The sequence below is a fragment of the Stegostoma tigrinum genome, chromosome 14 (genome assembly GCF_030684315.1).
Source record: "Stegostoma tigrinum isolate sSteTig4 chromosome 14, sSteTig4.hap1, whole genome shotgun sequence".
In the NCBI taxonomy this organism is placed as follows: domain Eukaryota; kingdom Metazoa; phylum Chordata; class Chondrichthyes; order Orectolobiformes; family Stegostomatidae; genus Stegostoma; species Stegostoma tigrinum.
In genome coordinates, this window is record NC_081367.1 from 49,725,099 (window position 1) to 49,968,891 (window position 243,793).

Here is a 243,793-nt window from a genome sequence, read left to right on the forward strand (position 1 = left end):
TGCAGAAGAAACCATCCCATTTCTTCAGATGCATAAAATGTTTGGGCGTTTCAACTGACTTATTGAAATATGGTCATCAAATACTAAAATGTGGTGAAATGCAGCCTGCCTCCAGCTGAAAGTAGATTGATCACTAGTTGTGAGAGAAAACTGGTTACAAACTGACTTTGAGAGCCAACATGCATCTATTGGTGGTGAAGCCCCCTTGGTGGGTCCATAATGGGAACCGCAGCTCAGACATGCAGCCAACATGATAGACAGAAACAGTGACAAGTGTTTCGATATCACCTCACACACAGCATTCCACTTTCTTTCACTGTCTTGGCTTTTATCATTAACAGCTACATCATCACCACCTTCAACATCAGAAGAAAGTACATCAACAGAACCATCTACAACTGTAACTACATATGAAACCACGTCATCCTCAACAGGTAAAACTTGAGATGTTTCCCTTTTTACCCAGCTGTGAACGTTCAAACTGCTGTCTCATAAATCATTTTTTGAAAAGCCGCAGACGATTCTTACTTGATATAATATTTGATAACTATCGAAATTCAAATCGTCCATTTGTGTTTTTAGCATTTTCTGTCTCTTCAGAGAATTTGCAAGTTGTTTTCACGTCATATCTGTGCCGACTTCACAATCAAGGATATCTACCAAACGTTTTCCATTTGAAACCTCGTGTAAATTTTCAATTACCATTATGTTAATGCAATAGATTAGTGAAACTCAGAAACCAGAATTGTGATTACATTTCAAATAAACCCAACAATGACTTCTATCAACACATGGCCCTAAAAAGGCCTGACTGACACATATACTTTCTCCTCTTTCTTAAGCATGGAGGAAACATGTTTCAAAACAAGTCACTTTTACAAAATGCTTGAAGCTTATTCTAAGTACCCAGGTATGGCATGCCTTTCGATCATTGATTCTACTTTTTAACATCTACAGCAACATCATCGTCACCTTCAACATCAGCTGAAAGTATATCTACTGAACCATCGACAACTGTAACAACATCTGAAACCACGTCATCCTCGACAGGTAAAATGTCAGACCCAAACTGGAAATACCAGAAATTAATTCAGAAATTGCATAAAAACTCAAGTCATGAAGAAGGGTCCGGGGACCCGAAACCTGAACACAGGTTTCTCTCCACAGGAACAACCACTCCTGCTAAATTTTACCAGCCATTTCTGTTTACTTTTCTAAATGGGAAAAGTTCATTTGTTTTCTGAGTATCGTGGCTAATTATTGCTTTTCAATTTAATTTCTCAGTCCATCTGTTTTGGAATTAAAATTCATGATATCTGCTAATATTTTCAAACATTTGAAATGTTTTTAAATTTTTGCGTTTCATTTGCTTATTTGATGGCACAAATTGAAACTCATAAAAGAGCCGTCTGATACTGTTTCTTGCACAGAACCACCTATTGTTTGTTCAGTTAACAGTTGCTGTTTGGTTCTGCTGAGACACACACATTCTTACTCTCCTTAACAGTGGACAAAACGACTCTCATAAAATGCCACTTTCACACAAGCGTGAAGTTCGTGGAAATAAAAATGGTGCAATAGTTGCCATGGCGAACACATTTATAAGAATCCATCCCATGCATTGAGATGCATAAAATGTTTGTGTGTTTCAACTGACTTCTTGAAATATGGTCATCAAATACTAAAATGTAGTGAAATGCAACCTGCTTGCAGTTGAAAGTGGGCTGTCCCCATTCGTGTGAGAAAACTGGTTCCAACCCGACTTAGAGAACCACCATGCCTCACAGAGAGCATTCCACTTTCTTTCAATGACTTCGCTTTTATCATTGACAGCTACATCGTCACCACCTTCAACATCAGAAGAAACTGCATCAACAGAACCATCTACAACTGTAACCACATATGAAACCATGTCATCCTCAACAGGTAAAACTTGAGATGTTTCCAATTCTACCCAAATGTGAACGTTCAAACTGCTGTCTCGTAAATCATTTTTTGAAAAGCTGCAGACAATTCTTACTTGATATAGTATTTGATAACGATCTAAATTCGAAACGTCCATTTGTGTTCTCAGTATTTTATGTCTCTTCATAGAATTTGCAAGTTGTTTTCACATCATATCTGTGCCGACTTCAAATTCAAGGATATCAGCCAAAAGTTTTCCATTTGAAATCTCTTGTAAATTTTGAATTACTGTTATGTTAATGCTCATGGAAACGTGAAACTCAGAAACCAGAATTGTGATTACATTTCTATTAACCCCGACAATGACTTCTATCAACACTTGGCCCTAAAAAAGCCTTACTGACACATATACATTCTCCTCTTCCTTAAGAATGCAGAAAATCTGTTTCAAAAAAAGACACTTTTACAAAATGCTTGAAGCTTATTCTAAATAACCAGGTATAGCATGCCTTTCGTTCATTGATTCCACTCTTTAACATCAACAGCGATATCATCATCACCGTCGACATCAGCTGAAAGTATATCTACTGAGCCATCAACAACTGTAACAACATCTGAAACCACGTCATCCTCGACAGGTAAAACGTCTGACCAAAATTTGCAATACCAGAAATTAAATCAGAAATTGCTGGAAAACCGCAAGTTGTGAAGAAGGGTCCGTGGACCCAAAACCTGAACTCAGGTTTCTCTCCACAGAAGCTCCCACTCCTGCTGAATTTTACGAGCAATTTTTGTTTAACTTTCTAAATGGGAAAAGTTCATTTGTTTTCTGAATTTCGTGGCTGATTATTGCCTTTCAAATAAATTTTTCAGTCCCTCTTTTTTGCAATTGAAATTTATGATAGTGGCTCATATATGCACCTGTTTGAAATGTTTTTCAATTTTTGAGTTTCATTTGATATTTTGATGGCATAAATTTAAACTCATAAAGCAGCCCTCTGATAAAGGTTCTAGCAGGGAACTACCATTTATTTGTTCAGTTAACAGTTGCTGTTTTGAAAAACGTCCTGCTGATACAAACACATTCTTCCTCTCCTCAATAGTGGACAAAACGACTCTCATAAAATGTCACTTTCACAAAAGCATGAAGTTGATGGAAATTCCTACGATCCAATATTGCCATGGTGAACAGATGGATAAGATACCATCCCATTCATTCAGAAGCCTAAAATGTTTGGGGATTCAACTGACTTATTGAAATATGGTCATCAAATACTAAAATGTAGTGAAATGCAGCCTACCTCCAGTTGAAAGTGGGCTGCTCTCCATTCGTGTGAGAAAATTGGTTACAAACTGACTTTGAGAGCCACCGGGCCTCTCGTGTTGGTGAAACTCCCTTGGTGGGTCCATAATGGTAAAGGTAGTTTGTGCAGTAATTGAACCCATGCACTTCGAATCATTCTACATCACAGCTCAGACATGCAGCCAACATTACAGACTGAACCAGTTACAAGTGTTTCAATATCTCCTCACATTCAGCATTCCACTTTCTTTCACTGACTTCGCTTTTATCATTAACAGCTACATCACCATCACCCACAACATCAGAAGAAACGACATCAACGGAACCATCTACAGCTGTAACCACATATGAAACCATGTCATCCTCAACAGGTAAAACTTGAGATGTTTCCAATTCTACTTAAATGTGAACGTTCAAACTGCTGTCTTGTAAATCATTTTTTGAACTGCCACAGTCAATTCTTTCTTGATATAATATTTGATAACTATCTAAATTCAAAACGTCCTGATGTGGTTTTAGCATTTTATGTCTCTTCATAGAATTTGAAAGTTGTTTTCACATCATATCTGTACCGACTTCAAATTCAAGGATATCTACCAGAGGTTTTCCATTTGAAATCTCCTGTAAATTTTCAATTGCCATTATGTTAACGCTCATGGAATAGTGAAACTCGGAAACCAGAATTGTGATTACATTTCTATTAACTCCGACAATTACTTTTATCAACACTTGGTCTTAAAAAAGTCTGACTGACACAAATACGTTCTGCTCTTGCTTAAGCATGGAGGAAACATCTTTCAAAACAAGTCACTTTTACAAAATGCTTGAAGCTTATTTGAAATAACCAGGTACAGCATGCCTTTGATTCATTGACTCCACTTTTGAACATCAACAGCAACGTCATCATCACCTTCAACATCAGCTGAAAGTATATCTACTGAACCATCAACAACTTTAACAACATCTGAAACCACGTCATCCTCGACAGGTAAAACGTCAGACCAAAATTTGCAATACCAGAAATTAAATCAGAAATTGCTGGAAAACCTCGTGTGGTGAAGAATGTTCCGGGGACCCGAAACACAAACTCAGGTTTCTCTCCACGGAAGCTCCCACTCCTGCTGAATTTTACCAGCAATTTCTGTTTGATTTTCTAAATGGGAAAAATTCATTTGTTTTCTGAATTTTTTGGCTAATTATTGCCTTTTAATTAAATTTCTTAGTCTGTCTGTCTTTTTTGGAATTAAAATTCATGATGTCTGCTGATATTTGTACATGTTTGAAATCTTTTTCAATTTTTGAGGCTCATTTGATTTTTTTGATGGCATTAATTGTATCTCATGAACCAGCCCTCTGATAACGTTTCTAGCAAAGAACCATCAATTGTTTGATCTGTCAACATTTTCTGGTTTAAAATATGTCCTGCTGATACACACATGTTCCTAGTCTCCATAACAATGGACAAAACTGCTCTCATAAAATGTCACTTTCACAAAATGCATCAAGATCGTGGAAATTCATACGATACAACATTGTTGTGATGAATATATCTACAGGAAACCATCCCATTCATGCCAGATGCTAAAAAATGTTTGGGTCTTTCAACTGACATATTGAAATATAATCATCAACTACAAAACTGGAGTCAAATGCAGTCTGCTCCCAGCTGATAGTTGGCTGCTCTTCATTAGTCACACTGACTTTGAGAGCCAGCAGGCCCCTGGTGGTGGTGAAATCCCCTTGGTGGGTCCATAATGGTAACCACAGTTAGTGCAGTATTTGAACCCATGCACTTCGAAACATTTTGTATCACAGCTCAGACATGCAATCAACATTATAGACCAAAGCAGTTACAAGTGTTTCGATACCACGTCACGTACAGCATTCCACTTTCGTTCACTGACTTCGCTTTTATCATTAACAGCTACACCAGTCGAAAGTACATCAACAGAACCATCTACACCTGTAACCACATATGAAACCACGTCATCCTCAACAGGTAAAACTTGAGATGTTTCCATTTTGACCCAACTGTGAATGTTCAAACTGCTGTCTCGTAAATCATTTTTGAAAACCGCAGACGATTCTTACTTGATGTAATATTTGATAACTATCTAAATTTGTAAAGTCCATTTGTGATTTCAGCATTTTATGTCTCTTCATAGAATTTACAAGTTGTTTTCACATCATATCTGTGCCGACTTCAAATTCAAGGATATCGACCAAACGTTTTCCATTTGAAATCTCTTGTAAATTTTCAATTACCATTATGTTAATGCAATAGATTAGTGAAACTCAGAAACCAGAATTGTGATTACATTTCAAATAAACCCAACAATGACTTCGATCAACACATGGCCCTAAAGAGGCCTTACTGACACATATACGTTCTTCTCTTTCGTAAGAATGGAGGAAACATCTTTCAAAACAAGTCACTTTTGTAAAATGCTTGAAGCTTATTATAATTAACCAGGTACAGCATGCCTTTCGTCCATTTATTCCACTTTTTAGCATCAACAGCGACATCATTATCACCAGCAACATCAGCTGAAAGTATATCTACTGAACCATCGACAACTGTAACCACATCTGAAACCACGTCATCCTCGACAGGTAAAACGTCAGACCAAAATTTGCAATATCAGAAATTAAATCAGAAATTGCTGGAAAACCGCAAGTTGTGAAGAAGGGTCGGGGAACCTGAAACCTGAACTCAGGTTTCTCTCCACAGAAGCTCCCACTCCTGCTGAATTTTACCAGCAATTTCTGTTTAACTTTCGAAATGGGAAAAGTTTATTTGTTTTCTGAATTTCATGGCTGATTATTGCCTTTCAAATAAATTTTTCAGTCCATCTTTTTTGCAATTAAAATTCATGATATCTGCTAATATATTCACCTGTTTGAAATGTTTTTCAATTTTTGAGTTTCATTTGATTTTGATGGCATAAGTTGAAACTCATAAAACAGCCCTCTGATAACGGTTCTAGCAGGGAACTACCAATTGTTTGTTCAGTTAACAGTTGCTGTTTCAAAAAATGTCCTGCTGCTACACACACATTCTTACTCACCTTAATAGTGGACAAAACGACTCTCATAAAATGTCACTTTCACCAAAGCATGAAGTTGGTGGAAATTCATACGATCCAATATTTGCCATGGTGAACACATGCATAAGAAACCATCCCTTTCATTCAGATTCATAAAATGTTTAGGCGCTTCAACTGACTTATTGAAATATGGTCATCAAATACTAAAATGTGGTGAAATGCAGCCTGCCTCCAGCTGAAAGTAGATTGATCACTAGTTGTGAGAGAAAACTGGTTACAAACTGACTTTGAGAGCCAACATGCATCTATTGGTGGTGAAGCCCCCTTGGTGGGTCCATAATGGTAACCGCAGTTAGTGCAGGAATTGAACCCATGCACTTTGCATCATTCTACATCACAGCTCAGACATGTAGCCAACATGACAGACAGAAACAGTGACAAGTGTTTTGATATCACCTCACACACAGCATTCCACTTTCTTTCACTGTCTTCGCTTCTATCATTAACAGCTACATCATCACCACCTTCAACATCAGTCGAAAGTACATCAACAGAACCATCTACAACTGTAACCACATATGAAACCATGTCATCCTCAACAGGTAAAACTTGAGATGTTTCCAATTCTACCCAAATGTGAACGTTCAAACTGCTGTCTCGTAAATCATTTTTTGAAAAGCCGCAGACGATTCTTACTTGATATAATATTTGATAACTATCTAAATTCGAAACGACCATTTGTGTTTTTAGCATTTTATGTCTCTTCAGAGAATTTGCAAGTTGTTTTCACATCATATCTGTGCCGACTTCAAAATCAAGGATATCTACCAAAGGTTTTCCATTTGAAACCTCGTGTAAATTTTCAATTACCATTATGTTAACGCTCATGGAATAGTGAAACTCAGAAACCAGAATTGTGATTACAATTCAAATAAACCCGACAATGACTTCTATCAACACTTGGCCCTAAAAAGGTCTTACTGACACATATACTTACTCCTCTTTCTTAAGCATGGAGTAAACATGTTTCAAAACAAGTCACTTTTACAAAATGCTTGAAGCTTATTCTAAATAACCAGGTATGGCATGCCTTTCGATCAATGATTCCACTTTTTAACATCAACAGCGACATCATCATCACCTTCAACATCAGCTGAAAGTATATCTACTGAACCATCGACAACTGTATCCACATCTGAAACCACGTCATCCGCGACAGGTAAAACGTCAGACCCAAACTGGCAATACCAGAAATTAAATCAGAAATTGCGGACAAACTCGAGTTGTGAAGAAGGGTCCGGGGACCCGAAACCTGAACACAGGTTTCTCTCCACAGGAACAACCACTCCTGCTAAATTTTACCAGCCATTTCTGTTTACCTTTCTAAATGGGAAACGTTCATTTGTTTTCTGAGTATCGTGGCTAATTATTGCTTTTCAATTTAATTTCTCAGTCCATCTGTTTTGGAATTAATATTCATGATATCTGCTAATATTTTCAAACGTTTGAAATGTTTTTAAATTTTTGCGTTTCATTTGCTTATTTGATGGCACAAATTGAAACTCATAAAAGAGCCGTCTGATACTGTTTCTTGCACAGAACCATCTATTGTTTGTTCAGGTAACAGCTGCTGTTTGGTCCTGCTGAGACACACACATTCTTACTCTCCTTAACAGTGGACAAAACGACTCTCATAAAATGTCACTTTCACAAAAGCATGAAGTTAGTGGAAATACAAATGATGCAATATTTGCCAGGGTGAACACATTCATCAGAAACCATCCCTTGCATTCAGATGCATAAAATGTTTGTGTGTTTCAACTGACTTCTTGAAATATGGTCATCAAATACTAAAATGTAGTGAAATGCAGCCTGCCCCCAGTTAAACGTGAGCTGCTCCCCATTCGTGTGAGAAGACTGGTTCCAAACCGACTTAGAGAACCACCATTCCCCTAGCGGTGGTGAAAATCCTTAGGTGGGTCCATAATGATAACCGCAGTAATTGCAGGAATTGAACCCACAAACTTCGAATCATTCTGCATCACAGCTCAGACATGCAGCCAACATTATCGAAATAACCAGTTACAAGTGTTCAGCTATCACCGAACAGAGAGCAATCCACTTTCTTTCACTGACTTCGCTTTTATCATTGACAGCTACATCATCACCACCTTCAACATCAGAAGAAACTACATCAACAGAACCATCTACACCTGTAACCACATATGAAACCATGTCATCATCAACAGGTAAAACTTGACATGTTTCCAATTCTACCCAAATGTGAACATTCAAACTGCTGTCTCGTAAATCATTTTTTGAATAACCACAGACAATTCTTACTTGATATAATATTTGATAACTGTCTAAATTCGAAACGCCCATTTGTGTTTTCAGCATTTTATGTCTCTTCATAGAATTTGCAAATTGTTTTCACATCCTATCTGTGCCGACTTCAAATTCAAGGATATCTACCTAAGGTTTTCTGCTGGAAATCTCTTGTAAATTTTCAATTATCATTATGTTAACGCTTATGGAAACGTGAAACTCAGAAACCAGAATTGTGATTCCATTTCAAATAACCCCAACAATGACTTCTATCAACACATGACCCTAAAAAGGCCTTACTGACACATATACGTTCTTCTCTTTCTTAAGAATGGAAAAAACATGTTTCAAAACAAGTCACTTTTGCAAAATGCTTGAAGCCTATTATAATTAACAAGCTACAGCATGCCTTTCGTCCATTTATTCCAATTTTTAGCATCAACAGCGACATCATTATCACCAGCAACATCAGCTGAAAGTCTATCTACTGAACCATCGACAACTGTAACCACATCTGAAACCACGTCATCCTCGACAGGTAAAACGTCAGACCAAAATTTGCAATACCAGAAATTAAATCAGAAATTGCTGGAAAACCGCAAGTTGTGAAGAAGGGTCCGGGGACCCGAAACACGAACTCAGGTTTCTCTCCACAGAAGCTCCCACTCCTGCTGAATTTTACCAGCAATTTCTGTTTAACTTTCGAAATGGGAAAAGTTTATTTGTTTTCTGAATTTCGAGGCCGATTATTGCCTTTCAAATAAATTTTTCAGTCCATCTTTTTTGCAATTAAAATTCATGATGTCTGCTAATATTTTCACGTTTGAAATGTTTTTCAATTTCTGAGTTTCATTTGATTTTGATGGCACAAATTGAAACTCATAAAACAGCCCTCTGATAACGGTTCTAGCAGGGAACTACCAATTGTTTGTTCAGTTAACAGTTGCTGTATGAAAAACATCCTGCTGATACAAACACATTCTTACTCTCCTTAATAGTGGACAAAACGACTCTCATAAAATGTCACTTTCACTGAAGCATGAAGTTGATGGAAATTCATATGATGCAATACTTGCCATGGTGAACATATGGATAAGATACCATCCCATTCATTCAGATGCCTAAAATGTTTGTGGTTTCAACTGACTTATTGAAATATGGTCATCAAAAACTAAAATATTATGAAATGCAGCCTACCTCCAGTTGAAAGTGGGCTGCTCTCTATTCGTGTGAGAAAGCTGGTTACAAACTGACTTTGAGAGCCACCGGGCCTCCCGTGTTGGTGAAGCCCCTTGGTGGGTCCATAATGGTAAAGGCAGTTCGTGCAGTAATTGAACCCATGCACTTCGAATAATTCTACATCACAGCTCAGACATGCAGCCAACATTATAGACTGAACCAGTTACAAGTGTTTCAATATCTCCTCACATAGAGCATTCCACTTTCTTTCACTGACTTCGCTTTTATCATTAACAGCTACATCATCACCACCCACAACATCAGAAGAAACTACATCAACGGAACCATCTACAACTGTAACCACATATGAAACCATGTCATCCTCAACAGGTAAAACTTGAGATGTTTCCAATTCTAGCCAAATGTGAACGTTCAAACTGCTGTCTTGCAAATCATTTTTTGAAAACCCGTAGACTATTCTTAATTGACATGATATTTGATAACTATCTAAATTCGAAACGTCCATTTGTGTTTTCAGCATTTTATGTCTCTTCATAGAATTAGCAATTTGTTTCCACATCATATCTGTGCTGACTTCAAAATCAAGGATATCTACCAAAGGTTTTCCATTTGAAACCTCGTGTAAATTTTCAATTCCCATTATGTTAACGCTCATGGAATAGTGAAACTCAGAAACCAGAATTGTGATTACATTTCTATTAACCCCGACATTGACTTTTATCAACACTTGGCCTTAAAAACGTCTTACTGACACATATACATTCTCCTCTTCCTTAAGCATGGAGGAAACATGGTTCAAAACAAGTCACTTTTACAAAATGCTTGAAGCTTATTCTAAATAACCAGGTACAGCATGCCTTTCCTTCATTGATTCCACTTTTGAACATCAACAGCAACGTCATCATCACCTTCAACATCAGCTGAAAGTATATCTACTGAACCAGTGATAACTGTAACCACACCAGAAACCACGTCATCCTCGACAGGTAAAACGTCAGACCAAAATTTGCAATACCAGAAATTAAATCAGAAATTGCTGGAAAACCTCGTGTGGTGAAGAATGTTCTGGGCACCCGAAACATGAACTCAGGTTTCTCTCCACGGAAGCCCCCACTCCTGCTGAATTTTACCAGCAATTTCTGTTTCATTTTCTCAATGGGAAAAATTCATTTGTTTTCTGAATTTCGTGACTAATTATTGCCTTTCAATTAAATTTCTTGCTCTGTCCGTTTTGGAATTAAATTTCATGTTGTCTGCTAATATTTGTACATGTTTGAAATCTTTTTCAATTTTTGAGGCTCATTTGATTTTTTTGATGGCATTAATTGTATCTCATGAACCAGCCCTCTGATAACGTTTCTAGCAAAGAACCATCAATTGTTTGATCTGTTAACATTTGCTGGTTTAAAATATGTCCTGCTGATACATACACGTTCTTAGTCTCCATAACAATAGACAAAACTGCTCTCATAAAATGTCACTTTCACAAAATGCATCAAGATCATGGAAATTCATACGATACAATATTGTCATGGTGCATATATTTACAGAAACCATCCCATTCATGTCAGATGCTAAAAAATGTTTGGGTCTTTCAACAGACGTATGGAAATATAATCATCAACGACAAAACTGGAGTGAAATGCAGCCTACCCCAGCTGAAAGTTGGCTGCTCTTCATTAGTTACTGAAAAATGGTCTCACACTGACTTTGAGAGCCAGCAGGCCCCTGGTGGTGGTGAAACCCCCTTGGTGGGTCCATAATGGTAACCACAGTTAGTGCAGGAATTGAACCCATGCACTTCGAATCATTCTGCATCACAGCTCAGATATGCGGCCAACATTATAGACTGAACCAGTTACATGTGTTTCAATATCTCCTCACATAGAGCATTCCACTTACTTTTACTGACTTCACTTTTATCATTAACAGCTACATCATCACCACCTTCAACATCAGAAGAAACTACATCAACAGAACCATCTACAACTGTAACCACATACGAAACCATGTCATCCTCAGCAGGTAAAACTTGAGATGTTTCCAATTCTACCCAAATGTGAACGTTCAAACTGCTGTCTTGTAAATCATTTTTTGAAAAGCCGCAGACTAATCTTAATTGACAGGATATTTGATAACTATCAAAATTCGAGACGTCCATTTGTGTGTTCAGCATTTTATGTCTCTTCATAGAATTTGCAATTTGTTTCCACATCATATCTGTGCTGACTTGAAGATCAAGGATATCTACCAAAAGTTTTCCGCTTGAAATCTCTTGTAAATTTTCAATTACCATTATGTTAATGCTCATGGAATTATGAAACTCAGAAACCAGAATTGTGATTACATTTCTATTAAGCCCGATAATTACTTTTATCAACACTTGGCCTTAAAAAAGTCTTACTGACACACATACATTCTCCTCTTCCTTAAGCATGGAGGAAACATGTTTCAAAACAAGTCACTTTTACAAAATACTTGGAGCTTATTTTAAATAACCAGGTACAGCATGCCTTTCCTTCATTTATTACACTTTTTAACATCAACAGCAATGTCATCATCACCTTCAACATCAGCTGAAAGTATATATACTGAACCAGCGTCAACTGTAACCACATCAGAAACCATGTCATCCTCGACAGGTAAAACGTCAGATCCAAACTTGCAATATCAGAAATTAAATCAGAAATTGCTGGAAAATGTTGAGTTGTGAAGAAGTGTCAGGGGTCCTGAAACCTGAACTCAGGTTTCTCCCCACGGAAGTTACCACACCTGCTCAATTTTACCAGCAATTTCTGTTTAATTTTCTAAAAGGGAAAAATCATTTGTTTTTTGAATTTCGTGGCTACTTATTGATTTTCAATTGAATTTCTCAGTCCGTCTTCTTTGCGATCAAAATCCATGATGTCAGCTGATATTTCCACATGTTTGAAATGTTATTCGATTTTTGACTTCTATTTAATGTTTTGATGGCAGAAATTGAAACTCATAAAACAGCCCGCTGATAAGGTTTCTAGCGAAGAACCGCCAATTGTTTGATCGGTTAACAGTTGCTGTTTCTGAAAATGTCCTGCTGATACACACACATTCTTACTCTCCTCAATAGTGGACAAAATGACTCTCATAAAATGTCACTTTCACAAAAGCATGAAGTGTCATGGAAATTCATACGATGCAATACTTGCCAGGGTGAACACTTTCATTAGAAGCCATCCCATTCATTCAGATGCATGAAATGTTTCGGTGTTTCAACGGACTTCTTGAAATGTGGCCAACAAATACGAAAATGTAGTGAAATGCAGCCTACCTCCAGTTGAAAATGGGCTGCTCTCCATTCGTGTGAGAAAACTGGTTACAAACTGACTTTGAGAGCCACCATGCCTCTAGTGGTGGTGAAGCCCCTTGGTGGGTCCATAATGGGAACCGCAGCTAGTGCAGGAATTGACCCATGCACTTCGAAACATTATTAATCACAGCTCAGACATGCAGCCAACATTATAGACTGAACCAGTTACAAGTGTTTCGATATCTCCTCACATTGAGCATTCCACTTTCTTTCACTGACTTCGCTTCTATCATTAACAGCTGCATCAGTCGAAAGTACATCAACAGAACCATCTACAACTGTAACCACATATGAAACCACGTCATCCTCAACAGGTAAAACTTGAGATGTTTCCATTTTGACCCAACCGTGAACGTTCAAACTGCTGTCTCTTAAATCATTTTTTGAAAAGCCGCAGACGATTCTTACTTGATATAATATTTGATAACTATCTAAGTTCGAATCGTGCATTTGTGTTTTCAGCATTTTATGTCACATCATAGAATTTGCAAGTTGTTTTCACATGATATCTGTGCAGAATTCAAAATTAAGGATATCTACCAAAAGTTTTCCATTTGAAACCTTGTTTAAATTTTCAATTACCATTATATTAGTGCAATAGATTAGTGAAACTCAGAAACCAGAATTGTGATTACATTTCAAATAACCTGAACAATGACTTCTATCAACACTTGGCCCTAAAAAGGCCTGACTGACACATATACTTTCTCCTCTTTCTTAAGCATGGAGTAAAGATGTTTCAAAACAAGTCACTTTTACAAAATGCTTGAAGCTTATTCTAAGTACCCAGGTATGGCATGCGTTTCGATCATTGATTCCACTTTTTAACATCTACAGCGACATCATCGTCACCTTCAACATCAGCTGAAAGCATATCTACTGAACCATCGACAACTGTAACAACATCTGAACCCACATCATCATCGACAGGTAAAACGTCAGTCCCAAACTGGAAATACCAGAAATTAGTTCAGAAATTGCAGAAGAACTCGAGTTGTGAAGAAGGGTCCGCGGACCCGAAACCTGAACACAGGTTTCTCTCCACAGGAACAACCACTCCTGCTAAATTTTACCAGCCATTTCTGTTTACTTTTCTAAATGGGAAAAGTTCATTTGTTTTCTGAGTATCGTGGCTAATTATTGCTTTTCAATTTAATTTCTCAGTCCATCTGTTTTGGAATTAATATTCATGATATCTGCTAATATTTTCAAACATTTGAAATGTTTTTAAATTTTTGCGTTTCATTTGATTATTTGATGGCACAAATTGAAACTCATAAAAGAGCCGTCTGATACTGTTTCTTGCACAGAACCACCTATTGTTTGTTCAGTTAACAGTTGCTGTTTGGTCCTGGTGAGACACACACATTCTTCCTCTCCTTAACAGTGGACAAAACGACTCTCATAAAATGTCACTTTCACAAAAGCATGAAGTTCGTGGAAATACAAATGATGCAATAGTTGCCATGGCGAACACATTTATAAGAACCCATCCCATGCGTTCAGATGCATAAAATGTTCGTGTGTTTCAACTGACTTCTTGAAATATGGTCATCAAATACTAAAATGTAGTGAAATGCAGCCTGCCTGCAGTTGAAAATGGGCTGCTCCCCATTCGTGTGAGAAGACTGGTTCCAAACCGACTTAGAGAACCACCATGCCCCTAGCGGTGGTGAAAATCCTTAGGTGGGTCCATAATGATAACCGCAGTTGGTGCAGGAATTGAACCCATGCACTTCGAATCATTCTGCATCACAGCTCAGACAAGCGGCCAACATTATCGACTGAACCACTTACAAGTGTTCAGCTATCACCTTACAGAGAGCTTTCCACTTTCTTTCACTGACCTGGCTTTTATCATTGACAGCTACATCATCACCACCTTCAACATCAGAAGAAACTACATCAACAGAACCATCTTCACCTGTAACCACATACGAAACCATGTCATCCTCAACAGGTAAAACTTGAGACGTTTCCAATTCTACCCAACTATGAACATTCAAACTGCTGTCTCATAAATCATTTTTTGAAAAGCTGCAGACAATTCTTACTTGATATAATATTTGATAACTGTCAAAATTCGAAACGCACATTTGTGATTTCAGCATGTTATGTCACTTCCTAAATTTGCAAGTTGTTTTCACATCATATCTGTGCCGACTTCAAATTCAAAGATATCTACCAAAAGTTTTCCATTTGAAATTTCTTGTAAATTTTGAATTACCGTTATGTTAACGCTCATGGAAACGTGGAACTCAGAAACCAGAATTGTGGTTACATTTCTATTAACCCCGACAATGACTTCTATCTACACTCGCCCCTAAAAAAGCCTTACTGACACATATACATTCTCCTCTTCCTTAAGAATGCAGAAAATGTGTTTCAAAACAAGACACTTTTACAAAATGCTTGAAGCTTATTCTAAATAACCAGGTATAACATGCCTTTCCTTCATTGATTCCACTCATTAACATCAACAGCGATTTCATCATCATCACCTTCGACATCAGCTGAAAGTATATCTACATTACCATCAACAACTGTGACAACATCTGAAACCATGTCATCCTCGACAGGTAAAACATCAGACCAAAATCTGCAATACCAGAAATTAAATCAGAAATTGCTGGAAAACCTTGTGTAGTGAAGAAGGTTCCGGGGACCCGAAACATGAACTCAGGTTTCTCTCCACGGAAGCCCCCACTCCTGCTGAATTTTACCAGCAATTTCTGTTTGATTTTCTCAATGGGAAAAATTCATTTGTTTTCTGAATTTCGTGACTAATTATTGCCTTTCAATTAAATTTCTTGCACTGTCCGTTTTGGAATTAAATTTCATGTTGTCTGCTAATATTTGTACATGTTTGAAATCTTTTTCAATTTTTGAGGCTCATTTGAGTTTTTTGATGGCATTAATTGTATCTCATGAACCAGCCCTCTGATAACGTTTCTAGCAAAGAACCATCAATTGTTTGATCTGTCAACATTTGCTGATTTAAAATATGTCCTGCTGATACATACACGTTCTTAGTCTCCATAACAATGGACAAAACTGCTCTCATAAAATGTCACTTTCACAAACTGCATCTAGATCGTGGAAAATCATACGATACAATATTGTCATGATGAATATATTTACAGGAAACCGTCCAATTCATGTCAGATGCTAAAAAATGTTTGGGTTGTTCAACTGACGTATTGAAATATAATCATCAACTACTAAACAGGAGTGAAATGCAGCCTGCTCCCAGCTGAAAGTTGGCTGCTCTTCATTAGTGACTGAAAAATGGTCTCACACTGACTTTGAGAGCCAGCAGGCCCCTGGTGGTACTGAAACCCCCTTGGTGGGTCCATAATGGTAACCACAGTTAGTGCAGGAATTGAACCCATGCACTTCGAATCATTCTGCATCACCGCTCAGACATGCGGCCAACATTTTAGGCTGAACCAGTTACAAGTGTTTCAATGTCTCCTCACATTCAGCATTCCACTTACTTTTACTGACTTCACTTTTATCATTAACAGCTACATCATCACCACCTTCAACATCAGAAGAAACTACATCAACAGAACCATCTACAACTGTAACCACATACGAAACCATGTCATCCTCAACAGGTAAAACTTGAGATGTTTCCAATTCTACCCAAATGTGAACGTTCAAACAGCTGTCTTGTAAATCATTTTTTGAAAAGCCGCAGACTAATCTTACTTGATATAATATTTGATAACTATCTAAATTCGAGACGTCCATTTCTGTTTTTAGCATTTTATGTCTCTTCATAGAATTTTCAAGTTGTTTTCACATCATATCTGTGCCGACTTCAAATTCAAGGATATCTACCAAACGTTTTCCATTTGAAACCTCTTGTAAATTTTCAATTACCATTATGTTAACGCAATAAATTAGTGAAACTCCGAAACCAGAATTGTGATTACATTTCAAATAACCCCAACAATGACATCTATCAACACATGGCCCTAAAAAGGCTATACTGACACATATACTTTCTCCTCTTCCTTAAGAATGGAGGTAACATGATTCAAAACAAGTCACTTTTGCAAAATGCTTGAAGCTTATTATAATTAACAATGTATAGCATGCCTTTCATCCATTTATTCCACTTTTTAGCATCAACAGCGACATCATCATCACCAGCAACATCAGCTGAAAGTCAATCTACTGAACCATCGACAACTGTAACCACATCTGAAACCACGTCATCCTCGACAGGTAAAACGTCAGACCAAAACTTGCAATACCAGGAATTAAATCAGAAATTGCTGGAAAACCGCAAGTTGTGAAGAAGAGTCCGGGCACCTGAAACCTGAACTCAGGTTTCTCTCCACAGAAGCTCCCACACCTGCTCAATTTTACCAGCAATTTCTGTTTAATTTTCTAAATGGGAAAAATCATTTGTTTTCTAAATTCGTGGCTAATTACTGCTTTACACTTGAATTTCTCAGTCCGTCTTCATTGCGATCAAAATTCATGATGTCCGCTGATATTTTCACATGTTTGAAATGTTATTTAATTTTTGACTTTTATTTGATGTTTTGATGGCAGAAATTGAAACTCATAAAACAGCCCGCTGAAAAGGTTTCTAGCAAAGAACAGCCAATTGTTTCATCAGTTAACAGTTGCTGTTTCAAAAAATGTCCTGCTGATACACACACATTCTTACTCTCCTCAATAGTGGACAAAATGACTCTCATAAAATGTCACTTTCACAAAAGCATGAAGTGTCATGGAAATTCATACGATGCAATACTTGCCAGGGTGAATACATTCATAAGAAACCATCCCATTCATTCAGATGCATTAAATGTTTCGGTGTTTCAACGGAATTCTTGAAATATGGTCAACAAATACGAAAGTGTAGTGAAATGCAGCCTACCACCAGTTGAAAATGGGCTGCTCTCCATTCATGTGAGAAAACTGGTTACAAAGTGACTTTGAGAGCCACCATGCCTCCACTGTTGGTGAAGCGCCTTGGTGGGTCCATAATGGGAACCGCAGCTAGTGCAGGAATTGAACCCATGCACTTCGAAACATTTTGCATCACAGCTCAGACATGCAGCCAACATTATAGACTGAACCAGTTACAAGTGTTTCGATACCACCTCTCACACAGCATTCCACTTTCTTTCACTGACTTCACTTTTATCATTAACAGCTACATCAGTCGAAAGTACATCAACAGAACCATCTACAACTGTAACCACATATGAAACCACGTCATCCTCAACAGGTACAACTTGAGATGTTTCCAATTCTACCCAAATGTGAACGTTCAAACTGTTGTCTCGTAAATAATTTTTTGAAAAGCCACAGACAATTCTTACTTGATATAATACTTGATAACTATCTCCATTCAAAATGTCCATTTGTGTTTTTAGCATTTTATGTCTCTTCATAGAATTTGAAAGTTGTTTTCACATCATATCTGCACCGACTTCAAATTCAAGGATATCTACCAATGGTTTTCCATTTGAAATCTCCAGTAAATTTTCAATTCCCATTATGTTAACGCTCATGGAAACGTGAAACTCAGAAACCAGAATTGTGATTACATTTCTATTAACCCCGACAGTGACTTCTATCAACACTTGGCCTTAAAAAAGTCTTACTGACACATATATATTCTCCTCTTCCTTAAGCATGGAGGAAACATGTTTCAAAACAAGTCACTTTTACAAAATACTTGAACCTTATTCTAAATAACCAGGTACAGCATGCCTTTCCTTCATTGATTCTACTTTTTAACATCAACAGCAACGTCATTATCACCTTCAACATCAGCTGAAAGTATATCTACTGAACCATCGACAACTGTAACCACATCAGAAACCACGTCATCCTCGACAGGTAAAATGTCAGACCAAAATTTGGAAGACCAGAAATTAAATCAGAAATTGCTGGAAAACCGCAAGTTGTGAAGAAGGGTCCGGGGACCTGAAACCTGAACGTCAGGTTTCTCTCCACAGAAGCTCCCACTCCTGCTGAATTTTACCAGCAATTTCTGTTCAACTTTCGAAATGGGAAAAGTTTATTTGTTTTCTGAATTTCATGGCTGATTATTGCCTTTCAAATAAATTTTTCAGACCATTTTTTTGGAATTAAATTTCATGATATCTGCTAATATTTTCACCTGTTTGAAATGTTTTTCAATTTTTGAGTTTCATTTGATATTTTGATGGCATAAGTTGAAACTCATAAAAGAGCCCTCTGATAACGGTTCTAGCAGGGAACTACCAATTGTTTGTTCAGTTAACAGTTGCTGTTTCAAAAAATGTCCTGCTGCTACACACACATTCTTACTCACCTTAGTAGTGGGCAAAACGACTCATAAAATGTCACTTTCACCAAAGCATGAAGTTGGTGGAAATTCATACGATCCAATATTTGCCATGGTGAACACATGCATAAGATACCATCCCATTCATTCAGATGCCTAAAATGTTTGTGGATTCAACTGACCTATTGAAATATGGTCATCAAATACTAAAGTGTAGTGAAATGCAGCCTGCCTCCAGTTGAATGTGGGCTGCTCTGCACTCGTGTGAGAAAATTGGTTACAACCTGACCTTGAGAGCCACCATGCCTCTCGTGTTGGTGAAACTCCCTTGGTGGGTCCATAATGGTAACCGCAGTTTGTGCAGTAATTGAATCCATGCACTTCGAATCATTCTGCATCACAGCTTCGACGTGCAGCCAACATTATAGACTGAACCAGTTACAAGTGTTTCGATATCTCCTCACATGGAGCATTCCACTTTCTTTCACTGACTTCGCTTTTATCATTAACAGCTTCATCAGTGGAAAGTACATCAACAGAACCATCTACACCCGTAACCACATATGAAACCACGTCAACCTCAACAGGTAAAAGTTGAGATGTTTCCATTTTTACCCAACTGTGAATGTTCAAACTGCTGTCTCGTAAATCATTTTTGAAAACCGCAGGCGATTCTTACTTGATATAATATTTGATAACTATCTAAATTCGAAACGTCCTGATGTGTTTTTAGCATTTCATGTCTCTTCATAGAATTTGCAAGATGCTTCACATCATATCGGTGCCGACTTCAAATTCAAGGATATCTACCAAAAGTTTTCCAATTGAAATCTCTTGTAAATTTTCAATTGCCATTATGTTAACGCTCATGGAATAGTGAAACTCGGAAACCAGAATTATGATTACATTTCTATTAATCCTGACGATGACTTCTATCTACACTCGGCCCTAAAAAAGCCTTACTGAGACATATACATTCTCCTCTTCCTTAAGAATGGAGAAAACATGTTTCAAAACAATCACTTCTACAAAATGCTTGAAGCTTATTGTAATTAACCAGGTACAGCATGCCTTTCGTTCATTGATTCCGCTTTTTAGCATCAACAGCGGCATCATCATCACCTTCAACATCAGCTGAAAGTATATCTACTGAGCCATCGACAACTGTAACCACATCTGAAACCACGTCATCCTCGACAGGTAAAACGTCAGACCAAAATTTGCAATACCAGAAATTAAGTCAGAAATTGCTCGAAAAACTCGAGTTGTGAAGACGGTTCCGGGGACCTGAAACCTGAACTCAGGTTTCTCTCCACGGAAGCTCCCACTCCTGCTGAATTTTACCAGCAATTTCTGTTTGATTTTCTAAATGGGAAATGTTCATTTGTTTTCTGAATTTTTTGGCTAATTATTGCCTTTTAATTAAATTTCTTAGTCTGTCTGTCTTTTTTGGAATTAAAATTCATGTTGTCTGCTGATATTTGTACATGTTTGAAATCTTTTTCAATTTTTGAGGCTCATTTGATTTTTTTGATGGCATTAATTGTACCTCATGAACCAGCCCTCTGATAACGTTTCTGGCAAAGAACCATCAATTGTTTGATCTGTTAACATTTGCTGGTTTAAAATATGTCCTGCTGATACACACACGTTCTTAGTCTCCATACAATTGACAAAATTACTCTCATAAAATGTCACTTACACAAAATACATCAAGTTTGTGGAAATTCATACGATACAATACTTGTCATGATGAATATATTTATAGGAAACCATCCCATTCATGTCAGATGTTGAAAAATGTTTGGGTGTTTCAACTCACTCATTGAAACATAATCATCAAACACTAAACTGGACAGAAATGCAGCCTACCCCAGCTGAAAGTTGGCTGCTCTCCGTTAGTGACTGAAAAATGGTGTCAAACTGACTTTGAGAGCCAGCAGGCCCCTGGTGGTGGTGAAATGTCCTGAGGTGGGTCCATAATGGTAACCACAGTTAGTGCAGGAATTGAACCCATGCACTTTGCATCATTCTGCATCACACCTCAGACATCCAGCCAACATTATAGACTGAACCAGTTACAAGAGTTTCAATATCTCCTCACATAGAGCATTCCACTTTCTTTCACTGACTTGGCTTTTATCATTAACAGCTACATCATCACCACCCTCAACATCAGAAGAAACTACATCAACAGAACCATCTACAACTGTAACCACATATGAAACCATGTCATCCTCAACAGGTAAAACTTGAGATGTTTCCAATTCTACCCAAATGTCAACGTTCAAACTGCTGTCTCGTAAATCATTTTTTGAAAAGCCGTAGATGATTCTTACTTGATCTAATATTTCATATCTATATAAATTTGAAACATGCATTTGTGATTTCAGCATTTTATGTCACTTCATAGAATTTGCAAGTTGTTTTCACATCATATCTGTGCCGACTTCAAAATCAAGGATATCTACCCAAAGTTTTCCATTTGAAACCGCGTGAAAATTTTCAATTCCCATTATGTTAACGCTCATGGAATAGTGAAACTCAGAAACCAGAATTGTGATTACATTTCAAATAGCCCCAACAATGGCTTCTATCAACACTTGGCCCTAAAAAGGCCTTACTGACACATATACTTTCTCCTCTTTCTTAAGCATGGAGGAAACATCTTTCAAAACAAGTCACTTTTACAAAATGCTTGAAGCTTATTGTAATTAACCAGGTACAGCATGCCTTTCCTTCATTGATTCTACTTTTTAACATCAACAGCAACGTCATCATCACCTTCAACATCAGCTGAAAGTATATCTACTGAACCAGTGATAACTGTAACCACATCAGAAACCACATCATCCTCGACAGGTAAAACGTCAGATCCAAACTTGCAATACCAGAAGTTAAATCAGAACCTGCTGGAAAGCGTTGAGTTGTGAAGAAGTGTCAGGGGTCCTGAAACCTGAACTCAATTTCTCCCCACGCAAGTTACCACACCTGCTCAATTTTACCAGCAATTTCTGTTTAATTTTCTAAAAGCGAAAAATCATTTGTTTTCTGAATTTCGTGGCTAATTATGGCTTTTCAATTGATTTTCTCAGTCTGTCTCCTTTGCGATCAAAATTCATGATATGTGCTGATATTTTCACATGTTTGAAACTTTATTCAATTTTTGAGTTTTATTTGTTGTTTTGATGGCAGAAATTGAAATTCATAAAAATGCCCTCTGATAATGTTTCTAGCAAAGAACCGCCAATTATTTGATCTGTTAACCGTTGCTGTTTCAGAAAATGTCCTGCTGATACACACACATTCTTACTCTCCTTAATAGAGGACAAAATGACTCTCGTAAAATGTCACTTGCACAAAAGCATGAAGTGTCATGGAAATTCACATGATTCAATACTTGCCAAGCTGAACACATTCATAAGAGACCATCCCATTCATTCAGATGCCTTAAATGTTTGGGTGTTTCAACTGATTTCTTGAAATATGGTCATCAAATACGAATATGTAGTGAAATGCAGCCTGCCTCCAGTTGAAAGTAGGCTGCTCTCCATTCGTGTGAGAAAACTGTTTGCCAACTGACTTTAAGAGACACCATGCCTCTAGTGGTGGTGAACTCCCTTGGTGGGTCCATAATGGTAACTGCAGTTAGTGCCGTAATTGAACCCATGCACTTCGAATCATTCTGCATCACAGCTTCGACGTGCAGCCAACATTATAGACTGAACCAGTTACAAGTGTTTCGAAATCTCCTCACATAGAGCATTCCACTTTCTTTCACTGACTTCGCTTTTATCATTAACAGCTTCATCAGTGGAAAGTACATCAACAGAACCATCTACACCCGTAACCACATATGAAACCACGTCAACCTCAACAGGTAAAAGTTGAGATGTTTCCATTTTTACCCAACTGTGAATGTTCAAACTACTGTCTCGTAAATCATTTTTGAAAACCGCAGGCGATTCTTACTTGATATAATATTTGATAACTATCTAAATTCGAAACGTCCTGATGTGTTTTTAGCATTTCATGTCTCTTCATAGAATTTGCAAGTTGCTTCACATCATATCGGTGCCGACTTCAAATTCAAGGATATCTACCAAAAGTTTTCCATTTGAAATCTCTTGTAAATTTTCAATTGCCATTATGTTAACGCTCATGGAATAGTGAAACTCGGAAACCAGAATTATGATTACATTTCTATTAACCCTGACGATGACTTCTATCTACACTCGGCCCTAAAAAAGCCTTACTGAGACATATACATTCTCCTCTTCCTGAAGAATGGAGAAAACATGTTTCAAAACAATCACTTCTACAAAATGCTTGAAGCTTATTGTAATTAACCAGGTACAGCATGCCTTTCGTTCATTGATTCCGCTTTTTAGCATCAACAGCGGCATCATCATCACCTTCAACATCAGCTGAAAGTATATCTACTGAGCCATCGACAACTGTAACCACATCTGAAACCACGTCATCCTCGACAGGTAAAACGTCAGACCAAAATTTGCAATACCAGAAATTAAGTCAGAAATTGCTCGAAAAAATCGAGTTGTGAAGACGGTTCCGGGGACCTGAAACCTGAACTCAGGTTTCTCTCCACGGAAGCTCCCACTCCTGCTGAATTTTACCAGCAATTTCTGTTTGATTTTCTAAATGGGAAATGTTCATTTGTTTTCTGAATTTTTTGGCTAATTATTGCCTTTTAATTAAATTTCTTAGTCTGTCTGTCTTTTTTGGAATTAAAATTCATGTTGTCTGCTGATATTTGTACATTTTTGAAATCTTTTTCAATTTTTGAGGCTCATTTGATTTTTTTGATGGCATTAATTGTACCTCATGAACCAGCCCTCTGATAACGTTTCTGGCAAAGAACCATCAATTGTTTGATCTGTTAACATTTGCTGGTTTAAAATATGTCCTGCTGATACACACACGTTCTTAGTCTCCATACAATTGACAAAATTACTCTCATAAAATGTCACTTACACAAAATACATCAATTTTGTGGAAATTCATACGATACAATACTTGTCATGATGAATATATTTATAGGAAACCATCCCATTCATGTCAGATGTTGAAAAATGTTTGGGTGTTTCAACTCACTGATTGAAACATAATCATCAAACACTAAACTGGACAGAAATGCAGCCTACCCCAGCTGAAAGTTGGCTGCTCTCCGTTAGTGACTGAAAAATGGTGTCAAACTGACTTTGAGAGCCAGCAGGCCCCTGGTGGTGGTGAAATGTCCTGAGGTGGGTCCATAATGGTAACCACAGTTAGTGCAGGAATTGAACCCATGCACTTTGCATCATTCTGCATCACACCTCAGACATCCAGCCAACATTATAGACTGAACCAGTTACAAGAGTTTCAATATCTCCTCACATAGAGCATTCCACTTTCTTTCACTGACTTGGCTTTTATCATTAACAGCTACATCATCACCACCTTCAACATCAGAAGAAACTACATCAACAGAACCATCTACAACTGTAACCACATATGAAACCATGTCATCCTCAACAGGTAAAACTTGAGATGTTTCCAATTCTACCCAAATGTCAACGTTCAAACTGCTGTCTCGTAAATCATTTTTTGAAAAGCCGTAGATGATTCTTACTTGATCTAATATTTCATATCTATATAAATTTGAAACATGCATTTGTGATTTCAGCATTTTATGTCACTTCATAGAATTTGCAAGTTGTTTTCACATCATATCTGTGCCGACTTCAAAATCAAGGATATCTACCCAAAGTTTTCCATTTGAAACCTCGTGAAAATTTTCAATTCCCATTATGTTAACGCTCATGGAATAGTGAAACTCAGAAACCAGAATTGTGATTACATTTCAAATAGCCCCAACAATGGCTTCTATCAACACTTGGCCCTAAAAAGGCCTTACTGACACATATACTTTCTCCTCTTTCTTAAGCATGGAGGAAACATCTTTCAAAACAAGTCACTTTTACAAAATGCTTGAAGCTTATTGTAATTAACCAGGTACAGCATGCCTTTCCTTCATTGATTCTACTTTTTAACATCAACAGCAACATCATCATCACCTTCAACATCAGCTGAAAGTATATCTACTGAACCAGTGATAACTGTAACCACATCAGAAACCACATCATCCTCGACAGGTAAAACGTCAGATCCAAACTTGCAATACCAGAAATTAAGTCAGAAATTGCTCGAAAAACTCGAGTTGTGAAGACGGTTCCGGGGACCTGAAACCTGAACTCAGGTTTCTCTCCACGGAAGCTCCCACTCCTGCTGAATTTTACCAGCAATTTCTGTTTGATTTTCTAAATGGGAAATGTTCATTTGTTTTCTGAATTTTTTGGCTAATTATTGCCTTTTAATTAAATTTCTTAGTCTGTCTGTCTTTTTTGGAATTAAAATTCATGTTGTCTGCTGATATTTGTACATGTTTGAAATCTTTTTCAATTTTTGAGGCTCATTTGATTTTTTTGATGGCATTAATTGTATCTCATGAACCAGCCCTCTGATAACGTTTCTAGCAAAGAACCATCACTTGTTTGATCTGTTAACATTTGCTGGTTTAAAATATGTCCTGCTGATACACACATGTTCTTAGTCTCCATACAATTGACAAAATTACTCTCATAAAATGTCACTTACACAAAATACATCAATTTTGTGGAAATTCATACGATACAATACTTGTCATGATGAATATATTTATAGGAAACCATCCCATTCATGTCAGATGTTGAAAAATGTTTGGGTGTTTCAACTCACTCATTGAAACATAATCATCAAACACTAAACTGGACAGAAATGCAGCCTACCCCAGCTGAAAGTTGGCTGCTCTCCGTTAGTGACTGAAAAATGGTGTCAAACTGACTTTGAGAGCCAGCAGCCCCTGGTGGTGGTGAAATGTCCTGAGGTGGGTCCATAATGGTAACCACAGTTAGTGCAGGAATTGAACCCATGCACTTTGCATCATTCTGCATCACACCTCAGACATCCAGCCAACATTATAGACTGAACCAGTTACAAGAGTTTCAATATCTCCTCACATAGAGCATTCCACTTTCTTTCACTGACTTGATTTTATCATTAACAGCTACATCATCACCACCCTCAACATCAGAAGAAACTACATCAACAGAACCATCTACAACTGTAACCACATATGAAACCATGTCATCCTCAACAGGTAAAACTTGAGATGTTTCCAATTCTACCCAAATGCCAACGTTCAAACTGCTGTCTCGTAAATCATTTTTTGAAAAGCCGTAGATGATTCTTACTTGATCTAATATTTCATATCTATATAAATTTGAAACATGCATTTGTGATTTCAGCATTTTATGTCACTTCATAGAATTTGCAAGTTGTTTTCACATCATATCTGTGCCGACTTCAAAATCAAGGATATCTACCCAACGTTTTCCATTTGAAACCTCGTGAAAATTTTCAATTCCCATTATGTTAACGCTCATGGAATAGTGAAACTCAGAAACCAGAATTGTGATTACATTTCAAATAGCCCCAACAATGACTTCTATCAACACTTGGCCCTAAAAAGGCCTTACTGACACATATACTTTCTCCTCTTTCTTAAGCATGGAGGAAACATCTTTCAAAACAAGTCACTTTTACAAAATGCTTGAAGCTTATTGTAATTAACCAGGTACAGCATGCCTTTCGTTCATTGATTCCACTTTTTAGCATCAACAGCGGCATCATCATCACCTTCAACATCAGCTGAAAGTATATCTACTGAGCCATCGACAACTGTAACCACATCTGAAACCACGTCATCCTCGACAGGTAAAACGTCAGACCAAAATTTGCAATACCAGAAATTAAGTCAGAAATTGCTCGAAAAACTCGAGTTGTGAAGACGGTTCCGGGGACCTGAAACCTGAACTCAGGTTTCTCTCCACGGAAGCTCCCACTCCTGCTGAATTTTACCAGCAATTTCTGTTTGATTTTCTAAATGGGAAATGTTCATTTGTTTTCTGAATTTTTTGGCTAATTATTGCCTTTTAATTGAATTTCTTAGTCTGTCTGTCTTTTTTGGAATTAAAATTCATGTTGTCTGCTGATATTTGTACATGTTTGAAATCTTTTTCAATTTTTGAGGCTCATTTGATTTTTTTGATGGCATTAATTGTATCTCATGAACCAGCCCTCTGATAACGTTTCTAGCAAAGAACCATCAATTGTTTGATCTGTTAACATTTGCTGGTTTAAAATATGTCCTGCTGATACACACACGTTCTTAGTCTCCATACAATTGACAAAATTACTCTCATAAAATGTCACTTACACAAAATACATCAATTTTGTGGAAATTCATACGATACAATACTTGTCATGATGAATATATTTATAGGAAACCATCCCATTCATGTCAGATGTTGAAAACTGTTTGGGTGTTTCAACTCACTCATTGAAACATAATCATCAAACACTAAACTGGACAGAAATGCAGCCTACCCCAGCTGAAAGTTGGCTGCTCTCCGTTAGTGACTGAAAAATGGTGTCAAACTGACTTTGAGAGCCAGCAGGCCCCTGGTGGTGGTGAAATGTCCTGAGGTGGGTCCATAATGGTAACCACAGTTAGTGCAGGAATTGAACCCATGCACTTTGCATCATTCTGCATCACACCTCAGACATCCAGCCAACATTATAGACTGAACCAGTTACAAGAGTTTCAATATCTCCTCACATAGAGCATTCCACTTTCTTTCACTGACTTGGCTTTTATCATTAACAGCTACATCATCACCACCCTCAACATCAGAAGAAACTACATCAACAGAACCATCTACAACTGTAACCACATATGAAACCATGTCATCCTCAACAGGTAAAACTTGAGATGTTTCCAATTCTACCCAAATGTCAACGTTCAAACTGCTGTCTCGTAAATCATTTTTTGAAAAGCCGTAGATGATTCTTACTTGATCTAATATTTCATATCGAGATAAATTTGAAACATGCATTTGTGATTTCAGCATTTTATGTCACTTCATAGAATTTGCAAGTTGTTTTCACATCATATCTGTGCCGACTTCAAAATCAAGGATATCTACCCAACGTTTTCCATTTGAAACCTCGTGTAAATTTTCAATTGCCATTATGTTAACGCTCATGGAATAGTGAAACTCAGAAACCAGAATCGTGATTACATTTCAAATAGCCCCAACAATGACTTCTATCAACACTTGGCCCTAAAGAGGCCTTACTGACACATATACTTTCTCCTCTTTCTTAAGCATGGAGCAAACATCTTTCAAAACATGTCACTTTTACAAAATGCTTGAAGCTTATTCTAAATAACCAGGTACAGCATGCCTTTCCTTCATTGATTCTACTTTTTAACATCAACAGCAACGTCATCATCACCTTCAACATCAGCTGAAAGTATATCTACTGAACCAGTGATAACTGTAACCACATCAGAGACCACATCATCCTCGACAGGTAAAACGTCAGATCCAAACTTGCAATACCAGAAGTTAAATCAGAACCTGCTGGAAAGCGTTGAGTTGTGAAGAAGTGTCAGGGGTCCTGAAACCTGAACTCAATTTCTCCCCACGCAAGTTACCACACCTGCTCAATTTTACCAGCAATTTCTGTTTAATTTTCTAAAAGCGAAAAATCATTTGTTTTCTGAATTTCGTGGCTAATTATGGCTTTTCAATTGATTTTCTCAGTCTGTCTCCTTTGCGATCAAAATTCATGATATGTGCTGATATTTTCACATGTTTGAAACTTTATTCAATTTTTGAGTTTTATTTGTTGTTTTGATGGCAGAAATTGAAATTCATAAAAATGCCCTCTGATAATGTTTCTAGCAAAGAACCGCCAATTATTTGATCTGTTAACCGTTGCTGTTTCAGAAAATGTCCTGCTGATACACAAACATTCTTACTATCCTTAATAGAGGACAAAATGACTCTCGTAAAATGTCACTTGCACAAAAGCATGAAGTGTCATGGAAATTCACATGATTCAATACTTGCCAAGCTGAACACATTCATAAGAGACCATCCCATTCATTCAGATGCCTTAAATGTTTGGGTGTTTCAACTGATTTCTTGAAATATGGTCATCAAATACGAATATGTAGTGAAATGCAGCCTGCCTCCAGTTGAAAGTAGGCTGCTCTCCATTCGTGTGAGAAAACTGTTTGCCAACTGACTTTAAGAGACACCATGCCTCTAGTGGTGGTGAACTCCCTTGGTGGGTCCATAATGGTAACTGCAGTTAGTGCCGTAATTGAACCCATGCACTTCGAATCATTCTGCATCACAGCTTCGACGTGCAGCCAACATTATAGACTGAACCAGTTACAAGTGTTTCGAAATCTCCTCACATAGAGCATTCCACTTTCTTTCACTGACTTCGCTTTTATCATTAACAGCTTCATCAGTGGAAAGTACATCAACAGAACCATCTACACCCGTAACCACATATGAAACCACGTCAACCTCAACAGGTAAAAGTTGAGATGTTTCCATTTTTACCCAACTGTGAATGTTCAAACTGCTGTCTCGTAAATCATTTTTGAAAACCGCAGGCGATTCTTACTTGATATAATATTTGATAACGATCTAAATTCGAAACGTCCTGATGTGTTTTTAGCATTTCATGTCTCTTCATAGAATTTGCAAGTTGCTTCACATCATATCGGTGCCGACTTCAAATTCAAGGATATCTACCAAAAGTTTTCCATTTGAAATCTCTTGTAAATTTTCAATTGCCATTATGTTAACGCTCATGGAATAGTGAAACTCGGAAACCAGAATTATGATTACATTTCTATTAACCCTGACGATGACTTCTATCTACACTCGGCCCTAAAAAAGCCTTACTGAGACATATACATTCTCCTCTTCCTTAAGAATGGAGAAAACATGTTTCAAAACAATCACTTCTACAAAATGCTTGAAGCTTATTGTAATTAACCAGGTACAGCATGCCTTTCGTTCATTGATTCCGCTTTTTAGCATCAACAGCGGCATCATCATCACCTTCCACATCAGCTGAAAGTATATCTACTGAGCCATCGACAACTGTAACCACATCTGAAACCACGTCATCCTCGACAGGTAAAACGTCAGACCAAAATTTGCAATACCAGAAATTAAGTCAGAAATTGCTCGAAAAACTCGAGTTGTGAAGACGGTTCCGGGGACCTGAAACCTGAACTCAGGTTTCTCTCCACGGAAGCTCCCACTCCTGCTGAATTTTACCCGCAATTTCTGTTTGATTTTCTAAATGGGAAATGTTCATTTGTTTTCTGAATTTTTTGGCTAATTATTGCCTTTTAATTAAATTTCTTAGTCTGTCTGTCTTTTTTGGAATTAAATTTCATGTTGTCTGCTGATATTTGTACATGTTTGAAATCTTTTTCAATTTTTGAGGCTCATTTGATTTTTTTGATGGCATTAATTGTATCTCATGAACCAGCCCTCTGATAACGTTTCTCGCAAAGAACCATCAATTGTTTGATCTGTTAACATTTGCTGGTTTAAAATATGTCCTGCTGATACACACACGTTCTTAGTCTCCATACAATTGACAAAATTACTCTCATAAAATGTCACTTACACAAAATACATCAATTTTGTGGAAATTCATACGATACAATACTTGTCATGATGAATATATTTATAGGAAACCATCCCATTCATGTCAGATGTTGAAAAATGTTTGGGTGTTTCAACTCACTGATTGAAACATAATCATCAAACACTAAACTGGACAGAAATGCAGCCTACCCCAGCTGAAAGTTGGCTGCTCTCCGTTAGTGACTGAAAAATGGTGTCAAACTGACTTTGAGAGCCAGCAGGCCCCTGGTGGTGGTGAAATGTCCTGAGGTGGGTCCATAATGGTAACCACAGTTAGTGCAGGAATTGAACCCATGCACTTTGCATCATTCTGCATCACACCTCAGACATCCAGCCAACATTATAGACTGAACCAGTTACAAGAGTTTCAATATCTCCTCACATAGAGCATTCCACTTTCTTTCACTGACTTGGCTTTTATCATTAACAGCTACATCATCACCACCCTCAACATCAGAAGAAACTACATCAACAGAACCATCTACAACTGTAACCACATATGAAACCATGTCATCCTCAACAGGTAAAACTTGAGATGTTTCCAATTCTACCCAAATGTCAACGTTCAAACTGCTGTCTCGTAAATCATTTTTTGAAAAGCCGTAGATGATTCTTACTTGATCTAATATTTCATTTCTATATAAATTTGAAACATGCATTTGTGATTTCAGCATTTTATGTCACTTCATAGAATTTGCAAGTTGTTTTCACATCATATCTGTGCCGACTTCAAAATCAAGGATATCTACCCAAAGTTTTCCATTTGAAACCTCGTGAAAATTTTCAATTGCCATTATGTTAACGCTCATGGAATAGTGAAACTCAGAAACCAGAATTGTGATTACATTTCAAATAGCCCCAACAATGACTTCTGTCAACACTTGGCCCTAAAAAGGCCTTACTGACACATATACTTTCTCCTCTTTCTTAAGCATGGAGGAAACATCTTTCAAAACAAGTCACTTTTGCAAAATGCTTGAAGCTTATTGTAATTAACCAGGTACAGCATGCCTTTCGTTCATTGATTCCACTTTTTAGCATCAACAGCGGCATCATCATCACCTTCCACATCAGCTGAAAGTATATCTACTGAGCCATCGACAACTGTAACCACATCTGAAACCACGTCATCCTCGACAGGTAAAACGTCAGACCAAAATTTGCAATACCAGAAATTAAGTCAGAAATTGCTCGAAAAACTCGAGTTGTGAAGACGGTTCCGGGGACCTGAAACCTGAACTCAGGTTTCTCTCCACGGAAGCTCCCACTCCTGCTGAATTTTACCAGCAATTTCTGTTTGATTTTCTAAATGGGAAATGTTCATTTGTTTTCTGAATTTTTTGGCTAATTATTGCCTTTTAATTGAATTTCTTAGTCTGTCTGTCTTTTTTGGAATTAAAATTCATGTTGTCTGCTGATATTTGTACATGTTTGAAATCTTTTTCAATTTTTGAGGCTCATTTGATTTTTTTGATGGCATTAATTGTATCTCATGAACCAGCCCTCTGATAACGTTTCTAGCAAAGAACCATCAATTGTTTGATCTGTTAACATTTGCTGGTTTAAAATATGTCCTGCTGATACACACACGTTCTTAGTCTCCATACAATTGACAAAATTACTCTCATAAAATGTCACTTACACAAAATACATCAATTTTGTGGAAATTCATACGATACAATACTTGTCATGATGAATATATTTATAGGAAACCATCCCATTCATGTCAGATGTTGAAAAATGTTTGGGTGTTTCAACTCACTCATTGAAACATAATCATCAAACACTAAACTGGACAGAAATGCAGCCTACCCCAGCTGAAAGTTGGCTGCTCTCCGTTAGTGACTGAAAAATGGTGTCAAACTGACTTTGAGAGCCAGCAGGCCCCTGGTGGTGGTGAAATGTCCTGAGGTGGGTCCATAATGGTAACCACAGTTAGTGCAGGAATTGAACCCATGCACTTTGCATCATTCTGCATCACACCTCAGACATCCAGCCAACATTATAGACTGAACCAGTTACAAGAGTTTCAATATCTCCTCACATAGAGCATTCCACTTTCTTTCACTGACTTGGCTTTTATCATTAACAGCTACATCATCACCACCCTCAACATCAGAAGAAACTACATCAACAGAACCATCTACAACTGTAACCACATATGAAACCATGTCATCCTCAACAGGTAAAACTTGAGATGTTTCCAATTCTACCCAAATGTCAACGTTCAAACTGCTGTCTCGTAAATCATTTTTTGAAAAGCCGTAGATGATTCTTACTTGATCTAATATTTCATATCTATATAAATTTGAAACATGCATTTGTGATTTCAGCATTTTATGTCACTTCATAGAATTTGCAAGTTGTTTTCACATCATATCTGTGCCGACTTCAAAATCAAGGATATCTACCCAAAGTTTTCCATTTGAAACCTCGTGAAAATTTTCAATTCCCATTATGTTAACGCTCATGGAATAGTGAAACTCAGAAACCAGAATTGTGATTACATTTCAAATAGCCCCAACAATGACTTCTATCAACACTTGGCCCTAAAAAGGCCTTACTGACACATATACTTTCTCCTCTTTCTTAAGCATGGAGGAAACATCTTTCAAAACAAGTCACTTTTACAAAATGCTTGAAGCTTATTGTAATTAACCAGGTACAGCATGCCTTTCGTTCATTGATTCCACTTTTTAGCATCAACAGCGGCATCATCATCACCTTCCACATCAGCTGAAAGTATATCTACTGAGCCATCGACAACTGTAACCACATCTGAAACCACGTCATCCTCGACAGGTAAAACGTCAGACCAAAATTTGCAATACCAGAAATTAAGTCAGAAATTGCTCGAAAAACTCGAGTTGTGAAGACGGTTCCGGGGACCTGAAACCTGAACTCAGGTTTCTCTCCACGGAAGCTCCCACTCCTGCTGAATTTTACCCGCAATTTCTGTTTGATTTTCTAAATGGGAAATGTTCATTTGTTTTCTGAATTTTTTGGCTAATTATTGCCTTTTAATTGAATTTCTTAGTCTGTCTGTCTTTTTTGGAATTAAAATTCATGTTGTCTGCTGATATTTGTACATGTTTGAAATCTTTTTCAATTTTTGAGGCTCATTTGATTTTTTTGATGGCATTAATTGTATCTCATGAACCAGCCCTCTGATAACGTTTCTAGCAAAGAACCATCAATTGTTTGATCTGTTAACATTTGCTGGTTTAAAATATGTCCTGCTGATACACACACGTTCTTAGTCTCCATACAATTGACAAAATTACTCTCATAAAATGTCACTTACACAAAATACATCAATTTTGTGGAAATTCATACGATACAATACTTGTCATGATGAATATATTTATAGGAAACCATCCCATTCATGTCAGATGTTGAAAAATGTTTGGGTGTTTCAACTCACTCATTGAAACATAATCATCAAACACTAAACTGGACAGAAATGCAGCCTACCCCAGCTGAAAGTTGGCTGCTCTCCGTTAGTGACTGAAAAATGGTGTCAAACTGACTTTGAGAGCCAGCAGGCCCCTGGTGGTGGTGAAATGTCCTGAGGTGGGTCCATAATGGTAACCACAGTTAGTGCAGGAATTGAACCCATGCACTTTGCATCATTCTGCATCACACCTCAGACATCCAGCCAACATTATAGACTGAACCAGTTACAAGAGTTTCAATATCTCCTCACATAGAGCATTCCATTTTCTTTCACTGACTTGGCTTTTATCATTAACAGCTACATCATCACCACCCTCAACATCAGAAGAAACTACATCAACAGAACCATCTACAACTGTAACCACATATGAAACCATGTCATCCTCAACAGGTAAAACTTGAGATGTTTCCAATTCTACCCAAATGTCAACGTTCAAACTGCTGTCTCGTAAATCATTTTTTGAAAAGCCGTAGATGATTCTTACTTGATCTAATATTTCATATCTATATAAATTTGAAACATGCATTTGTGATTTCAGCATTTTATGTCACTTCATAGAATTTGCAAGTTGTTTTCACATCATATCTGTGCCGACTTCAAAATCAAGGATATCTACCCAACGTTTTCCATTTGAAACCTCGTGAAAATTTTCAATTCCCATTATGTTAACGCTCATGGAATAGTGAAACTCAGAAACCAGAATTGTGATTACATTTCAAATAGCCCCAACAATGACTTCTGTCAACACTTGGCCCTAAAAAGGCCTTACTGACACAAATACTTTCTCCTCTTTCTTAAGCATGGAGGAAACATCTTTCAAAACAAGTCACTTTTACAAAATGCTTGAAGCTTATTGTAATTAACCAGGTACAGCATGCCTTTCGTTCATTGATTCCACTTTTTAGCATCAACAGCGGCATCATCATCACCTTCCACATCAGCTGAAAGTATATCTACTGAGCCATCGACAACTGTAACCACATCTGAAACCACGTCATCCTCGACAGGTAAGACGTCAGACCAAAATTTGCAATACCAGAAATTACGTCAGAAATTGCTCGAAAAACTCGAGTTGTGAAGACGGTTCCGGGGACCTGAAACCTGAACTCAGGTTTCTCTCCACGGAAGCTCCCACTCCTGCTGAATTTTACCCGCAATTTCTGTTTGATTTTCTAAATGGGAAATGTTCATTTGTTTTCTGAATTTTTTGGCTAATTATTGCCTTTTAATTAAATTTCTTAGTCTGTCTGTCTTTTTTGGAATTAAATTTCATGTTGTCTGCTGATATTTGTACATGTTTGAAATCTTTTTCAATTTTTGAGGCTCATTTGATTTTTTTGATGGCATTAATTGTATCTCATGAACCAGCCCTCTGATAACGTTTCTAGCAAAGAACCATCAATTGTTTGATCTGTTAACATTTGCTGGTTTAAAATATGTCCTGCTGATACACACACGTTCTTAGTCTCCATACAATTGACAAAATTACTCTCATAAAATGTCACTTACACAAAATACATCAATTTTGTGGAAATTCATACGATACAATACTTGTCATGATGAATATATTTATAGGAAACCATCCCATTCATGTCAGATGTTGAAAAATGTTTGGGTGTTTCAACTCACTGATTGAAACATAATCATCAAACACTAAACTGGACAGAAATGCAGCCTACCCCAGCTGAAAGTTGGCTGCTCTCCGTTAGTGACTGAAAAATGGTGTCAAACTGACTTTGAGAGCCAGCAGGCCCCTGGTGGTGGTGAAATGTCCTGAGGTGGGTCCATAATGGTAACCACAGTTAGTGCAGGAATTGAACCCATGCACTTTGCATCATTCTGCATCACACCTCAGACATCCAGCCAACATTATAGACTGAACCAGTTACAAGAGTTTCAATATCTCCTCACATAGAGCATTCCACTTTCTTTCACTGACTTGGCTTTTATCATTAACAGCTACATCATCACCACCCTCAACATCAGAAGAAACTACATCAACAGAACCATCTACAACTGTAACCACATATGAAACCATGTCATCCTCAACAGGTAAAACTTGAGATGTTTCCAATTCTACCCAAATGTCAACGTTCAAACTGCTGTCTCGTAAATCATTTTTTGAAAAGCCGTAGATGATTCTTACTTGATCTAATATTTCATTTCTATATAAATTTGAAACATGCATTTGTGATTTCAGCATTTTATGTCACTTCATAGAATTTGCAAGTTGTTTTCACATCATATCTGTGCCGACTTCAAAATCAAGGATATCTACCCAAAGTTTTCCATTTGAAACCTCGTGAAAATTTTCAATTGCCATTATGTTAACGCTCATGGAATAGTGAAACTCAGAAACCAGAATTGTGATTACATTTCAAATAGCCCCAACAATGACTTCTATCAACACTTGGCCCTAAAAAGGCCTTACTGACACATATACTTTCTCCTCTTTCTTAAGCATGGAGGAAACATCTTTCAAAACAAGTCACTTTTGCAAAATGCTTGAAGCTTATTGTAATTAACCAGGTACAGCATGCCTTTCGTTCATTGATTCCACTTTTTAGCATCAACAGCGGCATCATCATCACCTTCCACATCAGCTGAAAGTATATCTACTGAGCCATCGACAACTGTAACCACATCTGAAACCACGTCATCCTCGACAGGTAAAACGTCAGACCAAAATTTGCAATACCAGAAATTAAGTCAGAAATTGCTCGAAAAACTCGAGTTGTGAAGACGGTTCCGGGGACCTGAAACCTGAACTCAGGTTTCTCTCCACGGAAGCTCCCACTCCTGCTGAATTTTACCAGCAATTTCTGTTTGATTTTCTAAATGGGAAATGTTCATTTGTTTTCTGAATTTTTTGGCTAATTATTGCCTTTTAATTGAATTTCTTAGTCTGTCTGTCTTTTTTGGAATTAAAATTCATGTTGTCTGCTGATATTTGTACATGTTTGAAATCTTTTTCAATTTTTGAGGCTCATTTGATTTTTTTGATGGCATTAATTGTATCTCATGAACCAGCCCTCTGATAACGTTTCTAGCAAAGAACCATCAATTGTTTGATCTGTTAACATTTGCTGGTTTAAAATATGTCCTGCTGATACACACACGTTCTTAGTCTCCATACAATTGACAAAATTACTCTCATAAAATATCACTTACACAAAATACATCAATTTTGTGGAAATTCATACGATACAATACTTGTCATGATGAATATATTTATAGGAAACCATCCCATTCATGTCAGATGTTGAAAAATGTTTGGGTGTTTCAACTCACTCATTGAAACATAATCATCAAACACTAAACTGGACAGAAATGCAGCCTACCCCAGCTGAAAGTTGGCTGCTCTCCGTTAGTGACTGAAAAATGGTGTCAAACTGACTTTGAGAGCCAGCAGGCCCCTGGTGGTGTGAAATGTCCTGAGGTGGGTCCATAATGGTAACCACAGTTAGTGCAGGAATTGAACCCATGCACTTTGCATCATTCTGCATCACACCTCAGACATCCAGCCAACATTATAGACTGAACCAGTTACAAGAGTTTCAATATCTCCTCACATAGAGCATTCCACTTTCTTTCACTGACTTGGCTTTTATCATTAACAGCTACATCATCACCACCCTCAACATCAGAAGAAACTACATCAACAGAACCATCTACAACTGTAACCACATATGAAACCATGTCATCCTCAACAGGTAAAACTTGAGATGTTTCCAATTCTACCCAAATGCCAACGTTCAAACTGCTGTCTCGTAAATCATTTTTTGAAAAGCCGTAGATGATTCTTACTTGATCTAATATTTCATATCTATATAAATTTGAAACATGCATTTGTGATTTCAGCATTTTATGTCACTTCATAGAATTTGCAAGTTGTTTTCACATCATATCTGTGCCGACTTCAAAATCAAGGATATCTACCCAAAGTTTTCCATTTGAAACCTCGTGAAAATTTTCAATTCCCATTATGTTAACGCTCATGGAATAGTGAAACTCAGAAACCAGAATTGTGATTACATTTCAAATAGCCCCAACAATGACTTCTATCAACACTTGGCCCTAAAAAGGCCTTACTGACACATATACTTTCTCCTCTTTCTTAAGCATGGAGGAAACATCTTTCAAAACAAGTCACTTTTACAAAATGCTTGAAGCTTATTGTAATTAACCAGGTACAGCATGCCTTTCGTTCATTGATTCCACTTTTTAGCATCAACAGCGGCATCATCATCACCTTCCACATCAGCTGAAAGTATATCTACTGAGCCATCGACAACTGTAACCACATCTGAAACCACGTCATCCTCGACAGGTAAAACGTCAGACCAAAATTTGCAATACCAGAAATTAAGTCAGAAATTGCTCGAAAAACTCGAGTTGTGAAGACGGTTCCGGGGACCTGAAACCTGAACTCAGGTTTCTCTCCACGGAAGCTCCCACTCCTGCTGAATTTTACCCGCAATTTCTGTTTGATTTTCTAAATGGGAAATGTTCATTTGTTTTCTGAATTTTTTGGCTAATTATTGCCTTTTAATTGAATTTCTTAGTCTGTCTGTCTTTTTTGGAATTAAAATTCATGTTGTCTGCTGATATTTGTACATGTTTGAAATCTTTTTCAATTTTTGAGGCTCATTTGATTTTTTTGATGGCATTAATTGTATCTCATGAACCAGCCCTCTGATAACGTTTCTAGCAAAGAACCATCAATTGTTTGATCTGTTAACATTTGCTGGTTTAAAATATGTCCTGCTGATACACACACGTTCTTAGTCTCCATACAATTGACAAAATTACTCTCATAAAATGTCACTTACACAAAATACATCAATTTTGTGGAAATTCATACGATACAATACTTGTCATGATGAATATATTTATAGGAAACCATCCCATTCATGTCAGATGTTGAAAAATGTTTGGGTGTTTCAACTCACTCATTGAAACATAATCATCAAACACTAAACTGGACAGAAATGCAGCCTACCCCAGCTGAAAGTTGGCTGCTCTCCGTTAGTGACTGAAAAATGGTGTCAAACTGACTTTGAGAGCCAGCAGGCCCCTGGTGGTGGTGAAATGTCCTGAGGTGGGTCCATAATGGTAACCACAGTTAGTGCAGGAATTGAACCCATGCACTTTGCATCATTCTGCATCACACCTCAGACATCCAGCCAACATTATAGACTGAACCAGTTACAAGAGTTTCAATATCTCCTCACATAGAGCATTCCACTTTCTTTCACTGACTTGGCTTTTATCATTAACAGCTACATCTTCACCACCCTCAACATCAGAAGAAACTACATCAACAGAACCATCTACAACTGTAACCACATATGAAACCATGTCATCCTCAACAGGTAAAACTTGAGATGTTTCCAATTCTACCCAAATGCCAACGTTCAAACTGCTGTCTCGTAAATCATTTTTTGAAAAGCCGTAGATGATTCTTACTTGATCTAATATTTCATATCTATATAAATTTGAAACATGCATTTGTGATTTCAGCATTTTATGTCACTTCATAGAATTTGCAAGTTGTTTTCACATCATATCTGTGCCGACTTCAAAATCAAGGATATCTACCCAAAGTTTTCCATTTGAAACCTCGTGAAAATTTTCAATTCCCATTATGTTAACGCTCATGGAATAGTGAAACTCAGAAACCAGAATTGTGATTACATTTCAAATAGCCCCAACAATGACTTCTATCAACACTTGGCCCTAAAAAGGCCTTACTGACACATATACTTTCTCCTCTTTCTTAAGCATGGAGGAAACATCTTTCAAAACAAGTCACTTTTACAAAATGCTTGAAGCTTATTGTAATTAACCAGGTACAGCATGCCTTTCGTTCATTGATTCCACTTTTTAGCATCAACAGCGGCATCATCATCACCTTCCACATCAGCTGAAAGTATATCTACTGAGCCATCGACAACTGTAACCACATCTGAAACCACGTCATCCTCGACAGGTAAAACGTCAGACCAAAATTTGCAATACCAGAAATTAAGTCAGAAATTGCTCGAAAAACTCGAGTTGTGAAGACGGTTCCGGGGACCTGAAACCTGAACTCAGGTTTCTCTCCACGGAAGCTCCCACTCCTGCTGAATTTTACCAGCAATTTCTGTTTGATTTTCTAAATGGGAAATGTTCATTTGTTTTCTGAATTTTTTGGCTAATTATTGCCTTTTAATTAAATTTCTTAGTCTGTCTGTCTTTTTTGGAATTAAAATTCATGTTGTCTGCTGATATTTGTACATGTTTGAAATCTTTTTCAATTTTTGAGGCTCATTTGATTTTTTTGATGGCATTAATTGTATCTCATGAACCAGCCCTCTGATAACGTTTCTAGCAAAGAACCATCAATTGTTTGATCTGTTAACATTTGCTGGTTTAAAATATGTCCTGCTGATACACACACGTTCATAGTCTCCATACAATTGACAAAATTACTCTCATAAAATGTCACTTACACAAAATACATCAATTTTGTGGAAATTCATACGATACAATACTTGTCATGATGAATATATTTATAGGAAACCATCCCATTCATGTCAGATGTTGAAAAATGTTTGGGTGTTTCAACTCACTGATTGAAACATAATCATCAAACACTAAACTGGACAGAAATGCAGCCTACCCCAGCTGAAAGTTGGCTGCTCTCCGTTAGTGACTGAAAAATGGTGTCAAACTGACTTTGAGAGCCAGCAGGCCCCTGGTGGTGGTGAAATGTCCTGAGGTGGGTCCATAATGGTAACCACAGTTAGTGCAGGAATTGAACCCATGCACTTTGCATCATTCTGCATCACACCTCAGACATCCAGCCAACATTATAGACTGAACCAGTTACAAGAGTTTCAATATCTCCTCACATAGAGCATTCCACTTTCTTTCACTGACTTGGCTTTTATCATTAACAGCTACATCATCACCACCCTCAACATCAGAAGAAACTACATCAACAGAACCATCTACAACTGTAACCACATATGAAACCATGTCATCCTCAACAGGTAAAACTTGTGATGTTTCCAATTCTACCCAAATGCCAACGTTCAAACTGCTGTCTCGTAAATCATTTTTTGAAAAGCCGTAGATGATTCTTACTTGATCTAATATTTCATATCTATATAAATTTGAAACATGCATTTGTGATTTCAGCATTTTATGTCACTTCATAGAATTTGCAAGTTGTTTTCACATCATATCTGTGCCGACTTCAAAATCAAGGATATCTACCCAAAGTTTTCCATTTGAAACCTCGTGAAAATTTTCAATTCCCATTATGTTAACGCTCATGGAATAGTGAAACTCAGAAACCAGAATTGTGATTACATTTCAAATAGCCCCAACAATGACTTCTATCAACACTTGGCCCTAAAAAGGCCTTACTGACACATATACTTTCTCCTCTTTCTTAAGCATGGAGGAAACATCTTTCAAAACAAGTCACTTTTACAAAATGCTTGAAGCTTATTGTAATTAACCAGGTACAGCATGCCTTTCGTTCATTGATTCCACTTTTTAGCATCAACAGCGGCATCATCATCACCTTCCACATCAGCTGAAAGTATATCTACTGAGCCATCGACAACTGTAACCACATCTGAAACCACGTCATCCTCGACAGGTAAAACGTCAGACCAAAATTTGCAATACCAGAAATTAAGTCAGAAATTGCTCGAAAAACTCGAGTTGTGAAGACGGTTCCGGGGACCTGAAACCTGAACTCAGGTTTCTCTCCACGGAAGCTCCCACTCCTGCTGAATTTTACCAGCAATTTCTGTTTGATTTTCTAAATGGGAAATGTTCATTTGTTTTCTGAATTTTTTGGCTAATTATTGCCTTTTAATTAAATTTCTTAGTCTGTCTGTCTTTTTTGGAATTAAAATTCATGTTGTCTGCTGATATTTGTACATGTTTGAAATCTTTTTCAATTTTTGAGGCTCATTTGATTTTTTTGATGGCATTAATTGTATCTCATGAACCAGCCCTCTGATAACGTTTCTAGCAAAGAACCATCAATTGTTTGATCTGTTAACATTTGCTGGTTTAAAATATGTCCTGCTGATACACACACGTTCTTAGTCTCCATACAATTGACAAAATTACTCTCATAAAATGTCACTTACACAAAATACATCAATTTTGTGGAAATTCATACGATACAATACTTGTCATGATGAATATATTTATAGGAAACCATCCCATTCATGTCAGATGTTGAAAAATGTTTGGGTGTTTCAACTCACTCATTGAAACATAATCATCAAACACTAAACTGGACAGAAATGCAGCCTACCCCAGCTGAAAGTTGGCTGCTCACTGTTAGTGACTGAAAAATGGTGTCAAACTGACTTTGAGAGCCAGCAGGCCCCTGGTGGTGGTGAAATGTCCTGAGGTGGGTCCATAATGGTAACCACAGTTAGTGCAGGAATTGAACCCATGCACTTTGCAGCATTCTGCATCACACCTCAGACATCCAGCCAACATTACAGACTGAACCAGTTACAAGAGTTTCAATATCTCCTCACATAGAGCATTCCACTTTCTTTCACTGACTTGGCTTTTATCATTAACAGCTACATCATCACCACCCTCAACATCAGAAGAAAGTACATCAACAGAACCATCTACAACTGTAACCACATATGAAACCATGTCATCCTCAACAGGTAAAACTTGAGATGTTTCCAATTCTACCCAAATGTCAACGTTCAAACTGCCGACTCGTAAATCATTTTTTGAAAAGCCGTAGATGATTCTTACTTGATCTAATATTTCATAGCTATATAAATTTGAAACATGCATTTGTGATTTCAGCATTTTATGTCACTTCATAGAATTTGCAAGTTGTTTTCACATCATATCTGTGCCGACTTCAAAATCAAGGATATCTACCCAAAGTTTTCCATTTGAAACCTCGTGAAAATTTTCAATTCCCATTATGTTAACGCTCATGGAATAGTGAAACTCAGAAACCAGAATTGTGATTACATTTCAAATAGCCCCAACAATGACTTCTGTCAACACTTGGCCCTAAAAAGGCCTTACTGACACACATACTTTCTCCTCTTTCTTAAGCATGGAGGAAACATCTTTCAAAACAAGTCACTTTTACAAAATGCTTGAAGCTTATTGTAATTAACCAGGTACAGCATGCCTTTCGTTCATTGATTCCACTTTTTAGCATCAACAGCGGCATCATCATCACCTTCCACATCAGCTGAAAGTATATCTACTGAGCCATCGACAACTGTAACCACATCTGAAACCACGTCATCCTCGACAGGTAAAACGTCAGACCAAAATTTGCAATACCAGAAATTAAGTCAGAAATTGCTCGAAAAACTCGAGTTGTGAAGACGGTTCCGGGGACCTGAAACCTGAACTCAGGTTTCTCTCCACGGAAGCTCCCACTCCTGCTGAATTTTACCAGCAATTTCTGTTTGATTTTCTAAATGGGAAATGTTCATTTGTTTTCTGAATTTTTTGGCTAATTATTGCCTTTTAATTAAATTTCTTAGTCTGTCTGTCTTTTTTGGAATTAAAATTCATGTTGTCTGCTGATATTTGTACATGTTTGAAATCTTTTTCAATTTTTGAGGCTCATTTGATTTTTTTGATGGCATTAATTGTATCTCATGAACCAGCCCTCTGATAACGTTTCTAGCAAAGAACCATCAATTGTTTGATCTGTTAACATTTGCTGGTTTAAAATATGTCCTGCTGATACACACACGTTCTTAGTCTCCATACAATTGACAAAATTACTCTCATAAAATGTCACTTACACAAAATACATCAATTTTGTGGAAATTCATACGATACAATACTTGTCATGATGAATATATTTATAGGAAACCATCCCATTCATGTCAGATGTTGAAAACTGTTTGGGTGTTTCAACTCACTCATTGAAACATAATCATCAAACACTAAACTGGACAGAAATGCAGCCTACCCCAGCTGAAAGTTGGCTGCTCTCCGTTAGTGACTGAAAAATGGTGTCAAACTGACTTTGAGAGCCAGCAGGCCCCTGGTGGTGGTGAAATGTCCTGAGGTGGGTCCATAATGGTAACCACAGTTAGTGCAGGAATTGAACCCATGCACTTTGCATCATTCTGCATCACACCTCAGACATCCAGCCAACATTATAGACTGAACCAGTTACAAGAGTTTCAATATCTCCTCACATAGAGCATTCCACTTTCTTTCACTGACTTGGCTTTTATCATTAACAGCTACATCATCACCACCCTCAACATCAGAAGAAACTACATCAACAGAACCATCTACAACTGTAACCACATATGAAACCATGTCATCCTCAACAGGTAAAACTTGAGATGTTTCCAATTCTACCCAAATGTCAACGTTCAAACTGCTGTCTCGTAAATCATTTTTTGAAAAGCCGTAGATGATTCTTACTTGATCTAATATTTCATATCTATATAAATTTGAAACATGCATTTGTGATTTCAGCATTTTATGTCACTTCATAGAATTTGCAAGTTGTTTTCACATCATATCTGTGCCGACTTCAAAATCAAGGATATCTACCCAAAGTTTTCCATTTGAAACCTCGTAAAAATTTTCAATTCCCATTATGTTAACGCTCATGGAATAGTGAAACTCAGAAACCAGAATTGTGATTACATTTCAAATAGCCCCAACAATGACTTCTATCAACACTTGGCCCTAAAAAGGCCTTACTGACACATATACTTTCTCCTCTTTCTTAAGCATGGAGGAAACATCTTTCAAAACAAGTCACTTTTACAAAATGCTTGAAGCTTATTGTAATTAACCAGGTACAGCATGCCTTTCGTTCATTGATTCCACTTTTTAGCATCAACAGCGGCATCATCATCACCTTCAACATCAGCTGAAAGTATATCTACTGAGCCATCGACAACTGTAACCACATCTGAAACCACATCATCCTCGACAGGTAAAACGTGAGACCAAAATTTGCAATACCAGAAATTAAGTCAGAAATTGCTCGAAAAACTCGAGTTGTGAAGACGGTTCCGGGGACCTGAAACCTGAACTCAGGTTTCTCTCCACGGAAGCTCCCACTCCTGCTGAATTTTACCAGCAATTTCTGTTTGATTTTCTAAATGGGAAATGTTCATTTGTTTTCTGAATTTTTTGGCTAATTATTGCCTTTTAATTAAATTTCTTAGTCTGTCTGTCTTTTTTGGAATTAAAATTCATGTTGTCTGCTGATATTTGTACATGTTTGAAATCTTTTTCAATTTTTGAGGCTCATTTGATTTTTTTGATGGCATTAATTGTATCTCATGATCCAGCCCTCTGATAACGTTTCTAGCAAAGAACCATCAATTGTTTGATCTGTTAACATTTGCTGGTTTAAAATATGTCCTGCTGATACACACACGTTCTTAGTCTCCATACAATTGACAAAATTACTCTCATAAAATGTCACTGAAACAAAATACATCAATTTTGTGGAAATTCATACGATACAATACTTGTCATGATGAATATATTTATAGGAAACCATCCCATTCATGTCAGATGTTGAAAACTGTTTGGGTGTTTCAACTCACTCATTGAAACATAATCATCAAACACTAAACTGGACAGAAATGCAGCCTACCCCAGCTGAAAGTTGGCTGCTCTCCGTTAGTGACTGAAAAATGGTGTCAAACTGACTTTGAGAGCCAGCAGGCCCCTGGTGGTGGTGAAATGTCCTGAGGTGGGTCCATAATGGTAACCACAGTTAGTGCAGGAATTGAACCCATGCACTTTGCATCATTCTGCATCACACCTCAGACATCCAGCCAACATTATAGACTGAACCAGTTACAAGAGTTTCAATATCTCCTCACATAGAGCATTCCACTTTCTTTCACTGACTTGGCTTTTATCATTAACAGCTACATCATCACCACCCTCAACATCAGAAGAAACTACATCAACAGAACCATCTACAACTGTAACCACATATGAAACCATGTCATCCTCAACAGGTAAAACTTGAGATGTTTCCAATTCTACCCAAATGTCAACGTTCAAACTGCTGTCTCGTAAATCATTTTTTGAAAAGCCGTAGATGATTCTTACTTGATCTAATATTTCATATCTATATAAATTTGAAACATGCATTTGTGATTTCAGCATTTTATGTCACTTCATAGAATTTGCAAGTTGTTTTCACATCATATCTGTGCCGACTTCAAAATCAAGGATATCTACCCAAAGTTTTCCATTTGAAACCTCGTAAAAATTTTCAATTCCCATTATGTTAACGCTCATGGAATAGTGAAACTCAGAAACCAGAATTGTGATTACATTTCAAATAGCCCCAACAATGACTTCTATCAACACTTGGCCCTAAAAAGGCCTTACTGACACATATACTTTCTCCTCTTTCTTAAGCATGGAGGAAACATCTTTCAAAACAAGTCACTTTTACAAAATGCTTGAAGCTTATTGTAATTAACCAGGTACAGCATGCCTTTCGTTCATTGATTCCACTTTTTAGCATCAACAGCGGCATCATCATCACCTTCAACATCAGCTGAAAGTATATCTACTGAGCCATCGACAACTGTAACCACATCTGAAACCACGTCATCCTCGACAGGTAAAACGTCAGACCAAAATTTGCAATACCAGAAATTAAGTCAGAAATTGCTCGAAAAACTCGAATTGTGAAGACGGTTCCGGGGACCTGAAACCTGAACTCAGGTTTCTCTCCACGGAAGCTCCCACTCCTGCTGAATTTTACCAGCAATTTCTGTTTGATTTTCTAAATGGGAAATGTTCATTTGTTTTCTGAATTTTTTGGCTAATTATTGCCTTTTAATTAAATTTCTTAGTCTGTCTGTCTTTTTTGGAATTAAAATTCATGTTGTCTGCTGATATTTGTACATGTTTGAAATCTTTTTCAATTTTTGAGGCTCATTTGATTTTTTTGATGGCATTAATTGTATCTCATGATCCAGCCCTCTGATAACGTTTCTAGCAAAGAACCATCAATTGTTTGATCTGTTAACATTTGCTGGTTTAAAATATGTCCTGCTGATACACACACGTTCTTAGTCTCCATACAATTGACAAAATTACTCTCATAAAATGTCACTTACACAAAATACATCAATTTTGTGGAAATTCATACGATACAATACTTGTCATGATGAATATATTTATAGGAAACCATCCCATTCATGTCAGATGTTGAAAAATGTTTGGGTGTTTCAACTCACTGATTGAAACATAATCATCAAACACTAAACTGGACAGAAATGCAGCCTACCCCAGCTGAAAGTTGGCTGCTCTCCGTTAGTGACTGAAAAACGGTGTCAAACTGACTTTGAGAGCCAGCAGGCCCCTGGTGGTGGTGAAATGTCCTGAGGTGGGTCCATAATGGTAACCACAGTTAGTGCAGGAATTGAACCCATGCACTTTGCATCATTCTGCATCACACCTCAGACATCCAGCCAACATTATAGACTGAACCAGTTACAAGAGTTTCAATATCTCCTCACATAGAGCATTCCACTTTCTTTCACTGACTTGGCTTTTATCATTAACAGCTACATCATCACCACCCTCAACATCAGAAGAAACTACATCAACAGAACCATCTACAACTGTAACCACATATGAAACCATGTCATCCTCAACAGGTAAAACTTGAGATGTTTCCAATTCTACCCAAATGTCAACGTTCAAACTGCTGTCTCGTAAATCATTTTTTGAAAAGCCGTAGATGATTCTTACTTGATCTAATATTTCATATCTATATAAATTTGAAACATGCATTTGTGATTTCAGCATTTTATGTCACTTCATAGAATTTGCAAGTTGTTTTCACATCATATCTGTGCCGACTTCAAAATCAAGGATATCTACCCAAAGTTTTCCATTTGAAACCTCGTAAAAATTTTCAATTCCCATTATGTTAACGCTCATGGAATAGTGAAACTCAGAAACCAGAATTGTGATTACATTTCAAATAGCCCCAACAATGACTTCTATCAACACTTGGCCCTAAAAAGGCCTTACTGACACATATACTTTCTCCTCTTTCTTAAGCATGGAGGAAACATCTTTCAAAACAAGTCACTTTTACAAAATGCTTGAAGCTTATTGTAATTAACCAGGTACAGCATGCCTTTCGTTCATTGATTCCACTTTTTAGCATCAACAGCGGCATCATCATCACCTTCAACATCAGCTGAAAGTATATCTACTGAGCCATCGACAACTGTAACCACATCTGAAACCACGTCATCCTCGACAGGTAAAACGTCAGACCAAAATTTGCAATACCAGAAATTAAGTCAGAAATTGCTCGAAAAACTCGAATTGTGAAGACGGTTCCGGGGACCTGAAACCTGAACTCAGGTTTCTCTCCACGGAAGCTCCCACTCCTGCTGAATTTTACCAGCAATTTCTGTTTGATTTTCTAAATGGGAAATGTTCATTTGTTTTCTGAATTTTTTGGCTAATTATTGCCTTTTAATTAAATTTCTTAGTCTGTCTGTCTTTTTTGGAATTAAAATTCATGTTGTCTGCTGATATTTGTACATGTTTGAAATCTTTTTCAATTTTTGAGGCTCATTTGATTTTTTTGATGGCATTAATTGTATCTCATGATCCAGCCCTCTGATAACGTTTCTAGCAAAGAACCATCAATTGTTTGATCTGTTAACATTTGCTGGTTTAAAATATGTCCTGCTGATACACACACGTTCTTAGTCTCCATACAATTGACAAAATTACTCTCATAAAATGTCACTTACACAAAATACATCAATTTTGTGGAAATTCATACGATACAATACTTGTCATGATGAATATATTTATAGGAAACCATCCCATTCATGTCAGATGTTGAAAAATGTTTGGGTGTTTCAACTCACTGATTGAAACATAATCATCAAACACTAAACTGGACAGAAATGCAGCCTACCCCAGCTGAAAGTTGGCTGCTCTCCGTTAGTGACTGAAAAACGGTGTCAAACTGACTTTGAGAGCCAGCAGGCCCCTGGTGGTGGTGAAATGTCCTGAGGTGGGTCCATAATGGTAACCACAGTTAGTGCAGGAATTGAACCCATGCACTTTGCATCATTCTGCATCACACCTCAGACATCCAGCCAACATTATAGACTGAACCAGTTACAAGAGTTTCAATATCTCCTCACATAGAGCATTCCACTTTCTTTCACTGACTTGGCTTTTATCATTAACAGCTACATCATCACCACCCTCAACATCAGAAGAAACTACATCAACAGAACCATCTACAACTGTAACCACATATGAAACCATGTCATCCTCAACAGGTAAAACTTGAGATGTTTCCAATTCTACCCAAATGCCAACGTTCAAACTGCTGTCTCGTAAATCATTTTTTGAAAAGCCGTAGATGATTCTTACTTGATCTAATATTTCATATCTATATAAATTTGAAACATGCATTTGTGATTTCAGCATTTTATGTCACTTCATAGAATTTGCAAGTTGTTTTCACATCATATCTGTGCCGACTTCAAAATCAAGGATATCTACCCAAAGTTTTCCATTTGAAACCTCGTAAAAATTTTCAATTCCCATTATGTTAACGCTCATGGAATAGTGAAACTCAGAAACCAGAATTGTGATTACATTTCAAATAGCCCCAACAATGACTTCTATCAACACTTGGCCCTAAAAAGGCCTTACTGACACATATACTTTCTCCTCTTTCTTAAGCATGGAGGAAACATCTTTCAAAACAAGTCACTTTTACAAAATGCTTGAAGCTTATTGTAATTAACCAGGTACAGCATGCCTTTCGTTCATTGATTCCACTTTTTAGCATCAACAGCGGCATCATCATCACCTTCCACATCAGCTGAAAGTATATCTACTGAGCCATCGACAACTGTAACCACATCTGAAACCACGTCATCCTCGACAGGTAAAACGTCAGACCAAAATTTGCAATACCAGAAATTAAGTCAGAAATTGCTCGAAAAACTCGAGTTGTGAAGACGGTTCCGGGGACCTGAAACCTGAACTCAGGTTTCTCTCCACGGAAGCTCCCACTCCTGCTGAATTTTACCAGCAATTTCTGTTTGATTTTCTAAATGGGAAATGTTCATTTGTTTTCTGAATTTTTTGGCTAATTATTGCCTTTTAATTAAATTTCTTAGTCTGTCTGTCTTTTTTGGAATTAAAATTCATGTTGTCTGCTGATATTTGTACATGTTTGAAATCTTTTTCAATTTTTGAGGCTCATTTGATTTTTTTGATGGCATTAATTGTATCTCATGAACCAGCCCTCTGATAACGTTTCTAGCAAAGAACCATCAATTGTTTGATCTGTTAACATTTGCTGGTTTAAAATATGTCCTGCTGATACACACACGTTCTTAGTCTCCATACAATTGACAAAATTACTCTCATAAAATGTCACTTACACAAAATACATCAATTTTGTGGAAATTCATACGATACAATACTTGTCATGATGAATATATTTATAGGAAACCATCCCATTCATGTCAGATGTTGAAAAATGTTTGGGTGTTTCAACTCACTGATTGAAACATAATCATCAAACACTAAACTGGACAGAAATGCAGCCTACCCCAGCTGAAAGTTGGCTGCTCTCCGTTAGTGACTGAAAAATGGTGTCAAACTGACTTTGAGAGCCAGCAGGCCCCTGGTGGTGGTGAAATGTCCTGAGGTGGGTCCATAATGGTAACCACAGTTAGTGCAGGAATTGAACCCATGCACTTTGCATCATTCTGCATCACACCTCAGACATCCAGCCAACATTATAGACTGAACCAGTTACAAGAGTTTCAATATCTCCTCACATAGAGCATTCCACTTTCTTTCACTGACTTGGCTTTTATCATTAACAGCTACATCATCACCACCCTCAACATCAGAAGAAACTACATCAACAGAACCATCTACAACTGTAACCACATATGAAACCATGTCATCCTCAACAGGTAAAACTTGAGATGTTTCCAATTCTACCCAAATGCCAACGTTCAAACTGCTGTCTCGTAAATCATTTTTTGAAAAGCCGTAGATGATTCTTACTTGATCTAATATTTCATATCTATATAAATTTGAAACATGCATTTGTGATTTCAGCATTTTATGTCACTTCATAGAATTTGCAAGTTGTTTTCACATCATATCTGTGCCGACTTCAAAATCAAGGATATCTACCCAAAGTTTTCCATTTGAAACCTCGTGAAAATTTTCAATTCCCATTATGTTAACGCTCATGGAATAGTGAAACTCAGAAACCAGAATTGTGATTACATTTCAAATAGCCCCAACAATGACTTCTATCAACACTTGGCCCTAAAAAGGCCTTACTGACACATATACTTTCTCCTCTTTCTTAAGCATGGAGGAAACATCTTTCAAAACAAGTCACTTTTACAAAATGCTTGAAGCTTATTGTAATTAACCAGGTACAGCATGCCTTTCGTTCATTGATTCCACTTTTTAGCATCAACAGCGGCATCATCATCACCTTCCACATCAGCTGAAAGTATATCTACTGAGCCATCGACAACTGTAACCACATCTGAAACCACGTCATCCTCGACAGGTAAAACGTCAGACCAAAATTTGCAATACCAGAAATTAAGTCAGAAATTGCTCGAAAAACTCGAGTTGTGAAGACGGTTCCGGGGACCTGAAACCTGAACTCAGGTTTCTCTCCACGGAAGCTCCCACTCCTGCTGAATTTTACCAGCAATTTCTGTTTGATTTTCTAAATGGGAAATGTTCATTTGTTTTCTGAATTTTTTGGCTAATTATTGCCTTTTAATTAAATTTCTTAGTCTGTCTGTCTTTTTTGGAATTAAAATTCATGTTGTCTGCTGATATTTGTACATGTTTGAAATCTTTTTCAATTTTTGAGGCTCATTTGATTTTTTTGATGGCATTAATTGTATCTCATGAACCAGCCCTCTGATAACGTTTCTAGCAAAGAACCATCAATTGTTTGATCTGTTAACATTTGCTGGTTTAAAATATGTCCTGCTGATACACACACGTTCTTAGTCTCCATACAATTGACAAAATTACTCTCATAAAATGTCACTTACACAAAATACATCAATTTTGTGGAAATTCATACGATACAATACTTGTCATGATGAATATATTTATAGGAAACCATCCCATTCATGTCAGATGTTGAAAAATGTTTGGGTGTTTCAACTCACTCATTGAAACATAATCATCAAACACTAAACTGGACAGAAATGCAGCCTACCCCAGCTGAAAGTTGGCTGCTCACCGTTAGTGACTGAAAAATGGTGTCAAACTGACTTTGAGAGCCAGCAGGCCCCTGGTGGTGGTGAAATGTCCTGAGGTGGGTCCATAATGGTAACCACAGTTAGTGCAGGAATTGAACCCATGCACTTTGCAGCATTCTGCATCACACCTCAGACATCCAGCCAACATTACAGACTGAACCAGTTACAAGAGTTTCAATATCTCCTCACATAGAGCATTCCACTTTCTTTCACTGACTTGGCTTTTATCATTAACAGCTACATCATCACCACCCTCAACATCAGAAGAAAGTACATCAACAGAACCATCTACAACTGTAACCACATATGAAACCATGTCATCCTCAACAGGTAAAACTTGAGATGTTTCCAATTCTACCCAAATGTCAACGTTCAAACTGCTGACTCGTAAATCATTTTTTGAAAAGCCGTAGATGATTCTTACTTGATCTAATATTTCATATCTATATAAATTTGAAACATGCATTTGTGATTTCAGCATTTTATGTCACTTCATAGAATTTGCAAGTTGTTTTCACATCATATCTGTGCCGACTTCAAAATCAAGGATATCTACCCAACGTTTTCCATTTGAAACCTCGTGAAAATTTTCAATTCCCATTATGTTAACGCTCATGGAATAGTGAAACTCAGAAACCAGAATTGTGATTACATTTCAAATAGCCCCAACAATGACTTCTGTCAACACTTGGCCCTAAAAAGGCCTTACTGACACACATACTTTCTCCTCTTTCTTAAGCATGGAGGAAACATCTTTCAAAACAAGTCACTTTTACAAAATGCTTGAAGCTTATTGTAATTAACCAGGTACAGCATGCCTTTCGTTCATTGATTCCACTTTTTAGCATCAACAGCGGCATCATCATCACCTTCCACATCAGCTGAAAGTATATCTACTGAGCCATCGACAACTGTAACCACATCTGAAACCACGTCATCCTCGACAGGTAAAACGTCAGACCAAAATTTGCAATACCAGAAATTAAGTCAGAAATTGCTCGAAAAACTCGAGTTGTGAAGACGGTTCCGGGGACCTGAAACCTGAACTCAGGTTTCTCTCCACGGAAGCTCCCACTCCTGCTGAATTTTACCAGCAATTTCTGTTTGATTTTCTAAATGGGAAATGTTCATTTGTTTTCTGAATTTTTTGGCTAATTATTGCCTTTTAATTAAATTTCTTAGTCTGTCTGTCTTTTTTGGAATTAAAATTCATGTTGTCTGCTGATATTTGTACATGTTTGAAATCTTTTTCAATTTTTGAGGCTCATTTGATTTTTTTGATGGCATTAATTGTATCTCATGATCCAGCCCTCTGATAACGTTTCTAGCAAAGAACCATCAATTGTTTGATCTGTTAACATTTGCTGGTTTAAAATATGTCCTGCTGATACACACACGTTCTTAGTCTCCATACAATTGACAAAATTACTCTCATAAAATGTCACTTACACAAAATACATCAATTTTGTGGAAATTCATACGATACAATACTTGTCATGATGAATATATTTATAGGAAACCATCCCATTCATGTCAGATGTTGAAAACTGTTTGGGTGTTTCAACTCACTCATTGAAACATAATCATCAAACACTAAACTGGACAGAAATGCAGCCTACCCCAGCTGAAAGTTGGCTGCTCTCCGTTAGTGACTGAAAAATGGTGTCAAACTGACTTTGAGAGCCAGCAGGCCCCTGGTGGTGGTGAAATGTCCTGAGGTGGGTCCATAATGGTAACCACAGTTAGTGCAGGAATTGAACCCATGCACTTTGCATCATTCTGCATCACACCTCAGACATCCAGCCAACATTATAGACTGAACCAGTTACAAGAGTTTCAATATCTCCTCACATAGAGCATTCCACTTTCTTTCACTGACTTGGCTTTTATCATTAACAGCTACATCATCACCACCCTCAACATCAGAAGAAACTACATCAACAGAACCATCTACAACTGTAACCACATATGAAACCATGTCATCCTCAACAGGTAAAACTTGAGATGTTTCCAATTCTACCCAAATGTCAACGTTCAAACTGCTGTCTCGTAAATCATTTTTTGAAAAGCCGTAGATGATTCTTACTTGATCTAATATTTCATATCTATATAAATTTGAAACATGCATTTGTGATTTCAGCATTTTATGTCACTTCATAGAATTTGCAAGTTGTTTTCACATCATATCTGTGCCGACTTCAAAATCAAGGATATCTACCCAACGTTTTCCATTTGAAACCTCGTGAAAATTTTCAATTCCCATTATGTTAACGCTCATGGAATAGTGAAACTCAGAAACCAGAATTGTGATTACATTTCAAATAGCCCCAACAATGACTTCTGTCAACACTTGGCCCTAAAAAGGCCTTACTGACACATATACTTTCTCCTCTTTCTTAAGCATGGAGGAAACATCTTTCAAAACAAGTCACTTTTACAAAATGCTTGAAGCTTATTGTAATTAACCAGGTACAGCATGCCTTTCGTTCATTGATTCCACTTTTTAGCATCAACAGCGGCATCATCATCACCTTCCACATCAGCTGAAAGTATATCTACTGAGCCATCGACAACTGTAACCACATCTGAAACCACGTCATCCTCGACAGGTAAAACGTCAGACCAAAATTTGCAATACCAGAAATTAAGTCAGAAATTGCTCGAAAAACTCGAGTTGTGAAGACGGTTCCGGGGACCTGAAACCTGAACTCAGGTTTCTCTCCACGGAAGCTCCCACTCCTGCTGAATTTTACCAGCAATTTCTGTTTGATTTTCTAAATGGGAAATGTTCATTTGTTTTCTGAATTTTTTGGCTAATTATTGCCTTTTAATTAAATTTCTTAGTCTGTCTGTCTTTTTTGGAATTAAAATTCATGTTGTCTGCTGATATTTGTACATGTTTGAAATCTTTTTCAATTTTTGAGGCTCATTTGATTTTTTTGATGGCATTAATTGTATCTCATGAACCAGCCCTCTGATAACGTTTCTAGCAAAGAACCATCAATTGTTTGATCTGTTAACATTTGCTGGTTTAAAATATGTCCTGCTGATACACACACGTTCTTAGTCTCCATACAATTGACAAAATTACTCTCATAAAATGTCACTTACACAAAATACATCAATTTTGTGGAAATTCATACGATACAATACTTGTCATGATGAATATATTTATAGGAAACCATCCCATTCATGTCAGATGTTGAAAACTGTTTGGGTGTTTCAACTCACTCATTGAAACATAATCATCAAACACTAAACTGGACAGAAATGCAGCCTACCCCAGCTGAAAGTTGGCTGCTCTCCGTTAGTGACTGAAAAATGGTGTCAAACTGACTTTGAGAGCCAGCAGGCCCCTGGTGGTGGTGAAATGTCCTGAGGTGGGTCCATAATGGTAACCACAGTTAGTGCAGGAATTGAACCCATGCACTTTGCATCATTCTGCATCACACCTCAGACATCCAGCCAACATTATAGACTGAACCAGTTACAAGAGTTTCAATATCTCCTCACATAGAGCATTCCACTTTCTTTCACTGACTTGGCTTTTATCATTAACAGCTACATCATCACCACCCTCAACATCAGAAGAAACTACATCAACAGAACCATCTACAACTGTAACCACATATGAAACCATGTCATCCTCAACAGGTAAAACTTGAGATGTTTCCAATTCTACCCAAATGTCAACGTTCAAACTGCTGTCTCGTAAATCATTTTTTGAAAAGCCGTAGATGATTCTTACTTGATCTAATATTTCATATCTATATAAATTTGAAACATGCATTTGTGATTTCAGCATTTTATGTCACTTCATAGAATTTGCAAGTTGTTTTCACATCATATCTGTGCCGACTTCAAAATCAAGGATATCTACCCAACGTTTTCCATTTGAAACCTCGTAAAAATTTTCAATTGCCATTATGTTAACGCTCATGGAATAGTGAAACTCAGAAACCAGAATTGTGATTACATTTCAAATAGCCCCAACAATGACTTCTATCAACACTTGGCCCTAAAAAGGCCTTACTGACACATATACTTTCTCCTCTTTCTTAAGCATGGAGGAAACATCTTTCAAAACAAGTCACTTTTACAAAATGCTTGAAGCTTATTGTAATTAACCAGGTACAGCATGCCTTTCGTTCATTGATTCCACTTTTTAGCATCAACAGCGGCATCATCATCACCTTCAACATCAGCTGAAAGTATATCTACTGAGCCATCGACAACTGTAACCACATCTGAAACCACGTCATCCTCGACAGGTAAAACGTCAGACCAAAATTTGCAATACCAGAAATTAAGTCAGAAATTGCTCGAAAAACTCGAGTTGTGAAGACGGTTCCGGGGACCTGAAACCTGAACTCAGGTTTCTCTCCACGGAAGCTCCCACTCCTGCTGAATTTTACCAGCAATTTCTGTTTGATTTTCTAAATGGGAAATGTTCATTTGTTTTCTGAATTTTTTGGCTAATTATTGCCTTTTAATTAAATTTCTTAGTCTGTCTGTCTTTTTTGGAATTAAAATTCATGTTGTCTGCTGATATTTGTACATGTTTGAAATCTTTTTCAATTTTTGAGGCTCATTTGATTTTTTTGATGGCATTAATTGTATCTCATGAACCAGCCCTCTGATAACGTTTCTAGCAAAGAACCATCAATTGTTTGATCTGTTAACATTTGCTGGTTTAAAATATGTCCTGCTGATACACACACGTTCTTAGTCTCCATACAATTGACAAAATTACTCTCATAAAATGTCACTTACACAAAATACATCAATTTTGTGGAAATTCATACGATACAATACTTGTCATGATGAATATATTTATAGGAAACCATCCCATTCATGTCAGATGTTGAAAAATGTTTGGGTGTTTCAACTCACTCATTGAAACATAATCATCAAACACTAAACTGGACAGAAATGCAGCCTACCCCAGCTGAAAGTTGGCTGCTCTCCGTTAGTGACTGAAAAATGGTGTCAAACTGACTTTGAGAGCCAGCAGGCCCCTGGTGGTGGTGAAATGTCCTGAGGTGGGTCCATAATGGTAACCACAGTTAGTGCAGGAATTGAACCCATGCACTTTGCATCATTCTGCATCACACCTCAGACATCCAGCCAACATTATAGACTGAACCAGTTACAAGAGTTTCAATATCTCCTCACATAGAGCATTCCACTTTCTTTCACTGACTTGGCTTTTATCATTAACAGCTACATCATCACCACCCTCAACATCAGAAGAAACTACATCAACAGAACCATCTACAACTGTAACCACATATGAAACCATGTCATCCTCAACAGGTAAAACTTGAGATGTTTCCAATTCTACCCAAATGTCAACGTTCAAACTGCTGTCTCGTAAATCATTTTTTGAAAAGCCGTAGATGATTCTTACTTGATCTAATATTTCATATCTATATAAATTTGAAACATGCATTTGTGATTTCAGCATTTTATGTCACTTCATAGAATTTGCATGTTGTTTTCACATCATATCTGTGCCGACTTCAAAATCAAGGATATCTACCCAAAGTTTTCCATTTGAAACCTCGTGAAAATTTTCAATTCCCATTATGTTAACGCTCATGGAATAGTGAAACTCAGAAACCAGAATTGTGATTACATTTCAAATAGCCCCAACAATGACTTCTGTCAACACTTGGCCCTAAAAAGGCCTTACTGACACATATACTTTCTCCTCTTTCTTAAGCATGGAGGAAACATCTTTCAAAACAAGTCACTTTTACAAAATGCTTGAAGCTTATTGTAATTAACCAGGTACAGCATGCCTTTCGTTCATTGATTCCACTTTTTAGCATCAACAGCGGCATCATCATCACCTTCCACATCAGCTGAAAGTATATCTACTGAGCCATCGACAACTGTAACCACATCTGAAACCACGTCATCCTCGACAGGTAAAACGTCAGACCAAAATTTGCAATACCAGAAATTAAGTCAGAAATTGCTCGAAAAACTCGAGTTGTGAAGACGGTTCCGGGGACCTGAAACCTGAACTCAGGTTTCTCTCCACGGAAGCTCCCACTCCTGCTGAATTTTACCAGCAATTTCTGTTTGATTTTCTAAATGGGAAATGTTCATTTGTTTTCTGAATTTTTTGGCTAATTATTGCCTTTTAATTAAATTTCTTAGTCTGTCTGTCTTTTTTGGAATTAAAATTCATGTTGTCTGCTGATATTTGTACATGTTTGAAATCTTTTTCAATTTTTGAGGCTCATTTGATTTTTTTGATGGCATTAATTGTATCTCATGAACCAGCCCTCTGATAACGTTTCTAGCAAAGAACCATCAATTGTTTGATCTGTTAACATTTGCTGGTTTAAAATATGTCCTGCTGATACACACACGTTCTTAGTCTCCATACAATTGACAAAATTACTCTCATAAAATGTCACTTACACAAAATACATCAATTTTGTGGAAATTCATACGATACAATACTTGTCATGATGAATATATTTATAGGAAACCATCCCATTCATGTCAGATGTTGAAAACTGTTTGGGTGTTTCAACTCACTCATTGAAACATAATCATCAAACACTAAACTGGACAGAAATGCAGCCTACCCCAGCTGAAAGTTGGCTGCTCTCCGTTAGTGACTGAAAAATGGTGTCAAACTGACTTTGAGAGCCAGCAGGCCCCTGGTGGTGGTGAAATGTCCTGAGGTGGGTCCATAATGGTAACCACAGTTAGTGCAGGAATTGAACCCATGCACTTTGCATCATTCTGCATCACACCTCAGACATCCAGCCAACATTATAGACTGAACCAGTTACAAGAGTTTCAATATCTCCTCACATAGAGCATTCCACTTTCTTTCACTGACTTGGCTTTTATCATTAACAGCTACATCATCACCACCCTCAACATCAGAAGAAACTACATCAACAGAACCATCTACAACTGTAACCACATATGAAACCATGTCATCCTCAACAGGTAAAACTTGAGATGTTTCCAATTCTACCCAAATGTCAACGTTCAAACTGCTGTCTCGTAAATCATTTTTTGAAAAGCCGTAGATGATTCTTACTTGATCTAATATTTCATATCTATATAAATTTGAAACATGCATTTGTGATTTCAGCATTTTATGTCACTTCATAGAATTTGCAAGTTGTTTTCACATCATATCTGTGCCGACTTCAAAATCAAGGATATCTACCCAACGTTTTCCATTTGAAACCTCGTAAAAATTTTCAATTGCCATTATGTTAACGCTCATGGAATAGTGAAACTCAGAAACCAGAATTGTGATTACATTTCAAATAGCCCCAACAATGACTTCTATCAACACTTGGCCCTAAAAAGGCCTTACTGACACATATACTTTCTCCTCTTTCTTAAGCATGGAGGAAACATCTTTCAAAACAAGTCACTTTTACAAAATGCTTGAAGCTTATTGTAATTAACCAGGTACAGCATGCCTTTCGTTCATTGATTCCACTTTTTAGCATCAACAGCGGCATCATCATCACCTTCAACATCAGCTGAAAGTATATCTACTGAGCCATCGACAACTGTAACCACATCTGAAACCACGTCATCCTCGACAGGTAAAACGTCAGACCAAAATTTGCAATACCAGAAATTAAGTCAGAAATTGCTCGAAAAACTCGAGTTGTGAAGACGGTTCCGGGGACCTGAAACCTGAACTCAGGTTTCTCTCCACGGAAGCTCCCACTCCTGCTGAATTTTACCAGCAATTTCTGTTTGATTTTCTAAATGGGAAATGTTCATTTGTTTTCTGAATTTTTTGGCTAATTATTGCCTTTTAATTAAATTTCTTAGTCTGTCTGTCTTTTTTGGAATTAAAATTCATGTTGTCTGCTGATATTTGTACATGTTTGAAATCTTTTTCAATTTTTGAGGCTCATTTGATTTTTTTGATGGCATTAATTGTATCTCATGAACCAGCCCTCTGATAACGTTTCTAGCAAAGAACCATCACTTGTTTGATCTGTTAACATTTGCTGGTTTAAAATATGTCCTGCTGATACACACACGTTCTTAGCCTCCATACAATTGACAAAATTACTCTCATAAAATGTCACTTACACAAAATACATCAATTTTGTGGAAATTCATACGATACAATACTTGTCATGATGAATATATTTATAGGAAACCATCCCATTCATGTCAGATGTTGAAAAATGTTTGGGTGTTTCAACTCACTCATTGAAACATAATCATCAAACACTAAACTGGACAGAAATGCAGCCTACCCCAGCTGAAAGTTGGCTGCTCTCCGTTAGTGACTGAAAAATGGTGTCAAACTGACTTTGAGAGCCAGCAGGCCCCTGGTGGTGGTGAAATGTCCTGAGGTGGGTCCATAATGGTAACCACAGTTAGTGCAGGAATTGAACCCATGCACTTTGCATCATTCTGCATCACACCTCAGACATCCAGCCAACATTATAGACTGAACCAGTTACAAGAGTTTCAATATCTCCTCACATAGAGCATTCCACTTTCTTTCACTGACTTGGCTTTTATCATTAACAGCTACATCATCACCACCCTCAACATCAGAAGAAACTACATCAACAGAACCATCTACAACTGTAACCACATATGAAACCATGTCATCCTCAACAGGTAAAACTTGAGATGTTTCCAATTCTACCCAAGTGTCAACGTTCAAACTGCTGTCTCGTAAATCATTTTTTGAAAAGCCGTAGATGATTCTTACTTGATCTAATATTTCATATCTATATAAATTTGAAACATGCATTTGTGATTTCAGCATTTTATGTCACTTCATAGAATTTGCAAGTTGTTTTCACATCATATCTGTGCCGACTTCAAAATCAAGGATATCTACCAAAGGTTTTCCATTTGAAACCTCGTGTAAATTTTCAATTCCCATTATGTTAACGCTCATGGAATAGTGAAACTCAGAAACCAGAATTGTGATTACATTTCAAATAACCCCAACAATGACTTCTATCAACACTTGGCCCTAAAAAGGCCTTACTGACACATATACTTTCTCCTCTTTCTTAAGCATGGAGGAAACATCTTTCAAAACATTTCACTTTTACAAAATGCTTCAAGCTTATTGTAATTAACCAGGTACAGCATGCCTTTCCTTCATTGATTCTACTTTTTAACATCAACAGCAACGTCATCATCACCTTCAACATCAGCTGAAAGTATATCTACTGAACCAGTGATAACTGTAACCACATCAGAAACCACATCATCCTCGACAGGTAAAACGTCAGATCCAAACTTGCAATACCAGAAGTTAAATCAGAACCTGCTGGAAAGCGTTGAGTTGTGAAGAAGTGTCAGGGGTCCGGAAACCTGAACTCAATTTCTCCCCACGCAAGTTACCACACCTGCTCAATTTTACCAGCAATTTCTGTTTAATTTTCTAAAAGGGAAAAATCATTTGTTTTCTGAATTTCGTGGCTAATTATGGCTTTTCAATTGATTTTCTCAGTCTGTCTCCTTTGCGATCAAAATTCATGATATGTGCTGATATTTTCACATGTTTGAAACTTTATTCAATTTTTGAGTTTTATTTGTTGTTTTGATGGCAGAAATTGAAATTCATAAAAATGCCCTCTGATAATGTTTCTAGCAAAGAACCGCCAATTATTTGATCTGTTAACCGTTGCTGTTTCAGAAAATGCCCTGCTGATACACACACATTCTTACTCTCCTTAATAGAGGACAAAATGACTCTCGTAAAATGTCACTTTCACAAAAGCATGAAGTGTCATGGAAATTCACATGATTCAATACTTGCCAAGCTGAACACATTCATAAGAGACCATCCCATTCATTCAGATGCCTTAAATGTTTGGGTGTTTCAACTGATTTCTTGAAATATGGTAATCAAATACGAATATGTAGTGAAATGCAGCCTGCCTCCAGTTGAAAGTAGGCTGCTCTCCATTCGTGTGAGAAAACTGTTTGCCAACTGACTTTAAGAGACACCATGCCTCTAGTGGTGGTGAACTCCATTGGTGGGTCCATAATGGTAACTGCAGTTAGTGCCGTAATTGAACCCATGCACTTCGAATCATTCTGCATCACAGCTTCGACGTGCAGCCAACATTATAGACTGAACCAGTTACAAGTGTTTCGATATCTCCTCACATAGAGCATTCCACTTTCTTTCACTGACTTGGCTTTTATCATTAACAGCTTCATCAGTGGAAGGTACATCAACAGAACCATCTACACCCGTAACCACATATGAAACCACATCAACCTCAACAGGTAAAAGTTGAGATGTTTCCATTTTTACCCAACTGTGAATGTTCAAACTGCTGTCTCGTAAATCATTTTTGAAAACCGCAGGCGATTCTTACTTGATATAATATTTGATAACTATCTAAATTCGAAACGTCCTGATGTGTTTTTAGCATTTCATGTCTCTTCATAGAATTTGCAAGTTGCTTCACATCATATCGGTGCCGACTTCAAATTCAAGGATATCTACCAAAAGTTTTCCATTTGAAATCTCTTGTAAATTTTCAATTGCCATTATGTTAACGCTCATGGAATAGTGAAACTCTGAAACCAGAATTATGATTACATTTCTATTAACCCTGACGATGACTTCTATCTACACTCGGCCCTAAAAAAGCCTTACTGAGACATATACATTCTCCTCTTCCTTAAGAATGGAGAAAACATGTTTCAAAACAATCACTTCTACAAAATGCTTGAAGCTTATTGTAATTAACCAGGTACAGCATGCCTTTCGTTCATTGATTCCGCTTTTTAGCATCAACAGCGGCATCATCATCACCTTCCACATCAGCTGAAAGTATATCTACTGAGCCATCGACAACTGTAACCACATCTGAAACCACGTCATCCTCGACAGGTAAAACGTCAGACCAAAATTTGCAATACCAGAAATTAAGTCAGAAATTGCTCGAAAAACTCGAGTTGTGAAGACGGTTCCGGGGACCTGAAACCTGAACTCAGGTTTCTCTCCACGGAAGCTCCCACTCCTGCTGAATTTTACCAGCAATTTCTGTTTGATTTTCTAAATGGGAAATGTTCATTTGTTTTCTGAATTTTTTGGCTAATTATTGCCTTTTAATTAAATTTCTTAGTCTGTCTGTCTTTTTTGGAATTAAAATTCATGTTGTCTGCTGATATTTGTACATGTTTGAAATCTTTTTCAATTTTTGAGGCTCATTTGATTTTTTTGATGGCATTAATTGTATCTCATGAACCAGCCCTCTGATAACGTTTCTAGCAAAGAACCATCAATTGTTTGATCTGTTAACATTTGCTGGTTTAAAATATGTCCTGCTGATACACACACGTTCTTAGTCTCCATACAATTGACAAAATTACTCTCATAAAATGTCACTTACACAAAATACATCAATTTTGTGGAAATTCATACGATACAATACTTGTCATGATGAATATATTTATAGGAAACCATCCCATTCATGTCAGATGTTGAAAAATGTTTGGGTGTTTCAACTCACTCATTGAAACATAATCATCAAACACTAAACTGGACAGAAATGCAGCCTACCCCAGCTGAAAGTTGGCTGCTCTCCGTTAGTGACTGAAAAATGGTGTCAAACTGACTTTGAGAGCCAGCAGGCCCCTGGTGGTGGTGAAATGTCCTGAGGTGGGTCCATAATGGTAACCACAGTCAGTGCAGGAATTGAACCCATGCACTTTGCATCATTCTGCATCACACCTCAGACATCCAACCAACATTATAGACTGAACCAGTTACAAGAGTTTCAATATCTCCTCACATAGAGCATTCCACTTTCTTTCACTGACTTGGCTTTTATCATTAACAGCTACATCATCACCACCCTCAACATCAGAAGAAACTACATCAACAGAACCATCTACAACTGTAACCACATATGAAACCATGTCATCCTCAACAGGTAAAACTTGAGATGTTTCCAATTCTACCCAAGTGTCAACGTTCAAACTGCTGTCTCGTAAATCATTTTTTGAAAAGCCGTAGATGATTCTTACTTGATCTAATATTTCATATCTATATAAATTTGAAACATGCATTTGTGATTTCAGCATTTTATGTCACTTCATAGAATTTGCAAGTTGTTTTCACATCATATCTGTGCCGACTTCAAAATCAAGGATATCTACCAAAGGTTTTCCATTTGAAACCTCGTGTAAATTTTCAATTCCCATTATGTTAACGCTCATGGAATAGTGAAACTCAGAAACCAGAATTGTGATTACATTTCAAATAACCCCAACAATGACTTCTATCAACACTTGGCCCTAAAAAGGCCTTACTGACACATATACTTTCTCCTCTTTCTTAAGCATGGAGGAAACATCTTTCAAAACATGTCACTTTTACAAAATGCTTCAAGCTTATTGTAATTAACCAGGTACAGCATGCCTTTCCTTCATTGATTCTACTTTTTAACATCAACAGCAACGTCATCATCACCTTCAACATCAGCTGAAAGTATATCTACTGAACCAGTGATAACTGTAACCACATCAGAAACCACATCATCCTCGACAGGTAAAACGTCAGATCCAAACTTGCAATACCAGAAGTTAAATCAGAACCTGCTGGAAAGCGTTGAGTTGTGAAGAAGTGTCAGGGGTCCGGAAACCTGAACTCAATTTCTCCCCACGCAAGTTACCACACCTGCTCAATTTTACCAGCAATTTCTGTTTAATTTTCTAAAAGGGAAAAATCATTTGTTTTCTGAATTTCGTGGCTAATTATGGCTTTTCAATTGATTTTCTCAGTCTGTCTCCTTTGCGATCAAAATTCATGATATGTGCTGATATTTTCACATGTTTGAAACTTTATTCAATTTTTGAGTTTTATTTGTTGTTTTGATGGCAGAAATTGAAATTCATAAAAATGCCCTCTGATAATGTTTCTAGCAAAGAACCGCCAATTATTTGATCTGTTAACCGTTGCTGTTTCAGAAAATGCCCTGCTGATACACACACATTCTTACTCTCCTTAATAGAGGACAAAATGACTCTCGTAAAATGTCACTTTCACAAAAGCATGAAGTGTCATGGAAATTCACATGATTCAATACTTGCCAAGCTGAACACATTCATAAGAGACCATCCCATTCATTCAGATGCCTTAAATGTTTGGGTGTTTCAACTGATTTCTTGAAATATGGTAATCAAATACGAATATGTAGTGAAATGCAGCCTGCCTCCAGTTGAAAGTAGGCTGCTCTCCATTCGTGTGAGAAAACTGTTTGCCAACTGACTTTAAGAGACACCATGCCTCTAGTGGTGGTGAACTCCATTGGTGGGTCCATAATGGTAACTGCAGTTAGTGCCGTAATTGAACCCATGCACTTCGAATCATTCTGCATCACAGCTTCGACGTGCAGCCAACATTATAGACTGAACCAGTTACAAGTGTTTCGATATCTCCTCACATAGAGCATTCCACTTTCTTTCACTGACTTGGCTTTTATCATTAACAGCTTCATCAGTGGAAGGTACATCAACAGAACCATCTACACCCGTAACCACATATGAAACCACATCAACCTCAACAGGTAAAAGTTGAGATGTTTCCATTTTTACCCAACTGTGAATGTTCAAACTGCTGTCTCGTAAATCATTTTTGAAAACCGCAGGCGATTCTTACTTGATATAATATTTGATAACTATCTAAATTCGAAACGTCCTGATGTGTTTTTAGCATTTCATGTCTCTTCATAGAATTTGCAAGTTGCTTCACATCATATCGGTGCCGACTTCAAATTCAAGGATATCTACCAAAAGTTTTCCATTTGAAATCTCGTGAAAATTTTCAATTCCCAATATGTTAACGCTCATGGAATAGTGAAACTCAGAAACCAGAATTGTGATTACATTTCAAATAGCCCCAACAATGACTTCTATCAACACTTGGCCCTAAAAAGGCCTTACTGACACAAATACTTTCTCCTCTTTCTTAAGCATGGAGGAAACATCTTTCAAAACAAGTCACTTTTACAAAATGCTTGAAGCTTATTGTAATTAACCAGGTACAGCATGCCTTTCGTTCATTGATTCCACTTTTTAGCATCAACAGCGGCATCATCATCACCTTCCACATCAGCTGAAAGTATATCTACTGAGCCATCGACAACTGTAACCACATCTGAAACCACGTCATCCTCGACAGGTAAAACGTCAGACCAAAATTTGCAATACCAGAAATTAAGTCAGAAATTGCTCGAAAAACTCGAGTTGTGAAGACGGTTCCGGGGACGTGAAACCTGAACTCAGGTTTCTCTCCACGGAAGCTCCCACTCCTGCTGAATTTTACCAGCAATTTCTGTTTGATTTTCTAAATGGGAAATGTTCATTTGTTTTCTGAATTTTTTGGCTAATTATTGCCTTTTAATTAAATTTCTTAGTCTGTCTGTCTTTTTTGGAATTAAAATTCATGTTGTCTGCTGATATTTGTACATGTTTGAAATCTTTTTCAATTTTTGAGGCTCATTTGATTTTTTTGATGGCATTAATTGTATCTCATGAACCAGCCCTCTGATAACGTTTCTAGCAAAGAACCATCAATTGTTTGATCTGTTAACATTTGCTGGTTTAAAATATGTCCTGCTGATACACACACGTTCTTAGTCTCCATACAATTGACAAAATTACTCTCATAAAATGTCACTTTCACAAAATACATCAAGTTTGTGGAAATTCATACGATACAATACTTGTCTTGATGAATATATTTATAGGAAACCATCCCATTCATGTCAGATGTTGAAAAATGTTTGGGTGTTTCAACTCACTCATTGAAACATAATCATCAAACTCTAAACTGGACAGAAATGCAGCCTACCCCAGCTGAAAGTTGGCTGCTCTCCGTTAGTGACTGAAAAATGGTGTCAAACTGACTTTGAGAGCCAGCAGGCCCCTGGTGGTGGTGAAATGTCCTGAGGTGGGTCCATAATGGTAACCACAGTTCGTGCAGGAATTGAACCCATGCACTTTGCATCATTCTGCATCACACCTCAGACATCCAGCCAACATTATAGACTGAACCAGTTACAAGAGTTTCAATATCTCCTCACATAGAGCATTCCACTTTCTTTCACTGACTTGGCTTTTATCATTAACAGCTACATCATCACCACCCTCAACATCAGAAGAAACTACATCAACAGAACCATCTACAACTGTAACCACATATGAAACCATGTCATCCTCAACAGGTAAAACTTGAGATGTTTCCAATTCTACCCAAATGTGAACGTTCATACTGCTGTCTCGTAAATCATTTTTTGGAAACCCGCAGATGATTCTTACTTGATCTAATATTTCATATCTATATAAATTTGAAACATGCATTTGTGATTTCAGCATTTTATGTCTCTTCATAGAATTTGCACGTTATTTTCACATCATATCTGTGCCGACTTCAAAAACAAGGATATCTGCCAAACGTTTTCCATTTGAAACCTCGTGTAAATTTTCAATTCCCATTATGTTAACGCTCATGGAATAGTGAAACTCAGAAACCAGAATTGTGATTACATTTCTATCAACCCCAACAATGACTTCTGTCAACACTCGGCCCTAAAAATGTCTTTATGACACATACATTCTCCTCTTCCTTAAGAATGCAGAAAACATGTTTCAAAACAAGTCACTTTTACAAAATGCCTGAAGCTTATTCTAAATAACCAGGTACAGCATGCCTTTCCTTCATTGATTCTACTTTTTAACATCAACAGCGACATCACCATCACCTTCAACGTCAGCTGAAATTATATCGACTGAACCAGTCATAACTGTAACCACATCTGAAACCACGTCATCCTCGACAGGTAAAACAACAGATCCAACCTGGCAATACTAGCAATTAAATCAGAAATTGCTGGTAAATCTCAAGTTGAGAGCTGAACTCGGGTCTCTCTCCACGGAATCTCCCACTCCTGCTGAATTTTATCAGCAATTTCTGTTTACTTTTCTAAATCGGAAAAGTTCATTTGTTTTCTGAATTTTGTGGCTAACTATTGCTGTTCAATTTAATTTCTCAGTCTGTCTTTTTTGCAATTAAAATTCATGATATCTCCTGATATTTACACATGTTTGAAATGTTTTTCGATTTTTGAGTTTCATTCGATTTATCTACGTCATAAATTGAAACTCATAAAACAGCCCTTTGGTAATTTTTGTTGCAAGGAACCACCTATTGTTTGTTCTGTTAACAGTTCATGTTTTAAAAAATCCCCTGCTGATACACACACATTCTTACTGCTCTCATAAAATGTCACTTTCACAAAAGCATGAAGTTCGTGGAAATTCATACAATGTTCTCCTTGCCACAGTGAACACATTCATAAGAAACCATCGCATTCATTCCAATGCATAAAATGTTTGGTTGTTTCATCTGACTTATTGAAATATGGCCATCAAATACTGAAGTGTAGTGAAATGCAGCCTGCCTCCAGTTGAAAGTGGGCTGCTCTCCATACGTGGGAGAAAACTGGTTGCAAACTGACTTTGACAGCCACCGGGCCTCTCGTGTTGGTGAAACCCCCTTGGTGGGTCGATAATGGTAAATGTAGTTCGTGCAGTAATTGAATCCATGCACTTCGAATCATTCTGCATCACAGCTCAGACATGCAGCTGACATTATAGACTGAACCAGTTACAAGCGTTTCGATATCTCCTCACATAGAGCATTCCACTTACTTTCACTGACTTCACTTTTATCATTAACAGCTAAATCATCACAACCCTCAACATCAGAAGAAGCTACATCAACGAAATCATCTACACCTGTAACCACATATGAAACCACGTCGTCCTCAACAGGTAAAACTTGAGATGTTTCCATTTTTACCCAACTGTGAACGTTCAAACTGCTGTCTCGTAAATCATTTCTTGAAAAGCCACAGACAATTCTTACTTGATATAATATTTGATAACTATCTAAATTCGAAACGTCCATTTGTGTTTTTAGCATTTTATGTCTCTTCATAGAATTTGCAAGTTGTTTTCACATCATATTGGTGCCGACTTCAAATTCAAGGATATCTACCAAAAGTTTTCCATTTGAAATCTCTTGTAAATTTTCAATTCCCATTATGTTAACGCTCATGGAATAGTGAAACTCAGAAACCAGAATTGTGATTACATTTCTATTCACCCCGACAATGACTTCTCCCAACACATGGCCCTAAAAAAGCCTTACTGACACAAATACATTCTCCTCTTCCTTAAGAATGCAGAAAACATGTTTCAAAACAAGTCACTTTTACAAAATGCTTGAAGCTTATTCTAAATAACCAGGTACAGCATGCCTTTCCTTCATTGATTCCACCTTTTAACGTCAACAGCGACATCATCATCACCTTCAACATCAGCTGAAAGTATATCTACTGAACCATCGACAACTGTAACCACATCTGAAACCACGTCATCATCGACAGGTAAAACGACAGATGTTTCCAATGCGACCCAATTATGAACATTCAAATTTATGTCTGTTAAATCAATTTTTAACAAGCTGCAGACGACTCTTCCTTGATATAATATTTGATAACTATCAAAATTCGAAATGTCCATTTGTGTTTTCTGCATTTTATGTCACTTCATAGAATTTGCAATTTGTTTTCATGTCATATCTGTGCAGACTTCCAAATGAAAGATATCTACCAAAAGTTTTCCATTTAAAATCTCTTTTACATTTTCAATTATCATTGTGCTAACCCTCATGGAATAGTGAAACTGACAAACCACATTTGTGATGACACTTCCATTAACCAAAACAATGACTTGTATCAAAACCTGGCCCTATAAAAGCCTTCCTGACACATATACATTCTTCTCTTCTGTGAGAATGGACAAAGCATGTCTCAAAACAAGTCACTTTTACAAGATAAAATGTGAGGCTGGATGAACACAGCAGGCCAAGCAGCATCTCAGGAGCACAAAAGCTGACGTTTCGGGCCTAGACCCTCGAAATGTCAGCTTTTGTGCTCCTGAGATGCTGCTTGGCCTGCTGTGTTCATCCAGCCTCACATTTTATCTTGGAATTCTCCAGCATCTGCAGTTCCCATTATCTCTGATACTATTTTAACGTCACTGCGAAGCCTCTTCCAGGGATGCCTAACCTGAAGAAGTTACCCTCCTCCCTCCGGACCAACCTCAGGGAATCTCTCTCCCATTGCAACTCACTTTTACAAAATGCTTGAAGCTTATTGTAAATAACCAGATACAGCATGCCTTTCGTTCACTGATTCCACTTTTTACCATCAACAACTACATCATCACCACCTTCAACATCAGATGAAAGTATATCTATCGATCCAGTGACAACTGTAACCACATCTGAAACCACATCATCCTCAACAGGTAAAACATCAGGCTCAAAGTTCCGTCTGATAAATCATTTTTAAACAAGTTGCAGAAAAGTCCTTCATTGTCGGTACAGGCGACAATGTCTAAATAGGAAAGCAACAACTGAAAGACCTGCAGATGTTGCAATATCAGAAATTAAATCAGAAATTTCTGGAAGACCTTGAGTTCTGCAGAAGGGACAGGGGACCTGAAATATTAACTCAGATTTCTTTCCACAGGTGCTGCCAGACTACCGAATTTTTCCAGTAATTTGTGTTTTATTTTCTAAATGGGAATGGTTCATTTGTTTTCAAATTTCCCTGGCTCATTATTGCCTTTCATTTAATTGCAATTTAATTTGTCAGCCTGTCTCTTCTGCAGTGAATATTCATGATCTCTGCCAAGATTTGTACATGTCTGAAATATTTTTAAACGTTGGACTTTAATTTGATTTTTTGATCGCATAATTTGAAACTCGCAAAGCAGCCCTCTGATATCGTTTCTCGCAAAGAACTACCAGTTGTTTGTTCTGGTAACATCTGTTGTTTTAAAACATGTCCTGCTGAAACACACACATTCTTACTGTCCATAACACTTGACAAAACTAGTCTCATGAAATGATACTTTCACAAATGCATAAAGTTTGTGGAAATTGATACGAAGTAATACTCGTCATGGTTAATATATTTATAGGAAACCATCGCATTCATGTCAGATCCTGAAAAATGTTTTGGTATTTCAACTGACTTATTGAAATAGATTGAACTTATTGAAATATGGTCATCAAATCTTAAAATGGAGTGAAATGCAACCTATTGCCAGCTGAAAGTGGGGCTGCTGTCAATTAGTGACTGAAAGCTGGTGAAAAGCTGACTTTGAGAGCTACCATGCCTCTTGTGATGGTGAAACCTCCTTTAGGTGGGTCCATAATGGTAACCACAGTTCATGCAGGAATTGAACCCATGCACTTGGTGTCATCCTGCACCCCACATCAGATGTCCAGCCAACAATTATAGACTGAAGTAGTTACAGATGTTTAGATATCTCCTCACATAGAGCATTCCACTTTACTTCACTCACTTCACTTTTGTCATGAACAGCTACATCATCACCACCTTCAACATCAGAAGAAAGTACATCACCAGAACCATCTACAACTGTAACCACATATGAAACCATGTCATCCTCAACAGGTAAAACTTGAGATGTTTCCAATTCTACCCAACTGTGAACGTTATATTCTGTCTGATAAATCATATTTTAAAAAGCCGCAGACATAGCTTACTTGATACAATAGTTGATAACTATCAAAATTCAGAAGGCCAATTAGTGTTTTCAACATTTTATGTCTCTTAATAGAATTTGCAATTTGTTTTTGCATCATATCTGTGCCAACTTCAAAATCAAGGATATTGACCAAAGGTTTTCCATTTGAAATCTCTTGTAAATTTTCAATTCCCATTATGTTAATGCTCATGGAATAGTGAAACTCAGAAACCAGAATTGTGATTACATTTCTATTAACCCCAACAATGACTTCTATCAACACGTGGCCCTAAAAATGCCTTACTGACACAAATACATTCTCCTTTTCCTGAAGAATGGAGAAAACATGTTTCAAAACAAATCACTTTTACAAAATGCTTGAAGCTTATTATAAATAACCAGGTACAGCATGCCTTTCGTTCACTGATTCCACTTTTTAACATCAACAACTACATCATCATCACTTTCAATCTCAGATGAAAGTATATCTACAGAATCCTCGACAATGGTAACCACACTTGAAACCACATCATCCTCGACAGGTAAAACCTCAGGCTCAAACTTCTCTCTGACAAATTATTTTTAGTCAAGTTACAGACAGTTCCTTCCTTGACAGTATAGGCGACAATGTCTAAATGGGAAAGCAAAAACTGAAAGACCTGCAGATGTTGTAATATCAGACATTAAATCCGAAATTGCTGGAAAACCTCAAGTTCTGAAGAATGGTTTTGGGACCTGAAATATTTACTCAGGTTTCGCTCCACAGATGTTGCAAGACCTGCTGACTTTTTCCAGCACTTACTGTTTTATTTTCAAAATGGGAAAAGTTCATTTGTTTTCAAAATTCCGAGGCTAATTATTGTCTTTCAATTCAATTTGTCAGCCTCGCTGTTCTGCAATGAATATGCATGATATCATGATAGTGGCATTGTGCTATCATTCTAAAACTTATAAATAAAGTTAATTTTTGAAATGGGTTGTCAAAACCATTCCATTTTGGCCCATTTAAACTTTAATATTGCCATCACAATAATGCCAGTGATGTTTCTTCGATCCAGCATTGCAATCTTATTATTGGGAGAAAACACTTGCAGTATAAAGAACAAAGAACAAAGAAACCTACAGCACAGGAACAGGCCCTTTGGCCCTCCAAGCCTGCGCCAATCAAGATCCTCTCTAACCTGTCATCTATTTTCTAACGGTCTGTGTCCATTTGCTCCCTGCCCATCCATGTACCTGTCCAAATATATCTTGAAAGACGCTAACGTGTCTGCGTCTACCACCTCCGCTGGCAACGCGTTCCAGGCACCCACCACTGTCTATGTAAAGAACTTTCCACGCATATCTCCCTTAAACTTTCTTCCTCTCACTTTGAACTCATGACCCCTAGTAATTGAGTCCCCCACTCTGGGGGAAAAAGCTTTTTGCTATCCACCCTGTCTATACCCCTCATGATTTTGTAGACCTCAGTCAGGTCCCCCCTCAATCTCTGTCTTTCTGATGAAAATAATCCTAATCTACTCAACCTCTCTTCATAGCTAGCACCCTCCATACCAGGCAACATCCTGGTGAACCTCCTCTGCACCCTCTCCAAAGCATCCACATCCTTTTGGTAATGTGGCGACCAGAACTGCACACAGTACTCCAAATGTGGCCGAACCAAAGCCCTATACAACTGCAACATGACCTGCCAACTCTTGTACTCAATACCACGCCCAATGAAGGAAAGAATGCCATATGCCTTTTTGACCACCCTACTGACCTGCATTGTCACCTTCAAGGAACAATGGACCTGAACACCCAGATCTCCTTGTTCATCAATTTTCCCTAGGACTTTTCCATTTACTGTATAGCTCGCCCTTGAATTTGATCTTCCAAAATGCATGACCTCACATTTGCCTGGATTGAACTCCATCTGCCATTTATCTGCCCAACTCTCCAGTCTATCTATATTCTGCTGTAATCTCTGATAGTCCCCTTCACTCTCAGCTACTCCATCAATCTTAGTGTCATCAGCAAACTTGTTGATCAGACCACCTACACCTTCCTCCAGATCATTTACATATATCACAAACAACAGTGGTCCCAGCACAGATCCCTGTGGAACACCACTGGTCACAGGTCTCCAATTTGAGAAACTCCCTTCATCTGCCTTGTCTACTACACTGTTCGCATTAAAACAAATGCACCTCAGACCACCTGTCCCTTTGTGTTCATCATCTGCTCCCCGACTACTATTCCCTTTAGTCACACTGACTCCATTATCTAGTTCCCTACAGGCTATTGTTACTATCTCTTTTCTGTCCAATATTTGGTTCCCATCCCCCTGCCACATTAGTTTAAACCCTCCCCCACAGCATTCGCAAAAGCACCCCCAAGGACATTGGTTCCAGTCCGGCTCAGGTGTAGACCGTCCAATTTGTAATAGTCCCACCTTCCCCAGAGCCAGTTCCAATGTCCCAAAAATCTGAACCCGTCCCTCCTACACCATCTCTCAAGCCACGCATTCATCCTAGCTATTCTTTCATTTCTGCACTGACTAGCATGTGGCGCTGGTAGCAATCCTGAGATTACTACCTTTGAGGTCCTACTTTTTAACTTGGCTCCTAACTCCCTAAATTCTGCTTGTAGGACCTCACCCCGTTTTCTGCCTATATCGTTGGTGCCTGTATGCACTACGACAACTGGCTGTTTGCCCTCCCCCTTCAGAATGTTCTGCAGCCGATCGTTAATTTAGTGTGGACCAAATAGCCTTCATCTGCTCTGTAATAATTCTGTGATTGTGTGATTTTCTTGGCTGATTTCCCTATTAATACTATAAAACCCACCTCAGTGTGGGCACATACATCCGACAGTTTTCAATTATTCAGTCACACACCCCAGCTCATATGGAAAATGTTTGTGATCATGTTTAACAGAGTTTCGCCTGGGAATGTAAAGATGTAAAATTAATTTAAAAAAAACAAAATAATCTTCACATATCAGTGAAACCTAAGAATTTAGATTACTGCTTAACAGTAAGAAGCAATCATTATACATATTAGTTAGTGTCCATGCTCATCAATTCAAGACGTTTATCTGTTTATATAAATGTTATGATTGCATGCTATGACTCCAGGGATTAGAAATTTCGGTAATGATACATTGCAGAAGTCCTGACTGTTTTTGTTAGAGAGGAGGAGGCTAAGAGGAGATTTATTTGAAGTTTTGAAAATTATTAAAGATTTGGACAGAGTAGGCCAGGAGAAACTGTTCCTGCTCATCAAAGAACCAAGATTGAGAGAGCTTAGATTTAAAACAATTTGCAAATTAATTAATAGTGATGAGAAAAGAAACATTTTCACACAACAAGAGGTTTGGGTTTGGAATTTCTGGAAATGTAGTGGATACAGATTCAATTAAGGCATTCAAGAGGGTATTAGCCGAGGATTTAAACAGAACGAGGGAAGGGTCAGGGAAACAACTTTATGTCATGTTGCTTACCCTGACAGCCTATACGAACAAGATGGGCGGGTGCTCTGCTTCTGCACTGGAACAATTCTTGAGATTTTGAAAAAAAGAATTTCATGAATATGAAAAGTACAATTCTAACAAGGAATAAAAATGGAATGAAGCTTTTGATCCATTCCTCTGTGTCTCTCATTACAGCTAGTGTCAGTTGCACCCTCAGCTGTACAAATGGAAAATGTTTCATAGATCCATCCTCCAGTCAACCGACATGTCAGTGTCATACAGGATACATCTCAGCTGAATCAGAATCGATATGCAGAGGTGGGTTATTATTAATATTATTTTTCCTTACTTTAAATATGAAATAGAGTGCAACAACAAAGTCTTTTGTGAGTAGTATTGAGCTGCAGGCTGCTTCTGACACTGCCTACCTTAGTGTTCTGTGAGAAGAAGGCCATACACAAAGCAGGGTTTGAATCAATACTATTGCTAATCTCCTGACAGACAATCCTAACAGTTTGTGTGGCACCAGGATGCAAAGTTAGATTAACCACTCCATTGCAAGATGGATTTTGCATATGCATTATCTATAGGACCAGGCAGTCATCATGCCAATAAGGTGATTGTTAAGAAATTATTTCCTTTCAAAAAGTATCTCGAAGCAGTCTGGAGTGTTTTTCAGAGATACTTTGGTAGGTTTCTGGATTGGCCAAGTGTATTGCACTCTCACAGGGAAGACAGAGGAGTAGGTGACCTGTCCATACAAAAGCAGTGTAAGACCCACAGTGGAAGTGCCTTTAGATCTTCAGTACAACTCAAAGAGATGGAGTAGAGTAGATTAGCGATTGCACAGAGGACAATGTCTTTGCCATGATCTCAGGTAATTTTAGACTGGACTCTACATTTGTTTTGACAATGACTGGAGGCTGCCAACACACCTCTAAATGGCAGCCAAGGCATGCAAATCTTCATCTGAATCTTGCCAAAAGAATTTGTCTGCAAGCTTGCCTTTAAAGAACTGCACAAGAGTCAAGATTTTCCCCTAACCTGACTGTAAGTCAGATGCCCACATAACTCCCCAGGTGCTGAATCCCAACCCATCCAAGCCTTGAAGGAAATCAGTGTCAGAACCAATTACTGGATCAATAATCAGTGTGAGGAATCCTACTCTGAGTTAATCAGATGTCCAATCGCACTCATCTTTTCTCGCTTTATTACAGATGTCAATGAATGTAATTTGCCATCAAACAATTGCAACCAAACTTGTCAAAATACTCTTGGTGGGTACAAATGTTCATGTCAGTCTGGTTACCTGTTGGATCAAGGAGACAAAGCCAGTTGCCATGGTGAGTCTGAATTTCACTCAAGGGCAGGGAAAAGAAAAATATCACAATGTAATTTATAAAAGATAGTAAATGGTCTTGAAAATAAATCTGAAGGATTCTTAGGATTCAGAACATGATGAATTTCTCAGCAAAACATTTTAAATGTAATTATGCACTCTATCCTTAATTCCTTTGCTCAACCGACAGTTGGTTATTTTGCTTCCCTCTGCCCCTCGGGTCTGTTGCTTATCACAGCCAGAACCAAACTTATCTTGCAGAGGCAATTGTTGAACCTTAATTTGAGCATATTTTCATGAAAGATAGGAGCAGAAGTAAGCCATTCAGTCACTGAGTCTGCTTCACCATTAAATGAGATCATGGGCCGATCTGGTAATCCTCAACTCCACTTTCCTACCTTTGCCCTATAACTCTTGATTCCCTTACTGATTCCCTTACTGTTTAAAAATCTGTCTCTCTCAGTCTTGAATATACTTAACAGCATAATCTCTACAGCCCACTGTGGTAAAATTTCCACAGATTCATTACCCTGAGAGGAAATTCCTCTTCGTCGCTGTTTTAAATGTGCAAACCCGTTATTCTGAGATTCTGTCCTCTGGTCCGAAACCCTACGTACTCACCACCCTGTGTGAAAAAGTTGTCCCTCAGGTCCCTTTTAAATCTTTCTCCTCTCACTATAAACCTGTGCCCTGTAGTTTTGAATTCTCCTACCCTGGGAAAAAGACCTTTGCTATTCACCTTATCTATGCCCCTTATAATTTTATACACCTAGAAAAGGTCACCCCTCAGTCACTTGACACTCCAGGGAAAAGAGTCCCAGCCTACCCACTTCTTCAACCTGCCCTCACACTGAAGTTTCTTACTCCTGGAACCATATTTCATTTATATCACTTAAGTCACTTCTGCACTGTCTCGAATGTATTCACATCATTTCTACATTGTGACACCTACAACTGGACACAGTACGCCAGCTGACATCAAACAAGTGGCTTGGACAAGTTCAACATCACTGTCCTGATCTTGTACCGAAGCTCCTGTTAATACAACCAAGGACACTGGGTGAAAACAAAAAGAACTGTGGATGCTGTAAACCCAGAACAAAATCAGAAGTTGCAGGAAAAGTTCAGCAGGTCTGGCAGCAAATGTGAAGAAAAATCAGAGTTAATGTTTTGGGTCTGGTTCTGAGGAAGGATCATCAGACCCGAAACATTAACTGTGATTTTTTTACTTCAAGGACACTAAATGCTTTGTTAACTGCTCTCTCCATGTCCTTCCATCCTCAACAATCTGTGCACATTTACACTCAAGTTCTTCTGTTCTTGCATATCCTTTACAATTGTATCTTTTAATGTATATGGTCTTTCAATGTTCATCCAACCAAAGTGTGTCATGTAACACTTCTCTGCATTGAACTTCACATGCTCCTCTCTACCCACTCCATCGACTTATCAATGGAGATCCAAGCTGTCTTCCTAACAGTTTATTAATTCTTCCAAGGTTAGTGTCACCCACCAGCTTTGAAATTGTCTCACAATAGAGCGGTATCAATTTAAGACTGAGACAGTGAGGAATTTCTTCTCTCAGAGATTTGATTGTCTTTGGAACTTCTTTCCAGAGAGATTTATGGGGACAGAAGAATGTTTATATTTAAATATAAAGGTGGAGGAAGCTAGGGTCAAGTTCAGCTAGAGAGGATTACATGCAGGCAAGGAAGGAGCTCAAAAATGGTCTGAGGAGAGCCAGGAGGGGGCACGAGAAAGGCTTGGCAGAAGGAATCCGGGAAAACACAAAGGCATTTTACACTTACGTGAGGAATAAGAGAATGGTCAAAGAAAGAGTAGGGCCGATCAGGGATAGCATAGGGAACTTGTGTGTGGAGTCTGAGGAGGTAGGGGAAGCCCTAAATGAGTTTTTTGCTTCTGTCTTTACGAAAGAAACGACCTGTGTAGTGAATGAAACCTTTGAAGAGCAGGTGTGCATGCTGGAATGGATAGAGATAGAGGAAGCTGATGTACTGAAAATTTTGTCAAACATTAAGATTGACAAGTCGCCAGGCCCGGATCAGATTTGTCCTCGGCTGCTTTGGGAAGCGAGAAATGCAATTGCTTCGCCACTTGCGAAGATCTTTGCATCCTCGCTCTCCACTGGAGTCGTACCTGAGGACTGGAGAGAGGCAAATGTAATTCCTCTCTTCAAGAAAGGAAATAGGGAAATCCCCGGCAATTATAGACCGGTAAGTCTCACGTCTGTCGTCTGCAAGGTGTTAGAAAGGATTCTGAGGGATAAGATTTATGACCATCTGGAAGAGCATGGCTTGATCAAATACAGTCAACACGGCTTTGTGAGGGGTAGGTCATGCCTTACAAACCTTATCGAGTTTTTTGAGGATGTGACTAGTAAGGTTGATGAGGGTCAAGCTGTGGATGTGGTGTATATGGACTTCAGTAAGGCATTTGATAAGGTTCCCCATGGAAGGCTCATTCAGAAGGTCAGGAGGAATGGGATACAGGGGAATTTAGCTGCTTGGATACAGAATTGGCTGGCCAACAGAAGACAGCGAGTGGTAGTAGAAGGAAAATATTCTGCCTGGAAGTCAGTGGTGAGTGGGGTTCCACAGGGCTCTGTCCTTGGGCCTCTACTGTTTGTAATTTTTATTAATGACTTGGACGAGGGAATTGAAGGATGGGTCAGCAAGTTTGCAGACGACACAAAGGTCGGAGGTGTCGTTGACAGTGTAGAGGGCTGTTGTAGGCTGCAGCGGGACATTGACAGGATGCAGAGATGGGCTGAGAGGTGGCAGATGGAGTTCAACCTGGATAAATGCGAGGTGATGCATTTTGGAAGGTCGAATTTGAAAGCTGAGTACAGGATTAAGGATAGGATTCTTGGCAGCGTGGAGGAACAGAGGGATCTTGGTGTGCAGATACATAGATCCCTTAAAATGGCCACCCAAGTGGACAGGGTTGTTAAGAAAGCATATGGTGTTTTGGCTTTCATTAACAGGGGGATTGAGTTTAAGAGTCGTGAGATCTTGTTGCAGCTCTATAAAACTTTGGTTAGACCGCACTTGGAATACTGCGTCCAGTTGTGGGCGCCCTATTATAGGAAAGATGTGGATGCTTTGGAGAGGGTTCAGAGGAGGTTTACCAGGATGCTGCCTGGACTGGAGGGCTTATCTTATGAAGAGAGGTTGACTGAGCTCGGTCTCTTTTCATTGGAGAAAAGGAGGAGGAGAGGGGACCTAATTGAGGTATACAAGATAATGAGAGGCATAGATAGAGTCGATAGCCAGAGACTATTTCCCAGGGCAGAAATGGCTAGCACGAGGGGTCATAGTTTTAAGCTGGTTGGTGGAAAGTATAGAGGGGATGTCAGAGGCAGGTTCTTTACGCAGAGAGTTGTGAGAGCATGGAATGCGTTGCCAGCAGCAGTTGTGGAAGCAAGGTCATTGGGGTCATTTAAGAGACTGCTGGACATGCATATGGTCACAGAAATTTGAGGGTGCATCCATGAGGATCAATGGTCGGCACAACATTGTGGGCTGAAGGGCCTGTTCTGTGCTGTACTGTTCTATGTTCTATGTTCTATGTTCTATGTTCTAAGCTGAGAGGGATAGATTCTTGATCAGTCGGTAAATCATGGATTATAGGGATATTCCAGGAAAGTGGATATGAGCAATACTGAATCTGCCATAAATGGCGGAGCAGGCTTGAGGGACTTTATGTGGACTGATTGTCCACTGGAAAACTCAATTTCCTGTGCAATTCTCAAGAACTCAATTTTGTCAGATATCCCTCATTGCTCAGATGTGCAGTTCTAATCTGTGCTGCTCCATTGTCCATCAGGGCCAAAAGTGTCGTTGGTGTTGTCAGACTTCAGTGCCCAGACAATCTTAGTTTATGCTGTACATTGGTGTTAAACAGTATTTGTTCTTTCCATTTTTACACAGATATCAATGAATGTGATTCAGAGTTCAACAACTGTAATCAAACTTGTCAGAACACTCCTGGCAGTTACAAATGTTCATGTCATTCTGGTTATGTTTTGGATCAAAGAGACAAAGCAAGTTGCCATGGTGAGCCTGAATTTCACGAAATTATGAAAGTGAAAAATATCACATAATAATGCATGAAAGAATCATTTAGACTTCAAACCAAAATTAAATAATTGTTGGACTGGTTGGAAAGTAAATCAGTGTGATGGAGATTATTAACAGAACGACGGATCAGAAATGAAAACAGAAATTTCTGGCAAAACTCAGCAGGTCTGGCAGCATGTGTGCAGAGAAGTCAGAGATAACATTTCGGGCCCAGTGACCCTTCTTTCAAAAAACGTTGGTATAAATGCTGAAGATGTTGGAGAAGGAATAGATGCTAGATGGAGATGAAGCCCAGAGAAAGAATACAACAGTTGAACAAACAAAGGAATGGGTAAAGGTCGATATGGGGGAATCAATACCCTCTAATTGGGATCATCAGTAGCTGACAATGCGATTGACAATAGAAGCTTGGCATCTCATTCTCCACTTGGGGAGCAAGCAGGACACACAGATGTTGGCCAAGGATCATGGTGGTGTGTTGAAGTGGCAGAACGCCAATGTTCATTGTTGTCTGCAAAATGACCCTCAGCTTCCTAGTGCCTGCTGCCGTGAAGCTCAGTGCAAACTGGAAGAACACATCTTATTTTTCACTTGGGACCTTTACAGCCTTTGGGGCTCGCTATCGAGTTCAATACTTTTATGCCCTGAGCACCTTCTCCCTTGTCCTCACTTTAATCTCACTCACCAGGTCTTATCATCACATGGGTTGATCCCACAATCGTCCCATTGTCTGTGACTAAAGGTCCCAATTAGCAGCCATTGATACTACCTCCCCTCCCACACCCCATCCACCACCAGCCCCAGCTGACCTTTGCCCAGTGAGTATTTCAAACTTGCAGGTACATGACACCTATCATCCTGGGTGTGTAACTCATTTCAGTCAAATTCGTCATTGAGTAGTGGTGATTCACCTCAGCCATCATGGAGTAGACCTGCTGTTGTTGGTCACTATTCAGCAATATCTGCTGGAGGGAAGCCAGTGCATTTGTATTGATGTCAATTAAAGATAAGATGAAGCTTGATTCTGATTCCATGCCATGGCTTGCCTCTTGGGTGGAATTTTCTTTGCAATACCATACCTCACACAAGAACAGGTGCACAGACATTGTATTAGTGTGAACAATGCCTATATCTCTTCTTTTATTCATTCATTGAATGTACGCATCACCAGCGAGGCCAGCATTTAGGGCTACCTGAAGGCAGCTACCAGGTAAGGACAGCAGATTTCCTTTCCTATAGGACATGAGTGAATCAGATAGGTTTTTAGGACAATCAGTAGTGGTTACATGGTTGCCTTTAAGCTACATCTTTATTGTAGATTTTATTTAATTGAGATTTCACCATCTGTCATCGTGGGATTCAAACTCACGTTCCTCGAACATTGGTCTGGAATTCTGCATTGCTAGCCAGTGACATCACCATTGTGCCACTCCCTCCCTATACTTAAGAGTAGGGTAAAAATGGAACTTCAAAATAGGATTGTTTTCTTTAGAAATTGTCTTATTTTTCTATGTTGGCACTTTCCCCCCCAGATGTCGATGAGTGCTTATCAAGTCCATGCAACAGGAAAGGTTCCTGCATCAACACACAGGGTTCCTTTTATTGCAACTGTGTTGCTGGCTGGACTGGAAAATTCTGTTCTGAAGGTTAGATATTCCACTAAAGAGGCTATTTGTTTGCTACAGATTTTCACATGCTTTATTCAATGGCTCAGAATGGAATTTTGGTAATAAAACTTTTGAACACAATACTTGAAATAGCTGCTAAAGGTAACTAATCACTGTCGCAATTTCATGTACCACTGTAACAATTTCATGAAGAAGAGAACTTTGAATGGTTGAATAGTCTAGTTTATTTGCAAAAGAAAATGACAGATTAATGCATTGTAATTTTTCAAAGTGTCAGTCATGAATATTGCCTCAGTTTCCTGAGCTAATCTAGTCAATGCTGTGCATTTGTACATGCTTAGTCTCTGGTCAAGATGTCCATCCTGACAGATTTTGCAGGGGCGGTTCCATTTTGTGTGGTTGAGTTTCTACTCCATATTAGGCCTGACACTACAAACGCTGCAAAGCAGGAAATGGGTAAAATCCAAAAGTGGTGGTCACTTTTAATAAAGTGGCTGCTTATGTGGAGATAAAATGTTCATAGCATTAACGAGCATCTACTCTTTGCTTCACTCTCTTCATCATCCCTTTAATTGCATGATTGCTCTCCTTTACATATATTTTCATTTATATTAAAACTTAAATATCCACTTTACTATATTTCTGCAATGTAAAATTGTAATTTACATGTCGTGCAAAAGTACCATTATTATTCAGTCAATATATAACCATGTGCAATAGATTTTTACTTGTCAATAACAACAGACATACTAAATGAACACTAATTTTAACACTTTTTTTCAGATGTAAATGAATGTCTCTTGAATCCCTGTATGAATGGAACATGTTTGAATACACGAGGAAGTTACCGATGCCAATGTTTCAGCGGCTTTACAGGACGACACTGTGAAACGAGTATGCTATTCGTTCTGAATTCTGTTCTATGTTGTGAAATTTAAAATAATTGCTTTAAAGAACCATGATTCAAGCTACTGACATGTTACAAGTATATTTAGATGCTGAACTGTTCCGCACCAAGCAGGCGATGTCATGGTCAAATAAAATTTTCTGTATCTGAAATGTGAATCTATTTAAAGATTTGAACAAATTACTACCACAGTACTTTTCGTGTTTTTAATTCTTGCATCATTTTCTATTTGAAAAGTAAAAGCAAAATAATGAATTTATTTCTGAAGTGAATGGATGATGATTTTGTTTTATTTACCTTATCAGATATTAATGAATGCTCCAGCCAACCATGCAGGAATGGAGCCATGTGCATAGATTCCATTCATGCCTTTGTCTGTAGCTGTGCACCTGGATATACTGGTCGACTCTGCCAAAACAGTGCGTATTAAAATTATTTCTGTTTAGCAGACTAGACAAACAGTTCATCACCATACAGTAAGAGATGAACAATATTTCTTTATACAATTTGGTCAAGGGTTTTGTAAAATAACTGAATGACTGCAGTTAATTCTGTATGTTTCGAAAGCACCACAATATAACCTGCTCCGTCCTCAATGCTTAATGTTTCCTGCTGCTGATCTGTCTCTAAGAGGGTGACCACTCTAGTTGTGTCATTAACTTACACCATCTGGTTTCAAGAGACTATTTAGCTTATAATCTAAATCCCATTTCTGCAATGCTGAAAGTTGTTCCACATAATAATGCAACATCTTAGCTTAGAATAGGGTGAGGGTTCGGGTCTGGTCACCTATGTGTTGAACATCGGCAATGACAACAGAAAGTGCATGAATTACATAGAAACTACATTATAACCGTTTCCCAGGTTCAACAAGACCACATCCCAATCAGCCACTGACGAGAGGCTGACGTGAAAGAATTAATGTTCAAGTCATGGGTTCTCCTTCCTTTCAGCACCAGTCTAAGAACTTCCACCACCCCACAGCGCAGGGTTTCTGTTTCCCAATCAATGTAAAGAAAACGGTAGCTTTATGAGCTGTTCACTTATTTTGCACTCCCCAAAGCCTTTCTGACTTCTACAAGGCAGGTAATAAAACTGTGATGGAATATCTCCCACTTAATTCGATAGGTGCAGCTTCAAAAGTTCAACCTAATCCAGAATAAAGCGGTCAAGTTGTTTGGCACCCATTCGCTGTCTTAATCTTTCACTGTCTCCAACATCCCTGTACAATTGGAGACATGTGTTTGACCTAGAAGATGCATTGCAAAAACTCACCAAGTCTTCTTCAATAGCACTTCCCAAACTACTGGGAGGACAACGGCAGCAAGCATGGGAATATCATTATTTCCTTGGCACGCATGATCCTGACTTCAAAACATAAAAAGTTGGAGTTGGAGTAGGTCACTTGGCCATTTGAGCCTACTCCATAAGATTGTAAAACCATAAGAGATAGGAGTGGAAGTAAGGACTTTCGGCCCATCGAGTCCAATCCGTCATTTCAATCATGGCTGATGGGCATTTCAACTCCACTTCCCTGCACTCTCCCTGTAGCCCTTGATTCCTTGTGACATCAAGAATTTATCAATCTCTGCCTTGAAGGCATCTAACATCCTGGCCTCCACTGCACTCCGTGGCAATGAATTCCACAAGCCCACCACTCTCTGGCTGAAGAAATATCTCCTCATTTCCGTTTTAAATCTGCCCCCTCTAATTCTAAGGCTGTGCCCATGGGTCCTGGGCTCCCCACCTAACAGAAACAACTTCCCAGCGTACACTCTTTCTAAGCCATACATTATCTTGTAAGTTTCTATTAGATCTCCCCTCAACCTTCTAAACTGTAATGAATACAATCCCAGGATCCTTAGTTGTTCATCATACGTTAAACCTACCATTCCAGGGATCATCCGTGTGAATCTCCGCTGGACCCGCTCCCGGGCCAGTATGTCCTTCCTGAGGTGTTGGGCACAAAATTGGACACAGTATTCTAAATGAAATAATTCTCCATTATTCAGCGAGATAATTGCTGACCTTGTACCTCAATCCCACCTTTCTGCATAATTTCTATATCTTGAATTCTCTCGGGAACAAAGATCTATCAACCGGCGTCTTCGCAAGATTTAATAACTGAGCATCCACTTGGAAATATAATTTTGTTCATTTACTGCTGTTGGACCTCTCTGTACAGGATTTAGTCGGTCACCAGTCATGTAAATGCCATAGTTTGGCATAGGGGCAGATGGCCATTGGGATGATGGGGATTGCATGGCATGGAGACTTGGGAGATTTTGCAGGTATCAGTGTGGATGGACGTAGCCTGGCTGGGGGCAGCAGGGTATGTGGATATATCATGTGGCACAGGCAGGAAAGCTCTAGCATTTGATTGGAAGAAACAGGTCATTTCAGGGGAGTGGGAGGATGGGCATAGCTTGGCATGGTCTACATTGGGAAATATGGACTGTTGGAGGAGGGGTATTACCTGACGGGATATTAGGGCCCATGGATAGTAGTTTGGGGTACATAACCTGGCAAAGGGAGCTTAGGAAGTATCTTTTAAACTTATCAATCAAAATGTTCCCTCATTTCAGGTCAATGACACTTCATCAGAAATGGCGGCTGCTTGGGGCGAATAATTTGTGTACAATTTGACTGTGTGCAATTTAAACTAGATTGGCAAGCGGTGGGATCCTCAACAGCAAGGAGGCAAGCGTGAGGCTGGAAGGAGATACAGTAATCAGAAATAGCAAATTGAAGAGACAGGTCAGGCTGGAACAGGACAGGGAGCAAGGAGTGCCTGTGGGCATCAGATATGTGGGAACACCACCACCAGCAAGGTCCTCTTCAAGCCACTCACCATTCTGACTTGGAGATTTATCATCGTTCCTTCACTGGTACTGGGTCAAAGTCCTGGAATTCTCTCCCAAAGGGCATTGTATGTCTCTCGACAGCATACGCACTGCCACAGTTTAGGAGGGCACTCACCACCACCATCTCAAGGACAACTAGGTATGAGCAGTAAATGTTGACACAGCCAGTGATGCCCACATCCCTGAATGATGTAAACAGCAGTATCTTTAGTAAGTAAGGATGCCAAAGTTCAATGTGGATCCTTTGTCAGATTCTCACAATGACACAGCCAGGGGATAATAGGTTGGGATAGTGAACAAGTGAAGAACAGAATGGATAGGGTGTGGTAGACCGGAGAACATGATCAAAGGATGATGCAAGGTAATGGAACAAGCTCAGATAGAAATACTTGCGGTGAGACATGAACGTCAAGCCTTTATCCTGGAGAAAATGAGAGGTAGTTCCATAGAGATTAATTCATTAAACACTTCAAAAGCTCAAGCATCAGATTTTCTAGTCAAGAATAAATAGTTTGCTGACAAGTAACAGTAAGATAAACTTTACCATGTTACAATCTGATTAACGTTTCTTCTGTATAAACACAGTAATTAATAACTGCGCGAGCAATCCGTGCGAACATGATGGGTTCTGCCAGAATCGGATAAATGACTTCAGGTGCATATGTCGTGACAACTGGGAAGGAAAAGACTGCAGTACAGGTACAGTGGAAGTATTTTACTTAATTCACCTTAGTTTGATTCCAAAACTAAAGAAACAAAACCATGGAGGGGACAAGTAAACACAGAAACTCTGAATCAATTTAAACAGATGAATAATTAGTTGATCTATATTTTTACTGTGTATCATGAGTGTTTTGTTTCTTATAATTGTAATAATTCAGAAAGCACAATTGGAAAGAAACATCATTTATTGATGAACTAAAATAGAGCCACTACTTCTGGCGTAGACCCAGCGTGGGATAGTCAGTTTTGCATCACTGCGTCAATATTATTTTTTATTTCATATCAAAATGTTTAGAGATGTTTTCCCAGAGCAGGTGGGACTTGTACCCAGGTCTGTCTAGTCCAGGGGCAGGGACACTACCACTGCACTACAAGGACCTGACCTGGGTCTGCTTTATTTCCACTGGATGTTGTCGGGAGGTGGGCCTCAAAATCTCCCCTTCCCCCACCGCATCCCAAAACCAGCCCAGTTCGTCCCCTCCCCCCACTGCACCACACAACCAGCCCAGCTCATCCCCTCCACCCACTGCATCCCAATACCAGTCCAACCTGTCTCTGCCTCCCTAACCGGTTCTTCCTCTCACCCATCCCTTCCTCCCACCCCAAGCCGCACCCCCATCTACCTACTAACCTCATCCCACCTCCTTGACCTGTCCGTCTTCCCTGGACTGACCTATCCCCTCCCTACCTCCCCACCTATACTCTCTCCACCTACCTTCTTTACTCTCCATCTTCGGTCCGCCTCCCCCTCTCTCCCTATTTATTCCAGTTCCCTCTCCCCATCCCCCTTTTCTGATGAAGGGTCTAGGCCCGAAATGTCAGCTTTTGTGCTCCTGAGATGCTGCTTGGCCTGCTGTGTTCATCCAGCCTTACACTTTATTATTCTGGGCTTGAGCAATGGCCAGTTCCAGTTTGGGACTTCATCATATTCCCAAATCTCGCTGTTCAACAGTCAATTATAGATATTTTTCGATGAACTTGTTCAATGATGTGTTTATGCATTTCTGGAGCAGGGTGGTTCTTGAACCCAGGCCTCCTAGCCCAGAGGCAGGGGCACTACCACTGCATGCAGTTCCCCTCTAGGTATGCTTTTATAAACAGCTTTTTGATATGTGAGATTGGTGGGTGGACAATACATGTAACATTCCCCCCACCCACCTCATTCAGTGTTTAAAGTTCAAGCAAATGAAGCACAAATGAAATATGTTTTGGAGAATTCGGACAAAATAGGTTTTTCTCAACCTCAGTCAGATCACTGCAACAGACAGTTTTATGGCAAGATTCATTGACCATCTTTTGGAAAGGAGCTGCTCAAACTTGTTCTAAGGTTTGGTTCAGAAAGTGACTTATAACAAAGGTGACTTGTAGTTTGCAAAGAGAAGAAAATGGAAGCTGAATGCATGTCCCTCATACATCTTTTGCCACTAAACTGTACAGACTACGAATACATTTTCAGGAAAAATATGGAGCTAGAGAACTGTACATTAAGAATTTTCTTTTTCTATCGAGAATGAGCTTTCTACATATTGTCGCAAAACAATCGCTTTAACATATTATATGTTGCCTGCTCCAATATGTTAACGATAAGTCCCCTCAATCCATGCAGGAATCATTGTGATATAGAACAAGTTGTTTTTAGTGCTACTTTTTGGTGTCTCTTTATCAATTGAGAGATAGTTGAAACTGATTTGTTTTATTTTAATGTTTCCAAATGTCTGAAACTTTCCTTTCTGATTCAGATGTGGATGAATGTGCCCGTGATCAGCATGATTGTGACCACAATGCTGGAGTGTGTAATAATACACTGGGATCCTATACATGTTCATGTAAAAAGGGGTATGAAGGCGATGGTTTCACTTGCAAAGGTAACAGTTTCATTCGAGAATCAATGCGATCTATGTGGTGATCAACTGTACTCACCTCATTTCACATGGTTACCCCATGTTTCAATGACAATTCAACTCAAACATCCAAATTCTGACTAAATGGTTCAGTTAATTTTATGTACTATTGTTTTCCCTACCTAACGGAGAATATTGCCAACAGTTGAAGATGTGTCAACACAAATTATTATTCAGTATGATTTTGTGATTATTGTGTGACTGTGTTTGGTTTTTTAACTTATATAATGGAATGTATTTCTTTAATATGTAGAAAAACGGCTCTTTGACTTTGGATCAAACGTTGGGGATACAAAACTTTATGGAACAACACGTGATTTTAACTCTCCAATCATCAGCATCCCATCTGGTTTTCCTTTTGATGACGCGTTTTACTACAGGTTATATGTATGTTCAAAATCTTTATTTTTAATCGTATATTTTACGAGTATAACCTGCTTTGGCATTCACAATTATGAAAATTTATGGAATGCTTAGTTAAACATTACACTGTGAACATATTCTATAATCTAAATGAAAATTTAATATCAAAACAATGTGAAAATTTAATTTCATACTATTATTTTCACTTTCAATGTACACATTTAGTAATACCTCATCAGGAGAATATACAGGGTCTTGATTTTTTCAAAGATCCCTTTATCATGTGAATTGATTCTTCTGGAATTGAGCCATATGGCCAATATAGAGAATGTAGGTTTGATCTGCACTTTGTACAGAAGGTAATGGTAAGGAAATGAATCATTATTTGGGCCATCCTAGGCCTGGAGGAAGGAAAAGCAGTCAGTGTCCCTGCTCCTAAATACTGCCTAATACAATCATATCCAATCGGCAGCTTGTGGGACCACAATGTAGGCAGCTAAGGGTCCTTTCCAACGTGCCACTGCGATTCCAGACAAAGGACACTTGGTAGATTCTGCCAGAAGATGGTCTTCCAATCAGAGGCAGTTTTTCAGAAGGCCACAGACTTGTTTACTTTCCTAAAAAAGCATTCACTTTCCCAGGTTTTAACTACTCTGATTCATTAGTTATAGCACTTCATTGATTGACCATTCAGTCAGGGTAATCTGTGTAGTCAGGGATTCCACAGGTATGTTCAAAATTGTTGCTTAATAAACTGCATTTAAGATTGAAAACAGCTGCCTTGATTTCAAGGTGAAATGTGTGCTCGGGGACTAAATCTTTGGAACGCAAAGCCCCAGGTTATTAGTTGCATTTAAATCAGGTAGGATAAGAGAGAGATTGGGAAGGGATATTAAGATAGAAGGGACAGGATAACGAGGAGACAGAAGGGTAAGGTAGGCTAGAGAGAGATGTGAGGAAGGAAGGTTACAGAGAAGGGGAAAGGGATGGGGGGGGCGGTAGGTGAAAGGGGTAGAGAGAATAAAAATATTCTATCAATGTTCCACATAATTTTCTAGACCTCTATTGACTCATTAAAATCTCTTGCCTTTGAAAATTGGGCACTCAGATGTGACATTTCAAAACAGATAGCATCTTTGAAATTCTTGCCCACTGCTTCGAAAACATGAGAGAAAATTGAAAATAAACTGAAAGGAGAAAAAGAAACAGAGGTTAAATTTAACTGGGAATCACCTCCTTAAATTTAAGTGTTGGTTCATAAATGTTTCCTAAATCAGGCTCTAATTAAAGTGATTTAAGTTATCCCATACAGATACAAGTCAGGATTTGAACACGGAGATAACACGGTGTGAAGCTGGATGAACACAGCGGGCCAAGCAGCAACAGAGGAGCAGGAAAGCTTGACATATCAGGTCGGGACCCTTCCTCTGATGCTGCTTGGCCCGCTGTGTTCATCCAGCTTCACACCGTGTTATCTCAGATTCTCCAGCATCAGCAGTTCCTGCTATCTCTGTGAGGATTTGAACACTGAATAGTTTTACAAATGGGAGAATAAAATTCCAAGAAATGAGACCCCACACATTAAGTCCTGGTGTTTCAGCTGACTTTCCAAAACCTCCAGACAGAAATTAGTGCAAAATGGACAATAATGTACCACAACAACGACAGCAGATGGCAGAATTGCTAGTCTTTTTAATAACCGTCCACCGCAGCATGTTCCTTTGTCAAAAATGCTTTATCTGAGTTCCTTTTGAAATTTGAGTCATTTCCTGATTACGCCAACAAGAATTCAGTCCTTTTCAAATTTCAATTACAATTACTAAAAGGTAATCCTGGCCAAATTTAGACTTGTGTTCTTTTGTAATATTGTTATAATTCTTCTTTTTGTAATTGAGCAATGACTTGAAGGATTTTAACAGGTCACCCACAAGGTTCAAATTGCACGTGTCACAAAATAACTATTACCTGTTTCATTTCAATTCACCGCAGGTATGTAACCCATACTTTCCTTCTGTTAAAGCTAAAGCAACTGAATTGTATCACAAACTATCTTTATTTAGTTTTCAGATAATGGACTGATTATATTTCAACGAAACATTGAGTATCTGCAGTATACATACGCAAGTCCATTCTGGGCATTCAGCAGCTACTTTTATGGAACACCGCCAATGATTGCTGTTTTCTGGGATGATGCGGATTTGACAAGAGGAACAGGATCCATTTACTACCAAGTAAGAGGGATTAGATCTCTGCGGTAGAAATATATTGTATAGCTACTGAGGATCCATGAATAAATCAGCTGTTGCAACTTGGAATCTTAATGTGTCTTTCAAGTTGTATGCTTGTTTGAGATTCTTAACAGTAAAACTGAGAAAAGTTTTGACTTTGCCGAGAACAAGATCATTTGAATAATCTATATCTATTCACCATGAAATTGACATTCATTTCCCTTGGCCAACCTGAAAATTTCTCTATCTCTCTAAGAAATTGTCAGCAGAGATCTGAAAGCAATGACTTCCAAATAATGTTGTTGTAATATTGAACCCTAATCTCAGCCCCGCCTTGGCAAGAACTCTTAAGAATTATTCACTATGAATTTATTTGCAACCTGGCATGATGATCTTTATTACAAACCTTTGGCTTTTTTTATAAGAGCCAAACATTGGCCATTCAGTAGCTAGCAGAAAATTTGATTTTTCATGGTCCAATGTATTCCACCATCCAGCATCCTCAGCCCCTCTAATGTTGCTGATGCATTCCTTGCAATGAGTGAGCCCCTGGCCTCATTGATGTGGGTAAACTTTTGGCTGCATGCAGTTGAATTTGATCATAAAATTTGTCTTCTCCTGACTACCTCATTTGCTCGTCACAGTGAGTGAGTGTTGGAGGCTTTACAGGCAAAATGTAATCCTTCATCATTCGTTCTCTTGTCATAATGGGTAGCGATTCAGATGAGGTCAGTATTGTATAACAGAAATTGTCGAAACAAGCCCTTCCAAAAAGAATTTTCTTCTTAATTCTTATTTTACAGCCAATTTGAAAAAAAATAACAGTTACAGACAGCAGAATCTTCATTTTTTGGCTCAGTATAACTTGTTTTGAGATTATTTTGGAGGAATTTCTCGTTTTCTTCCAAAATTTTCTCACCAAACTCACCTTGTTAGCTACCTACTCTGCCTGTCTGGCATCCCTCATGCCATTATGAGACTCAGTATTAGTATGGTGAGTTGAAATCATGTTACATGCCATTACTGCAGTTAATTGGCAACTTGTTACTGCCCAGTGAGAAACTTGCCATATTGCTTCGCAAATGTATAAGACATGCAATGAATTGCTCCCAATGTCAAGATGGGCCTTGCCTGACTTCTGTGCCAATTACATCACAGGTCTCGCCAAAACCCATGTCTTTCAGGGTACGATAATGTTCTGCCCCAAGCAAAAAATATTTCTCATTTCTACCATTGCAAATTACTGTCAATGGTCAGTTCTGATGAAAACCTCAATATTGTCTTGATTTCTCTATCCACTACTGCTGCCTGATCTGGTACATAATTCTAGCATTTACTGTTGCGAATAGTTATTGTAATGAACCATATCTGGCATAACATAAATGAATTGTTATTAATAAATTCAAAATGGTTAGTGGTTTTGCACAATATCACAAGAAATATTCTCTATAAATGCAAGACAAATGAAAACTAACACTGGCATTTTTTTCAGGTGTTTGATTTCCAAGTCAGGACTGATTCTTACAGTGAGAGTTTCCAGAATGACATTAAAATACAAGTGAATTCTTACTATGGGTCAGAACTTGGGAGTGTAACCTTTGTGCCGAAGTGGGCACTCAAGATCACCTGGGAAGATGTCCTTCCGTATTCTGGGTACATATACTCGGATCCTGAAGGTGTATGTATCTACTAATTCTGCATTACTATGTAAATTTAGTTCCTCCTGTCACTTCGCACATTGATCTTTGTAAAATGATTTGAGACATGTTCTTTAAGTCACAATAAGGTGTCTGCCAGTCTAGAAATGCTGGAAAGTCTTGTTCCTATTAAATCTCAAGTTACTGAACCTCAGCCATATTCTCCTACGCTGCCTGAGCTAATCTAGTTAAATTTAGAAGGCTGAGTATTTAATGAGTCGGCGATTTTGTTCCTCTGATGGCTGACATTCACCAACATTCATCATGCCAGTTCACCACAGAAATATCAAATCCCCTTCCAATGTAACTGTGCCTTAATATGCATTATGATCCGATATGTGTCAAATTTTTACACACCTAAATTAATTTTACAATTGCGATATGCATTTAAAAAACTTGCAGTTGAACTCAAGTTACATTAGATGCTGCTCATTTTTACAGAACTCAGTAGTTATAGACCCAATTTTTATCATGGCAAATATGCTAGAATTTAGTGGGGATTGTGGGTAACACAGAAGTTACATGGAAATACCACCAGCTGCAAGTCCCCATCCAAACCATGTTTCCTGCTGCCTTCGAGCCCTCGGACTATTCATTTACTATTGGTGGGTCAATGCCCTGGAGCTTCCTCCCAAACTAGACTACAGGTGTGCCGACACCACATGAACATGATCAGGCAACTCACCACCTTCTCGAGAGTAATTAGAGATTAGCAATAAATACTAACCAAGCCAATGGTGCCCACAACCCACGAATGGATTTGAAAAGTGAATGACAGTGTGCTCTGTGCAGTGTAACTTGCAATGAAGAAATTTAATAGGTTCATATATTTTCTTCAATGTGCATGGCTGTTTGTAGATTTCTTTATTTGATCAAGGCGATGGGTGGGACGTAAGTTCACTGTGAGTTACGATCAGGGCTTTAAAGGATTGTGGGAATGATTGGACATCAGTGTCCATCGGGAGCATGAGATATGAGCAGTGACTGGCATTGGGACTGGGTAAATGGGCATTTGTTGACATGGAGTTATGTGAGGGACCATGGAGGTGGCTTCAGGTCATAGGTTGGCATTGATAGGGCAAAGTAAATGAGTGAATAAGAACACAAGAGATATTTTCTGTTTAAATTTTTAAACTTTGCAGATAATTCTGTCATCCCCATTTAGGATTTTTCATTAGTCCATTGCAGGAACCAGACAGTCACTTAAGGGCTTCTCAGTATTTTTTGGTTAACTCTCAATCCACCCTGGATGGAAATTCCAAAAACAGTCGGCCATTTTACAGTCAGATTTGTGAAGTGGGGATATCTCCAGGTCCTGCAGCCTGACCCAGAAATGAAAAATCAAGATAATACCAACCAAAGTTAAAAGTAAACTAGAGCAGGTTTGAATATTTTCTCCGTTAATCACAATGTCAGTGAGGTGGAGAGCAGGAGTCTATTGTGTTGAGATACAATCTGCCATAATACATATACAGCTGCTTTATCATAAACATTGATTTATTTCCATCAGTGTTCATATTTCTTACTGTTTTTCTGTGAATCTTACATTTCTTTGAAATTTAAAATGTGTTTTTCCACCTTAATTCTATACAAATGAAATGATGAATGTGACTTTCTCTTTTTCAGACCAATACTTACCAGGCAGTCCTGACAACTGATGGCATCTTTTCCTTCTGTTTAATTCAATTCAAAGATGGTGGAATGAACTGGAAATACTACTTAAGACCTTTCTACAGAAACTATGCCCTCATGGGGTATTACAGGTAATTTCAACTTAGTTAGTGCTGTGCTTTAAAACAGATTTCCAAGATAGTTGTTCAAATATTGGACAGAATCTTCCGAGGCTACGAATGATGTGGATTATGATGACTAATGTGGGAGAATCTCATGGGCTACACTTTAGGCTTCCAAAAGTGGTGCCATCACCAGGGATCTTGGGCTATTTCAGCTGTTGCAGATTCTTCCACTTACAGTGCCTGGGAGAAGTGGGCAAGCATCGAATGAGAGAGGCACCATGAGAGCATGGTAGGCAGTTAATATGGTGACTTGTGGATGATCCCATGAGAAAACCCACAAGACCTCAGGGCCAAAAGCCATTCATGAAACTCAACAAAAATAACACTTAGACAAAACGTGGGAAGATTCACCCAATGTTATTTTCTTGGAGCAGAATACAGAATTATCTAGCCACTCGCCTTTGACTCTTTAAAAGAGCTCAACCTCAACCCTGTCTGCCTTTTTATTGTTGTATTTTTCAATCCCTGTTCTGTCTTGTATTTATGTGAATTGAATTGAATGAGGTTTATTCTCCACATGTACTCACATGAATGCAGTGAAAGGTTTATAGTCACCAGTTATGGCACTATCTTGGGTACAATATCACTGAGGCACAGATTGCTAGGTTCTTATTTGAACATTCTGATGAATGACATCCTGGAAATGTATGCCAAACGTTTATTAGTCTTGAGGCGAATTAAGGTTCAGCTGGAATCTCTCATTTCAACTTCAAAACTGGCGTCTTCTGGTATTTAAAGCCTTCACCACAATGCATTTTGTCTGGAATTTCTTGCTGTTGTAATGTGTTTTCAGTGCAACATTTGTTTTCCTAACCATTCCTGGCTCACGTACCAGTGTTGAATTCGGTTAATTTATGGTCTCATTAATTAATACCATTACTTTCGCTTTTTTTTTCATTTACAGTGGATCTACGAGTTCCAGCCGTGATTCAAATAATTTTCCAGCCTTTAACGACCCCCACACCCGATTCTTTGTGTCACCTAATAAAATCTACCATCCAGATCAATACCCAGGCTTTAAAACAGGTGGGTCATGTTCATTGTAATCTTAAAATCACAAAATCTATCAATATAATTCTGTTTTAATCATCTTTCCTTTGAGAGACAACATCTCCAATTTTATAAATTGTATAACTAAGAACGATGAGCAGAGAAAAAATTAATACTATTACAATGGAAAATGAGGGAATCAATCTCCAACGATACCTAGCCAAAGACATAACTGCAAAAGAAATCAGTCAGTGAGGAATATGATCCCCTCTACAACCAGCTGCCCGGACCAGGAGTGAGCCCATGAAGAGTTCCTCTGACCTGCCTGCTTCTCTCTGCATCGGGTACCCAAAGATTGGGCGTGTAGGACAGAAGCACAACCGAAAAAACAACAAAAAGGTATTTTTATAAGTTAAAGGAGTGTAACATCCCATAACTCACATAGGGATAGCCCATGTACTCCACAGCCCCCAGGATAAATAGTTAGCCTGGCAGCTTATGATCCACCTTAAACTACAGTTTACTAGACTGCTGTGTGCTACACTATCCACATGAACTCATCTCTTCTGTCCCACCTGAAGGAAGAACGCAGCTCTGTTTCTTTTGAAAGGACAGATGAAGAAACAACAAATACTTCCAACCAGGACAATGTGACAATGACCAAAAGACTCTGGGAAAACCAGAGAACAGAAAACAAATGTGAGGATGTGCTAAGTCAAAATAGTTTCGGGAGGGGAAATTATACACCAGAGCCACCATGTGTTCTCACTTATCCTGAAAAGTTTATGAGCTCAACTGTTTTTTTAATGAAGTAAACACACCATTAATTAAACTAAACACCCAATTAACAAATTAGAGCAAACACTATCCACCATGAGCAGTGTAACCAAAACAGAATGCAATAAAAGTGGAGGTAATAAATCAAAATGGAGTTGGTGAGGGAGATAGGTGGGCAGCGTGCACTATCTCTGAAAGTCTCGAGGGCACCCAGAGCGGACACTACTTGCTTCTTCTCCCAGGACACCCAAGGATGAACGTAGTTGTGGAATGAAGGGGGAATTCACCTCTTAAATACAAGCCTGTGAGCAATTTTTACTCACAATCAACTTCGTGCCAGCACTGTTTACTTCCACCGACATCCCCCTGGCGATGAAAACACTAGCCTCGTTACTAGAGGAACCAGTAATGCCAACCCCCTACAACACCAACACCATCATCAAGGACAGCACCCTCAAAATACGAGATTTATGCCTCACAACCCACTTTGCCTTCAACAGCAACATGTACAAACAAATTAACAGAACACCCATGGGATCACCCCGATTAAGAATTAAAGCTGAAGCAGAAATGCAAAGACGAGAATGGATGACCCTTCCCACTATCCAGCCAAAACTATGGGTCCGCGATGTGGATGACACATTTGCCACTACCAAATGCACAAAACTGCAGGAAACTCACCAACTTGTTAAAAACATCCTCACTGGCATAAAATTCACCAGGGAAGAGGTGAACAACAACTGACTCCCATTCCTGCAAGTAATGGGCGAAGAAAGGTCCAGTGGTGAGCTCCAGACCAGCATATACAGGAAGGCTACCCCTACAGACCCGATACTTAAGTACAATACCCCAACTCTCACACATGAAGCTGCATCAGAACTCCGTTCAAAAGAGCCAGAACACACTGCCGCATCCTGGAACTAGCCAAAGCCAAAGACGAACACCTCCACAGCTCCTTTAAAAACAACGGTTATCAAAAAAGTGTAGTCCACCAGTACTTACCCAACCGACAACCACAGGAAGATGCAACACGCCCAAACGCACTCGTCACCCTGCCATACATCAAGAACATATCAGAGATGACCACCAGACTACTCTGACCACTAGGAACTGTGGTAGCACACAAACCCACAGCTACACTACCACAACTACTGGCAAGACCAAAGTGCCATGTAAGGGTTCCCACAAACACTATGCATTGGACAGACCAGGAGAAAACTATCAGGATACATGAGCACCAATGAGCTACCAAAAGACACGACTAAATAGCACTCATTTCCAAACACTCGAACAAAGAAGGCCATCAACTCGACTGGCACAGCATAACCATACCCAGATAAGCCAACCAAAGACACACACGGGAATTCCGAGAGGCCTGGTACTCAACCCAGAACTCCAATCACAAGCATGTGGGAATAGACCCCATATACCAACCAGTAAAAAGCAGAACCAGAAATGAGGCCAAGCACCACATCAAACCGGACCCACATATTAACAAGTGGGACAGTCCAATAGCACTTCATCGGTGGCGCACTGATGATGTTACCTAGTATCGTGATGAAACGTCTGGAAGCCAACCTAACAGCTCACTGACTAAATCAACAAACCCATCCATAACCCACACTACAAGTCTTCTCAAAAACGTCAAGTCCTACCTGCTTCAGAGGTGCAAAGTAACAACTCTGAACAGGCTCTCTCGGAAAATATCTTCTATTTGAGCCTTCCTACCTTTGAATCAGGATGCCTTGATTCAAGTCTCGCTTGCTCCAGAAGTGTGAGCAGGTTGATAAAAAATGCCTTTCTTTAACCCCAAGGGAAATGTGCTTATTATATGATATCATCACGATGAATTGAATGTGATTTTCTCAAGGCCGTAATGTTTGTTGTTGAATGTCTGTAATCTTTATTTATAGGCAAAAAGGGACTGTGGGCTTACCGCTTGGAAAGAAATGACCAAAACACAAAAAACCCAAGACAGAAGTGCATTGATTGGTATATACGTGAGCCTGTACCGTACTGGAGTTTCTACACTTCCCCTTGTCCCTGCTCATTTTGGCAGGCAATATTTGATCGTGCCTTTACATGGGGAGGTGAAATATATTACTATGGATTCGATATTAAAGAAACTCAAGGTAATTGTTACCTTTATTATTCAGGACCAGTGACAAGAGATTGTTATCCAGGTGACTTCAGAACAATTCCAATGTTTTACGTTTAATTTAGATAAATGGGAGGTGCTGCATTTTGGAAAGGCAAATCAGGGCAGGTTTTATACATTTAACGGTAAGATCCTTGGGAGTGTTGCTGAACTGAGGCCTTGGAGTGCAGGTTCATGGTTCCTTGAAAGTGGATTCACAGGCAGATAGGACAGCGAAGGTGTTTGGTATGCTTGCCTTTATTGGTCAGTGCATTGAGTACAGGAGTTGGGAGGTCATGTTGCGGCTGTACAGGGCATTGGTTAGGCCACTATTGGAACACTGAGGTCAATTCTGGTCTCCCTGCTATGGGAAGGATGTTGTGAAAGGGTTCAGAAAAGATTTATAAAAATGTTGCCTGGGTGAAAGGGTTTGAGCTATATGGAGAGGGGGAATACACTGTGGCCTTTTTCTCTCGAGCGGAGGCTCAGAGGTGACCTTTTAGAGTTTTATAAAATCATGAGGGGCGTGGATAGAGTAAATAGTAAAGGTCTTTTCTGTGGGATGCGGGCGTCCAAAACTAGAGGGCATACGTTTAAGGCAGGGGGAGTAAGATTCAAAAGAGACCTAAGGGGCAACTTTTTCACGCAAAGGGTGGTGCGTATATGGAATGAAGTGCCAGAGGAAGTGGTGGAGGCTGGTACAATTACAACATTTAACTTCAACTACAAAGTCACCACCACCTGATGAAGGAGCAGCGCTGTGAAAACTTATGATTTTCAATAAAACTGTTGGACTAAAACCTGGTGTCGTGTGACTTCTGACCTATTTTTGAGACACCTGCAAATTCGGCTGCAGTAAATCCACTTCCCTCCTCTTAAACATTAATCGATATTGTAAACTTGTCATCCCAGCACTGACCCATGTGGAACTTCACTGGTCATGGGTTACAAACCTGAAAAAAAAAGCTGCTTATCCCCACTTAATATTTCCTGCCCATTTGCCAGTTGTATATCCATGCCTGCATACTACCTCCAAAACCATGGGCTCTCATGACTTAACAAAATGTGGAGCTGGATGAACACAGCAGGCCAGGCAGAGGAGCAGGAAGGCTGACATTTCGGGCCTAGACCCTCCTTCAGAAATGTAGAGGTTCTCTTTCCCTTGTGCCCCTACTTAAGTTCCAATGAAGGAGAGGAGCCCAAGTCAGAGAAATGGAGAATGTGGGTTTGGGTAGAAATAGGGCTGGAGGGCAATGAATGAAAGGGATGACATGGTTATGAAGAATTTACAACTTAGATTAAAAAAATATATATTTGAACGATTGGAGGACCTGGAGGCTACCTGAAATCCAAGTTGACCAGACTGCTGCAAAAATAAAAATTGATGTGGGAATAGTTGTGTGGAATAGATTTTAGTAAAAGGATTCATCTAAGGTGAGAGATGGTACTATGAGTGGGTAGATTATCTAACATACAAGGAGATTGAGTAATAGAGTGCAAATTGAATTTGATTTTTTTTCCCAGCGTTCTATATCACAATGCAAAGCAGGTTCCCTAATTGGCTAGGCTCTGGAGTGAGATGTTATTATGCGGGAAACGGTGGTCTGATCTACGGAGAGAAAGAAAGGTTTCTCCCAACACCATGGACTTACTACAACTGGTTGATTTGGTGGTGGAGAGGATACCTATTTTATAGACAGCAGTGGAACTATTTTTGGAATACTCTGTTACCAAACCTGCAAGAACAATACAGAGGTAAGAAAAAATACCTTTCACTTTATACAATGTTTTATTTAACTAACAGAAAGAACAGAGGTAAACTATTGGACTTTAAAACAAAAACAGAAAATGTTAGAAATACCCAACAAGTTTGGAACGATCCGTAAAGGGAAGAATAACAGTGTGACTGTATGTTAAAAGGATGTTTGGGTTGAGAATAGAGGGGTATCAGCCCACTATTTTGCATTGACACCTATCGCAAATAAACCACGTTCAGAGAGACTGGATGGGGTTGGCGCTATTACCCTTTCACAACTGGAGATTGATCAGTTGAAGTCGATTAGGTCCAATCTAAGTGTCTATTTGGGGTCCATTCCCTCAGCAACATTTATTTCCAGTCAGCAAGATATACGAAGAGACAGTGATCTAGACCACTGTAAGGCCATCATCATGGGCTCCCATCAGAAAAGGTGTGGTTGCCATGATTAATCACGAAAGGCACCCACACCTACAACATTTGGGTGCCACCATGCCACAGCTGAGACCCCTGGCCTTCAGATCCATGTGTTGCCCCTTTTGCGGTTGAAACCAGGTCAGTGTGACATTTTTAAATATGAAAGCTGTTGACTTTTTCAAGAGAAGTATGTTCAGGACAAGCTGAAGGGGAACTTCGCAGGAGAGTAACCATATCAGTTTCATTGTGGACTGTCTTGACTCTTGACCATCAGAAATCAGACATGTGACTTGAGTACACAAATCTAAGCAGTTCCATCATCTGCAAAGCTCCAAATATTTACTTAGCTTCATTGTCTCTTCCTTTTAAAAATCCAGTGAGCATTCTCTGGAACACAGGTTCAAAATCCTTCACCCTGGCCAGAAAATGCAACCAAAAAACTTCAAGTCAATGACTTGGCATGCTGTAGTCACTATTTTACATATATTTGTGCTAATGAGACTGCTGTTACATTCTACTAATATGTCACTCGTTCAGCCTGCACTAATGATTATCCCTGTTGCGGGTATGTTCATCCTTTCAGAAATTTACAGCAACAGAGACATTAGCAGGTTTCTGTATTGGGTGTAGGGTACTAAAGGGCCGACTGGAAGCAGCGAAATGCATTAAACACAGCAATGACTATCAGAATTGACCACATCTTGGCTGTCATGCTGAATACCCTTAAACCAAAACTGACTGCCTTCCAGCTAATAAAAGCATCAAACCACAATTATTTCACAAAGATTGCTTTTCAGTGCTTACTTTGGGTGCCATTAAAATTACTCAGATAAAGGGAAGGTGATGGCCCAGTGGTAATGTCGATGGACAGTTAATCGAGAAACCCAGGTAATGTCTGGATTTGAATCCTACCATGGCAGATGGTAGAATGTGAATTCAAAAAAGGTCTGAAATTAAGAATCTCTGAATGAATCAATTGTCAGGAAAAAACTCGTCGGGTTCACTAACGTCCTTTCGAAAAGGAAACAGCCATCCTTACCTGGTCTGGCCGACATGTGACTGCAGACCAACAGCAATGTGGTTGACTCTTAAATGCCCTCTGGGGAATTACAGGTGAGCAAGAAGTGCTGACCTAGTCAGTGATGCTCTCATCCTGTGAAGGAAATAAACAACAATATGAAATGAAGGCTGCTTGACAAGCAATTTGATTGTGAGGCAAGATACCAACTGGTCTGCTGAAAATTTCTGATCATTTTTGTCAGTTTCCAGTGACCTCTGGACACTGAGCTGTGGTGTAATTTTAATGTTATTACGCAGTGCGCAGGATAAGGCAACTGTCCAATGAAAAAAATCATTTCTGGCCAGGAGAAAAGCGACAAATCAAATTGACTAGGGAAATAGAGGTTTATTCCCCATACGTACAGCCACCATAAATGTTTGCTGTCAATCCAGGTCAATTATTTTTATTTATTAGTTTTCCCTGTTGCTTTTGTAGAAATGGAAGTGGACCCTTACCATGACTGCTGCAGAGACTCTGGTGATCCCTTTTTCTGCAATCTTTACCGATCAAGGAGACCCTTCGATTTCTGCTTTGGATACATTCCTCCAAGGATAGGTATTTCATTCAAAGAATGTGCTCACTCTGGATATCCACGCAATTTTTCCTTTGACAGAAATATTCCAGTTTTTTCTTTCATTTTCCTGAATTTAGTCGCTCATTTCTTACTATATGTTCTTCAAATTTACAAATAATCACAAAATAAATGTCTTCTTCCACAATTCAAAAGAGATTTACAAAGAGTTCAGTACATGCCCTAATCAACTCAAAACATCACTGTGCTTGGCTGAAGTTAATTTCCATCATTTGTGAGTTTTAATAATCTATAAGCAAAGCATTCGATCTTAATGGTTAAGTTCCATCCTGCTTCTTCCAAATGAGGAAGTGATGGTATCTTCACTTAGATTCTATTTCAAATGTAATAAAGTTCCTATTGTGATCAAAAGATTTGACAGGCATTTGCTTACGTACGATTTTACTTGAGTGTAGCAGATTGTTGAACAATCACCAAAACTAGTGATGTTAAAATGGTTAGGAATCAGTCACCGACTCCATTCACGACCAACAAACATAATCAAACTTTCCTCCAAAAATTTTCATCACAGCTGGAATAAAAGATTTATGAGTCATTTTCTTTATTAACTTTCCAGGTTTCTTCTTTGGAGATCCTCACATTGTGAACTTGGATAGTGTAAAATACACCTTCAATGGCCTGGGAGAATTCATCCTATTAAGTGCGAAAGATGAAAATGACACATCATTGTTCAGACTTCAAGGACGAACCCTCAGAGCTGGAGAAAATAGAACATCACAGGCAACTAGCTTTGTAGCATTGGCAGCACAAAGAAGGAATGGAACAAAGGTGATTAGTGCACGTCTTATTACTTCACAAGGAAATGTGTACTGATGTATATCACACTAATGAAGCACTAAAATCTGTTCAAGTGGCAGCTTGGCTCAGTGGCTGTGTTCATGCCTGAAAGCTAAAAGATCTATAGCTTCAAGCCCCATTCCAGGGTTTTAGCATCTAATCTTAGTTCACATTTAAAAGCAACACGGAAAGAATGTTGAATTGTCGGAGCTACCATCTTTTTGGACTAAAGGACATTCACTCGTCAGGTGAACATAACATTATTTGCTTGATAGACAGAGATGCTCATCTGATGTCCTGCCCAACATCTTTCTAACAACAAACATCAACAATAATAGATTAACTGGTCACTTAGTTTGTTGCCATTTGTGGGACCTTACCAAGACATCAGCTGTCCGGTTTGTTTGCATAGTGACAGTGCTTACACTTAAATATTTAACTGGCTTTGATGAGCTTGAGATAACACAATGAAGTATAATGTACGATGTAAGTGCATTGTCTTCAACTTTTGATTATCTTGACAGAGAATTAATTCTTGAATGCAAACATGGCCTTGACGATATCACCCATATCCTCAGAACAACTGCAAGGAAAGGATGATTTGCATTTCTAGAGTACCTATCAGAAACTCGAGCCATCCAAAGAACTTTACAGCCACCAACATACTTTTAAGATATAGCTACTGTTGTCATATAGGTAATGCATAGCAAGCAAATCTACAACAGGAGACAAAAATCCAGACTCTGATTCCCTTATTCACAATTTAAATGGGAATATACAAAAGCATTTTGAATATATAATTTTGATGAAGACCATTACGAGCAATCTGGCTCATCCAAGTTCAGTGGATACCTGTAAGGTACAGTGGGAAATATTTTTTCTGACTCCTAATTGATACATATTCAAGAGAATAATAGTATTTTTTCTTCTGTTTCGAATTAATTGTCGGTATTTTTGTTTCAAAACATTTTACAATTTCATTGCCAAGAGAAGAGAAATCATCGCAGTTGAAATCTGACTGACTTATAGTGAACAGAATGAATCTTTCTCATTCAACGTTATGTTAAACCTCATTCTGCTATCTTTGACCAGGTGCCTTTGGTGCTGACATTGGAGTTTGGAAGTCACCGTAGTTTATTTGGCTGTTCTCTCAATAGAGAGAGAGATAAATGGTAGTGGTAGGATGCTCATGCCTCAGGCGAGTGAAAAGGTTAAGAGGCAGGGCCTTCATGGTGATCACAGCAGTACAGGAATGGAACATCACCAAGTATGACAAACCTACCAATTAGTCTCCCCGCCCCCCGCCCCCCACCCTAAACCCATATAACATTTTAACATTTCCAAGTATACACTGGCAGCAAGAAATCTTATCAGTCACCAGATCAATTTGCACAATCATACATAAATTACATTCATACTTCTCCTGACTCACAAATGAACTTAACTCATTGACCTTCAATCCAACTCCTTGCAAATTCAAACTGGTTGAGAAGCCAAGATAATAAAATGTGAGGCCGGATGAACACAGCAGGCCCAGCAGCATGCTCAGGCCCCAGATTAGGAAAGCAAATCCCAGACCTGAATGAAGCTTCGCCTGAATATTTATAAAGGTCTCTTCAAGGGTGGGGCAAGGTGCATTTCCACCTGCGCCGTAACATTATATTCAATAGGTCTGAAATGTGAAAGGAGTGGTTAAGAGCCTAGCTCCAATTTAACTTGCTTTATCCATTCCAACTCTGCTGGGTTTCTGCTAAGTATGTAGATAAAATTAACAGATGTTCAAAAGATTTACTGTGAATGACTAAGGGAATGTTTCCTTTTATTCTTCAGTATGAGTGCGAGCCGACAGTTTATACACAAGTTTTCTTTCAAAAAACAAGTGCAAAAAACCATGTTTGCAAATACATGCTATCTACCATTAGTCACGTTGAGGGAGTGAAATTATTTTCTTTTTACAGGTTCAGTGGAACATCAATAATGACGATGAAATAATTCTCACGGTTGATGGAAATATTGTAACTGTTGCAGGTAAGAGTGAATAGTTTAACCTTGACATTATTCATTCCAATTTGCAGCACCCATAAGCTAAATGCAGAAGCACTTAAGCAATTTAAGGCATTGGTCAGAATAATCAAAACAGATATTTTGGGGAATTTATGGAATAGTTACTCAATTTGCATGCAGAATAGGTGTGAGTTTAGTAGCATGCTTACAGCTGTTTCCCAAATCATCAAATGGGAGACACAAATTTCTTTCCCGGAAAGGCCTCAATTAAATATCTTTGCTGAACCGATTTCGCTCGTCAGAAAATTGCACTGTATGGTATGCTGGTGAACAGTGTTTGGTAAAATAGATACTACCAGTGAGGTGTTTCTAGGGGCTGCAGTGAGAATTAGTAAGCAGCAGAACAAAAAGAATGATAGAATCTCAAGGAGCAGTCTTGCTCCCCCTGTCCCCACAAACAACTTTGATTATGTCCTCACAACTGTTGTCTTTTGGGTGAGGCGTCCAACACTTGCTTTGCTTCTTGATTTACTCACGTATGGTTCTACTTTCTGCAGCTGTATGTCACTTTTTTCCTTTAATTTCTCTACTCTGTAACTAAGGACTGTGCCTCGGTACTCTGTACGTAAGATGGTATCCTGTTTTGATAATTTTATCACTGTAACCAGTCTTGTAACTGAAGAAGCTCTACCTGGGTACTTTTGTAACTATATGTGACAGCTTGTAAGCTTTCACTGTACTTAATGAAGTACATGTGACAATAAAGCTAATTCAATTCAATTCAATTTCCTTTAAGGTAGTTCAGCCATTCAGAAAGATCGAAGTAAAATACATGCCCCACACTATTTTTTTCAACGTTGTAATCAGGTCCCGAACATAGGAATTAAATCCTGATCTGCCATCTAATAAACCTTTGAGATGGTTTGGGCCAGAGTGCTGGAAACCCCTTGAAAGACCTGCCTGAAAGTCGATTCAGGCGATCAAATGGTTACATAATGATATCATCGGCCTTTTATAAATTGTTCAGCTGTTCTTTTAGGTGAGAAACCGGCAATCAGTAGCCAAAGCCTTGCTCAATTCTGAGTTGAAATTGCAAAGTTCCAAAAACTGAAAACAATCTCAACTATTGATAACTTAATCTTTTTGTATCAACTGCAGTATCGTTAAATTTTCAAAGATTCCACATTGGGATCAGTAGAACTCATTCATGTTTATGAATGGATGGCTAAGTTTTTTAAAGAAATACATGCTCAGCTAAGTTAATCTGAGGCTCTGTTTATAAAAATAAAATCCTCATTTACAGGAATACATGCTAATCAACTGTGTTTTAATTATGGAAAAATGATCTGCACGTGGGTTTGATCCTCACATTAATTTCAGTATTTATTGATATTTTTCCATTGTATTTTTTTAGATAATGTTATGGTTTTAATTGAATATCTCACACTTGCACTTGCCAATATGATGGACAAAACATAAATTTGATTTTTATCATTCTTCGTTACAGAAAATTCTACCTTTATAAATGAAGTGACCGTACAAAAAACAACTGACAATGAAATTGTGGCTGCCTTTGAAGGTGGAACCTCCATTACTGTTTCAGGAACAAAGGGGGCTTTAGCTTTCACGACTTCACTAGATAATTCTTTAAAAAATAAAACGGAAGGTCTCTTGGGTGAGTAAAGATACCACTTTTAAATTGTGTCCTTATTACAATGTAAATGATGGAAAAGTTCATAAAATAAATGGATTGTTACATTTTTAGTTTCACATTCCAAAAGCAGAATACTTTGCTGGAAATCTGAACTGAAAACAGACGATGCGAGAAGCAATGCAGCATGTCTGGCAGGTCTCTGTCAAGAGAGAAACAGACTGAACCTGATTTTAACTCTGTGGAAGTGAATGGGTTTTGAGTAATTTACAAACTTACCCATTCATTCAAAGCCTATCCACCTGCACAATTAAGTTGGAATCCATTGCTGGGTTACTCTTTCCACAGAAGTACTAGGTCTGAGAAGTATTTACAACTTTTTCTATACTCCGAAGATGGAAGAAAATTCAATTTTAACACAGATGATCCTCTCTGTCATTTTTTAGATAGGAACAGAAATGATTCCCCAACATAAATTCCAAATGTAACACTGATGATACTGATATTGGAAAATATAACACTGATTTAGTGACTAGGCAGAAAAGTAAATAACAGTGGCCCTTCCGGCCTTACCATTGCAAAAGTAACAAACACAGAAAGGTAATTAACATAATAAAATGTGAGGCTGGATGAACACAGCAGGCCCAGCAGCATCTCAGGAGCACAAAAGCTGACGTTTCGGGCCCAGACCCTTCATCGTCAGCTTTTGTGCTCCTGAGATGCTGCTTGGCCTGCTGTGTTCATCCAGCCTCACATTTTATTATCTTGGATTCTCCAGCATCTGCAGTTCCCATTATCACTGATCCAAGGTAATTAACAATTTAAGTAATGGTTTAGAAACAGCAATATTGGATGGACTGACCATGACACAACCAATCTGAAATCAACTACAGTGTACAACCATGTGTAAAAACTATTTTATAGTACTTTTGATTGTCGACTTAAATGGGAAAAGGATTGGTTTAAAAATGCAAGAACCATGGTTAGGGATTGTTGTCCTTTTAAAAGCAGGCTACCAGCACTTACTGTAAGGGCTGTTCACAGTGTTGTTTATGGCTTAGAGACAGTTGGAACTGCCAATGCTGGAGTTTGAGCTAACAAGGTGTGGAGCTGGTTTTTGGCTTGTTTGAATGAAACACAAATGATTCGGAGGAGTCTTCACCAGACAGATGTTGAAAGGATGGTTCCTGTGTGGGAGGATCGAGAACGAGGTGTCACAGTTTAAAAATAGACGTAGACCTTTAAAACATAGATGAGAATTTCTTTTTCCTCCCAGAGGATTTGTCTTCAAAAGGAGATAGGTGCAGAATGCTAAGATTTTTAATGCACAGGCAGATAGATTCTTGATTACCAAGGCGAGGAAAGATTATCGGGGATATGTAGGAATGCTGAGTTGAGGTTAAGAGCAGACCAGCTATGATTTTAGTGAGTGGCAAATCAGGTGTAAAAAACTGAGTGGCCTATTCTTGTTCCTTCTTCATTTGTTTGTAACCATTGAGGCAAAATTAGTTGTACAGAAACTGGCACCACGGGGTATGTGTCAAGTAGGATTCAGCTGGCAACAGGTAGTTAATTGATCTGTAAAACCATGATTAGTTCTTGATGGCAAAAATTTTCTGAATGCCAACAACTGTGTAATTGACTCCCCAGTAGCCGAGCAATTTGGAGGTTTGAACAGCATCGCCATGACACTTCAGACCTCCAGAAACAAAGATGCTGTCTTTCTGTAGTAATAATTGTCTAGAGACTGAAAAAGACCAGTTTCCTTTCACTAATCGGTTGCTATAAACTGTGGCTTTTAAACAATAAGTCACAGATGTTGTCAGTTGTGACCCAGTCACTCTGTACCTCCTGCAAACAAGTGAAAAGAGACTGAAAGTGATTGAAAGTATTTTCCCTCCGTTCATAGCTCCAACGATTTCTGTGTCTGACTCTGTCTGTGTGCACAGGGTTTAGTGTTTTAACAAGTAGAGGTGTATTTCAACAGTTAATAATTGTTTACGCACAGCCGGAATCGATTCAATTGTAATCAACAGTAATTCTTGTTAAGTACAGAAACCTGATCTATGCTTTTCGTTAACCTGGATCGAAAAAGACCGGAAACTTCAGGAATTTTGTATATTTTGATACACGCTTTGACTTTTGTGATGACTCCAGGAATAGCAGGTCGTGATTTCTGGTGTGCTGCCCCAGTGAGTTGTGACAGGTGCTTGCTTCAAGTGTCACTGAAAGCAAAAATTGGCTTTACGGTGATAATCTTTTATCTCTGGGAGAAGAAACATTTGAAGTTTAGCTTCAATATTGTTTTGCATTTTCCATATTTTGCTGTTCTGGTTTTGAATGATAACATGATTTAATAATTACAACAATTCAGAAGCAGAATACTTTGTTGGAACTGTTCTTGGCTTTCCATGTACTGCAACAAAATTTTCTATTTCTACATTTAGGTGTCTGGAATGACGATAAAACAGATGATTTTAAAGCTGCTAATGGAACATACCTCAACTTTGATGGAACAAATTTGCCCACAGACGCTCAAATATTTTTTGATTTTGGCTTGACATGTAAGCATAACTTTTGCATATTTTAAAATACAATTCCTAACATGGATAATTGACTCAATAACTGAGTAATTATGTTGTGTTATGTTTATGTATGTTTCTTTTTTTAGGGAAAACAATGGTAAACAACAGCATATTCACATACAACACGACTGCTGGAGAGTCTTGGTACACATATAACAACAACAGTTTTGTACCTTTGTTTTATGATGAGCTTTTGCAAACTACAGAAAAAGAGAAAATTGACAAAGCTAATGAAACTTGTAAAGGAGACGATGACTGCATTTTTGACGTTTTAAGTACAGATGATTTATCGTTTGGAGCTGTTACATTACAAAGTGTGACAACATTTGCAGCACAGAACAGCACAATGAGTACGTACACATGTTGAAAAATTGAAGTATTGTTGACATATACTCAACCATAACATTCACTAGATCAGTGGTTCTCAATCTTTATTTTTTAGAAAGAAACTTTTCAAATGGTTGAACGGATAAGAGAGAATGAGTAGGTTCATGCCATTGCTAATCCTTTGGAGCAGTGCCTCCCAAATCTTTGTAATCTGTTGGAGGACAGATTGCTGGACTACTGACTATTAGTGCCAGGATCTAACCTGCTGCTATCAGGCCTTAAAAACGTGAGGGTACCTTTAAGACCTGGAAGCCAGTTGGATCACAACTGTGCTCAGTGCTCTGACCTTATCAGAGTTCAGTTAGACAGAGGATGAGAACAAAGAAGTAGCATGAAATTTGCATACTGACTGCCTGAGTGGCATCAGGCAAAGACTGGTCATGAACTGCAATGTTTTTTGTCAAAGTTTAATCCACGCAGTCCTGGGTGTATTTGAATTTCTCATGTCAGAAAAATGACGCCATGTCGTGGTGTCCAGTCCCTTAAATTTGTTTATAAAATAGAAAGAAGACTTATCGCTGAAGGCTTTCAGTAACGTTACTATCATATCACTATCATATTCACAGATAATTTCCCACCTAACATCACTGGAGATTCAACCATTCAAACTCGTCTTGATGAGCCAGTGTTTGTTCTTTTTACTGCAACTGATAGCAATGATGATGAGGTGACGTTTTCAGTGGTGACTGATTCTCCAGATATCACAATTACAGGTAACGTTGGACTACCTATGATTTTCAGGTGCATTCATTGGTTCTAGTCACCTACTATTTTGGCATTTAATCTGAATCAAAAATTACGTTGTGAAGATGCGTTGATGTTTAATTAGGGATATCAGAAGTAAGGGGAGAGTCAACAAATGAAAGAAGAGAACAAATTTGTAGAGGGAAGTGAGAGAACAGGAAAGATAGTACATATATGCTTTGACTAAGTTTTCACAGAAGAGGAGTTGGATGCCAAAATTGTAGAAATGCCTGAAGTGAGTGCAGAATGTTCAGTATTCAAAGCGACCTATTACAGAAGTTATTCAGAACCCAATTGCTTTTGTTATAAAACCTCTATGACGCTGTGGCTGTTATCCCTAAAATTCAAATTCCTTTTATTGTATGAAAGACATGTCTGATTGAATGAGTACATTTAATTACATCCCAAGGCTAAGTAAATGCTGTGATGGGATTTTATCTGTGGGCTCCATGAGAATCACAGTATAAAAAGAGATGAGGAAATTATCTAGATGCAAAACCTTGTGATTGAGGATTCAGGCACTTCCTTGTATTTGGTTGTTGGTTATTATTATGGTAGGGACCATAGTGTTTTCCTTAGGATATCATCAAATAGCCATCAATCCTTACCACCAATGTTGATTATCTTATCATTGATTTCAATGTAATTTGTAAAATAGTGAGGAGAAGAGATAGAATTAATGGCAGTTGTCCCAAGAATGGGAGAATCTCAAAACTCCAGGACACATTTTTAGGGTGAGGGGAAGGAGATGAATAGGTAGTATATGAATAGGAAAGGTTTGCAGGAATAGGGGCCAGGGGCTGCAGGTGGGACTAGTTTAGTTTGGGATCATGGTCAGCATGGACTGGTTGGACTGAAGGGTCTGTCTCCATGCGAGATAACTCTGTGACTATGTATGAGACCTTGCTATCTACAAATTATCTGCTGCATTTCCCTCCATTATAGCAGTGACGACATTTCAAGATTATTTAGCTGTCACTAAAGTATCCGTTCCCAGCTGAGAGGCACAACTCAGGTCTGTGATGCACTTCTCCCCACCTGGCTGGATAAATGTAGCCCCAACAACACTTAAAAAGTTTCAAGTACCTCACCCACCACCTTAAACATTTGCAAAGTTGCACACCACAATGCATAGTGGTAGGAGGGTACTATCTACAAAACGTACTGCAGTACCTCACTGAGGTCCTTTCAACAACATCAACCAAACCTGTGATCTCTGCCACCGAGAAAGACCACGATAGCTGATGCATGGGAATACCACCACTTTGAAGCTCCCCCTTCAACCATTACAGCACCCTGACTTGTAATAACATTGCCATTCCATCGTTGCTATAACAAAATCTGGGAAATTTGTCATCAGCAACACTGTCAATGTAATTAGAGTGTAATGGTTTTAAAAAAATCAGTTTGTTGCCACCCTCTGAAATGTAGTTGGGGCGAAGCAATAAATACCAGCCAAGCCACTGATACCCACATCCCATGAATAAACAAAATAGTTCATAAGGTGAAGATGCATTTTGGCACAAATGTATACCATCTTCCAGAACCCATTGTTCTGTGGGTGTATTCATTAATTCGGTAGCTGATACAGAGGGCCTAATCTTCCCATCCCCTGTGCAGTGTGGGCAATGGTGACGCAGTTGGGAAAATATGGCAAGATGAAAAAAATGAGATTCTCGACATCAAGAAGAAGAGCCTGATTTTTCACCGGTGCTTTAACAGCCGAGGTGAGAGTCTTGCTACCGAGCAGTGCAAGGCTGATTTGTATGCATTAAGATCTCATTATTACCTAAACTTGCCTCATTTATACAGTTTGTTGTTTTATCAGACAATTCAGAGAAACTAAATGAAGCAACATGAAAGTCTCAGTTGGTACTTTGCAGCTTCACCTTGCCGTTTGATCCTGAAATAACTCCACCCAGGCCGTTATCCTGTCACCAAGTTGCCTTTATTTAAACATGGAAGGTCCTTGACACTGATCCAGCTCCCTAAGAGCCAGATCTCAGCGTGTGCAGGATGTCTGACACTCCTGTACTTATCTGAGAGCCAGGACTCCAAGATTAACAGCTCCAATCAGGGAACTCATGTTCTGACATCCATCTGGCTGACTTTGTTCCAGTCACTACAATTTAGAGTGCATCACCATCTTCCATTGCAGTGCTGCTGCCAGCCACACTGCATGCAAGAACACAGGCACCATTTTCACACATCAGAACAAGGTTTTTTTGTTCAGCGTTCTTAGCTTGCAGTCTTAGAGTTCACACACTCTGAGCTAACTTGAAAGTTTAAAGCATCTCTGCCTTGACTCTGTTTGTTCTGAATTTGAACCTCATTCCAAACATACAGCCTCACAATGCTTCCACCTTGCATGGCTGTTTAGCAGAGACATAAAGCCAGGTAGCTTGTAATCTTTGCCAAGAATGATCAGTGGAGGGGGTGGACATGTTACTGTACATAACCATGCTGCATCAATTTCACCCTAATCCTAATCCTACAAATGTGGCAGCACCATATGCTTCAACCAAATGACCATGCATCAAAGTCTAAAGGAACCAGTCTTTAGTCAAAATAAGGGGGACTGTTGTCAAACAAGGGATGTGCCCTGTCCGTCGCAGTCAACTTCCAATCTCAGTTCATAGTGTTTTGGCCACTTAAGGCAGTCAGGATCAGGAATTTCATACCATTACTGTCAGGAGATTGAGCCATTGTCAGTCCTGCCATTTCAGTGAAAACTGTCCAGAGTTAGAGGTAAATTAGTCAGGGAGCTGCAAACATATCATCAGGCGTGCATTCAAAGGTCAGTCGTGTCTGCTGATCCAAATCAGTCAGCCATGGGGATCTGTGATAATGGGAACTGCAGATGCTGGAGAATTCAAGATAATAAAAAGTGAGGCTGGATGAACACAGCAGGCCAAGCAGCATCTCAGGAACACAAAAGCTGACATTTTGGGCCTAGACCCTTCATCAGAGAGGGGGATGGGGTGAGGGTTCTGGAATAAATAGGGAGAGAGGGGGAGGTGGACCGAAGATGGAGAGAAAAGAAGACAGGTGGAGAGGAGACTATAGGTGGGGAGGTAGGGAGGGGATAGGTCAGTCCAGGGAAGACGGACAGGTCAAGGAGGTGGGAGGAGGTTAGTAGGTAGGAGATGGAGGTGTGGCTTGGGGTGGGAGGAAGGGATGGGTGAGAGGAAGAACAGGTTAGGGAGGCAGAGACAGGCTGGACTGGTTTTGGGATGCAGTGGGTGGAGGGGAAGAGCTGGGCTGGTTGTGTGGTGCAGTGGGGGGAGGGGAAGAACTGGGTTGGTTTTGGGATGCGGTGGGGGAAGGGGAGATTTTGAAGCTGGTGAAGTTCACATTGATACCATTGGGCAGCAGGGTTCCCAAGCGGAATATGAGTTGCTGTTCCTGCAACCTTCGGGTGGCATCATTGTGGCACTGCAGGAGGCCCATGATGGACATGTCATCTAAAGAATGGGAGAGGGAGTGGAAATGGTTCGCGACTGGGAGGTGCAGTTGTTTATTGTGAACCGAGCGGAGGTGTTCTGCAAAGCGGTCCCCAAGCCTCCACTTGGTTCCCCAATGTAGAGGATGCCACACTGGGTACAATGGATACAGTATACCACATTGGCAGATATGCGGGTGAAACTCTGCTTAATATGGGAAGTCATCTTGGGGCCTGGGATAAGGGTGAGGGAGGAGGTGTGGGGGCAAGTGTAGCATTTCCTGCGGTTGCAGGGGAAGGTGCCGGATGTCTTGGGGTTGGAGGGCTACTAACCTCATCCCACCTCCTTGACCTGTCCGTCTTCCCTGGACTGATCTATCCCCTCCCTACCTATACTCTCCTCTCCACCTATCTTCTTTTCTCTACATCTTTGGTCCGCCTCCCCCTCTCTCCCTATTTATTTCAGAACCCTCACCCCATCCCCCTCTCTGATGAAGTGTCTAGGCCCGAAATGTCAGCTTTTGTGCTCCTGAGATGCTGCTGGGCCTGCTGTGTTCATCCAGCCTCACATTTTATTAGCCATGGGGATCTGTTCACTAAAAGTCAAGAGGGGTTTAACAGTGGCTACTGCTGTTGTGAGCAAGTTGGGAAAGTCAGTTGTGGCGATTGGAGGCTGTTGAGCACACGATATTCACAGGCATGGTGCGACACAGGCGTGTTGCACGCATAATAAGGTGAGCAGAAAAGAATTGCATGAAATAAATTCCTAGCACTCTCAGAGAGAAACTCTCCCATGAAATTCCCTGAAATTGGTACAGCCAATTTTTGGTAAAATTTACCTAAAGTTTAAATAAAATGGACATGTGGAAGAGTAAATGTTCCTGTACACTTTTGATGTTCCAGATTTTGTTGAGCCAAAATCATGCGTTTTGTACCTCATTAAATGGAGAGTGGTGAATTTTCAAAAGTTGTTTGAGAGTTATATGCAGAAAGCCTAACACTGATGCCTGGTTCCCATCAGTTAATACGCTTTATAATACTGAGTCGGACCTCTGGTTCTAGTTTTATTATGTTCTTCAGATTATCCTGTTTTTGGGGTAAAATTACATTTTGTAATTTGAATTTTAAAAACTAGATATGAATAGACAGTTTTTTTTCTGAAAATAATTCATGACATTTCTTTATCTATAGAAAATGGAAACTTTTCTTGGAATCCAACAAGCTCTGCTCCAGTGTTTGCCATAATACAAGCAAATGATTCTAAAGCTGTTTCTGTGTTAGGATTGACACTTGTGTTGTGCAACTGCAGTATCAATTCAACTTGTGATTATTCCAGATCAATTTTGACCTTAGAAAAAAACAATACTGTTTTTAAGGTAAGTTAAATGAAAGGCATGAATCATTTCACACTATAGTTATGTGATAGACCATATTCAGTCACTGAAGCAGTCTGTGCCTATATTTATCAAGACCTGAGCAGCATCCAATAACACTCGCATCTTACAAGTGCCAGGCAACCATGATCTCAAACGAAATAGAATCTAACCATCTTCCTTTGAGGTTCAACATCTTCACCATCACTGAGTTCCCCACTATCAATATCTTGGGTGTTATCAGTGACCAGATAAACATTAGCCAAAAAATACTCAGGCTATAACAGCAGATCAGAATCCATGGGTTATGATATTAAATGTCCGCTCTGGGTGCCTGCGTCTGAATATAAAGGTTTGGTGGATACCTCTGAAATAGGCAGCCTGCTGACACATGCAAACACTATGTATAATGATAACAATAATAAACGTTGCTACAAGTTCAGGTGATTCCAATATTTTGACGCTGCCCGTGCTATAATACCCTTGGCATGAGCAGTTGTGTGGGAGGTGGATTTATTTATATTTAATTGTTTAAAAGAGTGGGAAGGGTGTGCATTCATTTGAAGGTGCCTCTTGCCAAAGGGACACCCCATGAGAAGATTGCACTCTACTCTTCTCTCTGACCTGCACAATCTTTAAATCCCACACCACCATACCTGTCTTCTCCGCTTTCTTTTTAAATTCTTTCACGGATTGTCGAGGCCAGCATTTATTGCTCATCCCTAATTTCCAAAGGAGCAGTTAAGAGTCAACAACATTGCTGTGGCTCTGCAGTCACTTGTAGGCGAGGCGAGGTAATGACAGCAGTTTCCTTCCAAAAGGGCACGAGTGAACCAGACCCAATCCAAAGCTCATACACTTGCCTGGATCTGGGATCCATGTCTTCTCCTGTACAGGTCTGCCTGTATTCCTGGCAGCATCACCACAAAGCTGCTGGTCAGTGGCAGTAGTTCGACATCAGCTTGTTGAACCCAGCACCCAATTGCTGCAGGACGGGCCATTAAATTAATTCATCAATAAGTAAATAGTTCCCCTCTGAATTTCTTAAAACTTATCCATCACCTCCAAAGCACAGTCAGGAGTCTGATGGAATAGTTTCCACCTGCCTGGATGAGTATAGCTCGAAGAATGTTCAAGAAGCTCAACACCACAAGACAAGGCAGTTTACTTGATTGGCCCCCATCCACCACCTTCAATATTCCCTCCCTTCACAGTGGGAGCAGTGTGTATTGTCTACAAGCCTCCTCCAACAGCACCTTCCAAACTAGTGACTGCTTCCAACCTGACTTGGCACAATATATCCACTTCTTCACTGTCACTGGGTCAGAATCCTGGTACTCCCTTCCTGTCAGAACTGTGGAGGTAGCGATACCCCAAGGACTGCAGCAGTTCAAGAAGCAGTTCAGCAGCAATTTCTCAAGGACAGTCAGGGCCGGACTAATTGATGCTGGCTAAGCTACCGAAGGCCACACATCATCAAGGAATTAAATAATACATAGTGTTACTGAGAGATAAAGTTGGTTTATTGGGAACCCAAAAGTATCTACAGTTGGACTGATCTATCATCAAAGGTAGGCTGATTTATTCCATAGTTTGTACAGTTGTGGAGAGAAGGAATGATGTTCCATTGAAATACGATATAAATCTAAAATCTGTCTGTTTGGCATTTAGATCCCAGCATGTAATTGTACCGCTGCCTACACGGGTGATTACTGCACTGAGGATTTTGATGCCTGTCAAGATAATCAATGTTTCCTGAATGACACTTGCAAAGACCAACCTGCACCATTGGAGGGTTACACCTGTGATCCCTGTCCAGATAGTTTAAAAGGAGATGGGATTAAATGCTATGGTGAGGATGAATTTTCCTTTCTCGTATGCATGAAGTATGTATGCAACAATTAATACTAAAAGTTAGAAATAAGTCTTTACTTTTAAAATTCTGTTGGCATGTATTCATGCAGTTATATGCGTACCTTACCTCATGAATTGTTCTACATGTTCTACTCTTGAATGTTTTATTTATATTTCTAGAATGTATAGAATACAAAGGACTAGATTTCCAACTCAGAGGTGGTCTCACTGCCTTGAGACTTCCAGCAAGTGGGACAATCCCAGGCTCATGCCCAAAGTGACCCATCGACAGGTCAGCCCTCAAAGGCAACAGACCTAAAGTGGGAATGGGAATGGGAATGGGATGAGTCCAGGGATGAGCTACTGCTTCAGTGAAATTTAATTTGGGAGGAAAATTAAAATGACGAGAAATGTTTTACCTAATGTGATCAATTCGTTAGGAACAAGTTAGAAAGGGTAAAAAGGAGTTTAACACTTAGCACTGCAGAAAGATAACATCGACATATTCAATACTGTGATGTAGATAACAGACATGAAGTCTGAAGGCATTTTAACATAAAATTATGTGAAATCTCAAAACCATATTCCCTGAGATATTTTGATTAAAAGCAATCTCTAAATCAACCCCTTTCACATTCTGAGGAAGTTACAATTTTCAATGTTCTACATCAAATGGGATTTATAGAACTTTAGTTAAAACAACTTAATTTAATACCCCCAAGTTTGCAGATGTCATAAAGCTGAATAGGAGGATGAGCTGTGAGCAGGATGCAGAGATGCTGCAGTGTGATTTCGGCAAGTTAAGGGAGTGGACAGATGCATGATAGGTGCAGTATGATGAGGATAAATGTGAAGTTATCCACTTCGGTGGGAAAAAACAGCAAGAGATAGATTGAGAAAGGGGAGGTGGAATGAGACCTGAATGGCCTTGTACACCTGTCACCGAGAAGCAAAACTACTGGTGCAGCATATGGTGATGAAGGCAAGTTGAGCATTGACTTTCATAGTGAGAGAATTTGAATACAGGAGTAGGACATCTAGCTACAATTGTACAGGGTGTGACCACATCTGGAAAATCATGTGCAGTTTTGGGCTCCTTATGTGAGGAAGGATATTATGGCTATAGGGGTAGTGCAAGGAAGGTTTGCATGTCCAATTCCTGGGATGGCAGGACTGACATATGAAGACAGACTGGATTGGTTAGGACTATATTCATTGGTATTTGGAAGAATGAGGGTGTGGGGGAGTCTCCGAGAAACTTGAAAATTCTAATTGAACTCAACAAGCCAAACACAGGAAGGCTGTTTCTGATGACAGGGTCATGCAGAACCAGGTGTCACTGTCTAAAATATACATGCAGGTTCCTGAGGACTATGATGAGGAGAGATTTTTTCAGTGAGAATGGGTAGCTGAACTTCCAGCAACAGAAAGCGATTGAGCCCAAACCTTTGGATATTTTTCTCGAATTTATGGAATACAAAGGACCAGATTTCCAATTCAGGCAGTATTGGGTGACAGGGTAATCCCATCATCCCAATCCTAAGAAGTAGTTAGATTTGGTTCTTAGGACTAAAGGGATCAAAGGTATGGAGAGGAAGTGGGAATAGGGTATTGATTCGGATGATTAGCCATGATTATTTTGAATAATGGAGCAGGCTTAATGGACTGAATGGCCTTACTGTTCCTTCAATTTTCTAGGTTTCTAAAACACAAGTTTGTCCTGGTTCAATTCTGTCCACAGAGAAAGGCATTTGCAGACCAGTAGAAATTTTGAAAACAGTGAAGTTACATCTATGAAGATAGATTTAGAATGTTTACCTTCATGAATGGAATCATGTTTAGAAACAAATATAGCTTCTGACTTTTTAGCAGCTGTCTTACATACTTTTGTTTGGCATTCTAGACGTAGATGAGTGCCAGGAAAATATGCACACTTGTGAACAGATCTGCACAAATGTTTTTGGAGGATTCAACTGTAGCTGCAACCAGGGTTACACAACAAATACATCAAACAGTTCCCTGTGTACTGGTAAGGTACCAATACTTATCATCTGACTGAAATGAGTTATTGCTGATGAAAAGGATAGATAAAGGTACAAACACTACCATGTCAGTGAAGCAGCATGAAATACATATTGTCTAAATATACAATGGTAGAATTAGTTTTATTCAAATTATCCTGTAGAAATTATTTGCAAAAGTTAATAAATTCAAAGTGATTGTCTGTAATGCCAAAATGGCAACCACGGATATCAGGTGACTGAAACAGATTTGTTGCAGGTCACCCCACATTCTTCTAAACTGTAATGAATAAAGGCCTAACCTGCTGAGCTGTTCTTGATAAGTCAACTCTTTCATCCCAGGAATCAGCATGGTGGATCTATTTTAACTTGCCTCTGAAGCCAGTATATGCTTTTTCAAGGATAGGTACCAAAATGACTTTCTGCATGGATCCAAGTAGAAGCCTTGCCAACACTGTGGACTGTTGGAACAAGACTTCCCTGTTTTTAACCTCCAACTCCTCTGCAATACTGTCCAATCGAAGGGTGGCAAAACCTTAATCACCCACTGCCTCTAACTGCAGTGGCTGCTGATGGCAATACACCACCTGAGGCCCAAGATTATCAGAGAATCCCCCATTCCAAAGTGGATAAAGGTGGAATCGGTTCATGGAGTGAGGGTCAGGGAAGGGGTATTGTGAGACAGGGCAGCAGATGGTTTTCAGCGGCCAACACCCTCCCGAAAGCTGCATCCTCAATCAGGCAGAGAGGACCTGATTACATACAACTGCCAATATACTGTGTGGGACAACTTTGCAAACTTCCAGTTAATCTGAGTGTCAAGGAAATTGGTTGTCCATTGGCTCATTGAAGAGAATCATTAACTTTCTATAACCAGTGAACCAATATGACTTTTCAGCCTTTTCCTGCCTCTGAAACAATCGGGGGATAGGGTTACTGCTAGTAAGAGACAGAACACCCACAACTGGGCAAGCTTGATGGCAGAAACCCATCCCAACAGGCCACACTTAAACCAGCCCTTCTTTCTTCGACATCTACCCCTAGATAAAAGCAATGCACTGGACCAGCACACACGCCTTATACAGACTTTACACTGCATTCCATTCCAGTGAAAGGAGTATCTAATTAATCACACGTGCAAAAATAGCAAAGACAAAAATTGAAAATTTATGTATGTATCTCACTCAGACTAATGTGTATTAAACCTGTGGAAGTGACCCATGGCTGACAGTAATTATTTCTGTCCTGTTTCAGACATTGACGAATGCAGCAATAACTCTACATGTCCCCAAAATGCAGACTGTCACAATGGAATGGGCAATTACTCATGTGTATGCAAGACTGGCTACGAAGGAGATCCATTCAGGTTCTGCATTGGTAAGACATGTTCTTTAAGACACAACACATATGGTAGTGCATAAAAAATCATGCATAAATGTATGAACATTGACATGACGCGCAAGTTTATTTTGTCACAACTACCTCTTTGATACGCCATTGCCAAAACAATGTGAACCTATCTATTCTGTTTACTGTAAAACATTCTGATTGTACTTTTGAGATGTAATCTTTCTGCTCGTAAATGAACAAATGGGTACATCATTATTTCTTGAGTTCTATACATGCAAATTCTCCTGCAGGATGTCCTTATTAAAATCACAATAAACTCATCATTGTAGGTACAGTGTAACTTTTAAATTATTGCTTGTTTTTCCACTAACTACAGAGGTCTTTGGGAGACCATCTTCTTCTACTTGGCAACATTCATCTTAATTAATTAATAATAACCGTTATAATCCAAAAATGTAGAATTTCTATCCCCTTCTAGCAAGAGACGGATATTGAGCTTACTCCTGGAAATTTGTTCTTGCATCAATGTCCACCCGACAACAACATGCATGCTGCAGGTTAAAAGCAAACCCTTTCTTCAATATCCCAATACTCCCAACTGACTGGAGCTCTCCTTCGTGAATTAACTTGATTTTTGTTTCACCAAGTAGTCATCCTTACAGTACTTCTGAATAAAGCTGACAATTAGAGCTAAATCTCAGTTTATAATAATATCTCCATAGTATAATCGAGCCATACATCATGGAAACAAGTCTTTTTGCCCACCACGTTTTTGCTAACCAACAAACACCAAACCTCACTGATCCCATACATTGTTGCGCTGGGCCTAAAGCCCAATATGTCCCAGCATTTTCAGTACTCATCCAGACTCTTCTTCAATATTGCAAGATTACCTGCCTCCGCCACCCCCTCGGGCAGCATGATCCGCAATGTTCCTGTATGATCAGGATGGCAGCGGAGTAGGGCTCGTGAGGCAGGGCTAGTCCACTCCATTGGATTCTCTTTTGTTTTTTTTTCTCTTTTTCTCCCTTCCTTTACTTCAACCTTTGTTCTGAGCCTGGACAGCATCAGCAGCAGCAAGTGAACCCAGCGCAGACTCACGTGAGCCCCTGCCTACTTTTCCTGGAGAGCACAGGACCTGGCATCAGAACCAGTGGCTGCTACATTGGCAAGGGTGAGGTAGGCACAGTGGTGAAAAATGACACCTAAGGATCAATGACTTCATTTTTGGTGTGTCCGGCACTGGCAACATAGCAATGGTGGTGAAGGGCATCGCAGTGACAGCGACGACATGGGCCCAGCCATAAGAGATACAACTCTGGCGTTGGTGGGTCTGGTAGGCAGCGGCAAGGCAACGGTGGTGGAGAATCAGACCAGCAGCGAAAGGTGGTACCTGAGGAGAGGGGACTTCCACGTAGTTTGGGTCTAGTGCAGGCAGCTGCGAGATGGTGAAGGAGAGTTGGTGGCACAGACGTTGTTGATGAACAACTGGCTCAGAACTTATGGACTCTCTTTCAGTTAGATCTTTTTATATTCTTGTTCTTAACACCATTCAAAATGGCACTGGATCGTGGCAACGGTGGAATAGCTTTTCACTGTATTTTACTGGTTTGCACACTGTAAAATACATGTGACAGTAAAATCATTAATTCATACCTAACACTCTCCAGATGAAAATATTTTTTCTCAGATCTCCTCTTGACTATTTGCTTCTCAACTTACACTTAGGCAAGTCTGCCACAGGACAATGATTATCACGATCTACTGTTTCTCCTATTTTGATCAATAAGATTCCCCTCTCAGCCTCCTCTGTTCCAAGGAAACCAGACCCAGAGTATAGTTGTGACTCATAATTTTAAATATTGTTTCAAACTGCCGTAATATGCTAAACTAATATAATTATCAGAGACAACGGCTTGAATTTTCCCGTCAAAGACTTTATGCCAGGAATATTTCTTAATCGAAGCATGCATTTAGATGTTGTACTTGCTGGCTGGATTATATAGGAGCAGCCAATTATTTTGCTTGCTTCCAATTTTGCTGTGCAATTCGGGAGTGCAGGCAGGTTTGGGAGCTGGAGGGCTAAAGTGTAAAGTCAAGGTTGACTGGCAGCCCCATTGTGGACACAGTGGAGCAGTAGGACACATAGTTGTGGCAATGTGACTGCTTGTTGAGGATTTTTATATACTTTCATGCTATCTTGGTATCGCCGGTAAAGCAAGAATTCGTTACCCAAATCTAATTGCCCTTGAACTTGCTCAGCCATTTCAAAGGGCAGTTAAGAGATAACCTAATTGCTGTGGATTGTGAGTCACATGTTGGCCAAAGCTGGATGGCAGATTTCCTTACCTGAAGAACATGAATGAACCAGCTGTATTTTTTTTAAAAAACTAGTTTTTAAAGGTCCAGATTTTAAGAATTAATCATCACATCATACAGCATAGAAAAGGACCCTTCAGTCCAAATTGTCCATGCCGACCAGGTTTCCTAAACTAAATTAGTCCATTTTTCCTGCATTTAATTCATATCCCTTTGTATCTTTCCTATCTGTATATCTTTCCAAATAGCTTTTAAATATTGCAATTGTACTCACCTCGACAACTTTCTGTGGCGGCTTATTCCATATAGACATCACCCTCTCTGATAAACATTTGACCCTCAGGTCCCCTTTAAATTTTTCCCCTATCACCTTAAACCTCGGCCTGCTAGATGTGGACTACCCTACCCTGCGGAAAAAAAACAGCTTGGATTATTCACCATATCCGTGCCACTCCTGATTTTATAAACATCTATAAAGTCACGTCTCAGCCTCCGACACGCCAGAGACAAAAGTCGCAGCCAATCCAGCCTCTCCTTATTACTCAAACCCTTCAGTCTCAGTAACATCCTTGTAAACCTTTTAACACCCTTTCCAATTTAATGACATCCTTCCAAAGCAGGATGGCCAGAATTATGTGCAGTTCTCCAAATCTGGCCTTACCAGTCTTGGACAGCCTTAACATTATATCCTAACTCCTGTACTCAATGCTCTGAACAGCACATATGAGTATGCCAAATGCCTTCTTCACCGCCCTGTCTACCAGTGGTGCCACTTTCACAGAACTATGTGCCTGCACTCCTCGGTCTGTCTATTCGACAGCACACCCCAGAGTCGTACCCTTAACAGGATAAGCCCTGTCTTGGTTTGTCTTACCGAAATGCAATACCTCACATTTATCTAAAATAAACTCCATCTGCCATTCCTTGGCTCACTGACCCAGTTGATCAAGATCCCATTGTACTCTTTGATAACCATCTTCTCTGCCCACTATACACCAATTCCGTCTGCGAACTTACTAACCAGGTATCCTATATTCACATCCAAATTGTTTGTGTAAATGACAAACAACAGTGGACCAGCACCAATCCTTGCAGCACACAGTCACAGACCTCCAGTCTGAACAATAGCTCTGTACCACCACCCTCTGTTCCCTACCATCAAGCTATTTTTATATTCAATTGGCTAATTCTCCCTGGATTCCAAATGATCTAACCTTATGAACCAGTCTACCATGAGGAACCTTGTCGAAGGCCTTGCTAAAGTCCATGATAAAGACAACGTCTGCTGCACTGCCCCAATCTATCTTCTTGATCACCTCTTCAAAACACTGAATTAAGTTTGTGAGACATGATTTCCCACACACAAAGCCATGCTGACAATCCAAAAGCAGTCCTTGACTATCCAAATGCATGTAGAATCTGTCTGTCAGTATCCCCTCCAACAACTTACCGCCACTAACTTTACGGTCACCAGTCTATGATCCCCTAGCTTTTCCTTGCAGCCTTTCTGAAATAATGGCACAACATTAGCTACTCTCCAGTCTTCTAGCACCTGACGCATAATGATGCAAATAGCTCTGCTCGGTGCCCCACTATTTCTTCCCTGGTTCCCACAAATGATCTGGGATACATTTGATGAGGTCACAGGGATTTATCTACATTTATAATTCTACCACAGCCAGACTGGGATCTGAATAGATGCCCTGAAAGCATTAGACTTCATCTCCGGAATACTGGTCTGGTGATGTGACCATAATGTTACATTTCCCCTGTTCACCCATGTCTAAGATTACTGGAATGTTTTCATTCTCTAAGAACAACAACTTGCTGTACAAAAATCCACTGGAAGTCTGTGAGAAATATTAAGAGGAATAAATACCAAGGACCCTTCCTTCACAAAATCCAGAAATGAAAAAAAAAAAATTTGAAATGTCCAAACTTGTATATTACATTTTATTGCTAATGTACCTATTTTTTCAGATGTGGATGAATGTCTTGATAGTAATCCATGTGCAAGCAGTAATTCCATCTGTACAAACACTGAAGGCTCTTTTAACTGCACATGTCTCGAAGGATATGAAGGAACCAACTGCACAGGTGAGGAACACATTGATATTGGCTGGAATTATTGTTGCTGGAATAATTGATCTTGTAACAATGGTTGTTCAAATTGACTTTCTGCTTAAAATAAAATCACTATTTTAGTTAGTTTACTCTTTACTGTAGAATAAATTTTCTACTCCTCATTAGAGTGTGAAATTGGAAATAAAAATTAGTCAGTTTTGATTACAGCACTTAAAGAACAATGTGCCGTCAATACTTTCTCTCACATCTACTCATTGCAACACACCTTTTGTTATGGAGGTTCCATTATCCGACTCCCCATGCTTTCAAACCCTGACCTATATTGGTTCGGAACGGTTGACAACGTTATACTAACCATTAGCACTATTGTACCGTAGTCTTCTCTGCTACATCGGAATTAGCATTAGAATTAGCTTCAGTGGCACCTGCACTGGAAAGCGTGCAGTGAAAAGATTGCCCCTTATGGTGCCATCTTCAGTACAAGGCACAGATACTTCAGTATTTGGTACGTTAATGACCACCCATTTGTTTGAAGTAAATGAATAAACAATTCAATTCAAAGAGCATAATGACAATCTGACATGAGCCAAGAATATTTGTTGTGAATTAGATTCCCTACAGTGTGGAAACAGGCCTTTCGGCCCAACAAGTCCACACTGCCCCTTGGAGCATCCCACCCAGACTAATCTCAATATAACCCACACACCTCTGAACACTACGGGCAATTTAGCATGGCCGATCCACCTAGCCTGCACACCTTTGTACTGTGGGAGGAAACCGGAGCACCCAGAGGAAACCCACACAGACACAGGGGGAATGCGCAAACTCTGCACAGACAGTTGCCGGAGGCTGGAATCGAACCCGGGTCCCTGGTGCTGTGAGGCTGCAGTGCTAACCACTGAGCCACCATGCCGCCCACAGTGTGGCCAAAAATTTCATGATATCTTCTAAATTCTCTCTTTCTGCAACTGGGAAATATTTGGGAGGGGTGTTGATGGGTTATGGTTCTTTTAATGAAGAGTGGACTTGTGATGGAAAACTGTGGTTTTCAGTTTCTTAGTGGTATAATTTTACTTAGTATCCCGACAGTATCGAAACAGACCCAACATGTCCACACTGACTCTCAGGAGATCCCACCCAGAATCATTGCCCACAACCCACCTAATGTACACATCCTTGAACACTACAGGCAATGTAGCACATCCAACCAACCTAGCCTGCACATCTTTGGACTGTGGGAGGAAACCGGAGCACCAGGGGTAAACCCACACAGATATGGAGAGAATGTGCAAACATTACACAGTTAAACTCCCATTGTTGGTGGCTGAATGAAGTTGTGACAGTTTCAACAACTGATCCTCATTAACATGTTGCTGGCTATCCTCTCACCTGCAACAGGGAATTTGCTGCCATCTGTAGAAATGCCAGCAATGGCATTCAGAATTGCATGGAGCTGGTGTGGGTTGGGGAGGTGGAGTGGATTCTGGAGCTAGAAAAGGCCTAAACATTCTTTCTGACATTCTCAGAGACATTTATATTGAATGACCTTCCTACTCAGTTGCCTTTACATGGCCAGCAGGCCATGACGACATCTTCACTAAAATGAGAATTAATATTGCAGACAGGGAGAAATATTTCAATGAACACTGTGACAACCTTTGACATCTTCTCGTGACAAGTCTAGTAATGATGCAATATTTAATAGGCAACTTTGTCTCAGGTTGCTTGCAGGATCATGTGTATGGGAAAAGAGAATGGGTCCCTTCTGCCCATGTTTAATAATGCTTGATCCAGCTTTTAGAAGGGGTCCCAAACCGAAGCTGCAGATTGCTGTCCAATCAGCAGCGGGCATTTGCCTCGCTGGTGGTCCTGCCGTTTAATAGAGCTGTCTATCCTTGATAACGTGTCAGCTCGCAAGGATTTGTGCTGCTGCAATCCTTGATCCCAAAACAAGCCTTAACAGTAGCAGTATTCAATTTTGTAAAAGTGCTATCCCTAGCATTTACCAGGCCATAATGTCCCTCTCCCTAACATGTTGTATAAGTGAAAAAGAAACATCAGTGTGGGATTTTACATTAATAGGAACCTTGGAAAGAAAGTATGTGATCAGATGATGGGGCTGATCAAAATTATACAAATGATCTTGAAAAACTGTGCTTTATTTGGTGCCATACTTATTCTGTATTTTGAGATACTAAATATTTTATATTCTCCCATCTCAAATGAATACAGATATTGATGAATGTGCAGAAAATCAGAACAATTGTCCCTTGAATTCTGTGTGCAGCAATACAGCTGGCTCATTCACATGTCAATGTAAAGACGGCTATGAAAGTCCTAACTGCACTGATATTGATGAATGCACCAGATTTCTATTTGACTGTCCAAGTAATGCTGGCTGTGAAAACATACCGGGTTCATTCACCTGTTCCTGTCTGCCTGGATTCAAAGGAAATGCGACATTCTGCGAAGGTACTGACTGTTTCACCATTTATTTATAACCTCGTTACAATTCTAATAAATTCAAACATTATTGTGAACAGATTAACCCTTCTTTAAAATAATTGTTCACAGAATATTCTTGAAATGTGTTCTGAATTATTGTAAAGTCATCTTGTATTTGAAAGTTTTTCATTAATGTGTAATCAGTTAAACAAATCCTGAAAAAGGCTTTTATGTTCTATAGATGCTGAAAATTGAAATAAAAACAGAAAGTAGTGGAAATATTGAGCAGACCATCAGCTGTAAAGGGAAAGATAGAGTTAACATTTCAGATTCAATATCTTTTATCAGTTCTCATGAAAGTTCATCAAATTGAAGCATTCATATAGAGTTTTGTCTGGAGATCCTAAGTCTGCTGTTGGGAGGATCTGTGTCAGTACATGCTAACACCTGGTTCCAAAAGGTGATTTTTGAAGTAGCAAGCACTGCAGTGACTAACTCCAGGTGCTTTGTCTAATTATGGCCAACAGGCCAGTTTCTGGAAAGATGAATAAGAGGCTTTCCAGCATTGAGAAATCAATAGCCCTATAGTAATAGAGGTGAGGCTGCTGATGTAGGAGAAAGGGAGGGTAGCTCAAGATAAAGGGGTTTCACAGTTTCTAAAATAAAAGAGGCCATAGCTGCCAGCCTGGCCTCATGGAGAAGCAGCCATTCTTTTGAATGGTCTCAAAGACCTTATGGCTGTAGCCAGTATATTGCATGGAGGAGAGGGTTCCTATTTAGAGGGTGATCCAACTCCTCAGTTCTGCTGGCTGTTGACCAAACCCATCCTTGGTCAAGTTTTGATCTCAGAAGGAAGTCCACATCCTGACAGTAAAATTCCAGTCAGTGTGCACAGTCAACAGACTCTTAGCAGAGCTGAATGGGCCACCTACTACTTGCAGGATCTTGCTTCTGTCTCCATTAAAACTGCCCAGAGGCAAGGTGACGACAGAAGACTAGCACACCAGCTAATAAACTGAGGGAGGCAGTAACAACGTAGTGGAAGAGACACCAGACCCATAATCCAGGGACTCAGGTTAATGTTCCGAGAACATGGGTCTGAACTGTCATGCTTTCACAGCAGACAATGAAATTTGATTTCAATCAAATCTGGAATTAAAACCGAGGATAATGATGATTACTGTCAATTGTTGTACCAAGTCATCCACTTCACGAATGAACTTTAGCCACTTTACCAGGTCTTGCTACATTTGAAAGAAGACCTACAGCAATGTGGTTGAAACTATCAGAAATCAGAGGTCCACCCAGCTCCAGTGCAACCTCTACATCAAAATGAACATTCACTCTGTCAAGTACAAACTATTAGAGAACTAACATGTTTTTTGTTAAATTAAACCGTAATGCTACATCAACATAATTTTAGTGAATAATTTCATCCAAAAGCAAAATATGCATCAGCATCATCCTGTTGAAATATGATAGATTTGCTGGGAAAATTATGGGTAGATTTTCTTTCCATTAACTGAAATGGAGAGAAAAATGATTAGGATCACTCTGTAAGTGTGCATTTCTCCTTGTTGATTTTATTCTGTTCACTACACACAGACAATTTATTCACCAGCATGATACAATCAGGAACATCTACCATGGAATACGTGACTCTATGATAATTATGGATTTAATTTGGATAAATAAATCATAATTATTTAAATAGAATATTAGAGAGCGGAATTTTGTTGTATTGCAGATATTGATGAGTGTGCAGAGGAAATAGCATCGTGTCCTTTCAATGAGACCTGTGAAAACACTATTGGAAATTATACTTGTGTTTGCCCCGCTGGATCTGAAAGAGTGAATGGTTCTTGTCAAGGTAACTGCCAAAAAGCTCTGTTAATATCTGTCTTTAAATGAGTACATGGTACAGGTATTCTATAAAGATTGCACCAACAGCAATTCTGAAAATATATCAGAACAACACTGTAACTGGAACTCCCTGCCATCTTTAGTTCCCTATGAGGCGAATTTTCATGTTTTACCAGAGATGGGCAGTGGCAAAGCAGCCACTTGTTTTACACACAATCCAAATTTAATTTTCACATGGTTTCAGTGAGAAAGGAAATTGAATGGCTCTGCTTGGCATGAAATTTCACCCTCTTGTATCAAATCTGTTAAGTTGTCTGTGCAGAAAACAGGACCTCGAACACTAGCTTCTACTTTCTCAGGTAGGGCAGCTGTTTGTCAACTGAGCAAAATCACGGAGGTGAATGTACAGTGCTATGAGCTGTCTAACTGATTCTGTCAGGGTGAGAATGTTTTGATCAGTGAAACTGAAGAGCTGAAGCCGTGCTGAGAAGAAAGATCAAAGATTCCCTGCAGTGAGGAAACAGGCCCTTCAGCGCAACAAGCCCTCACCCTCAGAGCACTCACCTAAACCCATCCCACTATAACCCACCTAATGTACAAATCCCTAAACACTAGGGACAATTTAGCATTACCAATCCACCTACCCTGCACATCTCTGGGCTGTGGGACGAAGCCGGAGCACCCGGAGGAAACCCACGCAGACACGGGGAGAACACACAAACTCCACAGTCACCTGAGGATGGATTGAACTCGGGTCCCTGGTGCTGTGAGGCGGCAGTGCTAACCACCGTGTCACCCAAAAGATGTTGCAAAACCTTTCTTCACTCCAAGCGTGCTATCACCGCTAGATATGTTCTTAGAAGACATTTCACTCAACATTCAGCTGCACTTTTCTGTTGCCTAATTTCACCCTGGAACAACTTATGCAGTTTCATCATGAATGAGAGAAAGGAAATGAAGCCAATAGCACCAGAAGCAGCACGAGCAACAGCAGCTGCCTTTGCCTCAGCCACATGTCCCTGCAAAGAGCAGAGATTATGGACGCTGGGTTCCAGCTGAAAGACTCAAGTCCACGAAAACCGATTTCACAAGCAGACAAATAGCCCCGTTGACATATTTCAGAGCTAGCATCTCAGGATGCTTCGGCTCTCATGGCATCTGTACACTTACCACACTACTGGTGATCTGGGAATGGAAAGAAAAACAATTCAATTGTGTGTAAGAGCACTTCTGGATATAAAGAAAGAAAAAAATATGTACACTTGCCACCTGAAATGCAGTACACTCACTTCTCCTGCCATTCTGATGTCTCCCATCTTCTTATTGCACTGTTCTCACCTTGAAGTGACCATGTTTCTGCTGTTGGCATTCTCGGTTGAACAAACATACACAGCAGAAGTAGATCATGTGGTTCCACATGCCCGCTGCACCTTTCAAAATAATTGTAGCTGCTCTGTCTCTATTTCAAATTTCACATTCCCTTTTATTCTCTATAACCCTTGATTCTCCTGCCTTGGAAGAATCGACCTGTCTTAAAATATTCAGTGACCTTGTCTACAATCCATTCGAAGGCAACAGTTCCGAAGTTACAGACAAAAATGAAGTTGCTGCAAAAACCCAGCAGGCCTGGCAACAACAGTGAAGGAAAAACAAAGTTAATGTTTTGGGTCCGGTGACCTTTCTTCAGAACTCAGAAGTTTTTGTTCTTAATTTACAGCATCCATAGGTCCTTCAGTTTTTATTCCCAAGTTACAAAACTCTCTGACAGTAAAAAAGATTCTCCTCATTTTTGTCACGAATGGCCAAACCTAATTTTAAAACATTGCACCCTGGTTCTGGATGGATCCGCAACAGGACACATTTGGCAACATCCTCCAAGACCCGGCTGACATGGCTATTGATGGGAAAGTTATAAGATGGAAGAAAGAAGACTAAATTTCAACAGATAATCGTGGATTGACACTGGTATATAAACTAACACACAGGGCAATACTCCGATCATAGGACACTGACTGATATTTGCTCGAAGAAACCATGTCAAGTAGAAAGCACACCAGCAGCTGATCAGCTGCCTAACTAGTGTTTGGTCTGGCAGACTTTCTGGCAAAGATATGCTCCAGGTTTTCACCTTTAAATTTTCGCTCTTACAGTCTTAGTCTAAAAATGGGTAAGACCCAGCCTGTATTCTAGTTTATCCCTGTTAATTTTGAACTATTCAACCAGTACAGCAATTAAAGAAAATCCAACTTGTTGCACAATTATCTTCTTTTGTTTAAATTTCAGATATCGATGAATGCCAAAACCCAGCACAATGTTCGGACAGTGGGCAACGCTGTGTAAATACTGAATATTCTTTTAAATGTGAATGCAAGAGTGGATTTATGAACATTAATGGAACATGTGGAGGTATTTAAAAATTGTAAAATAGCTTCACCTGATATCATTGACAATCAGCTAGCTGTTATAAGTAACATTTTGGAATTAATTTTCCCCAGGACTGTTACGTTAGCGTAATGTGGTTTTGAACCAATGGTACGATTCTAAAATTACTATAATAATTATTTTGTGAAAGTTACTTATTTGATTTAACTTTGAATAGTTAAAATACATTGAGGTGGCCTTCGATACGTTCCTGGAAAGGGCCTTTGATTCTTGTTACACTGTGTAGCTCATTTGGGCCCCATTTGTTAAAGAATACCTCTCAGTTCCTACGCTGTCACTGGAGAGTTCACCCCATGATCCCTTATCCCTAAGCCTGACTGTCTGGATTCAAAACTGTGGGGGGAAAACATCTGACGCAATCTTCAAGAGCACTTTAACTTTGAGGAGCCACTTTTCCTTTCAGCCTCATAAGTGGCCACTTCTATCAAATGACATGGCTGGGGCTATTGAGTTGCTGCTCCCTTCCTGGTGCTGACCACTCTGAGAGGCATGTCGCCTTCTTTAACTGGATGTCAGTCCTGGTGTCACCCTCTTAACTGACACTGACAAGAGAATCCTACCCAGGGCACAGGACTTTTGTCAGTACTGCTGTTATGTATTGAATTGCATGTAAAGATAAAAACTAAGTAATTAGCAAGGAACTATTCTGTGTGTAAATGTTCATATTGGGTTACATTCATAGCTAAACAGTCTACTAGTATCAGCAGCGTGACAATTTAGAATTGTACAAAAGAGCTTTCAACTTTCCAAGCTGCAAGAGTGATTATGTCAAACAACTGACAACGATAAACAATCAGAACACACAAAACACACACCAGGGCTCCCTTGTTTTGGGACCTTCCAACCTTGTGTCTGAGAGTTTGGAGAGTGATGTTCACAATTAATTCATGAGAAATGAAAAGCCCATACAGTAGTTTTCAAACAGCACACACTGAAAAATAAACCAGACAGGAAGGCATGACAAGTCTTCTCCTCAATAGCTTGAGGATGCTAAACTCAACGACAGGACTGCCAGTACCTCACCTAAAAACAATCATGTCAACTAGGGTGATAATAGGTCTGGGCTCTTCCAGGTTTGTTTGGGCTTTTCTGTTACACCAAACATTTTACTTCCTTATTGAACTATCAACGGACTCAATTTGTAAACTTGACTCTTACCACTATCAGTACCATAAAGTGGAGCTATACTCAAGGAGGAGGTGTACACTTCCATCTCAATGTGTTCTTTCATCCTGCTGTGCATTTTTTCCTCTGCTTGCTAAAATGTATAAGTATCACAGAAGAACAGCTGGAGAAAGATAAGTTATTAGATCGTCTTATCATTGCACCCCAATAATGTGTCTTGGACAATTCAAAATGGCGATGGCGGGGTGGGATGGTACAGGTCGCTGCTAGCATCAGTTCAAATGATGCTAGTGGAGAAATGTGAAAACCTAAACCTTTTTGTTTCAATGCTTTGGGGAAAAAAAATGAAATGACATAAGATCGTTCTTTTCATAAACTTGTCATTACATGAAGACAATGTGCAAGCGATATGAGTGGATACCCATTTGCTGATATCAGAAATTATATTCTGCAGATATAAATGAATGCCTTATTGCAGAAGAAAACAACTGCTCTAAAACACTGGGGATCTGCGCTAACTTGGAGGGTTCATATGCCTGTCAGTGCAAGGCAGGTTCTACTGGAGATGGTATTACTTGCGATGGTCAGTGTGAGAAGACTCAATGTCTATCTTTTTATTTTAGCTTTTGCAAAAATTACAGTTCCTAGAAAAATAGTGTAAACCGTGCCAAAAGTGAAAAAAAATTATTTTTGCCTTCTCTCTGTGGACAATATTGCAAGACAAACAATGAAATATATTAGTGTACAGGTGTGTGACTGCAAAAGCACAGCAGATCAGACAGCATGAGAAGAGTAGGAAAGTCAGTGTATCAGGCTGAAACCCTTTATCCAGAAATGGCCCAAAACCTTGAATTTCCTGTTCCTTGGATGCTGTCTGACCTGCTGAAATTTTCCAGCCTCACACCTATTGACTCTGGCTTCCAGCATCTGCAGTTCTTCTCGTCTCCAACGAAATATTTTATCTTCTCAGTAATCGACAACATTCATCATTTTGACTTATTTTCCGAAGATATGCATAAAAACATGAAAGCTGGATATTTATCTGAGGTTATTATCATCTTAATTCCCCTCAAATTAATAATGTTATTTATCTGCTTTCTTCCTTTAGATACAGATGAGTGTGCTGACAGCAATATCTGTTCGATGAAAAACAATACAATGTGTGTCAACACTGTGGGATCTTATAACTGTACTTGTCAAAGCGGATATGATGGCCACAACTGCACAGGTGAGGAATTGAATTATGTTCAGGCCTGTGCCCTTGAAAACATTTACAGTGTTAGTTATTGTTAACAGAACTTTGCCAATTCTGAATTCAGTCACCAACATAACAACTTTGGATCTAAAGTTGTAAAATATACGTACAAACGATGGATTTGAATATGTTGTCCCAATGACATATTGCATTTCAATTATGTTTTCTTCCTTCCAACAAAACTCCTCTTGTTATGATATAAACAGAGGTGCATTACTATTTAGAAAGCTAGGTAAAGGCTCATTGGAGAGGTGGAAAAAGGAATTTTAGATTTGTGAACGATTTCATAATTTATACTTCCCAGCAAGATAAACTTACCCAGTCACAGTTATTGTTAACTTAAAACCCCAACTGAAAGAAATCTCAAATCATTAAAGCGACACGGCCCAGAGTTTTCAGAACAGCAACAGCATCCCAGGGTCGAATATATCAACAGTTTTATAACAGCACAAACAACTTATTTTTCATTCTTTGATATTCAATGGCAGTACCATCACCAAATCCCTCACTATCAACATCCAGGGGATTACCATTGACCAGAAACTAAACTGAACTAGCCATTTAAATGCTGTGGCTACAGGAGCAGGTCAGTGGCTAGAAATACTGCAGCAAGTAACTCATCTCCTCACTGCTCAAAACCTGTCCACCATCTGTGAGGCACATATTAGGAGTGTGATGGAACACTCCCCACTTGCCTGGATGAGTGTAGATCCAACAACTCTCAAGAAGCTTGACACCATCCAGAATGAAGTAACCTGCTTCATTGGCACCATATCCACAAACATTCCTTCCTTCCATCATTGAAGCAATGAGCAGCTGTTGTAGCATTGCAAGGTGCATTACAGAAATTCATTCAGGATCCAGTGACACCTTCCAAACGCATGATTAATACAATCTAGAATGACAAGGGCAGCAGATACATGGAAGAGCAAAGGCTGCAGGTCCCCTTCAAGTCCTCACCGGCCTGACTTGGAAAGTTTCACCATTTCCTCAGCATTGCTCAGTCAAAATCCTGGAATTCCTTCCATAACACCATTATGAGCATGTGGATTGCAGCGAATCAAGAAGCCAGCTGACTACTGTTATCTGAAGGGGAAACAGAGATAACAATAAATGCTATCCAATCCAGTACCTTTCACATTGTATGAATGATTTCAAAATAGCTAAGAATGATACCTATCCATGTATCGGAAATCCTGATCCTAACATAATTCTGTATCGTCCTCGGGGAATCTCAGTGACATTTTGTCTCTGCCTTGATTAACCTCCGGTGATATTCTCCGCATTCAGAAAGGGCAGTGCTTGAGGCCACAATAACCGAAATTACAGCAGTGTCATGATAAAGAAACAACAGGGAAAAGCATAGACATGCTGTCTTAACTCCATCCGACCATGATCAACAGTATTCACTGCCAGAAGCATCACTGGCAATCTTTCTGTGTTCGGATGGACAATAAAATGATTGAGAGACATAGGCTAGGGAAGGTTTTGAGTCCAGTCAGATATGTCAAGGGGAAAGGGCTGAAGTATTTTTGTGCCAGTTGCAGATTTTAATAATTGTGAAAGGCATAGTTATCAGAACTTCCCTTGCTGCGATTTTCAATCTAATTTTGAAAAATATGCATTTTCTATGGGACATTAAAACTCTTCCCCCATAACCATTTCATTCTGACTGCTCCAAGTCTCTGAGGTTCTCGGACCTGATCCTTCTATATTTGTTAAAAATGTATCTTGCATTTTTTTAAAAAACATTATTCATTCCCTTTCTCCCATGCTTACTCAAGTTCAGATTAGATTTCCCCATTACCAAGTCACATGGCTCAAGATTGCAGCCTACAACACTCTGTCTTTCAGGGATTACAACTGTCCCACTACTTCCAACCAAAATCGCCACACAGATTTGAAAGCTCAATCTATCAATAGGATATTTCTACCCTTTATTTGCAGGTTGTTTTGAGACTTGTTACTGCAAATGCGATGTAATATTGAATTTTGGTGTGTAGATTATGCCTCGTACCGATGGAATCAATAGAAATTAATTAGATTCTCATGCACTTTTCCTTCAGATGTGGATGAATGTCTTAATGAAGACATATGTTCATGGAAAAGCAACAGCATCTGTGTCAATACTGAGGGCTCGTTCATCTGTTCATGTCAAATGGGATATGATGGATTCAATTGCACTGGTGAGGACTCAACTTGTATACAAACCTTTAACCTTAAATGGGTTGGTCTTGTGACAATTGTTGTTGACATTCTCTCCGTTTTGGAAAAGCTTACCACTTCAGTAATGTTGTAGCACAAAGTTAAAATAAAAGTTATCTAAATGATTATGTACTATGAAAGAAGACAACTTATAAGCAATCTGAAGAAGGGTCGCAGGCCCCGAAACATTGTATCTATTTTCTCTCTACAGATACTGCCAGACTGCTGAGCTTCTCCAGCAATTTCTGTATTTGTTTCAGTTTTCCAGTATCTGCAGTTCTTTGTTATGTTTTGATTTTATAAGTAACTCTTTTCAATTACGTCACTTTCAAAATTACAGTGACATCTCATTATAAATTCTTAATTTTCTTGCTTCATCATCCCTTCCTTCTACCTAGCTCCTGTCTCTACAATTCCATCATCTTATTCTTTGATCCTAAACAATTCATCCAGAGACACAGGTAATGTTCTGGGGACCCAGGTTCAAAACCTGCCCGGTCAAATTAAAATTCAGTAAAAATATTTGGAATCGCAAGACTAATGGTGACCATGAAACCAGTGTTAATTGTCAGAAACGTCCATCTCATTCACTAATGATATTTACGGAAGGAAACTGCCATCCTTACCTGATCTGGTCTACATGTGACACGAGACCCAAAGTAATGTGGTTGACTGTTAACTACTCTCTGAACAATTAGGGATGGGCAATAAATGTTGACCGAGTTAATGATACCCACGTCCCATAAATGAACTAAAAAAAAATTCTGATGCTGGTGTTGTCTTTCTCTCTCCCAATATTGCTGCATCCATACTTTCGCCCATTCCGCCTATAATTGAGATTTTATAATTTCATAGAGTTGTAAAGCACAGCAAGAGGCTTTTCAATCCATCACGTTTGTACTATTAATCAACTACCTTGCTATTCTAGTCACATTTCCAGCACTTGGCCTGTAGCTGTGTATGCTCTGGTACTAAGTGACCATCTAGTCATTTTTTAAAAATTGTGTTGCTTCCCACTGTATAACCCTTCCAGGCAGTGTGTTCCAGATTGCCACACACTCCAGATGAACGAATGCTTCATTAAATCCCCTTTAAATCTCCCTATTACATTAAATCTATATTGCCTGGTTAGAGGGGTATTAAGAGGAGCTTTGCTTCCTCGTTACCCTGTCCATGACCTTCACAATTTTCTATAGCTCAATATGGTTACCCTTTTCTGTTCAAACAGAAACAACCCCAGCATATCTAGCTTTTCTTCAAAGTTGCAACACTACAGCCAGCAACATCATGGTGAGTTCCCTCTGCACTCTCTCTCCTGTGTCACATCCTTGCTCTTGTGTGGTGAGCAAAACTGCAAATAATACTCCAGTGGTAGTCTCACTAATATTTTATAAAGCTCCATCATAGCCTCCCTGTTCTTGCATTCAATGCGTCGACTAACAAAGACAAGAATCCCAAAAGCATTCATAACAATCTTATCCACTTATCCTGTTCCCTTCAAGGATCTGTGGACATACACACCAAGGTCCCTCTGATTCTCTATGGACACTATAGTTCTGAGGAAGGGTCACCGGACCCGAAATGTTCACTGATTTTTTTCTTCACAGTTGCTGCCAGACCTGCTGAGCTTTTCCAGCAACTTTTGTTTGTGTTCTGTCTGTGTCCTCTATTCTTCCAAGGGTCTTTCGTTGCACCATTCATTGTGCACTTCCTTGCCTTGTTAGTCCTACCAAAATGCATCACCTCACCATTTTCAGGATTAAGTTCCATTTGCCACTGTTCAGCCCATCTCTCCATATCATCCTGTAATCTAAAGCATTTCTCTTCACTATTGATTACATCTGTGAACTTACTGAATCGTTCTGCATTCATTCCTCGATCATTAATGTGCAAAACAAACTACAATGAACACTTCATCAAATGTTTCATTTTGCTTTATTCCAGTAAAAAAACAACCTTCAACCATCTCTTCCGGCTCCTGCCACTGAGCCAATTTTGTATCCAATTTATCAAATTTCCCTGGATCGCATCGGCTCTTCTTTTCTTGGCCAGTATCCCATACAATAACTTGTCAAAGTCCGTGTAGACTGCATCAACTGCACAAGTCTCAAACACACGTCTTGTCACTTTCTTGACAACTTAGTCAACATGTCAGACTTGATTTCTCCCTGACAATGCCATTCTGATGATCCTCATTTAATCCTTTCCTCCTCAAGTGAAGATTAATTCTATCTTTCAGAATTTTTTCAAGTTGTTTCCTGGCTATTGAAGCTAGACTCACTGGTCTCCTGACAACCCTTTCTGAGTAAGAGAATCACATTATCAATCGATTACCATTATGGCATGACCATCAGCTCTCTCTTCATCTTTAGAGCAACACTGATCTTGTATCTTAATATTTCCTTTTTCAAAGACTCCCAATGCTCCCATGCTTCACAAATAGCTGTTCTCAGCCTACTTTGGCCAGATCATCTTACTGTGTTAAAATTGGCCTTTCTCCAACTCAAAAAAATTGATTTCTGGCCCATCTTTGTCCTTTTCCATGACTACCTTCAATCTTAAGAGTTATGGTGACTGTTCCTGAAATACTGTCCCACTGACACATGGAACACTTCCTTAGCTTCATTCTGAAAATTAGTTCCAGTATTGCCTATCTCTTGGAGGACTTCTCTAAATGCTGCCTTCAAAAGCTGTCCTAGGTACGCTTTAAGAATTCCACTCATTTAAGCCTTTCACACATGTCTGTCAGAGTTAATGCAGGGAGTTCTGCTATAATGCTATAGTTATGTTCCAGCGCGTTATAGGAAATTGCACTATATAAATAAATGGGCCTGTGGGAGAAGCAGGGTTAGGACCACATAGGACACATAACAATTAGATTTTCCAAAATACTTTCTCACCAGTGTAGCTTTGTTCTTATAGCTGCAGTTATAATGACAGTTTATCAAACAGGTAATGTCACAAAGTGGCAATACATTTATGAATCAGTCCTTGTATTTGCAATGAAGTGATAGCTGGGCTTTAAATAGAGTTCTGCCACTAAAAATCCCAGCAAATGTCAGTACTGCATGATAGAGCGAGCGCGATCCAAAAGAGGTAAACAATGCGGCACAGTGGCTCAGTGGTTAGCACTGCAGCCTCACAGCGCCAGGGACCGGGTTCAATTCCAGCCTCGGGTAGCTGTCTGTGTGGAGTTTGCACATTCTCCCTGTGTCTGCGTGGGTTTCCTCTGGGTGCTCCGGTTTCCTCCCACAGTCCAAAGATGTGCAGGTTAGGTGGATCGGCCATGCTAATTGCCCGTAGTGTCAGGGGTGTGTGGGTTATGGGGGATGGGTCTGGTTGGGATGCTTCAAGGGGCAGTGTGGACTTGCTGGGCCGAAGGGCCTGTTTCCACACTGTAGGGAATCTAATCTAATGCAAAATTGTGTGAGATAGAGCTCACACCCAGCAACCCTCCACAAAACTCCCTCCAAAATTGACACATTAGCAATTTTTAGTAAAATTCCCTCCTCCATTTAAATGCTGATCAGACCTGATAATCCATCAGCACAGACTTCTGGAAAGTGAAGCAGAAGAATCTGACCTTTCTTTCCTATGTAGCCAATTGGTGCTGAAGTTAATTGTAGGATTAAAATGCACAATAAACCTGAGTAACATTGTATTCAAAATATGGCTGGAAAAGTTGTTTGTAACACAACTTTTGGTATAAATGATTTATATGAGCATGTTCAAAAATTCTTACATATTGAAAATGTAACAAAATTGGTCAATAATATGACACACTAACGTGTATGTTTTAACAGCACTCATTATTTTGAACTATACTTCATCTTTTACTTATACCATCAATTTAGCATTGGTGTCCATTCTTCTATTTAAATGAGCTGCATTTTTTAAAAATAACGCTGATGCAAATAATGTGTTCAGCATAAACTCTTCAAACTAAGTTTTCATGTATTTTCCTAATAAAACAGTTGTTCTATGTGTGATATTATATTTGAGGTATACGACATACAATCCATAATAGCCAACACAAGTTCACATTTTACAAGTTGTGTCCACCTCTTTGTCAATCATGCTACGACCATTTCGCTTGCTGGAATGCACATTATTGGAAAGCCCCCTGTATTGAGAAGATTGAAATCCCCAATTGTTAAAGGAAATTTGATACATCCACAAGGACTATTCCCGAATCTTTAAGAAATGGACCATAGAAAGCATCCCATCTGGATGCAACTACTCTTCCCAAGGCCACAAGAAACTACAAAGATTTGTGAATGCAGCTCAGTCCATTACGCAGACCAGCCTTCCATCCATTGAGTTCATTCATTGCTCCCGCTGCCTTGAGAAAGCAACCAAATAAACAAAGACCACTCCCACCCCCGTTATACTCTTTTCCAGCCCCTTCCATCAGGCAGAAGATATAAAAATGTGAATACCTGTATGAACAGATTGAAAAGCAGCTTTTTCCCCACTGTTATCAGACCTTTCAACAGACTTTGAGTGTTAAATCCGATCTCTCCCTCTGGCTGCATTTTCTCTGTGACTGTAACACAATATTCTGCACCCTGTCCTGCTACCCTGATGCACTTTGTATTGTACAATCTGCCTGTATAATACATGGAACAACTTATTTTAAGCTGTATTGCAGAACATGTGACAATAATAAATTAGACTGAAGCACAAAACTCATTAATACGCTATTTTGTTTCCACATTTCCATGAAATTTCTCTAACTCTGCCTTCTATCGCACCCTGTCTTCCCAGATTTATCATTGCTACTGCAGTTATTGGCTTCATGATCAAAAGTGTGAATCTTCCTCTTCTGAGTAAAAACATAACTTTGATAATATTAGAGAAAGATTTGCTTTAAAAAAACTTACAAATTAAAATATATTTGGTTCTAATCAAAAGTGATCAATTTGAAACGACATCACACATTGATCAAAGTTAACAGTTTAATCTACTCGTGGGGTGTGTACAACCTCATTTATTAAAATGCAGCATTTGATAATGAAATGAAATCTACGGATTACCAGCAATTTCTTTCCAATGCAGATGTGGATGAATGTCTTGACCCTAATGTGTGTTCCTGGAAAAACAATACCATGTGTGTCAATACTATTGGATCATACAACTGTCCATGTCGAGCAGGATATGAAGGTCCTAACTGCACAGGTGAGGGATGTAATTCTGTACCAGTCTCCCTCCTTGTAAAGTACCAACCGTGCTCCAGACGTCGTACACGTTAGCCCTTTTAATCCAACAAAAATAAGATGACGAATATCTTTCTAATGACATTTAGAAAAGACACACATAAATGATGGGAGGAGAATCAGTCCACATGGCATATTGATTTCATTCAAATTTTTGAACTTTGCGAACAAATTGGTGTATTGATGCAGGTGTGAATGAGTTGTTCAAAATAGCCAGTTATTCTTTTAAGAATGAGGATAGTAATTTGCTAAATTGGATAATGTTGTCAAGATGGCATATGTCATGCTTGCCTCCATTGGTCAGCGCATAGATTACAGGAATTGGCAAGTGATGTTGTAGTTGTATCGAACCTTTCTTAGGCCATAATTGAAATTTTGTGTCTCGCTCTGGTTGCCACACTTCCAGAAGGATGTGTAGGCTTTGGAGGAGGTATAGAAATGGTTTACCTGGATTTTTCCTGGTCTGGAGGGTATTAACTTTGAGGAGAGATTGGACAAATGTATTTTTTTTTCTTCACTTCAACGTCAAAGGATGAGGATTAACCTGATAGGAGTTTACAAAATTATAGAACATAGAACATAGAACAGTACAGCACAGAACAGGCCCTTCAGCCCACAATGTTGTGCCGACCATTGATCCTCATGTATGCACCCTCAAATTTCTGTGACCATATACATGTCCAGCAGTCTCTTAAATGACCCCAATGACCTTGCTTCCACAACTGCTGCTGGCAACGCATTCCATGCTCTCACAACTCTCTGCGTAAAGAACCTGCCTCTGACATCCCCTCTATACTTTCCACCAACCAGCTTAAAACTATGACCCCTCGTGCTAGCCATTTCTGCCCTGGGAAATAGTCTCTGGCTATCAACTCTATCTATGCCTCTCATTATCTTGTATACCTCAATTAGGTCCCCTCTCCTCCTCCTTTTCTCCAATGAAAAGAGACCGAGCTCAGTCAACCTCTCTTCATAAGATAAGCCCTCCAGTCCAGGCAGCATCCTGGTAAACCTCCTCTGAACCCTCTCCAAAGCATCCACATCTTTCCTATAATAGGGCGACCAGAACTGGACGCAGTATTCCAAGTGCGGTCTAACCAAAGTTTTATAGAGCTGCAACAAGATCTCACGACTCTTAAACTCAATCCCCCTGTTAATGAAAGCCAAAACACCATATGCTTTCTTAACAACCCTGTCCACTTGGGTGGCCATTTTAAGGGATCTATGTATCTGCACACCAAGATCCCTCTGTTCCTCCACGCTGCCAAGAATCCTATCCTTAATCCTGTACTCAGCTTTCAAATTCGACCTTCCAAAATGCATCACCTCGCATTTATCCAGGTTGAATTCCATCTGCCACCTCTCAGCCCATCTCTGCATCCTGTCAATGTCCCGCTGCAGCCTACAACAGCCCTCTACACTGTCAACGACACCTCCAACCTTTGTGTCGTCTGCAAACTTGCTGACCCATCCTTCAATCCCCTCATCCAAGTCATTAATAAAAATTACAAACAGTAGAGGCCCAAGGACAGAGCCCTGTGGAACCCCACTCACCACTGACTTCCAGGCAGAATATTTTCCTTCTACTACCACTCGCTGCCTTCTGTTGGCCAGCCAATTCTGTATCCAGGCAGCTAAGTTCCCCTATATCCCATTCCTCCTGACCTTCTGAATGAGCCTACCATGGGGAACCTTATCAAATGCCTTACTGAAGTCCATATACACCACATCCACAGCTCGACCCTCATCAACTTTTCTAGTCACATCCTCAAAAAACTCGATAAGGTTTGTAAGGCATGACCTACCCCTCACAAAGCCGTGTTGACTGTATTTGATCAAGCCATGCTCTTCCAGATGGTCATAAATCTTATCCCTCAGAATCCTTTCTAACACCTTGCAGACGACAGACGTGAGACTTACCGGTCTATAATTGCCGGAGATTTCCCTATTTCCTTTCTTGAAGAGAGGAATTACATTTGCCTCTCTCCAGTCCTCAGGTACGACTCCAGTGGAGAGCGAGGATGCAAAGATCTTCGCAAGTGGCGAAGCAATTGCATTTCTCGCTTCCCAAAGCAGCCGAGGACAAATCTGGTCCGGGCCTGGCGACTTGTCAATCTTAATGTTTGACAAAATTTTCAGCACATCAGCTTTCTCTATCTCTATCCATTCCAGCATGCACACCTGCTCTTCAAAGGTTTCATTCACTACAAAGTTCGTTTCTTTCGTAAAGACAGAAGCAAAAAACTCATTTAGGGCTTCCCCTACCTCCTCAGGCTCCACACACAAGTTCCCTATGCTATCCCTGATCGGCCCTACTCTTTCTTTGATCATTCTCTTATTCCTCACATAAGTGTAAAATGCCTTTGTGTTTTCCCGGATTCCTTCTGCCAAGCCTTTCTCGTGCCCCCTCCTGGCTCTCTTCAGACCATTTTTGAGCTCCTTCCTTGCCTGCATGTAATCCTCTCTAGCTGAACTTGACCCTAGCTTCCTCCACCTTATGTAAGCTACCTTCTTCCTTTTCACAAGAAGCTCCACCGCTCTCGTCATCCAAGGTTCCTTTATCTTACCCCTTCTTGCCTGTCTCAGAGGGACATATTTACTCATCACTCCCAACAACTGTTCCTTAAACAGTCTCCACATGTCTATAGTTCCCTTACCATGGAACAATTGCTCCCAGTCCATGCTTCGTAACTCATGTCTAATCGCATCATAGTTTCCTCTTCCCCAATTAAATATCCTCCCATTTTGCCTAATCCTCTCCTTCTCCATAGCTATGTAGAATGTGAGGCAGTTATGGTTACTATCACCAAAATGCTCTCCCACCACAAGATCTGATACCTGCATGATATGCATAGATAGAACAGATGGTCAGAGTCCTTTTTCCCAGGGTGGAAACATCACACTTTAGGGGACTTAGGCTTAAGATAAAATGGGTTGAGCGTAAAGAGACATGGGAGGTATGTTTTTTGAACAGAATGTGGTAAGTGCCTGGAATGTGCTGCCAGAGGTGGTGAAGACAGATCTAAATTTTTCAGAGGCATCTTCACAGATGTATGAATAGGCTTGGAATAGAGGGATATGGACCATAAGGGGGCAAAATGTTTTTACTTTGGAAAGGCATCCTGTTTCAGGATGGGCCAAAGGGCCTGTTCCTGCGCTGTACTGTTTTTCATTCTAATTCCTTGAAATCTACTCGAGTTTGACAATTTATGGGAAATAACTGATGCTGCTTGACTCTAGAATCTATCCAAAGCAGGCTAGCATTGTCCACAGATGATTATATCTACCTTATAGAACATAGAACAGTACAGCACAGAACAGGCCCTTCAGCCCACAATGTTGTGCCGACCATTGATCCTCATGTATGCACCCTCAAATTTCTGTGACCATATACACAGCAGTCTCTTAAATGACCCCAATGACCTTGCTTCCACAACTGCTGCTGGCAACGCATTCCATGCTCTCACAACTCTCTGCGTAAAGAACCTGCCTCTGACATCCCCTCTATACTTTCCACCAACCAGCTTAAATCTATGACCCCTCGTGCTAGCCATTTCTGCCCTGGGAAATAGTCTCTGGCTATCAACTCTATCTATGCCTCTCATTATCTTGTATACCTCAATTAGGTCCCCTCTCCTCCTCCTTTTCTCCAATGAAAAGAGACCGAGCTCAGTCAACCTCTCTTCATAAGATAAGCCCTCCAGTCCAGGCAGCATCCTGGTAAACCTCCTCTGAACCCTCTCCAAAGCATCCACATCTTTCCTATAATAGGGCGACCAGAACTGGACGCAGTATTCCAAGTGCGGTCTAACCAAAGTTTTATAGAGCTGCAACAAGATCTCACGACTCTTAAACTCAATCCCCCTGTTAATGAAAGCCAAAACACCATATGCTTTCTTAACAACCCTGTCCACTTGGGTGGCCATTTTAAGGGATCTATGTATCTGCACACCAAGATCCCTCTGTTCCTCCACGCTGCCAAGAATCCTATCCTTAGTCCTGTACTCAGCTTTCAAATTCGACCTCCCAAAATGCATCACCTCGCATTTATCCAGGTTGAACTCTATCTGCCACCTCTCAGCCCATCTCTGCATCCTGTCAATGTCCCGCTGCAGCCTACAACAGCCCTCTACACTGTCAACGACACCTCTGACCTTTGTGTCGTCTGCAAACTTGCTGACCCATCCTTCAATTCCCTCGTCCAAGTCATTAATAAAAATTACAAACAGTAGAGGCCCAAGGACAGAGCCCTGTGGAACTCCACTCACCATTGACTTCCAGGCAGAATATTTTCCTTCTACTACCACTCGCTGTCTTCTGTTGGCCAGCCAATTCTGTATCTTGCTTTAGTCATTGAAAAGTGACAAAATCATTAGGCTTTCGAACTGAAGAAATGCCATTGCAAATTTTGCAATCAATGTCAAACAGGTAATGTCTGAATTATTTGTCCTTAGAAGGCTCAACAATCAGCAAGTTGGAAAACACACCAAGTACCTTGTCTGCTGTTCAAAGCAGAGGTGTGTGTATATGTCAAGATAGGACTAAATTTTTTTAAAATTTATGCATGGGATGCAGAATTTGCCTGGTGAGCCAGTATTTATTGCCCAGAGGGCAGTTGCAACTCAGCCAGGTGGCTCAGCGGTTAGCACTGCTGCCTCATAGTGCCAGGGACCCACGATCAGTTCCACTCTCGGACGACTATCTGTGTGGAGTTTTCACATTCTCCCTGTGTCTACATGCGTTTCCTCCAGGTGCTTTGGTTTCCTCCTCCAGTTCAAAGATGGGCAGGTTAGGTGGATTGGCTGTGCTGAATTGCCTGTAATGTTCAGGGATGTGTAGATGCAGTGGGTTATAGGGAGATGAATCTGGGTGGGATTCTCTGAGGGCTAGTGTTGACTTATTAGGCCAAAAGGCCTGTTTCCACCATGTAGGGATTCTATGATTCACAGTGCTGTGGATCTTGAGTCAGCAGTAGGCAGACGAAGTAAGGGTGGCAGTTTTTTCACAAAAGGACATAAGTGAATCAGATTGTGGTGGTGAAAAGAAAACAATCAACAATGGTTATACAGTTTTCCAGATTTTTACTGATTTCAAAATTTCATCATCTGCCATGGTATTCAAATCCATGTTCCCCAGAACATTCAACTTGGGTTCTGGAATCACATTACGCCACTGCCTCCCCAAAGAAAACAGATTCTGAATGCAGTACCTTAGGCAGTCTTTAGGTCAGGACACAAGTAAAATTACAGGGTCTTCTGGTTCTGTGGTAGTGTCCCTACCTTCAGGTCAAAAGGCCAAGTACAAGTCCCACCCTCTCCAGAGGTGACTCATAACATCTCTGAATGGATTAACTAAAAAAAAAATCAGCAGAATTAGGCACTGTTGACCTGATTTTCAAGAGGAAAATAATATCATTGTCACCATCATACTAATTCCAGAATAAGGTATTTAGTGCCCTCATTTGTTAATAGGGTTATCATGCTGTCAATTGACACATTCAAATGATCAAATCTTATGCGTCTGAAATTTGAGCAGTTAAGGCATGCTGGGATCTTTCTATCCTTCTTAATACCTTCTCTCCACCTGTTCAGTCATGCTTCCTACTCCACACCATCTATGTATCTCCTGATTGACAGACTGGCACCACAGCTACTGCTGAAACCTGGAATTCTTATCAAAAGGTTGTGGGGCTATTGCAGGGTGGCAGAAGGGAATGATTTTCCTGGAGGTGATAGACTGTTGCCAGCTGGCTATAAGAAACCTGTGTTAGCTCCTTAGGCCATGGCCTACATATAACAGGTCAACCAATAAACTTTAACAAGCCACTGGCCAACCTTCCATAGGATCAAGACCCAGGGGTGACCAAAAAAAGAGAGTTGTGGATGCAAGAAATGAGAAACAAAATCTGAAATTGAGGGAGAAAAAAGAACTCAGCAGATGTGGCAGCTCCTGTGGAGAGAAAGCAGAATTGAATGTTTCAGGTCCAATGACCCTTTTTCAGGGAACCTTGTCTTCTGAGAGCTGCCAGCCAATCAGCCAGTGTTCCCAGCAGCAAACAGTACTGAGGAAGCAGTCACTGCTGCTGGAATGGTACAAACTGGAGATCCAAGATTGAGCAGTGGCGTAGGCCAGAGGTGGGTGATGTTGGGAGAGTTTTCACAGAGGCAGGCATCGTGAAAGACTGAGTGGGCAGCAATGGCAAGGAAGGGTTCTCAATGTGCCCCTCCTTTTTCTGATATCAGGTCCTCTCACTTAAAGGTCTCCATTTCAGCAGTGCGCGGAGGCAAGCAAGAGTTAATTCGGTGGAGGTGGGAACGAGTTGGGGCTCCTCATGTGCAACAATCCCATCCGACTGAATGCTTGACAGCCTTCAAATCTGTTTTGGGGAGGACAAAATAAAGCATACCATCCCAAAACACTTGGGTTCCAGTCCTACGTGCAAATATTTATCAGCCCACAAATCTGCATGAGTAGGTTTTTGTCGGAGAAGGTTGTAGTACCAGCAAAGATAGGTGGAATTAAAATACAAATAATCCTTGATCAAAGTGAAAGCCATGCTGGCTTAAGGGGTTGAAATAGCCCACTTTGGTTCCTAAATTTCTAGCAGAAGGTTACACTACTTCTCAACATCACTTACCTAATCAGGATGAACCTGGCCACAGTCACCCAGCTCCCCATAGTCGAGAAAACCTTCTTCTCATTTGCATGAGGCTATATATGCTATGTACTCAATAAGTACAAATGTAGATATCCTATGTGATGCATTATTTATCTGAATCTTCCTAGCCATTCTTTGGTCTTCAGTGTGGTCACCCAGTGCCTGCCCTACTCTTGCTGAACATCCATAGCACAGCTAGCTCACCCATTGTTCCGTTGGTAGTCTGTAATGGTCAGTGCATTTAATGTAATTATGTCCACCATGCCTCACCATCATCTTTTAAAGTGCAGTTAGGGGAAGGGTAATAAATGCAGTCCTTTACATTGTATAGTCATCCATGAAATATTTTTTAAAAATCTCTCGAACTTCTCACTGAGAATAAGCCTGATAGGGCACAGTCTTTGCTGTGGCATTAATTTCAAACCAAAGCCAATCATCACCAGGACTGTGTTCTTCGAGTTATAAAGCATCATTTACCCTGTGCCTATTTCACAGACACAATCTTGGAATCCTTTAGCTCTGTCTTGTAATCGCTATTTGCATTTGTGCCTTCCACTTTTTACCCATTCATACCCTCTCACTTTTGCTTTATAAATCTCCTCAAAATATACCTCTTTGACCAAAGCCTTTGCTTCCTTTATCTCTTACTTTGTACCTGCAAATATTTTTGGATGTATCATAACATTAAGCTGTTTGTATTTTTGAATGCTTCTACAGGACTTCCTATAGTCACTGTTTCAACATCAAGTGCTTCAATTTAAAAAAAGACATGAGGGACAAATTTTTTTTCTACACAAAGTATGGTTCACGTGTGGGATGAACTCCCTGAGGAAGTGGTGAGTGCAGGCACAATTACAACATTTAAAAGACATTTGGATGAGCAGATGAATAGGAAAGGTTGGAGGGATATGGTCTAGGAGCAAGCAGGTAGGACTACTTTAGTTTGGGATTATGTTTAGCATGGACGGATTAGACCAAAGAATCTGTTTTCCACGCTGTATGACTCTGACTGTAAGTGCAACAATCCTCCAAATGTCAAGTGCTATTTCATTCCTTGTATCTTTAACAGATAGTACCTTGGCTACGCCGACAACTAAACCATCTACCTCAGGACCAGCAGTTACAACATCAACAAGAAGTGGTACAAGTACAAAACCAACTTTGATGACTGCAACAACCTCAACTGTAATTGCATCCACCACAATGACCACAGAAAAAACCATGGGAACAAGTCCCAATGAAACGGCAGTTCCTGCAGTTACAAACTCTACAACAGGTGTTCCTACAACCACAATGAGCCCAACAACAACCACCACCGCAACTAAAACACCCAAAACTACTTCAACCGCAGAAAGAAGTACCAACAGAATTGCAGTTACAAACTCCACAGTGAGCTCCCCTACAACCACAGAGAGCCCAACAACAACAACCTTAACCACCACAACTAAAACACCTGAAACCACTTCAACCACAGAAAGAAGTACCGCTGAAACGGCAGTTCCTGCAGTTACAAACTCCACAGTGAGCTCCACCACAACTAAAACACCTGAAACCACTTCAACCACAGAAAGAAGTACCGCTGAAACGGCAGTTCCTGCAGTTACAAACTCCACAGTGAGCTCCACCACAACTAAAACACCCGAAACCACTTCAACCACAGAAAGAAGTACAGCTGAAACGGCAGTTCCTGCAGTTACAAACTCCACAGTGAGCTCCACCACAACTAAAACACCTGAAACCACTTCAACCACAGAAAGAAGTACCGCTGAAACGGCAGTTCCTGCAGTTACAAACTCCACAGTGAGCTCCACCACAACTAAAACACCCGAAACCACTTCAACCACAGAAAGAAGTACAGCTGAAACGGCAGTTCCTGCAGTTACAAACTCCACAGTGAGCTCCACCACAACTAAAACACCTGAAACCACTTCAACCACAGAAAGAAGTACAGCTGAAACGGCAGTTCCTGCAGTTACAAACTCCACAGTGAGCTCCACCACAACTAAAACACCTGAAACCACTTCAACCACAGAAAGAAGTACAGCTGAAACGGCAGTTCCTGCAGTTACAAACTCCACAGTGAGCTCCACCACAACTAAAACACCTGAAACCACTTCAACCACAGAAAGAAGTACAGCTGAAACGGCAGTTCCTGCAGTTACAAACTCCACAACAGGTGTTCCTACAACCACAATGAGCCCAACAACTACCTTAACTACCACAACTAAAACACCCAAAACCATATCATCCACACTTTCCACAACTCCAACAGCCACATCAAGTCCCTCAAAAACATCAAGCACTACAACTACCACAACGCTGACAAGCACCATCTCTACCACTACAACTGTAAAATCAACACTGCAAACCACTCAAGCCAATATTACATGTAAGTACTTCATTACTTACATTGAACTGGATTTAGTTTGATGTGAAAACAGGAGGAACGCTACCAGATTTGAAGGCAGTGTAATAAGGAAAATTGGAGAAAATGCATTTGGTTGAATTCTTTTAATCTCTACAGTGAAGGTGATCCATAATAAACAATTAAGTTTGTTAAAGGGCAGTTAACTACTGATTCTCAAGTAGAATGAAATGTTTGAGTGTCAGGCCTTGTGGGAGTGACCCTACCTCTGAAGTGAAGACTGGCTCCACCAGCTCCAGAGGTACACCATAGCATCTTTGAGCAGGTTGTTTAGAAAATACCTGAGACTTTCCTCAGTGTGAATATTTGGGATATGAAGAGGGTTGTCATTTTAATGAAAGAACAAAAATTGAATGTTACAAGCTCCCGATGTGTCAGGTTCTCAGGTATTCTGAGGAGGGCAGCTTTCACGATGGGAGTTTGGAGCAGTAATGGAGTAAGATGCAAGCCAACAGTTTAATGTGCACAGAGGAGGTGTGAGGGAATGCACAGGCAAAATCTTGCTGTTACAATAGATTTTGGACTGTCCTTGGAGTACAGAGATTATCGCAGCCTTTTTGTTCCATACTCGTTTGAGGTTTTCAGCTCAGCTTCAATGACAGTCCAGCTACAGTGGAAGCTAGTTTCCTGCCCTCTGCCTAAACCAGCCAGCAGTCTCCGATTAGACCGCAATCCCAGAGATCTTTGCTATTGGTTACCTTCCAGAACACTGGTACGGTTCAGACCACAAATCTGAAACTGAGGTAGACAGTGTTGCTAGGCACATAAAATCCTGCAGCTGGACTTCCTGCCACTTATTTGAAATTTAATCGTTCACGGTCAGCCCACATGCTCTTGAACCTGTTGAGAGCCATGTGGGTAGTTTAGCAGCTTCAAGCTGCTCAAGTCATTTTTTTTTTGCACAAGCTGCTGGGAGACCTCATTTGCTGACTATTGAAGTCCATCCGACATGTACCTCTGATAATGCCAATTCTAAATCACTCCCTGTAAAGCTTCTAAACTCAGCTATGTCCTAATGCCTTTTACAAAGACCCAGGGCCTCAGACTTTACAGGGTTTCTCAATTATCGAGGACTGCCTGTAGTCCTAGAGTGGCCAACACACCCAGGAGGAGATGGTCTCGATTTAATTGGCCAGGAGCACATTCTCCCAAGAAAGCAGCAAAAATCCCACCTAGAAGTAATTAATGTCATTCCCAGCATTAAATTGTTGCTGCCAGCCATTAGGAAAGACTCCAAGCACATGCAACACTTTAGCTTGGGAAAGTGAACATGGCACCGCATAAAATTGAGCCCAATAGATGGAAAATTCAGCCCACCAATGCTGTTACTGTTTTATGTGATAACTTTTCATCTTTAGTACTCCGTGTACAGAAACATATATTAGGAATTGGTTCCGTGTCCACCCTCATGGTTTAAAAAGAAGATCGCAAGGCAAGTACAACCATGCTTCAATTCTCAATAATCATGATTTCAACACTCTGCAGTTGCAGCAAATCACAAATAATTCCTTCAATCTAGTGGATAGAAAATCACCAGCTGCTTGTCCCTGATTCCCTGAGCTGGAAGTGCCAAGGGTCATGAAACCAAATATGTTCCTATTCATGGGGAAACATAAAAAACAAAGATGGAAAATTTACACCATCAGTCTCCTTCAACTCTGCATCAGAGTGAACATCTAGATTTTTGTGCTAAGGGTGGACTTGTGTCCATAAACTTAAGTCTCAGATGCAAGATTTGCTTACAGCTGAATTATAACTGATACTGTATACATAAAAAGGAGAATAGCTACAAAGAAGTAATACTATTAGGAACAAGTTATGACACAGTGGAAGAAATGATCCTTTTCTATTCTGTATAACTGTGTGCCATATATTCTCCAAAATCCCATACCAATCTGATGGATGCTTTATGATCAACACAATTGTGTCAAAAGTGCGGTGAATCAAGAAGATATCTTTTCAGAGCATTACAAATGGACAATAAATGTCACCATTACCCATACCTTGGGGATGAATTTTAAAAAGTCAGTTTTCTAGCATTTTTTGTGACAGTGTCATAGAACATTAGAACATTACATTACAGCACAGTACAGGCCCTTCGGCCCTCGATGTTGTGCCGACCTGTCATACCAATCTCAAGCCCATCTAACCTACACTATTCCATGTACGTCCATATGCTTATCCAATGACGATTTAAATGTACCTAAAGTTGGCGAATCTACTACCGTTGCAGACAAAACGTTCCATTCCCTTACTACTCTCTGAGTAAAGAAACTACCTCTGACATCTGTCCTATATCTTTCACCCCTCAATTTAAAGCTATGCCCCCTCGTGCTCACCATCACCATCCTAGGAAAAAGGCTCTCCCTATCCACCCTGTCTAACCTTCTGATTATTTTATACGTTTCAATCAAGTTACCTCTCAACCTTCTTCTCTCTAATGAAAACAGCCTCAAGTCCCTCAGCCTTTCCTCGTAAGACCTTCCCTCCATACCAGGCAACATCCTCGTAAATCTCCTCTGCACCCTTTCCAAAGCTTCCACATCCTTCTTATAATGTGGTGACCAGAAATGTACGCAATACGCCAAGTGTGGCCGCACCAGAGTTTTGTACAGCTGCAGCATAACCTCTTGGTTCCAGAACTAGATCCCTCTATTAATAAAAACTAAAACACCGTATGCCTTCTTAACAGTCCTGTCAACCTGGGTGGCAACTTTCAAGGATCTGTGTACATGGACACCGAGATCTCTCTGGTCATCTATACTACCAAGAATCTTACCATTAACCCAGTTTCTTATTTTAATTCACATATTTTTGCTTTCATACAGCAGCCATTCTTTTTGAATATGGGCAGGATGCTGGTGATCAGTCGCTACCAAAATCAGCATCTGATGTCATCTCTCCCATTTTCAAGCCAGAGATTGACTTCACTTTTGGAAATGCTCGTTACCCTTTAATTTATGTAAGTACTCAAAGTGGCTTTCACTGAACCTTTAATTCATCATGGATTGAATACCGCAGTTCTACCAGTTATAGAGATACAGTGGGCAACCTCCCCATCTTTGAGCAATTAATGCCCGTTTAAAGCCGTATACTACCCACTCTGGCATGTTACTCCGGACTGGCTACAGCAGTACTAACCTTTCAAGTAACACAGAAGCATTCTTTTCCTTTTGCTATGTCACCCTGTTAAATCCAGGCATGTCAAATTTTCAGTGTATAACTCTTCCTTTTCCTTATGGAAATGTATTTATTCTGTATTTTCTCTATGTTCTGTGTAAGTGCCTCCTTCTGGTCTGGCACTTGTTTAGGTACAGTTACTTCTTTCTCGTCTGTTGTTTCAATTTGTGATAAATTATATCTCGACTTATTAAGATGGGCCTTTCCCCAATTGAAATTTTTTATTTTTGGTCTTTGTCCTTTTCCATGACTATGCAAAATCAGAGTTATGATCATTACCACAAGAAAATCTCTCCCACTGACATCCCTTCAACTAACCCAGCCTCAATCCACAAAATTACTTCCAAAACATGCATTTCTCTTGTCAGTCTTGCGGCATATAGGCTAAACAAGTTCTTCTGTATGCAGTTTACAATCATGGTGCTTTCTATAATTTCTTACTGATTTCATCCCAATTAATAACAAGATAGTTGAACTCTTCTACTAATATAACCATATTGATGCTAGGCTTCTCAGCAATTTCCAAATATGTTCATATTCTATATCCATCTGAAAATTGTGAGCTCTGTTGTATACTTCCAATAATGTGGAAGTTCTTTTTGTTCCTTACAGCAATGTGTATGGCTTCTTTTAATGCTCTTTCTAGTATATATACCTCCTCATATCTGTGAATGCTTCTTTTAACTCATATTGTGACAGTCCTCCCTTTTAAAATCTCTGCCCTGTCTGAAAAACTAGTGCCCAAAAATGTTGATTTGGCATTCTTACCTGTCTTTATGCCATGATCCAGCAATAGCCAAAATGTTACCCTTTAAGTGTCCATGTGTGCCTTTAGCTTAATCTGTCTTATTCACTGGACTCATTGTATGAGCGTGCTTCCCTGGAATCTCAAAAAATGTATGACATATTTTCTTGCGTTTGTTTCCTCAGCCTTTGTTACTCAGGTATAGTTTTCTTTTCTTCTATTTTCAGCATTGTTTCTCTCCATTCTGAATCTGTGCTCAATGGCAAATCCCTCTGCCAAATTGGTTTCCACATTCTCAACTGGGGGAGTGAACCCCCCCTTGTCAATATTTATCATATCAGATGCAATCCGTCCCTTTGAACAGGTCATATCTTCACCAAACCGAACCCAATGCCTCAGGAGGCCAAATCCTCCTTCTTGTGTTGTGTCTCCAGCAACACTTTCATCTGCACTACATACCTCATTCTATTCTCAGTAGCATGCACCAGCAAACAACCAGGAGATAACAGTTTTGAGTTTATGATTTTTATATTTTTCTTAAGATGCCTAAAATTTGGTCTGAAGGATCTCTCTCCCCTTTTTACCAACCATGTTTGGTCCTGAAGTAGATCTCACAATCTAGTTTTCACCCTCCTCATTCAGAATGATTTGCAGTCACACAGAGACAACCTTGACTGTGGCACCAAGGTACAGCAAGTCATCCTGAAGACATGTCTGGGATTGCAGGATTGCGGTCTCTTCCTTTAACTATTGAATCCTTTCTCATTATTTTTCTGTTCTTTCTCTTCTGCCCTCTGCATTTACTTCATAGTGGAAACATTGCCAGCCAATATTCAAAACTCAATATATACTCCTGCATTACGTGCCTGATTCTCTTTGTTTGTTTGAACATCAACAAATTAGGTTGGGGGTGGGGTGGTGTTGCAAGGTGTGGGGTATGGTGGTGCTCGGAGCTTGGTGGTCAGCACTGGGTGAAATGGCATTTCAGAGCATGGAGGATGTAAAATGGCATGGGAGGACAGGACATTTGGTTGAAGTATGACTGGCATAGGTGGGGATTGGCAGGTGATGGTGAAGTGCAATAGCAAGAGGGGGGTCAATACAAAAGGACGGAATAACATGGCATGGAGGACGATGGCATGGAACAGAACGGGATTGCAAGGGGAGGCAGTGATTGCACAGAAAAGAGGTGATGGGTAGGATGAATATAATTGATTATGTGTATAAATTAAGCTGCATATGTGTTGTAGTTCTCTGCAGGTATTGTTTATATTTCAGTGATATTATTTTTCCTCTGCAGTATGTTTAAACCAATTTATAAGTCACAATTCTTTTTTTTGATTGACAGTTCACAGACAATGGTTTGATCGTTCTTCCAGCATCAGAGACAGAGATTTTCACTTACACCAATCCATTTAACAAATTTACTGCAAGTTCTGTCCCACCAATGATTGCCGTGTTCTGGAGTGATGCAGACATCTCAGGCAGCATTGGAAATGTTTTCTATCAGGTACAATTTTCATTGAACAATGAGTGGAGTGGAATTAAATTCAATCAATGCAATTGCCCAAAAATCTTGAAAATTAGGTGTAAGTCTATCAGCGAAGTGTAGGGTGACTTCTTTATCACACTGAACCAATATCATAATGTACTCGTAGTCGATACAGTGAAACAACATTCATGCATCCAGATTAGGAATTCACAAAATAATTGAAAATATGAAGCTGATTTGTTATGATTTTTACAGAGTTTGTGCACAATTCAAAAAATGAAGTTGCCGTTAACATAATGCCTATCCAATCTCACAATATGCTGCATGGTCAATTAGGTTTGACAGAAGTGTCATATTTATAACGTAATGAATTACAGCTGCCATCATATGAACAATAAAGTCTTGTAAATAGCAACAACATAATTGTGTAGATTATCTGTTGTAGTCATTTTTTTAAAAAAAATTCACTCCGGGGTTGTGGGCATTGCCTGGCCATAATTTATTGCCCGTCCCTAGTTGCCCTTCAGAAGATGCTGGTGAGCTGTCTTCAAAACTACTGCAGTTCATGTGCTGTAGGTAGACCCACAATGCCTTTGGGGAGGGAATTCCAGGATTTTGACCAGCGACATCGAAGGAATGGTGGTATATTTCCAAGTCAGAATGATGAGTGCTTTGAAGGGGAAATTGCAGATGGTGGTATTTCCACATGCCTGCTGCCCTTGTCCTTCTAGTGGAAGTGGTCATGGGTTTGGAAGGTGCTGTCTGAGAATCTTTGGTGAATTTCTGCAGTGCATCTTTTTGGTAGTACACACTACTGCTACTGAGTGTCGATGGAGGAGGGTGAAGATGCTGGTGGATGCAGTGCCAATCGAATGAGCTGCTTTGTCCTGAATGCTGTCTCACTGCTTGAGTATTGCTGTGGCTGCACTCAGCCAGTCAAGTATGGAGTTTTCCATACAACACCTGACCTGTGCCTTGTAGATACTGGGGAATCAGGTGAGTTACTTGCCACAGTATTCCTAATCTCTGACCTACTCTTACAGGCACAGTATTTATATGGTGAGTCCAGCTGCGTTTCTGGTCAGTGGTAACCCCAAGATGTTGATGGTGGGCAATTCGGTGATTGAATTCATTGAAATATCAAGGGCCAGTGGTTAGATTGTCTTTTAGTGGAGACGGTCATTGCCTGACATTTGTGTCGTGTGAACGTTACTTGCCACTTGTCAGTCCACGCCATTGATATTATCCAGATCTTGTTGCATTTGAACATGAACTGCTTCAATATCTGAGGAGTCACGAATGGTGTTGAACATTGTGCAGTCATCGGAGAGGAACCCCAATTCTGATCTTTTGATGGTTGGGGGGGGGGGGGGGGTGGGGGTCATTCACACAGCTGAAATGGTGTGGTCGAGGACACTGCCCTAAATATCTCGGACAGAAATGTCCCAATGTCCATAAAACCACAACCATCTTCATATGATAGTAGGAACTACAGATGCTGGAGAATGTGAGATAACAAGGTGTAGAGCTGGTTGAACACAGATGGCCAAACAGCATCAGAGGAACAGGAAAGCTAACGTTTTGGGCCTGGACCCTTCTTCAGAAATTTCTGAAACGTCAACTTTCCTGCTCCTCTGATGCTGCTCAGCCTGCTGTGTTCATCCAGCTCTACACCTTGTTATCTCACCATCTTCCTGACGAACTGAGAGTTTATCTCCGGATTCCTCATTTCGTCAGTTTTGCGAGTATTTTCCTTGTTGCCACATTCAGTCAAGTACCGCGTTGATGCCTTTCACCTCACCTCTGCAATTCAGCTCCTCTGTCCATGTTTGAACCAAGGTTGTAATGAGGTTCGGAGCTGAGTGGCCCTGGCAGAACCTAAACTGGGCATCACTGAGAAGGTTATTACTGAGCAGGGGCTGCTTTACTGATTGAGAGTAGTCTGGTAAGCAATAATTGGCTGGAATGGATTTGTCCTGCTTTTTGTGGAGAGGACATATATTGGCAATTTTCCACATTTTTAGACAGAACAGCTTGGTCCAAGGTGTGACAAGTTCTGGAGCACAAGTCTTCAGTACTGTTGTTGGAAATGATATCAAGGCCCATTGTCTTTGCAGTGTCCAGTACCTCCTTCTTGATATCAAATTGGCTATAGATTGGTATTTGTGATGCTGGGGACCTCTGGAGGAAGCCAAGATGGATCATCCACTCTGCACTTTTGGCTGAAGACTGAGAACAAAGATAATGAAGAACAAAGAACTACACAGCAGAAGAACAGACCCTTCAGCCTTCCAAGCCTGTGTTGACACGTTTTGCCCTTCCACACTAAAATGATCTTCACTTACAGCATCCTCATCCCTATATTCCTTTCCTACTCATGTATTCTTCCAGTTGTTTTTTGAATGCTGCTTTTGTGTCTGCTTCCATCACGTCCTCTGGCAGTGCCTTCCAAGTACTCATTACACTTTGTGTGGAAAACATGCCTCCACACATTTCTTTAAACAACCCCCACCACCCTGCTACCACACCTTGAACCTGTGTCCCCTAGTAACTGACCCTCCCTTCCAAACATACCATTCACAATCTTATAAACTTCTATCAGCTGGCCACTCAATCTCCTGCATGCCAGTGAAAACAAACATAGTCTATTTGACCTTTCTTCACAGCTAAAATCCCCCAGTCCAGGCAACATCCTGATAAATCTTTCCTGTACCTTCTCCAAAGCATCCACATCATTCTGGTAGCGTGGTGACCAGAAATGTACACGATATTCCAGGTGTGGTCTAACTAAAGCTCTATAAAGCTGCAGTTTAACTTGTTCATCCTTATACTTACTGCCTCTTCCAATGAGGGCAATAACATAAGGTAGCGAAAAAAGCCTATCTACCTGTACTGCCACTTTCAGTGATTTGTGGACCTGCACAACCTGATCCCTTGACATAGAACGTAGAACAGTACAGCACAGTACAGGCCCTTGAGCCCACGATGTTATGCCGAACTTTTACCCTAAGTCGAAGGTCTATCTAACTTCCACCCAAACTTAATACTATCATCCACATGCCTATCTAATAGCCGCTTAAATGCCCCTAATGAGGCCGACTCCACTACTCCATCCAGCAATGCATTCCATGCATCTACCACTCTCTGAGTAATGGGCCCACCTCTGACATCTCCCCGATATCTATCTCCACTTATATTGACATATTAATACTGCTATGGCTTTTGCCATTCACTGTATGATTTTCACCTGTACTTGACCTTCCAAAATACATCACCTCACATTTGTCAAGATTAAACTGTATCTACCATTTTTCTACCCATACCTCCAACTGATCTATATCCATCTATGTCCTCTGACAATCCTCCTCACTATCCACACCTCCACCTTTTTTATGTACCATCCATAAACTTACTAATTTGACCAGCTCCATTTTCCTCCAAATCATTGCTGTGAAAGCTTCAGACATCCTTTACGTTGATGTGCTTCACTCTTCCATGGGGTTTTTGTGGAGCCTCCTCCTCCAGTGAATTGTTTAATTGTCCACCACCATTCATGACTGGACATGGCAGGATTGCAGAACTTAGCTCTGATCCTTTGGTTATGAGATAACTTATCTGTGTCTACCACTTGCTGCTTACGCTGTTTGGCATGCAAGTAGTCCTGTTTGGTACCTTCACAAGGTTGACAACTAATTTTTAGATGTGCCTGGTGCTGCTGCTGGCATGCCCTCCTGCACTCTCCATTGAACCAGGGTCGATCCCTTGGGGTGAGGGTAATTGTTGAGTGTGGGATATGCCAGATCATGAGGTTACAGATTGTGCTGGAGTACAACTCTGCTGCTGTTGATGGCCCATAGAGTACCCAGTCCTGAGTTACTAAATCTGTTCAAAGTCTGTCCCATTTAGCACAGGGGTGGAGCAACACAACAGGATGCAGGGTATTCTCAATGTGTAGGTGGGACTTCATCTCCACATGGACTGTGAGGTGGTCACACTTACTGATATTGTCATGAACAGATACATCTCAAGTCTGCAGACTGACAGGGATGGGGTCAAGTCTATTCTTACCTCTTGATGGTTCTTCCACCACCTGCTGCAGGCCTAGTCTAGTGGCTAGGTCCTTTAGGATCCAACTATCTCGATCAGTAGTGCTGCTGCCAAGCCACTGTTAATGGTGGACATTGAAATTCCCACCCAGAATACATTTTGCACCTCCTCCATATCATTGATATATAAAAGCCAGCTTGATAGATCTGAAGCTCTTCCTAATCAGTCAGATCAATGAAAACAATATTTACACCAATAATCCCACAAACCCCTTGGCCCCTGAACTGCAGTTGTTATAAGTTTGAGGCACCTATGTAATGAGAAATTATTGAAGAGTGTGGAATTGTTTATTCTGGAGCAGAGGAGGCTCAATGGAAACAATGTTAAATTTTCCAAAACCTTTTAAGGAACAAATGAACCTGATGATATGCCTAAATCCAACAGGCACAAACTCAAGCTTAAAACATGGTTTAAATTTAACAACTTTATGCAGACATGGGTAAAAGTAACAGCTTAAAAATTAATTGGCCAGATGGAAAAGTTTAAGGTTTAAAGGGGAGCACATTTGAGGGATGGCCATTTACACTATGACTCCAGTGATTTAATTAATGATGACAGGAGTAGTTGCTCATTATTGAGGCTAGCCAATGATCATCCTGTAATTCCCTATGTTACCGTAGTAATAATTTAACATAAGGCAATATACATTCCATAATCATAGCACTTTTATTTCATAGGAATACAAAACATATGGTTCCGAACTTTTTAACTTGACACAGAATGTAGAAAGAATGATATCTGACCAATTCAAATCTAAATATAAAGCCAAATGGACCTTAAAGATAACCTGGGATAAAGTACCTGCAGCTACGTTACTTGAAACAAAATCCAAGGTACGTAGGTACAAGCTTAGCATGTTTTCATTCAAAAAAAATGTAAAGACTTTTCTAACATTTGCAGTATTACGTATAGTTCTTTTCCTAAATATTGTGCTTTATTTTTATCTGGTAGTATTGTGACTTGTAGTGGTTGTATTCATATCTTTACTCTGTAATACCTTGTTCTACAATTGTTCATTATTTTTCAAGTTCAAAAAAAAAAGAATTTGTGGCACAGAAACAGGCTCTTTAGGAAGTGTTTGTGCTCCAGTCCTAAAGTATTTATTGCCATCCTAATTTATCTACCCCATCCTTCTATTCCTTCCTTGTTATGTACTTATCTAGCCTACCCATTGATGCATCGATGTTGTTCATCTCATCTACCCTGTGTATTACTTGAGATGCTTTTTGATTTCAATTGATAACTGATTAAATGGTTCAATGCTTCATATTTGCCATGTCAGGCACATACACTCTTTAACTCTCAAATTGGAAGCAGCAAAATCAGGCTTGAATTCATCCAAGGATAATTTAGTTATTTAAAATTAACCCCTGAAATGTGTTATTAAGAACTTTGTATTTGCATTAAAATGTGATCATTTTATATTATAATCTAAGCACAACAAATGTGTTATCATGAAAACTATTCTCTGTTCAAAATTAATATCATAATTATTTCCATTTTTTGTACTCTGATTTCAAAAATATCTAACAATTATGTTCAATACCTTAATTGTAGACAAACACCTACCAAGCAATTATAACTACAGATGGCAGCATTTCATTTGTTTTAATGTTGTATGAGTCTGGTGGAATGAACTGGGATATATCAACACTTACATCTAAAGACCTCCTTATTGGCTTCAGCAGGTGGGTTCAGCTTTGTGTACAATAGAGAAACTGCACTCTTTTAGATATTGTTCAGAGATAGATCATAATATCATTAATAAAAATATACATTATATAACCAAGCAATTTATCATTACCACAATGCCACCCTGCTTTTGAGAGTGTGTCTTTTTTTAACAATAAACCTGAACTAATCTCATCATGACATACCTGCTTATGTTTGGACTAATCAAATTGACAAAGATAGCCTGGAGGATGAATTTAGAGGATGTATTCAGGACAGTTTTTTGAAACAATATTTTCTAGATCCAATGTCAACATGTTATTTTAGACTTAATTTGTAATGACTAAAATGATTCAGCCTTGTAATGAAATGGGACAGGATAAATTAATTATTTCACAATAAAGGATCGTCTAGGTATGTGTGATTATAACATGATACAATATTCCATTCAGGTGGATGGTGAGATATCGTTTGGCTAATGAGATACATCAAATCTGTTAGCATAGTGGGAGATGCTTAGTAGACATTTTGCTTTTCATCTCATACTTTCGGTGCTCGCCACTGCCTAAAAGTACAAACATTATGAAAAGGAGTACGAGTGTATCAGCCTTTCTTTGCCAGCATATAGCCTCTCCATTATCAAGCCCTATGTAACCCTTCCTATGACAATGCATGTAGATTGAATACCTCATAATCCCAGGCTAATCTACTACAACTCAGAGGTCAGGACCACAGATGAATCACATGCAGGCCCACTAGTATATCATTATGCTCGTGTGCTCAAGCTCCAGACACCCAGCCATGCGCAAGTAGCCTTACTGCCATGTGATCTCTCAGGAGAGAAAGCTACATGATTAAACTCCAACAGAAAATCTTCAATGGTGTGCCTTAGCACTATCTATCACTTAGCAGACAGCTTTCCCACAATTCCTGCATGACAGCTGGTAATAAGCAGTACTGATTTTATCCTGGATAACAAAGTGTAGAGGTGGATGAACACAGCAGGCCAAGCAGTGCTCCCAAGATACTGCTTGGCCTGCTGTGTTCATCCAGCTCCACACTTTGTTATCTTGGATTCTCCAGCATCTGCAGTTCCCATTATCTCTGATCACAATTTTAGTACTGATTTTATCCTTTCTTTTACAATACCAGCAATGCCAAGAGGTGTAGAAGGAGCTCGTGATGCCTAGTCTCCATACAATGACCTGGACAGGGCACTGTGGCTTCATGGCTTATATCGGCATGACATGATATTATTTGATTATTTTAGAACACAATATCAAGCTTACTTCCAATATTAGAAAAAGACAATAGCACTAAAGCTGAGTAGCCCCCATTCAGTTAGGAGCTGTGCAAACCCAGACTGTTTGCTTTAATGAGTGCGCTGAGCTTAGAGAGTGGTCACTCAACAGACAAGCAATTATCTGTGCACCAGACAAGTCAAACTCAACAAAACAGTCATCAATTAGTACGTTGCAAGCTGGAACGTAAGGACTTTATCAACAATTTTTTGCAATGTGATTAATGAGAAACTTTACAAGATGCAATGCATTACAAGAAATTAAGCTTGTTCAAAAAGGATCTCAGAAAGAGAAACACAATGGAATCATCTGGCAAGGAAAAGCTCAAGTGGCAACATGAGAACATGGAGTGGGATTTGCAATAAAATAAACACTACTTGCTATGATTGACTGCCGCTTGGAAAACTCAGACAGACTGCTTACGTTTTGATCGGAAACAGGTATAGGCCCAATTAACCTCATATGCATCTGCGTCCTGGTGCTCACTTCCACGCCAGATGTCAAGAACTTGTTGATCTCAAAATCAGCATTAGGATGACCAAGTCACAGCTTTCATTTCAAAGTTCAAAGGGCAGGCATGGACCAACACAAACCAACAAACGGTATAATGTTCCACATGAATAAGGCTTGTGTTCTTAGCATCTTCCTTCTATACTTAGAAGTTTAGACAACTATGCAATTAAGGAAAAGTGGCTAAACAACCTCCTCCACCACCAGGATGAGTATCAGCAATCCTTGCTAGGACAGATTGTCAAATACAGCTGTCCAGGGGGTAGGGTTAGGGAGAAGGGACCCCTAACATATTTACCCTTTTCGTTTAGTGACATCCTTTCTGGATGTGAGTTTGCTCATTGAGCTGGAAGATTAGTTTTCAGACGTTTCGTCACCATTCTAGGTAACATCATCAGTGAGCCTCCGATGATGTTACCTAGAATGGTGACGAAACGTCTGAAAACTAACCTTCCAGCTCAGCGAGTAAACTCACATCCAGAAACTCAACCTAAGCTACAAATCTTCTCAAAACTCGCAAACAACATCTTTTGGCTGTTCCATGTGATCCAAATGGATGATAGTGACATTCCAAAAGGTCTGCTTCATGGAGAGCATGCTACTGACACAAAATGAATAGGTCAGCTGGATCGGCAATATAAGGGTGTCTACAAGCAAGACTTCAAATTGACTAGAATCAGAATTGATGCATAGAAAGTCCTTTCTGCTGTGGAGACTTCTGAGAACCAAAACAGTTTGAAATTGTGTGGCCAAAAAAAAGGGACAGAAGCAGCAGCTAGATGGTTAAAAAACAAGAGTCTGATAATAAAAAAAATCACTTGAACTTAGGACAAGGCTGGCTATCTGTACCAGATGAAGGGATTACCCTTCATTATTAAATGGCAGTCCAGGCTCTAATAAATCAAATGGCCTACATCTATTTCATTTACTCTTATAATTCATGCTGTTAGCTGCTTCTAGGCTCAACAAATGGCCTAACGTCATGCAAGCCTCGCATGTGCTCCAGCCTAACTATTCAGAAGCTAGTTTCAGGATTTTGATCCAGCAACAGTGAAGGAATGGCACTACAGTTCCATGTTAGGCCTGTGTGTGGCTTGGACAGGAACTTTCAGCTTGTGGTATTCCCATGCAACTGCTGTCTTTGCCCTGCTATGTGGTAGAGGTGCCGATTTGAAAGGTATGGTCATTGGAACATTGGTAAATTACTGCAGTGCAATATATCTTATAGATAGTACCCAGTGCTACTACTATGTGTCTGTGTTAGATATAGCGAATGATTCTCGAGTGTTATTGGTGATGCACCTACCCATGCAAGTAGAGAGAGTACTCCATCACACTCATGACTTGTACTTTACAGGCAATGGGGAGGTAGAGGGTGACCAACCACTTAAATGCTACAACTTGAGCAGTGAGAAAGGGTAGATTATGTGACAGAACATTAAAGGCTAAGATATCAACCAGGGAATTCAGATGAGAAATTCATTGTGGAGGAATACTGGAGAACCCTGACGCCCATGTATCTACATTGAAATGTTGGGTGCCTATGGCAGAGCCGCCAATCTCCTGTTGTTGACAAGAGGCACAGAGAAATCTACCTTCAACTTAGCATCATACAGCCCTTGGAACTCATCCTTTTCCACCGTGGAAGTGATGGCCTACTGCATGGCAGAATTCACTGATGTAGTTGTGCACAGTATCTGCTGCATATTTTTACAGCTTCTACTGCAGCACAGCTGAAAGCCTCTCAAAATCACACTGCTGCAATGGAAGATTAGTGAGAGGATATAAGATCTTCGTATAATGCCATGCAGGTTCAGGCTGCTGCCCTCGTGACTATTGATCTCAGCTCTCGAAGGGGAAGTGATGGCCAAGCGGTACCCAGAATGAACTGTTAATCCAGAGACCCAGGTAATATCCCAGGGACCTGGGTTTGAATCCTGCAAAGGCAGATGATGGAATTTGAATTCGATAATGATGACCATGAATCCGTTGTTGATTGTCAGGAAAAACCCATCTAATGCCTTTTAGGGAAGGAAACTTCCATCCTTACCTGGTCTGGCCTACATGTGTCTCCAGGCCCACAGTCATGTGGTTGACTCTTAACTGTGCTCTAGACAATTAGAAATGATCATTGAGTGTTAGCCTAGCCAGCAAAACCCACAACCTGAGAACTGATTACAAGGAAGGCTTGCAGGCTCACATGGCAGTCAGGAATTTGGCCCCAATATATTTCTAGAATTGTGAAGGTGCTGCACCGTGGAACAGTCATAACATGGTGTAAAAATCTGGTGCTCTTTCTCAGGACAGCAGCAATTGGAATCCTACTGTTACACTTGATCAATGCCCTTGCTGTTGCCTGTCAGCTAGCAGCCCAGATTGCTGTCACTGTTGTTGGGGCATCATAATCTGAAGTTAGACCTTCGAGGCTTAGATCCTGTGCTGTCATATACAATCTCCCCCAGTTAAATTCAATACCCGTCCACTAACCATGTGGCAGCCATTGGACCAGGATTGTGTACAAACACTAGGAGAGAAACAATACCCTCAAGACAGGCACCAAGGGAATGTTAGAGACTGATTGTTTTTTGTACAAATAGGTATGTTGGTGGATAAAGTTATTGTGAAACGGTTATTGTTGTGGCTTTTGTGGTACGAGCGACCAAAGAAATACTGTAGTGGAGCAGCCTGGGGATACTGAGATGGGTACATTTTACTTACCATGGGTCAGTCAAAAGCAGCTCGCTTGTGATTTCGTTGACTGACCTCTTAAATAATGCTGGTGGGGACCCTCTACAGCTCAAAGTTAGATACACGGGTTGTTAGTTTGTGTGGTACCTGTTCAGCAAAATGCTTGGACAACTGCTTTAAATCACCATCTAACATCACCTCACACTTTGAACGTACACATGTCATATCTGTACTGATATCCCACCCAGGAAGTACTGTAAATTGCTAATAGTGCACTCCATGCCAGTTATTCCTTTAGGGTTTCTAAAATCCTGACGTTATCAGTGCTGCATAGTCCAGTATTGCAACCCTGCAGTGGTATCACTCAACTAGTGATTATCTATGGCAAAAGCCTAGTAATCCACAAACCCTCTGATGAAGGGTCCAGGCCCGAAACGTCAGCTTTTGTGCTCCTGAGATGCTGCTTGGCCTGCTGTGTTCATCCAGCCTCACATTTTATTATCTTGGAATCCACAAACCTTGAAGTGTTTGGAAAGTACAGAGTTATTTGGAATGAATACTTCATGGAAAATCTGGCATTAATATGAAGGATTCAAACTTGATCATATGCAATCTGACTGTTTACAAACTTTAAGAAAATTGAAGAGATATGAATAGCTACACAAAATTATGTAAGGATGTCATTAACCGTTCTACCAATGCAAAAAGATTTCTGCTTTGCTGTTGCTTCAATCTGTATAAATTCCTCATCTTTCTGGAGAAGTAAGACAAGTGCCTGATTAATTCATGGTCAGTTGTTACTTCACGTAGAATACGGCATGGGTCTCTTTTGTCTCCTAAACTCTCAGCAACAATGGCAAATACTTCAAATCAAACTTTAAGCCATGACAAGGTGGAAGCCCAAGAGAAACACATGCTTCCTCGAAGCCATGTGCAAAATTGCCAATATAATTTAATGATAGGCATACACAAATACCAAAGAGAACATAAGTGACCAAATTACATTACAATTTTCAATTTTTTTGTCATAGCGGCGATGGATTCTTTGTGAACGATGAGCAAACAAAACTTCCTACAGTTGCTGAAAGATTTCGACCTGATAAATATAGTGGAAAAAATACAGGTTTATTTCCCTTTATTCTACTTTAAGAGCGAATCATAGTTGGGATACTTTTTCTCACTGTCTAAATTGTAAAAATCGATGTTTTATGTGAATCAAGCACTTTCTTTGTAATCTAAATCATTGAAGTTCTTTAATTTTGTGAAAAAACATCTAAAGTACAATAGACTAGTAAATAATTACAATTTCAATATCAGATCTTATACTGTTATAAAGTACTTCTAATATTACTATCATGCATCGAGAATACCTAAATATGCAAGTGATGTAGGAATTTAAAGTGTAATCAATTCTATCACAGCCCTAATCCTTCACCTCAATAGCCTTGTTTGGCACTGTTCAGGTGTCTGCTCCAAATATAAAATATACTTTATAAAAAATATAAATTTATCTTTGAACCTTGGCCTTGGCAACTTGTGGGTTCAGTCAAGTTTAAAGATTTCCAATTACAACTCTGTTGCAGGAGTATGCCAAAAGTTCCATGGGTTTTGCTTGTCAAAATCTCTGATTAAATATGACAATTAAACTTCATGCTTGGACCATGTAAAGTGAAATGTACAATCTGGAAATTAATGCTGAAATCTGAATTGCAAACTATTTTGTATTTCCTTAGATTTGAAAGGCCTACGACTGTACAGTCTGATTCAGGGCACACCACAAGTTAATTACAAAGCAAACTGTTTGAGCTGGTTTAGTACAGAGCCACATCCATCTCAGTGGAACCAAGGTTTACTTTCCTGTCCATGCAGCTTTCCTCAAGGACAAGCAGACATTCGATTCCGAAACTCCAATCTAGGTAAGCATTTATTATATAAGAAAGATGCTGGAAAATCTTAGTGTGGCAGGCAACATCTATGGAGACAAACAGAGTTAATTTTCAGGTCAGAGATCTTTGCATAGAATCAGGATTTCTTAAGTTGTTTTGGAATTTTTTAGGATAAGTCATGGCCGTGTTAGTTTTTATCAGAAAGAAAATGAACAATAAAAGTCAAATAGTTGAGGGTTTGAGCGAAGATTTGTAGCTCAGGTGCTGGTTGTAGATGTTGGTGTGTTCGCCGAGTTGGGAGGTTCGATTGCAAATGTTTCATCCCCTTATTAGGTGACATCCTCAGTGTTGTGGAGCCTCCTGTGAAGCGCTGGTGCCTAGTGCCAGTTCGAATTTATATGGTTGGGTTTTTGCTGCTTGCAGTAGGTGCCAGTTCCGGCTGTGCACGTTGATGTTTTAGACCTGGTATACCAGCCGTTAAAATGCAGGGCCGAAACCGCCACCTACTGGAAACAGCAAAAACTGACCGTTTAAATTCGAACTGGTACAAGACATCAGCCCTTCACCAGATGCTCCACAACACCGAGGATGTCACCTAGTAAGGGAACTAAACGTCTGCAATCAACCTCCCAGCTCGGCTAACACACCAACATCTAAAGCCAAATATTGCTAAGACTCGCACCCCGCCCCCGCAACAACCGCCATAAGAGGATCCCCCTCGTCCTCACATACCACCCCACCAACCTCCAGATACAACGCATCATCATCCGACACTTACGTCATCTACCATCCGACCCCACCACCCAAGACATTTTTCCATCCCCACCCTTGTCTGCCTTCCAGAGAGACCACTCTCTCCGTGACTCCCTTGTCCGCTCCACACTCTCCTCCAACCCCACCACACCCGGCACCTTCCCCTGCAACCGCAGGAAGTGCTATACTTGCCCCCACACCTCCTCCCTCACCCCCATCCCAGGCCCCAAGTTGACTTTCCATATTAAGCAGATGTTCACCTACACATCTGCCAATGTGGTATACTGTATCCACTGTACTCGGTGTGGCTTCCTCTACATTGGGAAAACCGCTTGGGGACCACTTTGCAGAACACCTCTGCTCGGTTCTCAACAAACAACTGCACATCCCAGTCGCGAACCATTTTAGCTCCCCCTCCCATTCCTCAGACGACATGTCCATCATGGGCCTCCTGCAGTGCCACAATGATGCCACCCGAAGGTTGCAGGAACAGCAACTCATATTCTTGCTTGGGAACCCTGCAGCCCAATGGTATCAATGTGGACTTCCCAAGCTTCAAAATCTCCCCTCCCCCCCACTGTATCCCAAAACCAGCCCAGCTTGTCCCCGCCTCCCTCACCTATTCTTCCTCTCACGTATCCCCTCCTCCCACGTCAAGCCACACCTCCATTTCCTACCGACTAACCTCATCCCGCCTCCTTGACCTGTCCGTCCTCCCTGGACTGACCTATCCCCTCCCTACCTATCATATTTTCTCTCCATCTTCGGTTCTCCTCCCCCTCTCTCCCTATTTATTTCAGAAACCTCTCCCCATCTCCCTCTCTGATGAAGGGTCTAGGCCTGAAACATCAGCTTTTGTGCTCCTGAGATGCTGCTTGGCCTGCTGTGTTCATCCAGCTTCACACTTTGTTACCTTGGATTCTCCAGCATCTGCAGTTCCCATTATCTCTAGTGCTAATACTTTGCATGTTTTCTGTTTGCAATAACTCTGATTTCTTTGTTTTGAAAGTACATTCTCAAAACAGTACACTAAGAAAATGTAAACAATAGCTGTTATAAAGCTAAGGCAATAACAGGAAAAAATTGCATATTTTGAAGTATGTTTTTCACAAATGTATCATCAATTCAGTTATTGTCTGAAGAACCTACATGCATGAAGATTTAACACACCTTCTCATCACACTATAATTTGGAAGAATCAAGAGCATGCTATTGATAAGAAATTTGTATCTGGCTCCAGATACCATTTAGTGGTGCTAATTTGTCAATTAAGTGGTCTTCTGTTGAATTTACCAGGTGCTACAACCAAAGTTCTTCGTAGCGCCAGCCCAAATGCAAATGGTGCTGGTCAAAGATGTATTTACAGTAGGAGGAATGCATTTCTTGAAGGTTGGCAGGAACGTTACTGGACATCTACACCTTCAGACTCAAATCAGAACAAAAGTATGTTTTATTTGAAATTGTTACAAAATGTTTTTCCGCTTGGTCTGATATCTTCATATGTGTATACAACCATACAATTCATGCACATTATCAATCTTCCCTCACAGAATTTGACCTAGATCCATACAACTGGTGCTGTGTAAAGGTTGACAACCCATTGTTCTGTGACTATTATAGAATCAGAAGGCCAAGTATTGCCTGTTTAAACTACAGGCCACCAACCCGAGGTAATTTATTTTTCAAATAACAAGGCTGACACCACTTCAATAAAGATAATTATAAAAATATTGAGTAGCAAACTTGATAATCTCTTTCATAAAGTTCCACTATAAAAATCAAGTGGCTTATAACAATCTGTGCCAATATGCATTGTAAGCTATTTTATGTTTATGATAAGATATCATCAAAACTTGTAATATTTCTGTACAGTCACACCTATTCCTGCAAACAGTGCTATGACATATTTGTATTATGGAATACATACACTACAAAATCTCCTTTCCTGTTTCAGCTTCAGATCCACACTAAGCAATCACTAAATGGCATATGTATCCTTACCAGCAGAGATTATCAGATACAACAAATAAATACAGATTAAACCACTTTGAGCATGGTTGTTCCCTTTCCTCCTAGCCACTATCTTATCCCGTCACAGATGTACTTTCACTTTACATGCATATTTACAATAATTCTCAACCAGGCTGCAAACTTACCCCTCCAACTCTGAACAGAGATGAAAATTTGAGACTTAGTCAGGTGGTTGACCTGTTTTCCCTTCCAACCTCAATGGAACTTGTATTCAGGGCAGGTAGAAAGGCATTGAATCTCAAATCCTCAGACCACCTTCCTGCCACAAATGCTACATATAAAAAAGAAACTGGATATTCAGTGTGCTTTCTTAACAAAGATATGAAAAAAATCCTGAGTGAAATAAAAGTAATCTGACTATATCTCATACCAAATAAAAACCAAAAGAACTGTGGATACTGTAAATCAGGAACAAAAACAAAGTTGCTGGAAAAGCTCAGCAGGTCTGGCAGCTTCTGTGAAAGAGAAAATAAGTCAGCAGACCCGAAACATTAACTCTGTTTTGTCCTTCACAGATGCTGCCAGACCTGCTAAGCCTTTCCAGCAACTTTGTTTTTGTACATCTCATATCACCTATTGAGAAGAAAGTTGAGGCCTGTGGGAAGCAGAACAAGTTCTTCCTCACCAGCTTCCCTCTTCCAGCTATCCTCCAGCATTTCCAGTCTCCTTTCCACCTCTCCCTTCCTATCTTTCTTCTTTATCTGTATCTTTAAATGCATTGATCTCCAAAGTCCCTCCTCTGTTCCTCTATTATACATTGCTTTTACATTCTCCCCACTTTCTCCCATGTATTTACTTGGAAGGAGGTTTCAGATTGAATCTCACTCCAAATTCAGATCAATTTGGATGACATAACTGTTAAAATGCATTTGTGAGCTGAAACAAGAGGCTGCTTGAAATTTCAATTTGTATGATCTTGATATTTTTAAATCAGCTATGGCATAAATCTATACATCTTTCTTCTGTTATTATGACAGCCATGATGCTTGGTGATCCCCATTTCACAACTCTTGATGGACTTTCCTACACTTTTAATGGTCTTGGAGATTTTGTGCTGCTTAATGTTGAATCCAATGATGACACCATTTTTAAGCTCCATGGTCGTACAGTCCAAACGGGCACAGCTCAAGCTACAAACTTCATGGCTTTTGCAGTTCAGCACATACAAGACAAAATTATCACAGTAAGTAAAGATTTTGCATCAAGACAGAAAAGCATAAAAATAAATGTGTTTTGCCTTGTCTGGCAATGTAAGCATCACCAGGACACTACCTGGATTAAATGGTATGAACTATAAGAAAAGGTTGGAAAAACTCGGGTTGTTTTCTCTGGAGCTGCAGAGGCTGAGGGGAGATTTGATAGAATTCTGTAAAATTATGAGATGCATAGATAGGGTTGACAGTCAGAACCTTTTTCCCCCAGAGTTGAAACATCTAATACCAGACAGCATGCATTTAAGGTGAGAAGGGGCAAGTTCAAAGGAGACGTGTGGAGCAAGTTTTTAACACAGAGTGGAGGAGTGTGGAACGCACAGCTGGGTGGAGGCAGATACAATAGGGGCATTTAAAGGACTTTTAGATAAGCACATGAATATGCAAGGAATGGAGGGAAATGGACATGGGTGGGCAGAGGAATTAGTTTAATTTGGCATCATGTTCAGCACAACATCATGGGCCAGAGGGCCCACTCCTGTGTGCTATGTTCTGTGCTCTAAATATTGAATCATTGGTATTAGAGGTTGTGACAATTGTTTTCAAGAGTGATGTTACATGATTTCTCTTCAGGTTCAGATGATTTTGAAAGGAAATGATTCAATTGAAGTGCTAGTAAATAATGACATGGTGCAGTTCGTGCCTGATACTGCAGGTGAGGATAATTTATTATTCTTACCACTTCAAAGTGTGCTGATTTTTTAATAAAATTATTATAAAGTTGAAGTTTACTAGGATAGCTTCTACACAAGAAAACATTAACATCAAATTAAACTCACTCAATGTACACTCAACAAATCATCCTGTTTCTCCCCATCCCTATCTCCACATCCACCACTGCCATTTATATAGTTTCCAGTCCACACCCAGATCAGGATTTTACTTCCTCATTCCTTAGACATAGCTGAGGAAACCTACAAAGTAAGACCACTTCTCCAGACCATCTGTAAGGGTCTAATCTCAATAGAAGAAACGAGAAACTTAAGAAATGCTACAGACTTGTAGTTGCAATTTATGATGCAAGAAATCCTTAATTACCTGAAAGTGTCTTGTGGGGACATTTTAGTTTCATCGTTAGTAGGGGTTATGGTAGTAGTTCTTAATTCCAGTGCCATTTTAATATACCAACAGAGGTAGAAACAGGTGAAATGGGTTCAGCCACCTGTCTTCTAACGCACCTGACTTTCCTTTTCCTCTGCATTTCCAGCAGAATTCTAGATACAACCTAAAAGCTAGTGTTGGCAATATTGATGGTCTAGCAATTAAGGATTATGGAGCATTCCTTTGTCTTCTGTTGCAGATGATTTAATAACCTATTTAAAATGGGGGAGAATGAAGTGTCATTGTAAAGCATTTGGTTTTCGTCCATGAATACCACCAGCTTTCATTCCAGGCTTAAATATTTTGGGGGAATCTTTGGGCTTAATTTTCCGGCTGAACCAGACCCTGACTTTGGGATACAATGGGAATCACAAGACCCCTTCCCCTTGCCAGCAGTTTATGGAAGTGGCATCCTATCCACCTCATCATTGCTATCCTGGACTTTGGAATCTCCTGGTCAGTCAGAAGGCGACAGCTATGCATTCTCTCACCACCTGGAGCAGGTGGACACTGCTAAAGCAGATAGACACATTGTAGGTGGACAGGGATGACCTCAGCTAGATCCGGGAGACCCAAGATTGTAGCCTTTCATGCTACATGCACCATCAAGAAAGTGAGTAGTCTTTCAAAGGATCTCCCATCACTCAAAGCATCCAATCTCTCTCTCTGCCCCTTTTTATTATTCTCCTGTCACTGTCGCATGTATTTACAAGAAATCAGACTTGTGATTAAATTTCATTCCAAATTCTGATCAAAATTTTTTTCTTTATTCATTCACGGGATGAGGGCATCACTGGCTAGGCAGCATTTATTGCCCATCCCTAATTGTCCAGAGGGCAGTTAATAGTCAACCACATTGCTGCACGTCTGGAGTCATGTGTAGGCCTAACCAAGTAAGGATGGCAGTTTCCTTCCCTAAAAGGACATTTGTGAACCAAATGGGTTTTTCCCGACAATTGACAATGGATTCACAATCATCATTAGATTCTCAATTCCAGATATTTATTGAATTCAGATTTTGCCATCTGCCATGGTAGGTTTCAAACCTGGATCTCCAGCGCGCTATCTGAATATTAATAGTCCGGCAATAATACCACTAGGTCATCGCCTCCCCCATTTGCAAGATATAAATATTTTAGAATAGTTGCAGACAAAAAACAGAAACAAGGGGCTGCTTGAAAATTATGGTGAACAGTTTTGATGTTTGAACCCCACCAACAAGGCCGGCTTCTTTGAGGTGCAAACTCAGCATGTAGTATAGTGAGGGCATTCAACAGCATAATTGGCTTCACATTTCCACAGTTGCCCGGCTACACCAGGGAACGTATCAAGTACCATCCTGACACTGTACTCACTGTTTTCCTGGTTTCCCAGTCTCCAAGCTCACCATCCCAGGACAGGGAAAATTCAGCTAAGAAATGCACAAATGTCCAGTATTTTTATCAGCATCCACCTGTATTTTCATACTATTATACTCAGCATCTATCTGTATTGACTATACACCCACAGATAACCAAGAAATATTTCGAAATGGTACCTTTTTTCTGGAGAAAAATGGAAATGCATCAGTAACGGCCTCATTTGGCAGTGGAATCTCATTAACAGTGACAGCACAATTTGAGATGTTACTTGCAATCACCAATTTGCCAGAAAAGTTTATGAACATGACAAGAGGCCTTCTTGGTAAGTCAGCTTTATAACATAGAACAGTACAGGCCCTTCAGCCCACAATGTTGTGCTGACCTATTATTCCTACTCTAAGATCAAAACTAACCTGCATACCCTTCATTTTACTATCATCCATGTGCCTATCCAAGAGTCGCTTAATGTTCCTAATATATCTGACTCTACTAACATCACTGACAGTGCATTCTACACCACACCACTGTACAGAATCTACCTCTAACATCTCCCCTATACCTTCCTCCAATTACCTTAAAATTATGCGCCCTTGTGACAGTCATTTCTGCCCTGGGAAAAAGTCTGTGTCTATCCATTCTATCTATGCATCTCATCATCCTGTACACCTCTATCAAGTCACCTCTCATCCTTCTTCGCTCCAATAAGAAAAGCCCTAGATCCCTCAAACTTTCCTCATAAGACCAGCCCTCCAGTCCAGACAGCATCCTGGTAAATCTCCTCTGCACTCTCTCTAACACTTCCATACCCTTTCTATAATGAGCTGACCAGAACAGAACACAATATTCCAAGTGTAGTCTAACCAGTGTTTTATAGAGCTGCAGCATAACCTTATAGAGATGTTTGGGAGTTTGTAAAATAGTTTGTAAAAACTCAATCCCCCACCAATGAAAGCCAACACACTATATGCCTTCTTAACAGCCCAACTAACTTGAATGGCAACTTTGAGGGATCTATAGACATAGACCCCAGGATCCCGCTATTCTTCCACACTGCCAAGAATCGTGCCATTAACCCTGTATTCTGCATTAAAGTTTGACCTTCCAAAATGAATCACTTCACACTTTTCCATGTTGAATTCCATCTGCCACTTCTTTGCCCAGCTCTGCATCCTGTTAATGGCCCATTCCAACTTACAATAGCCCCCCACATTGTCCACAATTCCACCAATCTTCATGTCATCGGCAAACTTACTAACCCACCCTTCCACTTCCCCATCCAAGTCATTCATAAAAATCACAAAGAACAGAGGTCCCAGGACAGATCCCTGTGGAACACCACTGGTCACCAAGCTCCAAGCTAAATACTTTCCATCTACTACCAGCCCCTGTCTTCTACTGGACAGCCAATTCTACATCCAAACAGCCATGTTTTGCTAAATGTCATGCCTTCTTACTTTCTGAATGAGCCCACCATGTGGAACCTTATCAAATGCCTTGCGAAAATCCATATACACTACATCCACTGCTCCACCTTCATCATTGTGTTTTGTCAAATCCTCAGAGATTATCCCTATTTCCTTTCTTGAACAAGGTCCCTCTCACTGCAGGCACAAGTTATCTCCACTAACCCTGGCTGGCCCTACCCATCCTCTGGCTATCCTCTTGTTCCTCACATAAATATAGAACACCTTGCGCTTTTCCTTAATCCCACCCGGAATGGCTTTTTCATGACCCCTTCTAGCTCTCCTAAGTCCATTATTCAGTTTCTTCCTGGCTACCGTAACCCTCTAGAGTCCTGTCCAATCCTTGCTTCCTCAGCCTTATGTAAGCTTCCTTCTTCCTCTTGACGAGATGTTCCACATGGCTTGTCATCCAAGGTTCCTTCACCTTACCATCCTTTCCTTGCCTCAGTGGGACAAATCTATTCAGTACCTGTAGCAAGTGCTCCTTAAATAACCTTCACATTTCTGTCATGCATTTCCCTGAGAACATCTGTTTCCAATTTATACTCCTCAGTTCCTGCCTAATAACATTGTAATTCCCAGTCCTCCAATTAAATACTTTCCAGTACTGTCTGCTCCTATCCCTCTCCTTGACAATAGTAAAGGCCAGGGAGTTGTGATCACTATCACTGAAATGCTCTCCTACCGAGAGATCTGAGACCTGGCCTGGTTTGTTGCCCAGCACCAAATCCAATATGGCCTCTCCTCTTGTCAGCTTTGTCTAATGACAAATGTGGTTTCTTATCACTATTACTTAATCCTGGAGCATATACTTTTGATGGACGGAAATGCAAAAGGTATAATTTATCCGTTATGTTGTCACTCTTTATTCCAATTCCCCAACTTTATTTTTTTAGTTTGATTCAACTAAAGAACGCAGGAGTGTTGAGTAACATTATCTATGTTTCATCCATTACTAAGCTCCTGAAAACTATCCAAGACTCAATTCAAATATTAACAGATAAACAGTTTAGTAGGCAATCCCTCCAAGCTTCTTATGCTGCTTCACCTTACGGTTTTAAATCTCACTTTTCTTCTAAATTGCTTTACCTACCTGTTATTACCCAGAGGTTTTTATTGCCATACATAGAAACATAAATAGAGTTAGTGGTTTAATTTAATAGACAGCTGTCTGAAAACTTTGTAATGTAAAAAGAATCATTTCAGGTTGTAATTGTGAATTCTATGTGGTGTCTCCAAGCAATTTCTGACCTTTTTCAAGATTTTCATGACACAATTCAATAAAGACCAAAACTTTTTTACTTGTTTCCTTCTAGGTGTATGGAATGACAATCCAAATGATGATTTTACAATGCCAAATGGATCTGTTATTCCAAAAACTAGCAAAGAATCTACAATCTTCAATTATGGAATGACTTGTGAGTTAAATAAAGATTCTGAATTAACAGCCCAGCTGGTAAAAACCAAAAGAATTGCGGATGCTGTAAATCAAGAACAAAAACAAATTTGCTGGAAAAGCTCAGCAGGACTGGCAGCATCTGTGAAGGAAAAAACAGAGTTAATGTTTCAGGTCCGGTGACCTTTCCTCAGAGGGTACCCGAAACATTAACTGTTTTTTCCTCCACAGATGCTGCCAGACCTGCTGAGCTTTTCCAGCAAATTTGTTTTTGTAGATCAGCCGATAACATAACTCACTAAGACAAAACCAGCTTACATGCATATAGATTAGGGAACATGTTTTCTGTTGAATTTGGTCTGTTGAACTTCAATTGACATGCGTATTCTGCTCATTGTGGATTAAGGCTGTTGAGTACTACTGAAAAAAAGACATATTATGGATCTTTTCAGCCCTGCCCTTATCAGGGCAATTCTTCACACTACAAGCCCAATCGTCAAGTATGTGAAGGATTACACTGACAACAAATTGTAAATGATTAGTCCAGTTCACATTGTGGGATGTTTGTGTGTGCTGGAAACTATATGTTTTAATAATGCAGGCCCTGTTTTTTGTAAACAGAATGAACAAGTTTACATCTTATGCCATTTCTAATTCCATGAAATAGATGACATAAATTATACAATTCATTTCTCAGGGCATGCTCTGAATAACTGGGATCAATTGTTTTAATTTTAAACAAAGATCGGCAGTTAGCCATTAACTATCCTAATTGCTACATTCTCCATAGCAATGCCATTACCAATTACTTTATTTTCCAATGAAATAGCACTTTCCTATTGTATGGTATAAATGTGGTTTTCCATTGAGTGTTTTTTTTGCAAATTGTCCTGATGAAAACAAGATGAAAAATGTGAACAAAATGTGCCATTTTTCAACTGTACCCATGTTCTGTACGATCAAACAACTAAGATATTATGAAATGCAGTTCATAATTAATGAATGAATTAAAAATAATTTATGTCATAAAGCATGGTCACGAGAATACTTATGATGGGAGGGTTTTGCTAGAACATAGTGTGGGGTAAGAGAAGGTCTGATGATGCAGCAGTGACAGTAAAACTCAAATAATTCTTAAATTGCCAAACTCTGAGACTAAATGTGCTGCCTAAAATCTTCCTCTCTCATCAGTACATCATTATACCATTAACTGAAGCAACAAAATTACAATATCTCATTTATTATCAGGTCATGGCATAATTTAATGTGGGTCTTCCAGGGAAAAACGACACACACACGCACACACACACACACACACACACACCACACACACACACTTGTCTGTTACTTAGTCTGGGGTGGCATTATCTTTAATAAATAGGCTTATTATTGCTATACAATCATACGATATAGTGATTATTTTGTAACAATGAGCTTGATTCTTCTAATGTACTCAGTTCATTAAACAGGTAAGTACCTGTCTTGTACTGACCAGAAAATGGATATTCAATCACCTGTGGGTGCCAAATAGCCGGTCCTAATTGAGACAGTGGTAGGGTCATTCTGGTTAAAGTTGCTAATGCTACAGCCTGGCTGCGTGGTTTGGGAGAAATTAGTTAGGGTTACTAGGACAGCTATTTATCGAACAACACATGATGATCCCCTATAAATGCTATTCTTATCTGAGTAGTAGTTCATTACAGTATTCAGATAGTGACACATCATAATTGTTATGAGAAAAATAATATTTGAGTTTATAGAGATGTTTGGGAGTTTGTAAAATATATTTCACTTGTAGAATGAAGTGACCCTTACCATGCACATTCCACAAGTTCTGGAGAATGAAAACCTCATGCTATCCAACATTGGAATATTTAGTGGCATCCATATGATGATTGAACCTTTTATCAGAATTCACAAAACTATCATGATTAGTTGAATAAAAGCAAAATACTGCAATGCTAGAGATCTGTGATAAAAACTTGCTTTGCCAAAGAAACTCAGCAGGTTTGGCGGCATTTGTGGAGAAATAATAGGAGTTAATGTTTCAACTCGATTATGACTCTTTTGCAGTTTTGAAGAGTCACTGCCAATATAACACCTTTTGCATAAAACGGCAAAGAGACAAGAAACAGGAGATAATGGGCTAGAGTTGTTTGTATTGGGAAAATGTTACTGTTGATTATAAAGAATGGAATTGCAGAACATTTAGGAATACTTAATACGATCAAGCAGAGTCAGCAAGACTTTACGAAAGGGAAATCGTGCCTGACAAATTTATTCAAATTCTTGGAAGAAGTAACATGCAGGGTAGGTAAAGAGGATGCATTACATGTGTTTGAATTTTCTGAAGGCATTTGATAAGGCAACACTCATCAGGCTACTTATTAAGTTAAGAGACCACAATGTTGGAGATTGTCTATCCAAACTGATATACTATTAGTTAACCAATAGAAGACAGAGTTGAATAAGGGAGGGGACATTTTCAGGAAACCAACTTGTAACTAGTGGTTCATCACAGGGATTAGTGCTCGGGCCACAATTATTTACTATATATTATATATAAACATAGATATATACTTTATAGGTGTAGCTATATATTAATGACTTGGATAAGGCAAGTGAATGTACTATATGGAAGTTTATGGATGATAAAAATAGGTGCGAAGGCAAGTGGTAAGGATGATGTACAGGATCTGTAGAGGTCATATACAGGTTAAGTAAATGGGCATAAACTTGGCAAATGTAATGTAATGTTGGAAACATGAAATTATACACTTTTGCAGGAAGAATAGAGGGGTTGAATAGTACCTAAGTGGAGATACATTGCAGAAAGCTATGAAACAGAGATTTGGCAGTACTCATTTGTGAATTACAAAGGAATAGCATCCAAGTAGAGGGGGTAATGGGGAAGGCAAATGGAATGTTGGCCTTTATTTTAAAGGGAAGGACAAATAAAAGTGGAGAGGTTTCACTAGAATTATACAAGACTACAACTGGAATATTGATTACAGTTTTAGGCCCATCCACAGAAATATTCACTGGAATTATAGGCAGACCAGAGAAAGTTGACTGGGTTGTTACTAAGTATGCAGGGGCTGTTTTATGAGGAGAGGTTGAGTAGCTGGGGAGAAGTCAGAAAATTAGAGTTGAGAATTATCAGACCAGACATGATCTCATTCAATGGCAGAGCAGACTTGATGGGTTGAATGGCCACCTTCAGCTCCTACATCTTTTGGTCGTATGGTTTAATGATAGTAATCTCTGGTACAAGTTTAAAAGAGCAAAGGTCTTAAAGGAAAACAATGCAGCTGCAACAATCTTAGCTTGTAAAGATGTGCAGTAGAATGTGACTTGAAAATTATGAAGGGAGAAAGGTTAGTTTGCAAACATGATATGACTTAGGTTGAGTAGCTCAGTTGACTGCATGGCTGGTTTCTGATGCAGTGCGATACCATCAGATGGGTTCACTTTCCACACTTGCTGAAATTGCCAAAAAGCTCTTTCCTTCTCAACCTTGCTTCAAGTATTGTGTCCCTCACGTTAAACTCATCACCCATCATGTCTGTCTATGTGAGCAGAGGACTATGGTGAATTTACCTTCTACTTTTAATGTTAAACAAATAGAATTATTGCGTCGTGTTGAATATTTGAATGCAGAAAAGAGACACAGTTCTTTCAATAACTGATTGATTGTTTATCTTGGTCAACAGGGGAAGTGCCCTGGGAGAATTCCATTTTCACAATTGGAAGAAGTGTTCCAAACAATTCATTTACACCTCGCTTTCTGGAAGATCTCCAGCAACAGAATGAGACCTTGTACAATTTGTTGGCCACTGAGTGTAAAAATAACTCTCAGTGCATCTTTGATGCAATAAGTACAGGAAAGAAAGAGATCGGATTGGCAACAGCAAAAGAAAACATGGAATTTACAGAAGTCAATGCAATGCTGAGTAAGTAGTTGTGATTTTCCAAAATTGAAGAACCATTGTTTGTTATTTATTTGTTGAGCAAGCCTTGTATATCTTGAAAGCAGCTACTTGGCCTGAAAATGTTTGATTTATACTTAACTGATATCACTGGTGTGCTCATAAGCATTTCCTGAATGTATAATAATTTATTTCATTTTTTCACCCCATGTTAGATTCATATCCACCAATGATTACAGGACCAGAAGTTATTTATGCACAACTGTTTCAGCAAAATATTTCTTACTATCAAGCAACAGACCAAGAGGGAAATAATGCTGTATTCATGCCTTACATATCCCAGGAATTGAATGTAACAGGTAGTGTTTTGCCCTGGATGATGTTCATTTCAAAACACTGTGGCTTATAGGAGCAATCTAATGTTAATTTTCAAGCCTAGCTTAGAATATACCTTATGTTCAGCATCTCTAGATCAATTGAGCCTGATCGATTTTAATCACCAGTAAAGATGAACAAAAACATGTCGCTGGAAAAGCTCAGCAAGTCTGGCAGCAGCTGTAAAGGAGAAAAGAGAGTTAACATTTCGGATCCGGTGACCCTTCCTTAGAACCTCAGTTAACCCCAGAACTTTGTTTTTGTTGTTGTTGTTTTTGTTTGTGATTTACAGCATCCACAGTTCTTTTGGTTTTTACCAGTAAAGATGAATTGATTGTACAGAACTTCGAATGGTTTGATATTACATTGTTTGCATAGAATTTTGTAACAACACAGTTCAAACATCCACATTGATGCAGGAGGAACTGCTCCTCTTCAACAATTAACATCCTTATGAGAATTTTTTGCAAGTGTTGCTACACTATCATCAGCTAAAATTTAACCTAAACAGTGTACACTTAATAGGTCTATTGTAGATAATAAACTTGAGGGTAAAACTGGCATGGTTAAAAATACAGTATTCTGCTTTGAATAGTAAAAGTTTAGCAGAAGGCAAACTTCACTGTTAAAAAGAAAACAAAATTATAAAAGGTGAGATTTTACTACTTTCAGATTCTACGAATGGCTTTATTGAATATGTTAAGACAGGATTTAGGATTATTTTAGGACAATAATGAATGAAATTTAAGAGTCAATTTAGCCTTTCTGGAGATTTCCTCATTCTTTCAAATTGTTATTGCTATATAAAGCAACTTTCAGTATGGTTTTAGTCATGTAGTTACTTGTCTGAATTTAGAAAATGTGAGTAGCAGGCAGGGTTAATTTAATTTCTCAGTTATACAATACCTTTTGACTTATCTTGTTTTAAAACTCCACAGAAAATGGAACTTTGATCTGGCATCCAAAGACCACAAGTGGAATATCATTTGAAATTGAAGCAGTTGGGTCCAATAATCTGTCCTCAGTTCTTAGGCCCCAGTTGGTATTATGCAGCTGCAGTGCGAATGGAGAATGCATGAACAATGAAATTACTCAAATCAATGGCTCCTCTGTTTATGTGAGTGTTTAAATGAAAAAAAAATGATTTATTTATGATGATCTGTCAACAATTTTAGTACCACCAAGCTAACTTACAATACTAATGGTAGAAAATGAAATGTAATTAAACTGATTAACCCCAAATATGTACAGGTGAGTCCTGGAGCAGCCCATTCACCTCAATATTAAAAAAAGGCAAGTATATTAGTCAAATATATTGCTTGTCCCTTTTCATGTAGCTTAAATCTACCTTACTATATCCTTCAATCTCTACCTAGTTAATCTAGGACTGAAATTGCACCATCAGTGAGAAATTGGCTTAGACCAAATGAGCATCCTGTTATAGCCTAGATAATAAAATGTGAGGCTGGATGAACACAGCAGGCCAAGCAGCATCTCAGGAGCACAAAAGCTGACGTTTCGGGCCTAGACCCTTCATCAGAGAGGGGGATGGGGTGAGGGTTCTGGAATAAATAGGGAGAGAGGGGGAGGCGGACCGAAGATGGAGAGAAAAGAAGATAGGTAGAGAGAGTATAGGTGGGGAGGTAGGCAGGGGATAGGTCAGTCCAGGGAAGACGGACAGGTCAAGGAAGTGGGATGAGGTTAGTAGGTAGATGGGGGTGCGGCTTGGGGTGGGAGGAAGGGATGGGTGGGAGGAAGAACAGGTTAGGGAGGCAGAGACAGGTTGGACTGGTTTTGGGATGCAGTGGGTGGGGGGGAAGAGCTGGGCTGGTTGTGTGGTGCAGTGGGGGGAGGGGACGAACTGGGCTGGTTTTGGGATGCAGTGGATAGAGGGGAAGAGCTGGGCTGGTTGTGTGGTGCAGTGGGGGGAGGAGACGAACTGGGCTGGTTGTGCGGTGCAGTGGGGGGAGGAGACGAACTGGGCTGGTTTAGGGATGCGGTGGGGGAAGGGGAGATTTTGAAACTGGTGAAGTCCACATTGATACCATTAGGCTGCAGGGTTCCCAGGCGGAATATGAGTTGCTGTTCCTGCAACCTTCGGGTGACATCATTGTGGCACTGCAGGAGGCCCATGATAGACATTTCATCTAAAGAACGGGAGGGGGAGTGGAAATGGTTTGCGACTGGGAGGTGCAGTTGTTTGTTGCGAACTGAGCGGAGGTGTTCTGCAAAGCGGTCCCGAAGCCTCTGCTTAGTTTCCCCAATGTAGAGGGAGCCACACCGGGTACAGTGGATGCAGTATACCACATTGGCAGATGTGCAGGTGAACCTCTGCTTAATGTGGAATGTCATCTTGGGGCCTGGGATAGGGGTGAGGGAGGAGGTGTGGGGGCAAGTGTAGCATTTCCTGCGGTTGCAGGGGAAGGTGCCGGGTGTGGTGGGTTTGGAGGGCAGTGTGGAGCGAACAAGGGAGTCACGGAGAGAGTGGTCTCTCCGGAAAGCAGACAGGGGTGGGGATGGAAAAATGTCTTGGGTGGTGGGGTCGGATTGTAGATGGCGGAAGTGTCAGAGGATGATGCGTTGTATCCGGAGGTTGGTGGGGTGGTGTGTGAGAATGAGGGGGATCCTCTTTTGGCGGTTGTGGTGGGGGCAGGGTGTGAGGGATGTGTTGCGGGAAATACGGGAGACGCAGTCAAGGGCGTTCTCGATCACTGTGGGGGGAAAGTTGCGGTCCTTGAAGAACTTGGACATCTGGGATGTGCGGGAGTGGAATGTCTTGTCGTGGGAGCAGATGCGGCGGAGGAATTAGGAAATGGTGATGGAATTTTTGCAGGAGGGTGGATGGGAGGAGGTGTATTCTAGGTAGCTGTGGGAGTCGGTGGGCTTGAAATGGACATCAGTTACAAGCTGGTTGCCTGAGATGGAGACTAAGAGGTCCAGGAAGGTGAGGGATGTGCTGGAGATGGCCCAGGTGAACTGAAGGTTGGGGTGGAAGGTGTTGGTGAAGTGGATGAACTGTTCGAGCTCCTCTGGGGAGCAAGAGGCGGCGCCGATACAGTCATCAATGTACCGGAGGAAGAAGTGGGGTTTGGGCCCTGTGTAGGTGCGGAAGAGGGACTGTTCCACGTAACCTACAAAGAGGCAGGCATAGCTGGGGGCCCATGCGGGTGCCCATGGCCACTCCCTTAGTCTGTAGGAAGTGGGAGGAGTCAAAAGAGAAGTTGTTGAGGGTGAGGACGAGTTCGGCTAGACGGATGAGGGTGTCGGTGGAGGGGGACTGGTCGGGCCTGCGGGACAGGAAGAAGCGGAGGGCCTTGAGGCCATCTGCATGCGGAATGCAGGTGTATAGGGACTGGACGTCCATAGTGAAGATGAGCTGTTGGGGGCCAGGGAATTGGAAGTCCTGGAGGAGGTGGAGGGTGTGGGTGGTGTCACGGACGTAGGTAGGGAGTTCCTGGACCAAAGGGGAGAAAATGGAGTCCAGATAGGTGGAGATGAGTTCGGTGGGGCAGGAGCAGGCTGAGACGATGGGTCGACCAGGGCAGGCAGGTTTGGTGGATTTTGGGAAGGAGATAGAAACGGGCCGTGCGGGGTTGGGGAACAATGAGGTTGGAGGCTGTGGGTGGGAGGTGCCCTGAGGTGATGAGGTCATGAATGGTGTTGGAGATGATGGTTTGGTGCTCGGGTGTGGGGTCATGATAAAGGGGGCGGTAGGGTGTGGTGTCGGAGAGTTGGCGTCTGGCCTCGGCGATGTAGAGGTCAGTGTGCCATACTACCACTGCATCACCCTTGTCTGCGGGTTTGATGGTGAGGTTGGGGTTGGAGCGGAGGGAGTGGAGGGCTGCCCGTTCTGCAGGGGAGAGGTTGGAGTGGGTGAGAGGGGTGGAGAGGTTGAGGCGGTTAACGTCTCGACGGCAGTTAGAGATGAAGAGGTCGAGGGAGGCTAGGAGGCCTGGGGGTGGTGTCCAGGAGGAGGACTTGTGTTGGAAGCGGGTGAAGGGGTCAGTGGAGGGAGGGTTGGGCTCCTGGTTGAAGAAGTAGGCGTGGAGGCGAAGGCGGCGGAAAAACTGTTCTATGTCCAACCGTGACTGGTATTCATTGATGTGTGGTTGTAGGTGGACAAAGGTGAGCCCCTTACTAAGGACTGACCGTTCGTCCTCAGTCAGTGGGAGGTCTGGTGGGGATGGTGAAGATGCGGCAGGGCTCAGTGTGGCTGTCTTCACTGGGGTTGCTGGCTGTGGAGATTGTGGGCGGAGCAATGAGGTCATCGGCCATGGGCGGGGTTCCATCAGCGTCGGCCGTGGGCGGGGTTCCGTCGGCGGTTGGAGGAGCGGGGTGGGCGGCAGCAGCTGCGGTGAGGGTGGTGTGTGAGGTGTTGTACCTGGAAGTGGAGGTGGTGACTGCAGCAGCGGTCCCGGAAGTGGTGTGGCCGGCGGAGGCGGATGTGACGTCATCGGTGGGGTCTCCGGCTGTGTCCTTATGGTCAATGGCGGTGGGTGCATGGTGGGGGAGGGGCAGGGACAGACTCGGGATTTGGGAAGCGCAGGAATCCTCTTGTGGGTGGCAGGGGCCCGTGAGTTTGTTGTACTTACGATTTTTGGTGTCCAGTAAAGCTGAGTGAAACTGGATGTTCAGTCTGTGGATCCTGCGGAGGATAAAAAACAGCAGGGGTCCTTTGCAGGTCTGGGAGAGGGAGGCTCTGAGCTGGGGCAGGCTGGATTGCAGTGCCTGGAGGTGCCGGCGCATGGCTGCGAGTGTCTGTTTCAGGACTCGCAGGGAGAAACGCTTCTGAAGGGTCTGAATATTCTGGGTGTAGAGGTGGTCACGGTTGGGGCCAAATTGGGAAGGCTGAAATGTGGACTGTAGTCGCTTGGGGATGATCTGGTTCCATAGGCAGGTGCTGAGGAAGGTGATGTGGCTGTGGTACCTGGTTTGCTTCAGGGTGGCGCAGTAGTAGTATGGCGCACTGACCTCTACATCGCCGAGCAAGGGTGGCGCAGTGGTAGTATGGCGCACTGACCTCTACATCGCCGAGCAAGGGTGGCGCAGTGGTAGTATGGCGCACTGACCTCTACATCGCCGAGCAAGGGTGGCGCAGTGGTAGTATGGCGCACTGACCTCTACATCGCCGAGGCCAGACGCCAACTCTCCGACACCACACCCTACCGCCCCCTCGATCATGACCCCACACCCGAGCACCAAACCATCATCTCCAACACCATTCAAGACCTCATGACCTCATCATCTCAGGGCACCTCCCACCCACAGCCTCCAACCTCATTGTTCCCCAACCCCGCACGGCCCGTTTCTATCTCCTTCCCAAAATCCACAAACCTGCCTGCCCTGGTCGAACCATCGTCTCAGCCTGCTCCTGCCCCACCTATGGGCAGGGTTCCATCGGCGTCGGCCGTGGGCGGGGTTCCATCGGCGTCGGCTGTGGGCGGGGTTCCATCGGGTGGTTTCCCCAATGTAGAGGAAGCCACACCGGGTACAGTGGATGCAGTATACCACATTGGCAGATGTGCAGGTGAACCTCTGCTTAATGTGGAATGTCATCTTGGGGCCTGGGATAGGGGTGAGGGAGGAGGTGTGGGGGCAAGTGTGGCATCTCCACCTATCTGGACTCCATTTCTCCCCTTTGGTCCAGTAACTCCCTACCTACGTCCGTAACACCACCCACGCCCTCCACCTCCTCCAGGACTTCCAATTCCCTGGCCCCCAACAGCTCATCTTCACCATGGATGACCAGTCCCTATACACCTGCATTCCGCATGCAGATGGCCCCAAGGCCCTCCGCTTCTTCCTGTCCCGCAGGCCCGACCAGTCCCCCTCCACCGACACCCTCATCCGCCTAGCCGAACTCGTCCTTACCCTCAACAACTTCTCTTTTGACTCCTCCCACTTCCTACAGACTAAGGGGGTGGCCATGGGCACCCACATGGGCCCCAGCTATGCCTGCCTCTTTGTAGGTTACGTGGAACCGTCCCTCTTCCACACCTACACAGGCCCCAAACCCCACCTCGTTCCTCCGGTACATTGATGACTGTATCGGCGCCGCCTCTTGCTCCCCAGAGGAGCTCGAACAGTTCATCCACTTCACCAACACCTTCCACCCCAACCTTCAGTTCACCTGGGCCATCTCCAGCACATCCCTCACCTTCCTGGACCTCTCAGTCTCCATCTCAGGAAACCAGCTTGTAACTGATGTCCATTTCAAGCCCACCGACTCCCACAGCTACCTAGAATACACCTCCTCCCACCCACCCTCCTGCAAAAATTCCATCCCCTATTCCCAATTCCTCTGCCTCCGCCGCATCTGCTCCCACGACAAGACATTCCACTCCCGCACATCCCAAATGTCCAAGTTCTTCAAGGACCGCAACTTTCCCCCCACAGTGATCGAGAACGCCCATGACCGCGTCTCACGTATTTCCCGCAACACATCCCTCACACTCCGCCCCCGGCACAACCACCAAAAGAGGATCCCCCTCGTTCTCACACACCACCCCACCAACCTCCGGATACAACGCATCATCCTCCGACACTTCCGCCATCTACAATCCGACCCCACCACCCAAGACATTTTTCCATCCCCACCCCTGTCTGCTTTCCAGAGAGACCACTCTCTCCGTGACTCCCTTGTTCGCTCCACACTGCCCTCCAAACCCACCACACCCAGCACCTTCCCCTGCAACCGCAGGAAATGCTACACTTGCCCCCACACCTCCTCCCTCACCCCTATCCCAGGCCCCAAGATGACATTCCACATTAAGCAGAGGTTCACCTGCACATCTGCCAATGTGGTATACTGCATCCACTGTACCCGGTGTGGCTTCCTCTACATTGGGGAAACCAAGCAGAGGCTTGGGGACCGCTTTGCAGAACACCTCCGCTCAGTTCGCAACAAACAACTGCACTTCCCAGTCGCGAACCATGTCCACTCCCCCTCCCATTCTTTAGATGACATGTCCATCATGGGCCTCCTGCAGTGCCACAATGATGCCACCCAAAGGTTGCAGGAACAGCAACTCATATTCCGCCTGGGAACCCTGTAGCGTAATGGTATCAATGTGGACTTAACCAGTTTCAAAATCTCCCCTTCCCCCACCGCATCCCTAAACCAGCCCAGTTCGTCTCCTCCCCCCAATGCACCACACAACCAGCCCAGCTCTTCCCCTCCACCCACTGCATCCCAAAACCAGTCCAACCTGTCTCTGCCTCCCTAACCTGTTCTTCCTCTCACCCATCCCTTCCTCCCACCCCAAGCCGCACCCCCATCTACCTACTAACCTCATCCCACCTCCTTGACCTGTCCTTCTTCCCTGGACTGACCTATCCCCTCCCTACCTCCCCACCTATATTCTCTCCACCTATCTTCTTTACTCTCCATCTTCGGTCCGCCTCCCCCTCTCTCCCTATTTATTCCAGAACCCTCACCCCATCCCCCTCTCTGATGAAGGGTCTAGGCCCGAAACGTCAGCTTTTGTGCTCCTGAGATGCTGCTTGGCCTGCTGTGTTCATCCAGCCTCACATTTTATTGTCTTGGATTCTCCAGCATCTGCAGTTCCCATTATCTCCTGTTATAGCCTGCTAGTTTTTATATTCCTAACACCTGAAATGTATGGCAAAGATCAGTAATTTCAAACCGCTTGAACAAAGCTGGCTCACTTATTCAGTGTTGGAGCTATAAGCATTAAGTGGAAAGTATTCCACCAGACAATTGATTTACGCCTTGTAGACAGTATAAAGAGTTGGAGGAGTCGGGAGATGAATTGCTTGTTGTAGAACACCAAACTCTAATCTGCTGCTTTAGCCACAGAAATTATATGGTTGATCCACTTAAGTTGCTGGTCAAGATTGACTTGGTGGTGAGTTTAGCAATAGTAAAGCCATTGAATGTCAAGAGGAGGCATTGAGGCTTTTTCTTGTTGACAGTTACTATTGCTTTGTACTTGTTTGGTGTGAATGTATTTGCTACTGCCCAGAATATTTCTGCATGTGCGCATGGGCTGCATTGTGGGACTGCACTTAACCCCTGTCCCACCCCATCCCACCCACTGCTTATTTAAAGAGGGTTTGTGAAACGCAGCCCAAGGACCTTCCAGTGCTGTCTCACCTGCCACCGACTCATCTCCCATTGGGTGAGAGAGACATTAGGCACTTTGTCTGTACCTGTGACCATGAGGATGGAGGAGTGGAAGCAATCACTGGTTTCCAAAGGAAATTAGGTGGGCTCTTGGAGGAAATTAGCCTGCAGGTCAAGAGAAATCAAGGGAAAATGTGGGAATAATTGGATTGCTCTCAGAAGAGTCAGTATGTGTTCTGTGGACTAGATGTTGAGGCCCTGAAGTGGTCCCGCGGGTGTTTTCATCCAAGTGCCATCCAATTTCTTTTTAAAGCCAATAAATGATCCTCGATTGGGCCCAGAGAGACATGGAATTCCTGACTCCAAGAATCCATCTTTAAAAGCAGCCCAAAGAGGGGAACAGTCAGACTGGATGGGAAGGTATGGTCGGCAGCTGGGAAGACCATAGGAAGATGTCAAGTGTGAATGTAGGATAGGCAGCCAGGCTGCATAAAGATACTGGCACTGTATCCAAATTTTATAGAATGAAAACTAATACATAAAACATTTCTTATCAGTCACCACCATGCACTGTCCATGCTCCAACTATGTCAGTGCAATACTCCTAATGTTCTGTGACCACCCCAATAACCCTCCCTACCATTCTGTACCATTCTCTTCTCCTCTATCCACACCCGGCCCCCCACAACATCCACATGCATGCTCCTTTACAACATCTCCAGGAGTTCCCACCCCCATATTAACCCATGTCCCATATCCACGTAGTCTCTTTATAGACTCTATGCCAATAGTGTCAACTGATCCCAATCCATGATCCCACCTACCATACTTTATCTTTTTACCTTGTACTAAAGGTATTTAATTCTAGTTAACAACCTAAGTGTATTACAGACTTTACTATGTTGGCAAAAAACATAATTCACAAAACAAAATAGCAAATTTAAATTCATTTACTCAAAAAACCATAAAAACAAATACTTCTTCACAATTGCAACAAGAGTTAGAATTCATATCGCCACATCAACTGTCCAAAGCCATGTGTAGCTGTTAGCCAAACTGTGAAATGGAAGACATTGATAAATGGTACTTTGTGAAATAATGCAAGCAGCACTAATTCAACATGGGAAATCCTTAGGTTTATATTAACAGGCAGTGTGATATAGAATACAACCTCTTTTTGAGCAATCCAGACATTTCTCAACTATTGAAAAGCTGTTACTTTCCTTTAAAAGTCTTGACACATCCCCTTGTCAACTTTGACGGTTCTTTGAGAACTCTGATTGTACTTTGACGTTATAACTTCCATTGAGTTTCTGTACTTCTTTCTTGCAAGCCTAACTACTTTGGACAATTCCAAAGGGCACTTAACCTCTCTAAAAAGAGTACTGACCTCTGCAAAAGAGTGCTGTATCTTCCTTAAAGATATCCAAGCATCAGCTCCAGAGGAGTATGCTATGTTTACAAAAGGCCATCCAAATGAAACCACAAGGTTCAGACCTGTTCATACATGGTTTACATTTCAGACACCTACCTCACTTATATCAGACAGGAATAGAGGCAGCTGATGATATCTGTGACCAGCTGCCTTGTACGGCGAATCCTGAACCAACTCTTTCAATCTCCTCTGAAAATGTGGAGTGGTGTGTTGAGGGACAGGACCTATAATTTCTGGTCACTTTCACCATTTTTGGCACAATGGATATAACTCTACTCTGCTGAAAGTCTAGTCCCGGAATTCTAAGGATTAAGTCTCAAGGACAGAATAAACAAATAAGGATTGTATTCTCTGGAATTCTCTGAAAATGGCATTCTGATATTAGGATATTAAGAAAAAAAAAATTTAAATTTAGATAAACTAATTCTACTGGGACAAAAGGAAATATTCAGAATATTAGAGCCACACTATTACGGTTGAAATTAGGCAATATTTATTCTTAAAAATTATGATACAATTTAGGTCGGCCTTCGGCAAATGGTCAGTCATGCTCAATTAATTGTTAGTTTTAAAACTGAGAAGACATTTGTCAACCAAAGATATTAAGAGATATGGACACACGTGGGTATATGGAGCTATGCTACAGATCATCCACAATCTCATTGAATGATGATAAAACAGGCTAAAGGATTAAGTTGCTTACTTCTGTTTCTTTGATCCTGCACTATTTCTGTTCTAAATTACTCCATTTTGTACGTTAACACAACATAACAGAAGATGGAAATTATTCTCTGCAATTACAAGGTGGCTACTGCTACCAGTATAATCATGAACGTACACATCTATAAAAATGTTCATGATATAGTAAAGTCGTAAACCATTTCCACTCCCCCTCCCATTCTTTAGATGACATGTCCATCATGGGCCTCCTGCAGTGCCACAATGATGCCACCCAAAGGTTGCAGGAACAGCAACTCATATTCCACTTGGGAACCCTGCAGCCCAATGGCATCAATGTGGACTTCACCAGCTTCAAAATCTCCCCTTCCCCCACCGCATCCCTAAACCAGCCCACTTCGTCCCCTCCCCCCACCGCACCACACAACCAGCCCAGCTCTTCCCCTCCACCCACTGCATCCCAAAACCAGTCCAACCTGTCTCTGCCTCCCTAACCTGTTCTTCCTCTCACCCATCCCTTCCTCCCACCCCAAGCTGCACCTCCATCTCCTACCTACTAACCTCATCCCACCTCCTTGACCTGTCCGTCTTCCCTGGACTGACCTATCCCCTCCCTACCTCCCCACCTATACTCTCCTCTCCACCTATCTTCTTTTCTCTGCATCTTCGGTCCGCCTCCCCCTCTCTCCCTATTTATTCCAGAACCCTCCCCCCATCCCCCTCTCTGATGAAGGGTCTAGGCCCGAAACGTCAGCTTTTGTGCTCCTGAGATGCTGCTGGGCCTGCTGTGTTCATCCAGCCTCACATTTTATTATCCATGATATAGTAAAGTTGGATTTTCTTTCTAGTCAGTTCCTGAGTTTCATCCCTTTTAGTAGTTCTGTACTTTGGAAATTGGCCAGTTCAAATCAGCAGTGATGCTACTGAATAACTCTTGATAGTGGGCATTCAAACTGCCCGCCCAGAGTACATTCTGTGGCTTTTCTACTCCTAGTGCCTCTTTCAGGTGACATTCAAAATGGAGCACTACTGTCACCAACAGAGGGAGAATGCTGGGTGATACTCAATGGAGGTATGCTTGCCCATGTTTGATCCGATGCTATCAGTCTTCATGAGGGCCAGAGTCAAGGTTGTGGACTGAAAGCCCCGCTCCTTATATCCAATTGTTATGTTGCCATCACTGGTGGGTTTTCCTGCTTCTCAAATCAGCTACCCCCATGGATATATTGCCAGAGTCTGGAACATTGATTCAAAGGTATGTTTCTGGAAGTATGGCTATGTCAAGTTGGTGCTTCATTGGTCCATCTAACAACTCACTCAATCTCAGCTTAAGTCCCCCAGCGGTTAATGACCGCTAATTCTGTTTAGGGTTGACTGGGCTAGTTGGACTTCTGTCTGTCAGGTACAAAGATCGATGCCAAGTGATTGATCTAGCTTTTTTTTGTCATTTTTTTTGTAGTGGCTTTATAGACCTATTCAGAGGCCGTTAAAAGTGATCTAGTACTATGGGTCTTGAATGACATGTTGGTCAGATCCAATCAGGACACATCAGCAGGGTCCATTTTTGTTAGAAACTCGGTGCCTGATCCAGCAGTTGCTGCACACCACCATAAATCTATAATTTATGGATCACTGCGAAGAAAAGTAGCTAAATGCAGTCATCATTTCTAGCATCCATTCTTTTGCTTCTCCTTTCCTGGGAGCCAGCCTTGTCCCATCTTGGTATCTTTTTCCAAATGATAAGTTTTGACAAGAAAATCAGTGTGCATTGAATTTGATCACTGAATCAGCAAGTTGTACCTTCTCATAATTTTTCATTTAGTTTAATTTATAAATGTTTAACCCTCCATTTCCTAATGAAGAATATTCATCACCAACCAAAAATGTTATGCATTGCTTTTCTACAGAAAGCTGCTTGTAACTGTACAGCTGGATTTACTGGTACCAACTGTCAAGATAAAATCGAGACATGTCAGATGGTCAGCTGTTTCCCAGGAGTAGACTGTTCCTCTTCTGGTTGTGGCTCCTGTCCCAGAGGATTGGCAGGAAATGGCATACTTTGCATTGGTAACACACTTTTAAAGGTCATACTTCACAAAAGTTATTCAAGATGTGTCTGTATTACTCAGATAACTGTGCATATTTCCTAACAGATATAGATGAGTGTAACAGCAGTAACTCCTGTTCTCCAAATGCAACGTGCACGAATATTGTGCAGAGTTATGACTGCACCTGCAACTCCGGATTTTCAGGTATGTGAAACCAAACAATAACAGTGTAATGACATTGTCATGTTTTGGTACAATTACCTCAATTCCCCGAACAAAACATAGCAAATTCACTGAGTTTTTAGTTTCACTATTTTGAAAGTCACAAATTTCATGGTAAAATATGAAGAAAACGCATTAAATCATTTGTGTAGGTGTTTTTTTGCCATGAAAGAAATTGCTGCTCAAAATCAAAGTCAAATTTTCCTCCAAGTATCTCCATTTAATTGACTGCATGCCTCCACTTAAAAGTTTGCTTTGTCCAGGTAAATAAATGATTTTCAAATCTATTCCTCCAGCATTTCATTAGGATAACTCAAGGAAAAAGCTCATTCTTAAAGACATCCATCCAAGTTTCCTTACTTATAATGTATCCAAATACAAAATTTAAATTTTATAGATGACAAACCCATTTTCAAAGTGACAACAATAACAATGGCAAAATTAAATTTATCATGGAACACAGTCCTGAACTAGTCAATATCATTCTTCACATAACAAACTAATTAATAATTAGCTCGATGACACAATAGAGGGGAACCTAATACATTACCCCAATCAGGCTTGCTCAGGAGGCACCACCTGATAATGTGACAGACTCACCTGTCAGTATTACACACAGATGTGAGCTCACTTATGGGCTCAAACAGACCGACTCAGATTCAGATATTTCAGTGGGCAACTAATCTAGAAGCAAACAAGCCTGTCGCCATTTCCGAAACTCAAATAAAAAAATCTTACAGCTTACATTTGGCTTCCAGTGAGGATGGAATAGGTTAATTTTCATAAGCCACTCGGTCCCTTATTGAGGGACCCAGCATTGGGAAGGAGGAGAAGAAGCCTGTGGACAGCAATCACACTTGAACCCAAACTACCCTTTTAAACATTTACCTGCCACCTTAACACCTAACCTAACTGGTAGCCTAACTCCCTGACACCATACCTCTCACCCACTGGCACCCAATCCCAAGGGCACGGCATGGGCGGTACAGTGGCTCAGGGGGCAGCACTGCTGCCTCACAGCACCAGGAACTGGGTTCTGTTCCAACCTCAGACAACCGTCTGTGTGGAGTTTGCGCATTCTCCCTGTTTCTGCGTGGGTCTCCTCTGGGGACTCCGGTTTCCTCCCATAGGCCAAAGATGTGCAGGCTAGGTGGTTTGGCCATGCTAAATTACCCCGTAGTGAAAAGGGGGATGGGTCTCGGTGGGATTCTCTGAGGGTCAGTGTGCATATATTTAGCCAAAGGGCCTGTTTCCACTTTGTAGGGATTCTATGATTGATCTGTGTAACATCATATGCTGTCATCACCACATCTGCCATTCATATCTCTTCACACATTCACCAGATACCATGCCCTCTCACCAACTTGGCACCTACCCCCTCACCCATTCACCTTACACAGTTACCTTCTCTGTGCAGCATTTCAAGGCAGCTTTAGGAGCTTTAAACTGGGCTTCCTTACCAGAACATGGTTGCTCATGTCATAAACAGGGAATGTGGATTCAGCAAAGCTTCAGAGTTCTGATGCAGCCTAACTGTTCAATCTCGGGTTTCAGCATAATGAGTGCTCTCTGATCGGGTCAGCCTTTGTTTAGGGTAGCACGGTAGGTCGGTGGTTTGCATTTCTCCATCACAGCACCAGAGAACTGGGTTCTATTCCACCCTCGGGTGACTGTCTTTTTGGAGTTTGCACATTCTCCTCATGTCTGCGTGGGTTTCCTTTGGGTGCGCCAGTTTCCTCCAACAGTCCAAAGATGTGTAGGCTGAATGGATTGGCCATGCTAAATTGTCCGTAGTGTTCAGGGATGCGTAGAATAGGTGGGGGATGGGTCTGAGTGGGATGCTCCGAGGGTCAGTGTGGACTTGTTGGGCCAAAGGATCTGTTTCCATGTTGTAGGGATTCAGTGAATCAATGGGTTACTGCCCGTGTCTCTGCTGGGATGTATTGGAAATCAAATCTGAAAATTGAAAAGAAAATAGGATCATAGCATCCTTTTTGATCAACGTTGGAAACAGGGATACCAGCCCTGACCAGAGGATTTGGGCCATTGCTTCTCTGAAACTGACAGCAACTCCTGGACTCCACATAAACACTGTTGATCGTGGAATAACAGATGCTGCTGTCAGTAATTCCATGCTTCTGCCTCAGGTTCACTACTGAAGTACACCCAGAATGAAACCAAATCAAAACAGTTGGTATTTGTCCTTTTACACTATTCGTCTAATTGTGAAAACTTTGAAAGATAGACATTTTGATGAATTATATGGAAGCAGTTTCAAATTTATAGTTGCTGCCGATATACATTACCAGGAACAAAGCCTCTACCATTTTTTTTGGCATGGCTAGCAGGGGAGAATAGGAAGAATAATTTTGTTGCGAGTGAGATCTCTAACAATTTTTTTCCCATATTCAGACCATGTCTGAGAAGGCCAGACTTGCGCATTGCTTGCATGTGAGCCATTGGGTTCATGCAGATTCTCAACTGTTCAACTCAGAGGAACATTCATTTTGCTAATAAATATTTGCAATTCAAATGTTATAAATCATTTTCAAAATACCATTGTTAGCAAAATCAGAATTGAATTTGCCAACAGAACACAGACCTAAACTAGTCTTGATTGTAGACTACATAACAAACTAATTAATAATTATTTTAATGCCATATCAGGGAGAAATTAATGCATACCCCCCCCAAATCCAGTTTGATGCAGGGAGATCACTTCATAGTGTGGCAGAGTGACAATGGATATGACACCATCGATACATCTGTGTCAGAATTACCCACGGGCCACTTATTAACAACCTCGCCACTCCAATTAAGACCTTTCACTCTGCAGTTAATCCAACTGCAAACATGCCTGTCATGATGCCAAATGCCCAATTAAAACATGCTGAAAGGTTTTTTTTGTGGCTTTCATTGAGGATGTGTCAAGTCCCTTTTTTGTTGATTCTCAATGCCTGATCAAGGACCCCAGAATTGTGAAGAACATGGAGAGACCCCTTCTTGCTAAAACCCTCCTGCATCACAAAATCAGCAGTCACCAGTTCATTCCAAGCTACCAGGCTCTGATTGACTGTTTGCTCTTGATCATCTCTATGAAATAGCAGACAAATTGATACAAATAGTCACCATGACTTTCCATAATATCTGGGGGGTACCTGTAGAGGAGAGGGTTCTGTCAGTTTCCAGCGTACATAATATTGAGAAAAATTGATCTTATTTATTGTTGTCATGTGTACCCAAGTACAATGAAAAGTTTTGTTTTGCAAGCTGTGCAGGCAGATCACAGCAAACAAGGACATATAGATCATCAGGTGCTTGGACAGAGCAAGGCATACAAAGTTACAACTGCACAAGAGGCGCACAAAAGCAAGGTTGACATTTGATTTGAAATTCGCGAGGCCCATTTATCAATCTAATAACAGCATGGAAAAAGCTGTTCTTGAACCTGTCGGTGCATGTGTTCAAGCTTCTGCATCTTCTGCCCAACAGAAGAGGTTGGAAGAGAGTATAACCAGAGTGGAAGGGTTCGTTGACGATGTTGGCAGCCTTTCCATGGGAACAACAAATGTAGATGGAGTTTGTGGATGGGAGTTTGGCTTCCACGATGGCCTGGATTGTGCACACAACCTTTTGTAGTTTCTTACAGTCCTAGCAATCCATTACGTACCCAGATAGATTGTGTTCTATCATGCATCTGTAAAACCTGTTGAGGGTCCTTCTGGACAAGCTGAATTTCCAAAGTCTCCTGAGCTAAGATGAAACAATGCTTCATCTCACAGAATCAAGAGAGAGCCCATTATGTGAGACAAATTAAAAAATATATAAAAGGATATCAATGACAGAAGGTAAAGTATATCACTGAACTAAAATTCCAGGTGCTGACAGCAACTGACAAATTCCCCAGTAACGTTGGATTCATGGAATTCTTCAAAATTTTACATTATCTCATAGGTTTTTTTGCAGTCTAACGCCCAAGAGAATTAGCTAAACAGAACCACTAACATTTATTAACACACCATGTGACAGCTCACGGGGCTCACCCAATGCTGACTGCAAATGTTACTTGATGTTCTTCTGCAAATGCCCAACTCAACTGATGAATATTTAGTTTATCTCCTGTGGCAATACTGTAGGTAAATCAGGAATGACAAGCAGCTTATTAATGACTGAAGAGATACTCAATGACTGAGACTCTGCAAAAGGAGTGTCTTTGGAACTGACAACATGCACAGTCACTGGTCTTGATCTTCCACACAGTGGCTCCTGGAGACCAGTTGCACTTGGACAGAGGTGCACCTGGAGTCCTCACAAGTCTTGACCCATTGACTATTCAGAACTCCAACAGAGATTTAAACTATCAGTGAGCAATTTACCCAATCTCCAGAACCCTCTGAACAGATGCCCTATTCTGAGGTAAAGTCAGAGATTTGGAATGAACTGACTCACTTAACGGGTTAGCTAACCAGGAAATGTTACACAAATAAGATGTGGTTGAGTAATTACATACCACAGTGACTACACATCTGTGGCCAGACCGTTCAGAGCTGTCAACATCTGCTCAGTTCAGATTGACTGCTTGGTCTTGATGACATCCATTAAAAATCAGCCATATTTAAACTAACAATTGCCATGAATTTTCTGGAAAAGGATCCCAACCCAAAACATCTGTTTTCCTGCTCCTCTGATGCTGCCTGGCCGGTCCCTCGCCTGCTGTGCTTCTCCAGCTCCACATCTTGTTATCTCAGACTCCAGCATCGGCAGTTCCTACCATCTCTTCCACAATATCGGCGGTTTAGTTATAGTGGAAAAGGTTCTGTCTGTTTATGGCTTACATTGTATTAAGAAAAGTAACAAAATCCAGTGGGAGCATGTGTCATGAGAGAAGATGAAATATGTGTGGAAGGTTGCAAATGACAGAAGGTAAAGTGCAACACAGCACTAAAATTCCAGGGGCTGCCAGAGACTGAAAAATCTGCCAGGAATGTTACATTTACAGCAATCTTTAAAATTTGACACTGTCTCATAAGCATTCTTTCAGAATAATTCCAAGGACAATTAGCCAAGTCAGACTATTAGCATGCAACCGAAGAACACACCAACATTAAATTTATGGATGTATTATCTTCAACTTGTGTTTCATCTTCATTTGCTTTGAAAATGATCAATTTCTGTCAATTCCAATTGTTGTATTTCATTGACTTTGCTACATCCTTGAATACACTACCAATGGTTTGATGCTAATTGTGCACAAAGCTGTGTGATGATGTTTGAAGAACATAAGGGAGTTTAATGTAAACACATTCCATTTCTATACTCCAACCTTCTATTACTCCTTCAATTCTAGGCAATGGGACATCCTGTAGTGTCATTAATCCGTGTGACAGTTCACCATGTTCACCCAACGCTGACTGCACTAACACAGCAGGGAATTTCAGCTGCACATGTAAACAAGGATTCACAGGTAACGTCGTGACCAGTCCATTCTGCTAGACAATGCGCTTTCACATGGAACACTCAGATTTAATTTCAGCCAGATCTTACACCGAGCCAATCTAAAATGTATTGCAGATATTTGCAGAAGAAAGTCAAGTGATGTTCAACTCAAATGATGAAAATTTAGTTTATCTCCTGTGGCAATGCTGCAGGTAAATCAGGATGACAAGCAGTCTATTCATGACCGAATGGACACTCCATGACTGAGAGTCTGCAAAAGGAGAGACTTTGGAACTGTCATAACGCATAGTCACTGGTCTTGATTTTCCGATCGCTGGCTGGTTGGAAACCAGATGCACCCAGACAGAGCTGCACCTGGAGTCCTCACAAGTCTCGACACACTGACTATCCAGAATTCCAACTGACATTTACACTTTCAATGAGCAATTTCCCCATCTCCAGAACCCTCTGAATAGATGCCCTATTCTGAGGTAAAGTCAGAGATTTGGATTGATCTGATTCATTTAACTGCTTAGTTAAGCAGGAAGTGTTACAAGAATAAGATCTGGTTGAATTACAATGTACCAATGCCATTACGCATCAATGGCAGAATCGTTCAGAGCTGGCAGTTTCTGGTTGACTGCTTGGCCTTGATGACATCTGTTAAAAACCAACCAAATTTAAACTAACAATTGCCATGAATGTCCACAATACCTGCAGTGTAATTGTAGTGAAGAGGGTTCTGTCAGTTTGTGGTTTACACTGTAATAAGAAAAGTCACAAAATCTAGAGGGAGCATGTGTCATGACAAAAGATGAAATCTATATGAAAGGATACATTAACAAAAAGTAAAGTACATCACTGCACTAAAATTCCAGCGGCTAGCAAAGACTGACAAACCCACCAGGAACATTGCATTAATGGCATTCTTTAACATTTTACACTGTCTCGTAGGCTTTCTTTCAGAATAATTCCCAGGGCAATTAGCCAAATCAGCTATCAGCATGTAACTGAAGAACACACCAACAATGAATTTGTGGTTGTATTATCTTCAACTTATCTTTCATCTTCATTGTCTTTGGAAATGATCAATTATTATTATTTACAATGTTGTACTTGATTGGGTTTGCTGCATTCTTGAATAAATGATCAATGGTATGATGCTAATTGTAGACAAAGCTGCGCCATGATGTTTGAGGAACATAAGAAAGTTTAATGTAATCACATTCCATTTCTAAACTCCAAATTTCTATTACTCCTTCAATTCTAGGCAACGGGACATCCTGTAGTGTCATTAATCCATGTGACAGTTCACAGTGTTCACCCAACGCTGACTGCACTAACACAGCAGGGAATTTCAGCTGCACATGTAAAGAAGGATTCACAGGTAACATCGTGACCAGTCCATTCTACTCAACAATGCTTTTTCAAATGAAACCTTCAGACTCAGTGAGTGAAGAACAACCAACCTAAAATGTTTTGCAGATATTACGATTTTCTTCTGCAAGCGTCCAACTCAGTTGATGAATATTTAGTTTATTTCCTGTGGCAGCGCTTCAGTTAAATCAGGATGACAGGCAATTTACTAATGACTGCAGACATTCTCGATGAGTGACACTTTGCAAAAGGAATGCATACGCAACTGTAAATTTGCATAGTCACTGTTCTTGGGCTTCTGGTCTCTGGCTGGTTGGAGACTAAATACATCCTAAGATGGGTTCACTAGGATCCCTCACAAATCTCGATACACTGACTACTCAGAATTCCCTCAGAAATTTAAACTTCCAAAGGGCAAATGCCCTGCCTCCAGAAACCTCCGTACAGATGTCCCGTTCTGAGGTGAATTCGGAGAATTTGGAGGGATTTAACTCACTTACCTAGATAGTTACCCAGGATATGTTTGAAGAATAAGACCTGATCAAACTACAATGAGACAGGAGTACTGACTATTGCAAGCACCCAGGTTGAATAACCTCTGTTTCACTGACTTGGCTTCCCCTACAACAATCACCATTAAACCTCCTTCTCTCCACTGCACCAACTCAGATTTAACACCATGACCCTTCCCAATTTCTGAACCCATACTGCCTTCTAACCCATTTATCATCGACCTTGGCCCTGAACCTATCAGGCAGCCTAACCCTCTGACAGTCCACTTCTCACCCATTGACAGCCAAAATGTTTACCGTCCTATTCTGTAACCGCCATATCAATCATCCTCCCGTTTCACCTATCCACCAGATGCCATTCCACCTCATGGATCTGGCACCTACACCTCTCACCCATTTACCTTACACGGTTTCCTTCTACGAACAGCATTCCAAACAGGGTTTTGGCAAGTTAAATAGGGATAACTTACCAGAACATGTTGATTGGAATCCACATTCCCTATTTATGACACAAAGAACAAAGAAAATTACAGCACAGAAGAAGGCCCTTCGGCCCTCCAAGGCTACGCCAATCCAGATCCTCTATCTAAACCTGTTGCCTATTTTCAAAGGATTGGTATCCGTCTGACAATTCATGTATCTGTCTAGATACATCTTAAATGACACTAACGTACCAGGCTCCACCACCTCTGCTGGGACCTCGTTCCAGGCACCCACCACCCTCTGCGTAAAGAACTTCCACACATATCTCCCTTAAAAACTTCACCCCTCTCACCTTGAAATCATGACCCCTAGTAACCGAGACCCCACTCTGGGAAAAAAACTTCTTGCTATCCACCCTGTCTTACCTCTCATGGTTTTGTATACCTCAGTCAGGTCCCCCTTTACCTCCGTCTGTCTAATGTAAATAATCCTAATCTACTCAACCTCTCTTCATAGCTAGCACCCACTATACCAAGCAACAAACCTTGTGATCCTCCTCTGCACCCTCTCCAAAGCATTCACATCTTGCTGGCAATGTAGCGATCAGAACTGTATACAGTCTTCCAAATGTGGTCGAACCAAAGTCCTACACAAGTGTAACATGACCTACCAACTCTTGTACTCAATATTCCATCCGAAGAATAGAAGCGTGCCATGTGCCTTCTTGACCACTCTATCAACCTGCATTGCCACCTTGAGGCTACAATGGACCTGAACATGCAGATCTCTCTGTGTATCAATTGTGCCCAGGGCTTTCCCATTTACGGTATAGTTCACTCTTGAATTGGATCTTTCAAAATGCATCACCTTACATTTGCCTGGTTGAACTCCATCTGCCATTTCTCCGCCCAACTCTCCAATCGATCTATATTCTGCTGTAATCTCTGACAGTCCCCTTCACTATCTGCTACTCCAACAATCTTCGTGTCATCTGAAAACTTGCTAATCAGAGCATCTATGCCTTCCTCCAGATCATTTATGTATATCATAAACAACAGTGGTCGCAACACAGATCCCTGTGGAACACCACTGATCATAGTTCTCCTTTTTGAGAAACTCCCTTCCAATACAACTTTCTGTCTTCTGTTGCCCAGCCATCTCTATCCATCTCACTCGTCCACCCTGGACCCTATGCGACTTCACTTTCTCCATTAGCCTACCATGGGGAACCTTATCAAACGCCTTACTGAAGTCCTTGTATATAACATCCACATCCCATCCCTCATCTATCAACTTTGTCACTTCTGCTAAGGTGCAAAGGTCCTGTGTGGTTTGAAGCTTTGGACCTCTTGGTATCCTTTCACAACATTAATCTCATTGCAAAAAAATGTTTTTCAAAATTTCCATTTAATGAATGAGATGGAATTATTTTGTTAACCGTGGATGAAATTTATAGTTGCTGTTGAACATCCTCGAACTAACATATCCTATATCTCTTTGGGAGGAGGTTTTGTGGAGGTGCACAATTTCTTTGAATGTATGCACTCTTAAAATTTATTTTGCATGGTCATATACATGCTATAACTTAACAGGACACAGTTGTGAATGTGAGATAACAGTGTGTAGAGCTGGATGAACACAGCAGGCCAAGCACCATCAGAGAAGCAGGAAAGCTGACGTTTCGGGCCTTGACCATTCTTCAGAAATGAGGGAGGGGAAGGGGATTCTGAAATGAATACGGAGAAAGGGGGAGGCAGAGAGAAGTTGGATAAAAGAGTAGATAGGTGGAGAGGAGACAGATAGGTCAATGAGGCGGTGTTTAAGCCAGTAAAGGTGAATGTAGGTTGGGTGTTAGGGAGGGGATAGGTCAGTCCAGGGAGGATGGACAGGTCAACGAGGTGGGATGAGGCTAGTAGGAAGGAGATTGGGGTGGGGCGTGAGGTGGGAGGAATGGTTATGAAGGCGGGGATGAGCTGGGATGGTTTTGGGATGCAGTCAAGGGAAGGGGGGATTTTGAAGCTTGTGAAGTCCACATTGATACCCTTGGGCTGCAGGGTTCCCAAGCGAAATATGAGATGCCGTTCCTGCAGCTTTCGGTTGTCATCATTGTGGCAGTGCAGGAGGCCCAGGAAGGACATGTCGTCCGAGGAGTGGGAGGGGGATTTCAAATGGTTCACAACTGGGAGGTGTAGTTGTTTGTGCAAACCGAGCGTAGGTGTTCTGCAAAGCAGTGACCAAGCTTCCACTTGGTTTCCCTGATGTAGGGGAGGCCACAATGGGAACAGGAGATGCGGTGTACCATATTAGCAGATGTGTAGGTGAACATCTGCTTGATGTCGGAAGTCTTCTTGAGACCTGGGATGGAGAGGCAGGTGTAGCACGTCCTGCGGTTGCAAGGAGAAGTGCCGGAGGTGGTGGCGCTGGACGGAAGTGTGGAGTAGGCAAGGGAGTCACAGAGAGAGTGGTTCCTCCAGAAAGCAGATAAGGGTGGGGGGAGGAAAATGCCTTTGGTAGTAGGGTCAGAATGCAGATGGCGGAAGTGTCAGTGGATGATGCGTTGGATTCAGAGTTTGGTGGGTGGTATGTGAGAACGAAGGGAATTCTGTTTTGGTTGCTATTGTAGGTAGGGCATTGAGGGATGAGTTGCCGGAAATGAGAGAGACATGGTCGAGGGCATTTTCGACCACTATGCAGGGGAAGTTGAGGTCCTTGAGAAACGAGGACATCTGGGATGTCCAGGAGTGGACTGCCTCATCTCGGGAGCAGATGCAACAGAAGCGAATGAATTGGGAATAGGAGATGGCCTTTTTGCAGCAAGGTGGGTGAGGGGAGGTGTATTCTAGGTAGCTGTGGGTGTCGGTAGGCTTGAAATGGATGTTGGTTTCCAGGTGGATGCCAGAGATGAAAACAGAGAGGTCCAGGAAGGAGAGACAGGTATCAGACATGGTCCAGGTGAACTTAAGGTTGGGCTGAAAGGCGTTAATGAAGTGTATGAACTGTTCAAGCTCCTCTTAGGAGCATGAGGTGTCACTGATACTGTCAGTCATCGATACAACGGAGGAAGGGGTGGGGAATACGGCCAGTGTAGGCATGGAGGAAGGATTGTTCCATGTATCCTGCAAAGAGGCAGGCATAGCTTGGGCCCATGTGGGTACACATGGCCTTCCCCTTTGTCTGTAGGAAGTGGGAGGAATTGAAAGGGAACTTGTTGAGGGTGAGGACGGGTTCGGCTAAGCGGATGAGGGTGTCAGTGGAGGGGGACTGGTCAGGCCTGCGGGACAGGAAGAAGCAGAGGGCCTTTAGGCCATCTGTATGGGGAATGCAGGTGTACAGGGACTGGATGACCATGGGAAAGATGATGTTTTGGGGACCAGGGAATTGGAAGCTTTGGAGGAGGTGGAGTAGTTGCGTGGTGTCACAGACCTATGTAGGGAGTTCCTGGACCAAGGGGAAGAAAACGGAGTCGAGATAGGTGGAGATACGTTCGTTGGGGCAGGAGCAGGCGGAGACAGTGAGCCGACCAGGGCAGTCAGGTTTGTGGATTATGGGAAGGAGACAGAAGCGGGTGGTGTGGGGTCGGGGAATAATGAGGTTAGAGGCTGTGGATGGGAGGTCACCTGAAGTGATGAGGTTGTGGACGGTTTGGGAGATGATGGTTTGGTGTTCAGGGGTGGGATCATGATACAGGGGGTGGTACGGGTTATGAACGTCTTGTGTGGGAGCCTTTGGGTTTAATGCACACTCACAATCTTCTAGCTAACAAGAACATTCATTTTCACAATGCAAAATTTACATTTCAAATTTGATCAAGCACTTTCAAAATGACACAATTAACAATACTGAACTAGATCAATCAATGGAACACTGGCCTGAACTACACTGTATCATACTAACTAATTAACAATTTCTTCAGTGACAGATAAAGGGAATCTAATGCATACCCTCAGAGCAAATTTGGGGTGGGGAGGTCATTTCATTCCATGGGACCATGACAATGGACACTGAGCCACCCACTAGCTCTGTCAGAATCACGCTCAGATGCAAGAAGACCAAGGGACTCCTTATTGACAATCCATTCTTCAATTGAAGTCGTTAGGTGTGCAGTTCATCCAGCACCAAACAAGCTTATCCCCATGCCACATGCCCAAATAGAAAAGACCTGAAAGTTCACTGTTTGGTTTTCAGCGGGGATAGGTAAGGTTACATTTTTTGGTACCTCTCAGTTCCTGATCGGGGGCCTAGCATTGGAAAGGAGTCGGCTGTAGAAAATCCCCTTCCTAATAAAACCATTCTGCATCACAAAATCAGCAGTCACCACAGCTCCGTGGCCAGTTCATTCCAAGCTACCAGGCTCTAATTAACTGTTTGCTCTTGATCATCTCTATGAAGTAGCAGACAAATTGATACAAATAGTCACCATGACTTTCCATAATATCTGGGGTGTACCTGTAGAGGAGAGGGTCCTGTCAGTTTCCAGCATACATAATATTGAGAAAAATTGATTTGCTTTATTGTTGTCATGTGTACCCAAGTACAGTGAAAAGTTCTGTTTTGCAAGCTGTGCAGGCAGATCACAGCAAACAAGGACATATAGATCATCAGGTGCTTAGACAGAGCAAGCCATACAAGGTTACAACTGCACAAGAGGCACACAAAAGCAAGGTTGACATTTGATTTGAAATTCGTGACGCCCATTTATCAATCTAACAACAGCATGGAAAAAGCTGTCCTTGAACCTGTCAATACATGTGTTCAAGCTTCTGCATCTTCTGCCAAACGGAAGAGAGTATAACCAGAGTGGAAGGGTTCGTTGACGATGTTGGCAGCCTTTCCATGGGAACAACAAATGTAGATGGAGTTTGTGGATGGGAGTTTGGCTTCCACGATGGCCTGGATTGTGCACACAACCTTTTGTAGTTTCTTACAGTCCTGGCAATCCGTTATGTACCCAGATAGATTGTGTTCTATCATGCATCTATAAAACCTGTTGAGGGTCCTTCTGGACAAGTTGAATTTCCAAAGTCTCCTGAGGAAGATGAAGCAGTGTTGCGCCTCACAAAATCCAGAGACAGTTATGAAACTGTATAAAATATATATAAAATGATATCAATAGTAGAAGGTAAAGTACATCACTGAACTAAAATCCCAGGGGCTGTCAGAGAATGACACATTCCCCAGGAACATTGCATTAATGGCATTCTTTAAAATTTTTCACTGTCTCATAGGCCTTCTTTCAGAATAATTCCCAGGACAAATTGCTAATTCTGACTATGAGCATGTAACTGAAGAACACACCAACATTAAATGTGTGGATGCATTATCTTCAACTCATCTTTCATCTTCATTGTCTTTGGAAATGATCAATAATTATTATTTACAACTGTTGTAATTCATTGGGTTTGCTGCATTCTTGAAAAAACTACCAATGGTATGATGCTAATTGTGCACAAAGCTGTGTGATGTTTAAAGATTATAAGAAAATTTAATGTAATCACATTCCATATCTAAACTCCCAACGTCTATTACTCCGTCAATTCTAGGCAATGGGACATCTTGTAGTGTCATTAATCCATGTGACAGTTCACCCTGTTCACCCAATGCTGACTGCAATGACACAGCAGGAAATTTCAGCTGCACATGTAAAGAAGGATTCACAGGTAACGTCATGACCAGTCCAATCCACTAGACAAGCTCTTTCAAATGGAACATTCGATTTAATTAAAGCCAGATCTTACACCAAGCCAATCTAAAATGTATTGCAGACATTTGCAGAAGAAAGTCAAGTGATGTCCAACTCAGTTGATGAATATTTAGTTTATCTCCTGTTGGAATGCTGCAGGTAAATCAGGACGACAAGCAGTTTATTCATGACTGAAGAGACACTCCATGACTGAGACTCAGCAAGAGGAGACACTTTGGAACTGTCAATATCCATAGTCACTGGTCTTGATTTTCCGATCGCTGGCTGGTTGGAAACCAGATGCACCCAGACAGAGCTGCACCTGGAGTCCTCACAAGTTTTGACTCACTAACTATCCAGAATTCCAACTGACATTTACACACTTTCAATGAGCAATTTCCCCATCTCCAGAACCCTCTGAATAGATGCCCTATTCTGAGGTAAAGTCAGAGATTTGGATTGATCTGATTCATTTAACTGCTTAGGTAACCAGGAAGTGTTACAAGAATAAGATCTGGTTGAATTACAATGTACCAAAGCCATTACGCATCAATGGCCAGATCGCTCAGAGCTGGCATTTTCTGGTTGACTGCTTGGCCTTGATGACATCTGTTAAAAAACAACCAAATTTAAACTAACAATTGCCATGAATGTCCACAATACCTGCAGTGTAATTGTAGTGGAGAAGGTTCTATCAGTTTGTGACTTTTCTTATTACAGTGTAAGCCACAAAGTCTAAAGGGAGCATGTGTCATGACAGAAGATGAAATCTATATGAAAGGATACATTAACAAAAAGTAAAGTACATCACTGCACTAAAATTCCAGCGGCTAGCAAAGACTGACAAACCCACCAGGAACATTGCATTAATGGCATTCTTTAACATTTTACACTGTCTCGTAGGCTTTCTTTCAGAAAAATTCCCAGGACAATTAGCCAAATCAGCTATCGGCATGTAACTGAAGAACACACAAACAATAAATTTGTGGCTGTATTATCTTCAACTTATCTTTCATCTTCATTGTCTTTGGAAATGATCAATTATTGTTATTTACAATGTTGTACTTCATTGGGTTTGCTACATTCTTGAATAAACCATCAATGGTATGATGCTAATTGTAGACAAAGCTGCGCCATGATGTTTGAAGAACATAAGAAAGATTAATGTAATCACATTCCATTTCTAAACTCAAACCTTCTATTACTCCTTCAATTCTAGGCAATGGGACATCCTGTAGTGTCATTAATCCATGTGACAGTTCACCGTGTTCACCCAACGCTGACTGCACTAACACAGCAGGGAATTTCAGCTGCACATGTAAAGAAGGATTCACAGGTAACATCGTGACCAGTCCATTCTACTTGACAATGCTTTTTCAAATGAAACCTTCAGACTCAGTGAGTGAAGAACAACCAATCTAAAATGTTTTGCCGATAGTACGAATTTCTTCTGCAAGCGTCCAACTCAGTTGATGAATATTTAGTTTACTTCCTGTGGCAGCGCTTCAGTTAAATCAGGATGACAGGCAATTTACTAATGACTGCAGACATTCTCGATGAGTGACACTTTGCAAAAGGAATGCATACGCAACTGTAAATTTGCATAGTCACTGTTCTTGGGCTTCTGGTCTCTGGCTGGTTGAAGACGAAATACATCCTAAGATGGGTTCACTAGGATCCCTCACAAATCTCGATACACTGACAACTCAGAATTCCCTCAGAAATTTAAACTTCCAAAGGGCAAATGCCCTGCCTCCAGAAACCTCCGTACATATGTCCTGTTCTGAGGTGAAGTCGGAGAATTTGGAGGGATTTGACTCACTTACCTAGATATTTACCCAGGATATGTTTGAAGAATAAGACCTGACCAAACTACAATGAGACAGGAGTACTGACTATTGCAAGCACCCAGGTTGAATAACCTCTGTTTCACTGACTTGGCTTCCCCTACAACAATCACCATTAAACCTCCTTCTCTCCACTGCACCAACTCAGATTTAACACCATGACCCTTCCCAATTTCTGAACCCATAATGCATTCTAACCCATTTATCATCGACCTTGTCCCTGAACCTATCAGGCAGCCTAACCCTCTGACAGTCCACTTCTCACCCATTGACAGCCAAAATGTTTACCGTCCTATTCTGTAACCGCCATATCAATCATCCTCCCGTTTCACCTATCCATCAGATACCATTCCACCTCATGGACCTGGCACCGACACCTCTCACCCATTTACCTTACACGGTTTCCTTCTATGAACAGCATTCCAAACAGGGTTTTGGCAAGTTAAATAGGGATTACTTACCAGAACATGTTGATTGTGTCATAAATAGGGAATGTGGATTCCAAAGAACAAAGAAAATTACAGCACAGAAGAAGGCCCTTCGGCCCTCCAAGGCTACGCCAATCCAGATCCTCTATCTAAACCTGTTGCCTATTTTCAAAGGATTGGTATCCCTCTGCTCCCTGCCCATTCATGTATCTGTCTAGATACATCTTAAATGACACTAACGTACCAGGCTCCACCACCGCTGCTAGCAACTCGTTCCAGGCACCCACCACCCTCTGCGTAAAGAACTTTCCACACGTATCTCCCTTAAACTTTACCCCTCTCACCTTGAAATCATGACCCCTAGTAACTGAGACCCCACTCTGGGAAAAAAACTTCTTGCTATCCACCCTGTCTTACCTCTCATGGTTTTGTATACCTCAGTCAGGTCCCCCTTTACCTCCGTCTGTCTAATGTAAATAATCCTAATCTACTCAACCTCTCTTCATAGCTAGCACCCACTATACCAAGCAACAAACCTTGTGATCCTCCTCTGCACCCTCTCCAAAGCATCCACATCTTGCTGGCAATGTAGCGATCAGAACTGTATACAGTCTTCCAAATGTGGTCGAACCAAAGTCCCACACAAGTGTAACATGACCTACCAACTGTTGTACTCAATATTCCGTCCGAAGAATAGAAGCATGCCATGTGCCTTCTTGACCACTCTATCAACCTGCATTGCCACCTTGAGGTTACAATGGACCTGAACATGCAGATCTCTCTGTGTATCAATTGTGCCCAGGGCTTTCCCATTTACGGTATAGTTCACTCTTGAATTGGATCTTTCAAAATGCATCACCTTACATTTGCCTGGTTGAACTCCATCTGCCATTTCTCCGCCCAACTCTCCAATCGATCTATATTCTGCTGTAATCTCTGACAGTCCCCTTCACTATCTGCTACTCCAACAATCTTCGTGCCATCTGAAAACTTGCTAATCAGACCATCTATGCCTTCCTCCAGATCATTTATGTATATCATAAACAACAGTGGTCGCAACACAGATCCCTGTGGAACACCACTGATCATAGTTCTCCTTTTTGAGAAACTCCCTTCCAATACAACTTTCTGTCTTCTGTTGCCCAGCCATCTCTATCCATCTCACTTGTACACCCTGGACCCTATGCGACTTCACTTTCTCCATTAGCCTACCATGGGGAACCTTATCAAATGCCTTACTGAAGTCCTTGCATATGACATCCACATCCCATCCCACATCTATCAACTTTGTCACTTCTGCTAAGATGCAACGGTCCTGTGTGGTTTGAAGCTTTGGACCTCTTGGTATCCTTTCACAACATTAATCTCATTGCAAAAAAATGTTTTTCAAAATTTCCATTTAATGAATGAGATGGAATTATTTTGTTAACCATGGATGAAATTTATAGTTGCTGTTGAACATTCTCAAACTAACATATCCTGTATCTCTTTGGGAGTAGGTTTTGTAGAGGTGTGCAATTTCTTTGAATGTATGCACTCTTAAAATTTGTTTTGCATGGTCATATACATGCTATAACTTGACAGGACACAGTCGTGAATGTGAGATAACAAGGTGTAGAACTGGATGAACACAGCAGGCCGAGCACCATCAAAGTAGCAGGAAAGCTGACGTTTCGGGCCTTGACCATTCTTCAGAAATGAGGGAGGGGAAGGGGATTCTGAAATAAATACGGAGAAAGGGGGAGGCAGAGAGAAGATAGATAAAGGAGAAAATAGGTGGAAAGGAGATAGATAGGTCAAAGAGGCGGGGTTTGTGCCAGTAAAGGTGAATGTAGGCGGGGTGTTAGGGAGGGGAAAGGTCTATCCAGGGAGGATGGACAGGTCAAGGAGGCGGGATGAAGCTAGTCAGAAGGTGACTGGGGTGAGGCTGGAGGTGGGAAAAATGGTTATGAAGGCCGGGATGAGCTGGGATGGTTTTGGGATGCGGTCAGGGAAGGGGAGATTTTGAAGCTTGTGAAGTCCACATTGATACCCTTGGGCTGCAGGGTTCCCAAGCGAAATGAGATGCTTTTCCTGCAGCTTTCAGTTGGCATCATTGTGGCAGTGCAGAAGGCCCAGGATGGACATGTCGTCTGAGGAGTGGGAGGGGGAGTTGAAATGGCTCACAACTGGGAGGTGCAGTTGTTTGTGCAAACCGAGCGTAAGTGTTCTGCAAAGCAGTCACCAAGCCTCCACTTGGTTTCCCCGATGTAGAGGCGGCCACAATGGGAACAGGAGTTGCGGTGTACCATATTAGCAGATGTGTAGGTGAACATCTGCTTGATGTAGGTAGTCTTCTTGGGGTCTGGGGTGGGGAAGGGGGGGGGGAGGTGTAGGGGCAGGTGTAGCACTTTCTGCAGTTGCAAGGAGAAGTGCCGGAGGTGGTGGCGCTGGAGGGAAGTGTGGAGTGGGCAAGGGAGTCACAGACAGAGTGGTCCCTCCGGAAAGCAGATAAGGGTGGGGGGAGGAAAATGCCTTTGGTAGCGGGGTCAGATTGCAGATGGCGGAAGTGTCAGTGGATGATGCGTTGGATTCAGAGTTTGGTGGGTGGTACCTGAGAACGAAGGGAATTCTGTTTTGGTTGCTATTGCGGGTAAGGCATTGAGGGATGAGTTGCCAGAAATGCAAGAGACAAGGTCGACGGCATTTTCGACCACTATGCAGGGGAAGTTGAGATCCTTAAGAAATGAGGACATCTGGGATGTCCAGGAGTGGAATGCCTCACTCGGGAGCAGATGCAGCAGAGGCGAATGAATTGGGAATAGGAGATGGCCTTTTTGTAGAAAGGTGGGTGAGGGAAGGTGTATTCTAGGTAGCTGTGGGAGTCGGTAGGCTTGAAATGGATATCGATTTCCAGGTGGATGCCAGAGATGAAAACAGAGGTGTCCAGGAAGGAGGGACAGGTATCAGACATGGTCCAGGTGAACTTAAGGTTGGGCCAGAAGGCGTTAGTGAAGTGTATGAACTGTTCGAGCTCCTCTTGGGAGCATGAGGTGTCACCGATACAGTCATCAATATAACGGAGGAAGGGGTGGGGAATACGGCCAGTGTAGGCACGGAAGAAGGATTGTTCCATGTATCCTGCAAAGAGGCAGGCATAGCTTGGGCCCATGTGGGTACACATGGCCTTCCCCTTTGTCTGTTGGAAGTGGAAGGAATTGAAAGAGAACTTGTTGAGGGTGAGGATGGGTTTGGCTACGCGGATGAGGGTGTCAGTAGAGGGGAACAGGTCAGGCCTGTGGGACAGAAAGAAGCAGAGGGCTTTTACTCCTTCAATTCTAGGCAGGGGGACATCCTGTAGTGGGGAATGCAGGGACTGACTGACCATGGGAAAGCTGAGGTTTTGGGGACCAGGGAATTGGAAGCGTTGGAGGAGGTGGAGGGCTTGCGTGGTGTCACAGACGTACGTAGGAGTTCCTGGACCAAGGGGAAGAAAACGGAGTCGAGATAAGTGGAGATACGTTCAGTGGGGCAGGAGCAGGCGGAGACAGTGAGCCGACCAGGGCAGTCAGGTTTGTGGATTATGGGAAGGAGACAGAAGCGGGCGGTGTGGGGTCGGGGAATAATGAGGTTAGAGGCTGTGGGTGGGAGGTCACCTGAAGTGATGAGGCTGTGGATGGTTTGGGAGATGTTGGTTTGGTGGTCCGGGTGAGATCATGATACAGGGGGCGGTACGGGTGTGAATGTCTTGTGTGGGAGCCTTTGGGTTTAATGCACACTCACAATCTTCTAGCTAACAAGAACATTCATTTTCACAATGCAAAATTTACATTTCAAATTTGATCAAGCACTTTCAAAATGACACAATTAACAATACTGAACTAGATCAATCAATGGAACACTGGCCTGAACTACACTGTATCATACTAACTAATTAACAATTTCTTCAGTGACAGATAAAGGGAATTTAATGCATACCCTCAAAGCAAATTTGGGGTGGGGAGGTCATTTCATTCCATGGGACCATGACAATGGACACTGAGCCACCCACTAGCTCTGTCAGAATCACGCTCAGATGCAAGAAGACCAAGGGACTCCTTATTGACAATCCACTCTTCAATTGAGGTCGTTAGGTGTGCAGTTCATCCGGCACCAAAGAAGCTTATCCCCATGCCACATGCCCAAATAGAAAAGGCCTGAAAGTTCACTTTTTGGTTTCCAGTGAGGATGGGTAAGGTTACATTTTTTGGTACCTCTCAGTTCCTGATCGGGGGCCTAGCATTGGAAAGGAGTCGGCTGTAGAAAATCCCCTTCCTAATAAAACCCTCCTGCATCACAAAATCAGCAGTCACCACAGCTCCATAGCCAGTTCAATCCAAGCTACAAGCTCTGATTAACTGTTCGGTCTTGATCATCTCTATGAAGTAGCAGACAAATTGATACAAATAGTCACCATGACTTTCCATAATATCTGGGGTGTACCTGTAGAGGAGAGGGTCCTGTCAGTTTCCAGCATACATAATATTGAGAAAAATTGATTTGCTTTATTGTTGTCATGTGTACCCAAGTACAGTGAAAAGTTCTGTTTTGCAAGCTGTGCAGGCAGATCACAGCAAACAAGGACATATAGGTCATCAGGTGCTTGGACAGAGCAAGGCATACAAGGTTACAACTGCACAAGAGTTGCACAAAAGCAAGGTTGACATTTGATTTGAAATTCGCGAGGCCCATTTCTCATAACAGCATGGAAAAAGCTGTTCTTGAACCTGTCGGTGCATGTGTTCAAGCTTCTGCATCTTCTGCCCAACAGAACAGGTTGGAAGAGAGTATAACCAGAGTGGAAGGGTTCGTTGACGATGTTGGCAGCCTTTCTATGGGAACAATAAATGTAGATGGAGTTTGTGGATGGGAGTTTAGCCTCCGTGATGGCCTGGGTTGTGCACACAACCTTTCGTAGTTTCTTACAGTCCTGGCAATCCGTTGGGAACCCAGGTAGATTGTGTTCTATCATGCATCTGTAAAACTTGTTGCGGTCCTTCTGGACAAGTTGAATTTCCAAAGTCTCCAGAGGAAGATGAAGCAGTGTTGCGCCTCACAGAATACAGAGACAGTTATGAAACTACATAAAATATATATAAAAGGATATCAAATCTCCTGTGGCAATGCTGCAGGTAAATCAGGATGACAAGCAGTCTATTCATGACCGAAGAGACACTCCACGACTGAGAGGAGCAAGAGGAGTGACTTTGGAACTGTCATAACGCATAGTCACTGGTCTTGATTTTCCAATCACTGGCTGGTTGGAAACCAGATGCACCCAGACAGAGCTGCACCTGGAGTCCTCACAAGTCTCGACACACTGACTATTCAGAATTCCAACTGACATTTACACTTTCAATGAGCAATTTCCCCATCTCCAGAACCCTCTGAATAGATGCCCTATTCTGAGGTAAAGTCAGAGATTTGGATTGATCTGATTCATTTAACTGCTTAGGTAACCAGGAAATGTTACAAGAATAAGATCTGGTCGAATTATAACATACCACAGCCATTACGCATCAATGGCCAGATCATTCAGAGCTGGCATTTTCTGGGTGACTGCTTGGTCTTGATGACATCCGTTAAAAACCAACCAAATTTAAACTAACAATTGCCATGAATGTCCACAATACCTGCAGTGTAACTGTAGTGGAGAGGGTTCTGTCAGCTTGTGGCTTACACTGTAAGGAGAAAAGTCACAAAATCTAGAGGCAGCATGTGTCATGACAGAAGATGAACTCTATATGAAAGGATACATTAACAAGAAGTAAAGTACATCACTGCACTAAAATTCCATCAGCTAGCAGAGATTGACAAACCCACCAGGAACATTGCATTAATGGCATTCTTTAAAGTTTTACACTGTCTCGTAGGCTTTCAGAATAATTCCCAGGACATTTAGCCAAATCAGCTATCAGCATGTAACTGAAGAACACAAACAATAAATTGGTGGTTGTATTATCTTTAACTTATCTTTCATCTTCTTGTCTTTGGAAATGATCAATTATTATTATTTACAATGTTGTCCTTCATTGGGTTTGCTGCATTCTTGAATAAACCATCAATGGTATGATGCTAATTGTAGACAAAGCTGCGTCATGACGTTTGAAGAACATAAGAAAGTTTAATGTAATCACATTCCATTTCTAAACTCCAAATTTCTATTACTCCTTCAATTCTAGGCAATGGGACATCCTGTAGTGTCATTAATCCATGTGACAGTTCACCGTGTTCACCCAACGCTAACTGCACTAACAGAGCAGGGAATTTCAGCTGCACATGTAAAGAAGGATTTACAGGTAACATCATGACCAGTCCATTCTGCTAGACAATGCTTTTTCAAATGAAGCCTTCAGACTCAGTGAGTGAAGAACAACCAATCTAAAATGTTTTACTGATAGTACGATTTTCTTCTGCAAGCATCCAACTCAGTTGATGAATATTTAGTTTAATTCCTGTGGCAGCGCTTCAGTTAAATCAAGATGACAGGCAATTTACTAATGACTGCAGACATTCTCGATGAGTGACACTTTGCAAAAGGAATGCATACGCAACTGTAAATTTGCATAGTCACTGTTCTTGGGTTTCTGGTCTCTGGCTGGTTGGAGCCTAAATAAATCCTAAGATGGGTTCACTAGGATCCCTCACAAATCTCGATACACTGACTACTCAGAATTCCCACAGAAATTTAAACTTCCAAAGGGCAAATGCCCTGCCTCCAGAAACCTCCGTAGAGATGTCCTGTTCTGAGGTGAAGTCAGAGACTTTGGAGGGATCTGACTCACTTACCTAGATAGTTACCCAGGATATGTTTGAAGAATAAGACCTGATCAAACTATAATGCGACAGGAGTACTGACTATTGCAAGCACCCAGGTTCGCTAATGTCTTTATTTCACTAACTTGTCTCCCCCTACAACAATCACCCTTAAAACCTCCTTCTCTTCACCGCTTAAACTCAGATTTAACACCATGACCCTTTCTGAGCCCATACTCCCATTTATCAATCACCTTGACCCAGAACCTAACATGGAAGCCTAACTCTTTGGCTGTCAATGGGTGAGAAGTGGGCTGACAATCTTCATCCTATCCTGTCACCCCCATATCAATCATCCTACCTTTTCACTTATCTACCAGAGACCATTCCACCTCACGGATCAGGCACCTACGCCCCTCACCCATTTAGCTTACCTTCCCTTTATCTGTCACTGAAGAAATTGTTAATTAGTTTGTATGATGCAGTGCAGTTCAGGCATGTGTTCCATTGATAGATTTAGTTCAGTCTGGTTAATTGTGTCATTTTGAAAATGCTTGATAAAAGTTGAAATGTAAATTTTGCATTGTGAAAATGAATGTTCCTGTAAGCTGGAAAATTGAGAGAGTGAGCGTTCAATGCAAAGGCTCCCACACAAGATGCTCACAACTGTGTCCTGTTAGGCAGCACTCTTTAATATTTTACATTGTCTAATAGGCTTTCTTTCAGAATAATTCCCAGGACAAATTGCTAAATCTGACTATCAGCATGTAACTGAAGAACACACCAACATTACATATGTGGATGTATTATCTTCAACTTATCTTTCATCTTCATTGCCCTTTGAAATGATCAATTATTATTATTTACAATGTTGTACTTCATGGGGTTTGCTGCATTCTTGAATAAACCATCAATGGTATGATGCTAATTGTGGACAAAGCTGCGTCACAATGTTTGAAGAACATAGAACATAGAACATAGAACAGTACAGCACAGAACAGGCCCTTCAGCCCACAATGTTGTGCCGACCATTGATCCTCATGGATGCACCCTCAAATTTCTGTGACCATATGCATGTCCAGCAGTCTCTTAAATGACCCCAATGACCTTGCTTCCACAACTGCTGCTGGCAACGCATTCCATGCTCTCACAACTCTCTGCGTAAAGAACCTGCCTCTGACATCCCCTCTATACTTTCCACCAACCAGCTTAAAACTATGACCCCTCGTGCTAGCCATTTCTGCCCTGGGAAAGAATCTCTGGCTATCAACTCTATCTATGCCTCTCATTATCTTGTATACCTCAATTAGGTCCCCTCTCCTCCTCCTTTTCTCCAATGAAAAGAGACCGAGCTCAGTCAACCTCTCTTCATAAGATAAGCCCTCCAGTCCAGGCAGCATCCTGGTAAACCTCCTCTGAACCCTCTCCAAAGCATCCACATCTTTCCTATAATAGGGCGCCCAGAACTGGACGCAGTATTCCAAGTGCGGTCTAACCAAAGTTTTATAGAGCTGCAACAAGATCTCACGACTCTTAAACTCAATCCCCCTGTTAATGAAAGCCAAAACACCATATGCTTTCTTAACAACCCTGTCCACTTGGGTGGCCATTTTAAGGGATCTATGTATCTGCACACCAAGATCCCTCTGTTCCTCCACGCTGCCAAGAATCCTATCCTTAATCCTGTACTCAGCTTTCAAATTCGACCTTCCAAAATGCATCACCTCGCATTTATCCAGGTTGAACTCCATCTGCCACCTCTCAGCCCATCTCTGCATCCTGTCAATGTCCCGCTGCAGCCTACAACAGCCCTCTACACTGTCAACGACACCTCCGACCTTTGTGTCGTCTGCAAACTTGCTGACCCATCCTTCAATTCCCTCGTCCAAGTCATTAATAAAAATTACAAACAGTAGAGGCCCAAGGACAGAGCCCTGTGGAACCCCACTCACCACTGACTTCCAGGCAGAATATTTTCCTTCTACTACCACTCGCTGTCTTCTGTTGGCCAGCCAATTCTGTATCCAAGCAGCTAAGTTCCCCTGTATCCCATTCCTCCTGACCTTCTGAATGAGCCTTCCATGGGGAACCTTATCAAATGCCTTACTGAAGTCCATATACACCACATCCACAGCTTGACCCTCATCAACCTTACTAGTCACATCCTCAAAAAACTCGATAAGGTTTGTAAGGCATGACCTACCCCTCACAAAGCCGTGTTGACTGTATTTGATCAAGCCATGCTCTTCCAGATGGTCATAAATCTTATCCCTCAGAATCCTTTCTAACACCTTGCAGACGACAGACGTGAGACTTACCGGTCTATAATTGCCGGGGATTTCCCTATTTCCTTTCTTGAAGAGAGGAATTACATTTGCCTCTCTCCAGTCCTCAGGTACGACTCCAGTGGAGAGCGAGGATGCAAAGATCTTCGCAAGTGGCGAAGCAATTGCATTTCTCGCTTCCCAAAGCAGCCGAGGACAAATCTGATCCGGGCCTGGCGACTTGTCAATCTTAATGTTTGACAAAATTTTCAGTACATCAGCTTCCTCTATCTCTATCCATTCCAGCATGCACACCTGCTCTTCAAAGGTTTCATTCACTACACAGGTCGTTTCTTTCGTAAAGACAGAAGCAAAAAACTCATTTAGGGCTTCCCCTACCTCCTCAGGCTCCACACACAAGTTCCCTATGCTATCCCTGATCGGCCCTACTCTTTCTTTGACCATTCTCTTATTCCTCACGTAAGTGTAAAATGCCTTTGTGTTTTCCCGGATTCCTTCTGCCAAGCCTTTCTCGTGCCCCCTCCTGGCTCTCCTCAGACCATTTTTGAGCTCCTTCCTTGCCTGCATGTAATCCTCTCTAGCTGAACTTGACCCTAGCTTCCTCCACCTTATGTAAGCTACCTTCTTCCTTTTCACTAGAAGCTCCACCGCTCTCGTCATCCAAGGTTCCTTTATCTTACCCCGTCTTGCCTGTCTCAGAGGGACATATTTACTCATCAAAGTTTAATGTAAACACATTCCATTTCTAAACTCCAAACTTCTATTACTCCTTCAATTCTAGGCGATGGGACATTCTGTAGTGTCATTAATCCGTGTGACAGTTCACCGTGTTCACCCAACGCTGACTGCACCAACACAGCAGGGAATTTCAGCTGCACATGTCAAGAAGGATTTACAGGTAACCTCGTGACCAGTCCAATCTGCTCGACAATGCTCTTTCAAATGGAACACTCAGATTCAGTGACTGTAGAACGAGCAATCTAAAATGTATTGCAGACATTACTTAACTTTCTTCTGCAAATATCCACTCAATTGATGAATATTTATTTTATCTCCTGTGGCAATGCTTCAGTTAAATCAGGATGACAAGCAGTTTATTAATGACTGAAGAAATACTCAATGACTGATACTTTTTAAAGGAATGCACATGGAACTGTCAATATTCACAGCCACTGATCTTGATCTTCTGGACTCTGGCTGAGTTGGAGACTAGATGCACCCTGACACAGGTTAACCAGGATCCCTCACAAATCCCACTGAGTTTTCACAATTCAGAGGTGGAGTATATTGATGGTTTTCACTGCATAGCTGGCCTTTGACAGGGTCCTTCTGTTACACATTCATAGACACATGGTCCTTGGATGGAGGTAGTTCCAGTTTCACTGGCAAGGAAACTGAGATCTTCCTCATACTGCAGTCCTCATCTGCTGTCACAGCCATTGATACCACATGAATATCTTCTGCTGAATCACCACTGGGGCCTTGTTTTAAATTATGTTTTGTCTGCTTCCACCCCTCTGACTTTACTATTTCGGATGGCCCTGTCAGGCGTTGAGAATTCCTGACAGCATTGTTCCTGATCTCAACAGGGCACTCAAGCTTGTCCACCATATCAAGGTGGCAATTCCCGGATGGGAATTCCCTGTGTAATGATCCATTGTCGGAGCAACTTCTTAACATTGTAAAAAGTTATGAATGCATAACTTTTTTGAACCTTTTTTTCATACTGGCAACTGCCACTGTACAGTTCAATTCCTCAACATAGCGCATAGTGTGTGAATGGGTATGGAAGAGCCACACCATGTCACGAGAGTCATAAGGGACCTGTTTGAGGGCATACCTTTGTATGGGGGAATGAGTGAACTGGCATACCTTGGCATGGGTTACAAGGTGGCATGAAGTTTTTAAGGGGGCATGAGATATCTGAGAGTGTGTGGCTGGTAAACAGGTTTAAGGGGTAAGGATTGTTGTGTTTTTCAATGCACCTGGGATAAAGTTCCACAGCACTGCTGAGGGAGGCCTTTAAAACCGCTCATCTCCACAGGCAGCAGCCCCTGTGGCTAGATCCAGAGCGCAACTGAAGCTTGCGCCAGACCTTTGGTAATAAAGATCAAACCTCAAGTAATAAAGATCAAACCTCAAGAGCTAGTTTTTCTGGAAGCAGTCATGCAAAGCCCAGGATATCCCCAATTTTGACTAACCATCACAATGATAAAAACCCAGCAAAAAATACCTGACTTGCAAATGCTTGTTGATGATATCGAGTAGAAACGTACATGAAATACATTATAATGTTGTTGAATTCTGTGAGACTTTACTGTCATTGCTTCAAAGAAAGCAGTGTGCATGTGGGTAGGTTGCATCTGTTCCACTACGTGTGATACACTGAGAGTCACTGTGTGTTATATTTGCTCTTCTGGATGTAATCTTTTGTGGAAACTGAAAAACCTACTGAAACATATATTCACATATAATTTAAATTAATTAATTATCAAATAGATGTTATTTATTTTTATTGCAGACATCTGCCTACTCAAATTCCTAATGTGCATTCTTTTTTATTGCCCGACTTTAGGAAATGGTACAATCTGCCTTGCAGTGCCATGTTTCAATTTCACTTGTCCTTCTTCATTCTGCAACAACGGAGGAACCTGTGTACCAAACCTTGCTGATGGCTGCAAACCATTGTGCCAATGTCCAAGTCAGTACAAAGGAGAGCGGTGCACAAGCCCAGAACAGCAGTTCATTGCACAACCTCTGCCAAGTATGTTCAAATACCTGATATACTATAACTTCAGAATTTTGTCATTCAATCTCATTATATATAAGTAATTTTAAACACAAGTAGGATCGTTCTCATGCTGTTTTAAGTGAGAGTCAAATACTTGTCTTGTGCCAGACTGGAAAATAACAATGTGGTTGACTCTTAACTGCCATCTGAAATGGACTAAAGATTCACTCAGTTCAAGGGCAATACAAGATGGGCAGCAAAAGTGGACCATGCCAGCAATGCCCAGTCACATGACTGAAAGAATAAAGTTTATGAAATTCAACTGATAAAAGAAGAACAAATTTCCCTTTATTGAAACATACTTCACAAGTATCCGGAGTGACATCATGGCCAACTAAACAATCACTGTTCTGTGAACTTCGCTGGTGCACTGTAGCCATCCTGAGGCAGAGATCATAGATCATAGAATCCCTACAGTGTGGAAACAGGCCCTTCCGACCAATAAATCCAGACTGACTCTAAGAGCATCCCACCTAGACCCATCCCCCTATAACCCACCTAATCTACACATCCCTGAACACTACAGGCAATTTAAGAGTGTCCAATCCACCCACCCTGTATATCGTTGGACTGTGGGAGGAAACCTACGCAGACACAGCGAGAATGTGCAAATTCCACTCATACAGTAGCCCAAGGGTGGAATCAAACCCGGGTCTCTGATGCTGTGAGGCAGCGGTGCTAACTACCGAGCCAATGTTGGCAGGGATCAGGGCAGCATGTTGCACTGGCAGACTAGAAGCTCAGGGTGATTCTTTTGAAGACAGAATGTAGGTGTTCTGTGAAGCAGTCACCCAGGCTATGCTTCATACCACCTATCATCCCACCAGCATTCACATCCAGCAGATCGTTAGCCACATTTCCGCCACCTCCAGTGAGATGTCACCGTCAGACACATATTCCTCTCAACTCCCTTGTCAGCTTTCTACAGGCACCCTGATCCACTTTTCCTTCACTCCCAACACCCCACTACAGCCCCATGGCACTTTCTTCCGCAACTGCAGAACGAGTAACACCTGTCCATTTTTTCCTCCGTCCCCAGTATCCAAGGGCCCAAATACACCTTCCAAGTGAAGCAACACTTCACCTACACTTCCCTCAGTCTAATCTACTGCATTCGCTGCTCACAATGTGGTCTCCTCTACATTGAGGAAATGAAGCGTAAACTGGGTGTCCACTTTGCAGAACATCTACGGTCTATCAGCAAAAAGGACCCTGATTTCCAGTTGCCTGCCACTTCACCACACCACGCTGTTCCCTAACCCACATCACTGTCTCAGGCTTGCTGTAGTGCTCCAGCAAAGCTCAGCATTAGCTGGAAGAACACCACCTCATTTTCTGCTTGGAGACACTGCAGCCTTCTGGGCTAATCATTGAGTTCAAGAACTTTAGGGTTTGAGATCTCCCATGTCCTTACCCCAATTTCCACATGCCAAGTTTTGTTGTCACATAGTCTGCTATTACACACAACCCATGTTAGCCACTAACAGTCCCAATCAATAGCTATTCACCCTCCTAGCCAGATCGTTATCCACTCCTGTGTCTGTCCAATTGTTCCTCTCTCTCTTTGGACTCTATCCCCACCTATCATTTATTCCTAGCCCCAACCCCCCCACCCTAACTTCTGTATATAAACTATTATTTTCCTAGCTACCAACAGCTCTGAGGAAGGACCACACAACCCGAAACACTGGCTCTGCTTACTCTCCACAAAGGAGGGTGGCTCAGTGGTTAGCACTACTGCCTCACGGCTGTCTGTGTGCAGTTTGCACATTCTCCCTGTGACTGCGTGGGTTTCCTCCAGCTTCTTCCCACAATCCAAAAATGTGCAGATTAGGTGGATTAGCCATATTACAAGGATGTTTAGGTTAGGTGGATTAGTAGTGGGAAAAGTAGGGGTGGATCTGGGTGGAATACTCTTCAAAAGGGTTGATATGGACTCACTGGGCTGAGGAGCTGTTTCCACATTATAGTGATTCTATTATTCTAAAATGCTGCCAGACCTGCTGAGCGTTTTGCACAATTTTTGTTTTTGTTTCTAATTTACGGCATCTGAAGGTCTTCTAGTTTTTGTCAATGTTTCTTTCATGGACAAACGGTAGTAAGATTAAATGTTACAAGGAATTAAAAGGCTAAATGTATCATTCTGTAATGCCATTTAATGTACTTACAGACTTTAAGGATTCCATTTCAACTTTCTGAACCTCTGGTCATGAGATGCTAAATGTCACCATAATGTTACAATGGTGTTGCTCAGAGTTAAAAGTTGGACCAGATCAGAACAATGGGAGGGGGTGGCCAAGTGGTTTTATCACTAGACTATTAATTTGGAGACACAAGTAAATGTTCTGGGCATCAGAGTTTGAATCCCACCATGGCAGATGGTGGAATCTGAATTCAATAAAACAGAACTGGAATTAAGAGTCTAATGATGACCATGAAATCATTGCTGATTGTTAGGGAAAAAAAAAATCTGGTTCACCAATGTCTTTTAGGAGAGAGAAAGGGAGAAAAACTGTCATCCTTACTTAATCTGGCTTACATGTGACTCCAGACCAACAGAATGTGGTTGACTCTAAACTGACCTCGGGACAATTAGGAATAGGCAATGAATAATGGCCTCGGGAGAAGCACCCAGATCCTGTGAATGAATCCAAAAAATTTCCTTCTTTTGAAGGTAGTTTACATTATGAGCATACAAAAAGTGGCAAAATGTCAGATTTCAGAATTTTTAGTCGCATTTACACATACCATTTGAGAAAGTATGTTCTTCTTCTTGTTTCAGCTCTTCCAAAGAGATCCGTTAATATTACATTGAGGCTACCGAATGTTAATGTGACTGTCTTAAAAAACAGAAGCAGCACAGACTACAGGACTCTGAGTACTGTCACTGCAAGTAGGGTACGATCTGATTTATTATTGTTTGCTAATCATTGCTTAATGAAGACCAATGGTGATTTAACAGATCATAGAGATTTAAAATGATCTGAGACAATAAATCCTTATACTTAGTTATGATCAAGTGAGAAGGGATTGGCCCCTTTAAGCCAGCCTTACAATTCAACAAGATCGTGGCTGATCTGTCCCAGGTTTCAAACCCTTTATCGTGCCAGCATAGCATAGCCCTTAATTCCTTGATATTTCAAAAATCTATTTTCCTCCTTTTTTAAATACTTTCAGTGATCCAACCTCCATATGGAGACTCATTTAAAATTTATTTATATTAATTTAAAACTGAGTTGTGACAGAATCCTTCTCCTGAAAGGTAGTGAATGGAATTCTCTATCCCAGAAAGCCATGGAGGCTACATCACTGAAAGTATTTAAAGAGGGTGTAGGTGGATTTTTGAAACATTTGGGAGTTGAGGGCTACACTGAGTTGACACAAAAGACAACATGAGGCCTGGGACAAAACAGCTATTACCTTTTTTAAAACTTCAGAGCCTCTAGGCATCAGGGGCTGAATACACCAGAGCTAGTTAGGAAAACATTAGGCCTGCAACTGTAACCAGTGATCCCATCAGCCAACATCACTTTGGTCAGTTGACCTCAAAGGTGGTTTAGGCCCCAAAACCTCAGCTTCACTGGTTAGCCCAAAAATCAAAAACTACTATTTCTGTATTTTCCAATGAAACAGGAGAACAGGAAGTTGTTTATACTTTCTCAAGCAGTAACCTGGTTGACTAAGTACCACATGGCGCATAGACTGCACTGTCAGCACACATGCTGTTTAAGCTTTGTTGTAGCTGATTTAGTTTTTGCGTATGCCTTTTTACAAAAGAATTATTGTATGATCTTAAAGAAGAGTTGTCGCTGAGGAAATACTCAAAGACTATCATTAAAAAATGCAAATACAATATTAGTTTACCTGGTAATCCAGAAAATCATTATGTTCTAAGATTTGCCATGACAATAAAGATTTAATCAACAATTCCTTTAAATTCCTTAGCTCCTGGATTTTCTCGGAAAAGTGCGGTATTTTGCTGAGAACTTGGAACCTGTTTTCTGGTTGGTACAGTTTAAGTCACAATCAAAACATATTCATATTTATTTTGAAACCATAAATAAGTACTGTTAAATAAATATTACTCTGTTATTGATTGGTTGGAGTGATACGAGGCTAAAAAGGAAGATGGTTATGGTTTTGGAGGGGAGTCATCTCAGCTCCAGGACATCTCTGCAGTAGTTTCTTAGGGTAGTGCTCCAGGCCCAATCATCTTTGGCTGTTTCATCAATGACCTTCCCTCCATCATAAGGTCAGAAGTCAGGATCCTCACTAACAATTGCCCAATGTTCAGCACCATTCGTGACTCCGTAGATACTGAAGTAATTTATGTTCAAATGCAACAAAACATGCACAATTTCCAAGCTTGAGCTGAAATGTAGCAAGTAACATTTGTACAACACAACTGCCAAGCAATGACCATCTCCAAGAAGAAACAATCTGATCACTACCTCCTGACATTCAATAGTGTTACCATCACTGAAACCTCTACTATTGACATCCTTGAGGTTACCATTGAACGGAAACTGAGTTGGATTCACCATATAAATACAGTGGTTGCACGAGCAGGTTAGAAGCTTGGAATACTGCAGCAAATATCTCATCTTCTGATTCCACAAAACATGTTCATCATCCACAAGATTGCAAGCCAGGAGTGTGATGGAATACTCCTCCCACTTGCCTGGATGGGTGCAGGTCCAGCAACTCTCAATAGCTTGACAAAGCAGTCAACTTGATTGGCATCATTCCAAAAGCATCCATTCTCTCCACCTCCAACACTCAGTGTATAAGAAGAAGGTAATGGCCTAGTGATATGATCACTGAACTGTCAATCCAGAGACCCAGATAACGTTCTGGGGACCTGGGTTCGAATCCCATCGGAGCAGAGGGTGGAAAATAGAATTCAATAAAATATCTGGAATTAAGAATCTAACAATGAGCATGAGCCCATTGTTGATTTTCGTAAAACCCATTTGGTTCACTTTAGGGAAGGACACCTCTGTCCTTATCTGGTCTGGCCTACATGTGACTCCAGACCAACAGCAATGTAGTTGACTCTGAACTGCCTTCTGGGCAATTGGGGATGGGCAATAAATGCTGCCTGGTCAGTGATGCCTTTATCCTGTGAATGAATGCAGGGGGAAAAAAACCACCTAAAAGATGCACTGCGGAAATCCTGCCAAAGTTCCTGAGACAACACCTTCTAATCCCACAACCACTTCCACCTGGGAGGACAAGGGCACAGCATACATGGGAACACCAGCACCTACGCTTTCCCCTCCAAGCACAGCATAAACACAGAAAAGTGGATTTGTAAAGGTCCATATCTCATACATTACATGCTGCCTACAGACAAAGTGAAGAATTGAGTATCATTGCAATGGTTGTATGAGAACTTCATGTGCACGTATAGGTTAGAGAGAGATAAAGAAGTGGACTGCTGAAGGTGTGTTAATCTGTAACAACTTGTATGGGAGAATGGTGGGATAGTCACTGTATGGGGGTTAGCAGCTGAACGTGTTGCCCATCTTTTATTCCCATGCTTCAGAGGTGCTGGATTCTTATGGTGCACTGTCTCCAAGTTAGAATATCCACATTTTACTTACTTCCTTGACCACGGTCAGAAGTCACACGATATAAGATTATAGCCCAATAGGCTTATTTGAATTCACAAGCTTTCGACACACTGCCCCTTTGTCAGTGAAAACTTGGAATGGTGTCCTCCTTTTCCCACCCTTGGGAAAGGTCACTTCATTCAGTGCCTCAGATTCTGCAGTAGGTCCTGCAGATTGGAGTGAGATCCCCAAAGGGCAATGTACTAGCAACTGCTGCAACACCAAGGCTCCATGTTCGTTCAGAATTTCTGAGTGACAGTCAGGTCCTTCAATAAAAATCCTTCTTTTGACAGAATTGACGTGTCATCTCATCTAGTTCCGGGCACAATGTTTTAGGAGGCAGAGAATGGAATGGTCGCATACTGTTTCCGCACCGTTTCTAAATCAGGAGATGGATTAATTGGCGAAACTATTGTTCTTCGATTGTTGAGGGAAGTGTTCAAAATCCTGACAGTTTCTGTTTATCTGTCAAAACCTGTTTCCATCAGCAGTAGGCTCAAGCAGCTGTGGAGAGATTTAAAGTCAGTGGCAAAAGATTCAAAAGTGACATGAAGATTTTTTTTCCCGCATCAGTGCTTAGAATGTGGAATGCACTGTCAGAAAGGCTGCTGAAAGTCAAATTAATTGTGGTTTTCAAAGGGGAATTGGATACATACCTGAAGGGAAAGATATTGTAGGGTATGGGGAGAAGACCAGGGAATGGGACTGCTCTTGCTGAGAGTCAGATATCAGCTTAATAGCCAAACGGCTTCCTCCTATAGTATAACCATATGACAATTCTGTGGTAATGTATAAACAAGCTGATTAATTTATCCCTGCTGCTTACCAACAGGTCACAGGGCAACACAGTAACCACTGCTGTTGTGTCATCATTCAATTACAATGGAAACAGGACTGTAATTGATTTCCTAAATAACGAGCTAAGTGTTGCAATTTTGGAAGCTTTTAATGGCAAACAACGGTTTATTCGTGCTCTACATCCTGATAATGTCACTTTTGGGAATTTAAATGCGGCAGACATTCGAGATATAACTAAATGTAAGTGTACGATTTTAACATTTGGTAGTTGATATATCATGTATATAAAAGTTGGATTTGTGCCCAGCTGGCACCAGAACTAATGCAGTAAGTCCCAGACAAGATGAAACACACGTAATGTTCAATAAAAGTAAATTGTCAAGTAGCTTCATCAGGTTTATCAAAATTGACTTATTATGTGGATTCCCTCTAGAAAATCAAGAATCCCAGGTAAAATATACAACAACCAAAATATCAGAAGAGGAGCTACATATATACAATAGAATAATAAATCTGTTCATCATTTTTCAAATATATATATGAAATCTACCCTAAAAACAATACTTAGCTTGTTTCTTTTGCTTTTTATCCATAAAGTATAAATGTGACCAGCCCTCCAACAATTGTTACAATTCAGTACAAACATTTTGCATGTTTCGCATTTTACATATTAGTGTTGAAATCCACAACACAACATGAAGATAACACTTGAATGGACACATTAGATAAAAAAAGTTTGAATGATTTTTGTCCTTATTACAGTATCAATTGAACAGCTACTGCCACATTTCAGCTGCAACAACACTGAATTTGCCGGTTATGAGGTTCTGTGGGATGATCAAAATGGAGTGATTTGCCAGTCCCCCTGTGAAATGAATTACTGCCTCAATCAGGGAGAGTGCAAACATCTGATAACTGGACCAGTGTGCAAGTATAAATGCAATTACTTTAAAATTTTAAACAGCTTCTTATCAAAATATAGGGAAGTTATTTTTCTGCATGGATCACTGCATCCTGCCAACCTCGTACAATAAAGTGATACCGCAAAATGTTTTCATATTATCAACTATTATTAGTGTCCAGGGATGTGCAGTCTAGGTGGATTAGCCATGGGAAATGTAGGGTTATAGGGATAGGGTAGGGGGTTGGATCTGGGTGGGATACTTTTTGGAGGGTCAGTGTGGACTCAATGGGCTTGAAGGCCTGCTTCCAAATTTCATCATACACCTCCCCCATTCAAAGCCAAGTGCTCACACTTCTGCATGTTATTTAAAATTCTACTCATTGAAACATGTCCACCAAAACATAAACTGTAGATTTTGGAGAAATGTTACCACAGTTACCTCGTAAGTGGTCATCCATTCATAAAAGAGTTTTTTGAGCAGTTGATTCATTTGTTAAGTCGCAGTTTTGGTGGTCTGGTTATTTCATTTCACTAAAGTGAACAGGTGACTTTGGTTAGGCAGCCAAGCAGACCAATTTGGTGGTTCCATCAAATTTAAATTCAGCTTCTAAGAGAATTTTTGGAAACATTCCGAAAATCTTTTCAGAAATAGCTGAACTGACCACTACTTTACTAACTTAAACACTGTAAAATAAAGCAGCAAAAGTACAAATATAATTCAGCAAAGAGGTAGTTAATGTAGCTCCCAAATGGGCTTCCTAGTTTAGAATAGGGTGTTGCATAATCTTAAACTGACCGATTTGCATATTTTGAGCAGACTGTATTGGCTGAATATTACATGACCCCACGGGATTTGTTTTCAGCAGAGGTGGGGCAATAACATGTAAAGGTCAAATGAGTAGCCCACTACCTCCCAACTTGCCCCTCAGCTCCCTTCCATGATATATGGAATGATTAGTCACTGAAATTGGCAGCCAGCTAACCATGTGTTGACATGGGCAAGTTGGCATTCACTTTTTTTTAAGTCGGTGGGAATGTCTTCCCTGAGGTGCCAAAACAAACCCTGCACAAAGCCTTACTTCAATCTTGAACCCATTGGCCTTCCAGCACGGACCTGGCTTCAGTTCCAGTACCATCCACCATGGAGCTCCAGTGCTGCCAGCTATTTAGCTGGCAGCTCCAGAGGGTCAGATCAGACATCTTCCCAGGGAGTAGCAGAGATCTCTGTCTGCTTCAATGTTGCCAGTCTGTGCTGCAGTGCATTACGACTGTTGGTTTGCTCCAAGCCTTTTGGCAGGCTACTGACTTTCTTTCCGAGTTGTGGAACCGTCACCCTCCTTCTCTGTAATTTTCTACCATGTTGACAGAGATTGAGAAGACAGCCTTAAAAATCATGCCCTCCAAACACTGGGGATTCCACGTGGATCTTTCAGCCAGCGTGAAGAGGTGTGGTCTGCTCAAATGTGGCACTGGTTGAAATCCAGGCTAGTATTTGGCCTAGTCACTGAAGAAAAGGGATGGTATTTTGTTTTAGACATTCTACTTGTGTAATGTGAAAAACAAAATATCTTCCCTTTTCTTCAGCGACTAGGCCAAATTCCAACTCGAGCCACATCTGAGACTTGTGACTCACTCACAGTGGGAGTCATTGCAATTGAGGCAAACTCTGAAACTTGGGAGAAATTGCTCATCTGCATATTCTCCCCAACATATGATCTGGATGAAGGGACTGGGGGCATTCTGGCGAAGTTTGCCAATGATATGAAGATAGGTGGACAGGCAGGTAGTACTGAGGTGGGGAAGCTGCAGAAAGATTTAGACAGTTTAGGAGAGTGGTCCAGGAAATGGCTGATAAAATTCAATGTGAGTAAATGTGAGGTTTTGCACTTTGGAAAAAAGAATACAGGCATCGACTATTTTCTAAACGGTGAGAAAATTTGCAAATCAGAAGTGCAAAGGGATCTGGGAGTGTTGGTACAGGATTCTCTAAAGGTTAACTTGCAGGTAGAGTCCGTAATTAAGAAAGTGAATGTAATGTTGTTGTTTATCTCAAGAGGGTTGGAATATAAAAGCAGCGATGTGCTTCTGAGGCGTTATAAGGCTCTAGTTAGGCCCCATTTAGAATACTGTGTCCAATTTTGGGCCCCACACCTCAGCAAGGACATACTAGCCCTGGAGCGTGTCCAGCGGAGATTCACACAGATGATCCCTGGAATGGTAGGTTTAACGTATGATGAACGGCTAAGGATCCTTGGATTGTACTCATTAGAGTTTAGAAGGTTGAGGGGAGATCTAATAGAAACTTACAAGATAATGTATGGTTTAGAAGGGGCGGATGCTGAGAAGTTGTTTCCGTTAGGCGGGGAGACCACGACCCGTGGGCACAGCCTTAGAATTAGAGGGGGTAAATTTAAAACTGAAATGAGATGACATTTCTTCAGCCAGCGAGTGGTGGGCTTGTGGAATTCATTGCCGCAGAGTGCAGTGGAGGCCGGGATGTTGGATACCTTCAAGGCAGAGATCGACAAATTCTTGATCTCAAAAGGAATCAAGGGCTACGGGGAGAGTGCAGGGTTGAAATGCCCATCAGCCATGATTTAAACGGCGGAGTGGACTTGATGGGCCAAATGTCCTTACTTCCACACCTATGTCTTATGGTCTTATGATCCTCTGTGACAAGCAGGGTGTTGGAGCTGGTGAAGACTACAACACTGTCCACTCCACCAACTCCCACAATAAAAACAAGGAATTCTCAGGTTTGATATTACCCCATTATAACTTGCTGACCACTGCTCTACCATAATTAACAAACACTGAAAACAGAAGCAGCATTCATGGAGTATCAACGTGATGGTGAGAGAGATTTATGACCTTGATTTGGTTAACCTGAATATTTAAAAAAAAATTAAATTACAACCTTCCAAACATATGGTATTAATCTTTGGGAATATCTACCTATGTGGAACATTAATGATATCAGTGCCTCATGCTGTTTAATGCTTATTCCTAGATGTGTTCCACGCACTGTATATTCAAGTTACGGTGATCGCTGTGAACATCTATCAATGAATCTCAGAGCATTTTTTGGCATTCTATTTGGTGCCTTAGCTTTCCTGTTCTTACTGATGTTAGCCATATTTTTTATCATCTGGAAGTGCAAAAAGCCTGGACGGGAACAACTCATAAATGACACAACCAGGTAAACTGTTTGGTTTTATATACCCATGAAGAAGGCAAGGGATTATACAAAATGTCAGTGTGTGGAAGTGCATATTCTATAGCATTTAAACCTAATGCAAGAAGCTATCACCAACCACAAATCAGAAAATGTTGCCATGAATCAAAGCTACCAAACTATCTGAACTGTAATTCAAACTGTTCAAAAACATATCTGAATGAAAAATTAATTTTGTACACATTTGTATTTATTTGTAGCTGAAAATGCCATCACATAAAAGACCACTATATTCTCCGAATTAATTTCAGTGTATAGGATGTAAAATTCTGGCCCAAGTCAAGGGAAAATCTGCCATCAGGAAACTAGAAAGTGATACAGTACACATTGCATCCATTTCTCACTCTTGATTTCAGTCATTTTTTTGAAGTGAATGTTTGGGAGGGCTTCTTTCCCCACTCCCTCACTTTGTGGAAAAGGGGCATACGTATAAATATTGTCTGGATACCTCCACCCTTCTGTTCTTTACAGCTTATGTAGGGCATTGTCAAATGTACGATGGAAATCTGTTAAAACATCCCCAATATTTAGAAGGGCATGCTGATACATTGGGAGGTGTGGTAGTTGGGGTGTGTGGGGTGGTGGAGGCAAGGAACATCTTTCAAAGTCCATTTGCTCCATAAGGAGAGGAAGGTGTGAAGTGAACAGAATGTCTCTGGGCTGCCTGTTGTTGGCAGTTCAAATGAGCTGCTCAGACGCACGTTTGCAACAACTTGCCTGTCGCTGAACATGTGCTGAAATTGGAGATGAGGTCTCCAGCCTGTGACAGGGGTTCAAACAGAAAGGATTTAGCCCCAAGGATTTTTATTGACACATTGTCAACAATCTTCGTAAATTAAGGTTGTTAAATTGTAAGGTTAAATTGAAAAAAATCTTTTATTCCTCTGACTGTTGTTAATACTCCAGAGTCTGATTAGTTATATGTTTCCTTCACAGCATTTAAATTTACTAACAACTCAAAATTAAATTTATTACAGCTTTGGAGATACAACATTCTCATTCAAAAGTAATCCATGTGAGTATATATCATTATAAACTTCTATGTTTATATCTCAGGCTGTGTCTATTTGTCATCACGTATAACTTAAACGTCTGTAGCTGTTGCATTATAACTTTGTTTAACATGGTCCAATTCCACTAGCTAACATATAAGTTAGCATTCGTACAAGTACTGTCAGCAACATTGACATATGTGATTTCTGTTACTCATAGGACCCACTGAATATGTCTCCCTAAAATGTCTGCTGTTCCTTTCCAGTGTTGTGTGCATACTGTTAAAATAGCAAGTAATTTGTTTTTAAATCTTTGTGCCTTGAGATTACATAACTGCTCACCAAAAATTATTCATCCACCAAAAATTAATTCAACTTGGTAAAAACGTAATTAATTTATGTTCCATTTCAGTCTCTTCCAAGTTGAAAACTACCCACATCCTACCTTCTTTGGGTGATAAGGATTTGCAACCTGTGGCCTGGGCTCCAAACTTTGATGCTGTCAATTCAACTGCAAAGGTAATAAAAAACACTGCTATGTCACAATAACAATAAACACTGCTTCGTAAAGTGATGTGCATGATGTATATCTGCAATTATACAGATTTTTGTTATCTTCCCCAACATAATACTCAGTTATAACTCATGAATCAAACCCCATTTTTCACATTTCAATGCAAGTAAATTTTCTCATCCGTGGCATCCTTATGAGCAATTTCTTCTACACTCACATATCCTAGATATCTTCCTCAACATAATACACAGTTGTAACTGTTGTCTAATCAAGCATTAGTATAAACTTAGAATAACATCTTTGTTTTTTTGCTCATTGCCCCTATTTACATAACACAAGAACCTATATACAAAGTTTATACTCCAATATTGATTGAAGCTACTATATAATTGCTGACTATTGAATATTTATAAATTTCAGTCATATTAATTGATATCCATAAAGATGCAGGTAAACAGAAAACTGCAATCTCAATATAGCACATGGATCTATGTACTGAATTTGCAGGATGTGTATACTGGCAATATGGTTTTATTGCTTTAACAATGAAACTGTGATCCTTCTGAACAAAGCTTCCTATTGTCTATGTTCCCAATCTTTAACCATTCGTTAGGGTTAAGATTAGGGATATTTTGAAATCTTAGATACTTAGTAAGAAGGTGGTCCCGTGGTGCAATAGGAGCATCCCAGCCTCTAACCCAAGAGCTTTGGGTTCAAGACTCAATCCAGGACTTGAAGGTGGGCTGATGACGTGACTAAACAGGTTGTGTGTTAACTTGAAATCCTTCCGACATATGCAAGTGCTCATAGTAAGAGCAGGGGAGATTCCTGATCACCCACAATGGAGCAAAATCTGAGTCTCCACTCCTATCATTTATAGCTCCTGATGACAAAATGCATGGAACATATTGCCAAATTAACTTGAATAATCTAAGATGATGATTGGCTTAATGGCCATAATGGATCAGATTGATGCCAAGCACGTGGGATTGAATCCCTAATTCAGTTAAAGAACTGAAAAAGTAGTAGACTATTTATTATGCCTAAAATATTGTATTTTGAAGGTAAAAATTGCAAGACCATCAGTCAAGAAAAATGGCACTGACACAAAAATACCATAAAACCATCAACACGGCACTGAGGAACTTAACAAAGATTATGGAAAATGAAACACTTCCATAAAAGAGTTATTGCACAATGAATGCACTATAAGGACATGGGTTTATTAGAAATGCATACTTGAGTATGTTTTCAGGTACCTTTACTACAAATCAACATTGTCTCCCAAAAGAAACTGTCAGTAAATTCTATAAAAGCTCATATGAATTAAAGGGCGTATTTTATTCCTGGTGTCTGAATAAACTCTATTGTTTACAGTTAATTCTCTTTCATTATTTTTTAAGAGTTATCAGTACGTGCCTGCTGTTGAGAATATTATCTAATAATATATAATTCCTCACTTTCACTTCAAAATTGAAATTTTTCAAATCATGATTGCAATAATCTTTAAAATATCCCATTTGTATCATGTCAGAGCATTATTTTTATGATGTTTATATTCCTTTTTTGATAAGAAAATTGTTTATCAAATTGCACATGTTACTATATTAGAATGTGATTTTTGTGGCAAAATACTGTCTAAATATAGAAGGCCCCTGGTGAAGGGTAATAGAATTTACTTCTGTTGAATAGAGCTAGAAGAGTCATGTGTGTATTATAATCCAAAACAAATTATTTAAATAATCTATACAAAAATATATGTAATAATTTCAGAGATTTAAATAAAGCAATCAACTCATCTAATCAGTGGTAGAATGTTTTTATTTACTTACAATGCTGACAACACCTGCAGTGCCACATCCCTACTTAACCAGGTTGACAAGAGTTAGCCACATACTGCAGTGCAGAAGTCTTGGGTGGGTCAGTCCATATTTACACTTACACTCCCCCACCAGAGGGACCGAAAAGTGGGGGAGCACATCAATTCTAGTGGGTGGCCCTAAGTTCTCAACCCCAACCAGCCTAAACTTTTACCAGGGTGGCATCAGGCCACCTAATCATTTTTGGAACCCATTGAAGATGTCGAGTGGCTAATTAATGGTTCTTAAGAGCCTTGTCCTGCCCACACCAGTATTTTATCCATGGTGGGATGATCATATCAAGCAAATCAAGCCCCCAGGTATTTATAGACATTCTTTTACTTTTGGTTCCAAAATATGTTTTTTTTTTAAGAAAGGTCTGGTGTTGGGGCGGATGGGGGGGTATTTCTGGATGTAAATTCAGTGACTGTCTGGCAAAGTCCTGCATGAAATACATGCGATATTGCACTGTAAAGAGTCTTGAAAAACTTAACCTGGGAGGCACTTAACAAGAAGTGATATGAGAACGCTGACTAACCAACCACCCCACACCCAACTCTAGAATGCAGCTAACTCTCATAGACATGTCGATTTTTACCTGCCAAGAATCTGCAAAAAAAGGTCAAAAATTACTGTAACGCTAGTTATGTTCATTATTAATCAGATATTCTAGAGAGTGGACCATAATTCTGAGGAGAATGAGTAACACAACCGTAGCTGGCGCAGTGACGGGTTTGAACGGACAGAGGTGGACATGCAGGGGTTTGGTGAGAGTTTGAGAGATAAGAAGAGTGAGTGAGGATAAGTATTGAATTAATAGTGAAAATGCCACAGCATGAGCCTTGGTGGGACAGGATTGCTTTGTAAACATAGTAGCTGGAACATGCTGCCAGAGGTGGTGGAAACAGACATAATGGCAGTATTCAAGAAGCATCTGGACAAATACATGAATAGGAAGGAAACGGAGAGATACGGATCTTGTAAGTGAAGACAATTTTAGAATGCAAGGGCAAAATATGTTGGTGCGGGCTTGGAAGGCTGAATGGCCTGTTCCTGTGCTGCACTGTTCTTTGCATAGTGAATATGAGGTTTGCCACAGTACAGAGGAAAAGAGACAGCTGAACCATATTAGCCTTATTAATACTGTGTTTACAATATAATAAAATTAAACCCATTGGAGACTCTGATAGTTATTCCAATGGTTCATATCTGGACTTTACAATAGACAATCCTAGATTTTGCAAATAATTAATTTCCAGTCACCTGTTTTGTATTTTGAACAAAAGACTTCATGATTTATTAAATAATAATAACTTCAGCAGAAAAAATTAAACAAGATAGACTAATTAATGGCCATGTCTTCAACCCAAAACATTTACTTACAGCGCCAATTCATACAGAAGACAAACAGACATGTGATAAATAAAAGAAAATACCAAAACTGACCAGATGACTTTAATGGTTTTCACAATGTACTTTTTCCAGGCATAGGTATGAAATCCTTGGTTGGCTTTCCCCATCCGCTGATCAGGGTTTCTTCAGTTCACCCATACTGGGGTAGCAATTGTTCCAATTCAGACTTCTTTTTGAGCGGTGTTGGAAATTAGGCACGGGGCTTCTGTGTTGTCAGCAGCCAAGCTCATCGCCCCAAAAAACAAAGTTCAAAGCAAAAACTTTGTGTCTCATTCTGCCCTGATAAACTGAACATATTCCCTTTTCTGAGGAAGGGTCCAGACCTGAAACATCAACTTTTCTGCTCCTCTGATGCTGCTTAGCCTGCTGTGTTCATCCAGCTCTACACCTTGTTATCTCTTACTACCAGTCAACATCTGTTTGGATACAGGGTCTCTTCAATACTTGTCAGAACTTCGTTTATAACCAACTTCTGCTATCTGTTTACACAGAATGCTTTTCCCACGGTTGCAGCGTCTTTTAGAACCATTTTCAGTCAAGACTCAACCTGCAATTAGCCTCTAGGCCTGGCCTCAGAAACAAGCAAAGCTTGATGGATCTGTTCTTTATCTGAAGCCGCCCGAAGCCCATAAGTCATTCTCAGTTCACAGCTCCAAAATAAGATCAAAAAAGAATAAAAATAATGAAAAATCAATAAGGGTCTAACAGGAAGCACAAAGAAGAGAGGAGCACTTACCCTGGCAGACCAGAGAACATCACTGATCTTTCTGCATTGCTGGCCATTCCTCTGCACTGCAGACATGGCACTGGCCACATGAAAATGCCAGATCAGACTGGCAGGGTCTGGTGGTGCAGCCATCCATTTAACATCCATTACATGTTCCATGGAATTACAAAAAAAAACAAAAGATGCACAGTTGCTTCAAGCATCCAATGAGTTCATGTTTTCCTATTTCACTGCCAAGTATCATTGATCCTCCAAGATGATGTCTCCTCACCCAATCAAATAGGACCTCCAAGTCCCTGTGTGAGAATCATGGCGCCATCTACTCTACTACGTTCTGACTCAACAAGAAAGGCAGCTTTGGAATTCCGATGCTAATATTTTTAAAGATTATGTGCAACGAAAGCCAGTACTTTAGCAGATAAATGCTGAGTAGCGACTTGTTGCAGGAATGTTGGATGGTAATATGATGCAGTGTCTGAGACACCACATGGATGAGGTAGGGAATTAATTCGGCAGGGTTAAGATATGGCAAGAAAACTCTGCTAGGCCTCACTGCAAAACTCCTCCCTTAAACTTAGCACACCTTGGACTTAGCCAAAAACCATAAAGTTCAGCCCCAAAAGTTTCAAGTTTGCCTGCTCAAATACCAACATCAACACTGCTGATCCCATCCAATAACAACTACAATGTCTTCTCAATTGTTCTTCGCAAGAGAAACCTGTCCATCACCTCTTATTCTAATTACCCCTCATTTCTAAGTTGTGCATATGTGTGTGCATTGCTATTTGTCTCATTATTACTAATTAATAGGTTCAAGTATTATAGTGAATTCAAGAAAGCACGTTTAAATCAGCTCCTTTCAAAACGTAAGTTCATTAGAATGTGCGAGAATGATTACCCAAGAGGAAGTGATCCTTTTTAAGTTAACCTTTCTCAGACCAACCCAAATGCAGCAAGTGAATAAAGAAGGGGAGCAACATCATTCATTATCTTGACAATGTGGAGTGTCAAAATGGGTAATCTTGCCTGGGATCTTGGTGTAAACATTTAAACACTTTTGAGTGTTGAATAGGGATGTATTTTGCTCTTTTCCCCATTGATGCTGTTACAATCCATGCAGAGACAGGCAACATTTGAAAAGAAATTTGAACTTCCAGTTAGTCGCAATAAAACATGGTAGAAGATTGCACAAATTAACATGTTAATTACAATGAATGACTAACAATGATTAAAAACTATTTTCAATTTCTAGACAGCTTATACTTTAAACTACAGAAAGAAACATTTCTGTTTTATAAATAACATCCATTACATGTTCCATGGAATTACAAAAAAAACAAACAAAAGATGCACAGTTGCTTCAAGCATCCAATGAGTTCATGTTTTCCTATTTCACTGCCAAGTATCATTGAAGGACTTTCTCCAGGTACTTCCCTCAGTCTTCAGACAGTTTCCCAAATCCACTAACAGAAATAAAGCCACTCCAATGGTTCTTCTTCCCTCATCACTTTGTAGGGTAAATATCCTGGATTTCTTAAGTCGATGAAACAGCTGCCTCATCAGCTAGTGGCTCTTTGCCCTTTGTATCAAGTTTTCATAGCTCACAAAGAACCAGTGGTCTCTTTTCTCTGCTGAACACATGAACTGCAGCTCTTTCCCCCTCTCACATTTTTCTACTCTTTCCCCCTCTCACATTTTTCTACCCCACAAAGATCTGAAGCTAGCCAGTCTATTTACCATTACCAGGATCACTCAGCTTCACACCTCATTATAGCCATGATCCAAACATGGACAAAATAAGCTGAACTCAAGAAATGAAGTGACAACAACTGTGAAAAACACTGAAGTCGCATTTGACTGGGTGTGGCAACAAGCAGCTCTGGTAAAACTGAAGTAAATGGCATCAGGAGGAAAATTCTCAGCTAGTTAGGTGTCATCCCTAGCACAGAGGAAGATGACTGGGCGTTGTTACATATAACATAGAACAATACAGCACAGGAATGGGCCATTCAGCCCACTATGTCTCTGTTGACCATACCTTTTAGATATCTATCATATATTTTGGCAATTTTTTGTCATTACAGTTGATTTATCTACTTAAAATGTATTGTTTGTTGATTTCTATTAATGATATTAGTAAATTTGAAATTACTTTAAGATTTTCTGTGACAATTGAAATGAACTTGCTTTCATATACTCCTTAAATTGGGATGCACATAATTCTAGCAGTGAAATCCCAGATCCTTACAGTACCTCAGATGCTAAGATTTATAACAATAAGCAGGCTACTTAGAGGAAGGGTTGGCTAGTTTCTGCCCCACAGGACAGTTATATTAATGCTAAAGACTCAAGGCTAAATATTTTTGGAATGACTTGCTTGAGCTTAACAGACAGAATTTCAGGGAAATATTCTTCATCAAACTTCACCCTACACAGAAGTCAAATGCTATAAATCACTTCAGTTCTCTATTTATAAAGCATAGGTCTGGAGTGTGATGAAATACACCTTCAACAACACTCAAGAAGCTAATCAGATCTAGGACAAAACAGTTCACTTCATTGATAACCCATCCACCACTTTCAGCATCCATTCTCTCCACCAGATGATGCAGCATGACAGCAGCATGCGCCATCTACAATATGTACTGCAGCAACTCCATCGGTAGGACCTTTCAAACCCATGACCTCTGTCTCTTTGGAGGAAAGGGATAGTGGAACATCACCTGAAGGAACACTCCTACCATAATCTAACCCTAAGCCTTCATGATATTATATACAAACCCATATGTAGCTCAGGCCATACCAGGGAGAGAAGGGAAGAGATAGAGGCACCATCAAAATGAATAGGAAAGAAGATAGCTAAACAGGCCCAAATGAACTCATTAGTATTTTGTTAAATAAATTACAAACCATGAGACCAAAATAGTACACCCACTTGGGCTGACACAGTAACAAGATCGTTACACAAGTGTAACGAAATAACAGGTTAGCAAACAAAATAGGAACTTTGACATGATTAACAAAGGAGGCAGATCTTTAACCATACTGGCCAGATATCCACAAGCACATAACGGGCTCTATCTCGCATGAAAACAATGCCCCTTGTTAGCAAACGAAATAGGAACACTAACATGATTAATGAAGGAGGTAGATCTTCAACCATACTGTCCAGATAACACAACATTAGGACACATCAGGACCAAGGGTCACAAAAACAGACAGATGAGGAACAAAGACAAACACATGACCGGCGATGATGCGGTTAAAAAATTACTCATACTCTGTAAGCCATTAAAAGTCAAAAATTGCCATATAATCAGAGCCTCCGTGACCATCCTGTGTGCCTGTGTCTTGGAGCTCTCCCTGCTGAAATCAATTGTAAGCTTGAATAAAGAAGTGCTACTGCTGAAGCAAGACTCTTTTCCTCATGGTGTGTCTTTTAGAGTTCAAAAAGACTCCCTACACCACCACCTGCAAGTTTCCCTTCAAGCCTCACACTGCCTTGATTTAGATCAATATTGTCCTTTCTTCACTGCCATTGGGTCAAAATCCTGGAATACCCTTCCTAACAGTACTCTTGTTCCTATACACCACATGGAGTGCAACAGTTCAAGATGACAATTTACCACCTACACTAGGCTAATTAGGGATTGGCCAATAAATGCTGCCTTACCATCCATTCCTGCATCCTGTGAATGAATAAAAAATGTTTTCACACGTGAGAAATTTACACATTGCTTAGTTAGACCCTAGAGTTGGCTTTCATCATTCACGGGTTGTGGGCATGACTGGCTAGAGCAGCATTTATTGCCCATCACTAATTGCCCTGAGAGCAGTTAAGAGTCAACCATATTGCTTCCCGAAAGGGACATCAACATGAACCAGATGGGTTTTTCCAACAATCAACAATGGATTCATGGTCATCATTAGATTCTTAATTCCAGATATTTATTGAATTCAAATCCCACCATCTGCCATGATTAACTATCCAGCAATAATACCACTAGGCCATTACCTCCCCATTCCTGTAGTAACAAAACCAACTTTGCAGAGAGGGAGAAGTTCAAGTAAGCTTCAGCATTTCAACCTATGTTTAAAGACACAGTCCGAAATGTAACAGTTGTAATACATTGTTTACACTGCTGTTTTACACCTTAAATATGACATCACAAATTGAAATACATCGTTTGAATGCAATGAGGATAAGGAGGTTGAAAGCATGAAAGAAACAATGTTTTGAGGCTCTTGGAGTCAGATAGCAGAGCAACAGCAGTATCTTATGTTTCAAGAAGGATTTAGGGTCACAGCATTTAAAACAAGCAGAATTTTTATTGAGATGGTGTTTTGCTCTGAAAGCAGCAAGCTGGTCCAAGATGGTGGCGGAGCTCGTCTGCTCTTCTTTTACTTTTAATTTTCTCCCTCTCTTTTGTGGTTTTTTTCTGAAACTTACTTACATTGTCCTGAGCTTGGATGGCACCAGCGACAGTCCAGCATACGGAACCCGTGGCGGGCCGTGTACATGGACCTCTGGTGGGGCCTACTGCAGACCTCAGGCCGTTCGAGTGCAGAGAAGAGTACGGCCCGACTTAACTTTTCCGGGCCAAGCACAGGGACCTGGAATTGGTTGCTGCTGCGTCGGTGAGGTAGGCCCAGCAGCAAAATACACTGTCTGAGGATCGGTGACTTCGACGTCAGTTGTGTCCGGTGTAGGATGGTGGCGAAACCGTTGCAGAGGAATGACGTTAAGCATCGTTAACAGTGACATGCTGCTTCAGGACTCATAGACTCTCTGCAAACCAAATATTTTTTTTCCTCCTTCGTAAATTATTCAAAATGATGCTGTTTTTGTGGCGACAAATAAAAACTTTTCACAATATTTTATTGTATTTTTTCTGTTAAATATACATGATTATAAAATCAAAATCAAAGACTGAGCTGTTCCCTCCAACATGGCCGATGATGTCATAACGGCATCACCTACGTGAAACATGCTTAAATACACACGGGTATCTCCCTCCGGTCAGTAAAAACTAATTTCCAGTGCTTATGAACTGAAAAGTCTCACTTAGAGAA

General features: G+C 40.4%; 2 protein-coding genes across 3 annotated transcripts; both read left to right on the forward strand.

Moving 5' to 3' along the window:
• The first annotated feature begins 10,136 nt into the window (after window positions 1–10,136).
• LOC132210489 (uncharacterized) lies at window positions 10,137–17,727 on the forward strand. The gene is made up of 11 exons (XM_059650827.1): window positions 10,137–10,152; window positions 10,677–10,769; window positions 11,716–11,808; window positions 12,333–12,425; window positions 13,369–13,443; window positions 13,967–14,059; window positions 14,997–15,089; window positions 15,613–15,708; window positions 16,657–16,749; window positions 17,264–17,365; window positions 17,699–17,727. Exons 1-11 carry the CDS (start codon window positions 10,137–10,139, stop codon window positions 17,725–17,727), a joined length of 876 nt encoding a protein of 291 aa, XP_059506810.1.
• A 50,879-nt stretch (window positions 17,728–68,606) lies between these two features.
• On the forward strand, window positions 68,607–236,506 carry LOC125457750 (uncharacterized). Of its 2 annotated transcripts, XM_059651129.1 has the most exons (71): window positions 68,607–68,700; window positions 69,602–69,694; window positions 70,219–70,311; window positions 72,322–72,414; window positions 76,136–76,258; window positions 77,158–77,283; window positions 81,230–81,355; window positions 82,912–83,025; window positions 83,791–83,901; window positions 84,220–84,333; window positions 87,364–87,477; window positions 89,241–89,366; window positions 89,656–89,789; window positions 91,826–91,996; window positions 93,486–93,671; window positions 95,317–95,453; window positions 96,391–96,512; window positions 99,167–99,385; window positions 100,915–101,145; window positions 103,059–103,178; window positions 103,772–103,983; window positions 105,951–106,020; window positions 107,504–107,671; window positions 110,095–110,211; window positions 110,319–110,582; window positions 111,186–111,332; window positions 115,997–116,181; window positions 117,850–118,030; window positions 119,936–120,061; window positions 121,308–121,430; window positions 125,703–125,819; window positions 128,040–128,279; window positions 130,000–130,122; window positions 132,399–132,521; window positions 134,137–134,265; window positions 134,791–134,910; window positions 137,004–137,123; window positions 142,201–142,320; window positions 150,086–151,405; window positions 154,270–154,403; window positions 156,715–156,876; window positions 161,643–161,798; window positions 162,523–162,653; window positions 168,167–168,258; window positions 168,869–169,051; window positions 171,071–171,217; window positions 171,325–171,444; window positions 172,783–172,988; window positions 173,590–173,671; window positions 175,627–175,800; window positions 178,258–178,359; window positions 182,051–182,290; window positions 182,482–182,625; window positions 183,580–183,758; window positions 194,748–194,907; window positions 194,994–195,092; window positions 200,458–200,574; window positions 201,817–201,933; window positions 208,399–208,515; window positions 209,758–209,874; window positions 217,014–217,130; window positions 220,654–220,770; window positions 222,448–222,636; window positions 225,446–225,561; window positions 226,609–226,667; window positions 229,111–229,316; window positions 229,839–230,007; window positions 232,991–233,179; window positions 234,193–234,230; window positions 234,620–234,726; window positions 235,786–236,506. In XM_059651129.1, the coding sequence occupies exons 4-71, from the start codon at window positions 72,399–72,401 to the stop codon at window positions 235,840–235,842; spliced, it is 10,638 nt and encodes a 3,545-aa protein (XP_059507112.1). In that variant the 5' UTR covers window positions 68,607–68,700; window positions 69,602–69,694; window positions 70,219–70,311; window positions 72,322–72,398; the 3' UTR covers window positions 235,843–236,506. The 2 variants fall into 2 exon arrangements, with proteins under 2 accessions (XP_059507112.1, XP_059507113.1); XM_059651130.1 differs by lacking the exon at window positions 208,399–208,515.
• Window positions 236,507–243,793: the final 7,287 nt, after the last annotated feature.

Excerpts from the sequence above, each read along its gene's own strand:
- LOC132210489 (XM_059650827.1), top strand. Across the intron at positions 14,060-14,996 it reads ACCCACATCATCATCGACAG|CTACATCATCACCACCTTCA; the intron begins GTAAAACGTCAG and ends TATCATTGACAG. Across the intron at positions 15,090-15,612 it reads AACCATGTCATCCTCAACAG|CGATTTCATCATCATCACCT; the intron begins GTAAAACTTGAG and ends TAACATCAACAG.
- LOC125457750 (XM_059651129.1), top strand. Across the intron at positions 83,026-83,790 it reads TGGAAAATTCTGTTCTGAAG|ATGTAAATGAATGTCTCTTG; the intron begins GTTAGATATTCC and ends ACTTTTTTTCAG. Across the intron at positions 222,637-225,445 it reads CATTGCACAACCTCTGCCAA|CTCTTCCAAAGAGATCCGTT; the intron begins GTATGTTCAAAT and ends TTCTTGTTTCAG.